We start from the raw sequence: 266,552 nt of genomic DNA, 5'->3' as shown, positions 1-266,552 counted from the left end.
ATTGTTGCGGCTACAACCAAGTTTGAACCACACCAATATGAACGCTCTAATAGAGGTCACATTGAGTGCGACTTGGCATGTGATTTGCATGACATGCGACTTGCAAATCGTATGCCAAGTTGCACCCTATTGTCTGCTATTAGAGCAGTCACATGGGTGCGTTTCCGACACTGATTTCTAAAGTAGTACATGTACTACTTTTGTGGTGATTTGCATAGATATCTGTGTCAGATGTCTTGCAAATCGCATGAAAATCAGCATCTTCACTGTAAGTCTCACGATTACTAACTCAGCTTTGATGTGACTGTGGTGTAAGGTCTTTTTATGTTTGATTTCCTGAGTTTTTTTACGATTTATAGGAACACCCGCATACTAGCAAAAGTGAATTGACATTTTCAGTATTGCATGTGAGATGTGGTCATGTGACTGCCTTAACTCATGCGATAATCTGGAATGAATTGTGCCCATAATGCTAATAATTGTTGCCAATGGGGTTCCCCTTCACATCCCTGTTCAATGCTCTGTTGTATGCCACACAGGTACACTTCACTGTATGTATTTTTATATTGATATTTTGATCTGCAGCCTGTTTTGTGGATAGATAACCCTACTAAGTGATTCTATTCCATAGAAGAACTTATTGTTCTTCCTAACTATACAGGTGTCACATACACAAGCATACACCCAGGGCCACTGTTAGATATCACGGGGCCCCATACAGCATACCTGACAGCACCCCACCACCAGAGAAAATATCCAAATTATATTTATGGTAAAAATACACTAAAAACATTATTAATGGACACAATCACAACCATATTCCTGTGAAATCTAAATTATAAAACTGTACTGAGTTCATAAATAAAGCTGTGTGTGTAATTGAGGTCTTGGGGCTCATTCACATGGGTGCTTTGGCCTGTAGAGTGGGAATCAGTGGTTTGTTTTTGTGGCTATCGCTGTTTGCAGGCAACCTATGTTACACTATGGAAATGCTGCAGGTCATAATTTGACAAGCATATGGGTGCAGGTGTACAGCTCTGAACACAGACAGTGAGCATTCAGGGCCACTTCTCCACGCCTTCACACCTGTCAGATTAAAACCTGTGTTTGTACAGCTGCTGTGTCCCCATAGTGGAACAGGTGGCTCCAGCCACATGAACAACCCACTCATTCATGCTGTACAGGCCAGAGGACCTGTGCAAATGTTGCACTTTTTACTTTTTTTCCCTCAACTCATTAATTTCAATGGGATGCCGAATGTGCGGGAACATGCAAAAATACTGCAGGCATTTTATTTTAAAAATGTGTTGCACCTAACCGCACAGTAGTGTGGTGCCATGCGTTTTGGTGGCTGTGAATGCGTCTGTGTTTACTAGACGTGTGGAGGTGCAATTAAGTTTGCATCATGGTACCTGCGCACATCTGCAGAGGGCATTGCATTTCTTTCCTGTTCTGGAAAAAAAATGTGCTTTTGCATGCGTTTCTGCACCACAAATGGTGTGAACAAGTCCTAAGGGCCAGTTCACACTATAGAAACACGGTCTAGACGTGTTCCAGATGCGTTTTTGCATGCACTTTTTTGATGCATGTTTAGCATGTTCCAGAGCATTTTGGATGCGTTTTCGACGTGTTCCAGTGCATTTTGGATGCGTTTCTGACATGTTCCAGTGCATTTTGGATGCATTTTTACATGTTCCAGTGCATTTTGGATGCATTTTTGACGTGTTCCAGTGCATTTTTTATGCATTCCAGTTAATTTTTTCCCCTCTCTCTTTCTTCAATTTAATTAGGGACATGTGTGTTGTAGTGCGTTCCAGGGCATTTTACCACGTTCCAATACAATTCTATGCATAAACAATGCAGCCTGTTCGACTTTTTTGGCAGCACCTGCAACGCACTGGAACTGCAAGCGCTGATGTGAACTATGACATTGACAACCATATAACCTTCTTTCTGTGCGTTTTGGATGCAAAAAAAGCAACTGAAACACATGTAGTGTGAACTGGCCCTAAAGGTTATTATAAGTAAGGGAATGAGACTGACCAGGAATTGTGAATTCAACTAGTGGCGAGATACAATCAGGAATCATATAATAATGCCAGATCTGAGCTGTAGGTGATAGGAAATAAGACACATTAACAAGATCAGTAAATAAATAGTTAAATAAAAAGAGTGGGGCGGGGATACATAGATTGGCAGATGGAACAGGTGATGACGGGGGGGGGTGGAAGAGGGGGTCAAGTTGTATAAGGAGAGAGGTTTAAGGGCTCATTCACACTTGACTTTATTTCTAACTCTTGCCAAACGGCACTATAGCGTTTGACAGGCATTTGGGAAGCATTTTTAACGCTCCTCAAATGCTCCCCAAACGCCCTATGCATGGTTTTGAGGTATGTGATAAGCATTTGCCAAGCGTTAAAACTGCACCACAAATGCCTGTAATGAAGTTAAATGATATTAACGCTCCAAAAACGCCTCGCAACCGCACCGCAAACGTCTGCCAGGCGTTTGAGGAGCGGCACTATAGACTTGAATGTGAGGCTTCAACTCCTCCTGACTCGATATGAGGCGCCAGTTTTGCCGCGACGCAACGCTAACGCTTCAGTGTGAACAGCACTGTGTGCTGCCATGTGAGAAATGTAAAAAACGCTTCCCAAATGCCTGTCTGATGCTTAATGACCTTAGAGAAGATAAACAAAGTTGTAATGAAATATAAACAGAAGGAAAATTGAAAGTTTCAAACTTGTCAGAAGAACAGGACACAGGTAAAATTCACTCCCTTTCCACTTAGTAGCCAAAATCTTAATTGATCAATATTTCTGGTACTGACAGAACTCTGGAAACTGATATCCATATTTTTGAAAGTCACAAATGTCAAGGAGCTTACAATCTAAGACCAGAAACTCAGACATATACTAGGCCCAAACAGGCAGACTGACCATTTGGAAACTCAGGCACTGCTCAAGGGCCTAGCATCAGTAGGGGGCCCCATGAGATGCCCCTGGTACCTTTTTCATAGGCTTTTTTGAGTTTGGGCAAGGACACAGGGGCCCCATGATCCCCTATTGCCCCTGGGGCCCCATAAGTTGTCAGTCCACCCCTGGGCCCAATTACCCTAACAGCATGTCTTTGGAGTGTTGGCAGAAACACATCCATGCAGAGAAAGCATGCAAATTGGGATGCAGGTGCACCCATGACTGGGATTAGAACCCATAACCCAAGTGCTGTAAATTCTGAATTCTAACCACTAAGCCACTGTAGGAGACAGAATTTGAGCTGAAATGTAGAATAGTTACATTGTTTAAAAACAATGATAAAGTGAGGGCTGGTAAAATTATATAGACTACTAAAATGGTATTACACAAGATAAATATAAATCTAGGTATAGATATGAAGGTAGCAGCTAGCACTCAAGGTATTGGCAACAGTCCCAGAATACCAATATGTTAAAGTAATAGTGCTGTGCTATAAATGCATGTTATCAATCATAAACACATGTAAAAAAAAAAGTGCAAATAAGTGGAATAATGATGTAAACTGGTAAATGGTGCTAAAAAAAGTTAATATAATCATTCCTGAATAATGGAATGTCCTTTGTGTGAGAGTACCAACTCAGAGAGTGCCTATGAATGGCACGTGTGGTTTATCCATGATGAACAGTAGTGCTTGAACTCGTGAAAGGTAATCCCCCCTGGGACGGGTGTACACTTACCAGAACAAAAGTATTAATGCGCATGGGTTATACACATCACACATTTGGGGGTGCAGCGATATGCTGGCAGCTATGGGTTAGTCATCCAGCTCCATTCATCCATCCATCAGGGTGGGTGCCAAAATGGTCCTGGGGAGGAATTAGCTCAGCCACAGGAGCCAGAAAGGTGCTTAATAGTGTATTACTTTATTATAATGGTCACAAGTAACAATTAAAAATATCCACGTGGAGTAATAAAAATAATAGCAAAGTGAGTTCCAAGATGGCCACCGCTCCTCAATTATGGCGGTGTGGCATCAGCAATAGGGCTCCACCGAATGCGTTTCGTGTACCAACATGTCCTCAGGGGCACACCAATAGGACGTGTTGGTACACGAAACGCATTGGGTGGAGCCCTATTGCTGAAGCCACTCCGCTGCCATTGAGGATTGGTGGCCATCTTGATACTCACTTTGCAATTATTTGAGATATATAAGTGTGAAAATGTTTGACATTTGAAAATAGAATGTATGACATTCATTAGGAAATGTATTTATTTATTACAGGTACTTATATAGTGCTGTCAATTTACGCAGTGCTTTCCATATATATTGTACATTCACATCAGTCCCTAACCCTCAAGGGACATACAATCTAAGGTCCCTAACTCACATTCATACATACACATACTAGGGTCAAATTAGACAGGAGCCAATTAACCTACCAGCATGTCTTTGGAGTGTGGAAGGAAACCGGAGTACCCGGAAGAAACCCACACAGGCACAGGGAGAACCAGCAAACTCCAGGCAGGTGGTGCTGTGGTTTGGATTTGAACCAACAATGCTAGTACTGCCAGGCGGAAGTGCTAACCATTTAGCTACTCTGGTGCCCATAGGAAATGCATTAGTTGTCTGATCATTTTTGGAGAAACAGAAACCAAAAAAAAAAAATTTTAATATAGGTGTGCTTTTTATTTTAAATTATAAGTAGTCTAATATGCAAACAGAAAATCGCCAACTGGACAAATCCCTCAGTTGTGCGCCACCTAGCGAACATATCCGGCATTGCATCTAGAAATGTGCCTGACATGATTCCGGATTTATTAACAGGAAAGAGTCTACAAAGTAGACTTTTTTCAATGAGTTTGCTAGACGCCTTTCTGCAGGCTGACAGGCCTTGATTGTTTGAATTGAGTCTGCCTGAATGTGCAGCGTCTGCTGGTAGACTCAATTCTTAATAAATCAGGGCCCTAATGTCTCACCAGCCCTCCAGTGTAACTATTCATACATGGATCAAGTTGTAGCTGCTTCCTTATCTACACTATGAAAAATGGCAGCTGTGACCTTGGAAATGACGTAGTTCATTGATTCACATGCGATTCAGTACAGTGTGATTAGAGTTCATTCATTTTGAATAGGCTAAAGCGGAGTTCCACCCAAAAGGTCATTTATATTATGTGATCTGGTGCAGGCATACACACTGCATTTGCGACCTGTGTTTGGGGTGTCTTTAATTTAACAAGGACACCCGCTGCAGATTGCAACTGCAGGGCGTTTTGAATGCATTGCGGGAAACATGCACAGATTTTAGTGTGAACCTAGCATTAACCGTTTGTCTACCATGGCATTTATAAATGTACCGTAGTAGACATGCAGTTAAACACAAGTATAGAGTCCAATTGCCACATATTTCAGCCTATCATAGATTTTGACAGGCTGCTGAAGGCTGCTGCACCTGTGACTTCCGGGCACCGGAAAACATGAGCACAGGGGCCAGTGGCGTATTTAGGTTTTGTGCTGCCCCAGGCAATACAAAAATCCCCCCCCCCACCCTTCCCCGCAGAGAGAGCCTGACATTGGCCAACAACCAGGGGAGGACTGACAACTCATGGGTCCTCCAGGCAATAGGGGATCATGGGGCCCCTGTGTCCTTGCCCACACTCAAAGCACACCCAAAAAAGCCTATAAAAAGGTACCAGGGGCATCTCATGGGGCCCCCTACTAGCCCTGGGCCCTCGGGCAGTGCTCGATTGCTCTAATGGTCAGTCCACCCCTGCCAACAACACAAATGTCCCCCCTCAAGAAAGGCTTCCACTACCACCCCCCCCCCCCCCGGCCCTAGAAAGAAACTCACCTTCACATGTGTGTTCCTTCTTCCAGGTGGCAGTGCTGCTTCCCTGAAAAATCCTGCCCTAGGCAAATGCCTTGTTTGCCTTGTGGTAAATACGCCCCTGACAGGTGCTAATCACCCAGTGTACATGAGGCCTTACAGATCACACTCAATCAGACACATACTGAATCAGCAAGACACTATAGAAACCAAGGGTGACTATAGTCAGGCAGATTGTTATATAAAAGGTGTCATTTTAAATTCAAATTACTGATAAAAAGTCTGTGTAATTGCTCTTTTACATGTATGGTGAAGTGTTGTGGTGCCCTCTAAAGAGCAATATGCATTCAGATCGCTTTTCAGAGGGCATTTGACAAGCAGTGAGGAAGCATTATATTGCCTCCTCACTGCCTGATTTAACCCTATAATGCTGCACTATCTCGCCTCAACCATGTGCATTGTACGCAGTTGCAGGCACTACCCCATTGAACTAAATGGGTGAGTGACACCTGTCAAACTCTGCACCCTGAGATAAATATGCTGCAATTTTGTCAGGTGTACAGTCCCGTCCGACTGTTATTTTACAGGTCAAGTGGGCAGCCAGAGTGGTGGTAAAACCGCTCATCTGAAAGAGACTTAAAAATAGCCCAATTTATTGAAAATGTTTGGAGTAGGATGGAAATTGTGTAATGACATCCCTGTGTTTGCAATAGTTATGCAACTTACTCTTTGCATGACTCAAATTGGCACAGGTAGTAAATGCCAAGATCAGCTGTCAACAGTCATATTATGAAATAAGAGACGGCCTGGACAGGGTTGGGTTTTAGTGGGTCATCCACTCAACAAAAGCATATCATCAACCTGTTTAGGATTTCTGCACACAGACTACATCTGACATGCTTCATCATCTGACAATTGCAGCCTGTTGAGAGATTCTGATTTTACTGCTAGAAACAGATTGCTGGTGGCCCTATAAGCTATGTCGGCTGGATGATATATATTTTTTCTAGCAGTGAATCCTTACTGCTACAACTCGGGACACCAGCAATGAACAGTGACGTTTAGATAATGATTTATTAGGTATAGTCATTGTATGTTCTTCTAAGCCATGAATATGAATGCAGAGTGATTGTAGCTGGCGAGGTTGTCGCTGACATGAAACGCTGTTCAAGTTTAATCACTGATTGGCCAAGTACTGTCACATAGGAGAGTCACATGCTTTTCCATATCAGGTATTTATCCTAATGTGCATACATACGCAGGGCTGTATTTACCATAATGAAGCTCATAGGCCAAGGAGCAAGAGAATAAAAGAAGAATATAAGACATATTAAAGCAGTAGTAAACTTCACTTTTGAACTTGTTTCTAGAGGCAAGCTAATAATAAGGTGAATATCTCCTAAACATGCGGTGTTTAGGAAATATTTACACAGGAAGCAGCCAGTGACATGACCGGCACATGCGCCCTGCAATCTGAGTATGCTATCAGTTTAGAGTGTTGTGTCATGGCCAGGAGCGGACTGACAACTCATAGGGCCCCTGGGCAATAGGAAATCATGGGGCCCCTGTGTCCTACCCCCAACCTCAAACCACACCCAAAAAAGCCTATGAAAGGTACCAGGGGCATCTCATGGGGCCCCTTACTGACCCCAGGCCCTCAGGCAGTGCCTGAGTGGCTAAATGGTCAGTCCGCCCCTGTTTAGGAGTGTGTCTATGGGAATGTTTGACCATTCTTCCAGAAGTGCATTTGTGAGGTCAGGCACTGATATTGGAGAAGGCCTGGCTCGTAGTCTCCATTCTAATTTATCTCAAAGGTGTTCTGTCGGGTTGAGGTCAGGACTCTGTGCAGGTCAGTCAAGTTCCTCCACCCCAAACTCTCTCATCCATGTCTTTATGGACCTTACTTTGTGCATTGGTACGCAGTCATGTTGGAACAGGAAGGGGCCATCCTCAAACTATTCCAACAAAGTTGGGAGCATAAAATTGTCAAAAATGTCTTGGTATGCTGACACCTTAAGAGTTCTCTTCACTGGAACTAAGGGGCCAAGCCAAACCCTGAAAAACAACCCCGCAACATAATCCCCCATCCACCAAACTTTACGCTGGGCACAATGCAGTCAGGCAAGTACTGTTCTCCTGGCAACTGCCAAACCCAGACACGTCCATCGGATTGCCAGACAGAGAAGTGTGAATCGTCACTCCAGAGAACATGTTTCCACTGCTCTAGAGTCCAGTGGCAGCGTGCCTAACACCACTGCATACAACGCTTTGCATTGCACTTGGTGATGTAAGGCTTGGATGCAGCAGCTCAGCCATGGAAACCCATTCCATGAAGCTCTCTATGCACTGTTGTGCTCATCTAAAGGCCACAAGAAGTTTGGATGTCTTTAGCTATTGACTCTGCAGACAGTTGGCAACTTCTGCGTGCTGTACGCTTCAGCATACGCTGACCCCGCTCTGTCATTTTATGTGGCCTACCACTTCGTGGCTGAGTTGCTGCTGTTCCAGTTGTTTCCACTTTGTTATAATACCATGAACAGTTGACCGTAGCAAGGTAATGTCACTAGTAGCAAGGTAATGTCACTGATGGACTTATTGCACAGGTGACAACCCATCACGGTACCACACTTGAACTCACTGAGCTCCTGAGAGTGACCCATTCTTTCACAAATGTTTGTAGAAGCAGTATGCATGCCTAGGTGCTTGATTTTATACAACTGTGGCCATGGAGGTGATTGAAACACCTGATTCCAATGATATTGTCCCAAAACGTTTGGCAATATAGTGTATGTGTGTATGACTTTTCTTGGAATACACGTGCAGATCTTTGTATAGCTTTTAAAGCACATTATAAAAGTGATAATTACAAAAGGGATAGGGAGAAACAGCTGACTCTTGTAAACAAAATATCATCAAAAGCATGAACGGAGCTGTCAGCAAAGGTGTGTCCTAATTGGAGCATAAACTAAGTGGTATCAGTGCACAGGCATCCTCAGAATCTTCATGGCAGGTGAATATAAGGTGTACAGACAAGAATCAAAACATCTCTGTAATCAGTATGTGGTAACAGCCACTACTTAACTAAAGTGTTGCATACTACGTCCATGACAGCTTACCTTCGTTATTAGGTTAGTGGCACTGCCCTGTGATAAACTGGATATGCCATGTGAGTTGGAGAATATCATCTGTTACAAGACACAGGTTGTGGACACGGTTTATTTAATCTGCAAGCTCTTACATATAAGCTGCTTTCACACTGCTCTGTTGCAAAAACACGGCAAAAACACATATTTTGTTCCTGATTTTTTGCTGCATTCTAGTGCGTTTTGCACCTGTGGAAAAAGGACGTTTGACTCCAAAATTGCAGCAAGTAGGACTTTTAAAAACGCAACTGACCCACAACTGACTGGTGTGAAGAGCTTCATAGGATTTAATGTCATGAATTTTTTTTCCACTTTTGGTAAGGCAAAAATGGAAGAAAAACGGATCAGTGTGAAAGCAGCCGTAGTGGGCTTTGATATCCATCCCCAACAGACAACAATACTTACCTTTCTCCACTCTGCCAACATATTCACTTTGTGACTTGTTTTGCACTCCCTGACCACTTTTTGAAAATCTTCACTGTAAAACTCCTCCCACATGTACATGTTGCGATCTCAATTCCACTTACACTTCAAAGCACCTCTGTCATTAAAATAATGAATAAAAACAAAAAGCTCTTTTAAAAGAACCACAGAGCATGGTGACACAGACATCCAACTTACCCAGAACTGTGTGAAATGTGGAAATCCTTTGGAACGCTTTGCTTACAACAGGAATGGCTGCAGGGACAAGTAATATAATGCCTGGCGATTTGGAATCACAGGCACAATCTTTGCGATTCTGCCTATGGTTCCAAAACATGTGGCAATTGCTGAAAAATGTGTGGCATGCATTCTACATGGAACCCCAAACACGATGCAAAGTTGCATGGCAAAACGCTCCTTTAAAAATCACGTGAAATTTGTCACCCAAAAAGGATCAGGAGCTTCTTTTGGGTGACAAACACACATAGGGCAACCCGTTGAAGTGAAAAGGCTGCCCTATGCGCGACATGAGGAATCGCTTGAAAACTGATAGCTAGGGTCTTAAGTAGACTCTGCCTGACCCAAGATGGCCACCAAAGTCAAATGGGGTGCCAGCATCCAATTGGATAGCTACCCCCTGTGACCCAGGAAACCATAAAGGAACTAGGCTCCTCTTGACTTCCTCTCCCTCTGCATTGCCACTGTAGTTGAGAAAATAGACTGCACATGCCTACAAATCCTCTAGCAGGTTAGTGCTCTCTTTAGTGATACTGTTGTTGGCAAGTTGTTCCCAGCAACAGGATTGCCACTATGACATGGCCCTTAAGTATTATCTGAGGCATGATTGCAACCTTGCAGAGCTCATTTAGTACACTTTTAGTACACAAGCAATTAAAGTATATGTCAGCTTCCCTTGTTACTGCAGAGAGTTTTGCCAACTCATCTCTTTAATAATTATAAACATATACTCTACAAATTATGTATCTAATTTGATTTAGTCAGTATCTTATCTAGATTTAATTGGGTACAGAATGTGTTTAATTAATGTGTCAGGAATTAAAGGATGAATTGGCAACTTGGCAACTCATCGCAGGTATCAGTACCACCATAGCCATGCCTCTTCCTGACATGCCATCAGTTGACATCCCCAGGACTAAAGTGGCAATAAACAATATTCTTACACATCCAACACTTAATGGCCGTTTATTCTATTTTTCATGAAAAGGTTTCTTACTCTGTTTTTCTGCCTCCTTACAATGTCCACTGTGAGCGCCCAAACCTCGACATTTCTCCATCACTTCTGTTTGTTTGGAATGAGCAAAGCACGTTAGTTGTAGTCATGCGCACTATTCTTTGCACACTACAAATCTCATAGTCAATAATCCATCTTGGGGCAAGCAAAAGAGGGTGGCTACAATCCTACATACAGTGAGACTGTAGAGAATGAACATAGCCACCCTTTAACAGGAATTCAGATCACAGCAGAAAATTAGAAAAAAATAAGGAATTTGGAGGAGGCTGAGAGCAATAGAGGGTACTTTTTAGTTTAGTTTTAGTTAAGTATACTTGAATAGAATTTTCCTTTAAACCAGAGTTTAGTGTCATTTTAACAAGGAGCAAACATTCCACATGAATATTTATGCTACCAAAATTAATGTGTGCTAGAAAATGCCCAAAGCATTGTTCCTGTTTCTTCTTGCTGGAAGCTGCCATTTTGCTGAAGCCCAGAGCCCCTGAGCAGCAGTAAATCTTTTGGCTGTCAGCAGACTGACCTCTACATTTTTGGCACAGTGACAAAAGATAGAGAGCAACTGAGCATGAGCAGAGCAGGGTGAGACAGTGTATTACTGAATTTTAAACAGTATAGGCACTTATTTTTAATGTTTTACATAGCTATACCTGCAAAAGCGGACAGCTGAAGTGAACTAGCAGAACTTTTTTGACTAAAGTTCCACTTTAAAAAATAAACTTTTTGAAGATGGAAAAGCGATGTCCCTTAGGCCCCGTTTACACTGGCACTGAAAGGAGAAGTTTGGGGCTAGTTTTTAACTCTCCTCAAAGTCCTAGTAAAGCAGTCTGCAATTAATACTCTGGACAGGACACAGTGCTGTTCACATTATCAAAACATGAAAAGTTTCACGTAGAGTTTGGTAGGAGTACTCAAACCAGGGGCGGACTGACAACTCATGGGGCCCCCGGGCAATAGAGGATCATGGGGCTCCTATGTCCTTGCCAAAACTCAAAAAAGCCTATGAAAAAGGTACCAGGGGCATCTCATGGGGCCCCCTACTGACCCCGGGCCCTCAGGCAGTGCCCGAGTTTCCAAATGGTCAGTCCGCCCCTGACTCAAACCCATGGTAATGCATCATAAACTCCCTCGCATGTGTTTGCAGAGAATTTGCAGGGAGTTAGGCCTTGTTCACAGCAGCCAAGAAAAAACCTAGGCATTTGGGGTGCGGTTTTAACTTTCATCAAACACGTGTCAAATGTGCATAGGGCATTTGGAGAACATTTTTAACTCGCCTTTAATACACGTTAAACACAATGCAAACTCAACTAAGAACTTGCATATTAACACCCCCACTCCCTGTCAAAGACTGGTACCTTTTGGGAGCAGTGAGGGAGCAGGTACCCGAATTTGACAGGTACCCGCTCCCACTTTCGGTGCGATCGCCTTAGGCGATCGGAAGCGGAAGTGTCCTCCTCCCTCTCTCCCCTTAGTCTTCTGGGACACGTGACAGGTCCCAAAAGACTATGGGACCATTCACAAAGCACAGCACTACTCACACATGCACAGTGGGTACCCGGCTGTGAAGCCACAAGCTGTCACAGCCGAGTGCCCACACTGAAGATGCCGGCGCTAGGGAGAGAAGACAGCCGGTGAAACCAGCAGTGGTGAGGACACCGCTGGACCGAGGAACAGGTAAGCATCTGTATTTTAAAAGTTTTTGTAGCTGTTGACTTTTTTTTTTTTTAATTCAACTGGAACTCCGCTTTAAATAATGCATTACTATTTAACCAAATCCATTAGATTTTAACTAACTAAAATATACTGGACATTTTAGTACAACTAAAGCTAAAACAATTCAAATGAGTAAAATATGACTAAAACTAAAATGGAATTTTAGTCAAAAGATTTAACACTGTCTGTCATGTGATCCTGCAGCTCTGGCTCCCCTTTATCAGTGAGCGGTGGCTGCAGAGGAGAGGAGGGAGCACTGACAACAGCTGGTTTATGGGAGCCTATGGGTGATGTCACCGCTCATGGAATTCTCAGCCATTGTTAGCGCTTCTTCTTCTTCCCTGCAGCTACACTCACTGACACAGGGGAGCCAGAGCTACAGGATTACATGACTGAACTAGAGTGGACTGAAAGAAGGCAAGTGCGTAGATCTTTTTTACAGACAGGAAAAGTTACAATAAGAGGGACGGGACATTATTAAGAATAGTTAGTGTTAGGAAGAAATTCCATTTTAAGAAGTGCATATTGCTGTCATAACAAGGGAAGTGATGTGGGTCAGTTTGTCAATATTTAATTGACATGATTACCTAAATGAGGAATAAGACAAGCAATTTCATTCTTAAATAAGTTGGTGCAAAGCTTGGTGGTTTGGTGACGTCCGTTATTTCATCCAGGTGATGGAAATTCCCACTTTTGAGTTGTTGTGATACAATAAAATATGTCTACTCATGGACATGAGATAATCACAGCCCCTGATCCACATACGGATATGAAATGACAGCTCCTGATCCACTACCCATGAATATGAGATAATGACAGCCCCTGATCCTTTACTCATAGACATGAGATGACAGCTCCTGCTCCTCTAACCATGGACATGAGATGGCAGTGCCCTGATCCACTAATGGACATGAAATGACAACCCCTGATCCACTATCAATGGCCATGACATGACAACCTCTGATCCACTACCCATGAACATGAGATGATGACAGCCCCTGCTCCTTTACCCATGGACATGCAATGACAGCCCCTACTCCTCTAACCATGGACATGAGATGACAGCCCCTGATCCTTTACCCATGAACATGAGATCATGACAGGCCTTGATCCTCTACCCATGGACATGAGATGATGACAGACCCTGATCCTCTACCCATTGACATGAGATGACAGCCCCTACTCCTCTAACCATGAACATGAGGTGACAGCCCCTGATCCTCTACCCAGGGACATGAAATAACAACCCCTGATCCACTACCCATGGACATGAGGTGACAGCCCCTGCTCCTCTAACCATGAACATGAGATGACAGCCCCTGATCCCCATTGACCCATTGACTTGAGATGGCAACCCCTGATCCTCTGCCCATGGACATGAGATGATAACCCCTCATCCACTACCCATGGGCATGAAATTACAGCCCCTGTTCCTGTACCCATGGACATGAGATGGAAGCCACTGATCAACTACACTACTCATGGACATTAGATGCCAGCCTGTGGGTGCCTACAGATTAAGGTGAATGAACAAAAGGGCAGGCTAGAGAACTCCTGATTAATACCATTCCCCTTATACAGTTGGTGCTGGCCTCCTCCTCTCCATTCACATAGACTTGTCAAAGCTAACAGAGGGCTCAGCAGTGCTCTTCAGACTTTGTACCAGAGGGGTGTCCTTACTGTGTATTCATGTCTGAACACTCTGTAAAGTCTGCAGCCAGGTTTGTAAATAATCTTTAGACTGCCTATAAACTGCACCATTAGAGTGCTTATAAACAGCTGGATAAAAATAAGCTTCCAATTCAGTTTTTGTAACTTTTGGGTTATTTCGCCCAGACGGTCGAGGATGTTAGTTATAGCAGGGAGTACTGTCTTGTGGGGGCACAAACTGCAATAAAATCCCACTGGAAGTTCTTACTTTATTGCCTCTATACAAGACTATTATGATTTCAACAAAGTTTTTTTTTTGCTTTTATCAGATACAACAAAATGTTTCCAATGATATACTGTTGCATGTATTACTATTTTTCAGTACAGAAGGTTGCGACATGAACCTCTGTATTGCAATGCCCCTGCAACAAATAGAACTGTATTGAAACATCGCTCAAGACATTACAAAAAGGTTATGTGAAAAAAACGAACCAGCGCAATGCGCCAAGTTCAACTCATCTGTTCTGTGTCTCCCTAGCACACACCAGCAGCCGTGTGTTCAGCATGGCGCACTGTTGTGAATGATCCCATAAGTAAATCATTTAGTTATCCCTTGGGCTGCCAATCAGGTCTTTGCATTCCTCCTGCAGACCTGAGCACACAGCAGGGTGACAACATTGCTGCTAATTGTAAGGCAGCGGTTTGGCGTTGCCACCCTTAAACAGGAAGTGCTGATACTAATAGGCTCTCCAGGTAAGAAACTTTGCAGCAGATAATTTAAAAAATATTTTGATTAAAAAGGTAACTAAAAGATACTAAAATTAAAAATTGGGATTATATACACAGGAAAGGTAAAAATTTAGTAACCAGAGTATTGTTTTTAACGTTCATAAATCTGGGAACTTTCTTTCCACAGAGCAGTGAATGGATTGCACAGGTTGTGTTGTTATGTACAAGATGTGACCAAGACGTATGTAAAGCTCAGCAAAGACAGATGACGCACTTGTTTGAGCAACCTTAGATTTCAAAAACAACCAAGTCTGAGAAATAGTGGGATTTCCACCAGCCTCTTCCTTCGTAAATATGTCTGTGGTCAGGACGCTGAACAAATCAGCTGTCACTTTTATAAGTTTAACTCCATAACATCTACAATGATGCCAGCATTTTTTTGTAAGTCTGATGAAACATCACTTCCCTTATTCAAGGGATTTCTATTCATTTATTATTTTTCTCAGTTTTATTGTAACATGATTCTCTTCCGTGCCATAAATAAAACAGAGTTCGTATTGCCATTCATGTTTATGAGTGGGAAGCGAGGTCATATTTCAGTTTCCATAGCAGCCAGTCTGGAAAATTTCAGCTTTCGTAGGGTACAGCAGTCGAGTTTATGGCTTAAAGTGAAACGGTGCTTTGCCTAGTTATACATTCCCCACTCTGAACGGGCAAACCCAATGATTTTCTATGGAGATCAAACTACAGATCAATTCTGTCTTTTACATTTGCCCTCTGCTGTATACTGTAAATAATAACTGCTTGTCAATGCAAGCAAATATAGTTGGATCGACTACTTTTTACAACAGTGGTCTTCAAACCTAAACAAAGGGCCAGTTTACTGTCTTTCAGACTTTAGAGGGGCTGTGGGAGTAAACAGTGTCTCAAGCTTGGTGGTCAGTGGGAGTAAGAATTATAGTGTCAGTAGAAGGAGGAATAGTGCCCCATCATCGGTGTCAGTGAGAGGAAAAATGCCCCATCATTAATATCACTGGGAAGAATAGTGCCCCATCTTTGGTGTTAGTGAGAAGAATGGTGTTCTATTGTTGGTATCAGTGGAAATAATACTGCCCCATCATTGTTAACAGTGGGAAGAATAATGCCCCATCTTTGGTTTTAGTGAGAGGAATGGTGTTCTGTTGTTGGTATCAGTGGAAAGAATACTGCCCCATCGTTGTTAACAGTGGGAAGAATAGTGCCCCATCTTTGGTGTTAGTGAGAAGAATGGTGTTCTATTGTTGGTATCACTGGAAAGAATACTGCCCCATCTTCGGTGTCAGTGAGAGGAATGGTGTTCTATTGTTGATATCAGTGGAAAGAATACTGCCCCATCGCTGGTAACAGTGGGAAGAATACTGCCCCATCGTTGTTAACAGTGGGAAGAATAATGCCCCATCTTTGGTTTTAGTGAGAGGAATGGTGTTCTGTTGTTGGTATCAGTGGAAATAATACTGCCCCATCGTTGTTAACAGTGGGGAGAATACTGCCCTACCTTTGGTGTTAATGGGAGGAATGGTTTTCCATTGTTTATATCAGTGGTAAGAATTATGCCCCATTGTTGGTGCCAGCAGAAAGAACAGGGCCCCATTGTTGGTGTCAGTGGAAGGAATAGTGCCACCTATTTAGTGTTAGTGGTAGGAATTATACTCAGTCTCAGTGAAAGGAATGATGCCTCATTGTTGGTGTCAATGGGAGGAATAATGCCCCAAGGATCAGATAATGGCAAGCAAAGAGCTGCATCTGACTTGCAGACCACAAATCAGAGACCACTGTTCTACGGTTAGGCTTTCATTGTCGTTGGCCCATGAGGACAGATCTCACCCCAAGAATGATGGCGGGGATTTATCTGCATGCCCTTTAAAGTGATACTAAACCCAGGACCCTGCATTCACCATATCTGGTCTCCCACAGTACACACAACATGTAAATGCAATTATTTTAATAAATATAAATTGCTAAATACCTTTTCTCATCAGCATTTAGAGCAGTCTTGTGACTTCAGCAGAGCACTGGTCAAAGCTTATAGGAGAAGTTTTCTTTCTATTCCAGGAGGATGTGAAATCCCTGACCCCCTGTCTGGACAGTGTTGATTGGTCCTGTGCTGATCACATGCAATACACACCACACTGAGCATGTGCATACAACTACAGATTCAGTCTGTATCAGGTGGTCATTTCACAAGAGGAGAAGGAAGAGAAGAAAGGATCAAACAGCTATTTTACACAATGTAGGGGATTAACCCCTAGGTTCCTTAGTGAGCATAACAAGCATGCTTTACAGCATATACCAGGGCTTGAAAAAGCCACTTGCCCGCTCGCCAAATGAGAGGAGAAATTCCTCTGTGGCGAGCGGTGAGTAGCGAGCACAGATGAAGCATGGAGCAACTGCACCTGCGCTCCAAGCCTCTTTGTGAATCTGAGTTCCGGTTTACAACTTCCGGTTTCCAGATTCTGCGGCACCACCGCTGAGGGGACAGGTGCAGGAGAAGTCCGCTCTCCTCCGCTGAGAGGAGACACCCTCACCACCGCCGCGGGGGACTCGGAGGGACTAGGAGTAAGTACTGTATACAACATGTCATATCACTATAATGGAGTACAGGGGAGCTGGGATATACATTACTGTGTACGTGTCATATCACTATAATGGAGTACAGGGGAGCTGGGATATACATTACTGTGTACGTGTCATATCACTATAATGGAGTACAGGGGAGCTGGGATATACATTACTGTGTACGTGTCATATCACTATAATGGAGTACAGGGGAGCTGGGATATACATTACTGTGTACGTGTCATATCACTATAATGGAGTACAGGGGAGGGGGGATATACATTACTGTGTACGTGTCATATCACTATAATGGAGTACAGGGGAGGGGGGATATACATTACTGTGTACGTGTCATATCACTATAATGGAGTACAGGGGAGGGGGGATATACATTACTGTGTACGTGTCATATCACTATAATGGAGTACAGGGGAGCTGGGATATACATTACTGTGTACGTGTCATATCACTATAATGGAGTACAGGGGAGCTGGGATATACATTACTGTGTACGTGTCATATCACTATAATGGAGTACAGGGGAGCTGGGATATACATTACTGTGTACGTGTCATATCACTATAATGGAGTACAGGGGAGCTGGGATATACATTACTGTGTACGTGTCATATCACTATAATGGAGTACAGGGGAGCTGGGATATACATTACTGTGTACGTGTCATATCACTATAATGGAGTACAGGGGAGCTGGGATATACATTACTGTGTACATGTCATATCACTATAATGGAGTACAGGGGAGCTGGGATATACATTACTGTGTACACGTCACATCACTATAATGGAGTACAGGGGAGCTGGGATATACATTACTGTGTACACGTCACATCACTATAATGGTGTACAGGGGAGCTGGGATATACATTACTGTGTACACGTCACATCACTATAATGGAGTACAGGGGAGCTGGGATATACATTACTGTGTACACGTCACATCACTATAATGGAGTACAGGGGAGCTGGGATATACATTACTGTGTACACGTCACATCACTATAATGGAGTACAGGGGAGCTGGGATATACATTACTGTGTACACGTCACATCACTATAATGGAGTACAGGGGAGCTGGGATATACATTACTGTGTACACGTCACATCACTATAATGGAGTACAGGGGAGCTGGGATATACATTACTGTGTACAGTTTTATATTTTGGACTCTTTATTCTATAGAAAAATGTAATTTCATAAGCTTTAAGGGGGCGAGGTTGGGGGCAGGGTTTGGGGCGGGCCAGGAGTAGGGTTTGGGGTGGGGCAGGGTGGGGTTGGGGGCAGACATGGGCAAGGTTGGGTGGGGCAACTGGTGGAGAGTAAGTTTTGTGACCGGCTAGTAGGTCTGGACTCGAAATTTTAACCCCTGGGATATGCAGACTGATTTTACTGTTGTGTGTTTAGCAACACTTTACCAGTGCCAGGATTATCTGCAATCCTTGTCAGAAGCTAAAAGAAGCACTTATGGGGTGCTTCAGATTCAGATTCTGATGTCCACTGAGTGTCGAATCATGATCAGAAGCGTTTCCAGCACCTTAACAAATCTCTGTATGCTGTAATGAGCCCATCTAACTGTGTGGGGTGCTTGGTATTACAGGATACAGCACAGAGACAGCCCAAGAATTGCAACTGTGATTAAGCACATTGCTGGCATTTTTTGAACTGTCTATGAACAGATGATGCTCAAAAGAGAATCATACACTTTAGTGGAAAAAAAAAAGATGACTTGTGAACTGATAATTTTTCCAATAGGAATTTTTTGAAATCTCTGAGTGGCCCAAGCAATGCCTTCCCATCCTCAATGAATGAAGCAAATGATGCAGTGAACCTCACATGGGCCATTTCAGGTCATGCGAATACAGGAGTGGGCATTCAAGGAAGACACCCCAAAAATTGGCATGGAGACAACTACCTTGTTATTGTACTTCTTTTTACCCCATACTCTTTCTCATATTTCCTTACCCATTACCATCTAGAGCCTTGTTAACATGAACAATTCAGTACTGACCTTGGAACAACAATAGCCATCTGAATGAATATACAGTAAATTGGATTGTGTGTTGGAGTTCTATTTTTAAAACAATTCACTGTGCATGTGTCTCAAGAATTTGCATAGCCATCACAAATAATTTGCCTTATATTTTTATTTCCTATGATCACCAGCTCCATCTAGTGACCATAATGCAGTATTTTAATGAAATACTTCAATCTGCAAAATACCACATTAGGGCCCCTAGATAGACCTGACGTTCATAAGAAATAAAACATAATAGGCAAATTATGGAGATTATTTGTGAGGGCAGTGCAAGTGCTTAAAACATTTGCACCCTTTGTTTTATATATATATATATATATATATATATATATATATATATATATATATATATATATATTACTATTGGTATATTGGAAATACTATGCAATTCAAACAAGAAAAGCAACAAATATGATCATTAAGAAACAATAATTTTGATAAGATGAAAAGCTTTTTTTTTATAAACTCTTTTTATCAGTTTTGAAAAGGCATACAACCATAAAACAATGCAGTGCAACAGCACTTAAAGACAAAAGCATACAAATCAAAACAAAAGCAAAGAAAAAAAACAGTGTGCTTCAATAGACCTAACAAACCATCCAATCAGAATGGTATCAAAACCTTTCCTAAATCTGAATTCCAGGATAAGCAAATTATATCTAAATACAAGAAGCATTCTTACTGGAGACTTTGCATGCTTTGTGTATTTTTCAATATCTATGTAGTAATCCAGCAGGAAACAACTGCTGTACTTTGTGGGAACATCCTTAAAGGATAAGTTCACCTTTGGAACATGTTCCACCCGTTTTTAGGGTGGAACATGTAACCTGTTCCCATAGCCACAGACACGCCCGCCGTCCCCCTCCCTCTAACAGATAGTATGGGGAGAAGTTTCCCCGTGCTATCTGGCAAATTTGAAAATAGCGTGGCTATGCACGGCCGCATCACTTATTCATAGTGTTCTGTGAATGAGTGCCTACAAGTCCCGACAGCCTTAGCTGCTGTCAGCTTGTAGTTTTCTATGAACTACCATGGCATTGTGGAGCACCGTAGTAGTTCATTGAAGTTTCCTGTCAGTATATCTGCTTGCTCCAGGGGTGGACTGACCATTTGGAAACTCGGGAACTGCCCGAGGGCCCAGGGTCAGTAGGGGGCCCCATGAGATGCCCCTGGTACCTTTTTCATAAGCTTTTTTGAGTTTGGGCAAGGACACGGGGCCCCATGATCCCCTATTGCCCGGGGGCCCCATGAGTTGTCAGTCCGCCCCTGGCTTGCTCATATATCCCATACAGCAAGCAGATATTCTGACAGGTCTGCAGGAGACCTGCATGGCATCAGCAATCTACTGATCACTGGTGCAATGCTTTCCAGGCTCCTTTGGACAAAAATAATAAATGCACATTTTTTTACCTGCAAAAAAATGTGCATTTACTATTTTTGTTCAAAAGGTGAACTTATCCTTTAATAAAGACCAGTCATCACTGCTTCCACTTTGTGGAAAGTGACTGGTCTTGTGTTCACACCCCTGTAGTTTTCTGCAGGCAGCCTGTAGTAGGAGGACTTGCTGTGTTCCCGCCACAGACAGCACTGGTATTTTTTTATATGTTTTACTATATAAAGAAAAAAGGTCAAATTTGAAAAAAAATGCGAGAGAGGGTGGACAACAATGACTCAACTGACAGCCAATAAAGTGGAACTAAACCTATAATTAAAAAAAATTGCAAGCAGGCAGCTGTTTATTGCAGTCTTCTGCGCATGTGTAGCTCAATGTGCATTCCTGACACACTACAGCTGTGCAGGAATTACAAACTCCCATGAGCATGTTCCTACTAAAATAAATAATTTATCTTTTTTAGAGATCCTTACATCAAGCCAAAAAAGAGGGACAATGGGGGAATAAAGAGGAACAGAGAGATTTGGTTACAAAATATTGACAGTCCCTCCAAATGTGGTTCAGTTGGGAGGTATGTATTTAGTTTGGGGAAAAGAAGGATTATGTTTGAAATTGCTGATGAAATGGACAAGGCGGGCACCACTATATGATGAATGCTTGAAAACTTCAAATTCGTACAGGGACAGGCAAATGTGCATTTAGCAGTGGTTCACACTAGCCCACAGGCTGTAAGCTGGTTGCAGGTACAGGAACTCACAACCACCCATTCCCAAATCATGCTGCTCTTGCAAGACGCGGCGTGGGGTTGGCATTCATTCTGAATGGCACCCCCACGCATCTTAGCCCGCAGCACGATCGTGGGTGCGGGAACCACAGGGAAATTGCATGGTCAAAAAGACCATGTGGTTTCCCTGTGGATGCATTTTGGAAAAGGTGCATACACCTTTTTTTGCGTAAAATGCGGTCACAACAGCCCATTCAAATGATTGGGCTGCCGTGCCCACGCAACCAAGGGCAGCACGACCCGCACTAGTGTGAACCTAGCCTTATTGACTATTGAAGAGAAGGGTAGTTTGAACTTACTGGGGCAAGACTTAGAAATCCTGATATTTTAAGTCACTAGGATGATCTGTTTAAAGCTAGAAAAAAGGAAGGTGCTAATGGACATAATATATTTTAAAATGTAGTATATGCACTATATGTTTATATATAAAATATAGATAATATATGTGCAAATATATGTTTTTGTCCAATGACGTTTGTGTTTTAAAAAGCAGTGTCACCTATAATGTGTCTTTTGCGAGCTGTATATCACCATCTATTGGCCTTCAGTAGTAATGCAGAATTTATATTTCCAACTCCAGGTTACCAAGAAATATCTTCTCAGGATCATCACCAGCTATTATATGAAATGTATAATCCATCTCTAGGACCATGGTTCATTTAGCAACCATATTTGGGGTGTATCATGAGACACAGTTTCAGTTGCCATTCCCCAGCCATGAAACCCCTTTTCCCAAACACACACACTTATCTGAATCGCAGGCTGCTTCTCCCTACAGCATCCTTTTTTTTTGCAGCTCAGCAGTGTGTGGTTGTGACTGCACAACAATGTCATCCATTCACAGGGATTTGTGAAAGGGAAGACTACAAGTCCCATCTGCTACCGTGGCAGAAGGACTCACAGATTGTGCCAACAGTGAGGTGACTTAAAATATTACTAAACCCAGGACCCTTTCACTCTATCTGGTCTCCCACAGTACAGTACACACAACATGGAAGTGCAGTTATTTTAGTAAATATAAACTGCTAAATACTTTTTATCATCAGCAGTTAGAGCAGTCTTGTGACTTCTATAAGTGTCCAGCCAAGCACTGGCTAAAGCTTGTAGGAGGAGTTTTCATTCTGCTCTAGGAGGATGCAGGACCCCTGACCTCTGTCTGGACAGCGCTGATTGGCCCTGTGTTGATCACATGCACTCTCCCAAGAAAAAAAAACCTCTCTAGCAATAAACACCAAACTGAGCATGAGTAGAGTGACTCCACACGATATGTCTTATCAGGAGATGAGAGGGGGACACTGGAAGAAGGGGAGGATCAGAGAAGTCAGGATCAAACAGCATTTTTACACAATGCAGAAGATTAACCTCTTAGGTTCCAGTGAGTATAACAAGCATGCTTTACTGCATATACAGACTGATTTTACTGTTGTGGGTTTAGTAACACTTTCGCAGTACTTTTAGTCTATTGGTTACTTTGTCCAGCCCCATAACAGAACCTCCATACACACCTGGGACAGTGTATAAACAATGCAGGAGTCTGAAAAGTGATATACACAGCTTCTGTCTGCTTTCTGTTCTCCTCTTGTCATTCCATTTCAAATTTCTCCATCCTCATCTTCCATTTTTAGGGTGCCTTTGTTCCCTTGCAGGGTAACCTGGAACCATTTTATGAGAGTACTCCTGCCTGGGTGTGGTGACTCTACACATACAGGGCTAAACTCACATAGGGCTCATCCACATGTGCTTTGGTTTCTGAAGAGTGATCCGCATTTGGATAGAAAGTATTTGACAGGCGGTGTTGAGGTGTTGTATCGATTCCTCACTGCCTGTTTTAACTCCGTGAAGTCTGCACTAGTGCACTGCAGCTGTTTGCAGTGCACACCATTGTGTGGTGCTTGCAGTGTGGCCCCTTCCACATGAATAGGCTGCATTCAGAAGGTGCAATTCCTGCCACAACTGCGAAGCTAAGCATCCCAGTTGCAGCATGCGTACACCCCTGGCTGCTGCTAAATGGGGTAGCGGTTGAGGGGTGATAAAAGTGTGGCTCAATTGCAGGGTTTTACCATCCTCCAATGATGAGCCCTTAAGCCAGGTTCACACTTGTGTTGCAAGTTTTGAGAGTACAGAACTCCTCCATCAGATCCTGCGCTTCTCCGTGCAGCCATGGACAGGGTCATCAAGGGCTCCGTGCTGGTCTGCACCTGCCCTTCACAGCTTAAGTCTTAAGTCATTACTAAAACCAGTAAAAATCGAATGCAGCAGCAATTATTTAATATGAGAAAGAGGAGATAGATTTATATAGGCTGTCAGGGCTCCGGGTATGACCAGAGGGGTGTGAACTGACACAGGGAAATGTAGGCTTCCGATATGGTATAAATAAGACAATTTATTAAGACTAACAATACAAACATAAACGCAGTGCACCAAACCCCAACCTAACACAAATACATACAACAAGGTGAAACAAACCCAAACCTAAACTGATACAGATACACAGGTACATACACATATAGAGCACAACGTAGTCAGGCAGGCCGGGCCGATAACTATCGGGCAGGTAGGTACAGGAGGAGCAGGCGGAGAGAATGGTCAGGGTCACAAGCCAGGGATCAAACAGGAGAAGTCAGCAGAGGTCAGGATCAGGCAGGGTTGGCAACAAGTCAGGCAGAAACAGGAACAGGAATGCAGGTTACAAGATACAGGGGCCCATGGAAAAACACACACCAAGGCCCTGACTGTGAGTCTGGCCATTCCTTAAATACAACCCCTGAAATCAGCTTCAGGTGTTTTGGCTGACTGCAGGGGTGAGTCTCTGATTGCTGAGAGCACCCGCTGGCCAGCCCTGGTACTGCAGCCCACAAGGCAGGTGAGTCCCACCACTATTGGCAAGTCCATTCCTGACATAGGCTTACAGATACAACTGGCCCTTTGAGGGCAACCATAATGCTGATGTGGCTCACAGCGAAATTGAGTTTGACACCCCTGGCCTACACCATGGGACAAAGAACAAATGTGAGGGGTAGATTTACTAAAGATGGCTCACCTGGAATCTTGTGCAGCTGTGCATAGTAGCCAATCAGCTTCTAACTTCAGCTTGTTCAATTAAACTTTGACAATAAAACCTGGAAGCTGATTGGTTGCTACGCAGATTTGCACTATATTTTGTACTCCCCAGGTTTAGTAAATAATCCCCTGTATGTGTTTCTTGCTTTATGTTTTTTTTTTTTGGTGAATTGACTTTAATGAGTTGTCATATTTTTGTGGTGTTTACTTCAAATTTGATATTTTACTTTAACCACTTGCCCTCCTGAGGATTTACCCCCCTTAATGACCAGGCCTCTTTTTGCTACTCGGCGCTGCACTAATTCAACTGATAATTGCACGGTCATGCAATGCTGTACAAAAACAAAATTTATGTCCTTTTTTTCACACAAATAGAGAAATATTTCATTTGGTGGTATTTGATCACCTGTGCGCTTTTTATTTTTCGCGCTCTAAACAAAATATAAAAAATATATAGTGAACTCAAAGTTAGTTATAAATTTAGGCCAAAAAGCATTCTGCTACATGTTTTTGGTAAAACAAAATCCCAAAAAGTGTATATTGATTGCTTTGTGTGAAAGTTATAGCGTCTACAAACTATGGTAAAGATATTGCAATTTAGCCATTTTTTTGCTATACAGCACTGCACTAGTTTAATTGCGTGGTCATGCAATACGGTACATAAACAAAATTTATGTCCTTTTTTCACACAAATAGAGCTTTATTTTGGTGGTATTTTATCACCTGTGTGCTTTTTATTTTTGGCGCTATAAACAAAAAAAGTTTTGAGAAAAAATTTTTTTTGAAAAAAACTATATTTTCTTATTTCTGTCATACAAAATATATATAAAAAAACTAAAATTTCATCATAAAGTTAGGCCAAAATGTATTCTGCTACATGTTTTTGGTTAAAAAAAATCCCAAAAAGTGTATATTAATTGCTTTGTGTGAAAATTATAGCGTCTACAAACTATGGTATAGATAATGGAATTTACACAGCTTTTCCTTTCTGACTGCTCATCATATTTCTTGAGGTGCTAAAATACCAGGAGAGTACAAACACAAATGACCCCTTTTCGGAAAGTAGACACCCTAAGCTATCTGCTGAGAGACATACTGGGGTTTATTTACTAAAGCTGGAGAGTCCAAAATCAGACTCCTTTCTGCATAGAAACCAATCAGCTTCTAACCTCAGCTTGTTCAATGAAGCTTTGGCAATGAAACCTGGAAGCTGATTGGTTTCTATGCAGAAGGGAGTCTGATTTTGGACTCTCCAGCTTTAGTAAATAAACCCCATTGAGTCCATGGAAGATTTATTTTTTTCCACAAGTTTCTGGAAAATGACAAAAACTTTTTTTTTTTTTTCCACACAGTTGTTATTTAAATTATATATTTCTCACACAAGTCATGGGTATATGTGGAATTACACCCCAAAATACATTCTGCTACTTCTACCGAGTATGGGGATACCACATGTGTGAGACTTTTTAGGAGCCTAGCCACATACAGGAGCCTGAAATCCAATGACCACTTTGAAAGTCTGAAGGTGCGTAGCTTCCTCATTTCACTTCCTCATTACCTATCACAGTTTTGGAGATCCTGAAATGCCAGGATAGCACCAACCCCCCCCCCAAATTACCCCTCTTTGGAAAGTAGACACCCCAAGGAATTTAAAAAGAGGCATGGTGAGTATTTTGCAGATCTCATTTTTTCTCACAAGGTTTTGAAATATAAAAAAAGAAAAGAAAAAAATATGTTTTTGTTTTTTTTTTTCAATTTTCAAAATCTTGTGGCAACAAATGAGATCTGCAAAATACTTACAATGCATCTGATCAAATTCCTTGGGGTGTCTACTTTCCAAAAAGTGGTCATTTGGGGGGGTTAGGTGCTATCCTGGCATTTTAGGGTCTCCGAAACTGTGATAGGTAGTCAGGAAGTGCAATAAGGAAATAAAGCCCTTTAAAAGCCTGATGGTGCTTATTGGATTTTGGGGTCCTGTACTTGGCTAGACTGCCAAAACGCCTCTCACATGTGGTACCCCCATACTCGGGAGAAGTGGCAGAATGTATTTTGGGGAGCAATTCCACATATACCCATGGCATGTGTGAGCAATAAATAATTTAAGTGACAATTTTGTGTAAAAGAAACAAAAAAAAATTTTGTTTGTCATTTTCCAAAAATTTGTGGTAAAAAAATAAATTCTTCTATTGATTCAACATGCCTCTCAGCAAATAGTTTGGGGTGTCTACTTTCCAAAAAGGGGTCGTTTTGGTGGGTGGGGGCATTTTATGCCCAGCATTAGACGTTTATGCCACACATCACTCACTCTTCTAACCACCTGAAGTCCAAGCCTTTTCTGACACTTTTTGTTCACATGACAAAAAATCTGTATTTTTTGCTAGGAAATTAATTTAAACCCCAAACATTATATATGTTTTTAAAGCAAACACCCTAGTGAATAACATACTGGGTGCTGCAATTTTTTATGTCACATAGTACTCGCACAGCGATTTTTCAAACGCAATTTTTTTTTTTTAATAAACTTTTTTTACTTTTAATGCACAAAAACACTAAATATTGGCCAATTATTTGGTAAAATATAAAAGATGATGGTATGCTGAGTAAATAGATACCAAACATGACATGCTTTAAAACTGCGCATGCCCCGTGCAATGGCGACAATCTGCATATGTTTTTAATATCCATAGGCAATGTTTTAAAAGCCTTTACAAGCTACCATTTTAGATTTACAGAGGAGGTCTAGTGTTAGAATTACTGCCCTTGATCTGACGTTCGTGGCGATACCGCACATGCATGGTGCAACCGCTGTTTCCATACTGGCACAGGGTCAATGCTTACGAATGCAGGTGTGTGCGTTCGCAGGGAGGTGAGGGTCCTTTTTTTTTTTAAGTTATTTTGATTTTTTTTATTATTTTTACACTGTCCCTTCATTTTTTTTTTTATCACTTTTAATGCTATCACAGGGAATGCAAATATCCCCTATAACTTCAATGGGCATTGTCATATATTCTTTTTTGAGAAATCTGGGTTCTATCAGACTCTAGATATCTCCTCTGCCCTTACATTATCTAATCAAACCAAGATCAGTGTGATCAGATGCTTTCCCAATTTACAAATGGCGCTGTTTATATCCTGCGAAACTGAAGTGCTGAAATTATTATTATTATTATACAGTATTTATAAAGCGCCAATAGTTCACTCAGCGCTGTACATTACAAAGGGGGACAGAACATGTGACAGAACAATACCAATACAATGCAAAACATGAGGGGATCGAGGACCCTGCTCTTTCGAGCTTACAATCTAGGAGAAATGCTTGTAGCTTCTGATTTCTTAGGCTTTAGAGATGATTGGCACCATTCTGGTCTCCAATCAGCTCTATGGTCAGCTAGCAGAAACACCGGCTGCATTCTCAGGTTGCCCCGTTGGCACAGAACTGCCCGAGAAGGCCGTGGAAGGCAGCGGGGGAGGGGGTCATCGTCTTCTGCTGCTTGTAAAAGCAATCCTGCAGCTAATTAGCCACTAAGATTGCTTTTACATGAAAGCCGATCGCCGGCTGAAAAAAACGATACCAAGATGATGCCTGCAGCTGTAGGCATCATCCTGGTATAACCATTCAAAGTCCAGTGATGTACCAGTACCTCGGTTTACGAATTTAATTCGTTCTGCAGGACATTTCATATAGCGAAAAATTTGTAAACCGAAACACTGTTTCCCATAGGAATGCATTGAAAACCAATTAGTACATTCAGAAGGTCAGAAGGTCAGAAAAACATGCTACAAAAATACCGCATGAGGTATTTTATTAACTCATGCAGTATTTTAGTAGTGACAACCATGTGTTAATATTGCAATGTAAAAAAATTTCTAATTGCAGGTAATTCACTCAGCTGTCAGGTGCCAGTTTTTAAATGTAATTACTGTTTTTTTTTTCCCCTTCACTATACAGTAGTTCAGAAATTCAGCAGTTACTTTCCCCCTCCAGCTGAGAGAGAAAGTTTCTTTTAGTTTATTTCCCCAAGTTAAAAGATACAATTTTTACTTTCAGTTTCTTAAAAGATACAATTTTTACTTTCAGTTTCTTAAAAGATACAATATTACTTTCAGTTTCTTAAATATACAATGTTCCTTTCAGTTTCTTAAATATACAATGTATCCTTTCAGTTTCTTAAAACATAAAAAGTATCCTTTAGCTCTGGGAAACTGACAGCTAATGTTGTGAGCTATACTGAAGAAAAAAAAAAGACGACAATTGCATTTAAAAATCAGAACTGACATACACTTAGTATTGTGAAAAAAATTAGTAAAAAATTTGTAAACCGAGGCATTATTTTCAATGGATTTTCATCCATAAACCGAAAATTACATTAACAGAGGCATTCGTAAACCGAGGTATTACCGTATATGCTATGTTCTTTTTTTTTTGTATGCAGCCTGTGGACTAAATGAAAAAAGAGAAGAAATCTCTGCCAGAAAAAGTGTGTGGTATGCCCACCATTGGAATATACCACCCTGCATCCACCCACTTCTAATGGTGGGCACACATTAGGTCACATTTTGCCACATGCGCAGTTCCAAGATTGTACAAATGTCTAAATAGTGGCACGCTTGAATAAAAATTGTCCACGTATAAGTGGTACCCCATATGCAGAAGAATGACACCAAGTCCCAAACTATCTTGCCACTGCTCCCCATGTAGTCTGGGCATCTGGGGGGCTCCATGTGACTATCTTTTCCCTCGTAAATCCAAACAATACTTGTGCTCGCCACCGCACCAGCTTGTACTACACTTATGGGACTCGCCACGCCGCCAAGTCATACTACAGTGCTGGTATTATTATTATTATTATACAGGATTTATATAGCGGCAACAGTTTGCTCAGCGCTTTACAATATAACGGGAGACAATACAGCAACAATACAGTTCAATACAAGAGGGTTAGGAGGGTCTGATCCTGGGAGCTTACAATCTAAGAGGTATGTGAAAGACCAGGATGTACTAAACCGCTGGTGTCGCCAGTTCACCAAAAGGTAGCGCAGCACTAGTACTGGCACTCTGCTGCATATGAGAGTCCTCAAAATTTACCGACAAGTGCTAACAGAGATCAGGCCTGATTCTGCCAACACTGTGATTTTGTGTGCAATGTAGCAAGTGACAGTGACCTACTGACACTGCACTTGCTGGGAAAGAAGGGGGGTTAAGCGTAGGGGTTAAACGCAGGTGCTGGCAGGTGCCGGGGCTGATCCCGCTAACGCTGCATTTTTGGGGATGCTATACTAATGTGAATGCTGGTATAGTGCTGATCTGATCATAGATCAATTGAGGTTTATTGTGTATGAGCGTGTTCCTGGCAATCAAGGGGTTAAATGTGATGACTGGTGTACTGACAGGTAATCTGACACCATCTGGGAGGGGCGTGAAAACCACGGGAGAGCCAATCACGTATATATATGTGATTTTGTGCACTTGTGCCGCCCTGTAGCAGTATTTCTGCTATAGGGCAGTCAGGAAGTGGTTACATAAGCGGTTTGTGTTACGGTGCTGCGTTACTTTAACTGACAATTGCGCGGTCATGCAATGCTGCACCAAAATGAAATTTACATGTTTTTCCCCCACAAATTGAGCTTTCTTTTGGTGGTATTTAATTGCCTGTGCCTTTTTTATTTTTCGCGCTATAAAAAAAAACAACAAAAAACATATTTTGGACTGCTATAAAACATGTCCAGTAAAAAAATTTTAAAAATCTAATTTGTCATAAATTTCAGCCAAAATGTATTCTGCGACATGTCTTTGCTAAATAAAATCCCAATAAGTGTAAATTAATTGGTTTACATGAAAGTTATAGCATTTACAAATGGCGGGATAGATACTGGATTTTTTATTTTTTTTTTATACTAATAATGGCGGTGATCAGCGACTTATGGCGGCGATCAGCGACTTATGGCGGGACTGCGGTGGGGGAACTGACTTGGGGTCTCTGACATCCCCAGTGATACCAATACAGTGATCAGTGCAAAAAGAACAAAACACTGACACTGTACTTATGGCACTGGGGAGGAAGGGGTTAACTTTTTTAGGCAATCAAAGGGTTAACTGTGTGAGGGGGGGTGTATACTTCACAGAAACACACTGATCCCGAGAGCTAAACTCCGCTTTCAGGAACAGTGTGTTGGGAACTGACAGGGAGCAGAGCTGCATTGAAAACAATGCAGCTGTGCTCTGTGTCACTGTTTGCCGGCAATCGCCAGGACCCAGCGGGTAATGAATGGCCGGGACCCAGTGATTGACACCCACTGCCGTGATCGGCGGTACAGGTAGGGCGGTCTCCCGCCCCCTACCTGTTTTGCAAAATGACATTTTAAAACGTGATTTTGTGCAGCGGTACCACCCTGTCGCCGTTTTAATATAGTGGCTGGTCGGCAACCAGTTAATAAATTGACACTTTTAAGCCTCATGCACACAGGATGCCTATCCTCCTGGCAGTCGTGTTTATGGCAGAAAAAACACTTGACGCTTGTAAACACGTGTAACACATTTAGGCATGTCAAGTGCTTGGGTGTTAGTTCATTTCGTTGACCAGAATAATATTGTATCCTGACCCGTCAAGTTTTTTCAAGTGTCCGCTGCTCTTGGAGTACTGAGGGAGGATCTAGGAATAAGCTGCCTGTCCATGACGGAGAGTACTGAGGGAGGATCTAGGAATAAGCTGCCTGTCCATGACGGAGAGTACTGAGGGAGGATCTAGGAATAAGCTGACTGTGCATGACGGAGAGTACTGAAGAAGGATCTAGGAATAAGCTGCCTGTCCATGATGGAGAGTACTGAGGGAGGATCTAAAAATAAGCTGCCTCTGTGTGGGGCTGGGGAGGAGCCCAGGGTTCGGGCCTGCCTCTGGGGTCAATTTACTAATGATTAAATTTAAATGTGAAATTTGTGTTCTTCCATCTAATGAGATAATAAGGCTTCATGCACACTGGGCATTTTTTCAGCTGCTCTTAGGGGCATCTGGTGTATTTTTTTTCTGCCTCTAAATGCCCCGGCCTCTACACTCCTCTAAACGCCTATGTGTGCATGGACACAAGGGCTAACATGCAGGGGCATTTAGAAGCAGAAAAAAAATACACCAGATGCCCCTAAGAGCAGCTGAAAAAATGCCCAGTGTGCATGAAGCCTTATTATCTCATTAGATGGAAGAACATAAATTTCACATTTAAATTTAATCATTAGTAAATTGACCCCAGAGGCAGGCCCGAACCCTGGGCTCCTCCCCAGCCCCACACAGAGGCAGCTTATTTTTAGATCCTCCCTCAGTACTCTCCATCATGGACAGGCAGCTTATTCCTAGATCCTCCCTCAGTACTCTCCGTCATGCACAGTCAGCTTATTCCTAGATCCTCCATCAGTACTCTTCGTCATGGACAGGCAGCTTATTCCTAGATCCTCCCTCAGTACTCTCGGTCATTCACAGGCAGCTTATTCCTGGACCCTCTCTCAGTACTCTCCGTCATGTACAGGAAGCTTATTCCTAGATCCTCCTTCAGTACTCTCCGTCATGCACAGCAGCCTATTCCTAGATCCTCCTTCAGTACTCTCCGTCGTGCACAGGCAGCTTATTCCTGGACCCTCCTTCAGTACTCTCCGTCGTGCACAGCAGCTTATTCCTAGATCCTCCTTCAGTACTCTCCATCATGCATAGGCAGCTTATTCCTAGATCTTCCCTCAGTACTCTCCGTCATGGACAGGCAGCTTATTCCTAGATCCTCCTTCAGTACTCTCCGTCATGGACAGGCAGCTTATTCCTAGATCCTCCCTCAGTACTCTCCGTCATGGACAGGCAGCTTATTCCTAGATCCTCCCTCAGTACACTCTGTCATTCACAGGCAGCTTATTCCTGGACGCTCTCTCAGTACTCTCCTTCATGTACAGGAAGCCTATTCCTAGATCCTCCTTCAGTACTCTCCGTCATGCATAGGCAGCTTATTCCTAGATCTTCCCTCAGTACTCTCCGTCATGGACAGGCAGCTTATTCCTAGATCCTCCCTCAGTACTCTCCGTCATGGACAGGCAGCTTATTCCTAGATCCTCCCTCAGTACACTCTGTCATTCACAGGCAGCTTATTCCTGGACCCTCTCTCAGTACTCTCCGTCATGTACAGGAAGCCTATTCCTAGATCCTCCTTCAGTACTCTCCGTCATGCACAGCAGCCTATTCCTAGATCCTCCTTCAGTACTCTCCGTCGTGCACAGCAGCTTATTCCTAGATCCTCCTTCAGTACTCTCTGTCGTGCACAGCAGCTTATTCCTAGATCCTCCTTCAGTACTCTCCATCATGCATAGGCAGCTTATTACTAGATCTTCCCTCAGTACTCTCCATCATGGACAGGCAGCTTATTCCTAGATCCTCCCTCAGTACTCTCCATCATGGACAGGCAGCTTATTCCTAGATCCTCTCTCAGTACTCTCCATCATGGACAGGCAGCTTATTCCTAGATCCTCCTTCAGTACTCTCCGTCGTGCACAGGCAGCTTATTCCTGGACCCTCCTTCAGTACTCTCCGTCATGCACAGCAGCTTATTCCTAGATCTTCCTTCAGTACTCTCCGTCATGCACAGGCAGGTTATTCCTAGATCCTCCCTCAGTACTCTCTGTCATGCACTTCAGCTTATTCCTAGATCCTCCTTCAGTACTCTTCATCATGCACAGCAGCTTATTCCTAGATCCTTCTTCAATACTCTCCGTCATACACAGCAGCTTATTCCTAGATCCTTCTTCAGTACTCTTCGTCATGCACTTCAGCTTATTCCTAGATCCTCCTTCAGTACTCTCTGTCATGCACAGCAGCTTATTCCTAGATCCTCCTTCAGTACTCTCCATCATGCACAGGCAGCTTATTCCTAGATCCTCCTCCAGTGCTTTTTGTCATGCGCAGTCAGCTTATTCCTGGCCCCTCCTTCAGTATTGTCCGTCATGCATAGTCAGTTTATTCCTAGATCCTCCTTCAGTACTCTTCGTCATGTGCAGGCAGTTTATTCCTAGATCCTCCTTCAGTACTCTCTGTCATGCGCAGGCAGTTTATTCCTAGATCCTCTTTCAGTAGTGTAGCACTACCCCATTAAGAGATCCTGAGTTTTGGCTCCCCCTAAAGCTCTGCACAGTCAGATAACACACATTTTCTTCCACACTTTGCATTCAGAGTCAGTAAACAGCTTGGTTTTGTGATTTTATTAAGGGGTTATTAACTTGGATAGCATTGAGGGGTGTATGGGATGCCCAAGAGAACTGTGAACTGTGAGGACAAACTCCTTAGCAATTATGTGCGAGTCTGTGGACAAAAAGAAAGAAAGTCTCTCCTTTGAAGAGCTCTCCAGCCCTTCTGATGTACCACCTCAAACCAGATGAATCCTCCTCCTCACCCAGCTGCCTGAGGGTATCCCTGGGCAAGGGGACCCAGAAACTGCCACTTGACAAAGCAACCCCAGATAAGAATTTGGGTTTGCCACCTGACTGCCCTCTCCCTTTCTCTGGCCCAGGGGGTGTAAGATTACTCACTCTGTCTCTCCTGTGAGCATGGTGGGTTGGTGGATGCCTTCAGACCTTACAATAAGATGGCTCCTTCCCTGCACCACAGGCTCTCCTCTCTCTGGGGATGATGAGGCAAAGAGATTCTACTTTCCATCACCTGCCTCCCAGGCTCTACATACCATCTTTCCCTCAATCTTCCACCCAATACTATCACCCCTTGCTGAACAGGCTCAATCATATTCAAGGGCTATTCTGGCCCCATGCCAAGCCTCCTGCTTGGGGATTGGCCAAGATCCCTTAAATATGCAGATCAGCCCCTCCTCACCCCCACCCACTGCCTTCTAGAAACTACTCAAGCTTCTAGAGCAGGGAGAGGTATCAAGGAACTCACCTGCAGAGCCCTGACCTAGAGTAAACTGGCTGACTTATCCCAGGCTGCTACTCAGCCTCTAGCTAAAACATAAAACTGTCTAGCTCCCCCTAGCTATACCTGAGGGGCGCTAGAGTTGCCTCCGTCATGCACAGGCAATTTATTCCTAGATCCTCCTTCAGAACTCTCCATCATGCACAGGCAGCAACCAATCTCTGGAGGAAGCGATGGGTAATACCCCACCCCTTCCCTTGCTCCTCCTCCAGAGATGGACTGGCAATGTGGGTAGTGAAATCAGCTGAAGTTCAATGCTGGTGTAAAGGGTAATGGGACATGTAGTCCCACTGCCAGCAATCATAGGGTGTTTAGTGATGCTTACAGTACATGCCCTCCCAACTGGAAGTTCGGAAAGGTTGCACTGCAGGATATGAACACAGTGGTTACTAAAGTAGAACAAATGTTTTGTATACATTCACCGAGCACTTTATTAGGTACACCGTGCTAGTATCGGGTGGGACCCCCTTTTGCCTTCATTCTTCATGGCATAGATTCAACAAGATGTTGGAAACATTCCTCAGAGATTTTGGTCCATATTGGCATGAGGTAATGCTGCCTTTCTATCATCTTGAACCAATCTGCCCATTCTCCTCTGACCTCTGACATCATCAAGGCATTTTTATCCACACAACTGCCGCTCACTGGGTATTTTCTATTTTTCGGACCATTCCCTGTAAACCCTAGAGATAGCTGTGCCTGAAAATTCCAGTAGATCAGCAGTTTTTTAAATACTCAGAGCAGCCCATATGGCACCAACAACCATGCCATGTTCAAAGTCACTTAAATCCCCTTTCTTCCCCATTCTGATGCTCGGTTTGAACTGCAGCAAGTCGTCTTCACCACGTATACATGCCTAAATGCATTGAGTTGCTCACATGTGATTGGCTGATTAGCAATTTGTGTTGCCAAGCAATTGAACAGGTGTACTTAATAAAGTGGCCAGTGAGTGTAGATGGATTAGACCCCTGGCAAGTGTTTATTGCCATCTGTGCCCCCATTAAAGTGTTTCACCCTCTCTATTTGTCCTGTTTACTGTTATCACTGAAAGTGAAAAAAAATTCCACATTTTGGATTGTTACCAGAACAGGAACAGGGGGGAATCTTCCATGGGCCCCTATAAGGCTGCTTTCACACTGATGCGCTGCAGTTTACCTGCACTGTGGGTGCAGCACAGTGCACCTGCGGTTTTCCTGTGGTTTAGCTGTGCTTTGCTATAGACTTCTATTATATCTTACAAGTGTGGTGCACTTTCTGAAAGCGCACTAAACTCACAAGATATAATAGAAGTCTGTGGCTCAGTGCAGCCAACCCACAGGAAAACGGCAGGTGCACTGCGCTGCACCCGCGGATCAGTGTGAAAGCAGCCTAATAGTTGTTAACCCTTTTAAAGGTGGTAATATGCCCATTGTACTCAGATGCGCTGGGATGGCGGGTTGGCAAGCCCAAATCGCAATCAACGGGTTGCCGAACCTGGGCATGCGCTTCCCTGGTTTGAGGTCATGGGCCACATCAGAAGGCTCCGCAGGACACAGGTTAAGCACCTATTCTAGCCAATAGAATAAATGTAAAGAAAAACAGGCAACTTTTTTATTTTCTCATGCAGTGGGACTGTGCCTTCATTGCATAGGTTAACTGCTCGTTTTTGTCTGAAGGATTGCAGAGCAGAGATATATACAGTTAGGTCCGTATATATTTGGGCATAGGCACATTTTTAGTATTTTTAAGGTATTTACCAAAACATATTCAAGCACTTATTTATATAACGTGTATGGGCTGAAAGTGCACACTCTCAGGTTTAATTTTGTTGAGAATCCTTTACTACCAATGACTGCCTGAAGTCTGGAACCCATGGTCATTAGCAAAGACTGGGTTTCCTTCTTTCTGATGCTTTGCCAGGCTCTAACTGCAGCTGTCTTCAGTTGTTCTTTGTTTGTGGGTCTTTCTGCCTTTAGTTTTGCCTTCACTAAGTGAAATGCATGCTTAATGTGGTTGAGATCAGGTCATTGACGTGGCCATTGCAAAATATTCCACTTCTTTTCCTTCAAATCTCCTGGGTTGCTTTTGTAGTGTGTTTTGGATCATTGTCCATCTGTACTGGGAAGCTCCATCTAATCAACTTTGCTGCATTTGAATCTGGGCTGACAGTACATCTCTAACACTGCAGATTTCATCCGGCTGCTTCTGTCTTCTGTCACATCATCAATAAACACCAATGACCCAGTGCCACTGGAAGCCATGCATGCCCATGCCATTACACTGCCTCCGCAATGTGATACAGATGACGTTGTGTGATTTGGATCATGAGCTGTTCCAAGCCTTCTCCACACTTTTTTCTTCCTGTCATTCTGGTACAGATTTAGAGTGTAAATTCATGTGCTTATGTGCAGTGGTGTATTTTGTTTTTGTGCTGCCCTAGGCATCACAAAAACTGGGCGCCCCCCCCCCCAAATAAAAAACAAAAAAAGAAGGGAGAGAGAGAGAAAAAAAGCAGCTGGCCACCCCGGGAGACACAGACAGAGATGTGTTCTTTCATCACTCATCTGTACCTGTCTGGAATGAAAGCAGCCAGCCATCCCCAGTGTCGCCCTTGTGAACAAGAGTCAGCTTCTACCCACAGCATCCAAAAGCCTGCAGTCTCTCTCGGATTTCATGGCAGGTCCTCACCTGGTCCCCATCTTCTATCACCTGCCACGTGAGTCCCTTCTTCCAAGGAGATGCCACTAAAGGCAAACGTCTTGTTAGGCTCATGGTAAACACGCCCCTAGTCTGTGTGCATGGTCACTCACACCAACGATGGGGCATAATTCCCGCCACTGACACCAACAATGGGGCGCTATTCCTTTCACTCACACCAACGATGGGGACATAATTCCTACCACTGACACCAAAAATGGGGTGCTATTCCTTTCACTCACACCGATGGGGCATAATTCCCACCACTGACACCAATGGGGCACTATTCCTTTCACTCACACCAACGATGCGGAATAATTCCTACCACTTACACCAACAATGTGGTGCTATTCTTTTCACTCACACCGACAATGGGGCACAATTTCTACCACTGACACCAGCAATGGCGAGCTATTCCTTTCACTCACACCGATGGGGCATAATTCCCACCACTGACACCAATGAGGCACTATTCCTTTCACTCACACCAATGATGGGGCATAATTCCTTCCACTGACAACTAAAATGGGATGCTATTCCTTTCACTCACACCAACTATTTCTCCCCCTAATGCCAAAGATTAGGCATTGTTTACTCCCACTGGGCATAATTAGGTCCCACTAAACCCTGAAGGACAGTAAACTGGCCCTTTCTTTAGAAATTTTGGAGACCCCTGTTCTAGCCAACAGAATGAGTTTATACTCCTATGCGTCTATTTTTATTTTATTATTTATTATAGTTGCTTATATAGTGCTGTTGATTTACGTAGCGCTTTACATATATATTGTACATTCACATCAGTCCCTAACCCTCAAGGGGTGTACAATCTAAGGTCCCTAACTCACATTCATACATACACATACTAGGGACAATCTAGAAAGGATCCAATTAACCTACCAGCATGTCTTTGGGGTGTGGGAGGAAACCGAAGTACCCGGAGGAAACCCACACAGGCACAGGGAGAACATGCAAACTCCAGGCAAGTGGTGCTGTGGTTGGGATTCAAACCAACAACCCTAGTACTGCCAGGCAGAAATGCTAACCATTTAGCCACTGTGCTGCCCCATCTATTATTATTATACAGGATTTATATAGCGCCAACAGTTTGCTCAGCCCTTTACAATATAACAGGAGACAATACAGCAACAATACAGTTCAATACAAGAGGGCTAGGAGGGTCCTGCTCCTTGGAGCTTACAATCTAGGAGGGAGGGGCTAGTGGTACAAAAGGTAGTAACTGTGGGGGATGGACTGGTTGGAAGAGTAGAAGATTCCATTATTAGCTGAGGGCAGGATAGGCTTCCCTGAGGAGATAGGTTTTCAGAGATGGCCTAAAAGTGAGCAGAGTAGGCGATAGTCTGATAAATTGGGGTAGAGAGTTCCAGAGGATGGGGGAAGCTCTGGAGAAGTCCTGGAGACGAGCATGGGAGGAGGAGACAAGGAAGATAGAGTAGGAGGTCTTGCGAGGAGCGGAGAGTACGGTTTGTGTGATATTCAGAGACAAGATCAAAGCGCAATACGCATGTATACGTGCCTAAAGTTGCTGCATTAGAGGCATTTTACGTCCATGTGGCTGAGCATTAAGGGCTCATGTACACTGCAGCTGATAAACTCACATTCAGGAGCGTTTCTGCATTTTTTTCAGCAGCCCCTGAACTCTCCCTAATGTTTTCCTATGTGTCCATGTACACTATGTTGTTTACAGGCAGTTGAGTTTACAGTTGTTTTTATTTTAACGCACCAAACTTGCGTTCAGGAGTAGATTTTATCAGCGTTTCAAACGCCAAGTGCTTGGAAAGGCAGGTAAACGCGTTTAGAAGCGTTTGAGTTTAGAAGCATTTTTTAACTGTTCCATATCCAGATGCTGTCCAGAGCCTTTTTTCATCATCAGAAATGCATGCAAAGCGTTTTCCATGTATTCAAATGGACCCGGTACGCCAGCGCAGTCAGTTCCAGGTTTTGCGTGAAGGAAAAAATGGTAGAACGTGCTGCATAATGCTCATGATGGGATCCATAGTGAACACAACCAGAAAAGACAGGTCATCTCAACACATACTGTTCTCTCTGCTTCTGCTCTCTCCATTTCTCTCAAAATGTTTGAAATAGTTAATTTTTTACTGTTTTTCAGTACATTCTGGGCATTTGGGAAGGTCTCCTGAGGTTATCTTTAAAAAACGCTTCTAAACGCAAACACTCATAAACGTGGTATGCAAACACGGCTAAACAGACTTTTTAAAGCTACGTTTCCAGCAGTTTCCATCGTTCAGAAGAGTTTTCCAAATGTTCCGTGTACATGGAGCCTAATGCCCCGTACACACGATAAGAAAATCATACGAAAAATTTAGCGGAACCACTGATTGAACAATTTTCCCTTCGTTGATGAGCAGGATGTTTAACCGATAACGATATTGTGAACGAAAAAATCCGGTTGAACAATTAAAAATTTTGTCATCTTGCATACAAATGACCGATTTTCTATGCGGTGGTATGACAGTTGTATGAAAAAAATCTATCACGCATGAGCGGAAACAGAAGATGACTCGAATGTTTATGTCCAAGGAATCTTCATAAACACGAACGAAAAATCCAAATGTTAACAGTAGATTGGCCTAATGAGATACTGAAACCAGAATTCTGCAGATTATATTTTATATATCACTATTTATGTATATAGATAATGTAATAAACTATATTATACTCATTGCTGGTAATTGTTGTGTATATCGATATTGGCCGGACAGGCGTGGCTACAAGGTCACACGCACAACGCATCACTTCCACTTGTACGGAAGACGTCAACAGTACGTTTTGCCCGACGAACTTTTTTTTAGATTGGTTAATGTGGGTCATGATTTTGACCAATGAACGAATGCCTCTCGGTCGTCGGATTACCTATCGGTTGATTTTCTAATCATGTATTTCCACCTTAAGGCTGAATTCACACCTGAGCTTAGCGGGAACTCATGTTCCCACCAGGGGCGGACTGACAACTCATGGGGCCCCCAGGCAATAGGGGATCATGGGGCCCCTGTGTCCTTGCCCACACCCAAAAAAGCCTATGAAAGGTAGCAAGGGCATCTCATGGGGCCCCCTACTGACTCCGGGCCCTCGAGCAGTGCCCAAGTTCCCAAATGGTCAGTCCACCCATGGTTCCCACTTGCCTGCTTTTGCGTTTTTTTTAAGTGTCTGCATGTCATACATGGGGCAGCCTCGTGTGACAAATGGCGCGAAGAATCTCCAGAACTTTTCTTGGAGTGGAGCATGGCGTGTTCTTTCACTGTGCGTTCCCCACATTCTCGCAGTGTGTTTTCTTGGGGCGCGGTTCTGAAGGCCCAGGTGTGCATGGAGCCTGAAGCTTGTATGAGGATTTGCTGACTGGATTTACATTTCACGACATCTGTGTGTACAGAGCTGCGTAGATGACGGCCCTTTATCAGAACCTGTCAGAAATAGAATATACTCGGGCTATGCTTTTACCGGAAGCTTCCGTTTAATAATGACGTGAAATGACACAAAACGTGAAGGTTGTGTGAGAATTCGGTGACTGGAACGACTTTTCAGCACGCTTGGAACCTTTGTACCGTCACCGTATTCTGCACGGAACACAACCCACCGAATATAGACAACGTTCCATTCCTTTGTTAAGTCTCGCGAGTCCTCCACCCGGCGGGAAGGCGGGGCTTTTCTATCCCTGCCCTGGCATCCTCTATGGTCTCCAGCTCCGCCCTCTGACGTCGCGCTGTCTGGCTTGCAGCCGTTAGGATTTGAACTATTTGAACGGTTCGGGCGGGAGAGGACGGAGCTCCAGTGACGGGGAGCCAGAACTAAAGAATAACAACACCGGGGACACGGCAACTCGGGGGACCGGGCTCGGGACAGGTGAGCGCCGGCCTCCATTAACCCCTGTACGGCTGGAGGGCAGAGTTAGGCACAGTATAGACGGCCGGTGACTTGCTTTAATCCTGGGAGAGCCCAGCATGGCGGCCTCTGTGTCATCACCTCTGTCCGGCCTGAGGGGAGGTCAGCTGACCTGCGATCCAGGGTCTGTGTCCCTCCGTCCCTGGAAGTGTCCCTCACACTGGGGGAGGGGAGGTCAGATTATACAGCATGGTGATCACATTCCTCTCATCTGTTTGTTTGTTATTATTTCCTAAATAAATCATGTGACCTGATAGGACGGCGATCTGTGATTGAACGAGTCCCTCGGGGGTATCATACAATCCTGTGTGAGTGGTCTCATTGTTATTATTCCTCCTATAGAGGATCTTTGTATTTCCCCATATAGTGTGGGGTAGGTTCACGCGGGGGCAGTATGGATGTAAATAGCATGCGTTTCCGCAGCCAAAATGCGTTGCTTTTTTGCAGACGGGGGGGGGAGCCATCAATTCTTAATGCCCCCCTCCCCACTCATCAGAATCTGCAGCACATTTTTGGGTGCATGAACCTGCTCAGTGCAAACGCCCCGTGTGGTTCCTGTGTGTCTGCGTATTAGAAAAGGTGCGGGATCTAAGGAAGCGGCTGCTGTGCAGGTGTCGCATGTATATGGAAGCGGCTGCTGTGCAGGTGTAGCATGTATATGGAAGCGGCTGCTGTGCAGGTGTAGCATGTATATGGAAGCGGCTGCTGTGCAGGTGTAGCATGTATATGGAAGCGGCTGCTGTGCAGGTGTAGCATGTATATAAACGCTGTGATGCAAGCCTAGCCTCACCTGCTTTCCTGGGTTATCATCGAAGTTTAGGCTCCTTTAGACTCGGCCGGGGGGGGGGGCTTAAAAACTTGAGGTTGAGCTTTGATTTTAACACCCCACAGCATTTCCCCCCCATCCCCAGCTTTAAGCCACAAAGACAGCAGACAGGAGTGTTCGCATGTCACAGTTGCAATGCTTTGCTCCGTACTTGCGGCAAAAAAGATTGCTTCTATCATGATCAGTGGGCAGTAGTGCAGCTGAACATGACCGTTTCAGGTGAATGGGGATGTGTATTGTATGCATTTGTGGTGGGCTGTTGTAGGATTTGCGGGGTTATAGCAGGTGGCTTGGAAGCGTCATATCACCAACTCTCTGTCTGTCAAGTGCCTCCTGAAAAATGATCTAAATGCCGATCACTTTTTAGAGGAGCAGCAGTTTGGTTGAATGTCTAACCTAAGCTGGGTACGCACTGATCAAAAATCATCTGGTTCAGCAGGGACCGCCTGAATTCCAATCCGTGTGTAGCCTTCCCAGTTTGACAGAAGTCGGTTGCTGGATCAGCGTCTGTCACAGTGCTGCTGGAAAACATTCTTCGATCAGCAGCTTATGGCCAATTGGCTGCAGAGCTGACGAGTGGAAGAGACCCTGCTGTCAGAATACAACAGATCTGTGGGGGGGGGGGAAGGGTTTTTCCTTCATCTACTTTGCTTGTGGGGTTGCAGAAATCTGTGTTTTATTCATCCCACTGGTTGAACATCAAAAACTAATGCATGTTCCTCATCTTTAGCCATACTCTTCCAGCTAGGTCCTGCTGTAGTCTGCTGCAGGATGCTGGGTCCTGCGTCATCATCGTCTTTACACATGTCATCTCATCTACATATGGCTGTCTCTTCTGGGGTCTTGCATTCAGCCTGCTGATGATGCATGGCAGCTGATGCTTGGTGTGTTCTTTATTGTCTGTAAGTCTTCTGTGTTTTTTTATCTGTGGTGTATTTCTTGAAAGTAGAGGGAAGGATAAGAGCTCTTATCCTGTTTGCGTCTTTAAATTGCCCTGAAGGCCCCAATTAACCCCCCAAAAAATAAAAAGATCTTTAACCACTTCCCGCCCGCCATATAGTAATATGATGGATGCAAGGTGGTTCTCTCGTTCATATGATGTCCTCCATTCTAACAGCGCATGCACGGCTCCCGGAGCGCGCAGCAATCAGCGGTGCGCTGTGTCCCTCAGACACAGCGGGTCACTGGTCCATAGAAAGTGCCGAAGACGTCGGCTTGGTCATGTGATCAGCTGTGTCCAATCACAGCTGATCACATGTAAACAGGGAAATGCCAGTTATCAGCATTTCTCTCCTCTCAAGCTGACAGCTTGTGAGGAGAGCCGGTAATCAGCGTTCCGCGGAGGGGACATGTACACTGATCATTAGGGCACTGATGATCAGTGTAGCCCCAGCAGTGCCACCTGTCAGTGTCCATCAGTGCCAGTGCCATATCAGTGCTATCTGAGCTGCCTTTCAGTGTCACCCATCAGTGCTGCCAGTCAGTGCTGCCTAAAAGTGCCATATATCAGTGCTGCCTTTCAGTGCCCATCAGTGATGCCTGTCAATGCCCATCAGTGCCACCTACTGTAGCAAACTTGCTCATCAGAGATGGACGCGGAGTTCCCCTTTTTTAATTAAAAGTATTCCTCAATCCTTTATTCCCTTCCCCCTCCCTTCCTGAGAGGCACAGTGACAGATGTGTGTGTTAAAAGTCACTGGCAGGCTGGAGCAGCAGGGGGCCTAGAACTACAAAGCCCCCCCCCCCCATGGATGCAGGAGCCTCTCTGTCCAGGCCCGTGTAAACTCGCACCTCCTAACCAAGATAAGGCAGCTGTTCCCCAGACCTGAAAGAAATTGTAACCTCATAACCCCTACCAGCTAGGTGACATAATTAGATGAACATTCCTCAAGTCAGTTGTCACCTATGTTTCATATCATGGATTATGAAGCTGTTGGTTTTAATTCAGAGTCCGTCCAACTTCCCTCCCTAAACAGAGATTGGCCAGTTACTCAGTGCCACCCCCCTTGCTGGGGGACTTTAAAAAACACAGGCTGTAGGCCTGAAGGTAAGCTAAACACATCTCCCAATTTTAACATCGTAACAGCAGGAGATCAAAGACCCTTCGCTCTGCAACTTGGATCTGCTTACCTTAAGGCTGAACATGGCAAGTAACTTAACCTTTTAACTTCTCCCTGTTATCTCTTTGCTATGCTGTGCTGTTTTATTTACATATATATATATATATATATCTATATATATATATCTTAGTTACATTTTTTTTGTAAATATTTTATTGCACCTGTTTGACTCTTTTAGCAATAAATCTTTCTTCCTGAAAGTGTTAGACTGTTTCTAAGCGCTTACTTGCAATTCACGAATTCCTGCCTTTGAAGAGACGCTACTGTTTGTTTTAATCTCTGTATAACGGGCCTGCGGACCGTGTTATACAGACCGTCATTTCAATCATTATAGGGTATTAATTGATCAGGAGAGTTTCCCCTTTCTCTCTACAACAAAAAGTGGTGGTGGCAGTGAAGGGTTAGTTGCGTAATTAACCCGACCCAGTAACAAGCACATTCAGGCTGCCGGTGCGTCGATTGCGGTCCATTAGCTGGACAATCGTTGTGCAGGGCGCAGCTGAGTGTGGCATTGTTACGCACGTCACATCGTGGTCTGGATCGGCCGGTCCTTCGGTCACGAGTTTGGTGAGAAGGTCTGGGGTCTGACGCCGCGATCGTGACGTATTGGTGGTCACGATCGTGAGATTGTCCCATGTTGGTGGCGGCGATCCTGACACCTACCAGTGCCACCTATCAGTGTCCATCACTGCAGCCTCATTAGCGCACATCAGTGAAGGAGAAAAATCACTTATTTACAAAATTTTATAACAAAAACTAAGAAAAGGTTTTTTTTTCAAAATTTTCAGTGGTTTTTGGTTTAAGAAAAAAAAAAACCAGCGGTGATTAAATACCACCAAAATAAAGCTCTATCTGTCACAAAAAAAATAACATTTTCATATGGGTACAGTGTTGCATGACCGCGCAATTGTCATTCAAAGTGCAACAGCGCTGAAAGCTGGAAATTGGCCTGGGCAGGAAGGGGGTATAAGTGCCCTGTAGGCTTGTGGTTAACCAGATCCCCATCCTCTGTGGATTGTTTCCATCCTGCGGTGGAAGTTCTTTTCTTGCTGCACTTGCACAGTAGAACCCCATGGACTGAGGGGTGTCCCTATAGATTTATATGTTGCAGCCAGGAGACAGCTTCCAGCATGGCATGTAAATAGTCCTCGGAGGTCACATCATGTCAGATCTTGGTAAGCATGTATCTGGGAAGGATGGAATTGGTTAGACCAGCTTAAAGTGGAACTATACCCACCTCCACTTCAATACGGCAGTGTCCTAGAGCTCCCTCACCAGCTGCTGACCTGTTCAGCCAGTTCTTCTTCTGGGTTACAGCCTTTGGCCGATTTGATGAGCCAAGATGTGGTTACTTCCACAAATGCATGGGTTTTCATTAATCTCGACAGATGCCAAAATTGTACACTGAGCTGCGTGTGCAGGGCTGCTAAAAGAACATTGAATGCAGAAGAGCTGTATTATATGCAGTAAATAAACCCTGCATTTTCAGGTTTTCTTTTTTCTTTCTTAAACTTCCACTTTTAAAAGGGGGAAAACATAAGAGCACTTTGTCTTTAAAGCACACTTGTGGTTTTTTATTTATTTTGTTTTTTATTTTTTTTCTTAGAAGAAAAAGGGAGTGAAGACCCGCTTTAGTTTGTTAGGCACAGATCTTTTCAGTCGTTTTGAGCCTAAGCAACAGTGTATTTTCTATGATGGGAGCATCATTGGTGTTGCAAGGTTCCCTGAGACAATATTGTACATGATGCTTGTTGTCCCCCCCAACTCTATAGTACAGATTGATGACATGCAATTGCCCAATAAATCTGGACCGACATTTTGATGATGGAAATTGTGGCAAGGTATGCCAGGATGTGTAGTGTCTTGGAACCTGCAGAACAACAAATTTGGTCTGTTCCAAACCTCTGCCCTCCTAAACATCATTTTGTGTCCCAAATTCACTGAAGGATGTAAGAGAATTATGTTAGAGCTGTTGGTGATGGATATATTTTGTTTCATGGCAGTTCTCGAGATTTCAGTACCTTTTTGGCCTCACCAATACTGTTTTGGATTGTAAGGTCTGCAGATTTATTTATTTATTTCAGGTACTTATATAGCGCCGTCAATTTGCGCACCGCTTTACATATATATATTACATTCACATCAGTCCCTAACCCTCAAGGGGTGTACAATCTAAGGTCCCTAACTCACATTCATACATACACATACTAGGGCCAATTTAGACAGGAGCCAATTCACCTTCCAGCATGTCTTTGGAGTGTGGGAGGAAACCGGAGTACCCAGAGGAAACCCACGCAGGCACATGGAGAACATGCAAACTCCAGGCAGGTGGTGCCGTGGCTGGGTTTCGAACCAACGACCCTAGTACTGCCAGGCGGAAGTGCTAACCATTTAGCCACTGTGCTGCCCCAACCTTTGTAGTCAAAGGTTTGTGAAACATAGGCTGTCCAAACTCCTAAGAACATTGCCTCATATTTTAATTCGTAAGATGTGGCTATATGAAAACTATGCTGTATACAATGTGAGGTTTGGCTTTTTTGTGAGGTTTTGGCACTTGCCTACAGGGCACTTGTACCCCCCTTCCTGTCCAGGCCAATCTTCAGCTTCCAGTGCTGTCGCACTTTGATAATTGCGCGGTCATGCAACACTGTACCCATATGACAATTTTATAATTTTGAGACAGAGCTTTCTTTTGGTGGTATTTAATTACCTCTGGGTTTTTTATTTTTTGCTGAACAAACCAAAAACAACTGAAAAAATGTTAGAAAAAAACAGTTTTTTTCTTAGTTTCTGTTATAAAATTTTGTAAATAAGTGATTTTTCTCCTTCATTGATGTGCGCTAATGAGGCTGTACTGATGGGCATTGATGGACATCACTGATGAGGAGGCACTGGTAGGCGGCACTGATAGGCATTGACAGGCATCACTGATGGACACTGAAAGGCAGCACTCATGTATGGCACTGGTAAGTGGCACTGATATGCGGCATCAATGGGCATTGACAGGTGGCACTGCTGGGGCTACACAGTTCATTAGGGCACACTGATCGTCAGTGCTCTGATGATCAGTGTACATGTCCCCTCTGAGGAATGCCGATTACCAGCTCTTCTCTCCTCACGAGCTGTCAGCGTGAAAGCTCATGAGGAGAGAAATGCCGGCATAACCAGCATTTCCTTATTTACATGCGATCAGCTGTGATTGGACACAGCTGATCACATGACAGAGCCGACGTCTTCGGCTCTTTCCGTTGATCGGTGATCCGCTGTGTCCCAGGGACATAGCGCACCAGCGATCTCTACGCGCCCCTAGGGGCGCACGCACACAGTCAGAATGGGAGGACCGCCTTGCACCCTTCATTTCCTTATATGGTGGGCGGGAGGCAGTTAAAGGTAAGTTGCGGGGGAGGGGCTCATTCATCTTTTTAGTAAGAGCCTGTAAAGCATTGCACCCGCAATCAGCGAATTGCGGGTGTAATGCAAGGCTCTTGCAGACTGTCGGTGTAGTGGTCTGCCGATACCCCATATGGTCACCCAGTTACTGAATGACAGGAAGAATCAAACTACTAGGGATCTCACCCTGGTAGTTCGGTGAGAACTACAAGCTGTCATTCGCAATGGCTGATGGTGGTTGTAGTTCTCGCGTTCACCGAACTTGTGAATGAAAGATGCAACCGGGTGGGTGTAGTCCTGCATGGCCGCATTTTTTAAAATGATGACAGCGGGGAGAAGATTAGGAGTGCAGGAGTCGACTATTTTTAGGGTTCCTTCACCCAACTTCGATGATTCAGAGTGGCTCACAGTACATTGTGTTCTTCATTGCCTCCGAAGCCTCCTGGGGTGCTTGATGTGAGTATTCCAAAAGGCTTCGGGCAACTAGGGATATCATTCTTGCCTAGGTGAAAACAGCCGAAGCATCAGCTGCGCTTCACAAAACGGGTAATAAAAACAAATATATAATTTGCAGTTTTATTAAAGGAGAAAATGATTTGGGCTGCTGAGCTCATGAACTTGCTAGCTGCCTGGTTCTTTGTCTCAGCGCTTTGACAATGACATGGAACAGAATAATACAAGTCAGAACAGTAGATCTCCATAATTATTCCAGGTAAGTATCTTAGTATTGAAGCTGATAGAGCATTGTGGCAGCCAGATGACTATAATTCTCAGCAGGAGACATCAGAAATTGCACCCTAAATATGTAGTCTACTTCTGGGTTTAAGTTCTGCAGAGTGGTGGGTCAACAGCTTGGGAACCTTGATGGCTGCTAAGGCGTACAAATAGTATGTGTAAAGACCTGAATGTCATCATGGCTGACTGGATGGAGTGAAGTCCTACATTCATCAGCAGGTAGTATTGCAAAGAAATCTACTGTAAGTGTCGAAAATGAGTGCTTCGTAATGCAATGAACCTGTGACCACACTAAAATATTTACATATTCCAAACAAGCACCAAGGCAAAGCTCACACAGGCATTTAATTTTACAGCATTCTTTAACGCACATTATCTCACCTATTGCTTAGCCTAATGCATATTTCAGACAGGTTGCATGGACATTTGGGTCATGTCAAGCTACGATCCTCATACATTCTGTTGTATTTTTCTGTTAAAATGGGAAATTATCACTTTTGGTGCTTTGCAACTGTGCCTTGTGTGATGCGAACGCCATTGGCGAGTTAGCAATGCGTTTAGAAAAAAACAATGTTAATGGAGGTGTTTGCAAAGTGCATTGTAGAGAGAAATAATTTTTGGAAGTTCACAACTCAGGCACTGAAACTCTGAATCTTCTCTTTTTTTTTTTTTCTTTTTTTTTTCCCTGAGACCAGATCCAGGCAGCCTTTTAATGTAAATGCACAGCAGGTGTTTCTAAGACCCCTTTCACACAAAGGGTCTGATCAGGTCCACCTGTTAGTTTATCAAGTGGACCTGACGGGATGGTACATTCACCCCTATGGACTGGCAAGTGTAAACTGACTTGTCTGTTTACACCTGCCTACCTCTGGGCCGCTAAACTGAAGGGATCCATCCTCCAAATTGAAAACGGAAGGGATTCATCCTCCTAATCAGGTCAGAGGGTAATCTGGTGTAAAAGGACAAAAAAAAAAAACCTAAACAGACTAAAAATATCTTCTATAAATGGCACAACAAATTCATGGGACCAGATAGTCACTAACTAAACAGGGGTCCAGGTTTCTCTTCAACAGCCAGGTGCGGCACCTAATGAGAAGCCATCTGGGAACACCAGGTATGCAGGGATGGCTTAGTGGAGCCCAATTTACTCCCAGCTACCCATATAGCAGAGTGGACTCTGTCCATGTCCACTTTGTTCCGATCAGCAGGGGCTTAAGTGGACAGACCCCTGCTGATCGATCTGCCCCATGTGAGAAGTGTCTAAGCTGAAATCCACTGAATTCGCTCTTGATCTTTGAGAATAAATAACTTCACAATAAAATCAGCTAGACAGTTCATAGATGGCTTATGTTAAAACTTGTACTACTTGGTAATATTCAGGGGTGTGGAAAGTTTTGAAAAAACTACTTGTCCAAGGACTAAATCGGTGTCTCAATCTACTTGTCCTGAGAATAAAAAAAAAAAAAAGTTTTAACCAAAACCGTATTTAAATCTGCTGTAAGTATTGTCTGGGGCTTTTAAAAACGGGCTTTATGGCGGTGTTTTAATATTTTTAACATTGCACTGTATAGCTCCTCCTCCAGCCCCGCCCCTAGGGACTAGCAGGGAGGGGAGAGACCTTGAAGTGTAATGAGCACCGATTGGGTGCTCGTCAGGAAAGGGGAGTGTCAGGCTTATCCTTTATCCCTTTGCTGCCAGAGCTGTTTTAGTGTTTTTTGCACACGTTTACAAAAATCATTTAAGGCCTTAAGATTGCACAAAACCCCCAGACATATATTTATTGAAAGCACCCTAGAGAATAAAATAGTGGTAGGTCCAATTGTTTTTATTTCACATATTACCACAAAGGACTAGGAAACGCAAATTTTCAGTAAAAAATACATTTATTTTTAGGGCACAAAAAGCAATACATTATCCAATTTGTTTGTAAAATATAAAAAATGAGGTTGCATAGAGTAAATAGATATCCAACATGTCTAACTTTAAATTTGTGTGCGCTCATTGAACGGACACAGACTTTAGTACCCTATATTTTCTACAGGTGATGCTTTTAAAGCCCCTTATAGGTCATCAGTTTAGTGTTACAGAGGAGGTCTGGTGCTAGAATTGTTGCTTTCATTCTGATGTGCGTGGCAAAATGTAACGTTTATCGCAATCGTCGCTTTCATGCATGGGTGCCCCAGCGTGTGCTTTTACATTTGTACATGCGTACATGTGTGGGGAGCCTTGAAAACATTTTTTGGGGGGGTTATATGCATGGGTGTAACTTACTTTTTTTTTTTTTTTAATTAAAAAAAAATATTTTTTACTACCTTTTTATCACATAGGGTACAAAAAGTCCTCTGTGATGGTTCTCGTTTTTGAAACATCCAAGGTCTAAAAGACCCTGCATGTCTCCCCTGTGCTCCATTGAATGTAATGCAGTTCACATCGCACTGCATTACATTCTTTCCTGGCCTCGCATCACTTCCGGGTCAGGACAAGAAGGGGTGGGGAGCGGATGTGTCCGCTCTCCTCCCTCCCCTATACCCGCTGGCAGTCACTGATTGATCCCGGGCCCGCAAGCGGTGCCTGGGATTTGTAGTGGGGGGGGGGGGGGTTGGAGGCTGGCACCATAATGGGCTGTGTGGAAGCAATCAGGCAGAAGCGCTGCTGCCTGAATGCTTCCACCTGACAAGGGGAGCCCTAAAGGTGAACTACCTGCCCGGCACCCAGAGCTACATGTCCTGGGCATCGGGCGATATGAATTGAACATCCCTGCATATTATGTAAATAGTTTACAATATATGTCCATGGTCTTGACTCGGGTACACTATAAAGGATACCTGAGTGCCAGTTCATATATATGTGGATTGGATGAGGTTTGAACCACATCCAACTCGCATGACATATGAAATAACATTGCTTCCTATGGTGACTGTATACATATGTCTGGTGCACTGGTAGTGCGGATTGAAAAAGAGTCCTGTCTGATTTCTGAGCTGTGCGGTTCGGTTCAGGTGCAGATTACAGGCAATTGACTGGGAACTGCATCTAAACCGTACATGTCGTCAGTTGTAAACAGGATAAAATCCTGACCTGAATCTGATCTAGACCTGACCCGCGGAACAACTTGTACTTTGTTAATTAGCTGTAAAAACAGCTTTAATTGGTATTACATATGTGTGAATCCACACTGAAGGCAATTTTCTTTCTAGTTTTGGATGAAGTGGAGGGATTAGAACACCTATTAGGTTTTTATTGCTCTGTGTCCTTGGTGTGCTGGCGAATATATGCATTCATCTCCCTAACAAGGATCTCCAAATGTAGTCCAAAAAGCTTTTATTGCAGAAAGATCACATCACAAAGGAAAGTGCAATGTTGTGGAGCCATGCAGGACCCCTTCGTCAGGCAGTATGCCACTGCTTCACTTTTATCACATGCCTGATGAAGGGGTCCTGCATGGCTCCAAAACACTTCACTTTCCTTTTTGTGACTTGTGATTTTTTTTTTTTTTTTTTTTCCCTGCAATAAAAGCATTTTGGACTACATTTGGGGATCCTTGGTGTTTTGGTGAGTATGCATTTATCTGTGATGTCTCCTGTATCCAGTTGGTAGTCGGTACAGCATCCGCTGTTGATGAGCCCTCTTTCCAGAAATGTGTGCGATGGGAATTTAGACAAGACTGTACTTTACAAACGGAGAAAGCAAATCTCCTTAGTAATGTTTATCATTGTCCCTGGAATAGTAATCGAGGGGAAATCTTCCAAAAGGGATACTAGATTTGCTGACAATCAGGAATTCCTACACTTTGAAAAGACTTCTAGTTTCCTGTTTTGGCTATGGGACAGGAAGTGATGGGAAATCCTCAATGCGACACAGAAAGGGGGGGGGGATACCTGACAAGGGTTATAACATCCCTTACTCCATCCAAAATGCCAGGTTTCTTAAAGATCTAAACTGAAATGTATTCTATTGCAGCTCATCAGTCCTTAGATGTGGTTGGCTGCTTGTTTTCTTTTTTCAGGTTATAAACTTTTTTCTATTAGTAAGAGAATTGAAGTCACAAGTGGCATTCTTTGTTCCAAGCGATCTGTGATGAACTAAAAATTCCCCTGCCCCATGTAAAGGAGTGGAGAAGATGTGTTTGTAAACCAAATCAGGAGAGCAGGGGGACAACATAATTCCTTTCATAAATACAATGGAGGAGTGAGCAGAGCATGCAGGTTTGAAATGTAAAATTGCTAAAAAAACAGTCTGGTCATGCAATATGTCAGGTCTTAAATCCATCATCTGCACAGCAAAGGCAGTAGGTTCCTTTTTTACTTACGTTTGAGTTTTTTGTTTAGTGTAACAAAGCATTTGCAGTGTACCATTAGTACAAAGCTCAAAAGTGCATTTCCAATGTCAAGTACCATTTAAAGGTATTTCCCAAAAGGAAAATAAATGCGTTTCAAAGAAGTGGAGGTACAGTGAATTTAAATAATGACATCATTCTTACAACATTGCTCTATTGTATGTGTAGGTTATCTCCAGTAAAATTTGTAGCATTGGACTGCCATCTTCTCAGTCACAGGACAAGGTGAGATGATCCAAGAGGGGGAGGGAAGGAGGAGAAAAGAGGATAACATAGGGGAGAGGAGGTGGTGGATATAAAATAATGTTGGGATTAGGTCCTTCCTTCGATGTCCATGTCGCTGCCTGGACAACACACTTCCTATTGGCTGTCTAGCAGTGGTATCTTCCTAGGCTCTGCTGTGGGGTGACATCATGAGCAGGTGACTGGTTGGGTAGCACACAGACTGCAGGTGTTGTGGGACTTGGACAAGGGAGTTAGTTGAGTAAAAAAAAAAAAAAAGTCAAAGCCGTGGTTGTCCACTTATGTGCTAAAGGGGTCCTCGAGCAGCCCCTGACTTCACAAAGGGGCCACACATAATGTTTAATATATGCAGTGCTTGAGAGGAATGACAAGCTGCAGAGGAAATAAGGGTCAGAGAGTGGACATGTTTGATTTTTTGCTGGGGATATGCTGCAGACCATATGAAACTTGGGAATGTGTTACATGAGGCTAATAGGAAAAAAGCTTTCTCTTACATTCATTGGTGGACACAGTGGCTTCTTCTTTAACCTTAATAAAGCAGAGTCTTATAGCCCCACCAACAGGAGTAGGACACTAGGCAGGTAATAGACTTGTCACCTCCTATGGGAAGTCCTCTCTTGGTATAAAACCCCCTCTCTGCTATAGGTCTCCAATCTTTTCTGCCTAGTGTTACAGGAGTATGGACGTGAAATTTTGCTGTGACTTGTGGTCTCACAACTTTTTTTTTTTTTTTTCTTTCTTCTCCTGCACTTGTGTATTCCTGCAGAGATCTTATATCAACAGTTGGGTTGGACAATCTAGATCCAATGGTCACCCCAGTGTGACCAGCGCGAGCAGACCGCCAGCTCCATGTTCGGTCAGTGCGACTATGGCCCACGCACCAGGGTGGCCAGCAAGTTAAACGCCTTGTGGGGACACATATGACCGGGTGTAGGCTTAGCCCGGGTACCTCATTCCTGGCTGGACCTTGGTAGTGCGGGCTCCCTCTCCTTCCCTGTGTGGTCCGATGCTGGAGGGGCCTTGTCCTGCTGTGGAGGGAAGGGGGTGTCCATTATGGTTTATAGGCCTGCTTGGATCGGGGTGCGCTTCATGTGGCTGGTGGCCATGTTATTGCAGACGTGGGCACCTTGGAAGCTCCTGGGGGTCTCTCTCCTCCCGTTGCCGGGTCGGCACTTTAGGCCGTTTGCTCCGGCCCAGACACTGATGGAATTGGCCAAGGCTTGACTCTACAACAAGGCTTGACATCTAGTCAGTTGCCCCAAGCATATGTGGAGCTGGCGGACCAGTTGGTCCAGGGCTTAAAGTACTATTGTGACGCAGCTCCTACTCTGGCAGACCTGTCCTTTCTGGGCGACTGTCTTTTTGGCGCTACCCTGGATGACATCAAGAACCTTACTGGGGGCAAGAGTACCTTCCTCCCTCAGGCCAAGAAGGGGAAGGAACCACGTCGGAAGTCAGTGCCAACGTTTGCGATACATAAATACATTTTTCGCTCCTCCGGCTCTGCAGCAAAGGGCTCCAGGCCCTTTAAGCCCCCCACAGGTGGCATGTACCGTCCCTGGCCCCAGAAGTCCTCCAAGCCCGCGGATAAGTGTCCCTCAGCATGAAGGTTTGCCCTCACTCGCTTCCAGGGTGTTGGAGCGTCTTCACAGGTTTCTGGGCCTCTGGACCTCCCTCATTCCTGGCAAGTGGGTTCACAAGATCATTCTATCAGGATACAAGATAGTTTCATTCCCTTCTGCTGGACAGATTTTTCCCTGTAATTTGCGGCTTTCACCAAGTCGTCCATAAGCCCTGTACGGTGCTGTGCAGGAACTGCTGCTCTATGGAGTGGTGGCCACAGCACCTGATTCGGAGCGGACATCAAGAATGATTACCTGCACACCCCCATTTGTGACGGGCATCTGTGCCTCCTTCATTTTGCCATCAGGGAATCACATTATCAATTTGGGGTGTTGCCCTTTGATCTGGCCTCCACACCTCAGGTGTTTACCAAGGTCCTAGCCCCGGTCCTGGCCTTATTGAGACAACTGGGGATCGCAGTGTTTTGCTCCTGAAAAATTTGCTTCTATGCGCGGGAACTCGCTCCTCGCTATTAGACTAGGTTCATACCTATGCAGGTTGCGCTTGAGCCGTTTTCTGCATTGAATTTTTTCATTTTTGCCTTGTTTTTGATACTTTTTGTTCTTGTTGCTAGGCAGATTTAAAATGCATAAAAACCGCACTACATGCTTTTCTGCAGCATTTCCATTGAAGTCTATAGAAATAAAAACGCAACTTATTGCGTTAAAGTCCCTGACCCTTTCCAGAAAACGCGGAGATGTGAACCTGTCCCATAGGAAATAATGTTAAATGGACTGCTGTGCGTTTCTGCAAAAACACTGTGGAAAACGCTTAGATGTGAACTTAGGGTTAGACCGTGTGGAGATCACCATGCGTTCCCTATGGGACTTCGGGTGGATTCTGAACCTTAGGAAATTGGTGTTGACTCGTTCCACGCGCCCGGAGTATATGGGGCTGATTCTCGATTCGGAGCAGGCCAAGGTATTCCGTCTGAGAAATTGTTGAAGCTCTGGTTGGCGGTTCGGCAACTCCAGGCTTTCAGGTGGTCCTCTCTGTGTCTGTGCATACGGGTGTTAGGCTTGATGGTGGCTTCAAAGCAGTTCCTTATGCCTATTATCATACAAATATACTACAGAGGGAAATTCTATCAAAATAGAACAGGGCTTCTCCCTCCTTGGACCTTCAGATTCACCTGGAACAGTCGACGAGGGCTTCCCTTTATTGTTGAAGTCCCTGGCTTTACGGAATGGAAAGACTTTCCTCCCCATCCGCTAGACTGTGGTCACAACAGATATCAGCCTGTTGGGCTGGAGAGGAGTCCTGGGAGCAGACTGCTCAGGGTTGATGGACTCCGGGGGAAGCTCTCGCTTACCCATCAATATCCTGGAGGTTCGAGCGATAAGGTTGTCTGACGCATTGGAAGGACCATCTGTTGGACCAGGATTCAGGACAATACCACTGCGGTGGCTTATGTCAATCATCAGGGGAGGGGGGGGGGGGGGACATGAGAAGTGCAGCAGCGGCTCTGGAGGCCTCACATTCTGCAATGGGCAGAGAGGTTCCGGCGTACATATTCCAGGCATCAAACTGGCAAGCGGATTATCTCAGCTGTCAAATGCTGGATCAGGGCGAGTGGTCCCTACATTCGGAGGAAGTGTTCCATCAGTTCTGCGTTCACTGAGGGACTCCGGACCTGGATCTTCTGGTTTCCCGCCTCAATCGAAGGTTCCGCAGTTCATTGCAAGATCGTTGGATCCCCTGGCGGAAGCACCAGATGCGCTGGTAGCGCCGTGGGATCAGCACACCCTCCTCTACGCCTTCCCACCCCTTCAACTGATTCACCTATTACGCAGGATAGAGGCCGAAGGGATCCCCAGTCATTCTCACTGCTCCGGACTGGCCTCATCGCCTGCCAACGGGTTGCGATTGGTGGCAGATACTCCCTGGAGGCTGCCTCTTCAGAAAGACCTTCTGTCTCAAGGGCCAGTCTTCCATCCTGCTTTACCATCACTGGCTTTGATGCCATGGCTATTGAGAGCCAGGTTCTGAAGGATGGGGTTGTCTGGATCGATGATTCCGACTGTGTAAGGCCCGTAAGTCTACTTCTTGGAAGATTTATCATTGCACCTGGAAAGACTATATTGGTTGGTGTGAAGCCTTGGGGTTCCAGCTACGTTCCTTCATTGTGGCTCGGGTGTTAGCCTTTCTCCAGCGGGGTGTTGATCAAAGGCTCGCGTTGAGTACAACCAAGGGTCAAGTCTCTGCTCTGGTTGTGTTTTTTTTTTTTTTTAGTGGCCCTTAGCTATGTATTTTGGTCCATACATTCAGGAGGTTCGTCACGTGGTTCCTCCTGTGCGCTCCTCTTTGCCACCGTGGGATTTGAATTTGGTGCTGTTGGCTCTTCAGAGGTCTCCATTTGAGGCCTTTTGGGAAATCCCCTTGCTTATGCTTTCGCAAAAGGTTCCCTTTCTTTTTGCTATCACGTTGCCTCGGAGGGTGTGGGAGTTGGCAGCTTTGTCCTGTAAGCGGACTTATATGGTTTTACACCAGCACAAGGTGGTGCTTTGGCCTTCCCCCTTCGTTTCTGCCAAAGGTGGTGTCGGATTTTCATTTGAATGAGGATATTGCTCTTCCCTCACTGTGTGCTCGACCAATGCACCCTAAAGAGGTGGCTCTGCATTCCCTGGATGTGGTCCACGCGATTCGCGTGTACTTGTCTGTAATTGCTGCCTTTCAGAGGTCAGACTCTCCTCATCCTCACAGATGGTCTGAAGAAGGGCCTGGCATTATCTTCTGCCACTATTTCTCGTTGGATTTGGCAGTCGATTGTTCAGGTGTATGCTGTTAAGGGGCAGGAGCTTCCCTTCCCAGTTATGGTGCACTCCACTAGAGAGGTTAGAACCTCTTGGGTGTTCTGACATCATATGTCTATTTCTCTGGTTTGGAACGTGGGAACCTGGTCATCTGTGCACACATTTACAAAGTTTTATAAAGTTGATGTGTTGGCATCCTCTGATGCTAGGTTTGGCCATTGCAGGTGGCTGTTAAGGGCTCCTGGGCCTCCCCTTTTGGGGTTGTTTGGGGTGTTGGCTTGTTGCCCTGGGGGTTCTTTCTTTTTATATTGTATGGTTGCCCTCCCCTCATTCTGGCACTGCTTGGGGACATCCCTGCTTCATTAAGGTTAAAGAAGCAGCCACCGTGTCTCAATTTTATTTTTTTTTTTGTACTTGCTGTAAAATCCCTTTTCTCTGCATTCATTGATGGTCACAGTACCCACCCCTCTAGGGAGATCTCTCCTTTGGTGCTGCTTGTGATGGGCTGGAGACCCATAGCAGAGAGGGGTTTTTATACCGAAAAAGGACTGCCCATAAGAGGTGCCAAGTCCCTTTTTTATGAAGGGGGGGGGGTGTCCTAGTCAGCTGAGCAGTCTACAGTGACACAGCACGCAGGATTCCACTATCCACCTCCATGGTGTGGCTGGGGGGAATTCAGTTCAATTTAAACTTGGATAAATAGTATGAAAAATGTATTAATTTTCCAGAGGTAACAATGACAGACTGAGACTAAAGGTGTATCACATAGCAAGGAAGGTCACAGATAAAATCAAATAGAATTACAATTCGTAATCTTATGACCGATACCAAGGAACATTTCTAAATTTAGACACATGTAATCAGGAAGTTAGAGGTATACAGTTTTCTCACTTCCTTGGTCTTTCGCACACAAGCAACTTGATAAATGTATATAGATAGGGTGTATTGAAATAAAAAAAATCTAAATTTATTTTTTTTTATTTTTTTTTAACCCTGTAGGTGTCACCATGAATGAGCCAGAAAGTCTTTCCAATCTTCTGCAAGTATGTGCCCGCAAAACAGAAGATTTTGTGCGGCATCTGGACTGCAAGCACATGGTATGGTTGATGGAGATAGAGGAAGCAGCCAGGAAGATGTTCAGCAAGTGAGTATAGTGGGACCAGCGCATCATCGGCTAACCTATCTCAAGCTGCAAATGTTTATTAAATTGTCATCTTGATTGGAATTCAAACATTGATGGAAATGTCCTGCAAAACTCACTTCTGTTTTGTACAGTTAACAGTTCTGTACACTTTCCAGATCTCAGTTCAATAAATATTTTTTTTTTTTTTTAATTCTAATATGCTGAGCAGGTTGTTGCTATCACTGGGTTTACTGTCTGCAATATATTTACAGCTGTCTACTTTGTCAACAGTGACTTTACTGCTGAGCCAGAATTGATGCCAAAGACACCGTCTCAAAAGAGACGCCGAAAGAAAAGAATCTCTATTGTGCCTGATGAAAATAGGGATCCGAGTGGGCGCAGGTAACTGCTGCAGCAGTAACGATACTATGGATCATTTATGCACTACGCTTCTTTTGTTTTATCTCTGCCTTATTGTGGTTCTTTTCTAACAGAACGTCTAAAGCACCAAAACAGCTGTACTTTACAATGATGGTGAACATTTTAGGTGACCAAACTAATCGTACTAACTCATATGCAGGGGCCTTGTGAAGATTCCACTTATATTTAACTTCAACTAGTTTTCTAAGGTCCTGGGAAGTGCCTGAATCACAAGCTCACGCTGTACCTACAGTCTGGTGCTGTTAAGCACTGTCTTGCCAGTTTGTATGTAAAAGGTCAATCAGGGTGCTTCTATTGGGACTTTGAACGACAGAGAGATTATATCTTAGGTGGAATGAGCTTATCGACTACTCCCAGAAGTCAAGAATTTATGTACAGTAGAATGTGGGCCTGGAATCAGAAAGTTGCCCAGGAGCAGAAAATAGTACATTATGAATTATAAGTTAGTGTGCAAAATGCATCAAGGTTGCTTTTGGTACCAGTATATGAATGCTAGATGCACATTTAAAGGATAAGTTACATTTTTGTTAACTGTTGCACCCATATTCAGGGTAACATGTTACAATTGTACAGGCCCCCATACTCCATAATACCTCATTGTAACAGCTAGCAGGGGATCTTCCCTCCCCCGCTAGCTATCACAATTTAAAAAAAAAACAAAAACATAGCCATTCAGGGTTCCTCCAGCCTGGCCGTGTCGTCAGTTTACAGTTTTCTGTGAATGGGAAGACTACAAGTTCCCACAGTCATTGTGGCTGTTGGCTTGTGGCTCTCAATGAACTACCAGAGCGCTGTAGTAGTTAATTGATTTTTCCTATCAATGTAAAACTGTCTGCTCATACAAGAAGACGATTACACTGCCATCTGCAAGAGTCGTGCATGGCTCCTTCATTCTGCTACAAAAAGGGGTGTGGTGCTGCGCTAACAAATCTAAATAAACTAAGAAGGGTGGGAAAAATGGATGACCCACAGGGACCGTACCACATGTGAACTGAAACTTGAATAGCAAAAATACCACAAGTGTACTAACATATGTGAAAATAACACAAATAAAACAAGTCCTCAACTGAAGACGTGCCATAATACTAAAAGTGAAAAATATATAAGAATAAAGTGGTAAAATATATATGTAAATAATAATCTGGTATAACAAATACAAAAAGAACCCAAAGGTGATATATACCAGTGCAGCTTTAAACGTGGATGACATAAATGTCAGGGAAGAATGTAATTAGATGATGAGTGAAACATAAACAGAAATAAATAATGGCATAAATGTGCCACAAACTGAGAATGAGCACAAATATCACAAGTGCAATACCATATGTGAAACCAACATAAATGGACACGTCATCAGCTCAAGACACATACCATATTGATAAAAGTGAACTGTACATGAAAACCAAGAAGACAATGTGAATGGATGGTAAAAAGATATGTGAAAACTGGAATATCAATAAAAGAAAAACACAAAAGTATATATACCAGTGTGGGACTAAACATGAATGACAGAAATGTCAAGAAAAAATAATAAATGAAAAGTGAATAAAAGATAAGCACACAAACGGCAAAATGTGAATAAACACAAAAGATGGTGCAATAGTCCACGATACACTAATACGTGTAAAGTCCAATACTTCCCAAATAAACTTTATGGGTGATAGTGAAAGTGATCAGCTTGACAAAAGATCCACCACCCGCTAAAATGCCTCCTCACCTCCACGCTGCGACCCCCTAGGCTCAAATTCACTTCCAAGGCACTCCATGTCAAACTGATGCACCCTACCGTCTCAGAGGAATGATTCCTTCACTTTCCGGAATATGTTCCTTGCTGGTCTTGGGCTCTTCATTGGTGACATCTCTCTGCTTGTACTCTTCAATCCAGGACTGTAAACCTGAAAATGTGAAACTGGCCCGGTTCCCACCATAATAATTCCTCACATCAAGATGGAGAACCCACTGTCCTATTCTAGAGCAGGCAGCTGCTACAATGGACTCTGGCAGACCTGTGCCCAGGATGACCACATGTGGTCATCCTGGGCACAGGTCTGTCAGGAGTCCATTGTGGTCATCCTGGGCACAGGTCTGCCAGAGTCCATTGTAGCAGCTGCCTGCTTTAGAATAGGACAGCTGGTTCTCCATCTTGATGTGAGGAATTATTATGGTGGGAACTGGGCCAGTTTCAGGTTTACAATCCTGGATTGATGAGTACAAGCAGAGGGATGCCACCAGTGAAGAGCCTGAGAGCAGCAAGCAACATATTCTGGAAAGTAAAGGAATCATTCCTCTGAACCGAAGAGACTGTACTATCCGAAATGTTGCAGTTTTTTCTCATATTCCAATGTTCCTTTTCTCCTCTTTTTGGTATAGTTTGAGTGGCTGTACGGTGCATTTTTTTCCTGTGGGGGGATACCACCACTGTTGCTGACAGTTCCGAGATTAGTACGTTAAGACCCCCATTGGATGCTGATCTGTTTGGCAGTGAGCGCCTTTGAAGTGCCTTGGCGCCTAGGGGTCGCAGCTTGGAGGTGAGGAGGCTTTTTAGCCGATGGTGGATCTCTTGGCAAGCTGATTATTTTCGCTATCACCCATCAAGTTTATTTGGGAAGTCAAGTATTGAACTTTACATGTATTAGTGTGTCGTGGACTATTACACCATCTTTTGTGTTCACATTTTGTGGCAACATTCATGCCAAATTATGACGTTTTGTGTTTTTGTACTTTTTTATTCACTATTCATTTATATTTTTTTTTGTTTACATTTTTGTCATCCATGTTTAGTCCCGCACTGGTATATATACTTTTGTGTTTTTACTTTTATTATTGGTATACCAGTTTTCTAATATCTTTTTACCATCCATTCACATTATCTCTTCTTGGTTTTCATGTACAGTTCACGTTTATCACTATGGTATGTGTCTTGAGTTGATGACGTGTCCATTTGTGTTTGTTTCACATATGGTATTGCACTTGTGATATTTGTGCTCATTCTCACATTGTGGCTCCATTATTTATGCCATGTATATTTCTGTTTGTTTCACTCATCTATTTACATTCTTCCCTGACATTTATGTCATCCAAGTTTTAAATTTGCACTAGTATATTGTATATTACCTTTTGGGTTCTTTTGGTATTTGTTATACCAGTTTATTTTTATTTACATATTTATTTTAACCACTTTATTCTTATATACTTTTCACTTTTAGTATTATGGCACGTCTTCAGTTGTCGACTTGTTTTATATGTATTTATTTTCACATATGTTTGTACACTTGTGGTATTTGCGCTGTTCAAGTTTCAGTTCACGTGTGGTACGGTCCTTGTGGGTCATACATTTTTCCCACCTTTCTTAGTTTTAGATTTGTTGGCGCAGCACCACACCCCTTTTTTGTTGCATCTTTACTATTTGGTTATATAGCTGGGTGCTTGCCGCTTTCTTCTACCATAGAGTTAGTGTAGTATTGTGGCAGTGCGAAAGGTTTTCCTTATTATATTTTTCTTCAATCTGCTAATTGCTAGTGCAATTCTTTCCAGGCTTCTGAAACAAAAAATAGCACATTTTTTTTTATTTTTTTTTAACCTGCAAAGTACATTTACTATTTTCTGTTAAAAGATGAACTTCTTCTCCTTTTAAACCTTCAGTTATGCAAGCATTGTCGACCTGTTCATGTGACATAGAGTAGTTGTAGCAAGAAGAGGCGAGGTCAAGGAGCCTCGGTATACTCTGCTTAGTGAAGGTGATGTGCAGTCTCCCTTGCAGCAGGTTTCATAGGTTTACAAGCTTGTGCAGCGATCAGGTGTCCTTATTTTGACACTAGATATGTCAGCACCTGCTTAGTGCTTTTTGTCAAGAAATTGCACATATGCTACAGCATTTTATTTTGGTTTTATATTTGTATCATTTGCACAGCCTAAGGCAATGATTGTTTTCCACAGGATATCCAGGAGACGAAGCAGTGCCAGCTGGAGCTCATCTGTGCGTAGGCTCTCCACCAAACATATTAACAAACCACTTAATGAATCCATTCAGGAGGATGCTGACCAGCCCAAGAGAATGACTCGGGCACGTAAACAAGCCAGCACAGCATGCATGCCAGTATCAGACAAACCACTGCAAGATCTTGCTAATATCCCCAGTGATCGCATCTTGCAGGTGAAGATCAGTGCTGAAGAACGCCGTAGTGCAGAACATCACTGCGAAGAGATTATTGCATTGGGCTCAGTAGAGAGAGAGAATCCAGAGACTGTTGTCCTGACCGTGCCAGAGACTGCTCCATCAGTGACCACCACACAACCCCTCGATCCTGTCACCCCTGAAAAAAATGGCCGCACAGCAGCTAAGTTAAAGATTGCAGACAGCTCCACACCTAAGGTTGCTGATACAGAAATGATAGATTTGACAAGTGAAACACCCCTGCGTGCTGAAGAAGCCGCTAAGATACTGGCATTAGAATTGTCAAGTCATAGCACAACACCTACAGGCTCGAAGTCAGACCGACGCTCAGTGCGTCGCAGTATTGTGGGTCGTAAGTCAATCAGCTGCCGTCCTTCCTTAGCTAACCAGTTCTCCCTAGCCAAGAAGCGTGAAAGCATGACTCGAGAAGCCGTTCGGCATTCTATTCGTCGCTCAATATCGAAAAAGAGAGCTACAGATAATTCTTCATCATCTAGCTACAAAAGTTGTAAGTACCCCTTTTTTTTTTTTTTTTTTTTTTTGTGAGGATAACCTTGCCCATCTTGAGGTTCTGAAGCCCCACTTATCTGGCCAACTACATGTTGTGTTTATGATTATAATCTACCCAAGACTGAGCAGCAGCTTGTCATTCTTTTTTTGGCTTTGTCAAAGAAAAGGAGTGATTGGAGCAAGAAGGTTTCTGAATCTTAGTTACCAAAAAGAAATGAATACACTTAGCAGAAATCAGCACAGGTTTTCTTTAATTTTTGCAAGCTTGTTGCTTGCTTTCTAAACCCGGTATAATTTTTGAAAAAGCTGTGGCTCAAAATCTGACTCTAAATTTTTGCTCCTATCCTACAACCACTGGACACATTTTAATTGAGTTGTAGGAGTGAGGTCTGATCCCATATCACTGTCGCTAGTCTTAATTGCTATATGAAGAGAGATGAAACACGACAAGGCACTGTGTTGTGTCCTAAGATTGCGAATACCTGGAGCAGGGTTTTTTGCTGTTTGGAGCACTACAAGCACCTTACTTAATCTTGGGACTGCTGGTGAAAATTAGACTACAGTTCTCAACTGGGTATAGTTTGCTATGTGACTTTTCCTTAGTGCTGCTTTTACATGTCGCAATTTTTTTTTTTCTGCAGACCAGAGCTCCATTGAAATGGTGGATGAAGAAGTCACTGTTCAAGTTAGGTGAGGAAAACAATTGTGAGATAGTTTGAATAGTCAACAGCTTTCTTAGCTGTGTAAAGCTGGCTATACATGGTTAGTTTTCTTTTTGTTCGGTCTGCGGGCTAAATGGGAAAAACTAACAGATTCCTCTACCCACACAAACAAGGTGCATATAGGAATTCCTCACTTCCCCCTCTGGCTCCCACTGTTGTCAGAATACATGGAGCAGTGGCTGCAGCTGATGATCGGGAAAATGTTTACAACTTGCCTGTTCATTGGCTGTCAATCAAGTGACCATCTTCTGCAAAGCGGGGACCTCCACACATGGATCAGGATTTGGCTGATCCCAGCTGAACCAGCCAGGTCTTGATCAGTGTGTGGTCAGTATAAAGGGTAAGTTCACCTTTGGGAACATATTACATGTTGCACCTGTTTTTAACGTGAACGTGTAACATGTTCCCATAGCTGCAGCCATAACCGCCACACCCCCTTCCCCCCCCCCTCTCTCTCACAGACAGTACAGGGAGACTTCTCCCCATACTAGCTGTCAAATTTGAAGGCCGTGTTCAGAGACTTCCATGAATTGATAAACTGCAAGTCCTGACAGCCTTGGCGACAACCACAGCACCGTGGTAGCTCCACAAATATTCTGACAGGTCTGCAGAAGACTTGCAATGCTTTCCAGGCTACTGTAGACAAAAATAATAAATGCACATTTTGTTTAATTTTTTTTTTTTTACCTCAAAAAAAATGTGCATTTATTATTTTTGTCTAAAAGGTGAACTTATCCTTTAAGTGTATTGCTTTGGTTTCTTCAGTGATTTGACACTGTCACAATGACAGTATCTGAGAAAATTAGTGACATTTGAAGGAGACTTATCACAGTAAAATAACTGTGGCAACAAATAAATCTTGGATCTCCTCTTGTTTCACAATTTCCCTCTTCTTGAGTGCAAATTCTTTACTAAAGGCATCTTTGCTTGCCTTAGATAAAAAAAAAAAAAAAAAAAAAAAAAAAAAGGAACCAAAAAAAAATGGTTCTGGTTTTGTTTGAAATCAACTGCTAGGTGCTAGATCAGCTACATTCTGCGGGATTAACAATATAGGTTTTTCGAATGACTGACTGGAAATTAAATGGGGACTGTGTATAATATAAAAATGTTAGTTTTTTTGTTTGTTTTTTTTTATACACACACACATCACATGCACTGGCTGAAGTTTTATGGTGGACAATTATCTAGCCAATCTCAAGATTATGCATGCCTTCATTATATGCTTGTCACCTGTTCTACTTGAATCTGCTGCTCCTCTGGGTGACTTCACTGCTCATATCACCAGGCAAAGGGATGTACTTGTAACTAGTTTTTTACATAATGGTTGTGTTTAAAGTTATACACGGAAATCATAAGTGGTGGAAGAATGGTACCAAATTTTTCAGATTTATATTTGTTTATTAAATCTGCTGTAGGGCTGAAGCTGCTGAAACTGCTGAACCTGTTGAGGTAAGAAATACATTTACTTTGTTAGTCACTTAACTAGGACTGATCGGATGTGCATGACATTTTTGTAATGATCTTATGTGGTGGCGCTTTTTTTTTTTTTAACTCTTTCTGTGCCATGCCCCTTTTATTAACTGGGTGCTGTTAATTCTCTAAACTATACTGCATGTGGAGAAGAGAATGGCTTGCAGATTGTGATTTAGGTGGTCCCAGAATGCCAAGTTATTGTCAACTATTGGTGTATACCAGGGGCGGACTGACAACTCATGGGGCCCCCCGGGCAATAGGGGATCATGGGGCCCCTGTGTCATTGCCCAAACTTAAAAAAGCCTATGATAAAGGTACCAGGGGCATCTCATGGGGCCCCCTACTGACCCTGGGCCCACGGGTAGTGCCCAAGTTTCCAAATGGTCAGTCCACCCCTGGTATATACATAATCGATGGCAAGACTTAAATGAAGTCTAAAGTAGAATATCTTTCTATTGCATTTCCCTAGAGAGATATATTTAAGAAATACTTTTTAAAAATGTATGTAAACTGTCTATAAGCTCACAAATGTTTATCTATTCTTTAGGCTCCATTGGCTGACAGTCCCAGGCGTTCTCTTCGGGTGCGCACTTGTAAAAAGATTCCTATTAGCAACCTACCAGACTCTGGTGAGCCACAGAGGATGACAACACAACAGTCATTGACATCAAATGGTGGTGGGATTACTAATTGAGTTTTTACAATTTTGACATTCTTGATAAGGTGGTCTCCATAGGAATTAGAATGAAAATAGCACAACTTTGAAACTATAAACAATTTAAGATGAATACTGGGCTACTGAAGACAGATGCTCGCAAACCGTAATGAGAGTAGAGAGAGACTGCCTGTGGTTTTGTAGCAGAGGGGCCCCGGACAAGGCAATGCTTGCCTAGGTGACAAGTTACCCAGACTAAAGGGAAGCAGATAGGTTCCCTTGTGCAGTGTATACTGTATCCAGTGCTTAGAGCAGTGTAGAATCTAAGTTACTGTGAACAGTTATTGGTGTGTAAATTGCCGTACTGTTCCTTAAGACAAAAACAATGAGAGGGAGGGGGAGATTTAAAACTAAGCTTTATCAGGAAGGCTAAGGTAATCCATGAAATTGTATAAAACTCCGTAAGTAAATGGTAGCATGAAAAAAAAAAATCATATTGTCTTCCGTAACATGACACATAGTACTGGTGTAGAGTCTGGATTACTGTGTACAGCAGGAGTGACCAACCTTTTGACTTTCCTGGGCCACATTGGAAGAAGAGGGTTTGTCTTGGGCCACACATAAGACACTTGACAATAAGCATAGCTGATGAGCTGGAAAATTCGGCCAGATCACAAGTTGACGACCACTGATATCGATGTACCTATCTGAGTAATAAAACTTTTTTTTTTTGGTGTGTAATATTTCATGTTAAAGTGATACTAAAACCAATCTGTATATGCAGTAAAGCATGCTTGTTATACTCGCTGTGTAACCTTAGGGGTTAATCCCCCACATTGTGTAAAAAGGCTGTTTGATCTTGTCTTCTCTGATCCTCCCTTTTTACTACTGTCCCCATTCCAACTGCTGATGGAACAGAGCCTTGGGGGCAGGCTGCACATGCTCAGTTTGGTGTATATTTGCTAAGTGTTTTGTTTTCTTTTTTTTTTCTTTTTGTTTCGTTTTTTTTTCTTCCCTTATCTTGGAAGAGTGCATTTGATCAGCACAGGGCTAATCAGTACTGTTCAGACAGAGGGTTAGGGGATCTGCAGCCTCCTAGGACAATCTGGAGAGTGTAGGAGGCGTTTTGAAGCTTTAGCCAGTGCTCTGCTGGACACTGATAGACTGCTATAATTGCTGATGAGTAAAGGTATTTTACAGTTTATATTTACTCCATTTCATTTCCATATTCTGTGTACTGTGGGAGACCAGATATAATGAATGAAGGGTCCTTGGTTTAGTAATACTTTAGGTAAAAGAGCAACGTAAAACTAGGGTGGTATTTGACACTGTTTTTGATAAATTAACGCATCAATATCTGGTTGGATGGATGTAGTAGTAATTCTCAATTAATTCTTAAGGTGCTCATCAGATATTTTGGTTCTAATTTTGCCCTTTTGTGTGCTTCATCCTTGAAAATAGTTGCTCACAAATATAGGTGCTGCCGAAAATGGGTGACATGAATAACCTCTGGTTCACATCTGTGCGAGTGGTGCCACTGCGGGACGCCCACAGATGCCTGCAGCCACACCACCCACACAGAGGAATGCGGGATCCGCTGGCGGGCCATCCGCACTGGAAATTGCAACCGTACTGGGAACCTCAGTTTTTATGAGGGGTGCGATTTCTAAAGTAGTGCAGGGACTTCTTCCCTGTATGTCCCGTGGCACGGGAGTCCATTCAAATGAATGGGCTCTTGTGACCGTGCAAATCACGGCCGCACATATGTGAACCAGGGGTAAGGCATGATTGTGAAGAGTAGGATCTTTTTCTTTGGGAAGATAAAACTTACAAAAGTTCAATAAAGAGACACTGTCAAAATAAACTTCTATACTGCTCTTATCGGCATTCTTTTATCATGGATTTGTGTATACCAAGCTAAGTGTGTTTGTAAATAAAATGTGTCAATGTTGTAGCACAGTTTTTTTTTTTTTTTGTTTTTTTTTTTCTTTCCCCTGTTTTATGGCTGTGTTAATATATGATGTTCCATCCTTTATTTTACAGAAACCTGTCGAGAGACAACTGATGATCAAACAATAAGGTGCTTGTCCTTTTGTATTATCTCTGCAAAAAAATCTCCCACTTGGTTTAAACCTGACATTTTCTAGGAATCCTTTCTCTGTTTTTACTGCAGTCAGATTAAAGTGGTTGTCTACCCTTACATATACCCATTGAAGTGACTGGCCTCATGTGATAGAGTAAACAAATCCTCCTACATAAGTTGCACCTGTTTATCTGCAGTATTCTCTTTTCTAAAGCTGTTCGAATTGCTGAATTTATACTGCTTGTCTGAGCATGCAGGGAGCTGAAGTTAGTCACAAGAACACAGCTGCACACAAGAACAGAGCTGAGGCTTTCAATCCCAGGCTTGTGTGATGGAGCTGACACCTTTTTGGTGTCAGGAAAATTGGTCAAAAGTGACTCCTGCTGATAGAGGAACAAGGCAGCAGACAGAATTGACACTCTGGGCCAGTTCACACTACATACATTTTCAGTGTGGTGTTTTTTTTTTTTTTGTTTTTTTTTTCTGTGCCCAAAACGCACAGAAAGTAGGTTATATGGTTGTCATCATTGTCAAAGTTCACATCAGTGATTGCATTTCCAGTGTGTTCCAGTTACAGAAAAAAAAAAGTGGAACTGGCTGAAATTTTCCTGCACAGAACTGTACTGGAACGTGATAAAATGCTTAAACGCACTGGAACGTACATGTCCCTATTTAAATTGAAGAAAAAGAGGGGGGAAAATGAATTAAAATGCATCAAAATCGCGTCAAAAACATTGATTCCGTAACTCATCTGGACTTTGTTTCTATGGTGTGAACCGGCCCTTAATGTTCTGGATTGAGACAAGTACACACTATATAGGGATATGCTTTGTTCATATTTATTGTCTGAGGTTTATAACCACTTTAAATCCTGCAGGTTTAACATATCCATATTCTAAACTGTGTTGGAAGCCACCTGATATCTGGACAGACCTTTTTATATTTAGTTTACTGTGAAAAAACACTTTAATTTTTAGCTCTAGACAGTTGTGTAATCTTAAGGTCTCTGACAGGAGGAAGAGTTATAAGCGAGCAGTAGATGAACTGTCTGATGATGACCTGCCAGATGATGAGCAAATACTCTCTCCTCCACGGAAGAAGAGTCTCTCTCCACCTTGTCCTCCCTCCAAGGTAAGTTCTTAATTGGTTGGGAACAGGTATATGCCCTTAACCTAGTCTTGTATATTAAAACAAACTTCCTCCTTAGGTTGTAAAGCCACTTCCTCCTCACATGAAAACGTTCCTGCATACGGTGCAGAAAAATCAACTGTTAATGATGACTCCAGGATCTATCAGCAAAACTCTAATGGTGAAATCTTTTATAAAGCGCAATACGCCTCTGAAAGCAGACCCCAAGGTATGTGTAAAACGTTTTTAAAAAAGCAGCATTACCCAAAATATTGAAAATAAGGTGCAAATAATGGCCACCAATAAACACACGATTTTACCAGTTTAGGATGCGTTTTTTTTTTTTTCATAGGTTGTGACTCTCAAAACGTAAAGTGTTTTTTGCTGCATTTCAGACCTGGTTCACACCAATGCAGCTTACATCTTGTCTGTTTTTGTAGTGCATTTTGCGTTTTTTTTTTTTTTAGTTTTTTTACTTACCAACTTGTTGGTGGGTAGATTAAAAAACGCAAAACACATCAAAACATGTATTTTCTGCAGAAGTCTGTTGAACCAATAACCCAACAGCAGGCCAAAAAAAGCATAGGTGTGAACATGTCCCATTGGAAACCATGTTAAATGGACTGTAGTGGGTTTCTGCAAAAAGCATTAAAACGCATAGGTGTGAACCAAGCCTCAATGGGAAGGTGTGTGTGCTTTTGTTTTTTTCCTGACCAAATATGCACCAACAATGCGGTAAGCAGGATTTTTCACACGGCAAGGGAAGCACAACAGACAGTGTGAACATATACCTTGAATTTAAAAGGATGCATTTTTCTTGAGCTTTTCTTGCATTTGTGTGTGTGTGTGTGTGTGTGTGGTGTTTTTTTTTTTTTTTTTTTTCTTGCACTTCAGAAACTGCTCAGTGTGAAAGCAGCCTATTGGCTGAAAAGCTGAGAGAGATATAGATAGATATACACACACTATATTGCTAAAAGTATTGGGACACCTCTCCAATTCATTGGATTCAGGCCTTCCAATCACCTCCATGGCCACAGCTGTAAAAAAAACTAGGCATGCGGACTGCTTCTACAAACTTTTGTTGAAAGAATGGGTTGCTCACAGGAGCTCAGTGAATTCTAGTGTGGTCCCGTGATAGGTTGCCACCTTTGCAATAACTCAGTCTGTGACATTTCCTTGCTACTAAATATTCCATGGTCAACTGTTAGTGGTATTATAACAAAGTGGAAGCAACTGGAAACACCAACTCGGCCATGAAGTGGTAGGCCACGGAAAATGACAGCAGGTTCAGTGCATGCTAAAGTGTACAGAAGTTACCAACTGTCTGCAGAGTCAATAGCTAAAGACCTCCAAACTTGGTGTGGCCTTCAGATTAACACAACAACAGTGTGGAGAGAGCTTCATAGAATGTGTTTCCATGGCCGAGCAGCTGCATCCAAGCCTTACATCACCAAGTACAATGCAAAGTGTTGGGTACAGTAGTGTAAAGCACGCCGCCACTGGACTCTGGTCACTCCAGAGAACACGTGTCCACTGCTCTAATCACACTTCTTTGTCTGGCAATCCATTGGACGTGTCTGGGTTTGGCAGTTGCCAGAACGGTATTTGCCTGACTGCATTGTGCCAAATGTAAATTATGGTGTTGGATTGTTTTTCAGGGGTTAGGCTTGGCCCTATAGTTCCAGTGAAGGGAACTCTTTTCATCAGCATACCAGGACATTTTGGACAATTTCATGCTTCCAACTCTGTGGGAAGAGTTTGGGGATGGCCCCTTCCTGTTCCAACATGGCTGAGCACCAGTGCACAAAGCAAGGTCCATAAAGCCATGGATAAGTGAGTTTGGGGTAGAGGAACTTGACTGACCTGCACAGAGTCCTGACCTCAACCCGATAGAACACCTTTGGGATGAATTCGAGCGGAGACTATGAGCCAGGCCTTCTCGCCTGACCTCACAAATGTGCTTCTGGAAGAATGGTTAAACCTTCCCATAGATACCCTCCTAAACCTTGTGGACAGCCTTCAATGAAGGATTTAAGCTGTTATAGCTGCAAAGGGTGGGCCAACTCAATATTGAACCCTGCAGTCTAAGACTGGGATGCCATTCAAGTTCACGTGCGTCTAAAGGCAGCTGACCCAATACTTTTTTTTTTTTTTTTTTTAACTGTCCACTTCAGTTTCTGTCCAGAATTATCATTGCACCACTAAAAGCAGTGGGTTTCAGAACTCCTTGTGGAGGTTAGGAAGGTGTTTGTACTTCACCTTTTTATCATATTTTAACACAGCAGAGTTGCTCTAAATTTTTTGCTCGCAAACTGTAGCACTTTAGTTTGCTGTTTCCGGTGCTAATTCATGCAGACTAACAATGTACTTCCTTCTTCTTCTTTTTTTCCCCCTCTCTCCTCTTTCAGACAGAAGTAAGTAACTTAGTTTTTTGTTGCAGTATCACTGGTGTTTCTTGGTTTTTGGATACTTTTAGGGCAAGCAGCGTTCTGGTTGGTTGGGTTTTTTCTTCACTTGGTGTGGCTAATTTTGTGCTCCATCTCAGCTAAAAATCAGATTGTCTCACTAGTAATTGAAGCTTGGTGTGATTTCTATATTTTCTTATGTTCTTCGCATAACCATTTTACAGGAAAAGGAGCGTCAGCGCTTAGAAACCTTGCGCAAAAAAGAGGAAGCTGAACTTCAGCGAAAGCAAAAAATCGAAGAGAGCAAGAAACGCAAGCAGGAGGAACTAAAACTGTGAGTTTATGATGTGGCGATTCCTTTTCGCTTTTAAGCTTTTAAAAGCCCTGCCTACCTGTTACCTTTTTATTACCCTGGAAAACCCTTCTCTTACTATTAAACTTCATGGCCTTGCTGGTCTGAAGTATTTTTGTTTGAGGAGAGGGTTTACCTTGGTTTCAGAGTCAAGGTAACAAAGCCTTTGGTACCAACAAAAAACCAGTATCAAAGGGATGAACAGAAGAAGATTTTTCTTTTTGTTCAGGTTGTTTAAAATGGCTGAAAGGGTAACTTTGAAGTGGTTAGATTTTGTTTTCTTTTTACATCGCAGGGTATTTCATATTAGTGACTACTTGGGTTGTGCCACCACCTTCAGGTGACTGAATGCCGGCCAAATAAAGACATGATTCCTTGCCCAGACTTAACCCCTCGCAGCTCAACTAACCCTCAATTTTTAGTTGGTGTTATAGCTTATAGATGTGCCTATGATGAGGTCTCTGGGGATTACCTTCACTTGGAGTTAGCCTGTGGACTATTGTGCACAGCCCTGCTGGGGAAGAGAGGCTTCATCCGAACAGTCACCTGAGGCCAAGAGCATCCGTTCAAGAGCATGTAATATTGCTGTTAGATGCTGGATTCTGCAGGCAGCCACCTCCAGGGTAACCCAGTATCTGGTGACTTTGCTAACAAGGTGCTGTTAAGGTCCAGAAAAGTGTTTCTTCGGAGGACATGGAGTCCCTGAACATCCTGTGGGGCAAGCTCACCATGAGGGATGAAGACTGGGCCTTTTTTTTTTTTTTTGGCCTATGGAGAATATCTCTATGTAGAAAATGTGGTAGTCCCCTAGTACTCCTTGTTTGGGCTTTTAGGGCTGGGAACTGTGAAGGACTGGAACAGCGTATGAATGTATTGGTGTTCAAAAGGGGCAGATCGGGTGCAGTGATGTCCTCTAGCACATCCTGCCATTTTCAGTCCCCTTTTGAAACACAGCTCCAGTGCTGCGCCTGCAATAATCGAGCACACCTACAGTATGAGGTAAATTACTTCAGCTTCTTTCTGATCCTCTGCAGCTTCTTACCTCACTTATTGTGCAAGATAAAGGTGGAGGGCATTTTGATGATTCTGTCCACACCTGCTTGTCCAAAAAGAATGTGGTATGCAGACATCGTAAATCTCTTGAGAAAACAAGCTATGGTCCCTTCCAGGTTTTCCCAGGTTAGCTTTTACAGGGTCTGATCTTCCATCCTGCTTCACAGTTGTTGGCTTTGATGGCTTGGCAGTTAAAGCCTAAGTCCTGAGGTATATGGCTGTTTCTGACTCTAATTCCTACTCTTCTCAGATCAACCTCCAGGAAGGTGTACTTCACCTTTTATCCTCGTGTGAGGCTCGAATTTTCATCACTGACAGCATGTCGTGGGATGCATTTTGGGATTTCTGCAGTCTAGTGTGGAGATGTCTCTGACTTTGAGTACCACCAAGGGGCCTTGATTGTTCTGGCCCAAAGACCTATTGGGGGGAGATATACTGAAACTGGAGCATGTAAAATCTGGTGCAGCTTTGCATAGAAACCAGTCAGCTTCCAGGTTTTATTGTCTAAGCTTAATTGAACAAGCTGAAGTTAGCAGTTGATTGGCTACCATGCGCAGCTGTACCAGTTTTGGTAAATCTCCCCCAATGGGACAGAACAGTCAAGGTTCCTGTATCTCATTCCTTGGTAAAAGCCTTTTGTGTAGGGTGTTGCATGGATTGTTCTACATATGTGGCCTGTCTCCATAGGACCCTAATTTTGGTGGTAGTTTCTTCATTCCATCCGAATCAGGATGTTGTGTTGCCATCTTTTTTTGTCCTAGCCCTCTTTTTGGATGTTCAAGCTGCTCAACTTTACCTGAGGTCTGGGTTACTGGTTTCTCCCTGAGGGTCCTCGCAAGGGTCGGGCTGCTTCTTGATACACTACAGTCAGCTTTTTTTTTTCTTTTTTTTTTTTTTTTTTCTCAGGCTCATGGTACCCTAGGGAAAGGTTCTTCTTTTTTTTTTTTTTTTTTTTTTTTTTTTTTTTTTAGTCTGGAAACAGGGATCCCTCCCTTCTCCTCTGTACCTCATTGTTTGCCTCAAAACTGTGGTTTAGCTGATCTAAAAGGTGTTATGTGCTGGACTGGAAGTTGAGGCAAGTCTGGAAGTGATCCTCTGGCACAGGGCTCCACATGGGTGCTTTTCCAGTCTAGTTCTGGGCTAGGCTGGACTACATTAACTGCCAAGCCTTGTCTCTTAAAACTTGCTTGGGTGAATAGGCATTGTAGCGAGACATGGGAATTTCCCTTCAGTACGCTCTTCAATGTCCGGTTGGGCAAAGCGTAAAGTATGCCTGCTCATAGTGGTATTTGTAAATTTACTCTGCTCTGCCATCTAGATACACAAAACAAATGTAAACCATCCCAAAATACTTATACATTGATCCTACACTACCAGTAAAGTGACTAAATTGCTCAAAGTCTATCATAAATCAGTGAGCTGCTGCTGCTGACACCTCGTGTTCCCACATCTCTAGTGAATGTAAATAAGTGTTGATGCTGTGCTGCTCAGAATATTTATCAGTTATTAAAATACACAACTTTATAGTGATTATAGTGCTAATGTGAAAACTATTATATCAAATAAAAAAACTTTGAAACATTAAACTCGGTGTGAAAGTCCTTTATAGTCCATCCATAGTGATATCAAAGCAATGTTCTTCAATATATTTAGTGACATTTCAAAATTTCAGCTGTGGAGCACCGAATTTCAGAAACTCAATGCTCTACAGTACTTTCATGAATATCATGCTCCACTTCAGTGACAATTATTCCCTCACCTTTTTTGGACCTATATATGAACATAGGTCTTCCACACATAATCTCTTTTCATGGGGAAAGAATATGGGTATGAGGTCACTTCCACAGCTATACAATTAGGATCCATCAGTTCAGCAGAGGTGAGATCAGGTGCTTGACTCGGCCATTGCAAAATATTCCACTTCTTTTCCTTCAAAAGCTCCTGGGTTGCTTTTGCAGTGTGTTTTGGATCATTGTCCATCTGTACTGTGTAGTGCCGTCCAATCAACTTTGCTGCATTTGGCTGAATCTGGGCTGACAGTATATCACTAAACACTGCAGAATTCATCCGGCTGCTTCTGTCTTCTGTCACATCATCAATAAACACCAATGACCCAGTGCCACTAGAAGCCATGCATGCCCATGCTATCACACTGCCTCCACCATGTTTTATAGATGACATTGTGTGCTTTTGGATCATGAGCTGTTGCAAGCCTACTCCACTTTTTTTTTTCTTCTTCTCGTGATTCTGGTACAGATTAATTTTAGTTTCATCCATCCAAAGAATTATTTTCCAGAACTGGTCTGGCTTTTACAGATGTGTTTTTTTTTTTTTTTGTCAAAGTCTAATCTGGCTTTTCTATTCTTCAGGCTTATGAATGGATTGCACCTTGTGGTGAACCCTCTATTTTACTCTCGTGAAGTCTTCTCTTGATTGTAGACTTTGACAATGATACACCCACCTCCTGGAGAGTGTCCTTCACTTGTCTGGATGTTGTGAATGGGTTGTTTTCTTTACCATAGAGAGGATCCTGCAATCAGTCACGACTGTTGTCTTCCATGGACGTCCATGCCTTTTTATCCTTTTTTCCTCAGAATGTACCAAACTGTTGATTTAGCCACTCCTAATGTTGCTGCTATCTCTCTGATGGATTTGTTTAGTTTTTGAATCCATACAATGGCCTATTTCACTTCCATGTACAGCTCCTTTGCATTTGGAATCTATTCTTGTGAACCTACATCATCCATTAAAATAGCACACTTAGAATCAACTCCATACCTTTTACCTGCTTAATTGTTGAAAAAAATAACGGAGTAGCCCACGCCTGGCCACGAAACAGCTTTTGATTCAATTGTCCAATTGCTTTTGGTCCCTTGAAAAAGGGGGGTGGTTACTCTTAAGAGCTGTCATTCCTAAACCCTTCCTCCAATATGGCTGTACATACCCTTAAAATGAAACCTGAGAGTGTGCACTTTCAGCCCATATCCATTATATAACTATAGCTTGAATATGTTTTGGTAAATACCTGAAACAAAATTTAAAATTGTGCCTCTGTCCAAATATATATGGATCTAACTGTAAAGATATATATTTGTGCATGTATAAAACGAGAAATCCCAAGTGCTAAATCCAAAATCACGTGTCCCGGAAGACTATGGAGAGGGAGGGGGGGGAGGACAATTTCCACCTCTGATCGCCTTAGGCGATCGCAGCAGAAGTGGGAGCAGGTACCTGACAAATTCGGGTACCCGCACCACCCTTCCCCCCCCCACTCCTCAAAGGTGCCAATCCTTAACAGCAAGCGGGGGACAAAGCCTTAAAGCAGAACTTTCCCTTTTGGGTGGAGCTCAGCTTTTATTCTGGAGTAATTCCATCTATATCAATAATAATGTGGTTATTCCCTTTTTGTGTGGGTGGGTGGGCTTTTCTCCTTCCCTTTTGTACCCTTCTGCCTTTGTTGGGATTCACACAACTAGAAGTAGTAGAAGATACTACTAGAGAAATTTCAGCTGGATTCAAATTTTAAAGCTTTGTAGCAATACAAAAAACAGAACAACCCAAAGCAAAATAAATGGTTTTCTGTAAATGTATTTGTTGCTGACTATCTCAACCTCTTGCTTTTTTTTTTTTTTTTTTTTTTTTTTTAGGAGAAGGGAAGAACGTTTGCGCAAGGTTTTGCAGGCACGTGAGAGAGTGGAACAATTAGAAGAGGAGAAAAAGAAGAAAATAGAACAGAAATTCGCACACATAGATGAGAAAAGTGAAAAAGTAATTTTTTTAAAATGTTTTTTTTATTTTATTTTTTTTTTTTATTGTGCGTGCATGCATGCCTTTTTGTAGCTATATATCAGGATCCAAAGCTTCATGAACATGCTGTTTTAATATGGATGTTGCTTTTTCAGGTTCGGGAAGACCGTATGGCTGAAGAAAAAGCCAAAAAGAAAATCACAGCAAAAAAACAGGAGGAAATAGAAAGCAGAAGGCGACAGGAAGAGGAAGCACGCAAACTTAAAGCAAAACAGCTGGTATGTGTGGACAACACTTTCATGTCAAGGCGTTTTCAAAGTCTAAAATATATATTTAAAAATATAACAAACATGGTAGACTTGCCTTCTCTGTGTTGTGGGTATTGCACACAGCGTCCCCAAATCTCCTCCTTTTCTGGGGTCCTCCACCAACCCTTCAGGTTCCTCCTCTTCTCTATGTACCACCAGGGGAATCCATAGGATATGATTTTACATAACTTTGTGTATTAACCACCTTCCGCCCGCCATATAGTACAATGACGGGCGCAAGGTGGTTCTCTCGTTCTGATAGGATGTCATATGACGTCCTTCCGTTCTCACCGCGCATGTGCGGCTCAGGGAGCAAGCGGCGATCGCCGGTGCGCTGTGTCCCTCGGACACAGCGGATCATGGAAAGAGCCGAAGATGTCGGCTCGGTCATGCGATCAGCTGTGTCCAATCACAGCTGATCACATGTAAACACGGAAATGCCAGTTATCGGCATTTCTCTCCTCTCGAGCTGTCACGCTGACAGCTCGAGAGGAGAGCCGGTAATCGGCTTTCCGTGGAGGGGACATGTGCACTGATCATCAGTGTGCCCTGATGATCAGTGTAGCCACAGCAGTGCCACCTTTCAGTGTCCATCAGTGCCAGCAGTCAGTGCTCATCAGTGCCAGTGCCACATATCAGTGCACATCAATGCCACATATCAGTGCCCATCTGAGCTGCCTTTCAATGTCACCTATCAATGACAGTGCTGCCTTTCAGTGCCCATCAGTGATGCCTGTCATTGCCCATCAGTGCAACCTATCAGTGCCCATCACTGCAGCCTCATTAGCGCACATTAGTGAAGGAGAAAAATCACTTATTTACAAAATTTTTATAACAAAAACTAAAAGTTTTTTTTTTTGTTTTGTTTTTATTTTAATCTTCATTGGTTTAAGAAAAAATAAAAATCCCAGAGGTGATTAAACACCACCAAAAGAAAGCTCTGTCTCAAAAAAATTATATCATATGGGTACAGTGTTGCATGACCGCGCAATTGTCATTCAAAGTGTGACAGCGCTGAAAGCTGGAATTTGGCCTGGGCAGGAAGGGGGTATAAGTGCCCTGTAGGCTAGTGGTTAACAGTTGGTTTGCATCACACAAGCACAGCTGGAGTGCCTGTATGCTTTGAAGTCCGCCTATCTGTTGCATTGATCTTCAGACCCAAAGTCAATCTGTTAACCATTTAAATGTTACCACTTGCACATTGAAGCCCACAATGCACAGGTATACAGTATGTGCATTGTATTGCAGTCCTTTTCAATCTGAATGGCACTCAATTTACATAAATGGTGAACACTCATTTTATCATGCTCGTCAAAATAGTTCATGGGTTGCCTTGACACACACAAGTCTGTGGTTAAATTGTCTTGCCAGGAGATTTACACAAAGTTAGGGGGGAAAACTGGAATACAGGCAGGAATAAAAAGCAGACCGGTGTTCTAGTGGGGTTTACTCCGATAAAAAGCTTTCTTTTTGTGTTGCTGCCCTTTTCTATCACTTTCCTGTTTGGCAAGGGTAACTATTTTTATTGGAGCCCTAGATGGCACACTACCTTAGGGCTGTACCATTATGTGTGCTGATTTATGGCATTTCCTAAAACAATGGCTGTGCGTTCTGATCAGTGTGTGCTGGTGGGGGCAGTTCCCCTGTCGCAACACAAAGGCACAGGAGGGGAGATCGCCACACCAACATTGCTTGTGTTAGTGCAGTGATCAGTCAGGTGTGTGGTGTTTTTTCAAGCTCGCTGGGTTGAACGGGAAAAAAAAAAATGTGTACCTAGCTTTACACGATTGGACATGCAAATACATGTTTGTATCTTTGAAAGTGTACAAGTTGAACATTCATATGTATAGGACTTACAACATTTATATCCAGTAAAATTTAATCTGTTTTGAGAGATGCAACTTGATAGTTTGTGGGGGATTTTTAATTGGGTACCAGATAGCTGTAACTTAACAGGGGTTCTGTTCCTTTTCCAAAGAGAGAAAATAGTTATGGCTGGATTGCTCTTTAAATGGTGCAGTTCAACTTCTATCCTTCAGAGGATTTTTCTCTTTACAAAAGAAGCTGCAAGCTTATACCTCTACTCTTGCCAATGTGTGTTCTGGCTCTGTAAAGTCTTCCACTGTAATTGGATGGGCCAGTATATAACATTGCTGTTATAATATAGGAGGATGAAGAGCGCCGGCACCAGGAGCTCCTCCAGAAGAAGCGGGAGGAGGAGGAGCAAGAAAGGCAAAGGAAGCTTGCAGATGCAAAGAAATTGGCTGAAATACGTCAAGCAGAGCAAGAACGTGAGAGGCAACGAGAACTGCAGGCTGCGGCTGAGAGAGAGCAAGAGCGTCTTCGAGCAGAACGGTGAGTACTGATCTCTCTAGAACCCATTAAATTATGTTGAAACCACTTCCCAGCCTTTTCATTATGGGAAAACATAAACATGCATTTTGATGCATCACCTGCACAATCCCCTTTGGGGGACACCCCGATCAAAGGTTACATATAGTCTTCCCTCTACAAAGGGAAATCATCGGGATTGTCCTTTCCATAGTAGCCCTGGCAACTAAATCGGGCCTAGACTCTGATTATTTAAAACTAACGTTACATTGTTCAGAATAATGTTGCCAAACACTTACAACAGGAATTCTGTAACCACTCCTTTGCCAATCCCACTTTTATGTTTTGTTGGTTCCAGTTATTTTGTGCTAAATCCCTGTTAAGAATTAGTGGAATTTTTTTTTCAAAACACAGCATCTTACAACAGTCATAAAGGACAATCTCAAACTTCCTGTACTTTTAGTCCTAGTATGATAACTTAAGAACACAAGAGCACTGTCCTGCTAATTGGTTAGCAAGTGATTTGATGAAGCAGAACACTTTTCACTAAAACCTGATTCTTAACCTCTTCCCGTCTGCCCATTGTACATACACGGCAGACGGGAAGCAGTGCCGATGCAGGCTGACGTTTCCTGTAAGTCAGCCCTCATTGATGGCTCGTACACGGCTCACAGAACGTGCAGCCCAGAGTGTCGCTCGGACACAGCGGATCATATTACTGCTGTGTTCAGGCAATCACGTGATGTTTTACCATGTGACTGATGTGACCAATCACAGCAGTTACATAATAAACATTGAAACTGAAAGTAAAGATCGCTTCTCTCTGCTCTGTGGGAGAGCGGAGAGAAGCAATCCTGCAGTGTGCGAGTGTACACCAGTCTGTCAGGCTGCTTGTACACTCACACATTGCAGTGCAAGCCACCCCAGTGTCTTTAACCACTTACCTACTTGGCACTTTTACACCCATCCTGCCCAGGCCAATTTTCAGGTTTCAGCGTTTTCACACTTTGGGTACAGTGTTGCATGATCGCTCAATTGTCAAACTAAATTTTTATCATTTTGTTCTCACAACTAGAGCTTTATTTTGGTAGTATTTAATCGCCACTGGGGTTTTTGTTTGCTAAATTAACAAAAAAGACCAAAAATTTTGAAAAAAAAAATGGTTTTCCTGTTATAAAAGTTTGCAAATAAATAATTGTTCATAAATTTAGGCCAAGATGTGTTCTGTTACTTTTTTTGGTGAAAATAACCCAAATCAGAATTTGTTTAGTCTGTAGGAAAGTTAGAGTTAAAAAAACTATGGGCCATATCTGAAAATTGATCAACCCTGAAGTAATTTCTTGAGGCCCAAAAATGTCAGAACAGTACAGATATCCCCCAAATGACCCCTTTTTGCAAAGTAGACAGTCCAACGTATTTCATAAGAGGCATGGAGATTTTTTTTTTTTGAAGCTGTAATTTGTCGTCCTTTTTCGGAAAATCAAGAAATTTAAAACATTTTCACTTTTTTTTATTTTTTTTTACATACTGTAACCAGTGCAGTACAGCGTCATCATGTAACTGGTGTGGCAGTGATCAGGGACACTTGACTGGTGACAATATGAAAAAAAATGATTTTGTTTTTTTAATTTTATTTTTTCCCTCATATTACACTATGACCAAAGTTGTATAATGTTACCATAGTAACATTGTACTACTTTGGGGAAGCAATTAGTATTTTATTTATTTATTTTTTTTACACAATTTGCTTATAGCAAAGAATTTCTTTGCTATAAGGAAGCATTTAACTGAATGAAATCGATTCATTCTTGTTTTTTTGTTGTGATTAGCTATGATTGGCCACAGCTAATCACATGACACAGATGGGCTGTGATTGGCCCAGCCTGTGCATGTGATCACTGTGACCATTCACAGCTAAACACATTTGTATACAATGGATGGCATGAAAGGAAGCTATCCATTGCTTACAACTGTCATGTGACTTGCTGTGATTGGTCACAGCCGGTCACATGGTACTGGCAACGGGGCTGGTACACAGATCTGTTGTCGGCCGTGTTCAAGGTACACAGCCAGTGACAGATCTTGCCACAGCGTGGCCCTGTGGGCACGCGCAAGGCCTGATCTGGGAAGGATGTCATATGACGCCCTCCTGGAGGGACGAGAGGCTCGCCCGGCCGTCATTTTACTATAGGCCGGGCGGGAGTAGTTAAACACTGCATTATTTATTATAAGTACTGTGGGGCAGAGTGCCCACCTGTCCTAGTACACACAAAACACCCCCATACACCATACCAATGTCCAGATCACCGCCATACCAGTGTCCTGATCACAGCCATACCCCAAACCAACACCCTGACCACTGCCATATGCCATACTAGCACCCTGATCACCTCCATACACCATACCAGCACCCTGATCACTGGTTTCAAATATATATCCCATGGATTGTAGACTCTATAGCTTTCACACAGACTAAATAATATAAACTGTTTTGGGTTATTTTTTTACCCTAGAAATGTAGCAGAATAAACTTTGGCGTAACTTTATGAAGAGAGATTAACTATTTGCTAAATTTTATTACCAAAACTAAGCAAAAAATTTGTTGTGGTTTTTGTTTTTTTTTCCAAAACTTTTTGGTATTTTTTCATTTATATATCAAAAAAAAAATTTGTATTGATTAGATACCACCAAAAGAAAGCTCTATCTCAAAAAAAGAATAAAAATGTCACATAGGTATAGTGTTTGTTGCATGACTAATTGTCACTCAGTGTGATATTGCTGAAAGCTGAAAATTGTCCTGGATTGGAAGGGGGTGAAAGTGTATGGACTTGAAGTGGTTAAAGTATGACAAATCAAAGTCTAAATCCTGCCATATACACAATTATATTTGGTACAAATTAAAATCCCAAAGCGTATGATGGCAGACCTTGGTGCCATGTGATTTAGATTTGGATTAATCCAAAACCTTTAGGCAAAATATCCTAAGCATACGTATGTAAAACTAGCTAATTGCTAACTGAAGTATCCTCTACAACATGAGACAAAACAACTTGCACCACTGAAGGGGACAATCTGTAAACAAATAAAATGTTCATTTTTCCAATACCTGCACAGAAACAGGTTGGTAAACTAAAGATACCTGCTTTACACCAAGAAGATCTCAATGCCACCTTTTTTTACCACCTTTCATTCTTGTCCATAGAGGAACAGAGGAAGTCGTTCACCTTTTTTGTGTTATTTCTGCTACAAGTGATTTGATGAAGCAGACCACTTTTCACTAAAACCTGATTCTTAAAATATGACAAATCAAGGGACACAGGAAGTCTTTTACCTTTTTTTATTTTAGATCTGCCACCTATAGGAACATTTGACACTGGTTTAAAAAAACAAAAACAAAACTGTAGACCAGCCCAGGATATCCCCTCCTACGACCAGCATGCTATAGTCATCGGAATCTCCACTTTTGCATGAGTCCTGGGTCTGATAGCTCCCTTCAAGCCAGTCGCATTTGCAAGTTTCACTCCATGCCCCAACAAAGCAGTATTCTGTCATTGTGGGACAAGTCAATCCTATCCTTGGACAGACTGGCTCATTTTGGCACTGAGGACCAGGGTGTCCCTGACCTGATTGCTCAGGAACCAGTCTTTGGATTGGGAAGTCCTTTCTTCCCATCCTTTGTAAGATCCACATGACCAAGGCCAGTCAGCAGGGAAGTTGGTTATTGGACAAATCGTCTTTTTTCCCAACATCCTGGAGTTTGGGGCAGTCTGGATCCCTCTACAGCATTAGTCCATCCTGAAGGAGGATCACCCAATTCAGAATGACAGGCAACACAATGGCAGTGGTATATACCAATCAGGGATGTGATTCACTGGTGTGCATCCATTTCTCAACCACTGCTTCTTTCGGAAAGACTGACTGACTTTGTGTCTTCCCAGGTGGTCCCTTTAAGGATGCACCAGCTTCTAATTCCACCATCTCTAGGTGGCTCAGACAGACTATTATCCAGGTTTATAGGCTATCACGCCCTGATGGTGCTTTAGCTTTTTGGCATTAGGCAACTGTTTCTCAAATATGGAAGACTGTCACCTTGTCATGTTCAAGTGTTGGCTAAGTTCTACTAGATGGATGTTGAGGCCTCATCTGATGCCCACTTTGGGAGGTGGCTGATGGGTACAAAAACTTTTTTTTCTCTTGAAAGAAGACATCATTTTCCACAAATTGTCTAACCCCACTAGTATTCTAGCATGTAAAGTGTAATATTAAACACTTTTTAAATACGCTTGTGCCTCAGTCCTGTATTACAAGTTCAAAGTAGAAGTAAAGGGAAAACTTAATTTTGGGAAGCGTAAGGGAGGGTATAACAGCTGTCAGATATAGAAAGATTTCCTTTCACTTTCTATCCCATAGTCAAAACAGGAAGTGAGAGGAAATATGTTGAAAATGAGGGGATCCCTGGTTGTCACCAGAACTAGTGTCTGCATTGGAAGATTTTTTTTCCCTATTCCTGCTCTGCGGACACCTCCAAAAGTTTGAATTTTCTTTTACTTTTCACTTTCAGCAATTATAAACAGACGAGGAATCTACCTAATGGGTGCAAACAGCTATAAAAAGTCTTGGCGGGTGTTTTAATCCCTCTTCACAGTATCCAAAGCTAAAGAGAGGTTTTTGCCTTTAAGGAGATTGACATCCTGCTGTGAAGGATAGACTATTATGCACTGTGAATCACAATGTGTTATGGTTTTCACGTTTTACATTTTTTTATTCTTGATTAAAAAAACAAACTTGATATTTCAGAGAACGGGAACGAATAGAGCGTGAAAAAGCACTTCAGCTGCAGAAAGAACTAGAAAGGGCGGCACAGCAGAAAGAGCAGCAGCGCAAAGAGGCTGAAGAACGCAAGAAGAGAGTGAGTTTATGTGTTACTGTCTAATCTACTCATCTGTTTCAGAATACTTCAGAGTAATGCATGTGTGGCATAGTTTGGTCAGATGTCTGTGCTATTACAGTGAGCTGCATTTGTGTGGCATTGTTGGTGAGAGGTTCGTAGCAATCCAGTGTGACTACTACTAGTGGATTGAACACTATGGAATTTTTTTTTTTTCTAATCCAGTAGTTGGCGTGCGTGACTTGCTACATATTAAAATGTGAGCTCCACTGATGTGAATAAGGAGAAGGAAAAAAAATTTTTTTTAAGAATATTTATCAACAGGATGTGCAATGCTAGAATTTATCAATGACATCAGTTAGTCATACTTGCATGTGAATGCATTAGATATCGAACATCTGCTATGTGTGCAATTTCAGGAGCAGCAGGAAAAGCTAGAACAGGAGAGGTTACGTAGAGAACTGGAGGCAAAGAGGCTCCAAGAACTAGAGGCTCAGAGGCTGCGTGAGGAGCAGGAGAGAATCGCTAAGGAGAAATCAGCTGCCAATGCTCCAGTGCTAAACGTCACTGTAGATATGCAGGTAAGGGTGTAGTTGAAACGGGCATGTTAACACGAAGCTCAAAAGGAAACCTATTTGTGTCTTACTGCCTATTTGCTACGACTGGGTAATGGTTCCCTTTGTTTCCAGAACTCTCCATCCTGTGAATCCTATGAGATGACTCCTAAAGGATACAAACCCCACCCACCCAAATTAAATCCAGATGATTATGGCATGGACTTAAACAGTGATGACTCCACAGATGATGAGAGCAAGCCTCGTAAGCCCATCCCAGCTTGGGCGTCTGGTGAGTGTCTATCAGCTTAGAGGTGTCTTCATGTAGCAGCAGCATCCTATATTCCCAATTGAGAATTACATAGCTACTATAATTAGACAAAACTCTGGGACTTCTAGAAGTGTTGACGTTTACCTGTCCCATCCTGCTTTATGCACGTTGCTATAGGCTAGTGGGGCAGTCTGTCGTGTGTGTTCATGTGCATGTATTTGTTCTCCTCTGAGAAAATGCTATATCAGATTGCTACTGTTGCTGATTAGCATGCTGTTTAAGCATGTGCATTTGGGTATATGATTTGTTTATAGGCAGGATCATCCCTTGATCCTCTTATCGGAGATTGCATGAACAAATGTCTAGACTTTTTATAGAAGTCGTACACGTAGGGCCCAAGTAATGCAATTTTCTGTAAACTAAGCCTTGTTGCACCTTTTTTATAAAATTATTTTAAGTGTTTGTTTATTCCCCTTCAGTATTAAGTAATTCCTATGAATTCTATCCACCTGTTGTTTTTTTCTCTGCAGGAAGTGAGCTTGCCCAGACAATGCAACAACAGTACTACCGCCCCATAGATGTCGACAAAATATTTGGCACAATTGACAGCCCAAAACTGGAGGACTTGTTTTATAAGAGAAAGCCCCGCTACTACAAGCGCACTAGTTCTGCTGTATGGCACTCGCCACCACTAAACAGTAACAGGCCACATCTTGCTGTGGGCTACAGCCTGAAGAAATTCTAAGCACTGACACTTTGCAGCCCACATCTCAGACTACTGCACACTGCTTCATACCTATCTCTTTTATCTGTAAAGTTTTTTTTTTTTTAACTGGTTATCTTATATATTTGTATGGTAGGGATGTCTCGTTATAAAAATAAAGATTCTTTAAAGATTTAGTTTATTTTCTGCATTGTATAACTGCAGGATGTTGGGAAATGTCCTCATGCATGTAAGGTAAGTTTATAGAAAAGATGGTGATATACTTTGAAAGGTATTGGCTGGCTTTGTCTCAGTGGAACTGTTAATAATACTTGGGTAGCTGTTACATTGGTGATTGTGTCCAAGCTTATGGCCATCTAAAAATCATTAGCTGGTCCAGTCCACTTAAGTGTGAGAAGCATGTGTAATTACATTTTCCAGCAGTTATTATTCTGTATGGTTTTTGTTATTTTTTTAAAACATAAATATATATGTATGTATGTTCTGGTCTGGTTAATTTATTCACAAATGGGTACTCACTGTATGAAATGATAGCAGTTTTCACTACAATAATGACATGGAAAGAATGCAGATCCTCTATTTTGCAACAATGTTTGTGAAGAATGTTATGAACTGGTCATATAGCAAGCATGAATACTGGGCCTGATATAGGTTTAACACCTTCCCGCCCGGCCTATAGCAGGTTGACAACCAACCGGGACGCTCCTCCTCCTGAGTGGACATCACGCGGCTGCAGCATGATCTGTCACCAGCTGTGTCCACAGAACACAGCCGATGACAGATCACTACAATGGCCTGCTGCCAGTGTCATGTGACTGCTGTGACAATTGTATACAATGGATGGCTTCCTTTCATGCCATCCATTGTATACAATTGTGTTAGCTGTGGTTGGTCACATGGTAGAGGCAGGGCCAATCACAGCCCATCTGTATCATGTGAGCTTTAGCCAATCGGCTAATCACAACAGACTGAATCAGTTTCATTCAGTAAAAATGGTTGCCAATATCAACAAAATACATTGGTATAAGCAATCATAATGTGTTTAAAAAAAAGAAAATCCTGATCGCTTTCCCAGAGTAGTACAATGTTACTATGGTAACATTGCTCTGGTCACAGTGCATTGAAAAAAAAAGTAATTTTAAAAGAGAAATTTTTTTTTTTTTACATACGGTCACCAGTCAGTGTCCCTGATCACTGCCGTACCACTGGACTGGTGACAATATGTAGAGGGGGGGGAAACAAAATCACAATTGTTTCTTTTTAAATTCTTCATTTTGTTACAAAAATTAAAATGTCAAAAAGCCTCACAATGCCTCTTACTAAAATAACTTGGACTAATTTCCAAAAATGGCTCGTTTGCAAAGGGAGGGTGGTATTTGTACTACCCTGGTGGTTTTGGGCCTCAAGAAATGAGATTGTTCATCAGTACATCAGGATTGATTGTCAGATCTCTGTATCTCTCCATCTCTAGCCTCTATAACTTTCCTACAGACTAAATAATATACACTAATTTGGGTTATTTTCACCAAAGAAATGTAGCAGGATACATTTTGACCTAAATTAATGAAAAAGGTTATTTGCAAAACTTTATAACTGAAATGAAGAAAAATGCATTTGTTTTTTGTTTTGTTTTTCCCTTTCATAAGCTTAAGCTTTCCTTAAAAGTTTAGCAAAAAATGAAAAAACTCAGTGGTGCAAGGGAGCTTTAGTTGCGTGGGAAAAAAAAAAGATGAAAATTTTTTTATAGGTACAGTGTTGCATGACCGTGCAATTCATTCAAAGTGCAAGACTGCTGAAACTGCATATTCGCCTGGGCAGGAAGAGGGTAAAAGTGCCTGGTATTCAAGTGGTTAAGACCAAATACTTCATGAAATGTAGTTCACTCTTGCCTTCTTCCTAAAACAAAATACAAATGTTATCAGGAAAGAACCAGAGCTTTTACGTAAAATTTTTTCAAGAGTTTTTTGCTTTATAGTTACATTTTGTTAAAGCATAATGACATACGAAGCAGGAGGTGTGGGAAGACTGACCCCTGAGCTGTACAGCCAGCAGGGATGAAGCCAAGAGGTCATGCAAAATCCAGGCCCTGGTGCTATGCCTGCACAGCAGCTGCAAAATCTATAAAACCATGAGACATATTTGGACTCCTTTTTATAAATGTTTCCACACAACCTTCACCTAGGCTTCACACTTTCACATATTTTACTATTGATGCAATTGGTTAAGTTGTTTAAATCTTGTATGGGGGGGGGGGGGGGAATAGACCTCATAGTTTTTAACGTGTACATGCACTATTTTTGGCTTGTAAATGCAAAGTGTTTACATTTAAGAAAACTGGCTCTGATTTAAATTCTTCAAGAGGGGGATGTTCAGAGATATTCCAGATGTCTGGGTCCAGAAACATTTCTCCGAGGGTACAGGCTGGAGTTTTGTGCTCCAATTGCACCATGCTTTATGATTTCCGGTCTACCTTCTCAAAAGTTGAAGGATCTGCATGCTGCTCTAAAGCATTTGCTCGCTTTGTGCTTCATTGTCTCTGTTCCCACAAGTGGGGTATCTACACCAAACTGTTTACAGTTCCAAAAATGAAGGGTGGAATTTACCGCCTTGGACCTGAAGTACATGAATTTATTCCTTGGGTTCAGAAGCTTTAGATGGAATCAGCCAAACCTGTCATTGCTTGGTGTTTTAGTGTTTGCATGAGAGTACTGGGACTAATGGGGACTGCATCCTCTGCATGGCCCAAAACTCTGGACCATCCAATGTGCCTGTCTCCTTGACTAAACTTGTATTTCCAGTGCAACATTTGCATGGGGAAGTAGTTTCCTCCACTAATTTGGGAGATTATCATAACGGATGCCTGTCTGTTGGGCTGGGGGCCAGGTCAGGGAACCTGGTCAAAGGAGGATCCCAAATAATAAACATTATGGAAGTCTGAGCCATTTGACTGTCTCTTCAACGTGACATCTCACCTATGGTGGGCTTCTGGCGTGGGTTCAGTAAAACCATGCCACAGCCATGGTCTAGGCCAGGGGTAGGCAACCTGCGGCTCTCCAGCTGTTGCAGGACTAAAAGTTCCATCATGCCTCTGCAAGTCATAGCTGTAACTCAGTTTTGTAATGTTGCAATGCCTCATGGGAAATGTAGTTCCACAATAGCTAGAGAGCTGCAGGTTGCCTACCCCTGGTCTAGGCCAACCAGCAAGGAGGCACCCGAAGTTGAGCAGCCAAGACAGAAGTGGATTTGATTTTGAGTTGGGCAAAATATCACAATCTGGCCCTGACTGTAGTGTACATTCCTGGCATAGCAAATTGGCAGGTTGACTTTCTTGGCTGTCTGGATCAAGGAGAGCGGTCCCATCATCTGGAGGTATTTTAGGATCTTTGCAGGTGGGGGACACTGGATGTTGACCTGTTATCATCCTGGTTTAAACCACAAACTGAACAGGTTTGCCACTAGGTCCAGGCATCCTCAGGTTTTCATAATATATGCTGTGGTGAATATGAGATCAATTTGCCAGAATAAATGCCTCCACTAAAGCTCCTTCCATGACTACTCCGCAGGATTGAATCGGAGGGCATTACAGGGATTACTGTAGGAAGGAACTGGCCCAGGAGAGCATTGTGCTTAGATTGTACCCTGGTGTCTGGTAGATTTCCCTTGGCCTCTTCCATATTGCTTAGATCTTCTGTGTCAAGGTCCAGTCTACCATCCTGCTTCTTGGTTGCTGGGCTGTTGATGCCAAAGTCCTGAGAGATGGGCTTGTTGGAATCTGTTACTCTATTGGATCTTCCTACTCTGCAGAATTGAATTAAGGCATTAGTGATTCTTGTGGGAAAAAACTTTCCCAGGAGAGCGTTGTGCTTAGATTGTACCCTGGTGTCTGGTAGATTTCCCTTGGCCTCTTCCATATTGCTTAGATCTTGTGTGTCAAGGCCCAGTCTACCATTCTGGTTCTCAGTTGCTGGGCCGTTGAGACCAAAGTTTTGAGAGACTGTGGCTTATTGGAATCTGCTACTCTGTTGGATCTTCCTATGGTGCTTTGAGACCATTTTAGGTAAAAAGGAGGTCCTTGGTTGCAAAACAACATTTTCTTTATGTAAGATGCCTACAGGACAATGCTGGTGTCTATAAGTCTAACTTACATGAAAGCGAACACCAAGAGATGTCTTGACTAGCTAAAATTGGAGTCAATACTAGATTTAAAGCTAACCTCTGAATAAAAAAAAAAACTGCCCTTGCTGTAGGCCCCTTTTTGTATTGCACGGCTTAAATTCTCCTTAAAGGCTAAGTTCACCTTTTAGACAAAAATAATAAATGCACATTTTGTTTTAGGTAAAAAAAAATGTGCATTTATTAATTTTGTCCAAAGGAGCCTGTAAAGCATTGCACCATCGATCAGTATATCGCTAATGCCATGCAGGTCTTCTGCAGACCTGTCAGAATATCTGCTTGACCGTACATCCTGTATGATAAGTAGCTATACTGATAGGTCTGCAGGAGATCTGCATGGCACTGCACTGTGGTTGTTCACTGAAAATTACAAGCCAACAGCTGCTGGGACTTGTAGGCACTCATTTATAGAACTCTTTGAATGAGTGGCGTGGGTAAAGCCCCTGTTGTTTTCAAATCTGACAGTACGGGGAGAAGTGTCCCCGTACTATGTCAGAGGCAGAGGGGGTGGCCGGTGAAGCTGCTGCTATGGGAACATGTAACGTGTTCCAAAGGTGAACTTATCCTTTAAGTCTAGGAGTAGATGAGTAAGGTTTAATACTTATCGAATGCCTTGCTCTGGCAGGCTTTGGTTCTCTCCTAGGCCTTGGGCTGTGGATGGGCCCTCCCCTTCCTTGTTGGTCCTCCATTGTAATTAAAAACATCAGCGAGTAATTGCCAGCTCAAGGTGTCTTAGAGAAGAGGCTATGGGAGACAGGTCACAGCATGGAGGGAGCCTGCCCGAATAAGGAATAAGCATTTAACCCTTGCGTGGGAGTATATTATGGAATATTAAATGACAAGTTCACCTTTGGAACATGCTCTGGCTCTTGCCTCTCCCCCTCATTCCCTTTCCCCGTAATAGCCGTGTTATTTGTTCACAGGGATCACTGAATGTCCCACTGCGGTAGATGGCTTGTAGTTCTCAATGGACTATGAGCAAGCTGAAAGCCTGTACAAAGGTACAAGTAGAAAGCTGGAGGGAGAGTGCAGAAGCCCAACATTGCACCTTTGATCCACTGATAGAGAATGCAATGCTTTGTAACCTCCTTTAGGATAAAATAAATGCACACATTTTTACAGGTTAAAAAAAAAGCATTTCTTTTTTTCCTAAAAAGGTGAACTTAGAGTCTATCCTCTCCTGAGCAGAGTTTAAAGGCTACTTCCAAAGCTGCTGCTTTAACACTCCTGTGCCCCTCTGATGATTGATGTAGGCCATGGCTGTGGCATGGTCTGACTGAATTATGACCACTGAGAAGGAGGGTCCAATGAACTAATTGCAAGTAAGTTGCTTGCAACTCCAAAACATTGATTGGAAACATCAATTCTTCCTGAGCCTAACAACCTGGAGCAAACAGTCCCAGAACTCTACCCCAACCCAGAAGACTGGTATCCATTGTAAAAGAAAAAAAAAATGCTCTACAACACCAGGGACAGAAGTCACCATGACAGAGACATCTTGGTTAGGTAATCATGTTATTTTGCTGGGGAAAAGATTGGATTTGTCCTATATCCTGAGAATCGTCAGGCGCAAGCCCCTTGCGTGGAATTGAGCAAATAGAACTGCTTCTAATGTGGACCCTACAAATCCCAGCACTTGCATACAGGAAAGACCAACATTGAGACTGAAGTTGCCAATCCTGAAGAGGTCCATGTATTGTGACAGAAGGAGAGATAACTTTCTGATGTTCAGGATATATCTGAAATCCTACAAGGTCTGCAATGTGATTGACACATTAGAGTTCAAGACAAGAGAGGTCTGCATGCACAGCAACAGATTGTCCAAGTATCCAATGACTAGAATACCGCTGAGGTAACAAAAAAAATACCCAGAACTTGTATAAGGACATTTGTGAACCATCTCGAAACTGAGGCAAGACAAATGGGAAGAGCCACAAACTGTTAGTGGTTGTCGCTCCCACAGCAAAGCAAAGAAATTGCTCATGACCTGGAAAGACTGGAATATATAAATATGCATCTCTTATGTCGATGGGTGCCAAGATGGCTGTTCTAAAGGGAGGTAGCAATTGATTGAAAAGATTCCATTTGAAACTTTTGAGGACATAAGATGCTGAGAGCTTTGAAGGCTAAGAGGGGACAAATGAGTCTTCTTAGTTTCAGGACTGTAAATCAATTGGAATAAAAACCTTGAATCCTTTTGGCTGGAGAAACAGCAACAATAACTCCCTGAGACAAGTAATTATTTGGCAGGGTGTTTCCAACCTTTGTAGATTCCTCAACAAGGAACCCTCCAAATCCAGAGAGCATATAGTATATTTAATAAACTGGGAAAACCTGCACTCGGCTGACTGGAGAGACTTTCCATATCTGAGCTGTATTTACCAGTAGCAGGTAATAGAAAAAATTCTTCTAATTCAGACAAGAATATTGCAGGAATGCAGGAGACCTCCACTCTCCTGAGGACACTAAGCAAAACTGAGCCGGTATAAGGCGGGAGAGCTTATAGCCTCTAGGGGACTGGCCTTCAGTTTTCTATGTGCCTAATGTCCATTTCTCTTATACAGTAGAAAGCAGTATAACTCTAGGTTGCTTACTGTCAAACTGTGTCCCACAATGGACAATAGAGAAAATGAACCACATCATCTCACCGCATTACCCACAAGGTTGGGTAGTTTTTTCTGTTATAAGCAAGTAACAATTCTCTGCTGTACCATCTACAATGAAGGAAATAAGTATTTGATCCTCTACTGATTTTGAATGTTTGCCTACTCACAAAGAAATGATCAGTCTAAAAATCGAATGGTAGGTGTATTATAACACTGAGACAGAATAGCAACAAAAAAATCAAAAGAAATGTATGTCTAACAAATTATGCACTGATTTGCATGTTTATGAGGGAAATAAGTATTTGATCCCCTTCACAAAACATGACTTAGTACTTGGTGGCAAATCTCTTGTTGGCAATCACAGACGTCAGATGTTTCCTGTAGTTGGCCACCAGGTTTGCACACATCTCGGGAGATTTTGGCCCACTCCTCTTGGCAGATCCTCTCCAATTCATTAAGGTTTGGTGGCTGACGTTTGGCAACTCGAACTTTCAGCTCCCTCCACGGATTTTCAATCGGATTAAGCTCTGGAGATTGGCTAGGCCACTCCAGGACCTTAATGTGCTTCTTCTTGAGCCACTCATTTGTTGCCTTGGCCGTGTGTTTTGGGTCATTGTCATGCTGGAACACCCATCTATGACCCATTTTCAATGCCCTGGCTGAGGGAAGAAGGTTCTCACCCAAGATTTGACTGTACATTGCCCCGTCTATCATCCCCTTGATGCGGTGCAGTTGTCCTGTCCCCTTAGCAGAAAAACACCCCCAAAGCAGAATGTCCTCCTCTGCATCATTCAGATGTTCACTGGCAAACTTCAGACGGGCCTGGACATGTGCTTTATTGAGCAGAGGGACCTTGCAGGCACTGCAGGATTTCAGTCCTTGTCGGTGTAGTGTGTTAGCAATAGTTTTCTTGGTGACTGTGGTCCCAGCTGCCTGGAGATCATTGACAAGATCCTCACGTGTAGTTCTGGGAGGATTCCTCATTGTTCTCATGATCATTGACACTCCACGAGGTGAGGTCTTGCATGGTGCACCAGAGCTAGGGAGACTAACAGTTGTTTTGTGTTTCTTCCATTTGCAAATGATTGCACCAACTGTTGTCACCTTCTCACCAAGCTTGTCCCTGACATCCTTGGGCAGCTCTTTGGTCTTTGCCATGGTAGAGAGTTTGGAATCTGATTGTTTGATTGCTCCTCTGGACAGGTGTCTTTTATACACGTAACAAAATGAGATTAGCAGCACTCCCTGTAAGAGACGGCTTCTAATCTCAGCTTGTTACCTGTATGAAAGACACCTGGTAGCCAGAAATCCTGCTGAATGTTAGGAGATCAAATACTTATTTCCCTCATGAACATGAAAATCAGTGCATAATTTGTTAGACATGCATTTCTTTTGAATTTTTTGTTGCTATTCTGTCTAAGTGTTACAATACACCAACCATTAGATTTTTAGACTGATCATTTCTTTGTGAGTGGGCAAACATTCAAAATCAGCAGGGGATCAAATACTTATTTCCTTCACTGTATGATGTAACAACAGAGCCCAACAGGGAGTTTGGAGTGGAGAAGGAAAGCAGTATAACAAGGGCTGCTATAGAGGGCACTATTAGACAATGCTCTCCTGTATGCAGTAGAGTAAAATACAACAAAGGTTCAGGTGTTGGAATGCTTTGGTTTTTATTTCAGTCTTTGAGTCTCACCTCCCAAACTTTGGCTTAAATATCAGTTATGTGTATTTCATTATTTACAGAGAAGCCACTGTGGAGTTGATTCTGTATTCCAAAACGAGTCCAGCCTTCACGATCTTTCCCATGGGGTGCTAGATCTATAAATCTGCAAAAAAGGGAAGTCAATTCATTGATGGTAACAGAAATATGAATATTTATAATGACCTATCTGAGAAGGTAAACAATGCAAATAGTGCTCCACTAGTCCTGACATTTCAATTTTCTGATACAGGTTGAAAATATAACTTGAGAAGGTTCTCATTTCTAAACATTGCAAAGTGCTGCCTGTTCCAAACTGGCAAGGTCTGGAATATTACAAAAAATGCAAAAGTTTTGAGGATCTTTCACACTTCCATCCAGGGGCTGGTGAAAAGAGCCCTGGCCACCCACCAGAGTTCTAATATTTCAGCCTAACAGGGCTAAACACCGGCCGGGACCATGATTAGATATGTGCAGAATTTAAAAAATGTTTCATTATTTTAATAATTTCATTTAGTTAAATTTACTTATTTTTGGAATTCGTTTTGTTTTCTTTATTCAAATTTTCAAAATTAGGTTGAATTGAATTCAATTCGACCGAATTATTAAAATTTGAATCGGAATTCAAATTTATTCTATTAAAATTTCAGAAGACAGTTATATTCTTTCTATTTTAATGCTATTCTATAGTTTTTTTCTATTCTATTTTATTTTCTATTCTGTTCTATTCAAATTTTGGAAGATGGTTATATTCTATTCTATTGTTATTTCTGGACAGGGTAGGTAACACAATATCCTTGGTAAGGCGAAGGATAGAGAACACGTTAGGCACAAAAGTCTTTAGCTTCAAAACAGCCATATCATTGTGTGAAATCAAATGGGGATCTTTAAAGGCCAATGTTAATATGCAGAGAATCTACTGTCTATTAAAGTCATAGCCACAAGAAAGACTATCTTATGGGATAATGACATGGAACTCATAGGGTCTTTCCTGTCCTACCTCAGGTCAGCACACAATGGGTTAACCCTCCATTGGTAATCTCTGGGATAACCTCCTATAGCTTTGACTAAAAGACCCTCCTCTGGCCTCCTGGTGTTCTTTTTTGGTCACTCCAAGTCACCTTCCAGAAGCATTTGGAGTCCCTTACAGATTTTGCTGAAGTTGAAGATCACCCCTCCCCCTCACCTTCCCCCCCAGATTCTTTGCCTCTCCTGGTTTGGAAGACCCAGAGTGTGGGTGGTAAATCCCCCTAAACCCTGAGTGCCCTGGTGCCAGGGATGTGGGCATTTTGTGCTTAAATAGCACTGTTTTTTGCTGACCGTTGGGGTGCTTCTTCTCTCTTTTTGGCCTGTGCTGCATTCCCTGTGGGTTTTCTTAAGCAGTGTGTCCCGCTGTGTAATCTCTGTTTTCTCCTTCTGATGGCTACCAGTGAGGCAATTGGGACTGGGAGCCACTTGTTTCCCCCACCTGTAGGCTACAGAGTAAACCTATTGCAGAGAGCCACCAGCCGACGTGGTCATGTTTTCTGCTCTCTGCATACTGTCTCCAAGTATGAGAATGCTTTGCCTGTCATGCATGTGGAACAGTCTGTATACTGACAGGGTTTGTTACTCTGATCTTCTTGTTTGCAGTGCTGCATGAGCCTGTTGGTCTATTTGCCTCAGTCCTGCTGCATTTCCTCACTGTTAGTCTTAAAGGGGACATGACCCTAAAATTAACACTTTCTTTACTTGATCTCTTTTTCTTATGGAGTGATTCTTCTCGCTTACAGATGAGTTCACTACAACGGTCAGAGGCATGAGGATCCCAAGAGAGGTATGAGGGGGCAGCGTGGAACAGCTGGAGGAAAAGCGTGTATTTACTCACAGTTGATTGTTCTTTGGCTGTTTTGCAAGAGACAAAGCCCAAAATGGAAGCGCTAAGCATAAGTCCTGCCAATGGTCTGTGTCACCACAGCGTGATGGATCCCATTCATCTGCACAGAGGCTCTCACATTTCTTCTTCAAATCCCCAGAGGCAGAATGCTCACGCATCTACCCCAGACCATCTGCTAACTCAACATCCAGCAGAGGGCTTGTGCAGGGCCTGCAAACTGTCAGCCTTTCCGGGGAAGCTGGTCTGTAAAGCTGCCACAAGGAAGTGGCAACAGACAAGGAGGAAGACACAAGGATGTTCAAGAGCTACATGTGAGGCAATAGAGGAGAGACTTCACAACATGTCAACTTCAACAAGACACTCTTCCAATAAGCTTGCACAACCCAGGACCTCTCGCACTTGACCCAAAGAGGATTCATCAGATGCATCTTCAGATCTAGAAGAGATCTAGCCTGTCCACTTTCACTTTGATCTTGTGGGTTCCTTCATTGAGGCCCTTAAGAAAGCTTTGGACTGGGCGCCAGAATCTCAGCCTCCGCAAACAATCCGCAGATTTTTCCCTACTCTAAAAAAAGAAGGACCCACTTTTCCATTTTTTCTGAAAATCAAAGAGCTCTTAAATGCTCTATCTCATGCTAACACCAGACGCAAGTTTATGGGAATCTCCACCAGGGGTGTCTATGGTGCTACAGTGATTTGCCCACCATGTCTCATTGCCCTTGGAGAATTCAGTTACTTTCAAGGATCCAGAACTTCGTCTGGTGAATGCGAATATAAAAAGAATCTATTGCTTGTCCAGGTCAGCCTTATGCTCAGCCATAGCTTTAACTGCCTTATCCAATGCATTTAAAACATGACTTTCTAACATTGAGACCGCCTTGAACTCGGACATGGACCCGGCGAGAATTGTGATGTCCTTGGAGGAGCTGAATCTGTCAGCAGATTTCCTAGTAGAAGCTTTAGTGGAGCAGTGAAGCTGGCAAGGGCAATGATCAAAATAGTCACAGCAAAAAGAGCCCTTTGGCTGCGTCATTGGTCAGTGGATGGGGCTTCCAAATGGGTCTTCTGCAATCGTCAATATAATGGAAAACTATAGTTTGCGTAAACTTTGGAAGATGCTATTAAATGAGTAACAGGTGCTAAAGTAGCTCTTCTTCCTCAGCCTGGCAGAAAGAAACAGAAGCCAAGCAGGTCCAATCAGTCGAGATACCGGCCAGAATGAGATGGACCCCAGTGGAGGGGGACTCGAGTTCTTTCCTCTGAGGCATCAAAACTAAGCCATCGCAAGCTGTGAAAACCAATGTCAAGTCCTTTAAAAGGTGCGCCCGTCCAGGCTCCTCTGGTTGGGACGAGACTAGCTTCCATTTGGAGAGTCTGGGCAGAGAACATTACAGATCACTGGGTTCATGATTAAGTAAAAATCAGCTATTCAACAGAATACATGCACAGACCTCCGGATTTCTTCCTTCCAACAGAAGAGTGGGGGAGGGGCTTCTAGTCCCCGATTTTCCTGATGTCCTCAGGGGCCTTGAAGTCTGTTTTAGATCTCAGGAGATTAAACAACTACATCGCCAACAGGAGATTCAAAATAGAGTTTCTCCAAACTATAATGAGGGTGGCACAAGAAGAGGATTGGCTGGTTTCAATGGATCTTTCAGATGTTTATCTGCATGTTTTCATAAACAAACAACATCTGAGTGATTTAAGATTTGCAATACAGGATCAACACTATCAGTTCACGTCTCTCCCCTTCAGTATCTGTACTGCCCCAAGAGTTTTCTCAAATATCATCCTCTCCATCATTTCTCTAATTAGTCCTTAAGGAATAAGAATTTTTCATTATTTAGACAATATCCTGATACTCAGGAGTTCTGTTCAGCAGCTCAAGAAGCATCAAAATCACATCCTTGAGACCCTGGCCAAATTTGTTGGGATGGTGAACCTACAAAAATCATCCTTCTCAGACAATGGAGTACCCCAGGTTGGTGTTGTGCACCTCTCAGGGACATGTCTTTCTCCCAAACAGGATGATTCAAGAATTGCTCCACTGTGTTCAGAGGGTCATGGGATCAGCTTCCCTCTCAGCAGAAGACTGCATGGTCTTGATCGGAATGTTTACTGCTGTGATATCGGTAGTCCCCTGGGCCAGGTGGTACATGAGGGCCTTTCAAGTGCCCATCTTAAGGCAATGGGACAAAGTATGCCAGAAGATGCACATTCCGGAAGGTGTTTGTCAAGACCTGAGGTGGTGGACTATGACAGAGAGCTTCTCCCATGGCCCATTGTCAGGGGAAGCATTTTCAGGCTGCTGGAGCCAGCTGGAATGCAGGCAGTCAAACTTTCTAGAAGTGAGAGAGGCCTTCCAGGTTTTTCAAGAGGATTTATAAGGAGCCCAGGTCAAGGTAAACAGAACAACAGTAGCCTACCTTGCCCGCCAGGGTGGAACAAGGAGTTTAACTCTCCTTCACTTATCAGCAGACATCTTTTCTTTGGTGAAACTTCATCTGCAAGATTTAATGGCAGCATATCTGCCAGGGAGCCAAAATCAATGAGCAGATCGGTTGAGCAAATGCTTTCCTAAATAGAGTGCATGGGCTCTTCAGCCAAAATGCCTCAAGGCAATCTTCAGGAGGTGGCGCAATCCTGCAATCGACTTGATGGTGATCCCCCCCAGAACACTCAACTTCCATTGTTTGTAACCAGCTACAGGGCTACAAGTGCACAGAGGCCATAGCACAGGACACCTTTGCAATTCCTTTGGACTTTCCATTGGTGTACATCTTTCCGCCATTTTCATTGCTTATGAAGATCCTGTTGAAAAAAGTCTATGCAGTCTTGGCGGCACTTCAGTGGCCGAGGAGGCCTTGGTTCCCCCATAATCCTGCAGATGCTGTTGGCTCCTCTAATCTTGTTCACAGTCAAGGGGGATGTTCTGATTCAGAACCAGTGACAAGATCACAATCCCACAAGACTACACCTAGCAGCATGGCTGCTGAATCATCACAGTTAAGGGCTAGAGGCCTCTCCTGCCAAGTAGTGTGGACCGTAATGAAGGCTAAGAAATTGTCCACCAGCCTCACGTACGAGCTCATTTGGAACAAATTTGTTGAGTTTGCTCAACACAATCACTTGTCTCCTGAAGCTCCAACTCTGCCTAATGTGTTGGATTTACTTCAGTCAGCCTTGGATGTGGGCTTGGTGTATAATTCTACTAGAGTACAATTCTCCTCCTTATTATTTCTGACAGGAAGGATATAGATGGACTGAAGACCCTGTGGTGAGACCTTTTCTGCAGACAGGAATTCGAATTCGGCCACCTAAAAAACACTTATACCGTCCTGGGATCTGGGCCTCATTCTCAAATCAAGAAAAAGAAAAAATCTCTCAGCACTCTCAGCTTAGTACATGAACAACAGTCAAATGAATATGAAAGTACTTATTCACAATTCCTATTGGTGGAATCTCTGGAGTTGATAATATAACGAAGTCCTGGCTCAGGATGGTGGGTACAAGTATTCAGCAGCCTTAATGAGGTTTATGTGGTATGAAGACCAGGGATGGATGGATGAATTCTCATTCTCAAATTACTCATGGAGGATCCATTTGTGCCATCAGACTCCCTATGGTTTCAGACCTCGAAGCTCATTTTTCTGATCAGCATCTCTGCCAGGTTGGTGGCCTTGTCCCGCAAAGAGCCTTATTGTGTGATCCTTCCACAGAGATCTATTATTCGTCCCTCGACTAGTCTTAGGTCAAAGGTTGCCTCTAGCTTCCATGAAAACTCGGAGGACATCCTTCCAAGTTTTACTCAGCTACCTTCGTCTTCTCAGGAAGAGGACTTCAGTGCCCTGGAGCTAGAGACTTTGTTGTCTATTTACCTGCAAAGGTCTGCTCCTGTGAGGAAAATGGATAACCTATTCATCCTCCCTTTCGGACCTAAAAGGGGTGAAGGAGTGATCGCTAGGATTATTTCCACCTGGGTATGGAAAGTTATCACTCTAGCGTACAAGCATCAAGGTCTGGCTGCTCCTGAAGTGGTGCAGACCAAGAGGGATGACCGCTTCCTGGCCAGCATATGCTAGAGTTCCACTGGAAAGCATTTGTAAAACAGCCAATTGGAGTTCTTGTACAACCTTCGCTCACCATTATAGCTTGGATGTTCAGGCATCATCCGCTAAATTCGGAATGTAGTCATCTTGTCAGCCTTACAAGGAAAATAAATCTTCTATACTATGCAGCATATTTTTTGAGTCAGTGTTCCTTTCTTTTTCCTGCCCTTTTCTTTTGGTAGTTAATTCCCATTGTTTGCTGACGTGATGTAGGCCAGGAATACGGAAAATTGTTATCGTATACTTACCGTAATTTTCCTTTCCTGGACTATCCTCGTGTCAACAAATTGATTCTTCTTTACTCTCTAGTGGCTTGTCACTATCTGGTTATGGAACACCTGGGGGCCCAGGGAGGGTCTTTTATTCTAAGCTATAGGTGGTGGTCCTGGAGATTACCTATGGAGGTTAACCCTTTGTGTGCTGACGTGAGGATAGTCCAGAAAAGGAAAATTACGGTAAGTATATGATAACCATTTTCCGTATTGTAACACCAACAATACTTGACTGAAATCCCACAGGTAGAGTAGGGACTGAACAGAGGGAGCAACCATTCAATCTCTTGTACGAATTGTGAATTATTCACATCCTTATGATTAAGCAACTACAGTGAACACATCAAGGATGGGCGATCCCTGAGCGGGAACATCTAGTATACTTTTATAACGAGGGGGGGTTGGTGCTGCGCTAATCAAAAATCTAAATCAATTTAAATAAACAAAGAAAGGTGGGTGTTTATTTAGATTTATGTAGATTTTTGATTAGAGCAGCACCAACCCCCCTCTCGTTGTATTTTCACTATTTGGTTGTATAGCTGGGTGCTAGTTGCTTTTCGAGACTGAGGGGTTTAGTTTAGCATTTTATTAGGTTTGTAGTGGCAGTGCAGAAGGTTTTTTCTTATTTTACACTGCATGCTGTTATGTTCTCTGTATGCTGCTACTGTATGTTGTCTATGGCCGCATTAGGCGTTTAGAGGGGCTGACGTTTCCAGTGTGATGTTGGTCTCCTAACATGACCACTAATGCTTTCTCTGCATGGAAATCTTTATATTCCAAAATCACCCTTATTGTGCTATACACTCTTTTTGTGCATAGCAAGCTTTATACAGTATAGTAATTGCTGTTGAATTCTGAAGATGGACTGTAAAGTACCTTTGGTTGTAGTTGGTCAGGTAATGTTGCGGAGGCTCCTTCTCAGGCTGCACATATTTCAGATTATTGTTACTGAATCCAGATGTTTCCTACAAAAGGGTACACATTTCCTCATTTAAGTATATAAAAAAAGCAATTCACTTATTATCAAAAAGAAAATGCCTGTATACAGACCTTCTTCCCAACATATAATCTTCCTAAAAGATCATCTTTCTGCTTCATGTTGTGGCCAGGTCTGGAGTCATCAAGAAGAGACTGCGATTTATATGTAAATATAGACAGCATAAAAAAATCTAATTATGCCCAGGAATTAAAGTAATTATGCAGACAATTCTACAGGAACTTATTCAGGTAATTTCTCTGTATTGAGCAATCAAATATATTCACAGATAAACACATTATGTAATTTTTGATACCATTCCCATCCCTGGAAATGTATGAACCAAGGTGTGCTGCAGTACCATTCACTTTGAATGGCAGAACACACTATTGCTGTACCAAGCAACATGCCTTGCATTGTGGTGCACTGTGTTAGAAAAAAGGCTTGGGTGCATACAGGAGCGATGCCAGCTCATTAAAAATGAACATGCTGCTTTATCACTTCAAGTCTGGACACTTTTACCCCCTTTCTGTCCAGGCCAATTTTCAGCTTTCAGTGCTGTCACACTTTGAATGACAATTGCGTGGTCATGCAACATTGTACCCATATTAATTTTTTAGCATTTTTTTTGAGACAGATAAAACTTTATTTTGGTGGTATTTATTCACCACTGGGATTTTTGTTTTTTTTGTTGCTATATAAATGAAAAAGTCCAAAAATGTTTGAAAAAAAGTGTTTTTCTCATAAAATCTTTCTTCATAAATCCTGGCCAAAATGTATTCAGTTATCTGTTTAGTAAAAAAAAATAACCCACATTAGTTTATAACAAAAATTATAATTTTTCAAAACATTTTTTTTACTTTTTTTTTTATATTATTATTTATGTGTTTTTTTTAACATACTGTCACCCTAGCAGTACAGTGTCACCATACTGACACTTTTTTTTTTTTTTTTACACTGATTGCTTTTACACCCATAAAGGCAGTAAAAGCAATCATTTCTCCTTCTCTCTGGCTGCATTCCTGCAGCCCAGGGGCGGACTGACCATTTGGAAACTCGGGCACTGCCCGAGGGCCCGGGGTCAGTAGGGGGCCCCATAAGATGCCCCTGGTACCTTTTTCATAGGTTTTTTTGAGTTTGGGGAAGGACACAGGGGTCCCATGATCCCCTATTGCCCGGGGGCCCCATGAGTTGTCAGTCCGCCCCTGTTGCAGCCATTGAGAAATATTGTGTGAGCTTTTTTTTTTTTTACACTGATTGCTTTTACACCCATAAAGGCTGTAAAAGCAATCATTTCTCCTTCTCTCTAGCTGCATTCTTGCAGCCATTGAGAACTACTGAGTGAGCTGTGATTGGTCACAGCTTGTCACATGGTACAAGGCTGTTGTGAATAGCCTTGTACCATGTGATCTCTGTGATCATTCACAGATTTCACACGTAGTAAGCAATAATGTCAGACGTGACATCTTGCGTACTACTCTTCATGTGATCACTGATTGGCCAATCACTGACCACATGATCGGGACCTCACACAGAGGTCCAGTACAGCGATCGACGTTCCAGAAAGCGGTGCCGCGCGCTCCCAGGGAGCGCGCACAGTCCAAAATGGCGGGCGCCGTTTATGAACGGCAACCCGCCCCTGCACTGCAACCGCCCGGCCGTTTATATACATGGGCCGGACAGAGAGTAGTTAATGCATGATAACGCATTGTGTTAGCACAACACATAGTTACATGGGCTTTTAGGGGGAGAGTTACTAAAACTGGAGCATTCAGAATCTGGTGCAGCTGTGTATGATAGCCAAAACAGCTTCTAACTTCAGCTTGTTCAGTTAGCCTTTGGCAATAAAACCTGGAAGCTGACTGGTTTCTGTGCAGAGTTGCACCAGATTTTTCACTGTCCAGTTTTAATAAATAACCCCCTTAGTGTCTTTATCCTGTAGTAATCGGCAAACTTTTCTAAAACCTTTCTGCTAATCATTACCTGTTCTGAATGATATAATGGTATGAAGAAAATATTGCTCACTATGGCCTTTTATAGAGATAATATCCTAATGTATTGTAGTTATGCCAGAGAATATGCAAATTAACAATTTGATATTTGAATACAACCTAATTTCATACTTTATTTCCTTTTGAGCCCTTTCACATGGGTGGTATCCATCCCGGCAGTGTTGCTAACTTACCAGAATGAAATTCACTGACACGACACCTACATTTTACAGGCACAGCCAAATTTTTACTAGCATTTATAAAAGGTAAAAAAAAGTACAGTTTTAAGTGCAAATTTCAGTATTTAGGTTACAAACAAGTGCAATGTGCATTTATCAATGTGATTTAATGTAGTTATTAACCATTAGCCGCCCGGCCTATAGCCGTTTGGCGGCGGCAAAAATGCTTCACCTTTCCGGGTGCACGCCATTTGGCGTGCTCCCGCACATGCGCAGTTCACGCGGTTGCAGAGCCACGCAGCTGCGCGATCTGTCACCGACCGTGTACCTCGGACACGGCCGATGACAGATCTGAGTACCGGCCCCCGTTGCCGGTACCATGTGACCTGCTGTGACCAATCACAGCAGGCCACATGACAGTTGTATACAATGGATGGCTTCATTCATGCCATCCATTGTATACTAGTGCCTAGCTGTGAATGGTCACAGCAGGTCACATGCACATGTCATGTGATTAGCTGTGGCCTAATCACAGCTAAGCACAAAAAAAAAAAAAAAAACCTTAATGAATCGATTTAATTCAAAGTGTGAGAGCGCTGAAACCTGAAAACTGGCCTGGGCAGGAAGGTGTAAAATTGCCCGGTATTGAAGTGGTTAAGGCAAAAAACATATTTCTTATTTTATTTACAATATAGTAAGTAAGTAGCTCAGGGAAAGCACTCAACAGGACAAGAATGGGCAGGCACACACAAATGAGATGGACTCTCACAGTGACACTGCCAGCAGTACAGATGATGATGATGACATCTCACTGACATAACGTGTCCGCTCCTGAGTCACAGTGACAGTCTCTCTCCATGCCAGGTGGTCCCTTCAGACCACTCCGGTCCAAACAGCACTGATAGTTCCACTCTCAACTTGTCTTGCTCCCATCCTGCATACCCGCATGAGGCTCTAGCTGCTCTGCTCCCTTGCACCATGACGTCACACTCAGGCCCGCCCTCCTACCAGTGCTGACCAAACACATTGAAGCAGGCAGCTCTGGACTGGAACTGTGCATGCAAAGTTCCAAGCTTCATGGTTATTTTTTTAACTGGTAACCATTTCCTGTCACTGGCACTTACTGACAGGAGAATAGTGCCCATTTTTTACTGGCTGCCAGTAAAAATACTAACGGTTGACAACACGGCAGGGGATTCATGAACAGATCCCCTGATAAATTGGAGTAGAAGAGAATAGATGTCACATTTTCCTCCAGCCTGAAACCAGAGCTTAAAAGCTAAGTTTGTGGCCCTTGTGCTGCTGTCTCCTAGTTTAGTAGAAATCTTCCTCCTCGGATCTCCTCCTACCCCCTCCACTGTAATCTTCCAGTGCAACAGGGTTATTAAAGCTGTGACAGGCACTTATCAAACATGCCCAACTATGCCAGCCCTTTCCACCTACCTCCTCCATACACAGAAGATAAGAAGCTATACTATCGCTTCTATGAATTATAAATGATCTATGAATGGAGGAGGCGGACCTTTCAATCATCTGCCTTTCCTCCATTCATAGACTGTTTGTTTTTCATTCATAGAAAATTATTACCAAACCAGGAGATAGGAGTACAAGGAGCACTTCATATTAGTAAGTCATGTCCTTTGTGCTAATTTTTGTTATTAAATTTAGGCTTTAAAGCATAAGTAAAATTAATTAAAAAAAAAAGACATATATGCTTTAAGTTTCCATTCTCAATTGTTTCATCATGTTCCTTTAAAATTCTGTGTCCATTCAGTCCTCATAAATACCTTACAATCGTCCGGCGATCCCCTTCTGCATCATTTTCCTTTATGCCTTTGTCTGCAATTCATTATTCTCTCAATATCTCTTTTTTGAGTCACACATTAACATACACTGAAAGCAGAGTGTTTAAGAGAGGACCAGTGGTGAGCTTGAGTGAAAGAGCACATCCAAAGCAACCCTTTAGACAAGCGTGTTCCTCTCTGCTGGCCACCAAATGGTGCAGAATTTAGCTGTGCTGAATAGTGGCTTGATTAATGTTTCTGAAGCATGTAATCAAGAAGAATGTAATCAAGCAACTAATGGGCAGACTGCATAGCTAAAGTGTACTCTATTCAGTGTCTAGCTTTCTGTCTGGAATATACATGTGTAAAGGATGCCGAGGAATGTGTTCTTTAACTTTTGCAATCAGCAGCAAGTTAATGCATCACTCCCCCTATTGGTTGTTTTGAAGAGCCAAACACAGCAGCTGCAGCTACAGGCATTAATGGAGGATATGCACACATTTTCACAAGAAACAATTATTTCAACAATACTAATGGAACATTACGTGACGGTAATTAATGCTCTTTATTAATACTTAATGTGATGAATGTGACTTTAGTACTCCTTTAAGGGACCCATGTTAAGTCCATGAGCAGGTAGATGTAAATGGATGTGTGTTCATTTACATCCTTTAACTGCAAACCACCACGTTTAAGTCCAAAACGTTTCTGTTTTTTTGTTCGGACGTTAGCTGGACCTGGAGATAAATGGATGTAGGTGGACGCACATCCGCTTACATTCGCCTCCCCATAGACTGACATTGAGATTCTGTTCAGATCTGCCTGAAAAACTAACAAGCAGCTGTGAAAGTAGGCATCTGTATACAGCATCTGTCCTACTAGAAAAATGACTAAACCCAAATTGTAGTCCACAGGATAAAAAAAATAATGTTTTGCTTCCAGTACACAGAAAAAGGCAAGGACACTGCAGAATCAAGTGGTATTTTCTATTCTTACTGAAAGCATTCTTTGCCTGAAAAATGAAGGATGGGCAAACTGTAAAATATTAATATTTGTTCTTGGATTTAGTTACCATAAAAAACTATCAATAAATGCTGTATTACATGCTGTTCATATTACCTTACTATGGGATTCATTTTTTGTATGCTGCAAAAAAAACCTGGTTGATCCTGCTGTTCTCGATCTCCCCATTCTGCCCATGTCCCCAATGCAGCTGGGGATTTTGTACAGCAGTGTTGGCAGCTCCTGCACATGCTCAGTTTTCAGTGAGTTTCTATGCTTAGCATTTCCTCTTTATCACATCTGAGGAGCCCATGTGACTATAGAATCACACATGTGGATGTATATACAGCAGTAAATGGCAGCCCACTCCTTCCCTTCTCCTCCACGACTACTAACCAGCTAAACACAATGGGGGGGGGGGGTTAGATATTACATCTTGAGTGATGGAGACTTCACCTCCATGTTATTCTAAGACACAGGCTGGAGGGGTGTGACACAGCCTGTGACTGGCAGAAATCTGCTCACACCATGTTCTTGCCAAAAAATAATATTGTATTCCAAATATATATTTGTATGACAATTTAAAAGTTTATTGATTTTACTTATTTGTTTTTAGTCCAATTCCAAAGGCTGTTTTTTTTTCTCTTGAACATGTAACCAGCAGGATAGTACTAGAAGCTCCTCTTGCCACTGATTCCCTGCAGGCAGGGTGGGAAAGAGCTGGGTCATGTGACAGCTGTATATCGATTAGGAAAAAGGTACTTATCTATTTTTTTATTAAAATAATTACAGTGCCATCATCCATATACAGAAAGAGACGGGACAATGTAAATTAAACAGTGTGTGTTCACTATAACTTTAAGTCAGAGTAATATAGGATTGTTTTTTCTTTTTGTGGCGCACAGGGACTGTTTACAGCTTATCTTAGGGGTGTACTTATAAAAAATGTGCATAGCAATTTTCTCAGTGAAAGTAAATGTACATTCAATCTGTGTAAATGGGGAAAACATGAATGTTATTAGGTTCATTCCTGTGCTGACTGAATGTTTTCCATTGATTTTAAATGGAAAATACTGCCTTTGGCCACTAGATAAAGTATTTTAGGAAGCTGCTATGATACTTAGTGCCATCAAGTGGGCAAATGCAGTATTTAGCATTTTAAATAATTGAAATACAGACCTCAAAATAACATTCTTTTTTGGTCCTATCTGCAGAGAACGAATATATGTGCATTGTTACTGGGCAAACTGCTCTGCAAGTTTTTTTTTTTCTAACAAATAAAGCCCTTACTGTATGTGGCAAAAGAAAACAGCTCTCTAGATGTCACACAGGAATAATCGCACAGCGTTTGTGGTGTCAGTCACTGAATTTGGTCTTCATTCTAGCCTGCAACATTTTTTCATGCAGCAGTTCTGCTTGCTAGCAAATCCAGTTGTCCGTGTGAAATTCATTAATTTTTATTTTGAACTGGAAGAAGCAGCAGGAATTTCCAGCTTTCTACCCTATTGTAGTAGAGAAGAAAAGAGTTCAGCTCCCTTGATTCAGCTGGAGCTTTTTCTTGTGTATTCTGCATAAGCCCTTATTGACATTAAGCTAGAATAGAGAGATGGGCAAAGACACAACACATTCGCTGCCGGTATTACACTGCACATTGGCTGCTCTCCAGCTGATGATAAAAGGGTGCAAATGTTAGTTATATTTAGTGATTTCTCATTTACAACTGCACGGTAGTATATGTTTTAAATATCTGATAAACCTGCTGATGACAACATTTGATCACGCTGGTAGTAAAGGTCATTGTGGGTATCATCTTAACCTCTTCCATACCGGGCACTTTTACCCCCTTCCTGCCCAGGCCAGTTTTCAGCGCTATCACACTTTGAATGACAATTGCGCGGTCATACAACACTGTACCCAAACTAAAATTTAATAAGTTTCTTCACACAACTAGAGCCTTCTGTTGGTGGTATTTAATCACCACTGGGGTTTTTATTTTTTGCTAAATTAACAAAAAAAGACCAAACATTAAAAAAAAACTCACATTTTTCTTTGTTTCTGTTATAAAAGTTTGCAAGTAAATAATTGTTCTTCATAAATTTAGGCCGAGATGTATTCTACTACATGTCTTTGGTGAAAATAACCCAAATTAGTATTTATTATTTAGTCTGTAGGAAAGTTATAGAGTTCAGAAACTATGGGATATATCTGAAAATTGATCAATCCTGAAGTACTGACGGCCAATCTAATTTCTTGAGGTCCAAGAATGTCAGAACAGTACAGATATCCCCCAAATGACCCCTTTTTGCAAAGTAGACAGTCCGATGTATTTCATAACAGGCATGGCGAGTTTTTTTGAAGTTGTAATTTTTTTGTCCTAATTTTTCAGAAATGAAGAAATAAAAAAAATGATTTTCACTTTTTTTTTTTACATACTGTCACCAGTGCAGTACAGTGTCATCATATAACTGGCATGGCGGTGATCAGGGACACTGACTGGTGACAGTACGAAAAAAAAAAATTGATAATTTTTTTTTTATTATTATTATTTTTTATTTTTTTATTAAATTTTTTTCTCTTTTTTTAAGATTTTTTTTTTCATATTTCACTATGACCAAAGTAGTATAATGTTTCCATAGTAACATTGTACTACTTTGGGGAAGTGATCTATATGTTTTTTTTACACAATTTGCTTATAGCAAAGAATTACTTTGCTATAAGCAAGCATTTACCTGAATGACATTGTTTCGTTCAGAATTTTTTTTTTTCTTAACTGTGATTTGGCCACAGCTAATCACATGACACAGCTGAGCTGTGATTGGCCCAGCTTGTGCATGTGATTGCTGTGACCATTCACAGCTAGCCACACTTGTATACAATGGATGGCATGATAGGAAGCCATCCATTGTATACAACTGTCATGTGACCTGCTGTGATTGGTCACAGCACGTCACATGGTACTGGCAACGGGGCCGGTACACAGATCTGTCATTGGCCGTGTCCGAGGTACATGGCCGGTGACAAATCGCGCTGCTGCGTGGCTCTGCTGGCATGCAAACTGCGCATGCCTGAAAGGACGCCATATGGCGTCCACCCAGAGGGACCAGGGTTTTTGCCGGCCGCCATTCAGCCATAGGCCGGGTGGGAACCAGTTAACCATTATCTTTTTTTATTTTAAATGACAAAGGATACAGAATGACATATACAGTTGTGACCAAAATTATTCAACCCCCAATGCTGTAAAGGGGTTTAGGGACTATAGTGTACATTTGGAATTGTATTCAGAATCAAATCCTACAAGGACGTTGTAACTACCCAAATGCAACTAAAATGACATCAATTGTTTATGTAATACAGTAGTAAATGGTTCTTATGTGGTTTCTTCATTGCCACAATTATTCAACCCCTTAAAGACTACCACTCTGAAGAACAGAGGTTCATACAGGTGCTTTCCATCAGGTATTGAAAACACCTGTGGATGTCACCGAGCAGCAATCAAGCATAATAAGCACCAATTAGGCAGCTTTAAAATGACTGTGATACTCAGCTCCTTCTAGACATTTACTGGTGTGGTTACAAACATGGTGAAGGCAAGAGAATGGTCCAGGAAGACAAGAGAAGAGGTGATTTCTCTTCACAGGAAGGGCAATGGCTATAAGAAGATTGCAAAGATGTTAAACATACCAAGAGACACCTTAGGAAGCATCATTCGCAAATTCAAGGCAAAGGGCACTGTTGAAACGCTACCTGGTCGTGGCAGAAAGAAGATGCTGACTTCGACTGCTGTGCGCTACCTGAAGCGTAGAGTGGAGAGAAGTCCCCGTGTGACTGCTGAGGAACTGAGAAAAGATTTGTCAGATGTGGGTACAGAAGTTTCAGCCCAGACAATAAGACGCACACTGCGTAATGAAGGCCTCCGTGCCAGAACTCCCAGGCGTACCCCCTTGCTGTCTCCAAAGAATAAGAAGAGTCGACTGCAGTATGCCAAAAGCCATGTGGACAAACCACAAAAGTTGTGGGATAGTGTTCTGTGGACTGATGAAACAAAATTAGAACTGTTTGGGCCCATGGATCAACGCTATGTTTGGAGGAGGAAGAACAAGGCCTATGATGAAAAGAACACCTTGCCTACTGTGAAGCATGGTGGAGGGTCAATCATGCTTTGGGGCTGTTTTGCTTCTGCAGGTACAGGGAAGCTTCAGCGTGTGCAAGGTACCATGAATTCTCTTCAGTACCAGGAGATATTGGATGGAAACGTGATGCAGTCCGTCACACACCTGAGGCTTGGGAGACGTTGGACCTTTCAACAGGACAATGATCCCAAGCATACCTCCAAGTCCACTAGAGCATGGTTGCAGAGGAAAGGCTGGAACATTTTGGAGTGGCCATCGCAGTCACCAGACTTAAATCCGATTGAGAACCTCTGGTGGGACTTAAAGAAAGCAGTTGCAGTGCGCAAGCCTAAGAATGTGACTGAACTGGAGGCCTTTGCCCATGAAGAATGGGCGAAGATACCCGTAGATCGCTGCAAGACACTTGTGTCAAGCTATGCTTCACGTTTAAAAGCTGTTATAACTGTAAAAGGATGCTGTACTAAGTACTAAGATTGAATGTCACTTGGGGGTTGAATAAAACTGATAATGCTGTGAGCACAGAAAAGACATTTGTGGTTATTTCATTATAACTGTTATGTTATATTTGTCTGACCTACAAGTGCCTCTTTAATGTAAATGTAAGCAAGATGACTGAATGATCAAAAGCAATGTCAAACTGGCCAAAACACTCAATTTCAGTGGGGGTTGAATAATTTTGGTCACAACTGTAAGTCATGAAAACAGCAGAAACGTAACTAAATCTTACACTGGTATGGAGTACTTGATCTGTTTCCCTGGTGAAGCCACTGTCTCTTTCAGAGTTCCTGGCTAATGCTGGAAGTGGCTCTCTTCCCTGCAAAACAATTGAAATTGAATGAAGCATCAGCATCACAACTTTACCATAAAATAATAGCATTATTATTGTACAAATGTATGAAATGGGCCCACAGTTAGAGGATGATTGAATGGCAGGGACTCTAGTGGCAAGATACTCCACCAATGTTCTAAGCTTCACTCTCCTTTCTGGTCACAATATAAATATAATGAACCCTATCCTCCTATATTTTACCCAATATAAAGCAATCCATTCATTACTCTAAGACCCCCCCATTGTCATAGATTCCACAGCTGGGTAAAGCTGGGAATTCAGAGGTGAAATCTCGTCACCAGAAGCTCCAAGAGGTACAAATGTGTGTAATTCAGCCAGAATTCAGCAGAACCCAATCCAGAGTTCCCCCAGCATGAACTTACAATCTAAAAGGGCTTTGCATACAATCAGGCATGGGCAGCACCACCAGAGGGGTTAAAGAGCAGATTGTAACAGCACAGTCAATTGTTCTACACAGCGGAAAAGGATCTATGCTGTCTAAAGACGTTTAGCCGTTCACTGTGACGTTGTCTTAACATTTGCTAGAGATATTTTGGCAAATACAATTTCCTTGCAAGAAGAGTTGCCTGTTCTGAATTTCTTATACAGTTTAACAAGTGTATTTCTATGGCTACATGTACACTGAAACTGCCGTAGATGTTAACTTTCTGGCAGCAGAAAAGCGCTAAACGCAGCAAAAACGCGTGTAAATGTGGTGCCGCGTTTACCACTTGGGCGTTTATTCATTTCATTGGCCAAAGCACTTTTCATTGAAATGCATAAATGCCCAAGCGCTAAACGTTGCTAATGTTTTGCTGCATTTGGTATCTTTTGGGCAAAATGTTCCTTCCCTCAACTTGATTCTTCTGTGTTAGTAGAGGGATGTTTAACTGCCCCTAAACTCTGCTGCTGCCAAACTCTGAGCATGGACACATAGGCTTTTATTGAGCTGAGTTCAGGGGTTTTAGCAAAAAAAAAACACCAAAAGCTCCTAAACTCCTGTTTAGGAGCAGCTGTGTACATGAGATCTAAGTGGGTTTACTCATGGTGTATTATAGCTACGTTTAACCCTTTAGGTTAGGCAGAAGTGTATTTGTGCAGAACAAGTGTAACCAAGTTAACCCTTGAGGTTAGGTACTACTTCAAAAGATTTTTTGACATGCTCTGCTATTAGCGCTTCCTAGGGAAGGGAGTTTCACATTTTACTGCTCTGACAGTAAAGTACCCATTCAGCCATCTTAGATTAACCACTTCCATACCGGGCACTTTTATCCCCTTCCTGCCCAGGCCATTTTTTAGGTTTCAGCGCTCTCACACTTTGAATGATAATTGCGCGGTCATACAACATTATACGCAAACTAAAATTTTATCATTTTCTTCACACAACTAGAGCTTTCTTTTGGTGGTATTTAATCACCGCTGGGGTTTTTATTTTTTGCTAAATTAACAAAAAAAGACCAAAAATTTTGAAAACAACACGTTTTTCTTTGATTCTGTTATAAAAGTTTGCAAATAAATAATTGTTCTTCATAAGTTTAGGCCAAGATGTATTCTACTACATTTCTTTGGTTAAAATAACCCAAATCAGTATTTATTATTTAGTCTGTTGGAAAGTTATAGAGTTCACAAACTATAGGATATATCTGAAAATTGATCAATCCTGAAGTACTGACGGCCAATCTAATTTCTTGAGGTCCAAGAATGTCAGAACAGGACAGATATCCCCCAAATGACCCCTTTTTGCAAAGTAAACAGTCCGATGTATTTCATAAGAGGCATGGCGAATTTTTTGAATTTGTAATTTTTTTGGAAAAAGAAGAAATTAAAAAAATGATTTTCACAAATTTTTTTTTTACATACTGTCACCAGTGCAGTACAGCGTCATCATATAACTGGCATGGCGGTGGTCAGGGACACTGACTGGTGAGAGTACAAAAAAAAAAATTATAATTTTTTTTCAATTTTATTTTTATTTTTTTATTATGTTTAATTCTTTATTAATTTTTTTCATATTGCACTATGACCAAAGTAGTATAATGTTACCATAGTAGCATTGTACTACTTTGGGGAAGTGATCAGTATTTTTTTTTTTTTTTCATATTGCACTATGACCAAAGTAGTATAATGTTACCATAGTAGCATTGTACTACTTTGGGGAAGTGATCAGTATTTTTTTTTTTCTTTTCATATTGCACTATGACCAAAGTAGTATAATGTTACCATAGTAGCATTGTACTACTTTGGGGAAGTGATCAGTATTTTTTTTTTTTTTTTTTACACAATTTGCTTATTGCAAAGAATTACTTTGCTATAAGCAAGCATTTACCTGAATGAAATCAATTCATTCAGGATTTTTTTTTTGTGATTAGCTGTGATTTGGCCAGGGCTAATCACATTAAACAGCTGGGCTGTGATTGGCCCAGCTTGTGCATCTGATCGCTGTGACCATTCAGAGCTAGACACACTTGTATACAATGGATGGCATGAAAGGAAGCCATCCATTGTATACAACTGTCATGTGACCTGCTGTGATTGGTCACAGCAGGTCACATGGTACTGGCAACAGGGAGGTACACATCTGTCATCAGCCGTGTCCAAGGTACATGACCGGTGACAGATTGCGCCGCATCGCGGCCCTGCGGGCATGCGCACTGCACGTTCCAGAGCGGATGCCATATGGCATCCACCCGGAGGGACGAGGTGTTCGCCCGGCCGCCATCTGGCTATAGGCCAGGCAACAACTGGTTAAAAAACCTTTCTAGTGCCCTCAAATTGTGGCTGTGTGTCCTCTTCAAGGACCTTATACCCCGAACACAGGATGAGGATATCGGACAAATGATTGTCTGTTGTTTTTTTTTTTTGCATGCTAGTCTCATATCAAAAATGAAGCGGTTACTAAAGTTAAGAAAATTCTCATACGACAAAATACATCAGAAGTGATGTAATATATTGTATTGTAATGTATTCTTTCGTTTCCAAGCATGCGCAGTCTTGGTCACTCGATTTTTTACCGACAAATACTGTACTGATTAAATGACAACCGTTCATTCGGGTATCATACGAGAAAAATGTTCATGCTTGTCCCTTTGGATATTTTCGCATGAACTGTTGTGATCAGCTGTTGAAAGCTGTGTATTAACAATCAGATTATCGGACAATCAGTATTTTTCATACGATTTTCTCATCCTGTGTACTAGGCTTTAGAGTAAACTATTTATTTACAGTTACTGCAGCTTTTCACATATCTGTACATTGTAATTATATTCCCTCTTCAGCACCTCTTCTCCACAGTGAATAACTGTAATCTATGTAATCAGTCCTCATAGCTGAGGTCCTGCATCCCCCTATTCATTTGTTGTCCTTTACTGAACTCTTTCTAATTAAACAACGTCTTTCCTGAGCATCAGTGACCAAAACAAAATATGCCTGGATTTCCACAAACGTGGGCATTTGCTTCACTTTTATTTTAAGTAAATGACCCCCAGATTACAAACACATGAATCAATAACACAGTTGTATACCTGCAATAAGGAGCTCGGCAGAAAATCAGTCTTCGTGATACTGAGCCCCATCAGTCGGTGATACCCCTTCTACAAAACAAAAAATGTGAATGTGACAGCACTAACTTAAACACAAAACCATAAAAAATATATTAGTAACTGGCACACAATAAAATTGCATATATGTCACCCCTGTGTGGAGGAAAAATGGTAATATGTTGGAGCATATGCACCCTGTAACCCCAACAACTGTATCATTTTTCTTTTTTCTATAGCTTTTTTTTTTTTATTGCATATTTAAACTTTCAGACCTGGCAGTTCCTTTTTCAGGGTAATGACACTGGTCCATTCACCCCTTTGCGCTGGCAATTCAGCTGCATTTTATTTGCAATTTTTAATGCACGGAATAATGTGTTATCAGTTACCAGTTTAAAACAGAAAGTAAATTGTAAATTGTAAAGGTCATATTTTCCAAATCATGCTGCAAAACAACCCAGTAATCTGAAAAACACATATCTGTAACATTAGGCCCATGTGCACGTGTTTTAGTGTGTTGCAACAGCATAGTGTGAATGAGCCCTCACCCTCTACCTTGCAATACAGCAATGGCATTGTGACCCTAATGTGCATGTTCCTGCTGTGCAGGCTCAGGCCTGTCTCAGCTCCCCATATCCCTCTTATGTGTAAATCACCCTGTGCCTGTTAGGGATACAGGGTGATCTGTCCTAATATTCGGGTGGGGTGTTGTTGTTTAATGTTATGTGGCTGCATCCCATTGTTCTATTGTCTGTCTGGCATGGGAGCAAACTATTATGGGATGTTTGTGTTTATGTGTATTAGCTTAGTGGGGGGGGGGTGTCTCCAGCAGCCCTCCCTCCTGATGGGACTGTCTGCTGGTGTGAAGTTTGAATACCTGTTTGTCTCTTGTTAGTAAATGTAGATTGCCCTGCCCTGTGTCATTATGCAGGGAGGGGGGGGTTGTCCCCTGAGTGTATATATCTTGTATCTGTGTTCAAATAAACTAGTCTACCTCCTGGTTTACTTCAAATCTGGTGTCGTCTAGGTCTTGTATGGTCGACTGTGGTGTCTGTTGTCGGTGTTCAGACGGGGAAGCGGTATTCTAACGGAAGTACTCAAGCGCAGTCTGGGTCGGTTCTGTTACTCTGGTGTCATGAGCCTGTACTGGGTGTGTTTCAGAATTAATTGCCTGCTATCACAGGAATGGGTTCCCATGTCACCAGACATTTATCAAAGGAGGAGCATTACAGTTAAGACTGACTAAAAAACTGAAGTACTGAGCAGGAACTCTTCTTTCTGTAAGCATCTCAAGGATTTCCATTTTAATAAGGGTTTTAATAAGGATATGCATTTGTTATTTTTTAATATCCAGGGTAGTATTTAGAATGCTTTCATCATCAAGTTTACCGGAACGCGGTGCTGTGAATGTGGATCATGGGTGATGGGTTCCATGGTTGACCCCTCTGTGAATCCTGAATTTTCCATTGCTCCAATTATAGCATTTTGAGATACGCCTAGAAATAACAGAAATATGGGGGATAATAGAATCATCATACAGTATTATATCTGGACAATTTTTACTTTTTGCTCTTGTTACTGAGAGGTCCTCTACTATTCAGAAATAAAACACTGAAAATCATCATATTTTCACATAAAAAGTCTCTTTATTGTATGTCATCGGAACTGACAAGTTATACATACAATGAAATGTTGAATGATATACTGTATATCTGAAGTAAATATATGTATACATTTAAGCCTCGTACACACAATCAGAAAAATACAGCATTCTAAGTGTTCTGCCAAACCATCAATCAAGCAGCCACAGCCAATCGGATCAGTGTATTCTAACAGCAGAGGAGTCCCACTTTCAAAATACAATGGCACAACAGGGATGATTCCTCCTTCTACCTCACGTGTGTGGATTGGGAGGCTGATTGAAAAAAACCCAAAGCATCAATGGTTAGCCTAAGTCCCGAAAGGATGTGCAAAGCTAGCTGGTGATTAATGCTGCCAGTATCCATATACAGTAGAAGTGAAAGGTCTGTTTGGATGGAAGAACCCCTACATTTCTTTTTTTCAGAAGGTACAAGGGACTCACCTGTCTGATGAGGTGATTGTACACTGAATTTAGTTTTGTATTCTGTGGACATAAAAGATGGACCCTATGGTAAATAGGAAAGTTCAGATTGTTAGAGGCAGAGAGAAGCTGAACACAATCATATTCTGTACAATACAGTCATTTAAACAACCTTTCAGTCCCATCCAGTTTTAGGCAACTAGAGGAAGCTTACTCCTGCCTTCAGTTTTTACTCTTCCATGTGCTGCCATTATGTAGATTTTCCCTCACTTCCTACGTGGTTAAAGAGCAACTGCAGCCACAACTCTTTTCAAGAGTTTTGGTCAGAACCTTTGTGTGGTTTTCATGGCTGTCCACATTGGAGAGACTTTTGCACACTCTCTGCACTAAGGATACAATAAGAAGTGAGGAGAAAAGTGACCTTTGACAGCTGTTACTGGAACACATGTCCCCATTGTAATATTTCCCATCGTTCTGTAAGATTTTATATGTATCCTCACTTTTTGAACAGAAAGTGAGGGTGAATTTCCACAATGTGGAAAAAGACAGCAAAATAACCTGACAGGGGTTGTAACCCTTCTCCACTTTACCCTAAAATATAAAAAGAATTTATCATTGGGTGTCTATTCTGCTGATCTGTGATGTTATGGAAATTTGTATGACCCCCCATCATACCTATAGATATGACAGTTTACAGTATATTGTATAAAATTAGTTAGGTTGCCCTGAGACCGCAGTATTAGATATATTAGTAAATTAATGATAGAGACAAATAAGGGTGGATGTCATTATAATATCACCATCTTATTTTCATAGTCCATAGATTTCCATTCAGTGCTAAGTTCATATTAACAGCCAGGTGGAGAAAAAACAGATGGTAATCTGCATTTTTACTGCCCCCGACCAACAATGTCTGAATTAATATGGCAGCTGGAGGGGTGAGTACACATTGCCACCGCCAAGACACTTTGCTTCATAGTGCGGCAAGTGTCTGTCAAACTCGCATATTGAAGTCAATGGGACTGTGCCACAACCACATGCTAAACACAGTTATGGTGGTACTTATCAGAAGGCTAATGTTGTCAATTACAATGACGGCATGCCAAATTATCAAAGATATTCTTATGCAGGTAACCAAACAAGGTAATCACAGGCTGAGCTCTTCCGGACAGTTCCCAAACTCATGTAGGGAATAAAATAAGTCTTTTTCTGTGGTTCAAATTGCCCTCTATGTCTGAGAGTTCCACAGTTCTGGATTCAATTTTCAAGGATTGGCACTGCATACCCACACCCAATTGGCACTGCCTATGACATTCAGGTTGCTAGGCAGCTGAAGATGCAAACTACTCAGGAAGTCTAGAAATGGTAAGGACCACTACACTGGGAATGTGTGCCTTACATGATCCAAGTTGTTATTGACCAGAAGCAGCATCCTTAGTTTTCAGACCCTTTCACACATATGTGCAGGAATTAAAGTACAGTGTTCTTTCATCTTAAAAACCCAGTACCTAAAAGAAAGACACTGGATGCATCAAGGGACCCTTAAGACTGCCTGGGCCGTGTTCACAATAATTTTGTCCTAGGGCCAGAGTTGCAGTGCTCAGGCTTGACTACAAACTCTATAGAGATAACGGGATAGTCCAACTTGGTATCAATAAAAACATAACAGAGATTCTAACCCATCTATATGTTATCCAAAATGTAGGATTTGGCTGGATATACTTTAAGCGTCAATCTAACATGTAGATTGCAATCTTTACAGATCCTAGGAGTTCCCTAAAAAAATTCCATCATAAAGGTAATTTTCAATCATTCTAATTATTTCAATCAGTAACACATTATTACTATTTAGCTCTTTACAAGATACAAAAATAACATAAAAATGTTCAGAGTTCATTGGGCTCCATTCACAAAGTGGTATCTATGCTTTAGGAAATGCGGTAAAATACCACTTAGCAGCGTTTTTAAAAAACAAAAATTTCAATTCACTAAAAAAAATGCTGCTAAAATACCACATGTGCTATTTTATGAAGTGATGCGTTATTTTAATAGTGACAACTTGCAGTAATTTAACACCATGGCGGCCGCGTCCCCCCTCTTTTCTGGCCTGCTGAGCTACATGCTTGGATAAGGATCCGGTATGGACTTTGGGGGGGACCCCCACACCATATTTTTTTCCATCAGCACACAATGGGTTAACCCCTCCCTTTGGATCCTCAGGACCATTTTTTCCAGCTTAATAAAAAAGAGGCTTTCTTCTCCCTTCCTGTTCTCTTTTTTTGGTCGCTCCAGGGCCACCTGAAGGTACACCCAACCAGCATTCCCCCCTACTGAACCTTTCCCCCCAAGTTCAGCCTCTCCTGGGGATGGAAAATCCAGAAACAATAGAGGTAAACCCTCTTAAAATGCTAGATACCCTGAGTGCCGGGGCTGCGGGTTTAATTGGTGCTTAAATGGCACTTTGAGACTGTGGTTTGCGTATGGGGCACAAGACTTACACTGTATCCTTCCTCCTCCAGGGGCTCACGTAGGACCCACACCAGCCACTTCTCCAGCTTCTGGCACCGACGCTGAGGTAAAGGAGGCCATAGTCAGGATTCTCAGCCTCCGTTAGATGGTGGAGAGATTTTTTTCCTAACCTCAAAAGACAAGGGGCCTCCTTCCCTTGTCTGAGGAGATTCAAAAGTTATTTGAGGATGAATGGGAAAAACCAGAGAGGAGAGTCAGAATCCAGAATCGGTTTGCAAAATTGTATCCATTTATGTCCAATTTGTGGGAGATAGTGCCAGGAGTAGACACGGCTCTAAAGCGCCTTGCAAGGCATGTGTCCTCAACCACCTTCAGAGATCCGATGGATAGGTGGGCAGATGCCGACCTTTAAAGGATATATTCGGTCACAGGAGCAGCCTGTTGGCCAGCCATAACCCTAACATTCATCTCAAGGGCCATAAAGGTCTGGGTCTCGAATGTGGAGACAGCATTAGATTCAGGGATTGAGGCAGCAAAGATCATTTCGGCTCTCGAAGAGCTCAACCTGACGGCAGCTTTCTTGGGCTTCCATAGATCTGGTGAAGCTGTTAGCAAGACTTATGGCACATTTGGTGACGAAAAGGGCTCTGTGGTTGCGGCATTGGACCACAGATGGAGCTTCAAAACATGCCTTGTGTAACATCCAATACAATGGCAAGATGTTGTTCAGGAAAAAACGTAAGGAAGCTATTAGGTGGGTCACAAGGGGCAAATCAGGCCGCTTAAAACAGACATCAAGGAAGAAACCGCAACCCTTTCAGGTCAGGGCAGTTTTGAATTCTGAAGAGCCCGAGAAGCCAGATCATACAGACCAAGCAGGGAATATGCTAGGCCACATGGAGAGAGACACAAAATTCCTTCCTGCGGTGTGTGAAATCCAGAGCAGGTCAGGCTGCAAAGAAGACCGAAAAATCTTTTTTGACCTCCAGGTGGGAGCCAGACTGGCGTCATTCTGGAGGATATGGACGGTAAGGACTGGGGACTGTTGGGTTCAGAAGACAGGCAAACACAGATACAGCTTAGCCTTCCAAGAAAAAACGTCAAATATGTTTGTCCAAACAGACTGGCCGCAGGACCAGAAGAAACAACAATTCTTACAAGAATACATGACAGAATTATTACAGCAGCAAGCCATCACACTGGTTTCTCCAGGACAACAGGGGAAAGGGGTGTATTCCCCTATATTTGTGATGCCCAAGGTCTCCGGGGAGCTCAGTCTAGTGTTAGACTTGAGATCCTTGAACCATTTCACTGACCCGAAAAGATTCAAGATGGAGTCAGTATACACAGTTATATCAATAGTTCAACTGGAAGATTGGCTGATTTCAATCGATTTGGCAGGTGCATATCTGCATGTCCTGATCATCAAGCATCATCAGCGATACCTCAGATTCACAGTGGGGGAAGAGCACTATCAGTTCAGATGTTTGCCGTTTGGAATCAACACGGCACCCGGGGTGTTTTCCAAGATCCTAATGGCAACCATAGCGTTTATTCCTATGCAAAAGATGCAGTAAATACCGCAAAACAGCATAGTTATTGACAATTACAGGACCATAAGCAATATTTAGGGAAAATGTGCCCTGAAACCTAAATACCGCATGCGATCTGCTTTAGTCAATGGAGTCCATTGTCACAAATGTAGAGGTGATTTGCCTATTTCTAGCAGTAATTATAGCATATTAATCTTGAATGACTTGGCTTAAATTGTACCACACAGAATCACATGTGAACCTAGGCTAAAACTCACATGTCGGAGGTTTTCAACCTCAGGGGATCCTTTTCCATGAGGCATAAGTAGCAGAGGTCGATGTTGTGGTGGGATACCAGCAAAAACTCTAGAACCATGGTCCTGTGTGTTAAAGTGCACAGACTTCACCTGTCAAAATCAAGAATAAACCTCATGAGATCATCCTGACAAAACAAATTAAAGAAAGTCTGCACTGAAATAATCTCTAGGCTAATACTGCTGACCTCTTTCTTGAAGCTGCTACTTGCTGGCTTTCTATGTCCCCGACCCAGAACAGAACAAATCATGATCTGCAGGCTTATCCAGGTCAGTGACCTGCAGAGCATCGAAGCCATTGGGACAGGCAACATGTATTTTCAGTAAGACAGGCCAGCAAAAGCAGACTAACCATTCCTTTATTACACATAGGTGATTTGTGAAGTGTAATTTTTCCTATGTAAACTTGTATCAAGTTAAAAAAATCAAAACCTTCAAAAGGCTCTAAGCACAGGTACTGTTAGATGGGAGAGCAGAAGAATTGCTTTACTGATTGTTTGAGGAATACATAACTGTATTAACTGGTGTGTTTATACACCGTGTTCCAAATTATTATGCAAATTATATTTTTCTCATTTACCTAAATAATTGATGTAAATAACAGTCAGCATAATTCTCATGTTATCAACTATTAAGAGTACAATTCAAATTTTATTGAACAAACCTCCTAATGATAACAGGATTTTTTTTAAACATAAAAAAACTTACAATGCACTGTTCCAAATTATTATGCACAGTAAGTTTCAAAACACTTTATAGGTTGTAAAGAACTGAAAATTGTCATTTGTTGTGTTTGCAGCATATTTACCGAAATCAAAAGCTATTTCAATCAAACTTTTAACAACATTTTAACTGTGGCCATCGGAAATATAAATTTTTCTGGCATCAGTAGGATTAAATAGTGACCCATATTTGGTATCCATGGGATGAATAGTGCCCCATTGTTGATGTCAGGAGTTATGCCCCATTGTTGGTGTCAATGGGCAGAACAGTATCTCCTATCAGTGGGATGAATAATGCCTCAAGAGCCGGATAAAGGCAAGCAAAGGGCCGCACCTGGCCTCAGTTTGGAGACCCTTGCTCTAGAAGAACCCTTGATTTAATTTCAAGGGATAAAATGCTCTTTACATTTGAGATCATGGAGAAGAATTTCCACTTTATAGTGATGGCCAGAATACCAGCCTTACAGATCACAAAAAAAATCATTGGTGTCTGCTGGCTCTGCCAAGTGGCATTGGCCCTAGAACTATGTAGGCACCATCAGATAAGAGGTTATTATTCACAGCTTAAGGATTCCCTAGCAACCTCCAGAGGGATACTCTGCAATTTCTCTATTAACGCTCTATGAAGTTAGAGGCTCTGAAGGAAACAAGTCCATGACCACCAGGATTGTAGCCTAAAGCCAAGCTCAAAATTCACCAAAACCTCCCAGAGAAAGTATGAAGATCAGGACTTCCAACTTTACTTCAACTTAATATTTGCAGCACCTATACTCTTCTCATGAAAGGTTTACTTTAAGGACTGCAATGCCAAGCTGCGGTTTCTAAAGCGAGCAAAATCCTCTCTTGTATTAAAAGAGGTATAGACTCCAGAGAGAGATATCATATTACCCCGGTACAAATCATTAGTAACACCTCATCTGGAATATGCAGTTCAGTTTTGGGCACCAATTCACAAAAAGAACATTGGGGAACTGGAGAAAGTACAGAGAAGGGCAACCAAACTGATATGAGGCATGGAGGAGCTCAGCTATGAGGAAAGATTAGAGGAACTGAATTTATTCTCTCTTGAGAAGGGGAGATTAAGGGCGGATATGATCTCCATGTATAAATATGGAGCATCACTGTGATTGTCATTGGTAGTCATTGCTACTAAAGTGATCTCCACTGTCCTCTAGGGTATGTGTTGAAAGCCTGCCCTACTGCATAGTAGCAACAGGTAGTCGTTCACTTGGCATGGGGGCCATTCACAGAATATTTTGCATTTTTTTTTGTGAATTCAAAGTGTTCACTGATTGGACAAAGTGGAGATCAAGTCATCCCCCCTTGCTTCACCATCTCATCAAATCACAGAATGCCTTGTACTAATTGGGAAAACTGTAGTGAACAACCCAGCAAGTGGTTAGGCAGCCACTCAACACTAGCAGCCATAACTACAGTGATTCTCCATTTCTACAGCACCATATGCTTAGTTAAGTTGGTTCAAGCTGGACCAAAGTAACTATGCAATAAAATCCATACATGGAGTTCAACTTTAAAGCCTAGCACACACAATCAGAAAATCGTATGAAAAATGCCACATTTTAAGTGATCATATGATAATCTGATCGTTAGTACACAGCTTTCGTCTGAAATTATTTGAAGGGATAAGCACGAAAATGTTTTCTTGTATAACACCAAATCGTACAATTTTCATTTAATTAGTACAGTTTTCATCCAAAAATACACTAAAAATACATTACATCACTTCCGAATTTTATTTCTGTAGTGCAAGAATCTTTGGAACTTTAGTAATCTCCTCACTTTCGACTAGTATGCAAAAATAATGGATGATCATTTGTACAATACAATGGTGTGTACGGGGCTTAAGTCTTCTTAGACATTAATCATAATCTGATGATAATCTACTGTCTATGGGCACTTTTACTTTGCATATTTCATTACATATAGCCAGTACTCACAGCTCTGGATTTGGGAATGGTGACTTCACTGCTCCTGATGAATCCGCTTTGTGGAGAAGATAGTGTGTGGGGCAGAGGCTCTGTTCCTGTCACATTTTGGTGAGGGACAAAATCTCTGTTGGTGATTGATGTATAATTGTTCCTTAGCATTAGCCTGAGCAAGAAATAAGAAGGAATGTTCAGCATGTTTAGCAAGGTGTTCATTTTGATTCAATAAAATGTATATAAAGTGGAATCCTATCCGTTTTGTAGTTTTAATTGTTGCTAGGCAAGGTTCAAGCTATTGTGGGGTCTTTACAGCTGTTTATGATTCTAGAAGGGAGCTAAAGGAGCTTAGATCCCATTCTTCTGAGGAGCAAGTAGCTACAACTTTCCATAGGGGTCCTTTGGATGTATGAGTACTGGAAAAAAATATATATTTTAATATTGTAGCTTTAACTTGCAAACTTGTTTGTCCTTTTGTGGTTAGATGCTTAGTGAGGAACAAAAGCTGTACGCTGGAGCAAGGTAACCAGATGCCAGAGGGATTTGTCCCCATGGTCTTCAGCTGTGAGGGAACAGACTGTACAGTGTTCATCTTTACCTTTGGGAGACAATTGTCGTCACAATGTTGTTGCTGATCAATTTTGGAGAATATCTCATGTCCCAATCCCTCTCCTGTTACAAGTTCTTCAATGAATAAAAAAAGACATCCCCTAGACTGTTTCAGGGTGAATGGTGGCCCCTACACTGTTTGGGAAAGAACTAATTAATATCAGCGGCTCCTGCGGGGGTAGCGGTACATAAATATTGCTTTAGCTGTCACAATGGCTGTCTCCAATCTGGTTAAACAACAGTTGAAAGCACAATATTGAAAGCTTACCCCATAGCTGGGTTATCTTTCCGGTCCAGGTTGGGTGAATAGTATACAACTGGTCGGAAGTTTGATTGGTACCCTGTGCTGCGGTGGGTAGGTATGCCAGAATGTTGCACACCACCTGGAACAAACTGTGGGCGGCCTGCATAAGACCAGATGGAGATTACTAAATGAGTCAAAGAACTGATAGATCAACATAAACAAGGAGACATTTTAGAACTGTGATCTAATTGCATTCCTTTAGTAACCAACATACAGTATATGAGTTACACAAGTTCTGTAACACAAGTAAATTCAGGTAAGGGTGGCCATAAACTGCTGATAAAAGCAATTAATATTCTTGATTTTAGTTTTACAAAAGGCAATTGGGCCATTTTTTAACTAATGGGGGTAATAAAGAGGTTTTAAGGCAGTACTAGGCACTCATTACATTCTATAGAGAAGAGTGAATTATCATAAGCGGCATGCATGCTTTGCTTTGCCAGGCCAAAGTTGTGGCAGGTGGTAGCACTGGAACAAGCCAATTGAGGATGAGCTGATATCTCCCCATCAGGCATTTTCAAGAAGAAATCTGCCAATGTATGCCCAGACTCTGGCTAAGTCCTATTAGCCACCTATATAAATGAGATACTTTAATTAGTGGGGAGTGACTTGGTAAACCCAATTACAGGACTTTGCACTTAAGAATGCTTTTTTGCAATGCTTTACTAAGTTCCAAGGCTTTTAATAGGTTTTCAATTTCCAATTTTAAAATGAGACCTGCACAGAATAATAATGGGTGTCAGTGTGTAACATAGACGTGTTAGTTTATGCAATATTGTACTCAAAGTCAGCACTTCAGCAGACTTCAAAAAAGCAACAGTCATTCTCAGCTTAGTCAAATGGGATTTGAAAATTACAGCCAAATGGCTAAAAGAAAGATCCTTATCCTTTTGTTGAGACTCTGTGAATTAAGTATGTAATCTGCACAAGGTGTGTACCTGCATATGCTGGAGGGGATTAAGCACTGATCTGCTCATATGATGAATGGGCAAATGAACTTCAGTGCTGGAGACCACTATTCTAAACCAGTTGTTAGTTGAACCCCAGGGGATACTTCCTACTAATTCAGGGGGTAATGCAGGCCATAGACGGGACGTTTATCGGCCATAATGTCGGCCGATAAATGAAAAATCAATCGTTGCTGCCACCAATGCTTACGAAAAACGGCTGTTTTTCGTAGATTTTCCAGCATGACCGATAAAAAGAAACGATAAGAACCGCGAAAATCAGCCGACGACATTGCCGCACTACCGGTGTGAATATCGGCCGATTTTTCGTTCGGACGAAAATTCGGCCGATAAACGACCCGTCTATGGCCTGCATTATTCTTCTAAAACATAACAGTTTGGAATTTTATTAAATAATAATTGTATCTGTAAGTAGTTTAAAAACACAGCAAATGTTTGGAGAACATACTGTATATACACACTTATGGAGTACGGGTAAAAAATGTACCAGTCTCAAAGGGTTCAAGTGGATTTTTGTTTAGCATCAGCTTTTATAAAGGGATGTGAATTTTCATAGTTTTGAGAAAAATGGCTGTAGGTCCTTAAAGTTCTATATTTTACTTTAAACTAAGTCACAGATTTGATGGACTATCTATCTATATGTGTCATTTAAATTGGTCACTTCAATGAGGTTTGCCTCTCTGTTGAGATCTCTTTACACATTCCTGTCACTGTAAAGATACCTGGTGTTGTTTTTATATAGTTCCTCCATATAGTTAAAGGATAAGTTCACCTTTGGAACATGTTACAAGTTCCGTTTGTTTTTAGGATGGATAATGTAACCTTTCCCAGCTCCTGCACCTTCTTTCCCTGATCAGCTGGCAGGCGATCTTCTCCCTATACCCACTGTAACAATTTAAAAAGAATGCGATCGTGTGGGTCTCACGGACACATCGTTCATTCACAGAGTTCTGTGAATGAATGAATTGAAACTACTGCTGACGACTTGTACTTGTCAATGAACTGAGAGGGCGCTGGTGAGTACTCTCGTAGTTCATTGAGTCTTCCTGCCATTCAGCAACTACCTGCTCATACAAGAGGTATGGGCAGACAGCTGACTGAGTTTCTGCAGGATCCTGAAAAAAGATGTGCATTTATTAATTTTTTTTTACAAAAGATGATCCTTTAAGAAATCTGGAATTCCATTCAAGTAGTAGGTCTGGACAAAAATGTAAAAGATATGGAATGTGAAATTAGTTGACTCAATGATGACAAAATCAAATGCTCTATTGAACAATTTCTATATGAACGTTTGAAGGAAATTCTACTGGTGTGTGGTCAGCTTCATTCTCTATATTTTCAGTTTTATATAATCTGCTGCTCTGTATCATCTGTTACATTTGATAAGAATGGTAGCTGAGCAACATGTCTGTGGTGTGTCACTTATTGAGGTGTAGTGTACCCAACAGTGCACCTGCAAAAGTCACATATTGCTAAACAAGCCAGTTGATACCCAGCTGAAAATCAGGCCCTCCCAAAATTAAATGTTTGAACATTGCTGTCTGGAGGACACAGGTTTCAGCTTGTTCCCCTTGTTCGGCAAGTTACATTGAAAATAGTCAAGTACCATGGATTCACCTACTATTGTTATGCAGACGATACACATGGTTATTTATCCTTAAAGAACTACATAGAGCAAGGGAAAGTTGTAACCCCTGTCAGATTTATTTTTAAATATTTGTGTCCCATTGCGGAGATTTCCCGTCACTTCCTGTGCCATAGCAAACCAGGAAGTGAGCGGAAATACCTGCAAATCAAAGGAATTCCTTGGGGATCCCTAGGTTACCAGAACTAGAGTCCCCATTGGAAGATTTCCCCTTTATTACTTTTCTGGGGACAACACAAAATTTTTTTTTTCTTTTTACTTTCACTTTCAATGATAATGGTAAACAGAACACATAGAGAGGGTGGGTCTCCTTAACGGGGGCACAAACAGCAATAAAAACTGGCTGGGGTTCTAATCCCTCTCCACTCTATCTAAAACTAAAAAAAAAGTTTTGCATTTAGTTATTCTTTAAAACCAGGCCTAAAATACCATCATTAAATAATTCCTGTCTAGAGGAAGACTAGTTGAGGAACTAGAGAAAAAGGACTGGTCAAATTATAGATTGATGAAGCAGTATTGATGGTGGGCATCCCATATATTTTTTTTTTGTAAATCACAATGTAACTTTATTGTACATTTCTAGAACAAGTGAATAAATGAACATTCCAGTGTTTAGAGACCACCATTTATCTGTGACACAGTGTAGTAGAATAGAGCAAAACATACAAGCAACGATTCAATTAAACTTTTTCAATACTACCAGAAGGGGAAGACAAGGTGGTAGCCCCAGCCCCATCCCATCCGTACACTGGACTGTCTAATAGGAAGAAGGAAACTCAGCAATATACTTAAGAGTAACTATAATAGTCTATGAAATAATAAATCAAGCGGGAAAAGGTGTGGGGTGGCCAGCCATGCCTCCCAAAGCTTATCAAAGTTTGCTGGTAATCCACGATGGTGATATGTTAATCAGTCATAGCTAAAAAATGACCCCCATGTTACGCCTCCAATCTGATTTCCAACATTGGAAAATGGCTTTATGAGCCTGAAACAGTGCCATAAAGATTGCCTCTATCAAATGCGTCTACTGCACAACACCATCTAGTATATGCATTGTTTTGGGCCAAGTTGTATGGCATTTTGAAAAACCAAGTTAAGTGTGTTTATCACTGATTCCCAATAACTGTGTAACGTTGGGCATCTCCATAGCACATGGATGAGATCCCCATGGTCTCTTTACCAGTTACTACAATTCGGGTCATGTCTCAGTCCCATAGAATGTAGTTTTACAGGAGTTTGGTGAACCCTTAAAAGGATATATAGTTGTGAAAGCTGATAGGATACATTTAAAGAACTAAGCTTAACAGGTTGTAGTGCAGATTCCCACTAATCCTCCTCAAACCTGCCTACATCCCTCTCTCACCATTGGGCATTCCATATCTAATTAAACATTTCCAAAAATGTTCCTTCCTCTGCTCCACATAGCTATGCTCTTTTGTGTCTATAAATGCAGAAATAGCAAAGAGCATAGTATAAAGTGATGTACCTAGAGTCAACAATTAGCAAATTTATAGGAGTTTCATAATTCCCATAAATTAAGGAAATATGAATTATGATTGATTTAGAGGGTAACTCTACATCACTAATCTGCATTCTTAGATAGGAAAAAGCCTTGAAAAACAAACTTCTTTACTCTTTATTTACTATGCCCTCCCAGTCGGTTACCCACACTTTGTTAACTCTCACCATATGAGCTGTTGTAGTTGGTACAATAGAAGTTCAGAGGGTCACAGCTTCCTCCAGAACTGCCCCGAATCCCTGGAGACACACTGCCAATTGGAAGACGCCCCATTGCAGTGGCAGACTTACATAAAAGTACTCTGATGGTTTATGAACACGGAATGCCTTTACAGAGTGTGTAACTTGAGTAACCCGGCTACAGTCACCATAGCAACACAAACAATGTCAGCCATGGCCTGTGCTGAGTTCTAATCACAAGAGGACAAAGTTTGCTTTCATTTTCCTGTCTCCACTGCAAACTGAATCTGTGCTTTCAACTCAACTGACACTCAAGCAATTAATTTGATCTTACAATTACATCTAAAAACTGGTGTGAATATGTCACATTCAAAGTGGTATCAAAAAATTTCGAGACCAGCTCTGTTTACAAGAAAGTACTTTATTTATCTACATTTACACACTATCACCATCAAAATAGTCCCCTCGTGCAGCAATACTGAGCTCCCAGCATTCCTGCCACTTCTGGAATGTGTCCTGGAAGTCTTCTTCTTGAAGCACGTCAAGCACCTTCTGCTATTCGTGCTGGATCTCCACAGTGACATCAAAACTTTGACCTCTGATTTGGATCTTCATCTTCTGGAAGAGGGCGAAGTCCACAGGAGCCAAATCTGGCGAGTAAGGTGGGTGCGGAAGTGAAAGTTTGAGGACAAACTTGGCAGCAACACAACACATGTTCAAATCACGTGAGGATTGCCTTGACTGTTCCGTATGACACACTGACAATGGCAACAATGTTGTGGATTGTTCTCTGACAATCATCATGCACAAGTTGCCGAATGGTTTCAACATTTTCAGGGGTTGAGCTCGTTGAAGGTCTTCCTGATCTCCCGTCGTCTTCCAGTGATGTTCTTCTGCTCTTGAAGAGTGCGTGCCACCCAATACACCTCGAACGACTCATTGCAGCATCACCATAAACTTGCTGAATCATGTCAAACGCCTCTGTGGAAGATTTACCCTAACTTGCTGTCCATGATGAAATAGCAGACGTGGTAAAGCACGTGTTCAGAATAGCACCAGTTGCACAGCTCCCGATGTACACAGGACGATGTATGTTTGCACACTGACTTATGAAAGACGGTGCTCCCTGTGACTGTGCATGGAGTCTTCTGCTGCCATCTGTTGTCGTGTTACAAAACATGGCTCAAAACTTTTTGATATCACCTTGTACTTGGCACTGGGTTTGCATATTATATATTTTCAAGACCTTGCTTTTGATAAGAGAACTAAAACAGTTCTTGCTGGGCACAATCCTCCACTATGATTACAGACTTTATAGGTTTTTCTAAAATATTAAAAGTGTAACTACACTGCATCTGAGCATCACAAACCAAAACCGCTATTTAATTTATTTTTAATATTCAAAGCAATCTCACCCATCTTTGTCTCCATGCTTTATTTTGCTGAGAAATCATAAAACCCCCTAGAACTTCTGTATGTGGCCATCTTGAGTAAGGGGAGATGATTCATGTAGCATTTACTTCCTGGAATTCAACAGCCCTTAACTCAGGCATGCAAGCAGAAGCTAAGAAAACCCCTCCTGATGACTTCTAGGATTTATGACATAATTTGCCTAGGCCTGGGAACCAGGAAGTAACTGAAGAAATGTAAAAAAAAGTTTAAAAGTAGAAAATATGATACACTTTCCTATCTATTTACTAATGCTAGCAGCATAAGGATTACAAATAATCAATGTTGACTGAGAGTGTGAAGTTCTGCTTTATTCTTACACTTACTCTTTGAAGTTAGTGATTGGATATGACATGCAGGGTTTTCTCATTGCATGCCTGTGGGGGCAATGGATGATGGGCACTGGAACACTAAACATTATTGCTTCAATGCCTCTCATTGGGGAGGATTCTTCTTTTATTACTGATACCAATGCCCGGTAGTATGGTCTTCTACTATTACCACTGAGATTTAATTATTCTCACTAACACCAATGCCTGGGAGGGTGGAGGATCATCTTTTATTACTCTCACTGACCGTTATCACAACGGCATTTTATACTGCCCCTGATATAGGGGCATTATTACTCCTAGACCATTGACATAGGAGCATTTATTACTCCTACTGACCGTTGACATAGGGGCATTATTACTCCTACTGACCGTTGACATAGGGGCATTCATTACTTCTACTGACCGTTGACATAGGGGCATCTATTACTTCTACTGACCGTTGACATAGGGGCATTCATTACTTCTACTGACCGTTGACATAGGGGCATTTATTACTCCTACTGACCGTTGACATAGGAGCATTTATTACTCCTACTGACCGTTGACATAGGGGCATTTATTACTCCTACTGACCGTTGACATAGGAGCATTTATTACTCCTACTGACCGTTGACATAGGAGCATTTATTACTCCTACTGACCGTTGACATAGGAGCATTTATTACTCCTACTGACCGTTGACATAGGAGCATCTATTACTCCTACTGACCGTTGACATAGGGGCATTTATTACTCCTACTGACCGTTGACATAGGGGCATCTATTACTTCTACTGACCGTTGACATAGGGGCATTTATTACTCCTACTGACCGTTGACATAGGAGCATTTATTACTCCTACTGACCGTTGACATAGGGGCATTTATTACTCCTACTGACCGTTGACATAGGGGCATTTATTACTCCTACTGACCGTTGACATAGGGGCATTTATTACTCCTACTGACCGTTGACATAGGAGCATTTATTACTCCTACTGACCGTTGACATAGGAGCATTTATTACTCCTACTGACCGTTGACATAGGGGCATTTATTACTCCTACTGACCGTTGACATAGGAGCATCTATTACTCCTACTGACCGTTGACATAGGGGCATCTATTACTCCTACTGACCGTTGACATAGGGGCATTTATTACTTCTACTGACCGTTGACATAGGGGCATCTATTACTCCTACTGACCATTGACATAGGGGCATTTATTATTCCTACTGACCACTGTTTTTAGGGCACTGCTTTACTTCTACCAACCACAATCGTAGGGGCATTTCTACACCTATCTACCTCTACCTTTTTTTATATATTTTCACTGTAGAGCAATTCATAACTTTTCTTAAGTTTTTTTTTACCTTTATGGACTGATTATACAAAACACTTTCTATAGTGCTGTATATTTAACAGACCAGAGAACAAATAAGAGAAGTGCATTGTTAAAGCTGATCTCCAGCTTTTAGTGATATTTAAGGTGGTAGTAACGTTTCCATTTTGATTTTTACCTACAGGTAAGCTTATAATAAAAAACCCCATTCATTATTTATCCCATGGTGCAGGAAGCCAATATTTTAGGAATGTACAAAATTATGAGAACTCTGCACTGGCCAGTAAGTTAAACGTATACAATGTATCAGTGTGGAAATGTTCTGTCCCGAGCTCAGGAATGTAAATAAATTGTAACATTTACACTAGAAGGAGATTGTTCTGTGAATGAAGGCACACAAAGCTGATTCACACATGTGCTGTGCAGATTGAGTGCTGGTTCACACGTGTTGTGTGGATTGAGTGCTGGTTCACACATGTGCTGTGCGGATTGAGTGCTGGTTCACACGTGTGCGGTGTGGATTGAGTGCTGGTTCACACGTGTGCTGCGCGGATTGAGTGCTGGTTCACACGTGTGCTGCGCGGATTGAGTGCTGGTTCACACATGTGCTGCGCGGATTGAGTGCTGGTTCACACGTGCTGCGCGGATTGAGTGCTGGTTCACACATGTGCTGCGTGGATTGAGTGCTGGTTCACACATGTGCTGCGCGGATTGAGTGCTGGTTCACGCATGTGCTGCGTGGATTGAGTGCTGGTTCACACATGTGCTGCGCGGATTGAGTGCTCGTTCACACATGTGCGGTGTGGATTGAGTGCTGGTTCACACATGTGCAGTGCAGATCGAGTGCTGGTTCATACATGTGCGGTGCGGATTGAGTGCTGATTCACACATGTGCGGTGCAGATTGAGTACTGGTACATACATGTGCGGTGCGGATTGAGTGCTGATTCACACATGTGTGGTGCAGAATGAGTGCTGATTCACACATGTGCGGTGCAGATTGAGTAATGATTCACACATGTGTGGTGCAGATTGAGTGCTGATTCACACATGTGCAGTGCAGAGTAATGAATCCAACATGTGCGGTGCGGATTGAGTGGTGGTTCACACATGTGCAGTGCGGATTGAGTGCTGCTTCACACATGTGCGGTGCGGATTGAGTGCTGGTTCACAAATGTGCGGTGCAGATTGAGTGCTGGTTCACACATGTGCGGTGCGGATTGAGTGCTGGTTCACACATGTGCGGTGCGGATTGAGTGCTGGTTCACACATGTGCGGTGCAGACTGAAGCTCAGGTTTCACAGCTAATTGATAAAGTAGGTGTTCACCAGTTCAGGACTGGATCAGCTCAGGATTTTTTCCTGTTCACATGTCAGGATTAGAAACAGTTCCTATAAAAGTCAATAGCCTGTAATCCACACCTGGACTGGACCGCACTGCTTAGAAATCATACAGGACCCTTTTACAAACCGCACTGAATCTGCATCTGCAGTGCACCAGACATACAGTATGTGAACAGGCACCATAGGAAGCAATGCGATTTCACATGTCATGCGGACTGAATGCGGTTCAAATCGCATCCAATCTGCATATATATGAACGGGCACTTAAGCTCAGGTTTCACAGCTAATTTATACAGTAGTTGTTCACAGGTTCATGTCAGGTTCACGACAGGACTAGCTCAGGATCTTATCTTGTTCACATATATGCAGCTTAGAAATGGTTCACATAGAAGTCAATAGCCTGTAATCCGCACCTGAACCTGAAGGCACTGCTCAGAAATCGGACACGACTCTTTTTAAAACCGCACTGATTCTGCACTACCAGTGCACCAGACATATGTGAACAGGCACCATAGGAAGGAATGTTGTTTCATGCGGTTCAAACCGTATCCAATCCGCATATATGTGAACGGACATTAAGGGCTCTTTCACATATAGTGGGGTCAGCTCTGATCAGCAGGGGATCTGTGCATCAGCCCTCTGAAGAGCAATCTGTGGTGGCACTGCCTGCTGAATGTAACAGTGGGGATCATTTTTCCTTTGTGGATGTGGCATGTTTCTACCCTTTACGGCTGCCTTTGTGTCTGGGGGGGCCTAAAAACGTGGCATAACCACCTGTTTTTACCTCACCACCCCCCACCTGCAAGGGTAAACTTATGTCTTACATAGCTAGGTTAATAAAGCAGATTTGAAAATATAACCTTTTAAGTTTTTTACTCCTCTGGTAGTTGTCCTGAAGGCCCTAATCTTCCTTTTACCTACTTTTAAACATGGGAAATACTGTATCTGGGTGCTGTGTGTCATACAAGGTATATCATCATCCCTTTTGATGAGTGAAAACTTGTTAACTGAATGAATTGTAGAACACAAATGTTGTATAAAAGCTGATATTCAAAACAGCAGCCTATAAAGTAGTGTCTCTCTTACAGGGTCGGACTGACCATTTGGAAACTCGGGCACTGCCCGAGGGCCCAGGGTCAGTAGGGGGCCCCATGAGATGCCCCTGGTACCTTTTTCATAGGCTTTTTTGAGTTTGGGCAAGGACACAGGGGCCCCATGATCCCCTATTGCCCAGGGGCCCCATGAGTTGTCAGTCCGCCCCTGATCTCTTATATCCTTCATATATCAAACCACTATTGCTAGATCTTAAATTGTGTCTTCTTTATATCTTTGCTGACTCAATAGTGCCCGACAAGGCAGTAGATTCTATACTTCAATTACTTTACATGGCACAGAAAGTGATTCCCCAAAAATGGATGTGTTCTAAGCACGTTAATATTGTTATTTCCCATGAAAAGCTCATATATCAGCATAGGAATTTACCTGAGAATGTGATAGATTATGGACACCTTGGCTGGCAGTACCTGGTCTGGCTCCATTTCTCCTGATCTCAGACAGGCTACTGTCCCTTTGACTACAGAGCACATATGTTAAGTCTTGGTATACTTTCTTGGAAAGGTCATGCTGCAATGAGACATATGAAACCGATCAGCATTCTGGTCTATTTGTGCAAGTTAAGTTGAGTCAGGTTACGGTTATTATATATCTATTGGTTCACCCTTATACAGTGTACCTTCTTTACTTGGAAAATATAAATGAATTGATGGCTGTAATTTTATGTTATTGAAGTGTTCTTCACCTTGCTAACGAGCCAAAGTCTGCTGATTACAGGTATCCATATGTTTATGGAAATTATTATTAATGACTGTTTGGATTACTTGAATTGTCAATATATAGTTGAATACCTTTCTTATTTTGTTGTGTGTAAAGTGCCGCTCATGAGGCTGTGTGTTTAAAACTAAAATTCAATTTAAAAATCTGATTTATAAAGTAGTGTAAAGAAAAAAAAACTATCATCCGTAGTTCTTGAAGATCAGTTTTTTTAATTTAAGGTCATGTATCTTTAATACAATAGTACATGTGCAATAATATTTTTTTGATAGTTCCACTTCATTTCAGAAATTAATCTGACAGTTCTGCAAAAGTCCTACACCACACTCTCCCTATAATCTCGTATACACATACTGTAGCTTAGTCCACACATGGCTATAACATTTTGTTGTAGAGCAACTGCAGCATATATGTATTTTCTGGAATTGTATTTAGGCCAGATTCTCAAGCTAGTCTGTAATTTTTAAAAATTGAAATCTGGATTTCTCTTGTGATAAAATTAGAAGCATATGTGTTATGTTAATTACCAGAGATCCTTAATGTTGGGTGTATAGTCCTGAACACAGGGAAATGTCCATTGTTTGAGCTTATAGTTAGGAGGAGAATATTCTTTGTCATGGAATAGAACTGAGCAGCTGCATTGAACACTCAGACTGTACACTGTAACTGCTGAAATGTCTGTCCATGCACCAGCAATATGAGCTTGTATCAGATGACAGTCCTTTATATGGATAGCCAGTTCAGTGAGCACTGATACAGAATCTAAGTCACTGGGACTCTTTGAAGAGATAATCCAGGTCTGGCTGCCTGAGACGTTGCTCCATTTCCCGATTCTTGGCATATTCTTGAAGCAGATCCATAATCTCATTGTTGAACTCCGCAGGGGGTTCCTGAGCTCCTGTAAAAGAAAAAAAAACGTACTAAGGCTACGTTCACACTAGCCTTGTGTGCAGGCGGCAGAGAGGCGTTTGGGAAGCGTTTTTACCGCTTCCCAAACGCCTCTGCCAATTCTGCACATTACAGCACATGGTGCTGTTCTAACGGGAGCGTTTGCGTCGCGTCGCGTTGCGTCGCGGCAAAACGGACGCCTCTGGACGAGTCAGGAGGCTTTGAAGCCTCCTATTCTCGTCTATGGTGCCGCTCCGCAAACGCCCGGCCGGCGTTTGCGGTGCGGTTGCGACGCGGTTGCGGGGCGTTTGCGGAGCGGTAACACCACTCAAACTGCATTATAGGCGTTTGTGGGGCGTTATTAACGCTCGGCAAACGCCTAGCAACGGCCGCTAAACCGCGCATGCGGCGTTTGCGGAGCGTTTGCCGAGCGTTAAAAAACGCTCCGCAAACGCCGGACCAACGCTTGCCAAACGCTATAGGGGCGTTTGGCAAGCGTTGGCAAAACAGCCTAGTGTGAACGAGCCCTTAGGGAGAAAAAAAAAGCAACTAAATTAAATCAAATGGCATATCCACAACTTTTTTTTTTTTTAATATACATGGGCCAATAAACTCATAAATGTGTGCATGTCTAAGCATTCAGCAAACACATTGACAGCAGCACCATTTTGTCACAAAAATTAGCAACTGGTAAGCAAGTTTTAAACAGGTCAACCAATTTTCCCTCTAATGCCTGGTACACACAATGAGAATATTGGATGAATGATCATCTGTTTTTTGCTTTCCAATGCTAGTCTCATATAGAAAGCAAAGAGATTATGAGTTACGAAAATTCTCGTAAAACAGAATACAACTTCCTGCAATGAAGTATTTCAATGTATTGTATTCTTTCGTTTCCGAACATACACAGTTTTGGTCACTCGATTTTTTACAGATGAATATTGTATCTTATGAGAAAAAATGTTGTACTGGTCCCTTTGGATAATTTTGCATGAATTGTCATGAAAAGCTCTCAAAAGCTGTGTACCAACAATCAGATTATCGGACGGTAATTCCGAAAAGTTTTTTTTAATTTTATTTTTATAATTGTGTGTACTAGGCTTAAGAGTGGTCATTTAAAATATGAAGATATTCAAAGATGCAGTTATGATTTAGCCCCCAGGAGTACCCCCATAGCAAAAGGGTTGCTATGGGGTAACTCAGAAGGGGGAGAGGAGCAAGGAGCGTTGGCAGGGAACCCCAGAAGAGGAGGATGAGGGCTGCTCTGTGCAAAACCATTACACATAGCAGGTACGTATGATATGTTTGTTATTTTAAATTACCGTTAGAATCACTTTAAAGTGGAATTAAAGATTTGAATTAAAAAAAAAAAAACAAGTCATACTTACCTGCTGTGGTTTTGTACAGAGCAGCCCCAATTTTCTTACTTTCATGTACCCCGCCGGCGCTCCAAGGGCAAGCCGCTTGCTATGGAAGCATTAGTGCATGCTCACTCTTGAGCCCAGCTCTATGCGTCCATAAGATACATAGACCGGCAGCTTGAACCTTCAACCCCCCCTTATTGTCTCATTGTCTGTGAGTGACAACAGTGAGAGCCAATGGCTCCCGCTGCTGTCTCAGACAATGAAGACAGGGAGTCTCTCGTGCACATCGCTGGATTGAGAGGGGAGCATTTTGGGGGGCTTTGGAGGGAGCAGCACAAAGAAGGTTTTTTACCTTTATGCAAAAAACCTTCTGCCTGTACAACCACTTGAATTGTAAGTATATTTGCACTTACATAAAACATACATAAATAGTGTTGCGCTAACTCATATAGACATAATAGTCTATAAACAGATTCAAACATGATAGTTCAATCAAAATATGAGATATAAATATATATATATATATATATATATATATATATAAAGTGCTTGAGTGGTGAAAATCAAATAAGGTGCTTGAATGGTAAAGAATCACTACGATGTGCTCAGGACAAATAAAGTCTATTTGAAAAACACGGTGCTCCACCTTAAATCAATGTTCCTCCACCTAAAAATATATATGGATGGCCACTTACCTCCTACTGTGGACCGATAAATTATTACAGGTCAACCAAGCTTGGTAATTTCAAAACGATGCTCTAGATGGCAGCAGAGAGATGATAACAGGCACCCCTTCAATGACAGTATAAAGGGGACTCTTCTCAGCTTAACTCCACATATAGAAAGAACAGAGGACATCTCCCATAGTGTAATATTGTTTTAATTCCACATAAAATAATTCCAGAGTGTCGCTCACATGATAGAAGCAGTAAAATAGCAATTTGCAATTCAAAACTCCCGCTCTGTAAAAAGCCGGCAATGACGTCACTAGCCTCCGACACGTTACGCCACCAACCATGTGGTTCGTCAGGGAAAAGCCCGCCCCAAGACGTTCACACCCTTATGTGCATCTAGATAACCATGACTACCATTCCTGCTCTGTTCCGTAGAGCCTGCAACATTGCTGGATGTCACCTTTCACATGGAACAAAAACGTTTTATCATAATTCACAAACAATCCTACCTACATTTATTATACAACAATATTATTATAAATTAAAAATTTTAAAAAGATCGAAAAAAAGTTAAAAAGATCCTATGATCCTGTACAGTCCCATCTTGTGGTCAAAAAGTATAACATCACCCAACTAAAAAATTTATTATAATTCATTATATTGCATACTTAACACTAATCATATTAATCAATATTGATAAATAATAAAATGATTAATATTAATATGATTAGTGTTAAGTATGCAATATAATGAATTATAATACATTTTTTAGTTGGGTGATGTTATACTTTTTGACCACAAGATGGGACTGTACAGGATCATAGGATTTTGTTAACTTTTTTTCGATCTTTTTAAAGTTTTTATTTTATAATAATATTGTTGTGTAATAAATTTAGGTAGAATTGTTTGTGAATTATGATAAAACGTTTTTGTTCCATGTGAAATGTGACATCCAGCGATGTTGCAGGCTCTACAGAACAGAGCAGGAACGGTAGTCATGGTTACCTAGATGCACATAAGGGTGTGAACATCAGGCAGGCTTTTCCCTGACTAAGCCACATGGTTGGTGGCGTAACGCGTGGGGACGGAGCCTAATGACATAATTGCTGGCTTTTTACAGAGCGGGACTTTTGACTTACAAATCACTATTTTACTGCTTCTATCATGCTGGAATTATTTTATGTGGAATTAAAACAATATTACACTATGGGAGATGTCCTGTGTTCTTTCAATATGTGGAGTTAAGCTGAGAAGAGTCCCCTTTATACTGTCATTGAAGGAGTGCCTGTCATCAGCTCTCTGCTGCCATCTAGAACATTGTTTTGTAATTACCAATCTTGGTTGACCTGTATTAAAGCGGAGCTCCACCCAAAAGGGGAAGATCCGCTTTAAGGACTTCTCCCCAGCTCCCCATTAAGGATTGGCACCTTTGCGGGGCGGGCAGTGGGTATCCAAATTTGACAGGTACCCGCTCCCACTTTCGGTCCAATCACCTAGGCGACCGGAAACGGAAGGTGTCCTCCCTCCCTGTAGTCTTTTGGGACAAGTGACAGGTTCCAGAAGATTACAGGACCATTCATGAAGCGCAGCGCTACTCGCGCATACGCAGTGGGTACCCGGGTGTGAAGCCGTAAGCAGTCACAGCCGGGTGCCCACACTGAAGATGCTGGCCTCCTGGAATACAGGACGGCCGGTGAAACGGGCTGCGGGGGACACACCATGGGACCGAGGGACAGGTAAGTGGCTGTTTTTAAAAGTCAGCAGCTACAGTTTTTGTAGCTGCTGAATTTTATTTTTTAACAGGGTGAGTGGAACTCCGTTTTAATTTATGGGTCCACAGTAGGAGGTGAGTGGCCATCCATATATATTTTTAGGAGGAGGAACATTGATTTAAGGTGGAGCACCGTGTTTTTCAAATAGACTTTATTTATCCAGTGCACATCGTAGTGATTCTTCACCATTCAAGCACCTTATTTGATTTTCACCATTCAAGCACTTTATATGTATATTTATATTTCATATTTTGATTGAACTGTCACGTTTGAATCTGTTTATGGACTTTTACGTCTATATGAGTTAGCGCAACACTATTTATGTATGTTTTATGTTTTAAGTGTGGGATCACTTTCTGAGTGTTACTACAGCGGCTCTATTTTATTAGCTTATTCCAGGGGTGGGCAAACTTTTTGACTTGAGGGCCGCAATGGGTTCATATATTGGACCCGAGGGCCGGACCAAGAGTAGATGAATGATGTGTATGTGTCATCCATAGTAAGTATAGTAATATTCCCCCATAGTAAGCATAGTAATTAATCCCCCATATAGTAATTCATCCCCCATAGTAATTCATCCCCCATATAGTAATTCATCCCCCATATAGTAATTCATCCCCCATAGTAATTCATCCCCCATATAGTAATTCATCCCCCATAGTAATTCATCCCCCATATAGTAATTCATCCCCCATATAGTAATTCATCCCCCCTATAGTAATTCATCCCCCATATAGTAATTCATCCCCCATAGTAATTCACCCCCCATATAGTAATTCATCCCCCATAGTAATTCATCCCCCATATAGTAATTCATCCCCCATAGTAATTCATCCCCCATATAGTAATTCATCCCCCATATAGTAATTCATCCCTCATATAGTAATTAATCCCCCATAGTAATTCATCCCCCATATAGTAATTCATCCCCCATAGTAATTCATCCCCCCTATAGTAATTCATCCCCCCATATAGTAATTCATCCCCCATAGTAATTCATCCCCCATATAGTAATTCATCCCCCATAGTAATTCATCCCCCCTATAGTAATTCATCCCCCATATAGTAATTCATCCCCCCTATAGTAATTCATCCCCCATATTAAGTCCCCAAGTCCCACATATAGTAATTCATCCCCCATATAGTAATTCATCCCCCATAGTAATTCATCCCCCATATAGTAATTCATCCCCCATATAGTAATTCATCCCCCCTATAGTAATTCATCCCCCATATAGTAATTCATCCCCCATAGTAATTCATCCCCCATATAGTAATTCATCCCCCATAGTAATTCATCCCCCATATAGTAATTCATCCCCCCTATAGTAATTCATCCCCCCTATAGTAATTCATCCCCCATATAGTAATTCATCCCCCATAGTAATTCATCCCCCATAGTGTAATTCATCCCCCATATAGTAATTCACCCCCCATATAGTAATTCATCCCCCATATAGTAATTCATCCCCCATATAGTAATTCATCCCCCATATAGTAATTCATCCCCCATAGTAATTCATCCCCCATATAGTAATTCATCCCCCCTATAGTAATTCATCCCCCATATTAAGTCCCCAAGTCCCCCCCAGTGTCAATTCACTTACCTTTGCTCCGCGTGTTCCTCTCGCCGTCTTCCCGCGCCGTTCTGGTGTAGCATGAAAATCTGTCTCCTATGAGGATCTGTCCCCCTCGACGTATCTGCGCATGTGCCAGTTTCAGGCATTAGCAGCCGATCGGCGATCTCCGGCACATGCGCAGATACGTCGAGGGGGACAGATCCTCATAGGAGACAGATTTTCATGCTACACCGGTCTTCAGGGCGGACTGTGAGAGGAGCCTAGCGGGAGCCTAGCTCCGCGGGCCGTTGCTGGCTTATTCACTAGTTTGATAGCGCACATTGTTTTTTTTATTTACTATATATTTGCACTTAACAGTTTTCTTTCAGTCTTCCTGCAAAGTCTCATAAACACCTATGAAACACCTAGGCCTGAAGTCCACCTAATGCAGCTTCCTGTGATGATATGACAACAAAGCTGCACCGCTCCTGAATTCAGAGAGTATTTGCCACCCTCTTGTAGGTTGTGCCTGCTTCTACTACAATCAATGAAGAAATATTTCAGGTGGTGTAGCTATCATTATTGGCACTGCTAATTCACAAGCCTATGCCTTATCAACCAGCCATATGGCTACACCTACTCCTGCCTACTCCTTCTGAATTGACAGCACTGCCCCTGTTGCCAAAACTCTCCCACTGTGAGCTGCAGTGTCTGGGAGGGGAAGTGTGTAAGACATAAATGAAGGAAGATTTGGCTTAATCAGGGAAGGTAAATAAAGTTTTATTTATTTATTTAATGAGGTTTGTACATCATATAGCACCTGGACTTGGTACTTGTTTGGATTGTCATGCAGGGGCCTTTAGTTTTACTTTAAGGGGTGACTATGTGAATGTATGTGAATTATATAAACACTATCAGTTTGGAAATCTTTCAACAAAATTTAAAAACACACACTGACCAAAATACATTATAGTTTCCCTCCAACCTCTTCAATGCTGGAGCTGTACCTGTGATCCAGTAGTATATATCCCAGTCATTGCTAGGCTTATTAATTATCCGATCATATTGTGACAGCTGCGTGTCTGTCATGGTGCCCAGATACTTTTTGGCAAAGAGACTGCGGAGACAAAAAAAATCCAAAAACGAATTAGCTATAATAATAGATTTTACTGAGAGAGAATTTTTTATTTTAGTAAAACAGATTCCAGAATCATACAGAACAAATGTGACTAATCAATAAGACAAAAATAAAAAGTAGAATAGGCAGTAACTCATAGCAACCGATCATGTTTAATTTGCTTTAGTAAAATGTCATCTGAAATTAGCATGTCAGCTTTACAGGACAGGTTTAGTATACGTATCGGGTTAACTCACTAATCAATCCATTAAAAAGAACACAAGTAACACAGTTTACGTATATGTACTTCAACTGCCTTTATAGCTGTTTGGAGTTCAATTCCAGTCAAATATGATAATTTTATGTTTAAAATGCACCTGTACCCAGAAGATGATTTCTAACATTCTTAAAGTGTTACTAAACCCTGGACCCTGCATTCACTATATCTGGTCTCCCACAGTACACACAACATGGAAATGCAATTATTTTAGTAAATATAAACTGCTAAATACCTTTTCTCATCAGCAGTTGGAGCAATCTTGTGACTGTGACCAGCAAAGCATTGGTTAAAGCTTGTAGGAGAGGTTTTCTTTCTGTTTTAGGAGGATGCAGGACCACTGACCTCTGTCTAAACCAGTGGTTCTCAACCTTCCTAATGCTGCGAAGCTTTAATACAGTTCCTCATGTTGTGGTGACCCCCAACCATAAAATTCTTTACATAGTAATTATATTTCATGAAGTGTTGTTTTACCTCCAATACTGCTGCCTTCAACACAGTAGCTGCTTTTAACAGAGTAGCTGCTTTCAACACAGCAGCTGCTTTCAACACAGTAGCTGCTCTTTACACATCGGAAATACAGTATGTGTTTTCTGATGGTCTTAGGGGACCCCTGTGAAAGTGTCGTTCGACCCCCAGGTTGAAAACCACTGGTCTAGACAGTGCCGATTGGCCCTGTGCTGATCAAATGCACTCTCCCAATTTAAAAAAAAAACCTCTCTAGCAATACACACCGAACTGAACGTGTGCTGAGAGTGACCTTTGTTCTATCAGGAGATATTTAGGGGACAATGGAAGAAGGGGAGGATCAGAGAAGACAGAATCAAACAGCCTTTTTACACAATGCGGAGGATTAACCTCTTGGGTTCCACAGTGAGTATCACAAGCATGCTTTACTGCATATACAGACTGATTTTGCTGTTGTGGGTTTAGTAACACTTTTTTTAACAGTAAAAGAGATTTAAAACGCCCTCACTGACTTCTCAAACTGCATGTACAGCGAAGTCATTCATCTTAAGACCTCTTGCACATGGGACTGTCCAGCTGTAGTGTGTTCCTCCCAGCGTTTTAGTGCACCCAGGAGGGACAATTGCAGCATCCAGTCCCACCGCAGGAAGCTTGTCAAAATCTAAAGTAGGCTGCCTGCAGTGGGGCTGGATGCTGCACCTGTCCCTCTTGGGCACACTTAAAGACCACAACAAAGACACTGAAGTCAGCTCACGGCACCTGCTGTGTGATTACAATGGAAGACGGGAAGAATGTCTTAGAAAATAAGAAGGAAGAAGCTGTAATTTCACTGCCTCTATTATGAACTCTGAAGATTAATTTCTCCACAACGCCCATAGCTACAAAGATGAATGAGGACATGTCTTAAAGTACTTTACCAGTTGTTCAGAATATGTAATAACTTTAAATTGGTACTAAAGTATTAACATTGTTTACCATGATGCACTCTCTGCATTAAGGTAAAAAAATGCCCCGCTACAATCCTACACCCCTCTATCCCTAAACACTTACCTGGCTCCATGTCACCAGTCAAGTGCTCTCTCCAGCCATAACATCACTCCGTTCACTTCCTACTTACACAGGAGTAACTTAGAGCATAGGTTCCTGCTGCCATCAAACTTCTGTGAGGAGGTAGCAGGGGTGTAGCAGCTTACTGCTGTTTTGTGTCTATGAAAACACGCAGTGCAGCTCAGGACCCAACAGAACTGTGCATGTGCAGATGCCTCCTTAGCACTCAGCTTGCTACAAAAGGCACTCAAAGGAGGGAGGAGCTGACAGCAGCAGCGGGACTGCCAGAAGAGGAGGAAAGCAATCTTGCTGTATAATATCATTGCACAGAGCAGATAAGTATATTTAATTTTACCTTTAGTATCACTAATATTCACAGTCGGGGAACAGGTTCACATAAAATGAAAGGGAGAATAGTTTACCTACTAAAGTGCTGGTATTTCTTGTGTAGACGGCTACCCTGCTGGATAGATCCCTAGGGGCCTATTCAAACCTGCTTATTTTCCTGCAAATTTGGCTGCTTGAAAATGCATTTTAAGTAAAAATGATTTTCTTTCTTATATGCATATATTTTACATATGCATACTGGAGTTTAATATGCTTTTCAAAGGAATGTTTTAGGGTCAACTTGCATATATGCATGTGCATTACCAACAAATGCGCATAAATGGAAATGGGCCCTGAGGTTATCAGTATATTCCTCTTCTAAAACGTCTAAACAATATCTAATGCCAAAACCTTTATTTCAGTCTTGAATAGATTGGTGAGGAATTTGTAACCCTGTCAGGTTTGTATTGCTCTCTGTTTCTATATTGGGGAGAGTGAGGAAGAAACCCAAAATTTTGAGTAGTCACCTGAAGAAGAAAAAAATGAAACATGGACACTTGTGCCAGGGGCAACTGCCTAAGAGGGAATTTTCCCCTAGATTGGAGAAAAATCCTCTCACTTCCTGTTGTCTCTACAGCGCTGGCAGTGAAGGGAAATCTCCCCAATGGAACACAGATGGAAAAATAAAAAATATATAGCTTAAGTTATACTTGAGACCATTCAGAATTATTTGACAGGGGCACTGTACCTGTAGTTGACCACCTTCTGACCTGCATTAAGCGGGTATTGAATTCTCTACACAAGGAATGGTAAACTTGCTTGATGCAAACTTAAGTCCAAAACATAAGCACTTAAAGCAGAACTCCGCCTAAAAGGGGAAGTTCCGTTTTAAGTCTTTGTCCCCCGCTCCCCATTAAGAATTGGCACCTTTGAGGAGCGGATATCCAAATTTGACAGGTACCCGCCTCCACTTCCGCTGCAATTGTCTAAAGCGATCAGAAGCGGAAGTTGTCCCCCCCCCCCCCCCTCCCTCCCCATAGTCTTCTGGGAAATGTGACAGGTCCCAGAAGACTATGGGGCCATTCACAAAGCGCAGGACTTCTCGCACAGGTGCTGTGGGCACCCGGCTGTGAAGCCGCAAGCTGTCACAGCCGAGTGCCCACACTGAAGATGCCGGCGCCAGGGAGAGAAGACGGCCGGTGAAACCAGCAGTGGTGAGAACACCGCTGGACCGAGGGACAGGTAAGGGTCTGTATTTTAAAAGTCAGCAGCTACAGTTTTTGTAGCTGCTGACTTTTATTTTTTTTTTCAGCTGGAATTCTGCTTTAAATTGAACTTATAGTGGAAAAAAAAGAATAGAAAAAAGACAGTAGGCCACCAGACCCTACTCTGTGTGCCTATTCTCCCCACATTTTGAAAATCGGGGTGTTTTGAGGTGCTCTAGAAGTAGTCAAGAAAAATACTGTAGAACAAACAAGTACTCCAGTATAATTGTGCCCACTATCTGCTAATTAGCTGAGTTTAGAATTTTGAATCCAGTACAGATTTACTTTAAAGCAAACCTGAAAGAAATTATTTAATGAACCTAGTAATGTATGCTCCAACTAAAGGTACTGCTATTACATTTAGCTGTATTCATGCAAAAATCCTTTTTGCCTGCATTGTGTAGTCTTCTGAAACTATCTGCAAGCTGCAACCATTGTCTTTAGTTTACATGCTAAAAATCTGTGACAAGTTTGCTTGATTTTGAGTTAGGCAAATGTGAATTATGAATAACATAACAAGCAGTATGTAAACTGTCTACTGAATACCTGAGCAGAATGCAGTTTTCCAGCATGCCTCTCTTCCGACTCTCATATAATAGTCTTGCTCTTTTAATCTCTGGCGTTTCTCCTGTGCGTTCCTTCCATGCGGGCAGAGGGACCTCTGAATCATGTCCTCCTGTGTCACTTGAGGTCAGCAACCTTGGAACTTGGCGTGTGATGAAGGCAGTTAGAAGAGAGCTCTAGAAAAACAGTATGGAGAATGTTTCTAAAAAGTTAAAATATATATCATAATTAACGTACATCTAAAAACTCCTATGTGACAGTCTACATGTGTCCGGATACACAAACTTCAAAAAGCCAAAAAAAATAAAAAATTCTGGCTGAGCCAAATCCTGTTTCATTTGTATCTCATGCGCTCCTTCTCTTAGACACTGCATCTCACAGTGCAGAACATAGTTACTTAGTTAGTCTGGTTGAAAAAACACAAGTCCATCTAATTCAACCATAGTTCAACTACAGTATGTAACTATCCAGGGAACACCAAAACCAATTGTATTCTTCCTTTTACTGCCTTACTTACACTGGAAACTGACAGCTAACATGTGATTGTCTTGTAAAGTGTGTCCAAAGCCAAAACTACTTTTTGTTAGCTTTGGATGGTGCATTCAAGCGATAGATCCCCTGTCAGTAACAATAATGGTGTGACCCTCCTGCGCTCCAAATGTGTGTTTAAACAAACTAAAATAGTAAATAAATGAACCCCAAACAGCTGCTAACATTAAATCATATACCAGTGATCAAGTGAATATAAACCATATAAATGCTGCGCTACATCCAAACTAATTAAAGTGAATGTGGAATTCAATAACTCAAAATTAAAATAATAACAATAATAATAAATAAAAAATGTGCTAGATGATTACAAAAATAATGACAAAACACAAACTTAAATCCATACGCATGTGCAAAAAAAAATGCACATACATATATTAAATCACACGTGCCCTGATGAAGTCACGTGATATTGTGACGTAACGCGTCGGCGTAGCGCGGTGACGTATTTCCGGCGTGGCGGCCATCTTGGTACACCTGTGGATTCAGCTGTACACCCAACAAACACAGATATATCCTCATTTGAGAGCATGAGGGTCTAATGTGGACTGGCTGCTACGTAAGTGTATTTCTACTAAATATCTGATGTTCCTATGGTATAATAAACCTACTACACTATGGGAGGATCCCTCTTTTTTGTTCTGAGAAATTGATATTTCACCTATACCTGGAGAAGAGCTGAGTGGGAATATTATATCCTGAGAAGTGGTTTTTGGAGTGCCTTGGTGCCTGGAGGATCTGTGAGAGGGATCCATTACTGCTCTTTGACCCGCAAGGGTCGAAGAGATGAGGTGAGAGGCTAATCCAGAAGGTGGTTGGATTCACAAGCTCTATCTACACTCAGATATCTGCACGATTTGTTTCACCTGTGGTCACTTTACAGTATTATTGGAAACACATTTTACAGTTTTTTTCACTCTAATATTCCACTATTGGACTTTTTTTCACTTTTAATATTCCATTATTGGACTTTGAGTTTGTGTTTATTATTTAGTTTTCATTCCACTTCACATTTTTGCACGTGTGATTTAATATATGTATGTGCATTTTTTTTTGCACATGCGTATGGATTTAAGTTTGTGTTTTGTCATTATTTTTGTAATCATCTAGCACATTTTTTATTTATTATTATTGTTATTATTTTAATTTTGAGTTATTGAATTCCACATTCACTTTAATTAGTTTGGATGTAGCGCAGCATTTATATGGTTTAGATCCCCTGTCAGGTTTCTGTTACTGTGGGGTAGATTTACTAAAACTGGAGAGTGCAAAATCTGGTGCAGCTGTACATTGTAGCCCTTGGCATCAGAGACACCGCTCTCTCTTGGTTCTCGTCCTATCTATCCCAACGCTCCTTCAGCGTTTCCTACAACGGCGCCACCTCCTCTTCCCTCCCCCTCTCTGTTGGGGTCCCCCAGGGCTCTGTCCTTGGACCCCTTCTCTTCTCCATCTACACCTCCTCCCTTGGCAAACTCATACACTCCCACGGCTTCAACTACCACCTCTATGCTGATGATACTCAAATCTACCTATCCACCCCTCACCTCACCCCCACATTCTCCGCCCGCATCACTCACCTCCTAAACGACATCTCTGACTGGATGTCGCTCCATTTCCTCAAACTCAACCTCTCCAAAACCGAGCTTCTCGTCTTTCCCCCTTCCCGTGCCCCCCCCCTCCATCCTTTCCATCACTACCAACAACACCACCATCAATCCCGCCCAGCAAGCCAAGGTCCTTGGCGTCATTCTGGACTCAAACCTTTCCTTCCAACCTCATGTCAAATCACTCACAAATACATGCAGGCTCCACCTTCGCAACATCGCCAAAATACGCTCCTTCCTTACCCCAGACACCACTAAACTACTCGTTCACTCCCTGATTATCTCACGCCTTGACTACTGCAACTCCCTCCTCATCGGCCTACCCCAGTGCAAACTCTCCCCGCTTCAGACCATCCTGAACTCAGCTGCCAGACTCATCCACCTCACCAGCCGCTCCACCTCTGCCACCCCCCTCTGCCTCTCCCTCCACTGGCTCCCCATTGCCCAACGCATTAAATTCAAACTGCTCACTCTGACCTATAAAGCCATTCACAACACTGCCCCTAACTACCTCACCGACCTGATTCCCAAGTACCACCCTACCCGTACCCTTCGCTCTTCACAGGACCTCCTTCTATCTTGCTCCCTGGTCTCCTCCTCCCACGCACGACTGCAAGACTTCTCCAGGTCCTCCCCCATCCTCTGGAACTCACTACCCCAATCCATCAGACTGTCACCTTCCCTACTCACCTTCAGGCGCTCCCTGAAAACCCACCTCTTCAGGGAAGCCTACCCCACCCTCACCTAACAGCCGCTGCCCTTCCCTCCTCCTACCACTCCATCCCCCACAGCCGTTTCCTCCTGTACCTCTACCCCCTCCCTCCTAGATTGTAAGCTCGAAAGAGTAGGGCCCTCTTACCCATTGTGTGCTGTTTGATGTTACTGTACTGTTTCATGTATTGTCCCCCCTCTATTGTACAGCGCTGAGCAAACCCTTTGGCGCTATATAAACTCGATAAATAAATAAATAAATAAATAGCCAATCAGCTTCTAACTTCAACTTGTTCAGTTAAGCTTTGACAATAAAACCTGGAAGCTGATTGGATTCTATGCAGAGCTGCACCAGATTTTGCACTCTCCAGTTTTAGTAAATAACCCATGTGTATGTACCTGCTGGGGAGATTTCCTCTCTCGATTTGTCCTAATGACCATTATCTGCTGGACAAAAAATGAGGGAAAATAAAAAAAAAAACCAACAGTTATCATCAGAACAGGAATACTTCAAAGGGGGACACCTGTTTCAGTGTCCAAAGTCAAGGATGGGCTTTATTCTTACTTTTCAGAGATTTTCTCTCATTTTTAAAGTGTATGCATAACCCAACCTTATTTATTTAGTTTTTATAGAGTAGAGGAGGGTAAAAAAACAGTCAGTTTTTTGTTGCCCATAGGCGTCTACTGAGGAAGATTTCCCTTTACTTCCTGTCTTGTAGTGAAAGGATAACCAATTTCTAATCTGAGGAAATCCCCTCTTAGACAAATCCAATATGTTAGATTTACCCTTACTTTTATTCTCAATGGCAAAGGTGATCAGGACAATCGGTTCACACCAATACGATGCACAGGAATCATTGCATTTTTTGCACTGCATCACACCCGCACTGTGTTCATGCGATCTGCTGCAGGTATCAATTAAAAGTTAATGACACCCCCAAAAGCAGGTTGCAAAGCGCAGTGCGTTTGCTTGAATCGGATCACATGGGTATAAACAACCATGCAATCTGATTCCAGTGCGGCAAAAAAAGGGGCCTGTTTTGTGTAGATGCGGTGTGATTTGCACAAGAATGCGGTGCGATTCCTGTGCGTATCACATGGGATGTGACTCATCGCATCAGTGTGAACCCAGTCTCAGGGACACAGACAGCAATAAAAACCTGACAGTATTCTAAGGTTGGCCATAGACGGTTTAATCTCGGCTGGTTCAGCAGCTGTGTTGGCAGGCTGAATGTACCAAGTTGCTCGAAGTTGATCCAGCCTGCCAGATTCACTAGCTATTATTGCTAGTGGCTGTCATAACCGCTAGCAATAATCACTGCCTTCTCCCAGTGGGGACAGCATAGCACATTCTAAACATTCCAGGGTATGTATATTTTTGATCAGGGCCATTTGGGTGATTTCTATTATCATTATGATTTAAAAAAGAGCCAAACAACTATGTGATAATAAATGGCTTCAAATGATCACTATCCTTAAAGGAGAATTCTGAGCAAAACTCTGACACAGCCCCACTGCATGGGTTAACTGTTTGTTTTGCTCTAGGGGAGAGGACAGTTGGGATATACTCACCTGACCCGCCAATTCTCCCTGCACAAGACCGATCCCTTTGGCTCCTGCCCCCCCACGGTCTTGTAAATGAACTGTTCCTGACATCAGCATGCTCAAAGCATGCTCCACAGACAGGAACAATCCACCGCTGGACCATGGGGAGCGCGGTTTTACTGAAGATTGGCGGGTCAGGTGAGTATAAGCTTTGTGCTCATCCCTACAAAAAACAAGCAGCTGATCCATGCAGTGAGGGCACAGCCACACTGCATGGTGAAAAAACATCTCTGACCAGAGTTCTGATTTAAATAAAATACTTCTTTTGGCATGATAAGTCAATATCAATGCCAAAATGTCATGATTTCTGCCAGGGTATGCAAACTAAGTATCTCTAGAAGACTTTTGATCACTGGTATATTACATGATGAGCATGGGTTTGTTTCTGGCAATTCAACGCGTTTCGAGGGTTGTTGTTTCTATGTCATCAGGAATTATGAAGGATGATATATTAGTTGGATTGAGCATCCACACCAAGCCTTGGAAGCCTCTAACTTACTGAAACTCCCCCAGGATGAAAGATCGTACTGGAGGTCACAAGATCGATGGGTCCAAAGCAAACAAGGAAACCAAAATGAATCAATCTTTTGGTGTTATTTGGTAACCATGTGTTGTATAGGGAAAAGTGTCCATGCAGGTCCAAACTATTTGCAATTCCACTGGCCTGGACAATTGTTAAACTGTATACTAAGCAGGGTGGATAAAAATCAATGATTTTTTTTTTTAAAATCTAAAAAAATCGGATTTTTTTTATTTAAATCAGATTTTTTTTAATAAAATGCTTTTTGAGGAAAATATATTACCATCCAAAGGTCATTCCATCATGAAAAATAGATTAGTTTTTTAATTATGTAGAATAAGGCTGTATATATTTAATTTTTTTGGTAAATAAATTCCATTAATCTATTCACAATGTCATGCTCTTCCAGAGGTTTTTGCAAGATTATTGGGCAGTTTCTCTGCCTACAAGATATTATCACAGATGCTTGGTTTACTTTTGCAGTTCTCAAAACTGAATTTGACTCAGCGGAGATCACATGCCTCTTCTTCACAGCAAAAATGTTATAACATGAACAGAGTTAAGAAAAAGACCTTAATCCTAACTTCTACAAACCTATGAATACAGAATCAACCCCTTCAGTGCTAAGTTTCAAGAAGTTCAGTGAATAGAATAGAAACTATATTTTTCTGATTGTTTGGAGTGGAATAGATCTGCACAAGAAGAAAGTGAAACTAAGTGTGAGGAGGAAGGGGCTGACAGTCTAAGTTTCTTAATATATATATATTCTGTTTAGCCAAATTAGTTAACAAACATGGATGTTTGTTTAAGCAAATAACATATGCTGGAATGTTATTGTTTCAGTTGAATAAATCTATTTAAATTGTTATTATTAAGGTAATGATTATTTTTCTCCTTCCTAAGTACACCTGAAAAGTTGTCCAAATATGAATGATTAACCTATTAAACTGGGGATAAAAAAACTAATATGAAAAGTTGTTATTCTAAAAATCTTCATCTACTTGCATATTAAAGTTATACCAGCAAGAATTAGTCTATGTAGAAAACTAGGATTTAAATCAAGCCTTACTGACTAGTGATTTAAATTGTGATATAAATCGTGATTTAAATCAGTTTGATTTAAATCAAATCCACCCTGATGCTAAGCTACAGATCTACGCTCTCTGTAGAGATGGAGATGTTGCAAGCACTTCTACTGTATAGCCCTTCAACTCTGGACAACAGAAATCCTGGTCTTATCCCACCAGTCCCTGTAGAGAAGGGTCAGAACATCTCACTCCTGTGTCACAGTGAATCCCACAAATGGAGCGTCACTCGTTATTATATTATACAGGATTTATATAGCGCCAACAGTTTGTGCAGTGCTTTACATTATGAAGTACTGTATTACTGACAATACAATTCAATGCAAGAAGGTTAGGAGGATCCTGCTCCTGAGGGAGGGGCAAGTGGTACAAAAAAGTAATAATTGTGTTGGGCGAGCTGAATGAAGAATTTAAATTTCAGTTGTTAGATGAAGGCAGGATAGGTTTCCTTAAAGAAAAACATTTTCAGGGATCGCTTAAAAGTAAACAGAGTAGGACATAGCATGACAGACTGTGGTAGAGAGTTCCAATGGATGAGAGGCTCTGGAAAAGTCCTGGAGGTGAGCATGGCATGAGGAGCTAGAGAGCAGGAGGTCTTAGGAGAAGCAGAGAGGACAGTTTGGGTGATATATTGATACAACATCAGTGATGTAGCTGGAGGCCGAGTTGTGGATGGCTTTGTATGTTGTTGTTGGTATTGTGAATTGTATTTGTTATGTAATCTGAAGCCAGGGGAGGGATTGGCAGGAAGGGGTAGTGGACACTGAATGGTTGGTAAGGCCGGGTTTTAAGTGCAACTCTGCTGCTCCCGATTAGGAATGAGTATAATGCTACTCTCTACCCAGGGAACTGATAAAGGGCTGTCTAGTTAAAGCCCGACTCTGGGAAATGTAAGAATGATCCATTTTAGTGGGACTAATACGGATAGTAGGTCTAGGACAGTGATCTCCAAACAGTGGCCTATGGGCCAGATGTAACCCTTTGCTTGCTTTTAATCGGCCCTTGAAGCACTGTTGCTCCCGCTGATACTGAGTCATTATTATTTACACTGACACCAGCAATGGAGTACTATTACTTCCACTGACACCAACAATGGGGCACTATTCCTTCTACTGACACCAACAACAGGCACTATTCTTCCCACCAATAATGGGACACCATTCCTCCCACTGACACCAATGATGGATCATTATTCTTTCCACTGACAACAATGATGAGTCACTATTTCTTCCACTGACACCAATGATGGGTCATTGTTCCTTCAACTGACACCAACAATGGGACACTATTCCTACCACTGACACCAACAATGGGACACTATTCCTTCCACTGACACCAACATTGGGTCATTATTCCTTCCACTGACACCAACAAAGGGGCACAATTCCTACCACTGACACCAATGATGGGTCATTATATCTTCCACTGACACCAGCGGTGGTTGATTATTCCTTCCACTAACATCAATAATGAGTCACTATTTCTTCCACTAACATAGATGAGGCACTATTATTTTCACTGCCACCAACAATGGGAAAACTATTCTTTCCACTGACGCCAACGATGGGACACTATTTCTTCCAATGACACCACTGATATGGCACTATTCCTTTCACTGACACTAATGATGAGTCACTATTTCTTCCACTGACACCAATGATGGATCATTGTTCCTTCCACTGACACCAATGATGGGTCATTGTTCCTTCCACTGACACCAATGATGGGACACTATTCCTACCACTGACACTAACAATGGGACACTATGCCTTCCACTGACACCAACAATGGGGCACTATTCTTACCACTGACACCAACGATGGGTCATTATATCTTCCACTGACACCAGCGATGGGTGATTTTTCCTTCCACTAACATCAATAATGAGTCACTATTTCTTCCACTGACATAGATGGGGCACTATTATTTTCACTGCCACCAACGATGGGGGGGAACTATTCCTTCCATTGTCACCAATGATGCAGCACTATTCCTTCCACTGACACCAACGATGGGGCACTATTCCTTCCAATGACGCCATTGATGAGGCACTATTCCTTCCACTCACACTAATGATAAGGCACTATTCCTTCCACTGACACCAACGATGAGGGCACTATTCCTTCCAATGACGCCATTGATGAGGCACTATTCCTTCCACTCACACTAATGATAAGGCACTATTCCTTCCACTGACACCAACGATGAGGCACTATTCCTTCCACTGACACCAACGATGGGTCATTATTCCTGCAACTAACATCAACAATGTTGACCGACCACCGAGCCTGAGATATTTTCTACTCCCACTGGATAGTCCGGCCCCCCTAGAGTTTGAAGGACAGTGAACTTTCCTTTTGTTTAGAAAGTTTTGAGACATCCGCTCTAGGGGACTTGGAAAATTATCTGATCCTCCACTCCGCTAGACCAGTCCCTCCAGTGTTACATAGTCTGGCTCATTGGCTCTTTCCGCTGATCAGTGATCTGCTGTGTCCCTGCACGCGTGGTTAGAGTGGGAGGACGTCATATGACGTCCTCCCAGAACGAGAGAACCACCGCCCGTCCGTCATTTCCTTACATGGCGGGCGGGAGGCGGTTAAAGAGTTCTTAAAAATGAGAAACAATGGCTTTGAGATGACAGAGCTCAATTCTGTAAGGACCCGTGGGTGTATGCCATCCGGTCCAGGTGCTTTATTCTGTCTAAATATTTTTGGATCATATCAATTGTGAGCCAATGTGGATCATCTGGAGCTGTGTCAATACCATGCCCATTGTGGACAAGAGCTCTTCTCCCCCTTCACCATTCCAGTGGTCTAAGGTCCTGACATCACCAAGACCAAAGCAGGGTCCATAGCTCTGCACTGGGCATGCTGTCATCGAGGAACAGTCCACTGCCGAAGCATAGGGGAGTGCCATTTGCCGAGGGAGGAGAGGATCAAGTAAATAAAAGTGGAAAAACTCTCCCCTAGGCACAGAGGGTAGTTACCCCTTACATTTCGGGTACAGCCTCACTACAAGGGATCATTATCCAATTTCCTGGATTTGGCCTTTAATTAGTCCTGTTTTCTAACATATGCATGCAAACCAATAAACAATGACTGTCTGTTGTGTGTCAGTCATACTTTACCTGCCTTGACATACATGTAATCTGTAATCCTGCTCGAGAGATTTCTCATGACTTTCTGTCCCTATGACCCCACCTTGTCACTAGGGTTGTCACCTCATCCCTTTAAAGCTGATCACATAATAATGACACAGCTTCTGGGGCTGATTTCATGCAGATAAGGCACTGAATATAATCAGCCCCAGAACCTGTGTCATTAATATGTGTTCAGCTTTAAAGGGATGAGGTGACAACCCTACTTGTCAGCAGAACAGGAAGTCAAGAGAAATCTCTCCCATAGGACACAGTCATCAGAGGTCACACAGATTATATCCATTCTAAACGTTCTGCTTTGCCAGCCATGAGCCCTCTGCAGATACAGCAATGGTAGAAGGTCAGAGGTCCCCCATACATGACCGCTCACCCGGGATCTGACCAGGGGCAGCATCTCGCGCGGCGCACGTCCTGACGTCACTTCCCATCTCCGCTCCCGTGACCGGAAGTTTGGGGGTACAGGCTGTAGCGGGGCGGAAGTTCCGGTTGGCGCGGGATCCTAGGAGCTGAGCTGCACTGGGGCACAGTGTACCAGGGGAACGTGTGCGAAGTCTCCGAGCTCGATCAGAGGAAGCCCAGGGGGCGGACTGAGCAGCCCGGACGGAGCATCCGGGGTCCCGGCATGGCGGACGGGGCGGACCTCATTGATATTTACGCTGAGGAGGAGTTCATCCAGGTGGGGGAGTGTGGGCTGCATCCTGCGGGGGGTGGGCCTGGGCCTATCCATACACACAGGGCGGATGGGGTGCTGTGTGCAGGAAATGTCCCTGATATAGGGATGTGGCCCAGTGTGACAGGGAGCCGTGCAGTGTACATAGGAATGTCCTCCGGGGTCACTGTCCTCTGCTGGGCTCCATACACATGGCATGCACCTGAGCACACCGGTCAATCTGAGTCCAGGATCTGTGTTTGTGGAGACGATGGGCATCAGGAAAAGCACCAAGAAGAGTTACCTTTTAGCAGCATTCATTTTAACTTCATTGTCTTTCCTTTAAAATCAATGGAAGTTCATGTTATTACATCAGGATGTGCGTCATGACGTATGTGTGCGCGTCATGACGTATGTGCGCACGTCATGACGTATGTGCACACATCACAAGCATGTCAGGCCTTACACCCAAGGCGATTACACGTGTGCCCCATACAGGCCTGTGATTTGCAGAGGGGTTGCATGCTTCCCTGTGCAGGCGGTCCCATTGTTGTCTATTGAGACACAGCCGCTGCCCCCAATACAACATTCGTACGGCTGCACGCTTCATAACGCACCCTGGGTGAATTTAGGGACACGCACCTGATCCCACACAGATGTCATATTGGGGGGGCAGTCACTGCGTGTCAATAGACACCAATGGCACTGCTTGCAACACCTGTGCATTCCCATGCCGGAAAAACAGCCCTGCACCAGGCATGCATGTGAACAAGGCCTCAATCTCCAGTGTTACATGAGCCCCTGCTGGAAAGTACAATGGCTGTGCTGACACACACATGGTGCAGGTATGGCCCATTGTCCCCAGTATTAGGAAGAAGATCTAGAACTATGATGTGCAGGAGGAAGTGGCCAAACAGGCTGCAGGAAACCCGCAGCACCGAGATGCAAAAAAGGGTGAAAGTACCAATATCAGTTCAGCATCGGGCCCAGGAGTGTTTGTCTATATCAGCACCTGGCCCTTCTGCAGTGATCAGCAATAGGCTTCTTTCCTGGGGCTCTTTGACAGGGGTAGACTCCAACAAGCGGATCCAGCTGCTCAGCAGGGGATTTGTCCACTGATCAGGTGGATGGCAGGTCTGTGCCTGCTCCCTTTGTGCAGAGCGGACATGGACAGAGCCTCCTGTTCTCTATGGTCGGTTGTAATCAGGCTGTCTGTTCATTTACATCTGAATGTCGTCTGCTAGACTGATGGGGAACTGATCCCTATCCGTCTGTTTTTAGTGGATCAGATGCAGGCCGGTGTAAACAGACACATGTCCGTTTACATTCACCTCCCGATTGACAACAATGGCTGGTTCGATTGGGTCCGCCTGAAAAATGGACAGGTGGACCTGATTGGTCCGCCTGTGTAAAAGGGCCCTATGTAGTTAAAGGATAAGTTCACTGATTGTTAAAATAGTAAATGCACATCTTTGTGCAAATAAAAAAAATGTGCATTTACAATTAGTTTTAGTGCTGATTCACACATGTTTCGGTGCGGATTGAAGCTCAGGATTCACAGCTAAGTGATAAAGTAGTTGTTCAGCGGGTCAGGTTTACATCAGGTTCAGGACAGGCTTAGATCAGATTCAGGTCAGGATTTTATCCTGGTCACAACTGATGACGTGCGGTTTAGAAGCTGTTCTCATAGAAGTCAATGGCCTGTAATCCTCACCTGAACCAGACTGCACAGTTTAGAAATTGAATATGACTCTTTTTCAGTCTGTGCTGAATTCTTGCTGCCAGTGCACCAGACATATATGAACAGGCACCATAGGAAGCAATGTTATTTTGCATGCCATGCGGATTGGATGCGTTTCAAACCGCATCCAATCCACATATATGTGAACCCGCACTTACTTTGGCGCCTGTAAAGCATTGCAGCAACAATCATCAGATTACAGGTGCAATGTCAGGACCCTGCAGACTCTCAGTAAGCTGCCTGTACCTCTTGTAGGGACAGGCAGTTACTGAATGGCAGGAAGAATCAATGAACTACGAGAGCGCTTGCCAGCACTCTCACAGTTCATTGAGAAGTACAACCCGTCAGCCGCAGTGGCCAAAGGTACTTGTAGTTCATTCATGTACAGAACTCTGAATGAATTAATGACATTGCTGTGTGGCCGGAGCCCCACATGATTGTTCTAAATTGTGATAGCGGGTGGGGAGAGAGGAACCTCTGCCTGCTGTCACAGGGAGGGTGCAGATGCTGGAACATGTAATGTGTTCCAAAGGTGAACTTATCCTTTAAAGTCAAAGCTTAATTTTACCAAAAACCTGCCTAAGGGATGTCTGTAGATAAAAACTTTGACCAGAATTGAATAATGCCCGAGCTATATGTGTAGGCCGTTTACATCCCTCATGAAGCCTGAGTGGAAAAACTCCCAGAATTTTGCTAAGAGAGGCCCAGCTATTACTGTTCCTCTCCACCATCACAAGAGTGAGCTTTCTCTGATCCAGACCCCCTCATGTGCTTTTTCTCCCCTGATTTAGTAGCTCTGAGCTCAGCATTTAGGAGCTCACTCCTGTGAAAGTGAGCAGTAACAGCCAGGTCTCTTAGCAGCATCCTGGAATTTTCCCAGTTTGGCTTCATGAAGTACATAAATATCCTACACCTATAGCAAGGGCATTATTCAACTGTAGTCAGAGCTGCACAGTTTGTTTTTATTCACAGGAATCCCTTATCTGCATAGGCAACGTTTGGGAAAGGTGAACTAACCCTCCAAAGGCTAACCATACAATCTAATCTCATTTAGATCTACCATCAACTATGTTGTGCAAGGACTTGTTTAATTGGATCCTATTTTATTGGATTGTTTAAGTTTGTCCTTTTATTACATAGTTTTTGTAAGTCTAAAAGGAGATTGCACAGATATATTATAGGGTATGGCCAGCTAAAGACTAAGGCTACGTTTACACTAGCGGCAAGCGGCAGACAGGCGTTTGGGAAGCGTTTTTACCGTTTCCCAAATGCCTGGGAAAATTCTGCACATTGCAGCACATGGTGCTGTTCAAACGGGAGCATTAGCGTTGCAACGGATGCCTCTGGTCAAGTCAGGAGGAGTTAAAGCCACCTATTCAAGTTTATGGTGCCGCTCTGCAATTGCCCGGCCGGCGTTTGCGTTGCATTTGCGTTAACGCCATTCAAACTTCATTATAGGCATTTGTGGGGCGTTTTTAACGCTTGGCAAACGCCTAAAAACTGCGCATGTGGCGTTTGCGGAGCGTTAAAAACGCTCCGCAAACGCCGGACCAACGCTTGTCAAACGCTATAGGTGCATTTGGCAAGAGTTGGAAAAACAGTCAAGTGTGAACGAGCCCTTAGTCCACCTTTTTGCAAAAAGATGATAAATGCATCCAACTTTGCAGAAAAATATGCATTTATTATTTTTTTTTTTTGCATGTGAGTTTGCAAAGCATTGCAGCTGCAATCAGTAGGTTCTGGGTGCAATGCTCTGACTCTGAAGGAAATAAAATCTGAAGCTGGAGGAAATCAAGATGGACTATGAATGTAGTGACATCACCACAATGTATTTCATTGATTACTGCGTCTGTCTGCCATGGTAGTTTATTAAATCTCTGCAAATGAACGACGCAGCTGTGCGGGTAGATTCACGCACAGCCATGGAGAATTTAAGGGCTTGGCTCTTGGTCCACTGTGTTACTTGTTAAATATGGATGTAACATGGTATACGAGGTGGAGTTAGCTTCTTAAAGCAGAACTCTTGGCATATATAAAAGACACAAATGAATGGAGTCCTGTATTCAGTACATCAAAATGTTTCCAATGCAAGCAGTATAAGTACCTGTATGTATTCTAGTATCAGCCTCTTGCAGTCACAGTACAACAGGGCAAGAGTGTGAGAAAAAGAAGCAGCACAATGAGTTCATGTGCTGACCAGAAGCATGCTGATAACTGAAAGGAGAAGCAGCTCAGTGGTAAGCTCATCTCTTTTCTATGTCCAGTCACAGGCTGTGGGTGTGTCCAGGACTACTTGGGCTCAGAGGAAGTGGTTTGCATGATACAGTTGTGCTAACAAGTTTGCATACCTTGGCAGAAATTGTGAAATTTTGGCATTGATGCCAAACACTGTCTTTTATTTAAGGATAGTGATCATATGAAGCCATTTATATCACATAGTTGTCTGGCTTCTTTTTAAATCATAATGAAAATAACCTAAATGGCCCTGATCAAAAGTTTACATACCGTGGAATGTTTATGTGCTACAGACACACACACAGGTTAAAATGGCAATTAAAGGTTAATTTCCCACATCTGTGGCTTTTTAAATTAGTGTCTGTGTATAAATAATCAATGGATTTGTTAGCTCTCATCTGGATGCTCAGAGCAGGCTGGAAACTGAGCCATGGGGAGCAGAAAAGAACCGTCAAAAGACCTGTGTAACGAGGTAATGGAACTTTACAAAGATGGAAAAGATATCCAAAGATTTGAATATGCCAGTCAGTACTTTTCAATCACTTGTTAAGAAGTGGAAAATTCAGGGATCTCTAGATACCAAGCCAAGGTCAGGTAGACCAAGAAAGATTGCAGCCACAACTGCCAGAAGGATTGTTTGTGATACAAAAAACAACCCACAGGTAACCTCAAGAGAAATACAGGCTGCTCTGGAAAAAGACAGTGTGGTTGTTTCAAGGAGCACAATACGATGATACTTGATCAAAAATGAGCTGCATGGTCAGGTTGCCAGAAAGAAGCTTTTACTGCGTCAATGCCACAAAAAAGCCTGGTTACTATATGCCCGACAAAACCTTAATACGCCTCGTAGCTTCTGACACACTGTAATCCGGAGTGATGAGACCAAAATAGAGCTTTATGGTCACAACTATAAGCACTATGGTTAGAGAGGGGTCAACAGCGACAAGAATACTATCTCTACTGTGAAGTATGGTGGTGGCTCACTGATGTTTTGAGGGTTTGCGAGCTCTAAAGGCATAAGGAATCTTGTGAAAATTAATGACAAAATGAATGCAGCATGTTATCAGAAAATACTGGCAGACAATTTGCATTCTTGTGCATGAAAGCTGCACATGAGTCTTTGCATGAACTGGAGGCATTTTACCAAGACAGATGGGCAGCTATATATACCACCTGCAAGAATTCGAGGTCTCGTAGACAACTGTTATAAAAGACTGCACACTGCGATTGATGCTAAAGGGGCAATAGACTGTATTAAGAACTAAGGGTATGCAGACTTTTGAACAGGGGGCATTTCATTTGTTGCCATGTTATGTTTTACGATTGTGCCATTCTGTTATGACCTACACTTGACAATGAATCCCATAAGAAATAGAAGAAATGTGTTTTTCCTGCTCACTCATGTTCTCTTTAAAAACAGTAGCAAATGGTACCAATTCTCCAAGGGTATGCAAACTTTTGAGCACAACTGTACCAACAATTGAGCTGAGGGCATCTAGTAGCAGAAACAAAGTGCTGCAGGGAAATTTCTGCATTGAAGGTGGTTATTGCAGTAGAAACTGGTTTTCTTATTTTATCTTTTGTCTTTTTTATCCTTTGGTTGTTGGCGTGAGTTTTGCTTTAGTGGCATGCTATCCATGACTGATAACACATAATGGTTCACCAGTAGAACACCCCATTTTGTTTTTCTACAAGCTTACTGCTTCCCCACCGCCCTATAGCACAAATACTGCTGCAGGGTTGTGTAAAATCAAGTGTGTGTGTGTGTATGTATATGTGTGTGTGTGTGTGTATATATATATATATATATATATATATATATATATATATATATATACACGTAATTTGGAATTTCCAGGTAGGGGGCACACCGCCATTGGTGGCTACAGCTGTTGATCACCGGGTCCTGGCTGGAGATTCCCCTCCGGCAATCGCCGAAGAACAGGGGAGAGAGGTCTCTATGTAAACAATACAGATCTTTCCCCTGTAAGCTCCAGCATGCTGCTTTGTTTTGCTCTGCATAGCAGAGCAATACAAAGCAACATGCTAACAAGGTAAAACACACACACCACAGTATAAAGTAACTAGCATATAGTAAAACGGCACACAGTTAACCCTTTGATCACCCCAGATGTTAACCCCTTCCTGCCCAGTGTCATTAGTACAGTGTCAGTGCTTTTTATTAGCATTGATCACTGTATGAGTGTCACTGGGGATGTCAGTGTCAGAATGCTCGCTGCAGCCCCACTATAAGTTGCTGTCCGCCTCATTTACTAGTATAAAAAAAATTCCAGTATATATACCGCCATTTGTAGAAGCTATAACTTTCACATAAACCAATTAATTTACATGTATTGGGTTTTTTTTTTTAAGCAAAGACGTAGCAGAATACATTGTGTCCTAAATTTAGGACAAAATTTGATTTTTTTAAATTTTTTTACTGAATATGTTTTATTTCAAAAAGTCAAAAATATATTTTTTTTCCCAAAATTTTTGGTCTTTTTTTGTTTATAGCGCAAAAAATAAAAAACAAAGAGGCGATCAAATACCACAGAAAGAAAGTTCTAAATTGTGGGGAATGAGAACATAAATTTCATTTCGGCGCAGCATTGCATGACAGCGCAATTTTCAGTTAAAGTAACGCACCGCTGTATTGCATAAAAATGGCCTGGTCAGGAAGGGGGGTAAATCCTCAGGAGGGCAAATGGTTAAATATATGTAACTACTGACAATGAACTTCTTATTTGCTCCATTTTGCTCTTGTAATTATAATGTTGGAAGTATTTTGTTATATCTGTTCAGTAAGTGCAAAAAATACCTGTTGATCCTGCCAGAAATCATGTGAGCTGATAACTTTCAATGCTGTCTGCCAGTAAACAAGGGGGGCTTATGGAGATGAACAGGGTAAGGGGATAAGGAGAGGTCTGTGGTCTTTGTGGTACATCGGAACTGAAGTAGGCAGGGCTGACACCATGTGCTTAGGGATTCAGAGCTGTGTTGTTACAGAGGAAGGTAGGAGTACACTGTTTCTGACACATCAACAGTTATTTTCCTGTGTTTGCAGCATGTTGAAAGAGATAAAACACAGGGACGTGTGTATGTTGTCTAGAGATGTAATGTTTTTGTTTTGTTTTTTGTCTTTTTTTTTTTTTTTTTTGTGCCTTGGGATTCATTTTAACAAAGTCCTTAGCAATCTCTTGGTAAGAATGAGCTTTATTATAGAGCTTTGCAGCACAAACTGAGACCACAATGTGGTTATAAAACAAAAACAACAGATAGTATGCAGATACCGTAGGTATACAGGTAACAATTTTATAAAAACACATAATGGAAAGGGAATGAGATTGTGGGAGAGATTTACTAAAACCTGTGCACACAGAATCTGGTGCAGCTGTGCATAGTAACCAATCCGTTTCCCAGTTTTATTGCGAAAACGTCACATTAGCTTGTGTCCAAAGTCGCACGATTTCCAGTGCGACTTTGGAGCTTCACTTTGATCTGACTTTACATTTTCTGGAATAAAATTGCATTAAAAGTCACACTAAAGTAGTGCAGGCTCCTTTTTTAAATTGTGACTTTAAATCTCATCAGTTTGAACAGAAGCCATTGGAAAGAATGGGCTGTGACTTGTAATGCGACGTTGATGTCCGTAGTCGCACAAGTGTGAATGGAGCCTTAATTGAACAGCCTGAAGTTACAAGCTGATCACTATTCACAGCTGCACCAGATTTTGTGTGTACCAATTTTTTGCAGATCTCACCTGTGTGTTTGTAAAACCGCTGCATATGTGCATTTGTAAAATATAAAGAACTACTTCAGTTTTTTTTTTTTTTAATTACTTTTTTAAAAAGAAAATTACTTTGGGAAAAAAAACCCAAACCTCCTTCCTGTTTTCTACAGCCATACCTTGCACCACACAGCCTTTGCAAAGAAAGCATCCTAGCCAGGTCATCTTCCTGCCATGGTAATATTTATTCATTCTTATGGGTGAGATGTATTCATGACCTCCAGCCTCCCAGAGAAGTATAGCTCACCTATAGGAGTGAATGGGTAAGTTGTGTGTGCATGCGTTTACAAAAAGAGCCAGTAAGTTTTCTTTGCAAAGGCTATGTAGCTGCAGGCCCGTACACATGAATATCGGACAAATAGTAGATTGTAAGCTCCAAGGAGCAGGGCCCTCGAACCCCTCGTGTTTCGCATTGTATTGTTATTGTACTGTCTCATGTATTGTCTCCCATTGTAATGTACAGCGCTGAGCGAACTGTTGGCGCTACATAAATACTGTATAATAATAATAGTACCACTTTCAGAGCAATTGTCCGATAATCTTCTCGTTGGTACACACCTTTCGAAAGACTATCACGACAGTTCATGCAAAATTATCCGAAGGGACGAGTACAAAAATTGTAGCATAACAGTGATTGATTTTTGTTTAATCAGTGCAGTATTTGTCCATAAAAATTCAGGTGGCCAAGACCAGACATGCTCAGAAACGAAAGAATACATTACAATACATCGCTTCCAAAGTTGTATTCTGTCATAAGAGAATTTTCGTAACTTTCGTAGCCTCTTTATTTTCAATATGAGACTAGAATGCAAAAAAAAAAAATGGACGATCATCATGTGTACTAGACTTAACATAGCCAGCCTAGCAGAAGTATAGAACATCAAAACCTATATGATAACCAGTCATCTAGCTTTTTCAGAAGGTGATCAGAAGTTACAGCCCATTTACAGTATATTCTTAACCTGCGTTTCCCTGCAGCTTATTGGGTTCAGTGAATGCCATGAGCAGAGGTCAGAGGGTTCTTTGCATGTGCAGTACACAGCATCTCAATAGAGCCGTTCAGCTGACTGTCTGCTAAAGCAACCTTGTAACAGTCCATTTCTTACCAAGCCCATTCCTGTAAATTGCCTGTGTTAACCATTTGCCGCCCGCCCTATGGCCGAATGGCGGCTGGCAAATGTCATCAGCGTTCCGGGGTGGACACCATATGGCGTCCTCCCGCACATGCGCAGATTGTGCTCCTGCAGAGCCGCGCAGCGGCGCGATCTGTCGCCGGCCATGCACCTCTGGCACGGCCGATGACAGATCTGAGTATCGGCCCCCGTTGCCGTAACCATGTAAACTGCTGTGACCAATCACTGCAGGTCACATGACAGTTGTATACAATGGATGGCTTCATTCATGCCATCCATTGTATACTAGTGTCTAGCTGTGAATGGTCACAGCTAAGCACAAAAAAAAAAAACCCTGAATGAATCGAAGTCATTCAGGTAAATGCTTGCTTATAGCAAAGTAATTCTTTGCTATAAGCAAATTGTGTAGAAAAAAAATACTGATCACTTCCCCAAAGTAGTACAATGTTACTATGGTTGAACTATTCAAATTCTTTTATTTCACGTTTTTTCTCATGGTTACTGTGAAATTGTGTGAATGCATCAATGCAGTGCATGTTATCTCAGCTTGCAGTGCTTGGTTTCATTGAATGAGTTTACAAAAAATGTAAATATTGCAGCATATACAGCCTCATGCTACATAACTAAGCTCCATTTCATGCTGAATAAACTAAGGTATTAATGTATCTTACATAGAAAACTATCTTTAGATATATTTTTACTCCAAAAGCATTTTGTTAAAATAAATTTGATAATATAAAAAATCTGATTTAAATAAAAAAAATATTTGATTTTTTTTTTTTTTTAATTGATTTTCATCCACTTTGATCCTAAACTCACAGAAAGTAGTTTATATGGTTGTCAGTGTCAATTCACATCAGTGCTTGCAGTTCTTTTGCATTTCGTTTACAGAAAAAAAAAGTAGAACATGCTGCATTTTTTCTGCACAGAACTGCACTGGAACACGGGAAAACGCATCAAGAACGCACAAAAACACGCATGATGAAACACATCCGGAACACATCTGGACTGTGTTACTATAGTGTGAACCGGCTCTAACTTCTCCATGGTCAGAAGGAGCCGTAACTCTTCTACCACCCCTGCCACTAAATAGAACCCATGAAGTGCACAAGGAAATCAACTCTTCTGACAGTGACAATGTGTTGAACTGTGGCTTCTGCAGTTGTTAATGTTTTATAAAGTTGAGAGACAATTACTGACTGACAACTGTATTATCTTTCCACAGGAAGCTGAGTTTGCTGCAGAGCAGGTTGACCTATATGACGATGTCTTGGCAGTGGCCTCTCTTGGGTCATCTCATCCAGATGGGAAGAGCAATGTTCCGGAGCCCACCTCCCCTATACAGGCTACCTCTGCCAAATCAAACAACAAGTCGCCCGCCATTTTGTACACCTACAACAATGTGCGCAAGAAGGCTTCTGTATATATTGGAAACTTTTCATGGGTGAGTGAGAGGTAATCTCTAAGCCTTTTAACTGGCAGCTTTGACAACTAGTTGTGTTTATAATAATACTGTATACTTCAGATGTATGCCACATGCTTGCAGTTGCTGATCTAGGGTGAGAATAAGTACAGAGATACTGTATAGCAGTAATAAAATACTGCACATAGAATATTATAAGGATACCAGAGGTTATGCAAGCACACTCTTGCAGAGATTTCCTTTGGTATAGGTAGTAGAATTCTGAGATGTCATGTGATATGAGCTTTTAAAGTGGCTATCAATGATCTTCTATTTGATTCCTTTTAGTCTACTTCATATACCATTGAAAGTATTTTATTTGCTCAATAAGTGCAAAAAATCAAATAATCTGCGCTGGGGAAAATACAAAGAATAAAGCTGCCATTGTGCAATTTGTGATACAAAATGTGTCAAAAAAAACAAAACATCAAAATAGCACTAAATTAATTTATAGTACTAGTAAATTACATAAATACGAAAAAATATAATGCATATATAATAAGGTGCAAAGTGCCTCAAATATATATATCCTTGAAAAAGTATTCATACCCCTTGAAATTTTACACATTTTGTCATGTTACAGCCAAAAACATAAATGTATTATATTGGGATTTTTTATGTGATAGACCAACACAAAGTGGCACATAATTGTGAAGTGGAAGGTAAACGATAAATGGTTTTCATCATTTGTGGCGTGCAATTGTATTCAGCCCCCTTTTACTCTGATACCCCTAACTGAAATCTAGTGGAACCAATTGCCTTCAGAAGTCACCTAATTAGTAAAGTGTCCACCTGTGTGTAATTTAATCTCAGTATAATTACAGCTGTTCTGTGAAGCCCTCAGAGGTTTAGAAAACATTAATGAACAAACAGCATAATGAAGGCCAAGGAACACAACAGACAGGTCAGGGATAAAGTTGTGGATATGTTTATAGCAGGGTTAGGTTATAAAAAAAATATCCCAAGCTTTGCACATCTCACAGAGCACTGTTCCATCCATCATCCGAAAATGGTAAGAGTATGGCACAACTGCAAACCTACCAAGACATGGCTGTCCACCTAAACTGACAGGCCAGGCAAGGAAAGCATTTATCAGAGAAGCAGCCAAGAGGCCCATGGTAACTCTGGAGGAGCTGCAGAGATCCACAGCTCAGGTGGGAGAATCTGTCAACAGGACAACTATTAGTCGTGCACTCCACAAATCTGGCCTTTATGGAAGAGTGACAAGATGAAAGCCATTGTTGAAAGAAATCCATAAGAAGTCCTGTTTGCAGTTTGCGAGAAGCCATGTGGAGGACACAGCAAACGTGGAAGAAGGTGCTCTGGTCAGATGAGACCAAAATTGGACTTTTTGGCCTAAAAGTAAAACGCTGTGTGTGGCGGAAAACTAATACTGCACTTCACCCTGAACATACCATCCCCACCATGAAACGTGGTGGCAGCATCATGTTGTGGGGATGCTTTTCTTTAGCAGGGACATGGAAGCTGGTCAGAGTTGAGAAGATGGATGGAGCCAAATACAGGGCAATCTTAGAAGAAAACCTGTTAGAGTCTGCAAAAGACATAAGAATGGGATGGAGGTTCACCTTCCAGCAGGACAACGACCCTAAACATACAGACAGAACTACAATGGAATGGTTTAGATCAAAGCATATTCATGTGTTAGAATGGCCTAGTCAAAGTCCAGACCTAAATCCAATTGAAAATCTGTGGCAAGACTTAAAAATTGCTGTTCGCGGACGCTCTCTATCCAATCTGACAGAGCTTGAGCTATTTTGCAAAGAAGAATGGGCAAAAATGTCCCTCTCTAGATGTGCAAAGCTGGTAGAGACATCCCCAAAAAGACTTGCAGCTGTAATTGCAGCGAAAGATGGTTCTACCAAGTAATGACTCCGGAGGGCTGAATACAAATGCACGCCACACTTTTCACATATTTATTTGTAAAACTATTTATAATTTTCCTTTCACTTCACAATTACGTGCCGCTTTGTGTTGGTCTATCACATAAAATCCCAATAGAGTTTTCTAAGTTAGATTATGGTGCTCTACTGTGACAGACATCTATCCCCTCTACTTTCAGTATACAGTAGTTTGGAGATGGATCATGGAGAGAGGGGCCTCTAAATGAAGATGCTCCATGCACTAGGCTTGTTTTTATGAGTTGGGAAAGTTTAATGTTGCTCTCAAAGTATTTAGGAACTATATGTAGAGTTTTAGGTAGGCCCTACCCCCAAATTAAAAGAATTGGAGGTAAAAACACAGTAAAGTCAAGTATTTTGAATTCTTATTTTTATCCATTTCTGTTCACGATTTTTTAATTAATTTGCAATGTGCTTTTGAACTTATTAAAAAAAAAGTCAACTAGTAAGTTCACACAGTCCCCTCCCTCTTTGCATGTCCTAGCTCTCTCTACTTTTGGAAGACTCTAATTATTCTGTGCCAGCCCAGGGCTTTTACTCCTCCCCTCACATTACTACCATTTAGCTGCCAAGGCAGTAGTAAAGAGGAATACTATTGAGTGTCAACCTTGAGTGGGCTGGGGTAGCTGGAATCACATCAAAAATGGTGGTGCCCAGTAGCAATCTTGGGGCCTTTTTGATGTCTACACCAATGTTTTTCCAACACTTATCCAGTCAAGGCACCCTTTTTACATTATGAATGATCTTGAGGCACCCCATTCTAAAATGTTAGAAACTAAATTATGCAACATCCACACATGTCAGACTCCCAACATTAACCACTTGGCGACTGCCTACCGCAGTTATACTGCCACCACCCCAGCTGAGCTGTCATTTTCTACAGCACATGCTAATTAACGGGTCCCTGCCAATCATTTATGGCCAGAACTGGGTGATCGGCTCAGCGAATGACAGAAAAGAGCCCTGTGTTGTAAAGAACACAGGGCTCTCTAAAGACAGCAGCGATGTGCCCTTTTTTATTTTTCTCCCTGCAAAGCAGGGAGTAAAAACTGACCCATTCTACAAAGAGTAAGCATTAGTAAGCACACATTTAACCCCTTGATTGCCCCTAGATGTTAAACCATTCCCAGCCAGTGTCATTATTAGTGATATTATTATTATACAGTATTTATATAGTGCCGGAAAGGTTTGCTCAGCGCTGTACATTATAGTGGGGGACAGAACATGAGACAATACAGTAACAAAACAGTACACGAGGGGTTCGAGGGCCCTGCTCTTTCGAGCTTACAATCTAGGAGGGAGGGGAAAGTGGTGCAGGAGGAAGTGGCTGTGGGGGATGGAGTGGTAGGTGGAGTGGAGGAGATCGGCTGTTAGGTGAGGGTGGGGTAGGCTTCCCTGAAGAAATGGGTTTTCAAGGTGCGCCTAAAGGTGAGGAGGGTAGGTGACAGTCTGATGGATTGGGGTAGGGAGTTCCAGAGGATGGGGGAAGTCCTGGAGAAGTCCTGCAGTCGGGCGTGGGAATTTATTTTAATTTTTTTACGTTTTTTTTTCTATTGGATATGTTTTCTAACAGTAAATAAAAAAAACATTTAGAAATTTGCAGTCTTTTATTAAACTCTCCAGTATCTTCCTAACTATAGAAGTTAAACTAACAGGTCTATAATTACTTGGTAAAGATTTTGATCCCTTTTAAAATATTGACACCACATTGGCCTTATGCCAATCCAGTGGTACTATGCCAGTCATTAACCACTTTCCTACAGGGCATTTTCACCCCCTTCCTGCCCAGGCCAATTTTCAGCTTTCAGTGCTATCACACTTTGAATGACAATTGCGCGGTCATGCAACACTGTACCCATATGAATTTTTTAGCATTTTTTTGAGACGATAAAGCTTTAATTTGGTGGTATTTATTCACCACTGGGATTTTTATTTTTTTGCTATATAAATGAAAAAGTCCAAAAATTTTGAAAAAAGTGTTTTTCTTATAAAATTTTGCAAATAAATAATATTTCCTCATAAATCTTGGCCAAAATGTATTCAGTTATCTTTTTAGTAAAAAAAAAAAAATAACCCAAATTAGTTTATAAGCACAAATTATAATTTTTTAAAAAACATTTTTAATTTTTAATTTTTTTTTTATTTTTACATACTGATGCCCTAGCAGTACAGTGTCACCATGGTGACACTGTACTACTTGTGGGAGGAGGTGATTTTTTTTTCTTCACACTGATTGCTTTTACACCCATAAAGGATGTAAAAGCAATCATTTCTCCTTCTCTCTGGCTGCATTCTTGCAGCCATTGAGAACTACTGTGTGAGCTGTGATTGGTCACAGCTTGTCACATGGTACAAGGCTGTTGTGAATAGCCTTGTACCATGTGACCTCTGTGATCATTCACAGATTTCACACGTAGTAAGCAATGATGTCAGAAGTGACATTTTGCTCACTACTCTGCATGTGATCACTGATTGGGCAATCTGTGATCACATGATTGGGACCTCGCACAGAGGTCCCGTCCGACGATCGGTGTTCCACTGTGTCCAGAGGACACAGAGGGCGCCGGATTGTGGTGCTGCGCACTCCCAGGGAGCGCGCACGGCTTGAAACTGCGGGTGCCATTTATGAACGGCAACCTGCCCCTGGACTGACACCGTCCTGCCGTTTATAAACAGCGGGCGGACGGGAAGTGGTTAAAGGTAAATGTACATAAGATCTTCAGAAAGATTTTTGATAAAATGAATGGTCTGGTGCCAGGGTCTCTTTAAACTAGTACTAGAAAGCGTAATTCTCTTTGCTTGCTTATTTCAGACACTTTGATCAAAATGTGTAAGAATGTGCCTCTTTACCTACCAACAGAATGTAATTCTCTTTGCTTGGGATCCCACATTCAATATGCAGTATACATTGTATTCAAAGTTATAGATTTACATCAGCTGACTTTCCCTCTCCATTGTAGAAGCAAAATATGTATTCTATATATCACAATGTCTGAAAGAACTTTCAAAGGAATGTAGCAAAGCAGGACAGTTCACCACTGGACAATCCAGGAGACTGGAATTCCTAAAAAGTCAACAGGTGCCCAGCCAAAGTACTCGCCAGTATAACAAAGATTTAGCAATGTAAATAAATGAGCACTCCAGCTCAAAAACCCATTAAAGCAAACCTTGCATTAAAGTGTTCAGTCTGGGGAAAAAAAAAAAAGTCAGCAGCTATGAATACTAAAGCTGCTGACTTTTAATAAAAGGACACCTGTCGTCATTTGTTCAGGGATCCAGCAGCGTCCTCGCCTAGGCCTCTTCTTCACTAGCCTTGGGTTTCCCGGTGACAGCATCTTAAATGTGGCAGCTGGCTATGCTGCTTTCAGTTTCACAGCCGACTGCACTTTGTGAATGATCCTGCGGTCTTCTGGGACCTGTGATGTGACCCAGAAGACTGCAGGGAGGGAGGAGAACTTCCACTCTGATTGCTTAGGCGATTTGAGCGGAAGTAGGAGCGGACACATGTCAAAACTAGGTACCCGTTTCCCCCAAAATGACTTGCTTAAAATGGGAGAGAATGGGGGGAGGACTTAATCCAGAACTTAGAATAAAAAAACCACTCTCCTAAAAAATTAAATACAATTCCCCACAGCACCACCAACACCTTCACCCCAAAAGATGTACAAAAAATCAATAAACAGAAAATGCTGTACAATAAACCCTCAAAAACTATGTGCAGTCCAAAACCTATAAGTCCAATCTTTCAATCAAATTCTTCTCGTGTTCAAAAATTCCTCCGATAATATACCTCAAAAAGAAAAAATATTCACATAGTGCATTATCCTTTTATATATATCCAAATAATAGTGACTTCACTCAAGTGAATACCCAATCACATTAATCAGTGAAAAAGTGAACAAAGTGAAAAAAACTGTGAAGCCAAAATAATGAAAAACCACGTGAATGTGAATCACTCTTCAGTGCTCTAATCCAACCAGCACTGTGACACTTCTAAATAAGGAATGCATACCCTTACCAATATTCAGAAAAAAAGAAGCTTTTTCATATATCTTTCCCAAAAGAAGGTGGGAGACAGTCCTCCTATTTGGTCTTTACCCCATATAGTCTGCCTTCATATTATCATCAAGATCCACCAGCCTTGAAACTCCATATATCCATTCCATATAAATATAAGTATACAGGAAACACAAATAGCATAATACTGCCAGAACCAATCTTAAAAATAACTTTAATTAAGGTGCTCACATTTTGACAGCATAAAACCGCTTTAAAAGGTATTTAAAAGTATTTTACTGCAATCCAGGAAGTGCCCAGGGGAAATCAGACGATCCTCCCTCATCCAAAATGGCCGCCGTCAACTTCCGGTTCTCGTGTGCACGTTGACGTCACTTCCCTTGACGCGTTTCGTCATCGACTTAATCATAAGGGATCCCTTAATATGAAGGCAGACTATATGGAGTAAAGACCAATAGGAGGACTGTCTCCCACCTTCCTTTGGGAAAGATATATGAAAAAGCTTCTTTTTTTCTGAATATTGGTAAGGGTATGCATTTCTTATTTAGAAGTGTCACAGTGCTGGTTGGATTAGAGCACTGAAGAGTGATTCACATTCACGTGGTTTTTCATTATTTTGGCTTCACAGTTTTTTTTCACTTTGTTCACTTTTTCACTGATTAATGTGATTGGGTATTCACTTGAGTGAAGTCACTATTATTTGGATATATATAAAAGGATAATGCACTATGTGAATATTTTTTCTTTTTGAGGTATATTATCGGAGGAATTTTTGAACACGAGAAGAATTTGATTTAAAGATTGGACTTATAGGTTTTGGGCTGCACATAGTTTTTGAGGGTTTATTGTACAGCATTTTCTGTTTATTGATTTTTAATCCAGAACTTCCCCTTTGGGTGAAGTTCTGCTGTAATGTACCCAGGTCCACTGCCCAGTCCCCTTCTCCCCTTCAAAAATCACTTACTGTTATTTAGGCTTAAAATGTACCTTTTAAAGGAAAAGAGTTCTTATATTTGCCTAGCCCCCATTTTCTGGCACCTAGGTGAGGACATCACAATTCTTTTGGCTATATTCAGGGAAAACCAAATAGCTGAAATCTCATGATGCTCCAGTGGATTGGAATGTCTTCTACTACACCAGTGGTTCTCAACGTTCCTAATGCCGTGACCCTTTAACACAGTTCTTTATGTTGTGGTGACCCCCAACCATAAAATTATTTACCCAGTAATTATAATTCATGAAGTGTCATTTTTACCTCCAATACTGCTTCTTTCAACATAGTAGCAGCTTTTAACAGAGTAGCTGCTTTCAACACAGCTGCTGCTTTCTACACAGTAGCTGCTCTTTACACATCAGAAATATGTGTTTTCTGATGGTCTTAGACGACCCCTGTGAAAAGGTCATTCGACCCCCAAAGGGGTCGCGACCCACAGGTTGAGAACCACTGTACTACACAGTCCCACAGAAGTTGGTTACACTGAAACTGCCTTTCTCCACTTCCATTCATTTTCTAGTTATAATTTAAATGTGGCTGCAGTGGAGAACCACAGACAGTTCTTACGTAAGAACCTTCAGTATGGAAGTCTTTTTCTATATTTAGGCTTTGCCTTTTAAACTGCTATTTCTGCTTTTAATCCATTCCTGTGTGTTTTGATTTATTAGTGGACAACAGATCAGCAGCTCATTGCTGCCATCCGGTCCCTTGGTATCCGTGATCCTATTGAAGTGAAATTTGCAGAGAACCGTGCAAATGGCCAGTCCAAAGGGTGAGAAACGAATATTGTTTAATAAACTATGTTTTGTAAAGGTTTAAAAAAGGGAGCATTTTGTAACATTCACAAATAAGTTTCTTTATGCTATATCTTTGTGGTGTCAATGGTCATTTAATTTATTTATTTAAACTCAAGCCCTCCTTTCTGATCATGTTTCAGTGTACACCCATGATTGGGGTGTAACTCAACACATCCTATAAACCCCACCCACTTATTGAATAGAATGTTTCTTCTCTCTCCTTATTTAAATTTTGTTGCGGCTGTGGGTGTCTGTGAATGAATATTCTACATGTCCCATCTACCACCATGCCAGACAGATCTCCATGGAGCACAAGTGCAGTAATGTCATCTTGAAGTCCATTGATACTTCCAATAGCCTCATAACCGAAAGTTCACATCTCCATATGGATTTACTGCTAGAAGAAAGTCTGCAGGAGCCTGAGCATCATATCTGCAATCCAGTGATGCAATTGCAATGCGGGCTCCAGTGTAAAAATGAATGCACATTTTATTTAACCTCTTCGCGCCAGCCGCACACAAATGTGCGGCCTCCCGGCGTCTGGGCCTAGATGCTGAGCGGCCTCACATTTGTGCAATTAGCAAAAAAACATATGTGCTGAGAGCGTGCACCCTGCGCTGTTAGCACACATGTCCGCTACTCACGGAAAAGGTCCCGGTCTGCTCTTTCGATTGGGACCTTTCCCGATCATGTGACTGCCGTGGCGACGCGTGACAGCGGTCACATGATCCCTAAACCCCGTCCCGGCTTCTGAAACTCTTAAAGGGCCGGGAGGCGCCGGCGGGAAGGGGTTAATCAGTGTGGATGGATTTATTTATTTTATGAAGATGGACTTAGCCATCAAATATAAGAAATCTGCCTGTAAGTAGCCAGCACTAGGTAAATTCTGTTTCCATTGCTTTTTTAAAGCGGTATTAAACCCAAATGTATACATTTATTATATTGCAGCTTACCAATGTGGTGGCTGCATTCATTTTCTTTTTTAGGCTTCCTTTCCTTTTTTTTCACCCAGTGATCCGGCCAGTAAATCTGTTTCTCAACAGAACAAATGGTCCTGTAGATGTAGCAGTTACAGGGTGTAAACCACTGTCAGTGGTGCTTACAGCCCTGGCCAAAAGTGTTGAGAATTACACAAGTATTTAACTGCAAGGAAACACATGCGGTCTTCATTGCTTTGAAGAAAAAGGGATTTAAAAGCAAGGATATTGCTGTTACTAAAATTGCACCTAAATCAACCATTTATTGGATCATCAAGAACTTTATGGAGAGAGCTTCAGTTATGAAGAAGGCTTCAGGGCGCCCAAGAAAGACCAGCGAGCACGACAGGGTGTGGAAATGTTTTAAAAAACTACTTGTCCACGAACTAAATCGGTGTCCCAATCTACTTTTCCTCATAACAATCTACTTGTCCAGATTAAAAAAAATTTTTTTTTAACTAAAACTGTATTTAAATCGGAGGTTTTATTAGGAAGGTCTGGGACTTTTAAAAACGAAAGGGGCTTTATGGCGACTTAACCGTTAAATATTTTTAACATTGCGCTGTTTATCTCCTCCTCCCATCCCTGCCTGTCTCCAGCACCGCACCCGGGGATTGGCAGGGAGGAGAGAAACCTTGCAGTGTAATGAGCACTGATTGGCTGCTCCTCAGGAAAGGGGAGTGTCCAGCTTATCCTTTATCCCTTTCGGTGCCAGAGCCATTTTTGCACACGTTTAAAAAATCATTTTAGGCCTGAAGATTACATAAAACCCCTAACATATATTTTCTGAAAGCAGAGAACCTAGAGAATAAAATAGCAGTAGTTCCAATTTTGTATGTTGCATGATATTACCGCAAAATAGATATCCAACTTAATCTAACCTTAAATTTGTGTGCGCTCGTGAAATGGCTACGAACTTTAGTACCCTATATTTTCTATAGGTTGACACTTTTAAAGCCCCTTATAGGTCATCAGTTTAGCGTTACGGAGGTCTGGTGCTAGAATTATTGCTCTCAATCTGGCATGAGCAGCGATATGTGGATCGTTTTCATGCGTAGGCGCCCCTGCGTGTGCTTTTACGTTTGTGTGTATATGTGGGGGTCTCAAATTTTTTTGGGGGGGGAGAGGGGTGGTATGTGCTTGTGTGTAACTTTAATTTTTTACAATTAAAAAGAAATATTTTTTTGGGTGACAGGTTATCTTTATTGAGGTGTTCGGAGTCTAAAAGACCCTGCATGTCTCCCCTGTGCTTCACTTAAAGTAATGTGGCGCACATTACTTTCTTTCCCCGCCTCCATGGCCGGGAATCTCTCAACGGGGACCCGGAAATGACATCATAACGTCACTTCTGGGTCAGGACAAGAAGGGGAGGGGAGCGGACGTGGCTGTGTGGAAGCAATTGGGCGGCAGCGGTGCCGCCTGAATGCATCCATCTGACAGATGAGCCGACTGCTTGCCTGGACTAAAGGTAGGAAAAAAAACCTACCTGCTCGATGCCTGGAACTACATGCCCCGGGCGTCAGGTGATAGGAATCGGACATCCATGCACCAGGACCGTCTCCTAAAGTTGATACAGCTGCAGGATTGGGGCACCACCAGTGCAGCGCTGGCTCAGGTGTGAGTGAATCTGCACACACAGGAAGGCGAAGACTTTTGGAGGATGGCCTAGTGTCAAGAAGGGCAGCAAAGAAGCCACTTCTCTCCAGGAAAAACATCAGGGACACGCTGATATTCTGCAAAAGATACAGGGATTGGACTGCTGAGGACTGGGGTAAAGTCATTGTCTCTGATGAATCCCCTTTTCCAATTGTTTGGGGAATCTGGAAAAAACTTGTCCGGAGAGGAAAAGGTGAGTGCTACCATCAGTCCTGTGTCATGCCAACAGTAAAACATCCTGAGACCATTCATAGGTTTGGTTCTCAGCCAAGGGAGTGGGCTCACTCACAGTTTTGCCTAAGAACGCAGCTACGAATAAAGAATGGTACAAAAACATCCTCCTAGAGCAACTTCTCCTAAGCATCCAAGAACAGTTTGGTGAGGAACAATGCCTTTCCCAGCATGATGGAGCACCTTGCAAAAGTGATAACTAAGTGGCTTGGGGAACAAAACATTGAAACTTTTGGTCCATGGCCAGGAAACTCCCCAGACCTTAATCCCATTGAGAACTTGTCAATCGTCGAGGCGGGTGAACAAAAAAAAACCCCACAAATTCTGACAGACTCCAAGCATTGATTATGCAAGGATGGGCTGCCATCAGTCAGGATATGGCCCAGAATTTGAATGACACCATGCCAGGGTGAATAGCAAAGGTCTTGAAAAAGAAGGGTCAACACTGTCTCTTTGCATAAATTTAATGTTATTGTCTATAAAAGCCTATGACACTTAAGAAATGCTTGTAATTATACTTCAGTATACCATAGTAATATCTGACAAAAGGAACACCTGAAGCAGCAGACTTGGTGAAAATTAATATTTGTGTCATTCTCAAAACTTTTATCCATGCCTGGGACAAATTTTTATTCATGTAAAACCTTTATCCTGAGTGGAGGCACCATAATACAGGAGGTGTGTTGCTAGCAAGTTCACAAGGTGAAAACTGTGGGAAGGAAGCCAGAAAAAGAAAAATGCATCTGCCACATCTACGGATTGGTAAGCTGCAAATGTAGTCCCTGCATGACAGGGTGGCTCCATGCTACAAAGAGCTAAGAGACACCCTAAAACAGGAAACCTGGGGCAATGGTCCTGGCAGGAGCCATATTGGAACACGTGTAAGGAATAAAAGATAAAGAAGCTGCATACTCAGTGGTTAAATCAGCTGCTGAAACTGCTTAAAGTCTGAGGGCCTAACATCATTTTAAAGTAGGGATCCTAGTGTATCCTTTCACATGGAATGGTGAACTGTGAATGAATTGGAATGTACAAGCTATGTCAAAGCAAAGAGAAACTGGCTGATGTTCATCTATGAGACCATATAGTAATCGGAAATAAGAGACCATTTGTTACTACATATTGGCCATTTAAGATGAAAAGGACATTCGAGGAGGCAATTATTTTAATCTCTTGGTGGCGGAGGACATGGTATATTTTCACAAAAGTAGGGACCATTGTTCTAAATGTATTCCCCTTTGAAGAAGAATTGAGTAAGCCATTATTTGCACACATTCCAGTTTTAGTTATTTCGAAGTGTGGTGGAACAGGTTTTAAGACTCACTCAAGGGTAGGTTTCAAGGCCTTTCTTTATACAGACAACCCTTTTCGAAGAAACAATTTTACTTTTCTCTGAGTATTTACATTCAGGGACCTATGTGACATTTTACATATGGTGTTCTTCTGTGAAGATGAAACACCTTTCCACAACTAGTCTTTTGACATGCAAGTATCATGCTTAGAAATAATCACAACACTGACCAGCTGTTCATGGACACTGGATATCCTTTCCATACTTTATATCCTTCCAGAGTGGAAAAATCTGCAGCATTGTTCACTGGTCTGTTAGATCATGCAGAACTTCAAGAAGTCTGCCAAATTCTTCAGTTTCTGTCCTCTGCCAGCAGCAGTGGAATTTAGGATTAGTACGTGTACAGTAAATAACATTGGTCAAATAGGGGAAGCAGAGGATGACATTTTAATATGGCCAGTCCATGTGAGATATCCGTCATCCATGAGTTTTCACCAGGCAGTTCAGCTTTGATTTGGAATGATATGTTTAGATGTAGCCCTAGGTCTTGTACACGAGCCTTAACTTATATAAGCAGTAGTTTTGACTGGAGCAGTATGCAGGGGAAAGTGTTGTGACCACTGGAAATTTGAACTGCCGCTTCTGTGTGAGAGCAGTGGTTCAACTTTAAAGGGTGTTGCTAGCAGAGGGTTTTTAAACCCCTTACTGCTGCACGTCCTTTCTAATAGACATAGAAAAGAGAGCATGTTTAATATGGTATTTACAGTGGGTATAGAAACTAATCACCCCCCCCCCCCCCCTTAAACTAATCACATTTTGTTGCTTTGCAGCCTGAAATTAAGACACACAGTTTTTGTTTTATCCAGCTGCATTTACTCAGTGCAGCTTATAACATCCAAGTGTAGGATATAACACCAACGTGGCAGAAATAAAATAAAAATTCAAAAACAGAATCCGTGAGAAAAAGGATCACCCCTCTCCTAAAAATTATTTGTAAGCTCAAGTCAGGTGTAACTAATCACCTTCTCAATGGCACACAAAGCCATTTGATGATCAGCTGTGGTCATTTTAAATTAACTCAGCATGAAAAGAGCTTTCCTGGAGCATTTCAGTCCCTGGTAGTGCAACTGAAAGCAGAGTTCCAGGCGTTTTCGTGTTTACTACAAGTCATCAGCTACAAAAACTGTGTGTATAACCTGCGCAGAGGACTAATCTATTAGACTGGCTGCTGCTAGCAAAATCACAAATGTGTACCGGTTAACAAATGTATGAGTGCAGACATAAAGTAGTTTTTGGGAGAGGCAGCACAGCAATTTTTAAGTAATAAATGAATGAACTCCCTACTACACAAAGAGTCGCCACAAATGTGCATGTGCTGTAATGCCCCGTGGGCTGGCAATTATATCCTTCCTCTCCAGTGACTAAATCCTAAATAAACCAATAAGCAAATCTAAGGTGCTTAAACGACAATAGTCCTAAAAATAGCACATATACAATGCCATAAACTGTGTACACAGTGAAATTGTATAAAAAAAAATATATGTGTGTGTCCAAATAATGTGCAAACATATAAAAGTTCCAAAACAATTGTAAGTTCCAAAGAAAAGCCAAAGAAACCCCCATTCGCATCCGGTGTGAATATTAAGTGATACAGTAATAAATCTTATCCATAGCAATTCTCTGTGCATAGTGCTCCAATTAGTGCTCCCCCTCACTCACCAGAGATAATTGACCACCTGGAATAGTAGGTCAAATATGAGATGTTGCAGCGCTCTCCTGCAGAAAAGTTGGCCGTTTGTGTGGTCTTGGCACCTCTATACGCTGATGACAGACTCCATAGTGGAAACACCTCTAGATCAATCGATTGCGACAAAACTCCTCCACCACCGTAAAAACATCAAAGGGAAACTTCCATAGCGTAACACAGTATTTATTAGGTAAAAAAATGTTTAAAATTACACTTACATAAAAACCATGTGCATGGCACTTTAAATCCCAGAAAAAAGCAATTCCTTCTCGGAGGACAAGTGTAGCGCTATCAAGCCCAACCCTACATGTCTCGTCGTAGGACCTCATCAGGAGCTGCTGACTTTTAATAAACACACACTTACCTGTCCCAGAGTCCAGCGATGTTCTTGCGTGCAGTCCCTTCTCTCCTCCATGGTGCTGGCATCTAAACTGTGGGAACCAGTCTGTGACAGCTTGTGGCTTCACAGCCTGGTGCCCACTGTGCATGTGCGAGTCGGGCCGCGCCTCCTAATTGGTCCAGCAGTCTCCTGGGACCTGTGAAAGTTCTCAGGAGACTGCAGGAGAGAGAAGGGGGGTGAACTTCTGGCCGTGATGAACTGAGCCGGAAGTGGGAGCGGGTACCTGTCAAAAACAGGTATCTGCCCCCCCCCCCCAAAAGGTGCCAAATATGGCAATGGAGGGGGAGGAGTCAAATAAGCGGAGCTTCCACTTTTAAGTGGAACTCCACTTGAAGCAAACATCAACTTTTAAAAATAAAAAATAAAAATGTTTTGACATGTTGGGGTTATATCAGTAAATACAGCTGGATAAAAAAAACAATGTCTGTCTTCATTTCAGGCTGCAAAGCAACAAAACGTGATTCTCATCTATACTCACTGTATAGCCTGACTGCATTATAGTACTACATTGGGAGGCTGTAATTGGCCTTTAAATTAACATTGTCAGATCATAAACAATCTCCAGTAAGCTTTTCCTGCAAAAAAAAAAAAAAAAAAGGTAAACGCTTACATCCCTCACTGCCTGCACTGTTGATCACTGCTCTGAAACTGTCAGGAGTGTCTATGCTCAGTGGGTCCTCCCGCTGACCCCTACATCACTACAGGACACCTTATTAATGTGTAGGCCAGCAAGGGAAAGTCCTTATCAATCCTGGAGACAAAGACGTTCAAGTTTTTTCTGCCTTCTAGGTGCCTAAATTGCTTTTGATTTGACATTGTTGCTTTACATATAAAGTCCAATCCAATGTGTTCCATCCCCCAGCTTGAACCTGTTTAACAATGCATGCACCATATCGGTGGCATCCCTCTAGAAGCTGGAAATCACTATAGTAGACACCTGTACACCAATGATCTCCATTAGCCTCTGGGTCCCCGTGCTTACTGACTGCCTTACTGCAAATACAGGAGGTCAGACGTGCAACACGGGCGCCATTCAGATACTGCTTTACATTTTTCTCAGGGAATGCAAAGTGTTCTCTGATTAGCCAAGGTGGAGAGGCAGGACAGTGCTGACTCTCAGAATACAATAGCCTGGAGCTGAGATTTTATCCATGATGGATTCTATGGATTTCTTTATATGTATTGCCAGCTTATGTCTCCTTTTGCCATTTTTGTGTTTAACAGATGATTTTTTTTTTTCTGAAAGCAACAAAAATCAGTGCTAATTAGCAAAGATTTCTTGCTGAAAGAAACTGTAATTAGGTGGAACTGGATTTATTTTTTTTATTTAAGATTTTAGCTTTGATATGGGGGTTAATTGAAGTGTTTTCATTTTTGTGTTTAGTTGTACTTTAAGGCAGTTGAACACATGGGGAGCAATGTTCCTTTATCCTCCATTCTCAAGCAGGAATGTATGAATAGCTTACCCATAGCCAAAGAGGAAAGCAAAGGGAAAGTCTTTCTCCTGCCTTTCCATCGGTCTGGAGGCCACACAGAATTTCTAATTTCTTAAGTCCATTTTGAGGTATGAAATGTGAACATGTACGTTTGTGAATGTTACCAAATGCTTTTCATGCAGAAAAAAGGAGATTTTCATTTTAATGTAAAAAGTGTCGATTCCGTCTTAAAGTTTCCTCCTCCTCCTTAGGTATGCAGAAGTGGTGGTTTCCTCAGAAACATCTGCAAACCAGATCTTGGAACAGTTGCCTCTCAAGAAGATAAATGGGGAGAAGCCTGATGTTCGACCAGCAAACCGCCAGAGCCTTTCCTTTTTTGAAGATTTGGCGCGAAAGAGTAAGATCATAGCGGAATGCTTGGCTTATGTTAAAACCACCTTTAAGCCTAGAAGAAAAAACTATCAAGTAGAAGTTAGTGTTAGTTTTGGACTGTTTGGAGATCTGCAGCCAGAATCTGTGGTTCATTTATACAGTAGTTATACATATACCCCAGGTTTAAGGGCTTGTTCACACCATACATGCATGGAAACTGACGAACAGATTTCACATGCAGAGACATCAGTTTTCATGCGTGCTTCAATGAGTTTTATACATGTTGCAGATGCCTGTGCAGAAAAAATCTGCATGTGATACTAGTGTTGTGGTGTGAACAGGGCACATAGAGAACAATTGATTTTGTTGTGCCCTTGCAGAATACTTCTAGAAAAACTGACATCTCTGCACCATGATGTGAACGAGCCCTACCTGACCATAAGACGCACTTAGATTTTAGAGGAGGAAAACAGGAAAAAAGACCAGAGACTGCGGACACAGCACAGGCGATGACCAGAGACTGCGGACACAGCACAGGCGATGACCAGAGACTGCGGACACAGCACAGGCGATGACCAGAGACTGCGGACACAGCACAGGCGATGACCAGAGACTGCGGACACAGCACAGGCGATGACCAGAGACTGCGGACACAGCACAGGCGATGACCAGAGACTGCGGACACAGCACAGGCGATGACCAGAGACTGCGGACACAGCACAGGCGATGACCAGAGACTGCGGACACAGCACAGGCGATGACCAGAGACTGCGGACACAGCACAGGCGATGACCAGAGACTGCGGACACAGCACAGGCGATGACCAGAGACTGTGGACACAGCACAGGGGATGACCAGAGACTGTGGACACAGCACAGGGGATGACCAGAGACTGTGGACACAGCACAGGGGATGACTAGAGACTGCGGACACAGCACAGGGGATGACTAGAGACTGCGGACACAGCACAGGCGATGACCAGAGACTGCGGACACAGCACAGGCGATGACCAGAGACTATGGGCCTTTGGGGAGCGGAGGGAGCAGGTAACCGAATTTGACAGGTACACGCTCCCACTTCCACGGAGTTGTCCTCCCCCCCCCCCCCCCCCCTCCCCGTAATCTGCTGGGACACGTGACAGGTCTCAGAAGATTATAGGGCCATTCACAAAGCGCACGCTTCTCTCGCATGCGCAGTGGGCACCTGGCTGTGAAGTTGCAAGCTGTCACAGCCGAGTGCCCATGCTGGTGCCGGGAAGAGAAGACTGAGGACACCGCTGGACCGAGGAACAGGTGGGATTGCTAGAGGTCTGCAGAGAAGAGACGAGCAGCCAGCCCGGTATTCTAACACGGGGAGAATACTGGGCTGGCTGTTCCATATTCGCTCCATAAGACGCACAGACCTTTTCCCCCATTCTTTGGGGGGGGAGTCCGTCTTATGGAGTGAAAAATATGGAAAATCTGGTAGGAATAGTGGGTATTTCTAATTTATTAATCTTGAATATTTGTTCTACTTAAACTAAGCGTGTGTAATTTATGTGGCATATAATTATGTGTCACATACTGTACACAGGGGACTAGGGGCATGTATATTGAGGGACTGCTTACTTTTTTTTTTTTTAGTGCTCACCAGTGGTATGACATTACAGTTTTCTTAATCTTGAATGTATTAAGGACTGACCCCAAACCCTGTGACTCATAGGATTGTTGATTTGCTGTCAATGAGTTTCAGTTGTGCAGGGAAGATACTACACCCCATTCGACATACACATGGCAATGCAATATTATGTGGGTTAGTGTTTTTAGTGCTTTTACTATTGCAATAAAGCATTTTTCATTTTGGTATGTTGCTTCCTTTTATAGGTTTTGGCAGAGTTATGTGTAGCTTGATTTGCAGCAGTGTAGTAGATCCACAGAGAAGGAAGTGAGTGTATTAAGATCTGTTCTTGAATTGTCACCTGAGGTTCATTTCAAGGTTTTCTTTTTCAGTTATATGTGATAAGTTTGAGCCGCACTTTTGCAACATAATGTCAAATTTCTGCTTCCTGTTTTTCTCCTTTCTTTTTCTACAGAAATTCCTCCCAGAGTTAGTTCAAAGGGATCTGTGGACTCAGCAGATTGTTCTTCAAACTTCAATGACTCTGCTGCTTCATCACCACACCCAGAGACTCCTAAAAACATAGTGCCGTACTTTGCACGGCCTCCTTTCATGGAAAGCCCTTCCCGCATCCCTGTCATGACTCTGCCGAGACCTCCTATATCTGTTCCACCTCCTCCTTCACCTTCAATGCCTCCTACATACCGTGCTCCTCCAATTCCTCCTCTGCACTATCCGCACCTCATGCCTCCTCCACCAAGGCTGCCACCTCTCTTAGGTATGCCTCCCCCAACTGGTGTGCCTCCTGCTCTTCATCTAAACCCTGCTTTCTTCCCACCTCCGAGTTCTGTGCTAGGACCCCCACCTGATCCCTTCAAGTTGATTCCTAACCCCTACGGACCAGGAAGGTGAGTGTCACCACATGGTATCATGATGTCTTTAATAAGAAATGTTTGTCAACTTAGCACTGTAGGTTGGAGGCCACTGTTGCTGATATCACCCTAAAAATGCCACATTTGAAAAGAAGGTGGTGGAGGATGGCTGTACGGGAAACTGAACAGATGTTCCCTGACTCCTAGACAAAAAAGTCATGTTAATTTTTAACTAATTGGGATTTTACTGATTTGAAAATTACAAGAAAACTTTGTCTATGTAAGATACAGAACGTTTAAAGCTGAATTCCAGGTATGTTTTTTTTTGCATAGAACATTGGTTCAGTTTGGCCAATCTGTGTATATTGCATACCTGGCCGATCTCTGTGGAGGAAGAGAGTCCCTGTAGCAGCCTCCGCTATACTAGAGGTGGTTGTTGGGGCATAGGCATGGCCATTACAGTGCCAAGCTACGACCTTTTGCTCCACACTGGTCTTCGATTGTAGACATGCCCATTGTGATGTAATCTTGCTCCAATCTGTAACAGCGTCAGTACCCTGTGAAAGGCTGTAGAGTTGCAAGCCAACAGATGCTGGGACCTAAGATACTGACCACTGCGTGCCACATTTCTGCAAACTACTACTTCTATGTTTAAGAAATGTTAGAGTTTTTGTTGCATGGTATATATTAGGGATGCACTGATACTATTTTTTTTTTTTTTTTAACACAGTATGAGTATCAATACTTTTTTTTTTTTTTTTTTTTTTTTTTAAGTACTCACCTATGCCAAAATACCAATACATATTGTCTACGGAGAGTAGATAGAGGGGTGGTTAGGGAGGTGTGCGGGGGGGGGTTAGGGAGTTGGGTGGGGTGAACCCCTAGCTAAAAATGAGAAATTAACCCATACAGTGTGGGATAGCCCCACTGCATGGGGGGGGGGGAGATAAGATAATCAATGAGCCAGGGTTGTCAGATGAGTATATGGAAGGATCAAAGTGCAGAGGATATGAAAGTTATCCCATAGATGTGTGCAAATGTACTGTCTGATGACGTGTGTGCAGTGCAGGCTATGTGTCATCTGATGAGCACCCCCCCCCCATCCAGTGTGCTGTTCACTTCTGGACACAGGAGACAGGAAGGGATCTCCATCCCTGATGGGTGTAGTAAATCGGTGGACAGTGATGTCCCAGCAGTACATCATATGGATTACCTGCTCATGGTCCTGGTAGCAGATCGTGCAGGTCAGAGAGCTGGGGGTATCGTCGCTGTCCACACACAGGCTCCGCCTCTGCCTACGCCTCCTTCCTCTGGTTCCTATTTTTTCCTATACCTGGCTCATCCTCCAGCCGGGTATGTGACAGCTTGGAGCCATGCGGAGTCACTGTGACAGCAAGTTATGTCTGGGGACTTTACCGGCCCTCCCCCCATCGTAGCACCCTGCCTCTGATGCCTTTTGCTGGCTCAGGCCCTGGCGAGAGGGAAAGGGGAAGCTGACAGCTGAAATATCATTGATTGTTAAACGTGACAGCCCCAGTCCTTAGAAACCCGTGAATGCCGGCATTGTTTCTTTTACATTTCAGCTGTCAGCAGGGAAATCCTGCTGAAAGAAATGAACTTTAGGGTATCGGTTTTTGGTATTGGTGCATTTGCGCGTGTACCAATACTCATGCAGGTGCATAGTATCAGCACTGATATCGGTATTGGTGCAACTCTAGTATATATACATTTTGCACCTTCGTTCTGCTTTAGGCCTTGAAGTGCATCCTGGAAGGATAACCTACTCATAGAATACATTTCTTTTTGTATCCAAAAATTGCAGTATTGCACCAGTCCATCCTTTTCCCTCCTGATAGTAAACTAGTGAGCCTTAAAAATACCTGCTGGTGATGCTGGAGCATTTTCCTTGCTGCTTTTACATACGGAATTACTCGTGTAAAAAAAATAGTACCCAACATGTTAATCAACATGATAGTACCCAACATGTATCACAACTTCTAATCACATTCAAACCTACTTTGGTGAGGGCTGCATATTAATGTATGTGAGAACATGATTGAATATAACAGAATGTAGTTAGTCCCATTTCTTTCACTGATGGAGGATTCTTTGTGGAGTGTACAGTTGCAAGAAAAAGTATGTGAACCCCTTGGGATTACGTGGAGTTTTGCATGAATTGGGCATAAAATGTGCTCTGAACGTCATCTAAGTCACAACAATAGAAGAACGCGGTCTGCTGAACATAATACTACACAAACATTAGATGTTGCCATGGTTTAATTGCACATAACATGTAAACATTCACAGTGCAGGGAGGAAAAAGTATGTGAACCTTTGGACTTAATAACTGGTTGACCCTCCTTTGGCAGCAATAACCTCAACCAAACGTTTCCTGTAGTTGCAGATCAGACCTGCACAATGATCTGGAGTACTTTTGGACCACTCCTCTTCACAAAACTGTTTCAGTGTAGCAATATTCTTGGGATGTCTGGTGTGAATCGCTCTCTTAAGGTCATGCCACAGCATTTCAATCTGGTTGAGGTCAGGACTCTGACTGGGCCACTCCAGAAGGCGTATTCTGCGCTGTTGCAGCCATTGTTTTGTTGAATTACTTGTATGCTTTGGGTCATTGTCCTGTTGCATCACCCGTCCTCTGCGGAGCTTCAGTTGGCGGACAGATGGTCATACGTTTTCCTGCAAAATGTCTTGATAAACTCTGGAATTCATTTTCCCATCAATGACAACAATCCGTCCAGGCCCTGAGGCAGCAAAGCAGCCCCAAACCATAATGCTCCCTCCGCCATGTTTTACAGTGGGGATGAGGTTTTGATGTTGGTGTGCTGTGCCTTTTTTCCTCCACACATAGTGTTGTGTGTTCTTCCCAAACAACTCAATCTTGGTTTCATCTGTCCACAGTATATTTTGCCAGTAGTGCTGTGAAACATCCAGGTGCTCTTTTGCAAACTTCAAGCGTGCTGCAATATTCTTTTTGGACAGCAATGGCTTCCTCCGTGGTGTCCTCCCATGTACTCCATTCTTGTTTAATGTTTTCCTTATTGTAGATGTGTCAACAAAAATGTTAGCATGTGCCAGAGATTTCTGTAGGTCTTTAGCTGACACTCTGGGATTCTTCTTTACCTCATGCAGCATTCTGCGCTGTGCTCTTGCAGTCATTTTTACAGGGCGACTTGCCTAGGGAGAGTAGCAACAGTGCTAAACTTTCTGTATTTGTAGACAGTCTGTCTTACCATGGACACATGAACATCAAGGCTTTTGGAGATACTTTTGTAACCCTTTCCAGCATCATGCAAGTCAACAATTCTTGATCGTAGGTCTTCTGAGAGCTCTTTTCTGCGAGGCATGGTTCACATCAGACAGTGCTTCTTGAAACCAGTAAACCCAAAACAGGTGTGTGTTTTTTAAGGGCAGGACAGCTGTCAGCAACACATCCAATATCATCACACTGATTGGAGTCAAGGTTGGCTCACTCCTGGCTCCAATTAGCTCTGGGAGAAGTCATTAAGCTAGGGCCGCACATACTTTTTCCTCCCTGCACTGTGAATGTTTCCATGTTATGTGCAATTAAATCATGGCAACATCTAATGTTTGTGTAGTATTATGTTCCGCAGACTGTGTTCTTCTATTGTTGTGATTTAGATGACGTTCAGAGCACATTTTATGCCCAATTCCACGTAATCCCAAGGGGTTCACATACTTTTTCTTACAACTGTATTTGGGCTTTTTGGGAAGTGCTTGAGGAAACTTAAATTAATAATTAGGTTTTGCATTGCAAAATAACATTTATACAGATTATACAATGACCTAGATTATAGTGTGTTGTCAGAATAACCAAAGCAGTTAGTCTTTCTTAATGTTTGAAATAAAACATAAAAAATGGTTCTGATCAACAGCTATGTTTTGTTTGTTTAGCTGTGTGCAATATCCTTACAATTTTTATATTGTGCTTTTACAGGGACATGAAACACCAGCAGCCCCCAGTCAGTGAGGCAGAGTTTGAGGAGTTAATGAACAGAAATAGGGCTATTTCGAGGAGTGCACTTTCCAATGCTGTGTGTACGGCATCATCGGGTATTAATCACTTCCCACTTTCTGCCTAATGTAGTAGTTTGCTTTACCACAAAATGTGGCTATTCTGTTTTCATTGGTGTGTTTTTTCCCATAGGGGATTATACAAGTGCCATGAAAACATTAGAAACAGCAATAGCTGTTATCAAGGAATCTCGTGTAGCCAATGATGATAGATGTCGTGTACTACTGACATCTCTCCGAGACTGTCTGCATGGGATACAAGACAAGGCCAACTCTTCCAGGTACTGAATATACTTTCCTAGGACAACCTATGTCTTTGTGACCAGAAGGCGCTAGATCAGCACGTTATTTTACCAGTTTATAAACTATGCATAATTTAAACTGTATGTTACTCCAAAAATCCATATCACATGTATCTGTCTGGTTATGTTGTTGAGGGTAAATTTAGCTTGTTCTTTACTGAGAGCCTTTTTTCCTCTTTAACCAGTTGCAGACCGCTGCATGTATACAATGAAGGAAATAAGTATTTGATCCCCTGCTGATTTTGAATGTTTACCCACTCACAAAGAAATGATCAGTCTAAAAATTGAATGGTAGGTGTGTTGTAACACTGAGAGACAGAATAGCAACAACAAATTCAAAAGAAATGCATGTCTAACAAATTATGCACCAATTTGCATGTTCCTGAGGGAAATAAGTATGTGATCCCCTTCACAAAACATGACTTAGTACTTGGTGGCAAATCCCTTGTTGGCAATCACAGAGGTCAGACATTTCCTGTAGTTGGCCACCAGGTTTAAACTCATCTCAGGAGGGATTCTGGCCACTCCTCTTGGCAGATCCTCTCCAAGTCATTAAGATTTGGTGGCTGACGTTTGGCAACTCGAACTTTCAGCTCCCTCCACAGATTTTCAATCGGATTAAGGTCTTGAGACTGTCTAAGACACTCCAGGACATTAATGTGCTTCTTCTCTAGTCACTCCTTTGTTGTCTTGGCCATTTGTTTTGGGTCATTGTCATGCTGGAACACCCATCCATGACCCATTTTCAATGCCCTGACTGAGGGAAGAAGGTTCTCACCCACGATTTGACGATACATTGCCCCATGCATCGTCCCTTTGATGCGGTGCAGTTGTCCTGTTTCCCTAGCAGAAAAACACCCCCAAAGCAGAATGTTTACACCACCATGTTTGACAGTTGGGATGGTGTTTTTGAGGTCATAAGCAGCATTCCTCCTCCTCCTCCAAACACGGCGAGTTGAGTTGATGCCAAAGAACTCGATTTTGGTCTCATCTGACCACAGCACTTTCCACCAGTTCCCCTCTTCATTATTCAGATGTTCAGTGGCAAACTTCAGATGGGCCTGGACATGTGCTTTCTTGAGCAGAGGGACCTTGAGGGCACTGCAGGATTTCAATCCTTGTCAGCGTAGTGTGTTAGCAATTGTTTTCTTGGTGACTGTGGTCCCAGCTGCCTGGAGATCATTGACAAGATCCTCACGTGTTGTTCTGGAATGATTCCTCACTGTTCTCATGATCATTGACACTCCACGAGGTGAGATCGTGCATGGTGCACCAGACCTAGGGAGTTTGTGTTTCTTCTATTTGCGAATGATTGCACCAACTGTTGTCACCTTCTCACCAAAGCTGCTTGGCGATCATTTTGTAGCCCAGTCCAGCCTTGTGTAGGTCTACAATCTTTTCCCTGACATCCTTGGACAGCTCTTTGGTCTTTGCCATGGTGGAGAGTTTGGAATCTGATTATTTGATTGCTCCTGTGGACAGGTGTCTTTTATACAGGTAACAAAATGAGATTAGCAGCACTCCCTTTAAGAGACTGCTTCTAATCTCAGCTTGTTACCTGTATGAAAGACACCTGGTAGCCAGAAATCCTGCTGAATGATGGGGGATCAAATACTTATTTCCCTCATGACCATGCAAATCATTTGTTAGACATGCATTTCTTTTGAATTTTTTGTTGCTATTCTGTCTCTGTGTTATAATACAGTTGTGTTCAAAATAGCAGGCAGACACCACTAACCTGATCAATCACTGTTTTTCGTAGAAATTATATGTCTACATGGCAAATAATTTACTAGCAGGTGTAGTAGAAATCGAACAGACCCAACAGTCATGACATGCATGCTGCTGATTCTGTGTCATTGAATCACTAATTGAAAGGGGCATGTTCAAAATAATAGCAGTGTGGAGTTCTATTAGTGAGGTCATTCATTCTTTGAAAAACAGGTGGCAATTATTGCCCTTATTTAAGGAAGGCAGCAAATGTTGTACATGCTGGTTACAGTGCATTTCTCTCTGAAAATGGGTCGTTCCAGACATTGTTCATAAGAACAGCGTACCTTGTTTACAAAGTTAATTGGAGAGGGGAAAACATATAAAGAAGTGCAGAAAATGATAGGCTGCTCAGTTAAAATGATCGCAAATGTTTTAAAATGGCAACCAAAACCTGAAAGACATGGAAGAAAGCGAAAAACTACCATTCAAATGGATAGAAGAATAGCCAAAATGGCAAGGACTCAGCCAACAATCAGCTCCAGGAAGATCAAAGAAGGTCTAAAGTTACCTGTGAGTACTGTTACAATTAGAAGACTCCTATGTGAAGCCAAGCTATCTGCAAGAAGCCCCCTCAAAGTCCCAATTTTGAAAAAAACACATGTGCTGAAGAGGTTACAATTTGCTAAAGAGCACATTGACTGGCCTAGAGAAATGGCGCAACATTTTGTAGACTGATGAAAGCAAGATTGTTCTTTTTGGTTCTAGTGGCCGAAGACAGTTTGTCAGACGACCCCCAAACACTGAATTCAAGCCACAGTACACTGTGAAGACAGTGAAGCATGGTTGCGCAAGCATCATGATATGGGGATGTTTCTCATACTACGGTGTTGGGCCTATTTATCGCATACCAGGGATCATGGATCAGTTTGAATACATCAGAATACTTGAAGAGGTCATGCTGCCTTATGCTGAAGAGGAAATGCCCTTGAAATGGGTGTTCCAACAAGACAACGACCCCAAACACACCAGTAAACGTGCAACATCTTGGATCCAGACCAACAAGATTGACGTTATGGAGTGGCCAGCCCAATCCCCAGATCTTAATCCAATAGAAAACTTGTGGGGTGACATCAAAAATGCAGTTTCTGAGGCAAAACCAAGAAATGGAGAAGAACTGTGGAATGTAGTCCAATCATCCTGGGCTGGAATACCTGTTCACAGGTGCCAGAAGTTGGTTGACTCCATGCAACACAGATGTACAGCAGTTCTCAGAAACAGTGCTTATACAACTAAATATTAAGTGATTCAAAGGAAAGCAAAATCTTCAAACATTTTTCAGCTTATATAGTGAATGTTTGAGTTTGTAAAGAAGAATACAAACACTGCTATTTTTTTTTTTTTGAACAGTCTAATATTCACTTTTCTTCAATTTTTTTTAGAGAAACAACACAAATTTGATATTTTTCTTCATGTTTTGATTTGGAATAGAATGTGTAGTGTTCCCAATGCATTTGTGTGTATGGAAATAAAAGCTATTAGAAGGATTTTGAGCTTTATTCACTTTTTTCAACACACAGCTATTATTTTGAACACAACTGTACACCTACCATTCGATTTTTAGACTGATCATTTCTTTGTGAGTGGACAAATATTCAAAATCAGCAGGGGATCAAATACTTATTTCCTTCACTGTATATACTGTGGCAAGTCGACTTTTCCGGGTGGGGGCATGCATTCATTGCCCTGGCTGTGCTGTCAGTCGCTCCAACACATGCAAATTACCTGGTCCCTGCCAATGATTTACTTCCTGGACCCGCTGATCTGTGGAGCGAATGACAGAAGAGAGCTATGTGTTAGCAAAAAAAAAAAAAAAAAACAACAAAGCACAGAGCTCTCTGCTGACAGCTCTGTGTAGCAGGGAGTGAAAAACGGCACATTGCTTAGTGAAAACATCACACAGTAAACACATTACACATTGTTAGGCTCACAGTTGGCCCTTGATTGTTAACCTTTTCCCAGTGTCATTAGTACAGTGTATATTATTATAACTGATCACTGTATTGGTGTCACTAGTGAGGTCAGTGTCAGTTTACCCGCCGCACTGTCGCAGTCACAATATAAGTCGCTGATCTACACCGTCACTAGTATTAAATAAAATTTCTAGTATATATCCCATAGTTTGTAGACACTGTAATTTCCATGCAATCCAATTAATATACGCTTGTTGGGATTTTTTTTTTTTTACTAAAGACATGTAGCAGAACATTTTTTACATTTTTGCCTACATTCATGAAGAAATTTAGGCCGAAGCTTAAGTGGTTAATATCTGCTGATCCTGCCAGTCCCCCCTCTTGAAGATAGAGGGTGCCATGTCTGCATCTCCTGTAGTCGGTTCGGTCGCCTTGCCATTTTTATTGCAGTGGTAGGTCTATGTCCCATTGCTGCAGGAAATTGCTCATCAGGGCACATCTATTATAGAAGCTGCTATTGCTGACTTGTTTCTGAGGTTACAAGTTGCAGACCTGTTATCTTTATCATTCCATTTCTAATTGGTGGGTCATTGTCCTTGAACGGGCACATGTATATGAGGTATCGGGACACTTGATAAATAAATGCTTTTTCAGAGCAGCGACTCCTTATGTAGGGATACAAATAAACAACAAACCTGATGCATGAATCTTCAAAAATAAGTCAGAAATGTTGGCTAACTTTATTCTGTTGTATAAGTCTACTACTAAATGTTATTGTAAAGGTTCCTTCCTGTTTTTTTTTTTTTTTAATAAGTTATCTTGGTAACTTATAATGGTTTTACACAGAGCTGCCCTGATTTCTGGGCCCTCCACTGGCGCTTCTGGCTCCTCCTACCTTCTATGTTCCCCCACAGCAGGCCTCTTGCTATAGGGGCACTTGTGTGGACTTGACCCCGAGCTGCACTGTGTGCATCTATTAACACATACAGTGTGTCTTGGCGCCGCCCCCTGCTTTCTCGTCACTGGATTTGATTGACAGCAGCAGGAGTCAGAGAAAGCATTAAAGATAAAAAAAAAAACTTTAGCCTTTACAACCAACTTTTAAAATTAAGCTGATCTCCACTGAAAGATGTTTCACCCCCACCACCACCACTGGGTCCCACTCTGCCATGTTCCTTTTTAACATCATCAGGAGGCTGCTCTGGCTATTCTGGGTTCTAGCGCAGCCGATGATGCCCCGCTAGGCCTCCCTTTCTCCATTAGTGAATGGAATGACTTTTGGGGCTCCCATTGCCTTCTGGGATATGAACATTACATTACCAGAGGAGGGGGGGTGGGGACAAAATAAAATGAAAACCGGTAAAAAAAAGAAAAAAAAAATGTGGGTGTGCTTGTTGCAGAGGAGCAAAGTTACACAAATGGGTGAAGATTTGATTTAAAGCTTATTAAGTAGTTACAGCAGCAGTTTTCTTTCTTTTTTGTTTGTTTTGGGATAAAGGTTTTACATAAGTGAATAAAAGCTGATCGTTGGGAGCACCCCTTATCAGTCGTAAATGGGTTCTTCTCAAACTTTAACTTCTATATTTGCTGGACAGCTTAGACTGTTAAAGTAAGTTGAAAAATAAGACATACTGACTGGATCAACAGGTGATAATAAAGATAATCGTAAGCTATAAAGGCATTTAATGCAGCCACCACATCTAACAATTGGTGAACTGCGATGTATTACATTTTTGTAATTGAAGTCCAGCTCTGGGCTCAAAAAAATGCCAGAAAGGTGGAAGACATCAGAAGAGGGAAAAAAAGATACAGTGAGGAACAGAAGTATTTGAACACCCTGCGATTTTGCAAGTTCTCCCACTTAGAAATCATGGAGGGGTCTGAAATTCACATTGTAGGTGTATTCCCACTCTGAGAGTGAATTAAAAAAAAAAAAATTCAGGAAATCACATTGTATGATTTTTAAAGAATTTATTTGTCTTGCACTGCTGAACATAAGTATTTGAACACCTGAGAAAATCAGTGTTAATATTTGGTACAGAAGCCTTTGTTTGCAATTACAGAGGTCAAACGTTTCCTGTAGTTCTTGACCAGGTTTGCACACACTGCAACAGGGATTTTGGCCCACTCCTCCACACAGATCTCCTCTAGATCTGTCAGGTTTCGGGGCTGTCGCTGAGCAACATGGAGTTTCAGCTCCCTCCAAAGATGTTCTATTGGATTTAGGTCTGGAGACTGGCTAGGCCACTCCAGAACCTTGATATGCTTCTTACGGAGCCACTCCTTGGTTATCCTGGCTGTGTGCTTCGGGTCGTTGTCATGTTGGAAGACCCAGCCATGACCCATCTTCAATGCTCTGACTGAGGGAAGGAGGTTGTTGCTCAAAATCTCACAATAAATGGCCCCATTCATCCTCTCCTTAATACAGTGCAGTCGTCCTGTCCCCTTTGTAGAAAAGCACCCCCAAAGCATGATGTTACCACCCCCATGCTTCACAGTAGGGATGGTGTTTTTGGGATGCAACTCATCCTTCTTTTTCCGCCAAACACAATGAGTGAAGTTTAGACCAAAAAGTTCTACTTTGGTCTCACCTGACCACGACTTTCTCCCATGCCTCCTCTGGATCATCCAGATGGTCATTGGCAAATTTCAGACAGGCCTGGACATGTGATGACTTGAGCAGGGGAACCTTCCGTGCAATGCATGATTTGACACCATGATGGCGTAGTGTTCTACTGACGGTGACCTTTGGAACTGTGGTCCCAGCTCTCTTCATGTCATTGCCCAGCTCCTCCCTTGTAGTTCTGGGCTGATTCCTCACCTTTCTTATCAGTGATACCCCACGAGGTGAGATCTTGCATGGAGCCCCAGTCCGAGGGAGACTGACAGTCGTCTTTTAGCCTCTTCCATTTTCTAACAATTGCTCCAATAGTTGATCTATTTTCACTAAGCTGCTTGGCAATTGCCCCATAGCCCTTTCCAGCCTTGTGGAGGTCCACAATTTTGTGTCTGGTGTCTCTTGACAGCTCTTTGGTCTTGCCCATGGTAGTAGTTGACGTCTGACTGCTTGTGGGGTGGACAGGTGTCTTTAAAGAGCTCAGACAGGTGCTACTAAGTTAGATTAATGAGTGGAGTAGAGGTGGACTTTTTAAAGGCACAGTAACAGGTCTTTGAGAGCCAGAATTCTTGCTGTTTCTTAGGTGTTCAAATACTTATGTTCAGCAGTGCAAGACAAATAAATTCTTTAAAAATCATACAATGTGATTTCCTGCATATACACAAATATACAAGCACGCTGAATTCCACAATATCTTAGACTAAGATTAATCAGTTACTAGACTAAAAAAAAAAAAGACATCCTCATTTTCCTCCACCTGTTGGAATGATTAACCATCTACTGTACACCAGTAATTCTAGGTGTTCTAAATCCCACTGTTTTAAGTTAGACTAGTTTTATGTTGACCAGTCTGAATTAACTCCTCTTATATGGCCTATAAAGAGGAAACCCCATATGCAAAAAGTTTTTTGCATCCTCTATTTAGGGGCACAGCAATTGAGTAACAGTTGAGTTATACTGCCACCTAAGGGAGGTTGGGACACTGGCAAACAGAAAAGTCGTAAGCCAGCCTCCGTACAACTGCATCCTCTGAATAGCATTTATTAGTTTTTTTGGTTGGGTGTCTTGCTTTTGTCTCTGCTGAAACAAAAGTCAAATTTTTTGCTAGCCGCCTTTGTTCTGTAGAATTCTTTACTCTGTGATTTCAGCCAAGATTCCCACACTGCTGTTTGAGCTGGTCTCTGCATAGCAGCTATCCAAATTGGCATTTCTGCAGGCTACCCTGGAATGTGGTCTTGGCATTGGAGTCTGCATTGTAGTGTTTTCCAGACCATTATGCACCGTGTTAGTTAGCCGCTGAGTGCTTTCCAGAGCCGTGTAAACCGCTTCTGCAATGACCTTGCCCCGAACACTCAGTAAGTTTGACTTTTTTGGTTGAAACATTAGAAGACATCTTCACATTGCACTGTTGGGCACCTTTCATATTTCCCACAATGGCCAGTTTCACCTAGGTAAATTACATCATCAGCTAGGCGGAGTGCTGTGCGCATGCTTTCCACCACCTTTCCCACCATTCTAGAGGGATCACCATTCTGCTACTACTCCTGAAACACCATTTGGATTTTCACTCACTGGTTTTGTTTCATTGGCCATCTATAGTGACTTGGTCATCTTCTGCATCAACTGCCCCTGAGGCCTATGTGGCACAACATGTTTTTCCAAAGGCACAACGGACAGTCCTGCTGCCATGGGTGACCTCAGCTCATACGTCACTAGAGGATATTGGGGCTTTCACCTGACATCCCCAAAAAGAACTGATGCCTATAATTCAGAACCCGGGACACCTGTTATAGGATTGTCATTGAAGTCTTCTGCAGCTCTATCTGGCAGGGTTATGCCTTCCCGCATGTCCACAGAGACCCTTACACCCACTTTAGATTTTCTCTTTGTGCTCATTTACTGGAGCAGTGGCCATAGAGGCTCTAAGTACACTCCAGCACCATCCTTGGCAGAGTTTCTCTGACCCTCCTGAGCCTGTAACTCCAGCCGGGCCTGTAGCCCCTGTTGGTTTTTCTGATGCCAAAATGAGGTTCAAACAGTCCCTTTTTTAAGAGTGGCTATTTTTGGTTCATCACAGTCTCCTGCAGTTGACTCGGATATACAGGGGGTTGTATCTAATCTAAGTGTGTATCACCTTGCATTTGGGGGATCTGTCTGTTTGTCTTTTTGAGCTCTTACAGCTATAAAAACCTTTTTACTTTACCCAATATTTGAGTAGGTGGAGTTCATGTGTGGTCTTGAAACGCCATCAAGGATCCTGAGAGAGTTGCAAAGCATTTCCTCTTTGTTAAGAATTTTGGTAGACAGGTGGTCCATGACTATGTTGGATGCACTAGTGATCCAACAAACGGGTCAATGGTATTCTCATATTTTGAGACCTTACTGACAGACAATTGTTCTCAGTTTAACCACTTCATGTGCAAAGCAGTTTTTTAATTTTTCACACACAACACTGGCCTTTACAGTAAAGTAAAAGTGGTCAGGCAGCTCTACAGCCTCCCTGACAACTTTTAATGAAAAGCCATTCACCAACGGGAAAAAAAACAGTACCAAACTTGTAGCTGTAGCCGTGAGCCTGTTTAAAGCATTTGATATACCAAATGAATATAAATGGCCTGTAAACAGCAAGTGGTTAAAAAAACTAGTTTGGCCATCTGCCCTGTGTTTGCAGTAACCCTGATTTGTCAAACTGTCAGAATGGATAGAACCCACCAGAGGTTCCTTCCATTGATGGGGAAGGCCCTCTTATTTCCTGAGCGACTGAAACAAATGTCTGAAGCCTTGTATTTTTGGTGTGATGGCCTGTTAAAAGCTTCAAAACTTGTGTCTAGCATGGGTAAAGAATGCAAATGAGCTGTCCAAGTTTGGTGGACCCTTCAATTAATGTTCTCTATTTGAACTTCTTTTGACACTGTCAATAGTAATACCATGAGTGGCCAGAGTGTGTGGAGGAGATCTGCAAAAGGGTTGGAGGAATCTCACTTACTTTTCTCATCTATCTCGGCAGTAAGTGTTGGCAGGTCTTCTGAGCTCTTGCTCAGAACGTAGTAATGTGCAAGTGGGAACTTGACCTTTGGAGTTGTATTCGTTTGGAAGTCCAGTCACCTTTTCAGTATACCAAAACCCAAATGATGTGAAAGAGATAATGCAGGGCCTCATAATCAAGTTATGTGCCCCAACAATATATGCTAAATCAACATTTAAAACACAATATGCAAAAACATATATTATATCATAAATAAACTGAATATAAACAATTTGGACAAAAAACTTTGTTCTGTAAATGTGCAAGTCCACAGTACAAAAATATCCACTTGTGCTGTTATCTTTCACCACAAAGAATATCTTCCACCATAGATTGAACGTCCTCCCCACCACTTGTGACGATGCACTCTCTGACTCCAAAGCTGCCAAAAGAGAACAGTGAAGTGCGTTTGTATCAATACAGCCCCTCACACATGGTCATCCAGCTCCACCATCACATTGAGGTTGCCCAGTAGCACCACCTCTCACCTTTGGGGACAGTCACATTCCCTCTGTCTGGTGCTGTATAGGAGAGAAGCTAGTGTAATATTTATTTAAAACAGTTTAGTCTACACATGCAATAGTTTAAATGTTTGCATCCAGAAGCCAAAAACAACAATTGTCAAGCATACATCACAGTGCACTTACAGAGGCAGCCACCAGTTCCGCAAAAACGAAAATGGTGGCGTGACATCAATGCGTAGCTTCGCCCCCACGTGTTTCGTGCAAATGCACATCTTCAGGGGGGCGCTAATGCTTAAAGTGACGCTAAACTCTGGTTACCATTAAAAATATTCTGTTCAGTAATGTATTCTTGATTTTTTTTTTTTTGTAAAGTACATTCTGTTGCTCTCCGCTTTCTCCAAATCTCCTAATTGTTTTGGGATTTTTTTTGTGCTGTGAGAGAGTTCATGTAGTTCATTGATTCATTCATTGAGTTCATTCTCCATGAACCCACTGTATGTAGGGATGTATCATCTTCTCTGGCTTGCTCCTAAGGTGGACTAAGAACTATGGGATTTGTAGTGTGTATAGAGCAGTGCACGTCTCCAATTAATGTGCAATGCGGATTCCAAACAAACAGAAGTGTTGGGCAAAAAAAGTAGCTCGGTAGGCAGAAAACACAATAATAAGCAATTTCATGAAAAATAGATTACAGGGCCATGATATAGTGGATGTGTATGGATTATTTTTTGAAAATAAGATTACGGTTTAGTGTTACTTTAGGCTGTGGCCAAAGAGGACATTCCACCTTTCTAGTGTTGGTAAATGTTGCACCTCAAGATGTGAGCTTGTCCGGTGCAAATGCTTACTAAGGAAATCTGCATCTTGTAGCCCCTTTTGGGGGCTAAAAGGGAATTGAAGGAGCGTTCTCCTGTTTTGGGCTCCCCTTCTATCGTTGATTCTCAGTTTCAGCCATCTCTTGGTATCTGGAAGCCTTTCAGACGGTCCTTATTGACCAATAAGTCCCTGCATGACCCAACAGTCTCCTAAGGAGAAAGGAGTGATTGTTTTCAGGGGTGCTTTCAGCCTTGGGACCTCTGCCTGGTTCCATATGGATAGAGGAGAGATTTTACGAGAGCTGCAAGTTTCCTGTTTGCCAGTGTCCTAGCCTCCAGTATTTTGGTACTATAATTTGACTGTCACTGAATTTACTGTATCCCTTAGCGGCCTTAGGAAAAAAAGAATAATTATACGGTAAGTACAAAAATCTTATTATTGTGCACTAAGATCAGAGAGTTCATATTTTGTCTTCTCTAAGCAGAAAGCGCCACCGCTCCAGAGACCGATCACCCAGTCGATCACGGGAAGGAAGCAGCCGACGCCACAGAGATCCACATGAAGACAGATCAGATGAATATTATCACGACCGTCATCGTGATAAGGACAGACACCGCTAGTAGAGGTGGGTTTTTTTCAAAATGTAGAGGCAGGCGGTGCATAGCAAAACAATGGAAATGTGCCTGATGCCATTTTGTTTGGTTAATTCCCAGAATGCCACAGAAGATCTTTTGAGTCATGAGAATAAAAGTACACCAGAACTGAAGCATTTATGTGTGTAGAGTATATAGTAATTTTCTTATACATCGTTCTGTATTGTTTAAAGAAACCTGTATGGAGAGAAATGTGGAGGACTCCATTGGCAAATGGCTTCAATACTTTGAATAAATTATCTGGAATAAGTCAACAATGCAAGCATCCATACTTTCTCATTACAGTTTCCCCCCTGTTATTAAACAGAGAGTATAATTTGTTTAGTGAACACATTTTAATATAACTGCAGAGTTTACTTTAATTTTTTTTTTGTTTTTTTCAATAAATCTTCACATTTTTCCAAGCTTGCCCATCTATGCTTTTCATTAATTATAATAAATAGAGAATCGTGCAGATTGGCCCTTAGGGCCAGATCACACTGGGAATCGCTCAGGAAAGTGCTGTATGTTCCTATGCTATTCATTGTGATTTCAGCCCATTAATTTTGGGAAGCAGAGTCTGTCTATGTAATGAGCAAATATGGCTGCTTCCATGTGTGTACTATATTTATAAAACTAACTAATATACATTGATAAAAATGTTTTTCATCAAGATGATTTTTTTTATCTGAAATTACTATACCTGTTTGTCTGAAATGTCTGTAGATTTATTTTAGTCAACTTTGGTGAAGTTGTCCTGTTTAAATGAATTGCATCTCTTCCACCCAGCACATGCCACCCAGTAAAATGTCTTCAGCCCCGATCCAGCATAGTTCATTTTGACCCAGCCAGGTGCTACACAGACAAACCACCAACTGGCTCCACTACTTTTTGAGCATAAACACTGCAGCCCTATTCATAGTTATGGGGAAGCCTTATACTGCCTGTGGAGGCTGCCTTGTGCATGACTATCTCATATGAATAAGGAGGCCCGACATATATGCCAAGGAGCCAGCTGGAATCTTTCTCTGCAAAAGCTGTGCAATGAGCAGGGCTGGATCGGAGCTGAAGGGTTGATGTTACCATGTAGGCTGCACTCAAGAGTGGATTAATGAAAAGAAAACTTCAGATAAAGTTGTTTTTTAAAGGTTAAGTTCACCTTCAGTAACCTTCTACATGTTACAGCTGTATCTACTGTGTATGTACCGTGTTACTATGCACCACAATAAACCCCACTCCCCACACTTGCTGTCACATTTTAAATTGCGGCTGTGCAGGGCTCCACCCATTTAGCCACATGGGTGCAGCCCACAGGAATCTGTGAATAAAGAAACTACAAGTTCTGTCTGCCCCCACAGCAGACGGCTTGTAGTTCTCAATGAACTGTGAGGGTGCTGATGAGTGCCCTCATTCATTGACACTTCCTCCATTTTCTGCCAGAAAGCCCATATGGACATACATGCAAGAAAAGCTGTAGGGGAGAGTGTGCAGGAGCCTGACATTGTGCCTATGTTCCATTGATCACAGGTGCAATGCTCTGCAGGCTTCTGAGAAAAAAAATATAATTGCACATTTTTTTTAACTTGCAAAAACGTGCCTGTATTTTTTTTTTTTTTTTTTTTTTTTTACGTGAACTTGGCATTTAAGGTTTATTGGAAGGCCTTAAAGGACAAGCTCAATTCAAACTTTGCAATTACAGATTATCTGCTGGTGAAACCTTGTTTTGATAGGCAGCCAGCCAGAAGGACTTCAGTTCTCCAAGCACTTTAACAACTTATTAGACATGTGCAAGATACTAGGAACTCTTCTACTCTGTTATATGGAGTGCTCCCAAGTAGAAATGTTTTTATTTTCACCCGGAAACCCATTTTAAATGACTAGGGGGTAGAAAATGTGAGAAAACTTTCAGTATTTCATGTGACAAAGTCTCTATTATCTAACCAGTGTTCTTTTTCACACAGGTCTTCAACATACTGCACAGATGCTTTTTTTTTCCCTTTTTTTTTTCAGTTTTAAATAAAGAGACTCACATTTTGTTGTTGTGACATAGAGGTGATGCCTGGCCCTCCAGCTACAACAGAGACCTCTGTTACTGCAGCCCCTAATGGATTTATTCCATTTCATGCAGGGACCAACCTCTCTCCTGTAAAGCACAGCTCTCTTCCTGTTCCCAACCAACAGTCTCGCCTAGACACCTTTGCGACACCCTGTACACAGCACCGGCCCATTCTGATGGATTCTTTTCTTTGCTAGTGTTGAATTTTCTCTTGTTTTCCCACCAGAAGTAGTGTCTGATCAATTGCAGTCTTCCCCGTGTTTTAGCTTTGCCTTGTTGCATTATTGGACACGTCAAGAGATTGTCTTTATTGAGTGCCGCTAACATCTGTACAGTGATGTACTTAACCTTCATGTCTGTCCTGTAAGTGCTCCGTATGCCTGGCCTTTTTTTGTGGGCTGGTCAGACTGTTGTGAAGCATGCAGGCAAGGATGCCTGTTGTGTTTATGGGTGGGGATGCTTAATGTGTTGAAGCAGAATTCATCTCCCTGTGTTAAACCATTCACCATCCCATGATATGAGTTATATGAAGGGGGACTGCATTTACCAGGTTTGCTATCAATTGCAGATAGGAGAGGTGGCTTCAGCAGTCGAATTAAAAGTATATAATTTTTCTTATATTTGAAAACATCCGAATTTTTAGTTGTGCATATTTTGAGGGGTGTAAATACAACTCACTGGACAGCATCTGCAGGGAATTCACCCTTCCCATTGACATTCGATTGCTCCTCCTAGAAACTGCGAATAAACTTGATAAAGGTGTCACTCTTTTACCCGAGTCTGTCTTTTCTTTTTTTTTTTCCAGTTTTGTAGATTGCTGTGTAAATGATTGACTAGTGTGCTGATGTGAATATGTCATGAAATGATAAACTCTTGTTGCTTGATTTAAAAAAAAAAAAAAAAAAAAAAACCCTTACTGTAAGTGTATCTAAAGCAAAAACATTTTTTGGATATGCTGGTGAGGCGTCGGCATTCCTGTCATGTTGTTGCTGTCTGGGCTCCCCTAAGGAGATTTGCTCTCTTAGGCCCCTTTCACATGGGGTGGCCTGCAATCCGCTTGCCCAGCAGGGGATCTTGTCTGCTGATCCCTGCTGAGCTGGCAATTGACAGGTCCATGTCCGCTTCGCTTATGCAGAGCAGACCTGGACACAGCTTTCCTCTATGGGTAGTGGGATGTAAACAGACCGCTTGTCCGTTTACACCTGATTGCCATTCGATCCGCTTGATGAAAGGGGAACCGTTCCCCATCCATCTGTTTTTGGCAGATCGGATTGGCATGTAGGAGGGCGTAAATGGACACATGTCCATTTACACCTGCCACCTCATAGAGGAGAATTGAGGTTTTAATCGGGTCTGCCTGAAAAATGGACAGGCGTTCCTGGTTGGAACGTTTGTGTGAAAGGGGCCTTTTTTGTCCTGGTAACCATTGTAATGGACTAATAATAAGGGAGAATCCACTATTTTGAGTTGTCACCAGAACTGAAAGAGGAAATCTTCCAAAATGCATGCTTGTTTCATTGACCACTTTGGAGAGAGAATCTTTCACTTCCTGTTGTGCCTACAGGTTATAGTGAAGGGATATCTCTCAAATAAGACACAGCTGGCAAAGAACAGGGGTTTTATCCAAAATGGGAAAAACTTTGATTCAAATATACTGTACTAGATATAAATGATTTTTAGTTTCCTAAGGCTCTGTGTATCATAAACAATTGCCATTTTTTTTAAATAAAATACTTTTCACCTTCCCATCCTTTGTTGCATTTCAGTATGTTGTTCTTCCGCAGCCTCTTTTTTAGCCACTTCCTGTCTACATGCACTTGTTTTATTGATGCCTGTTTTGCATTTCTTAGGACAGGTATCATGCAGGTGACAACAGTGGGCCATGCCTGTGTGATATATTTTGAAGTAGCCACTTGTAGAAGCCTGTCACATCAGAAGCCTGTGTGACACTGTGACAACACAGGAGCAAAATTGGGAGATAAGGGCAGGGAGTTTTTACCCTAAAAAAGGGAAGTGTTCAAACAAGGTCTGTCATGGTTAACAGGTGGTATTTTAGAGACTGTTCACACTTGAGCGTTTTTCAGCTCGAAGCTTAAAAATGCTCATCAGGTAAAATCCCATTATTTCCAAGGGCCCCTGTTAACATTTGAGCATTCTGTTGCCTGTAGCAAAATAGAAAATAATATAGATGGCGCCACGGAACAAATAACACAGTGTACAAATAGCTGCAAACCTAACCTATACAAATAGGGTGTGTAAATAATAAAAAAGAGGTTGCGCTAAACAAATAAACAATAAGTAAACAAATCAAAATAAAATACAATCAAAAAATATAGTGCAAAAAATATAATTCAATCAAAAATTAAATAAATCAATAAAATATAGTCCAACCAAAAAAGTCCAAAAATAAATAATGTATGATGAAATAAATATTCAACCAAATATCACCAAAAGTGCATCCACCACCGAGTAGATTGAATAAACTCACCAGAGCGTGATGCTGATCATGTTATAAATCAGCATATAACGCTTTCTGCTCTGGGAGCAATGATCCGTAACTTGAGGCAGCAACACTAGGAATTTGTTAACAGGTCTCCAGGGAGCAATACTCTGAATGTTGAAGTGGATCTAGATGGTACACTATCTCTGCATCCACCGAATCCTTAAGATGATCAGACATCCACTTAAAATACAAGGGAATAAAGACTCATGATGCAGTACTTCATCAAAATGTCAATTTAGTCAAACATATTGCACTTACAAGAAGCTGTGACTAAGCCGACACCAGCATAAGCAGCGTATTGAAAAACACAGACACGGAGCTCCGTGAGGACGTCGATGACGAAACGTGTAGGGTGTAGCCTTTGGATGTGACGTCAGGACGTTCTCTAGTTGTTGGTACAGCACATGCGCAGCCAGGTTGGGTCCGTGTCTGTGTTTTTCAATACGCAGCTTATGCTGGTGTCGGCTTAGACACAGCTTCTTGTAAGTGCAATATGTTGATTAAATTGACATTTTGATGAAGTACTGCACCATGAGTCTTTATTCCCTTGTATTTTGAGTGGAGGTCTGATCATCTTAAGGATTCGGTGGTTGAATGTTGAAGTGGATCTAGATGGTACACTATCTCTGCAGAGTATTGCTCCCTGGAGACCTGTTATCAAATTCCTAGTGTTGCTGCCTCAAGTTACGGATCATTGCTCCCAGAGCAGAAAGCGTTATATGCTGATTTATAACATGATCAGCATCACGCTCTGGTGAGTTTATTAAATCTATTCGGTGGTGGATGCACTTTTGGTGATATTTGGTTGAATATTTATTTCATCACGCATTATTTTTGGACTTTTTTGGTTGGACTATAATTTATTGATTTATTTAATTTTTGATTGAATTATATTTTTTGCACTATATTTTTGATTTGTTTATTTATTGTTTATTTATTTAGTGCAGCCTGTAGCAAAATGCCTGTTGCTCGAAAAAGTACTTGTGCTACTTTTCAGACAGATCTGAGCGTTATATCCCCATAGACTTGAATGAAAAACACCTGAACAGTGGGAATGAGCGTTTTTTTGGGGTTTTTAAGCATTTTTTTTTCAAGTGTTCTTTCAGGTGTTTTCAGCTCAAACAGCAGCTATTTCAATTTCTATTGGCCACAGCAAAAAACACCTACATGAAAAAATGCCTCTAATATTTGCAAATCTGCTCAAAAAAGTGCTCAGACGCCTGAAAAACGCTCAGATCCGTGTGAATGGAGCCTTAATAATAGTTTAAGTTTTAGAACTATTTGAATTGACCTTTTAAAAGGATTTTAATACGTTCAAAATTTATATTATATTTAAGACCCCATTAACACTTGATTGTTTTTCAGCTCGAAGCTCAACGCTCAACAAGTAAAATCTTATTATTTCCAATGGCCCCTGTTCACACTTGAATGTTCTGTTGCCTGTAGCAAAATGCTTGTCGCTCAAGAGAGTACTTGAGCTACTTTTCAGGTAGATCTGAGTATTTTGTCACCATAGACTTGAATAGAAAATGACCTTTTTTTTTTTTTTTTTTTCATTTTCGAGGGTTTTTCAGGCGTTTTCATCTCAAACAGCAGCTATTTCTGTTGGCCACAGCAAAAATGCCTAAACGTAAAAGGCCTATTATATTTGCAGATCTGTTAGGAAAAAAAAAAAGCTAAAAAACACTTGAAAAAACACCTGAAAAACATTCAGTGCAGTGTGAGTGGAGCCTCAGTGATTGGGTTTACATTTGCTTTAAATGGAAACCTATCATGAGTGGAACTGACCTTCTGAAAATAATATTGTCCTATCTACCATGGAAATCTCTGTCTTCAGTACTTTGAATAGATGACCTAAAAATGTATGCAGCAAATAAAGAGGGGAGCGCCTAATCTGCATTCTTATGGCAGAAAGTACTGAAGGTAGCAGATCAACATGACATCCAGACAATGTCTTTAGGAGGTAATCCACAGATTTCATTAATGACAGCTTACAGTTATTAGGACTGATGTACTAAAACTGGAAGAATGTTGTGTCAGCTAGTTTGGTGCTGTCAGGTTACAGGACAATGTTTGTGAGGTGGGATAGAAAGCTTTCTCAAGGAATGCTAGGAAGTCCAGAATTTCTTTTGATAACAGGCGTTATTTACATATTGATTCCTAGCAAACCCTAAAACAATAGGTTTATTTTAGAATAGTCAAACTGTTATTGAATGATACTACAGGAGCCAACAGTCTGTACAATGCTTTCATGTATTTCTTTTTGTCTCCTTATCCAGTGGTGTGCATCCAGAATTGCTTGTTCAACCTAAGGTGGTTATCGTATCTTAATTGTAGAGTATAGGACACAGGCCCTATATTCATAGATCACACATATAGAAGAAAAGTGCTACAAGCCTCATAACATATTCCAGGAGGAGAATAAATCTCACCGTGCCATTCCCACGGTCTTTGTCCGCTCAACTAGATCTGTCAATCCCGTAGGGTCAGTAAAAGGTGGGAATAAACTGGAGAAACTTTATTTTGAATGCAGAGTATAAAACATTCTAGGAGACGAGCAACACTAACGTGTTTAGACCTTACTCAGTTCACTATGAGTAAGGTCTTGTTTGACTGAAACGCGTTAGTGTTGCTTGCCTCCTGGAACGTTTTATACTCTGCATTCAAAATAAAGTTTCTACAGTTTTTTCCACCTTGTTGCTGACCCTAAGTGACTGATATACCTGTATTCATGGACCCTGGGTTAGGCTGGTACATAGTTCAGGTAATTGGACACTGGCAAGCTTTTGAGGACATGGCCCCTGGGTGTACCCCATAACTTCCCTCATTCCATCAGTTCTCTCTTTTGCTTGTGTGTTTTTTTTTTTTTTTTTTTTATTTTGCGCTAGTGTCCTAAAGTGACGGTTTTCTTCTCTCTTCCAGAGAAATCAGTGTTATTAAATCAAGACTGAAAAAAATCTCATTACATGCTATATAACAGTGTGCATACTCACAAAACCACTAAAGCATTTATTTTGTGTACAGTGAAATACCTGGTGTTGATCCTGCCTTCAGCTGTGCCTCCTATCTTCTCCCCATTGCAGGCTGAGATTTTGTAGCTAGCTGGTGTCCTCTACTGTGCATGTTTAGATTTCACTTCCCTTCTAAGCTTTTCATTACCTCCTTTTTCTTATCTGTGCAGCTCACAGGACTATAGAGTCACATGTGGGTGTATACACAGTGGTAAATGACACTCTTCTCCCTCCTCCATTGCTAAACACTATGGAGTCGGGATATAGTATGCTAATTGATTAAATTCACTAAGAAACTCTGCAAAAAAAAGCTTAGTTTTAATATAAATCAGTATTAAATATATCACATGTAATTGTTAATTAGCTGAAAACTAAAAAAAAAGAGCCTTGGATACAGATGCTATCTGAAAATGAAAGCTAGTGTCAGTCATCTTTGATTTTTCCTACACCATATTAATGCACAAAAAAAGAAAAATCCTCATTTGATGTTCAATAATGATTTATAGGGAGCTGTAAAACAGTTTTTAGAAATGTATAATTTAATTTGAATTGCTTATCTGAAGCGGATGTTTAGTCATGTGGCTGGCACAGCACCAATCACGCCTGTGCTGATAGACTCTTACAGTATAAGACGACCATTCCAAGGATCTTGCCTTGCAGATGCCAGAGAACAGGGAAAGATCATATGACCGCATAACAGTGCTGCAGGAATAAGGTACTTAGAGGAATAAAAAACAAACACAATACAGTGTCCTGATATATATGATTTATGTGAATTAATAATGGCAGTGAACACTTCTCTGTTTAGTATCACTTTAGTTTATTTTTCTCTTTGGGTTTTGTAATCAATTCTTCAGTCAACTCCTCACTCTCTCTAATAAAAAAAAAAAAAAAAAGTAAGCAGCAGTGCATCCGGATTGGTGTAGTTACAGTATAGCCTTGGATCCATAGCCCAAACCCATGCTTGTAATTTTGCTTTGGGCACTGGGTTGTGTGTGGGCGCTCACCTTGGCAATTTGTGCATTGTGCGCAGTTAGCCACAGGGTGCTATACAGGTCTGGGGCTGTGGTCCAATCCTATGGAATCCAGACCTTGAAGACCTCTCTAGGGGTTTGCCCACTGTGATGGGAAGAGCGTGCACCCAATATACAGTTAGGTCCATATATATTTGAACACAGGCACAATTTTAGATTTTTCAGGTATTTACCAAAACATATTCAAGCTATAGTTATACAATGGATATGGGCTGAAAGTGCACACTTGCAGGTTTATTTGAGGATATGTACATCCAAATTGGAGGAAGGGTTTAGGAATTGCAGCTCTTAAGAATAGAAATCCCCCCTTTTTCAAGGGACCAAAAGTAATTGGACAATTGAATCAAAAGCTGTTTCATGGCCAGGTGTGGGCTACTCCTTCGTTATTTCTTCATCAATTAAGCAGGTAAAAGGTCTGAAGCTGATTCTAAGTGTGGTATTTGCATTTGGAATGTATTGCTGTGAACCTACACCATGCGTTCAAAGGAGCTGTCCATGCCAGTGTGAGAGGCCATTGTAAGGCTTCAAAAATGAAACAAATCCATCAGAGAGATAGCAGCAACATTAGGAGTGGCCAAATCAATAGTTTGTTACATTCTGAGGAAAGAACGCTCTGGTGAGTTCAGCAACATAACAAGGCATGGACATCCACAACAGACAACAGTGGTGGATGATCGCAAGATCCTCTTTATGGTAAAGAAAAACCTGGTCACAACATCCAGACAAGTGAAGGACACTCTCCAGGAGGTGGGTGTATCATTGTCAAAGTCTACAAGCAAGAGAAAGACTTCACAAGAGAAAATACAGAGGGTTCACCACAAGGTGCAGACCATTTATAAGCCTGAAGAATAGAAAAGCCAGATTAGACTTTGCAAAAAAAAAAAAACATCTAAAAAAGTCAAACCAGTTCTGGAAAAGCATTCTTTGGACAGATGAAACTAAGATTAATCTGTACCAGAATGACGGGAAGAAAAATGTGGAGAAGGCTTGGAACAGCTCATAATCCAAAGCACACAACGTCATCTATAAAACATGGTGGAGGCAGTGTGATGGCATGGGCATGCATGGCTTCTAGTGGCTCTGGGTCATTGGTGTTTATTGATGATGTGACGGAAGCAGCCGGATGAATTCTGCAGTGTTTAGAGATATACTGTCAGCCCAGATTCAGCCAAATGCAGCAAAGTTGATTGGATGACGCATCCCAGTACAGATGGACAATGATCCAAAACACACTGCAAAGCAACCCAGAAGCTTTTGAAGGAAAATAAGTGGAATATTCTGCAATGGCCGAGTCAATCACCTCATCTGAACACAATTGAGCATGCATTTCACTTGCTAAAGGCACAAAGACCCACAAACGAGAGCCTGGCAAAGCATCAGAAAGGAGGAAACTCAGTCTTTGGTGATGTCCATGGGTTCCAGACTTCAGACAGTCATTGCCAGTAAAGGATTCTCAACAAAATATTAAAAATGAACATTTTATTTATGATTATATTCATTTGTCTAATTACAGTTAAGCCTCTGAAAATGGAGGGACTGTGCATAAAAATGGTTGCAGTTCCTAAAATTTGTACTTAAATTAAAGCTGAAAGTCTGCGCTTCATTCATTTGGATTGTTTCGTTTTAATTTATTCTGGTGGCATACAGAGCCAAAAGTATGAAAATTGTGCCCAAATATATATGGACCCAACTGGAGGAACCTGCAACTTGGACAGATAGGACAGGGTCACTCTGCATCTCTTATTATTGCTGTACCCCACGATCATGAAGCTGGGACTGTGTTTTAAATGTTCTCACTTGTACAGTGTACACTTTTCAAACTTGGTGCTAAAATTCAGCTACTCAGAGATTAGACTCAGGTGGATGACAGGTATTACATCACACAGTACTGCACTGCCACTTTTGCCTAAGGCCCTTTAAAGATAATTAGGTGATGCCTCCTGCTCTTTTGCCACGAGGACGTTTCATTACAGTCTGCAGCTGGGTTCCTGTGTTCTTCTTGGACACAATTACTCCATTTCTACAGCCTACTCCTTGAGTGCCTCACATGGGAGTATTCTCACCCATAGCCATGGTGGAAACCACACTAAAGAAAGCCATGGCAAAATATTCAGGCAAACGTTTGCTTTGCTGAAGACCCACATAACACTCAGTCTCATAGAGATGAGTCTTTCCTTGCTCTGGAGCAGGACTTGATTTTAACACTGGTCTCTGAATCTTATTCTAGCTCTATCTCAGGCATGCAGCTACCATCCTACCTAAGGCAGACATTTATGCAACTGCGTCAGAGTTCCTCAGACAACTAATGTCTTTAATACAGCCATCACTGTCCAGGGCTGAAAACAACACCAGGGTTCTTTCCCATTTCCACTTTCTCTACCTGACTTGGATCCTGATCTGCCCACCCTAGAAGATATAGGCAGATGAAAACAAAGAGGAGCTGTATGTGATGTTAAAGAGGACCACAGTAGATTTACCACCCCTCCCTTGCACTTGATGTTACGGCTTCATGCTTGGTTGCTAGTATCAATATGCTCACGACTAAGGATCTTCTAGCACTGGCACTGGCTGCTTTGATAGTCCTCTAGTCTCAATTCAGGATAATCTATCCCTATTTGCCTCAACTGCTCCACAAAATAGTGCAAGACTCTCATTGCACCATACTTCCCCAGAAGAACCTGGTACATACATAGACTACGTGAAGATGACTCTGAAAGGACAGGTTTCAGCTTTGTCCATTCTTTTCAAAAATCTCTGGTTTCTCTCTCCCTTGTCAAGGTGTATCTTGGATCAGGCTGCCCTCCTGGGAGCTTGTTTGTACGTCCAACAAAGATCATTGCTTGCAGACAATGGCTGCGAGTGCTGATCATTGTGTTCTGGAGGAAGAAGTCTCCCTTGTCAGAAAACAAAGGCACAGTGATCACCGCACCAACATTGCTTGTGTTAGTATGGCAATCTGTTAGTTTTTTTTTCGTTCAGCCTGCTGGGTTGAACAAAAAAAGAAATGAGTGTGTGTACCCAGCTTTACACAAATGCATATGCAAACACGTTTGCATCTTTGAATGTTCGCAAGTAGGGGACTTACTCTATTAGGCAAAAAATTGGAATCAAATAAGCAATATGTATCAGTGGATGACCATGTCACTTAAAGCAAAGTGTTCCAGACTGAAACTAAATTTAATTCCCTTAATGGGGGTCTTCCGGTATTCAGGATGAGATGTTGGATAAATGAAGCCACAAAGTTATGGTAATTGTCACAATAGCTAGGTGGACTAGTATCGTCCACTCCAAGAATAATGAAGGAGCATATTGCAGACAGACAGTACAAGCTAATTAGCTAGCAGCTTTACCTGTTATGCATAAAGCAGTTAGCAGCAGGGGCATATCTACCGTGAGGCAAACAAGACTTTTGCCTAGGGCGGCAATTTTTAGGGGGGGGGGGCGGCACTGCCCCCCAGAAGAAGGGACCGTTTGAGCAGCAGCGGACAGAGCCATGCAGGGCCGCCCTCAGAGGGGTACCACCGGTACTCTTGCAGTGGCCCAGACAGGAGGAGGATCGATGTGGGGCATAGGGGATGGCAGTTACAGAACGATGTTTGTGTATCTCTCCTTCCAGCAGCTGACGAGCCAGGACCAGGGGACAACTTGGAGCAGAGGGAAGAAAAGTGGCGGAGATGAAAGAGCCTGGAGGAGGTGAGCTGTGTTGTGTTCTGTGGGATCTCCCTCCTGTCATCCATCCAGCACATTATACACCGACAAAACGTATGGGACTGCACACAACTCCTCCCCTTCCTGCTGCCCAGAGATCAGCCTTTGGAGGAGGTGTGTATGGGAGGGGGGGGGATAGTAATCATACTGTGTGTGTGCAGTCCCCTACGATCTGAGAAGGAGAGGGGGGGAGAGGGAGGAGAGATAGAGGGAAGGGAGAGAGAAAGTGAATCATATATACATACACACACTTATTAACGCTCTCATTGGGGGGGGGGGGGGCGCAACATTTTTGTGTTGCCTAGGGCAGCACAAAATCTAAATACACTACAGGTTAGCAGGCATAAGTATTAAGTGGCTAATTAATATGTAGCAAGCGGGATGTGTTTCTGGACAGCGTGTGTCAAGATTATTCCAAACTGAGAATATATTCAATCCCTTAAATAAGGGTATTCCAGTATCCAAGAGGTAGTGCAAAAAAAATGCAATGAGTCGGCCTGGTCATAAAGTTGATTCTCCTAGGTTAGTAGCCAGGTGGGCTGGTATTTTACACTGCTATTGTCCAGCAAGCACATGGTTACATTAACAGTGTGTGGGGCATAGAGTGCTGTAATATGAGTATAGTGGCTTACAGTTCCTCTGAAGTGGTCGCTCCATAGATCTCCCAATCCTCCCTTTATCTTCAGCCCCATAGACTGGCTCAGCTGCAGTGCGAGTCCCTGCTTGTTAGCTGCACTCAAGGATGCAAGTCTGTCCGGATGGTAAGATGTAAAGGCATTACATCAACATGTTTCACCTACAAAAATGCACAGGCTTCGTCAGGGCAAAGCTTATGGTCTCCAAGGATAAGGGTCTCCCCTTTCCTGTCAGGGCTAACTCCACTAAATCTGAGTGCGCGTCTTAGACTCTCAAGCCTAGATTTGCAAAGCTGTCACTTGGATGTTGCAGTCTCACTTGATGCCAGCTTTCAACCTATTGTCCTTCATGCAGGTCTTTGAACGCAAGCTGTCCTCTCAGTTTTCTGTTGTTTTATTGGGCCTGTTAGTTTTTTGTTTACTGTGTTACTTACCCTTCGGTTGGACTACTTTTGGATGTGCTGAAGGTGAAAGACTTTGGGGTTGATTTACTAAAGGCAAATAGACTGTGCACTTTGCAACTGTAGTTGCTCTAGAGCTTAGTAAATGAGATGAAGCTTCTCTTTGCAAACAATATCCAATCACATGCAAGGAAAATTAAAAAAAAAAAAAACCTGCATTTTTGCTTGCCTGTGATTGGGTGATGGAAATCAGCAGAGCTTCTTAATTTACTAAGCTCTAGAGCACGGGAGTCAAACTGGCGGCCCTCCAGCTGTTGTTGAATTACAAGTCCCATGAGGCATTGCAAGATGAACCGTTACAAGCATGACTCCAAAAGGCACAGACGTCATGGGACTTGTAGTTTTGGAGGGCCGCCAGTTTGACACCCCTGCTCTAGAACAAACTGCTCTTGCAGAGTGCATAGTCTACTTGCCTTTAGTAAATCAACCCCTTTCTGTGTCCCTCAAAAGAGAAGAAAGAAAATAGGTTTTTTTATAGTTATTGTAAAATAATTTTTTGGGAGTCCATTGATGGACAAAGGTTCCACCCTTCTGTGTTTATGATCATGCAGTTGGTATGGATTTTCTACAAAATACTGGTAGTAGGACGACGTATCCTGGGCTGGCCTACAGTTTAGTTTTGTCTGTAGTGTCCAAGCCTCCTGTAAGCAGCAGTGTGAGGAATTTCTGTGTCCCACAACTGACACCAAGAAAAGGATTTTGTGGCAAGTACAACTATTATTTCAGCAAACATTTCAAAGGGTCCTGCTATATTTTGTAGGCCTCATGCAAACTGGGCATTTTTCCAGCTGCTCCTAGGGACATCTGGCTTTTTTTTCCTCTGCCTCTAAGCTCTCCTCCATGTTAGCCTATGTGTCTATGTACACAATCACTTTTAGAGGAATTTAGTGGCAGGAGAGTTTAGAAGAAGGAAAAACCCCCATTGACAGTACATCCAGGGGCAGCAGAGTTTAGGCAAAAAACTCTTGACACATCTAAACGTGTCTAAATGCATTTAGTGCTATCGCATTAATTCATGTCAATGGCCAGCATAAATTATTCTGGCCAGTTAAATGAATTAATCCCCAAACGCTTGACGCGGGTAAATGCATTACACACTTTTATAAGCGTCAAACATTTTTTTTTTTTACAAAAATGCTGCTGCCAGGCGGAAGACTTCTGGGAGATAAAACGTCCAGTGGGCATGAGGACTTAGATTTTCTAACTAGTGGCTGCATCAATCAAAGTATCTCTCCTTTGCCTCAGTGCAACTGAGATTGTAAATTACTCTGGAAATATTTTTCTTCTGCTTCCTCCCTCTTATCCAATCACAGATTATATAGCTTTGGAGAAGTAAGTGCCCTTTTTTCCTTTAGGTAATGGTGCAGCCCGCCACTTCTTGATTTCTCGCCAAGGTGAGGATGGTTTAGGGATAAGCCACCTGCTGCCACCTGGGATTTTCAGGTCACATATCCCAGAAGTCAGTGTTTTAGTGAGAGGAGAAGTATTGCACATGAAATCAGAGCGCTGCAAGGAGATCTTCGGCCTCAAGACAGCACTGGCCTCCACGAACTAGGATTTCATGTGCAATCACTCCTACCTCTTAAGCAAAGCGTGTATCTGAGAGGGTCCCTAATTCAGCAAATCCACATTCGGCTTGGGTTTGGTTTTTAAAGTCAGGTCCATGTTTGTTTCAGAGGTACGAGTATTGCACATGAAATCAGAGCGCTGTAAGGAGATCTTCGGCTGCCAGACAGCACTGGCCTCCAAGGACTAGGATTTTCTGGCAAGTGTGTATTTTTTTTGTTCTTCTACAGGGACAATTATTAGAGAAATGGAGTTTAGTTTTACCTAGGTAGAGTGAAGTTCCAGTTCACTAAAGTAAATGAACAGGCAGCATGTGGCGTTCCCCAATAGGAAACATTGCTTTAGAAATGCAATTTGGACTCTGAACAGCAGAGGGCAGCAGCGCACCTCCCGGTGTCCCTTAGAAACAGGTTTGTTGCCCAGTAATGACTCTGTCCACACAATACATGTGTCACCAACAGTAGCAATATGAAGGGTGCTAGCAAAAAGGTAAAAGTGCACAAAAGTGTGCAAGAAGCTCCTAAAGGCGCTGAAGAGAAAGAGACTGCCCCACAGGGTGAAGGTATGAAGAATTGTGGGGATTTATTGACTGCAGACTTTTATAAATCTAAGCTTTTCACAGGGGGTCATGTTAATGCGTGGGGTAAAAGTGTAACTCCTGACTGCAAATGTGACTTCTGAAAGATAAATATTAAAGTATTTCTAAATCCAAATTCTTTTTTAAATTTTTAAGTTAGGAATAAAGTGGACCTGGTAGTAAAGTGCACTGATGAGATCACATCCCCCCCCCCCCCCCCCCTTGTGAACATGGCTGCATAAGAACTCATTCAGATGCAGCTAATCTTGTCCGCATGTCGCAGCACTTTGGCTACATACAAACTGGATGATTAGCTGCGTCCAGAACCATCAGCCCTACACACAAAGGGGGTTTATTTCCTAAAACTGCATGGTGCAAAATCTGCTGCAGACCAATCAGCCTCCAGGTTTTATTGCCACAGCCTAATTGAACAAGCTGAAGTTAGAAGCTGATTGGCTCCCATGCACAGCTGCACCAGATTGTGAGTGCTCCAGCTTTAGTAAATCTCCTCCAAATTGTCAGCATCCAGGGCTGGCAGAAATCCTGTATGTATGTAACTGCTTGTATGAATAGAGGGTACAAATCTGGTCATGCTGCTGTTCACACATGTGTTCATGGTGGTTTCCCTGCTGGCGAGAATTGCAGATTGTTGCTGGTTAGGACTCATCTGAATAAGTCCTAATAATAGAGGAAATACATATGTTTTAGGGGAAAAAGAATAAATCCCCAGCCCTTGTCCTGCTGGGAGTGGCATCACTATCCTTTATTCGAGATTCCTGAGCTATGATGTGTACCCCAAAGGGCACTCCAGCCCAGCACATGAGCATCTTTTTGCAAGTTTTGGGATCCCCATTGTTCCCAGGATCTCGTCAGAAAAAGAATGATGTCATCCTTGCCTAAGCAGCATGCATGAAACACAAAGTTTAGGTCAGTAAATTATTTAGCATGTTTCCTTACAGGTACATATTTCTCATAACTATGCAAATATTTTTAGCGGGATAGAGACCCTGATCCCCCTGACCTTCACTATCAAAGTGTTACTAAACCCAGGACCCTGCATTCACTATATCTGATCTCCCACAGTACACAGAATATGGAAAATGTAATTATTTTAGTAAATATAAACTGCTAAATACCTTTTCTCATCAGCAGTTAGAGCAGTCTTGTGACTTCTATCAGTGTTCAGCAGAGCACCGGTTAAAGCTTGTAGGAGGAGTTTTCTTTCAGGTCTAGGAGAACGCAGAACCCCTGACCTCTGTCTGGACAGTGCTGATTGGCCCTGTGCTGATCACATGCACTCTCCCAAGAAAAAAAAAAACCGTCTCCAGCAATACGCACTAAACTGAGCATGCGCAGAAGGGCTACGGGTTTAGTCTGTCTTATCAGGAGATAAGAGGTGGACATTTGAACAAGAGGAGGAACAGAGAAGAAGGGATCAAATGGCCTTTTTACTCCATGCAAAGGATTAACCCCTTAGGTTCCACAGTGAGTATAACAAGCATTCTTTACTGCATATACAGACTGATTTTACTGTTGTGGGTTTAGTAACACTTTAACTTTAAGTGGCAGTAAAGGTAACCAAAAAAAAAGGGTCCATCCTGCAGGTTTAAGCCGTAATATGCTAGTATGCACTGCATACCACCACATTATGCCAAACGTATCTTTAGAACAGATCCCTCCAGCAGCGCACTGTCACCACTGACAGGGATTCCATCTTCACCTAGTCTTCGTCGGGGTTCGCGGGCTCCGGCTGTTTCATTAGCTGTGCTGCAATTGAGTCAGTCCCATGCATGCGCGTGGGAGCCCTGGGCACGGTACAGAGCTCTAAAGCAATGGCACAGGTATGCTGTTCCTTCAGGACGCATGTGACGGTGACGTCACCACCTGCTGCTCCCTGGAATATCTCCTGAATGGTACACATTTTGGAGATATGGGGCAGCACAGTGGCTAAATGGTTAGCACTTCCACCTGGCAGTACTAGGGTCGTTGGTTTGAATCCCAACCATGGCACCACCTGCCTGGAGTTTGCATGTTCTCCCTGTGCCTGCGTGGGTTTCCTCCAGGTACTCCGGTTTCGTCCCACACTCCAAAGACATGCTGGTAGGTTAATTGGCTCCTGTCTAAATTGTCCCTAATATGTGTATGTATTAATGTGAGTTAGGGACCTTAGATTGTACGCTCCTTGAGGGTTAGGGACTGATGTGAATGTACAATATATATCTAAAAGCGCTGCGTACATTGATGGCGCTATACAAGTACCTGAAATAAATAAAATACATTTTTCCTACAGATAAGCTTTATTATAAGCTCACCTGTAGGCAAGAGTTGCAAAGTACATTTAAACCGGCTATAGAGAGATTCAAATTTGTATGTTTGAATTTCGACCCATCTATGGGCAGGCTGGTTGTAATGAAGTCAATGAATAGTTTGATTTCACTACAACCATCCTGTGTTTTTTTTTATTTTCATAGAATCACTGTCGGCAGCTACAGCCACCAGCAGTAATCACTGTATTCTGACGGCGGGGAAGCCTAACGCTGCCAGGATATTATAGCACAGCAGGAGGGATTCCCCCATCAACACTAATGGGGGGTTTCAGGAAATTTTCTTTCCTTCAACCTGTAGTTGAAGGAAAGAAAATTACATAATCTATGGCCATAGCTCACATTTGAAATGCAGTCACAATCCTCCGTTCCATTGAAAACTATTTCTAGAGTGCGTAAGAATGATGTCACTATATGGAACTGTCATCTAAGTCTCTGTATCTTATTGTTCTCTGTATATTTTTATTTTAAGGTGATAAACAGCCAGTCAATGATGATCTTCCTGCAAAATCAGAAAACAAAGTGAGTTGTCAGTCACTGTCCATAACATGGGCCTTACACAGATAATGCGCATTGTAACAAGGACCCTCTTGTCTTCCAGGAGCATGTAATGGTGTTTGAAAGTCTTTGTGAACGAATGCTGTCAGCTATGTGCCTTTTACAGACCAGTGTATCAGAGGTGAGGAAAAAAGACATGGGTGGGGGGGTTACTTATTAACCTCCCTAGCGGTCTGATTATTGTAAGTATTTCTGTGCTCAAAGCGGTACATTTTTTGCATGGAAATATGTCGTTTTTTTATTGTAGGCCTGTAATTTTTAGGAATAACTCACTGAAATCTGTCGGAACAAGAGTCTAGTAAACATCCCGGGTATGATAGAATTTGAAACTTGAAATCATAAATTATAATAGAATAAATAATAATATAATAATAAATGTAATTCAATAATGTAATCAAACCAAAAACACTGAAATTTGAAATATAGCGCCAAGTTCGCACATCACTGAGCAAAGTCGCAGAATCGTTTTCAGTGTCTGATGACGAATTTCCCCACGAATCATTATCACTCAATTCTGCAAGTGGTTCTGATTTACTATCGCTGTTCTCTAGTTGGTCTAAAACCGCTTTTGACCTAAAGGGACGCTTTTTGGACACCATGGACATTTCTCAGTTTCAAGGCAGAAAGAACAGTCAAAATGCAGGCAGGGCACAGGACAAAGCACTCGGGACAAAATGTATGTGAAATGGTTTGATACAGTAATGTAATACTATCAGATTTTAGTGTATTGAGGGAATGTAAAATTTTTACATTTTTGAATTTCCCGCTGGTTCCATCCCCCATACGTCCCAACGCTCGCAGGGAACGGAACCCAGAAGACAGATGCTGGCATCGGCCGAAGGACATGGCCGGGGATGCTGCAGGGGGGACATCGCGGGAGCGAAGGACAAGGTAAGTGCAGGAGGGATCCCCGAGCAACGCTGCAGGGTAATCCCAAGTGTAGCTCAGGGTTACTGCTTCTGGTACTGAAAGTTAACCCCGAGCTACACTCGGGAACAGGAGTGGACTGACAACTCATGAGGCCCCAGAGCAATAGGGGATCATGGGGCCCCTGTGTCCTCGCCCACACTAAACTCACACCCAAAAAAGCCTATGAAAGGTACCAGGGGCATCTCATGGGGCCCCCTACTGACCCTGGGCTCTCAGGCAGTGCCCGAGCACCCGAATGGTCAGTCTGCCCCTGCTCGGGAATACCGCCAGGGGGGTTAAAAGTGAAGAGTGTAAAATCAGGTGTAGCTCTGCATAGAAACCAATCAGCTTCCAGCTTCAGCTACCATGCACAACGGCACCAGAGGACAAGAGGGCACTCTTTACTTCTGGAGGAAAAAAAAAGGAAATCTCCAAACACGGAAAGGTTTCTTCACAGTGAGAGCTGTGAAAATGTGGAATAGACTCCCTCAAGAGTTGGTTCTTGCCAGCTCAGTGGATTACTTAAAAAAAAAAAAAAAAAACAGGTCTGTATTCTTTCTTGGATACACAGAATATAACTGGATACTAACATTTATAGGTAAAGTTGATCCAGGGAATAACCGATTGCCTCTCAGGGGATCAGGAAGGAATTTTTTTTCCCTGCAGGAGCAAATTGAAACATGCTTTGCTGGGTTTTTGCCTACCTCTGCATCAACTGTGGGTATAGGATTATAACTTTTTTTTTTTAATTGTTGAACTGGATGGACTTTTGTCTTTTTTCAGCCAGACTAACTATGTAACCAGCTGCATTCAGCTAGGGCGGGTGTCGGCAACCCGCGGCTCCAGAGCCGCATGCGGCTCTTTTTCACCTTTGCTGCGGCTCCGGAGCACACTGCCCACCAGGTGACAGGCAATAGGGTTGCCGTAGCTCAGTGGTCGGCAAGCCGCGGCTCTTTTAACCTCCCTGGCGGTTTTCCCGAGTGTAGCTCGTGGTAGATTTTCTATACCACGAGCTACACTCAGGCTTACCATGCGGCGCTGCTCTGGGGGTCCCTGCAGCACTTACCTTGTCCTTTGTTCCCGCGATGTGTCCCCTGCAGCGTCCCCGGCCATCTCCTCCGGCCGATGCCGGCATCCGGCTTCTGTGTTCCGGTCCCCGTGACGTCGGGACGTACGGGCGCCGCCGGCGGCGGGAAATTTAAAAAATTTAAAAAATGTCTTTTTTTTTTTTTTTCAATAGTAAAACATTGCTGTTTCATCCCATTTCACATACATATTGTCCCTAGTGCTTTGTCCTGTGCCCTGCCTGCATTTTGTCTGTTCTTTCTGCCTGGAAACTTAGAAAAGTCCATGGCGTCCAAAAAGCGTCCCTTTAGGTCAAAAGCAGTTTTAACAGCGATAGTAAATCAGAACCACTTGCAGAATTGAGTGATAATGATTTGTGGGGAAATTTTCCTAAAAATTACAGCCTACAATAAAAAACTATTTCCATGCGAAAAAATGGTACCGCTTTCAGCACAAAAAATCGGAAGGAATCATACCGCTAGGGAGGTTAATGCAGCTCTTCTGTGTGCCGGGCGCTCGCTCCCCTCCCTCCTCTCGGGCGGCCGCCCCAAAAGTCAGGACTCTGCAGCTAGCCTAGCAATGGGCAAACTACGGCCCGGCGGACCTTATAATCCGGCCCGCGGAGCGTGGCAAACATTGGCTGTCAGGATGTAGGCGGGGCAGCGTGACGAACTCCTCTCCTCTCACAGTCCGCCCTGAAGACCAGAACTGCGCGGGAACACGGCGAGAGGAACGCGCGGAGTACAGGTAAGTGAATTGACACAATATGGGAATGAATTACTATAGGGGGGATGAATTACTATAGGGGGGATGACTTACTATAGGGGGGATGAATTACTATATGGGGGATGAATTACTATATGGGGGATGAATTACTATATGGGGGATGAATTACTATAGGGGGGATGAATTACTATGGGGGATGAATTACTATATGGGGGATGAATTACTATAGGGGGGATGAATTACTATAGGGGGGATGAATTACTATGGGGGATGAATTACTATATGGGGGATGTATTTTCAGTTTTAAAAATGTGGCTCTCAAAATAAATTTTAATCGTGGTTTTGGCGAGATTTGGCTCAGTTGAAAAAAAAGGTTGCCCACCACTGAGCTAGGGAAACCTAGCAAAGTTGTTTCAACACACTATCTTCTTCAGGGGTGGAACACTCTGGAATATACACAGTAGTTTACAATCTAGTTCATGGATTATTGACATTTCATGAGGTCAACAGATTACATATTTGACAATAAAACAAAAACGACACCATTATTGTGGCCCTGGTAGTGGGGAATTACATTCCCTCTGCATGATGAGACATCCTTCTTGAATGAACAACAACAAAATATGGCAATGTAAGTGTAGTTTTTCTTTTAATGTCAAATATGTAATCTGTCGACTTCATGAAAGGTCGACAATCCATAAACGAAATTGTAAACTACTGTCTATATTCCAGAGTGGTATCTCATCCCTGAAGAAAATAGTGTGGAAACCATTTCAATACGCATTGGATTTCCCAAGATGAATAAAAAAACAATCAAGAGAAAATGGTTGTGGGGTGAAAATCAGCTGTGGGGGATACCACTGGATTTGTACCCCATCATGTCATAATTCGTACTATGCGATATCCAAAATCCGGCGTTTGTGTTTGGAGCTTGCTTTGCGAATATACATGGAGATTATTTTTATACATTTGGTATATTTTTAAGTTTATAAAAAAATATTGATCATTTATTTCCAATACTCTGTAGTAGGTTGCCTTCAAAAGATGAGTACTTTTGTGCCTTGTTTGTTTGACTATAGAATTTTATTGCACATTTGAGAACATAAAATTCTTTTTCTTATCACCAGGTCCTAGATGTAAAAGATGAGTTAATTCTACACAATGTGCCAAGCTGTGTTCAAGCCCAGATGTCACTGTCCACATCGAGGCTATTTAGAAGGTACCTATGGCATCACAAAAATACATAGAAGTACATGCAGCTACTCTGAGGCCTGGGGTAGGAATATATAGTGATCCTTGTTGGTCAAAGGGCAAAAATGTATTATATTGCAACTTACTAGTATGGTAGTTGTCTGGGTTTTTATTTTTTCAGTCTTTTTTAACTTTTATTTTCACCTAGTGATTCTGTCAGTAACACGCTGCCTGTTCTAGGGCAACAGCACTCAATCACTGTACTGTATGTATGGTGGAGCAGTGTTGTCGCCCTAGGTCAGGGAGTGTATTAGGAGTACTGAACACAAGACCCTCCTGTCTTCTCCATAACATGGAGGGAGTTCTGTGTCAACAGGTATATATTTGCACTCAATGCACAAAACACTTTCATTTGTATACTTCAGTCGATCCTAAACTCAACGATTGACTCATCCACCTCACCAACCGCTCCACATCTGCCTCCCCCCTCTGCCAATCCCTTCATTGGCTCCCGATTGCCCAACGCATCAAGTTCAAACTGCTAACTCTGACCTACAAAGCCATTCACAATGCCACCCCAAACTACATATCCGACCTGATACCCAAATACTACCCTACCCGTGCCCTCCACTCCTCACAGGACCTCCTACTCTCTAGCTCCCTGGTCTCCTCCTCCCACGCCCGATTGCAGGACTTCTCTAGGACTTCCCCCATCCTCTGGAACTCCCTACTCCAATCCATCAGACTGTCACCTACCCTCCTCACCTTCAGGCGCACCCTGAAAACCCTCCTCTTCAGGGAAGCCTATCCCAACCTCACCTAACACCTGACCTTACCTAACAACTAACCTCCTCCACTCCATCCCCCACAGCCATTTCCTCCTGTACCACCTTCCCCTCCCTCCTAGATTGTAAGCTCGAAAGAGCAGGGCCCTCGAACCCCTCGTGTATTGTATTGTTACTGTCTTGTCTCATGTTCTGTCCCCCTTGCTACTGTACAGCGCTGAGCATACCCTTTGGCGCTATATAAATACTGTATAATAATAATATTTAGCAAACCAAAAAGGGTGCAAAAAAGAGATGTTCTTAGGTTTTGCATGCTTAAAACCATGTGAATAAAATATTTTATAGCATGGGTTCTAGTAGATTAATTTTTTTGTTTTCTTTTTTTTGTTTGTATATTTTACTTTTAACTGTGCCGTCTAACCCTTTTCCATGTTTTTTTTTTTTTTTTGTCTTCTGATCATCTTTTATAATGCTGGGGGAAATCTAAATATGGCTCAAGTAATTTTTAAGGGGGCTGTATGGAGCACAAATGTAGAAGCATTGCTTTGTAAAGGAGCTGCAGTAGCAGAGATCTCTATTAGCCTAATGTAAAGGTGGCCATAGATAACACATTGGCTGATCAAAAAAAGAAACACATAGATTCCTCCAGCCATATAATCAAGGTGGACAGAGGAATACTGGGACCAGGGGCGGACTGACCATTTGGAAACTCAGGCACTGCCCGAGGGCCCGGGGTCAGTAGGGGGCCCCATGAGATGCCCCTGGTACCTTTTTCATAGGCTTTTTTGAGTTTGGCAAGGATACAGGGGCCCCATGATCCCCTATTGCCCGGGGGCCCCATGAGTTGTCAGTCTGCCCCTGACTGGGACATTGTATTCTGACAGTAGGACTCCTCTGCTGTTAGAATACACTGATCAGCGGCTGCTGCCGATTGACCACAGTCTCTGATTGACAAAAATTTTCCAATATTCTTTTTTGATAGAAGTCAATCTAATGATCGAATTCTATTGAACAGAGATGGCCATACATGGATCAAAATTCAGCTGGCCTCTGCTATACTGGACAAATTCAATCCATCTATGGCCAGTTTTAGGTCAGTTTTTTTCATTCTCCTGAAATATGACCCTAGTCCAGTGTTTCCCAACCTTTATCCATTCAGGGAACCATTGAAAAGTAATTTTAGTCTTGGGTCACTCCAGTCTAAGACTTGCTTCACATTACTGCATGTTGGGGAATTTGTGCAAAATCATACACATTCCTGATACACAAACAAACGTGCTGCCCTTTAGCAGATACGCAGGGGTGACATTAATTCGTAATGGTACCCCCACACATTGATAAATGTGGGGGTTTTTTGGTGCTGAGCGATTTGAAAAAAAGGGGATTAAAACAGGCATTGAGACAGGAGACGACATAATGCCTTCCCACAGCCTGTCAAATGCCTCTGAAAAGCAATCCAAGCATAGATTGCTTTTCAGAGGAGCGGCAATCCTTGCAGCTATTATATATGACCCCTAAAAAGCAGTTCTGATTGTACAGGATTACATGTCAGGATTCAAATAGTGTACATACACATACATATAAACACACACGCACACATGCAAACACACATATAAACACATACATACATACATACATATGTATATATATATAAATACTGTACACACACATATATATATATATATATATATATATATATATATATATATATATATATATATACTGTACATACACATATATATACTGTACATACACACACACATATATATGCATAAATATACACAAATATAGACTTTAACCAGCTGCCGACCGCAGATAGCCGAATGACGGCTTCACTGCGGCCGGCCAGTTCTGGGTGGACGTCATATGACGTCCTCCTAGAATGCGCTCTCCTGCGCGCCCCAGGGGGCGCGCACCCGGCGATCTCCGTGATCGCTGTGTCCTACGGACACAGCTGATCACGTGATGTGGTAAAAGGCCAATCACAGCGGCCTTTTACCACGTGATCAGCGGTGTCCAATGACACGCTGATCAGAGGGAAATGCAAGTGCCGGTTCTCGGCTGCACTTTCCTCACGCTGTCAGATCGTGAGGAAAGTACTGCCGAGAACCGGCAGTTGTCAGAGCGGGGATCGGCACCGATCATCAGGGCACTGATGATCAGTGCCCTGATGATCGGTGCCCAGCAGTGCCACCCGCAAGTTCCGCCCAGCAGTGCGCCCACTAGCTCCGCCCACCCGTGCCCAGCAGTGCACCCACCTGTGCCCAGCAGTGCACCCACCTGTGCCAATCTGCAGTGCCACCTACCTGTGCCCAGCAGTGCCACCCACCTGTGCCCGCCCACCAGTGCCACCCACCTGTGCCCACCCACCAGTGCTGCCCACCAGTGCCACCCACCAGTGCAGCCCAGCAGTGCTGCCAGTCAGTGCCGCCAGTCAGTGCCCAGCAGTGATGCCAGTCAGTGCCATCTATCAGTGCCCATCATCAGTGTCACCTATCAGTGCCGCCTATCAGTGCTGCGTATTAGTGCCGCCTGTCCATGACCCCTAATTAGTGCTGTCTATCAGTGCCGCCTATCCATGCCACCTCATTAGTGCTGCCTATCAGTGCCCTTTAGTGCTGCCTATCAGTGCCCATCAGTGCCGCCTATCAGTGCCCATCAGTGCTGCCTCATCAACGCACATCAGTGAAGGAGAAAAAATACCTGTTTGAAAAATTTTATAAAAGAAACAAACTTTTTTTTTTTTCAAATTTTTTGCACTTTTTTTATTTATAGCGCAAAAAGTAAAGCGCCCAGTGGCGATTAAATACCACCAAAAGAAAGCTCTATTTGTGAGAAAAAAATGATCAAAATTTCATATGGGTACAATGTTGCATGACCGCGCAATTGTCAATCAAAGTGCGGCAGCGCTGAAAGCTGAAAATTGGCCTGGTAAGGAAGGGGGTATAAGTGCCTGGTAGGCAAGTGGTTAAAAAAAGTCCCTACTATACCTGCACTGGCACTGCCAGGTACTGCACTATAGGGGGAGCTGCAGAGCTCAGCATACACGCGGTGCTTTCACTCTTCCCTTCTGCTCCTGCTGTGCCGCTGTACGGTTAGGAGAGTTCATGGAGTGTGATCCACATGCCTTTCTCTACCAGGATGCCGCAGCACCCCTGACAACCTTAAGTGGCACCCCAGGGTGTCCAGCTCCCCGGTTGGGAATGGCTTTGCTAGTCTAACAGTTCCTATATCATGTTTGCAGTCTCTGACCATCTCTTGTAGCATGGCTGTAGTCTTTGGCCATCTCCTTCTGCCTGTTTGCAGTCTCTAACATGGTCTGTGCAGCCATTTGGTGATGTCAGGAGCTGGACTTGTGGCCCTCTACATCAAGTAAATAATTAAATTGACCATCTCTGATCTAAAGAAAGTCCGCTCCGAATAACAACTATTGCTTGTCACAATGTACCTTTCTCTAGAAAAAAAAAATCTCCCGTAATGCATACTACTTCTCACAAAATGAGTCTTATGGTATAATAATGTTCCATTATTTTCTTAAGCTTGACAGATCTGTACGTCCCCAGCACAGAACTTGTACGTCTGGTCCGTGTGTTTGGGCCTCAGTGGGAACAGAAACAAATGATCCTCAAGCAGCTACAAGAAGAACATGAAAGGTGTGAGGATTGGGGGCAACAGAGGTTTGGATAGTTTGAATGAGAAAAGTATCCACAGGCAGTATTACTTACGATCGTGTAGAATCCTAGTGGCTGCAGGGGTGGACTGACAACTCATGGGGCCCCTGGGCAATAGGGGATCATGGGGCCCCTGTGTCCTTGCCCAAACTCAAAAAAGCCTATGAAAAAGGTACCAGGGGCATCTCATGGGGCCCCCTACTGACCCCGGGCAGTGCCCGAGTTTCCAAATAGTCAGTCCGCCCCTGAATGGCTGTGACTATGTTTGCTCCAGTTCTGTATACGCAGGTTATCAGAGTGATATGAGATGAATGTGCTATTATGTATCTACTCTGTGTATTATTATACAAAAAAAGATTTTGGTAACACAAGTTGCACTGGCTGTGTGAAAAGCGTATTTTTTGACAACCCGTAACATCTCTGATGTCTGTAGTCAGATTAGTTTAGGTTGTTTTTGATTGGTTGTTATAGATTTTTCGCAATTTTCACATATGGGGGAATTGAAACCGGAGCAGCTCTGCATGCCAACCAAACACTTTCTATCTTCAGCTTCTTCAGTTTGAAAATGAAAGGTAGCAGCTCATTGGTTGCCATGCATGGATGCTCCAGATTATGTCTGCTTCAATGTTGATAAATTCCCCTCATAGTCTTTGTACTTTCATGAGACTGCATTATCTCCTGAAATGTTTGTACGTTTCTTATGTGTAAAAGGATACCTAGTAGTTTTTTGTAAGCATTCACTTCATCCCTTCCCTGAAGAAGCTCACATTATAGTGTCACAACCACTCTCTTATGCAAAATGTGTCAGTTAAGCTGGCCATACCTGGAGCTAATGTCGGTCATTTGATAAGGAACCAGACAAAATTTGAGCTGCGAATGAGCCTTTCGGCACTCTCCCACCCAACGTCCTTCAATCTGAAAGTCGAAGAAGCCAGACAGAAAAATTCAGCTGAACAGTGGCTGCATCCATTCATAGGAAGCCACTTTTCAGTATTCTGCTGGCTGTCAACAATAGCTGGCAGAGGATACTCCTGCTTCCACATTGCTTAGCATGGATGAGGGACCAATAGACTCCCCTCATTTGGCCAGCAGGACGGATCAGGGAATATTTTACAGACTTTAAAGAGGAAGATAATTCACATACTAAGTTTTGTGGGAGAAAACCCGCACAAGCAAAGGGAAACCGTTAACATTTTATGCAGATTGTCCATATTGGGATTTAAACCAATGACCTAGAGCATCAAGGTCCCCTGCCTTGAAAACCGGAGATCTTGGTATGACTGACCCAGTGCAGGTACTTACATGAATATTTTACTGTTTTATGCACTTTCAACAATTTCTACACTGATTTGCACATAGACCACAAGAGCTTACAATCTATAGTCAAACACCTTTTAGGGCCAGGATGGAAGAGTTTTGGTTTTGGTTGTGGAAGGAATTCCGAGGAAACCAACAAAAAGTTATGGGGACGATAGAACACTATGTAAACATACTGTATAGTCTTCTGTTGGAGTTGAATTCAGAACCTCAACCCTGCAAGGCCACATTGCTAAATATTACATAAACTTTATCATGTGGGACTGAAGATTAGAGAACCGGGGGGGGGGGGGGCTGAAAGAACATCTCTTTGTATTTTGCTTGGTAGCCAACCCACTTAACATTCTGACTTGAAGGATGATGAGGAGTAGCAGACTGGTCGTCATGCGCATCCCATATAGTATTTTAGACTCCTGAACATTGCCGTAGTATTAAAGAATTTTTTTTTCATTTAAATCAGATATAAAATAACAAAACTCACATGTATTTGATTTTTATTTTCAATCTCTCCTCAATGCTTGTTTTTTTCATTATCCTCTGGCTGTGACAACCAGATATGTGTATCTTGTGAGCTGCTTTGTGCACTATTTACTTTGTCTTAGTAAACAGCTGCCAGCTCTCTAAAGTTCGTACACACGATGAGAATATTGGGCCAATGATTTTCCTTCTTTTTTTTTTTTTGTGCATGCTAAACTTCATATCAAGAATTAGGGGCTTAAGCCCGTACACATGATGAGACTATTGGATGAATGATCGTCCATTTTTTTTTTTTTCTGCATACTAGCCTCCGTATCAAAAACAAAGAGGTTACTAAAGTTATGAGAATTCTTGTCTGACAGAATAAAAATTCAAAGTCATGTAACATATTGTATTGTATTTGTATTGTATTTTTGGATAAAAACTGTACTGGTTAAACAAATATCATAAGATCTGGCATCAAACAAGAAAACGTTTTGTGCTTGTCCCTTCGAATAATTTTGGACGAAAGCTGTGCACTGTACTAACAATCAGGTTATCCTACGAACGCTTCAAAAGCGTTATTTTTTGTACAATTTTCTGATCGTTATCGTTATGAGGCTTAACACTCTCCTAGCAAATGTGCTCAGATAATGATTGCAGTAACAGTGCAGCTCTATTCCCACTTGTATAATATAAATCAAATCTGCTTTCCTTCTAATGTTACAGTCCATATAATAAAGTCTTTATTCTGTGATCTGTGATTTTCTTCTTCTTGTATTTATTACCCAGTTAGATTGTGCTCTCACCTGATTATATTTACCTTATACTCATGTATGGTCAGTTCATGCCCTAAAACATGTATATCCTCCAATGGTCAACATGAATGGTGTATCGGCTCAGGTGTCCTGTGTACTTCCACCTCTTTTCCACGTTCTCAATACTCAGTGATACATGTGAAAAAAATAAAACAAAATAGTGCCTTATTCTTATAGAACTATACAGTAATATTTCAGATGAATACTACTCACATGCGTGAAAATATACTATGCATTTATTATGTACAACCAATGTACCACCTTCTCTTTAATATGTCAGCTTTATAGGTCAACTGGATGGAGCTGTTACATTAGAAGGAAAGTAGATTTGATTTATATTATACAAGTGGGAATCGCACGTTATTGCAATTGTCCTCTGGCCATGCTGCTTGATGCCGGTTGACTCTGAGCTGGCGGGATCTATGGAGTCCTGTATATACTATATTGCAAAAAGTATTGGGTCACTTGCCTTTACACGCACATGCTCAGGCACTGATGTCTGACAAGGAGGCCTGGTTGGCAGTGTCCGCTCTAATTCATCCCAAAGGTGTTCTATCGAGTTTAGGTCAGGACTCTGTGCAGGCCATTCAAGTTCCTCCACCCCAAACTCGCTCCTCCATGTCTTTATGGACCTTGCTTTGTGCACTGGTGTGCAGTCATGTTGGAACTGGAAGGGGCCATCCCCAAACTGTTCCCACAAAGTTGGGAGCGTGAAATTGTCCAAAATGTCTTGGTATGCTGACCCCTTAAGAGTTCCCTTCACTGGAACTAAGGGGCCAAGCCCAACCCTTTAAAAACAACCCCACACCATAATCCCCCCTCCACCAAACTTTACACTTGGCACAATGCAGACAGGTAAGTATCGTTCTCCTGGCAACCGCCAAACCCAGACACGTCCATTGGATTGCTAGATAGAGAAGCGTGATTCGCTACTCCAGAGAACACGTCTCCACTGCTCTAGAGTCCAGTGGTGGCGTGCTTTACGCCACTGCATCCGACACTTTGCATTGCACTTGGTGATGTAAGGCTTGGATGCAGCTGCTTGGCCATGGAAACCCGTTTCATGAAGCTCTCTATGCACTGTTGTTGTGCTAATCTGAAGGACACACCAAGTTTGGAGGTCTTTAGCTATTGACTCTGCAGACAGTTGGCAACTTCTGCGCATTGTGCGCTTCAGCATGTGCTGACCCCACTCTGTTATTTTGTTGTAAGTTGATCCAGGGAATATCCGATTGCTTCTCGGGAGATCAGGAAGGAATTTTTTTCCCTGGAAGAGCAAATTGGATCATGCTTTGCTGGGTTTTTTGCCTTCCTCTGGATCAACTGTGGCTATAGGATTATAACTTTTTTTTTTTATGGACTTTTGTCTTTTTTCAGCCAGGCTATGTAATTTTACATGGCTTACCGCTTCATGGCCGAGTTGCTGTTGTTCCCAGTTGCTTCCACTTTGTTATAATACCACTACCACTGCAATAACAGTTGACTGTGGAATATTTAGTAGCAAGGAGATTTCACTGATGGACTTATTGCACAGGTGGCAACCTATCACGGTACCACGCCTGAATTCACTGAGCTCCTGAGAGTGACCCATTCTTTCACAAATGTTTGTAGAAGTAGTCTGCATGCCTAGGTGGTTGATTTTATACACCTGTGGCCATGGAGGTGATTTTAACACCTGAATCCAATGATTTGAAGAAGTGTCCCAATACTTTTGACAATCCTTTACATGCGCGCTTCTGCTCTGTACCCTGAATCTATGTGCAGCCACTCAGAATGCCACACACACAGTCTGTGTGAGAGACCTACAGAGGAAAATCCACAAAAGCCTTTTCTCCCCCTCCACAGTGGAGTCGCTATAAAAAATCACCCAATGCATGCAAATTTTGTTCCTTTTATCTGATTTAAGAAAAAAATATTACTTTAATACCACTTTACGCCTTAAGCTACATTTTTATGTCTATTGTTGACAGGCACCAGAGGCTCCTCTCTTTGGCTCTTCAACGGATACAACATTTGGAAAGTCAGGTAAGTTGGAAAGATAAAGACATGCTTGTAGTTCTAATGACCTATGATTTAGAAATTACTGGTATATTATACAATATAATGCTTTGAGTGATCTTTGTATGCTGTCATTTGGGCCCCAGGAGTAAATCCTCTAAAAAGTAAAGTAAATGGAAAGCAGACATTTTACTATATTAGCCAGTGAGGGGTTCTACTTTCCTTTTCCAGCCTTCACTGAGAAAATAAGGAAAATCATATTTTTGTGTTAATAACTCTACTACTTTGATTGTAAGCTCGAAAGAGCAGGGCCCTCGAACCCCTCGTGTACTGTTTTGTTACTGTCTTGTCTCATGTTATGTCCCCCTTGCTACTGTACAGCGCTGAGCATACCCTTTGGCGCTATATAAATACTGTATAATAATAATAATACTTTAATTGTTACATTTTGTCTTTATAAATAAGCATATAGAAATTAGCGTGGAGCAGCATATACATTTTTTTTGGCATTCTTACGGTTGGAGGTGTTAAGTGTGAGAATGCCACATTCCCTGCAATAGATTAATTTTTCTTGAGTTTTATATATAGACTTTTAGGAGCAGCAGAATTCTATTTACAAGAGGGTGAGTATTCCGGGAAGTCTTATCTACAGATTGCTTTAACCTTGTTTGTAAGCAGGGGTGTATTTATCACAAGGCAAACAAGGCATCTGCCTAGGGCAGCATTTTTCAGGGGGGGCAGTACTGCCCCTCAGAAGAAGAGACGGAAGAAGGGACACACGCAGCATGGGAACTTGGTGGGTTCTAAGAGAGGTTGCGGGTTTCATGACAGTGTATGCACAGCCTGACTCTCATTCCCGGAGATGTCCGGAGCTGTGAAGGTGAGTGTCTTTCTCTCTTTCGCCATGGGGGCTGGTTGCTGGTGTATGGGGGGCAGTGGTAGAGGAAGGCTCTCTCGGGTGGGAGTCAAGGGTGTTGTTGGTCAATGTCAGGCTCTCTCTGCGGGGGGGGGGCGCCAATTTTTGTGTTGCCTAGGGCAGCACAAAACCTAAATACACCACTGGTTGTAAGGAAGTCTAAAAGCATGTTCAACAACTAAAGAAAATTCATGATGACTGCAAATAAAATGGAAAGGTTATAGTTTTTTAAATGGTAAATTATGTTGAATCGCAATGTTGGTATAGCAATGGTGGACATATTTTGGTTAGCATACTGTATTTCCAATATAGCAAAATGAGGTGCATTTATAAAACAAAAAAGCAAAGACACGTGAATAGGATTTCACAAAGCGAATTTTCTCTTCCAAAGCAAGTCAAATGTGCTCTTAATCAGAAATTCTTTGTTCCGTATTGATCGCTTGCATGTGGCAATGTGAGAGGCAGACTTCAGATATTCTGATTTGTCCACTTATTTTCTCCTCAGTTGCACAGAGACACTGAATCCCAACATTACAGGAACTGGGAGAAGCTGTTTGTCAGACTAATGGTGAGTATTTACCCCTTTTCTCCACCTTAGTGAGATAATGCTTTTAATTCATTTTCCTCCTTCGGTGTTAAGCTGGCCATACACTAGTAGAATTTCAGTCAAAAGTTTTTATTTTAAGAACATTTATTCAAATCAATGGGGTCATATCAACATTCATTTTTGACCATAGTGACAAGAAAATTCAAAGGAATAGAATAGAAAATGTATCTTGAACGAACTCATTTCTAACAGTGTATGTGGCTTTTGTTTAGGAAAGTCCATCCACTCCAAAATTGAAGGTTAAAAGCAAATACATTTTTGAAGTATTTTTGAATGATGTTCATCAAGTCAGTAAATGTAGTAAGAACTGTCATACGAATGTTCGCTTGAAAATCTTGTAGTGTATGGTCAGTTTTAGTCTCTATGGTGCCTCTATTTCATCCAAAGCTGAAGATTCAGGGGTCTTTTTATTGGTGGTTTCTCCTGCTTTTCTAATGGAATCCTTTCTTTTCAATCTAATATGAATTTTGGGTGAAAGTTAACAAATAGACCCCTAAGACCCCTTTCACATGAATGTTCTGATAGGGTCCACCCAGGGTTTTTTCTCAGAGAATAGCTTCAGGCCTACAATAAAAAAAACAACATATTTCCATTGAAAACAATGTACCACTTTGAGCACATAAATACTGACATAATCATACCACTACGGAGGTTAATAATGTTTGATTTTATTTATTAATAATTTTTTGTCTCCTAATCACTGTACTTGTCACTACTGTGTGATATATTTAATCCCACATTTAGGGATTCACGGATCTATTTTCACTACCTTTCACTATTTTTTGGCTAATTTATAGCCTTTGTGGTCACCATTATTATCAGTGTGATAATTGATCCCATATTTCAGGGATTCACCTTTTATGTTGATTATTATAGTTCATAATTTTTGGAGCCCCATTAGGACTTTTTCACTTATATTCTTGTTTATTTCTTTATCATTACATTATCAATTCACTATTTTTGTCTCACTATGGATCCCCTAATGGATCAGTTCACTTTATGATCTGTGAGTGATTGGTTTGTTGTATTCACTGAATTGCACTGGTGGCATACATTAGTCACTTATAAGTTTGGTACGAGCCATTTTGGATGATTCAAACTGTTTTTATGTGTATTCTATTCTATTTTACCCACTTATTGTCTATTGGTATGTTACATCATTTATTGGTTTATTGATCTGATTTTTTTGGGATAAGCCAGTGTGGGAGTAGTGTAGTATTGGGGTAGCGCTGCACCAATTCACTTTATATCAAAGGGTGGATGTGGCCAAATTGCCAAACAATGGGAGGGCCTTATAAAGGCATTGGTTAATACAATAAGTGCATTCTGCACAAGATTCAGACGTACACTATATAAAAAGTGCAGGGTATAGGAGTGCGCTATGTACAGGGTGTGGAACTCACAAGTGTGCTATGTACAGGGTGCAAGGCTCAGGAGTGTGCTATGTGCAGGGTTCAGGAGTGCGCTATGTACAGGGCACAAGGCTCAGGAGTGCACTACATACAGAGTGCAGGATTCAGGAGTGTGCTATGTAAAGAGTGCAGGGTTCAGGATTGTGCAATGTACAGGGAGCAATGCTCAAAAGTGTGCTATGTTCAGGATACAAGGCTCAGCAGTACAGGGTACATGGTTCAGGAGTGCCCTAATTTACAGGGCACAAGGCTCAAGAGTGCAGTATGTACAGGGTGGAAGGCTCAGAAGTGCTCTAGGTACAGGGTGCAGGGTTCAGGAGTGCACTATGTACAGTGTACAATGCTCAGGAGTGGACTACATACAGGGTGCAGGGCTCAAAAGTGTGCTATGTATAGGGTGCAGAGTTCAGAGTGTGCAATGTACAGGCTGCAAGGCTCAGGAATGTGCTATGTAGAGTGTGCAGTGTACAGGGTGCAAGGCTCAGGAGTGTGCTACAGTATGTATAGGGTGCAGAATTTGGAGTGTGCAGTGTACAGGGTGCAAGGCTCTGGAGTGTGCTATGTATAGGGTGCAGAATTCGGAGTGTGCAGTGTACAGGGTGCAAGGCTCAGGAGTGTGCTATGTATAGGGTGCAGAATTCGGAGTGTGCAGTGTACAGGGTGCAAGGCTCAGGAGTGTGCTATGTATAGGGTGCAAGGCTCAGGAGTGTGCTATGTATAGGGTGCAGAGTTCAGAGTGTGCAATGTACAGGGTGCAAGGCTCAGGAGTGTGCTATGTATAGGGTGCAAGGCTCAGGAGTGTGCTATGTATAGGGTGCAGAGTTCAGAGTGTGCAATGTACAGGGTGCAAGGCTCAGGAGTGTGCTATGTATAGAGTGCAGTATACAGGGTGCAAGGCTCAGGAATGTGCTAAAGCTGTCCTCACCCAAATCCTCTCTCCTCCACCTAGAGAGTATCATAGAGAGGAGAGAGGGGTTGTTACTGGAGGACAGCTACAACTCACAGTTGCTGAGCTTCTATAGGCGGCATACACGGGCTTTGGAGGAGCTGCTGCTGGGACACTAGAGCGGCTGGCACATCCTCCAGCCCCTCCATCCTCGGCTGTCATGGGAAAAGTGCAGTGCAGGGAGGGCTGTGTGCATATCACCAGGAGAAGTGCACACTGCCAGGAAAGGAGCCTGTCAACCTGTGGAAGAACAACTTGTCACCTGTGCACACAGAACATAGGCTTCTGTGTGAAAGTGACAGCAGTGAGCAGTGGGCAAGGGGCTAGCGCTGGAGGTGGCGCAACTCCAGACAGATCCCCTGCTGAGCAAGCAGATCACAGGCAGAGTCCGCCCCATGTGAAAACGTCTTAGTTATTGTCTTTTAGTTATACATATAAAAATAGAGGACAGCATAATGTATGTGATCAGTATGTGTGCCAATGATTTAAAAATAAACATATAAAAGTACAACGCAAAAAATGTAAACCAAATCTGTGCTCAAACAAATCAACTATCACATTTCATTGATCAGGATTAGGAAATTGTGCCTGGAAAGGAATCTTCTGTGCAATATCCACCCACAATACACTAATAGTGAGCAAATTAAGTCTCTTACCAGAATATATTGACACGCTTTCAACTGAGCGCTCAAACAGCGCTTTTTGGGATAAACTTCACAGACCACATCCTCATTAAAGGCTCAGCAGGACAACCTCCTTTTATAACCAGATGACACTCCCCATCACTTGGTTACTACGCTCATATAAAGCATAAACAGCCTCATGTTTCTTGATGACGCCACCTTATGATGAAATGCGTAGGTAGAATCTGTGTGACATCATCGCGCAATATACCGTGGCATATCTTCCAGGACTTGGATTTGGATTTTTTTGTGATATGCTTGCAAATCTTATTTATTGTAATGTAAATTAATATTTTAATTCAATAAATCCCTGTTTTTTATACTGCACCATGAGGCTGTTTATCTTTATGCCTTTTTTGAGTGGAGTACCAGTGAGCTGGGTGCTTCTGGACCGCTGGTGGGGAACGTCCTCTAGTTATAAGAGAAGGTTGCACTGCTGAGTCTGGATGGATGGTAAACTGTACAACTCAGTTGAATAACAAACTGAAATCTTTTAGGTGGAGGGAAGTAAAAAAAAAAAACTAAGATAATATGGTTGCATAAGTGTGCACACCCTTACACTAATACTTTGTTAAAGCAGCTTTTGATTTTATTACAGCACTCAGTCTTTTTGGGTATGAGTATATCTTGACTTGGCAATATTTGCCCACTCTTCCTTGCAAAAACACTCCAAATCTGTCAGATTGCAATGAAGTTCCTCTTCATGTTCAGCTTTCTAGCAGAAGCCTGAAGGTTTTGAGCCAATATTGACTGGTATTTGGAATGGTTCATAATTCCTCTACCTTGACTAAGGCCGCAGTTCCAGTTGAAGAAAAACAGCCCCAAAGCATGATGCTGCCACCACCAGGCTTCACTGTGGGTATGGTGTTCTTTTGATGATGTGCAGTGTTGTTTTTGCACCAAACATATCTTTTGGAATTATGGCCAAAAAGTTCAACCTTGGTTTCATCAGACTATAACACATTTTCCCACATGCTTTTGGGAGACTTCAGATGTGTTTTTGCTAAATTTAGCCGGGCTTGGATGGTTTTCTTTGTAAGAAAAGGCTTCCTTCTTGCCACTCTACCCCATAGCCCAGACATATGAAGAATACAGGAGATTGTTGTCACATGTACCACACAGCCAGTACTTGCCAGATATGCCTGCAGCTCCTTTAATGTTGCTCTAGTCCTCTTGGCAGCCTCCCAGACCAGTTTTCTTCTTGTCTTTTTGTCAGTTTTGGAGGGACATCCAGTTCTTGGTAATGTCACTGTTGTGCCATATTTTCTCCACTTGATGTTGAGTGTCTTCACTGTGTTCCATGGTATATCTAATGCCTTGGAAATTCTTTTGTACCCTTCTCCTGGCTGATACCTTTTAACAATGAGATCCCTCTGATGCTTTGGAAGCTCTCTGCAGACCATGGCTTTTGCTGTAGGATGCGACTAAGAAAATGTCAGGAAAGACCCACTAGCACAGCTGAACTTTATTTTAAGATAATCAGAGGCACCTTAAATAATGGCAGGTGTGTACTGACTCCTATTTAACATGATTTTCAATGTGATTGCTTAATTCTGAACACAGCAACATCCCCAGTTATATGAGGGTGTGCACACTAATGCAACCACATTATTTTAGTTTTTTATGTTTACTCCCTTCGCCCTAAAATATTTCAGCTTGTCAGTTTGTTTTTAAATTGAGTTGTATAGTTCATAGGTCACATTAAAGGTGGAAGCTATAGGTTTTCCTTTTTTTCTCATTGATTGAACTAGATGGACTTGTTTCTTTATTCAGCCTCAGTAACTATGTAACTATATAATTCTAAAATCGAACCAGTGGTCGACCAAAGAATTGCTGGGGTGTTAAAGGCAACCATGGCAATTGCTGGGGTTCAGCGGAAGATGGCCACCATATTTGCGTTCCTGTAATAGAGGTTGAATCAAACTACTTGAGATTTAAACATAATAACAATTGTTATGGTGAAAAAAATGAAGGGGTTAATGACATCGAGCATGACTAAGACAAATGCAGACCATACATGGGTTGAATTCTGAACAAATGTTCTTTAGAAAATGGAAAATTTCGTGCATTTTGTAATCCGATGGTGCCACCGTTGATTTCAAAATTCGACCAAGTCTTCAATTTCACCTCATGTTGTTACAGAAAAGAATTTTCGTGGCTGGGAATCTTCTTTTATTTCCAGGTCACAGCTCATGCTCTTTTCATTTTTGATTATATTTCTCACAAGATTCTCCCAGCATTGATTAGAAATTTTTAAAAAAATTCCACATGCCTGATCACTGAAATCTGATGGCCTCACGAAAATCAGCCAATAATGCGGCCAACTAATTGTGTGAAATTCAAAAGAAAATTTGTTCGGAATTCAACCCATGTATGGCCAGCATAAGATATTGAACCAGCAATTGTTGCAACTGTAATAATGAAGATCACAGGCAGTAATTGGCTGGGTGTTGTTAATTTACAAAATATGGTTAGTCTTTGGTTGACTGGAGTGTCCGTTACGCTGGTTCAAAGAGGAAAAGTTGCAGCAGCTGTTGGAGTGCAGCGTCAGAATGAATTGAGCGTGTGCTTGCATGGTTTCAGTGGAATGCAACATGGTAAATGACCTGGGATAGTAGCAGCCACTATAGTTGTCATCTACCAGAATCACTCCATCAGGATTGGTTGATAACCAGGTTCATCACAAAGTACAACTGACAACATTAGCTGGCCCTCATTGTGAGGATAGAGTAATAAATGCCCCTATTGTTATTTGTTATGATGCGAAGCGTGTATCTGAGAGGGTCCTTAATTCAGCAATCCACATTCGACTTGGGTTAGGTTTCTTAACCACTTCAAGTCCGGACACTTTTACCTCCTTCCTGTCCAGGCCAATTTTCAGCTTTCAGTGCTGTCACACTTTGAATGACAATTGCGCGGTCATGCAACACTGTACCCATATGAATTTTTTAGCATTTTTCTGATACAGATAAAAGTTTATTTTGGTGGTATTTATTCACCACTGGGATTTTCTTTTTTTTTTGCTATATAAATGAAAATGTTCAAAAATTTAGAAAAAAAGTGTTTTTCTTATAAAATTTTGCAGATAAATAATATTTCTTCATAAATCTTGGCCAAAATGTATTCAGTTATCTTTTTAGTAAAAAAAAATATCCCAAATTAGTTTATAACCAAAAATTATAATTTTTCCAAAACATTTTTTTACATTTTTATATCATTATTTGTGGTTTTTTTAACCACTTCCAGTCCGGACACTTTTACCCCCTTCCTGTCCAGGCCAATTTTCAGCTTTCAGTGCTATCACACTTTGAATGACAATTGCGCGGTCATGCAACACTGTACCCATATGAATTTTTTAGCATTTGTTTGAGACAGATAAAGCTTTATTTTGGTGGTATTTATTCACCACTGGGATTTTTATTTTTTTTGCTATGTAAATGAAAACGTCCAAAAATTTTGAAAAAAAGTGTTTTTCTTATAAAATTTAAAATCTTATAAAAGCAATAATTTCTCCTTCTCTCTGGCTGCATTTTTGCAGCCATTGAGAAATACTGTGAGAGCTGTGATTGGTCACAGCTTGTTACATGGTACAAGGCTGTTGTGAATAGCCCTGTACCATGTGACCTCTGTGATCATTCACACGTAGTAAGCAATGATGTCAGAAGTGATATCTTTCTTACTACTATTCATTTGATCATTGATTGGCCAATCAGTAATCACATGATCGGGACCTCACACAGAAGTCCCGTACAGCGATCAGTGTTCCACTGTGTTCTTCGGACACCCAGGGAGCGCGCACAGACTAAAATGGCGGGCGCAGTTTATGAACGGCAACCCGCTCCTGTCCGGCAATTTATATACATGGGCCGGACGGGAAGTGGTTAAAGTCAGGTCCATGTTTGTTTAAGAGGTAGGAGTAATTGCATTTAAATCTGTCTCTATAATGTCAGCGGTTAGGCGAGATGTCTTCAGATGGCGTGGATATTGTGGAGTGGGCTTAAGCCACTGCCATCTTGGTCTGTTGCATGCATATCCCACCTTCCCTATGAACCCCAGTAAATGGTCTTCCCTCATCCAACCCACAGGATCAGTGAAAACAAACTAGCTTACCTTTAATGTAGAAAAACTGTCAGTGCTGCTCTTCAGTGGAATACAAGAAGTTAACAAACAGGTTTTTTTTTTTACTTCTTCCTGGAGTTCATGTTTGACACCCCTTGTGTTTGGATCAGTCTTTAGCTTAGGAACATGAAGGCTTCATCTGACGATAGTAGTTTACTCGTGTTTTTATTTACTTTCACAGCGTATGGGACCAGATCTAGGTTCACCTGAAATACCACCATGTGACTTGGATATCAAAAGGTAACTCAGGCATTCAATCCAGTGGACACACACACACACGGACACACACGCACGCACGCACGCACGCACGCACGCACGCACGCACGCACACACACACACACACACACACACACACACACTCTTTAATAAAATATATTCTACTGTAAAAGACATCATGGTTTCACCCAGGGATGAAGGTTTCTGTGTTTATTATAACATTTAAAATATTATTCTTGTTTGCGTGTTATGAGAACACTAAATGGATAAGTTGTCAGTACAGGAAAGTTCACCAACTGCCACTTTTAGCTAATGTCACATTGTCTGTCACTGACTAATATCACCATATTTAATCTAACACAACAAACACTTTACTCCTGTGCTAGGAAAGGACTCAGTAGACCCAATAGGAATGTTCTGGAATATGCACTGCTTGCTGCCCTCAACAGACCGGGGTGGTCCGAATACACTGGATACAAATGGAGAAACAAAAAAAGGGTGCACCGACCTAGTGCATTATCGTTTAAAATAATTTATTAAAGAAACAAAAATAGCTTTCATACTCACAATGGACATAATAACACAGGCATGTCAGACTGAACAAGAAGTATGATCCAAACATCTGAGTCCATACGATGGAACCCTGGATGACCAACTGACTAATGCGGTTCGAGGACACAACCTCTTCCTCAGAGCCAACACTACAGGAGTCTGCACTTCTCTTTATAGAAGTTCATTTATATATATATATATATATATATATTTAATCTGTCATGATTGCATAGCTATAAAGTATAGAGTATATCTATCACACTAGGGGCTTATTCACACATGATCCCAATGCACCACAGTGCACACATTTGTGTTAGGCCCACTGCATTAGACAGTCTGTTCAAAGTAAATGGGCTGTAATGCACCTCAATGCATTAAAATTACAGCATGCTGCATTTTTTTTTTTATTGCAGCACAAGTGCATTCTGATAATACGTTGGTGTGCTATTAAAAAATAATGGTACCCCGGAGCACCATGTGCTGTTTTACCAAGCATTACTGCAAAGGACTGATTTGAACAAGCTCTAACTAGTGTGTGTGTATTTTTATTATAATAAAGTGCTATAAAACATAACAAATCCACAAAGTTGGATTTCCTTCCAATCTACTTCTGACTTTTTTTTACAATATGTATTTATTTTAACAGGTAATAAAGGGTAAGAAGAATACTATTATAGAATCTCTATGGTCACAACAGGTTCAACTGCAGAGCATCAATATTTGTTACAATGAATGCTAAAGACCCAAAATACAGTATAATAATGCCAATAGTTAATAAACTATATAGACCCCAGCTGGTGTTTCTTGTTTTATTTTTTTGTGTTCTTCATGTTTGTGTAACAAATATTGTTCCTGCATGGTGAGAATACATTGAATCCCTAAAATTGTCTTGAATTATTTAGTAAATTGGATCCTCAAAAAAAGAAAAATCTCTCCTAAAGCGTCATTACAGCTTCATTTTTTTTTTTTAAATTAAAATAACAAACAAGTTATACTTACCTGCTCTGTGCAATGGTTTTGCAGAGAGCAGCACCGATCCTCTTCTGAGGCCCCCTTCCAGCATTCCAAGCTCCTCCTCTTTGGCGAGTGCTTGCTTGGGAGTGAGCCCCCACAGGTGCCCCCCTGGAAAGTGGCTTTCCATGGGGTCACCCATGCGGGTTTGCTCCCAAGCCACCCTGTCTGCATTTATTGACACAGAGATGGTGGCTGGGCCCCGTCACAGTGAGGAGGGAGACAGCGGCAAGAGTCACTGCTCTCATGCACATTGCTGGATCGGATTGGGATCAGGTAAGAATAAGGGGGGGGGGGTTACTGCAGCACAGGTTTTTCTCCTTGATGCTGAGAATGCATGAGGCTGAAAATCCTTAAAGCTTTAGAACCACTTTAAATCTACAATGTATATAATATTTGGCATGATCTCCATGCCTGCCAAGTCTCACATATACTTATATCTAAAGGCAAAACGTTTGTTTTTGTTGTCTTTGCCTCTGTTAAGAAGATTCACCCTCTCTGCTTCTCCTGTTTTCTGTTCTCATTAAATGTGAAAATAAAAACAAATAAAAAAACAAAATTTATTTACAGTCCTTGTACAGTGTGAGAAGAAGCAGCAGCACAAAAAGCCAATCAGTTCATGTGCTGACAAGAAGCCTACTGATAGGAGGAAAAGGGAGATTGACAGAGATATGAGCTCATCATTGTGTTGCTTCTCCTTTCACCGTCAACTCACAAGCTGGGGTGGGTCCAAGAGGATCTGGGCTCAGAGGAAGTTGGTTGAATGGCCATCAGGCTGAGGACATTTGGCGGTGGAAAAAAATACTATGGGGAAAATGGTGAATATTGCTGCAAAAAAATGTTGGGTTTGTTATTTTTTTCTATGAACCCCCCTGGCGGTATTCCCGAGTGTAGCTCGGGGTTAACATTCAGTACCAGAAGCGGTGACCCCGAGCTACACTCAGGATTACACTCCAGCGTTGCTCTGGGATCCATCGAGCACTTACCTGGTCCTGCGTTCCCACGATGTCCCTCCTGCAGCATCCCCGGCAATGTCCTCCGGCCAATGCCGGCATCTGTCTTCCGGATTCCGTTTCCTGAGACGTCAGGACGTACGGGGGACGGAACCGGCGGGAAATTCAAAAATGTAAACATTTGACATTCACTCAATACACTAAAATCACATAGTAAAACATTACAGTATCAAACCATTTCACATACATTTTGTCCCGAGTGCTTTGTCCTGTGCCCTGCCTGCATTTTTCCTATTCTTTCTGCCTGGAAACTGAGAAACGTCCATGGCATCCAAAAAGCGTCCCTTTAGGTCAAAAGTGGTTTTAGACCAGCTAGAGAACAGCGATAGTAAATCAGAACCACTTGCAGAATTGAGTGATAATGATTCGTGGGGAAATTCGTCATCAGACACTGAAAACGATTTTGCTACTTTGCTCAGCGATGTGCGAACTTGGCGCTCTATTTCAAATTTCAGTGTTTTTGGTTTGATTACATTATTGAATTACATTTATTTTTATTATATTATTTTTTATGATTATTTATTATATTATAATTTATGATTTTGTGTTTCAAATGTTATCATACCCGGGATGTTTACTAGACTCTTGTTCAGACAGATTTCAGTGAGTTATTCCTAAGAATTACAGGCCTACAATAAAAAAAACATATTTCCATTGAAAACAATGTACCGCTTTGAGCACAGAAATACTGACCAAATCAGACCGCTAGGGAGGTTAATGGGCTATTTATTTTTTATATCGGTCTGTGCTGAAGGGGGACTGTCATTAAAATTAAAAATTTGAACAAAAAAAACCCTGCAAAAGAAGAGACTTCATAGTTGAATCGTTGAGTCTCTGCTCTGCTGAAGAGCAAAGCCGTCTGAATCTCTCATTAGCACACTTCCAGGAGTGTCAGAACCATGGGCCCCCCACTGTGTGCCATGATCAGGGGCGGACTGACCATTTGGAAACTTGGGCACTGCCCGGGGGCTCGGGGTCAGTAGGGGGCCCCATGAGATACCCCTGGTACCTTTTTCAAAGGCTTTTTTGAGTTTGGGCAAGGACACAGGGGCCCCATGATCTCCTATTGCCCGGGGCTCCATGAATTGTCAGTCCGCCCCTGGCCATGATCTACCTGCCAGCCCCAGTCACTGCTGTGCCTTGTGATCTATTTTCTTGTCTCTGACTATGATACATTGAGAAAGTTTCATTCACATGGAATATGCAGTGTAATTGAAGGATGCATGAGATCTCTTTTGAAGACAATCTTGTCTTAGTGAAGCAACAACTGTTCTTTAAAACAGAATTATTTTCCATGTGTGTTTGAAAAGATGCATTTTGCTTGATATTAATTACTAGGAAAATCCACATTTCTAAAAAAAAAAATTACAGTTTTATTTCTGTCAAATCTCACAATGGAATAATCAAACACACAACAACCCCCTCCCCAATAAAGAGAAAGGCTTCATTCAGTGACTACATCAAGCTAAAGTCTTTTCCAGTAGTGAGGAAACACTTAACACTGAATGGCGGCCTAGATGGAAGCACGTGGCTTCGGTGATTTGCACAGCAAACAGAGATGGGACATTCAGGAGTCCAGAAGAGTCATCCTGGTGTAGGTCTTGTAATACTCAGTAGGATGGTTCCCTATATAGAAAGGAAAAACAAAAATCTTATTTTATGTGGACAGAAAATTGGAAACACCAGTCAAAACTTTATATAGTTTATTCTTTTTAATTAACCACTTCCAGTCCGGACACTTTCACCCCTTCCTGTCCAGGCCAATTTTCAGCTTTCAGTGCTATCACACTTTGAATGACAGTTGTGCGGTCATGCAACACTGTACCCATATGAATTTTTTAGCATTTTTTTGAGACAGATAAAGCTTTATTTTGGTGGTATTTTTTCACCACTGGGATTTTTATTTTTTTTGCTATGTAAATGAAAAAGTCCAAAAATGTTGAAAAAAAGTGTTTTTCTTATAAAATTTTGCAAATAATATTTCATCATAAATCTTGGTCAAGATTTATTCAGCTAGCTTTTTAGTAAAAAAAAAAAAATAACCCAAATTAGTTTATAACCAAAAATTATATATTTTTTTTTACATTTTTAGATTATTTATGGTTTTTTTTTTTTACATACTGTCACCCTAGCAGTACGGTGTCACCATGGTGACACTGTACTACTTGTGGGGGGTGATGAAGATTTTTTTTTTTTTTACACTGATTGCTTTTACACCCATAAAGGCAGTAAACGCAATAATTTCTCCTTCTCTCTGGCTGCATTCTTGCAGCCATTGAGAACTACTGTGTGAGCTGTGATTGGTCACAGCTTGTCACATGGTACAGGGCTGTTGTGAATAGCCCTGTACCATGTGACCTCTGTGATCATTCACAGATTTCACACGTAGTAAGTAATGATGTCAAGAAGTGACATCTTGCTTACTACTCTGCATGTGATCACTGATTGGCCAATCAGTGATCACATGATCGGGACCTCACAGAGAGGTCCCGTCCGACAATCGGTGTTCCACTGTGTCTGGAGGACACAGCGGGCATTGGATTGTAGTGCTGAGTGCTCCCAGGGAGCGCGCACAAGCAGGGGGCGGGGAGGCCGTTTATAAACGACCACCCGACCCTGCAGTGCCACCATCCGGCCATTTATATACATGAGCTGGACGGGAGGTAGTTAAAGCTGAACTCCAGGCAGATATAAAAGCCAAAAGTCTTGTTTCCTTTTACATTGAAATAGTATGTTTTTAGCAGCTTTTCACAGATTGGTGAACCTCTGTCCATCTTAACTTTTGTGACACTCTTTATATCCAGTCATGAGAATGACCTGTTGCCAATTAACCTAATTAGCTGCAAAAGGTTACAGTAAAATTGGATAAATGGCTCTATGTTTTCTACTGTAAGTAGTCTCAAAACCACTAATTCTGGATACACAGCTAGCTGTATAATGCATGCCCAGCCCTTAAAAAATGAAATAAACCCCTTGCATTTTTGCTTGGACATGATGCTAAGTGATTCAATTTCATTATATCTGGACTGGTACCAGGGGCGGACTGACCATTTGGAAACTCAGGCACTGCCCGAGGGCCCGGGGTCAGTAGGGGGCCCCATGAGATGCCCCTGGTACCTTTTTCATAGGCTTTTTTGAGTTTGTGTTACCAAAATCTTTTTTGTATAATGGATACATAATATCACATTCATCTCATATCACTCTGATAACCTGCGTATACAGAACTGGAGCAAACATAGTCACAGCCATTCAGGGGAGGACTGACTATTTGGAAACTCGGGCACTGCCCGGGGTCAGTAGGGGGTCCCATGAGATGCCCCTGGTACCTTTTTCATAGGCTTTTTTGAGTTTGGGCAAGGACACAGGGGCCCCATAATCCCCTATTGCCCGGGGCCCCATGAGTTGTCAGTCCGCCCCTGACTGGTACAATATTGTACAATGATCGGTGCACCTGGAAATAGTTCACTTTTCTTTTGCCATAAGTTTTATTCATCAGTGTAATGTCCAGGGGCAGACTGACAACTCATGGGACCCCTGGGCAATAGGGGATCATGGGGGCCCTGTGTCCTTGCCCAAACTCAAAAAAGCCTATGAAAAAGGTAGCAGGAGCATCTCATGGGGCCCCCTACTTACCCTGGGCCCTTGAGCAGTGCCGGAGTTTCCAAATGGTCAGTCCGCCCCTGGTAATGTCATAAAACTGACATAAGAAAAAAAAAAAAAAACGAAGGAATTCAGTTCCTTTGAACAATGCTGACACATCCAAGTGAGATTGCATTATGTTACCTGCAGAATGTTATGAGTGCAGCACAACTTAGAATGGCTTCTAGAGCATAGAAGAGAAGAAGAATACAGCTCAGCACAGTCTCCAGGCGCAGCGCATAAGTCTGAAGAAACAGGAAATACAGTGCAAGCAATCCTGCTGGAATGGTTAGACCCACACTGACCACAAGGGGGAGCTTCCGCTCACACTGGTTCCCACGACATCCTGACAAACAAAATAATTAATAGAAATTAATGATCATCTGCTTTAACCGTTTCAATACCGTGCAATTTTACACCTTCCTGCCCAGGCCATTTTTCAGGTTTCAGCGCTCTCACACTTTGAATGACAATTGCGCGGTCATACAACATTGTACCCAAACTAAAATTTTATCATTTTCTTCACACAACTAGAGCTTTATTTTGGTGGTATTTAATCACCGCTGGGGTTTTTATTTTTTGCTAAATTAACAAAAAAAGACCAAAAATTTTGAAAAAAACCCACATTTTTCTTTGTTTCTGTTATAAAAGTTTACAAATAAATAATTGTTCTTCATAAATTTAGGCCAAGATGTATTCTGCTACATGTCTTTGGTGAAAATAACCCAAATTAGGATGTATTTTTTAGTTTTTAGGAAAGTTATAGAGTTCACAAACTATGGTATAGATCTGAAAATTGATCAGTCCTGAAGTACTGACAGCCAATCTAATTTCTTGAGGTCCAAGAATGTCAGAACAGTACAGATATCTCCCAAATGACCCCTTTTTGCAGAGTAGACAGTCCGACGTACTTCATAAGAGGCATGGCGAGTTTTTTGAAGTTGTATTTTTTTGTCATAATTTTTCAGAAAATGAAAAAATTAAAAAAATAATTTTCACTATTTTTTTTTTTACATACTGTCACCAGTGCAGTACAGCGTCATCATATAACTGGCATGGCAGTGAACAGGGACACTGACTGGTGACAGTATGAAAAAAAAAAATATATATATATATTTTTATTTTTTATTATATTTAATTTTTTATTAAATTTTTTTTATTTTTTTAAAGATTTTTTTTCATACTATGACCAAAGTAGTACAATGTTACCATAGTAACATTGTACTACTTTGGGGAAGTGATCAGTATTTTTTTTTTTTTTTACACAATTTGCTTATAGCAAAGAATTACTTTGCTATAAGCAAACATTTACCTGAATGAAATCGATTCATTCAGCATTTTTTTTTTTTTTTTTTTGTGCTTAGCTGTGATTTGGTCACAGCTAATCACATGACATGTGCATGTGATTAGCTGTGACCTTTCACAGCTAGGCACTAGTATACAATGGATGGCATCATGAATGAAGCCATCCACTGTATACAACTGTCATGTGAACTGCTGTGATTGGTCACAGCAGGTCACATGGTACCAGCAACGGGAGCCGGTACTCGGATCTGTCATCGGCCGTGTCCGAGGTGCACGGCCCGTGACAGATCGCACTGCTGCGCCGCTCTGCATTAGCGCAAACGGCGCATGTGCGGGAACACGCCAAATGGCGTGCACCCGGAGTGGAGAGACACCTCTGAAGCCGCCAAACGGCCATTGGCCGGGCGGCTAATGGTTAATATTTGAAAAAAAAAAAGGAAAAGAACACCATTTGAAGTGCCCCTGTCATGTATGCAGATTTCCTGCTAAAAGACAATTTTTTTTCTTTTTATTTTAAATAGTACATGCATATAGCATGGGAATTATATACTTCTATTTATTTCAGGTACTTATAGCGCCATCAATTTACGGAGCGCTTTACCTATATATTGTACATTCAGATCAGTCCCTAACCCTCAAGGGTCCCTAACCTACATTATTATTATTATACAGGATTTATATAGCACCAACAGTTTACACAGTGCTTTACATATATATTGTACATTCACATCAGTCCCTAACCCTCAAGGGGCATACAATCTAAGGTCCCTAACTCACATTCATACATTATTATTATATTATACAGGATTTATATAGTGCCAACAGTTTGCGCAGCGCTTTACAATATAAGGGAGACAATACAATTACAATACATTTCAGTACAGAAGGAATAAGAGGGCCTTGTTCGTGGAGCTTACAATCTAAAGGAAGGGGGAGGTGATATAAAAGGTGATAGCTGCGGGGGATGATCTGGTGGAGGTGATTCAAGTACAGCTCTTAGGTGGAGGTGGGGTAGGCTTCCCTGAAGAAGTGAGTTTTCAAAGATCGCCTAAAGGCAAACAGGGTGGGGGCTGACCGGACATGCTGTGGTAGGGAGTTCCAGAGGATGGGAGAGGCTCTGGAGAAGTCTTGGAGGTGAGCGTGGGAGGAGGTGATGAGGGAGCTAGAGAGGAGGATATCATGGGAGGAGCGGAGTGGGCAATTTGGGCAGTATCTGTGGATGAGGTTGGTGATGTAGCTAGGGGCAGTGTTGTGGATGGCTTTGTAAGCTGTGGTTAGTATTTTGAATTTTATACGTTGGGTTATTGGAAGCCAGTGGAGGGATTGGCAGAGAGGGGCAGCAGTCGCTGATCGGTTGGTAAGGTGTATGAGTCTAGCAGCAGCATTCATAATAGACTAAAGGGGGGATAGCCTGTGTAACGGTAGACCAGTGAGGAGGGAGGATGCATCTTATAAAACAAAAAAAAAGGTACGGCGCTACAAATACAAAACTACAACTAGACAAAAAATAAATAATAAATGAAAATTATAAAGTATAATGTCCAATGATGTGCAGAAAAAAAAAATAATTAAATAAGTCTCTCGTGACAAATAAAAGTTCAAATAATTAAAAAAAAAAAACACCTTGGGGATCCACCATCACCAGCACCTCAAAAAAATACTGCACATCATTGGACATTATAATTGTCATCTATTTATTTTTTGTCTAGTTGTAGTTTTGTATTTGTAGTGCCGTACCTTTTTTTGTTTTATAAGCTTTATGTATTGATACCTGCAATACTGTGCTGGCTGCTTCTTTCTTATATTTAATGACATTTAAACATATATGGCACGGAAGTGTCAAATTGTTATACATTCCCTGCAGGGATCTGCTGATATTTGAAATGAGCACATCTGTTTGTGGCTCCACCTGCCTAGTGGCATCGTAGTCTTTCTTTCACAGATCCCTGTGAATAAAAGACTACAAGTCTCATCTGCCATCGGGGCAGAGGGACTCATAGATCCTAAAAGGAACACCACACCTCTAGTCCATTGAATCTTCCCCCAGCCCCGTAATGGTAGAGCCGTAGCTCTGTATGGGGCTAGTGGAGGGGTCTACAGGAGCCTATGCATTGGACTCACCATCCACTGATCACAGCTGCAGTGCTCCCATTCCAGAAACATAATTATTATTATACAGGATTTATATAGCGCCAACAGTTTGCTCAGCACTTTACAATATAACGGGAGACAATACAGCAACAATACAGTTCAATACAAGAGGGTTAAGAGGGCCTGATCCTGGGAGCTTACAATCTAAGAGACAAATGCAGTTTCATTTCTCAATGTAGAGGCAAGTATTCTCTTATTCCAAAAGGTGGACAATATCTTTAGGATGATCATATTCACAAATATATTTCTAAAAAGGTCAAGACTATAGACTGACCTTGTACTCTCACTGTCCTCGGTGTAGGCTGCTCTTTGTGAAAGTACAATGAATTCATAATAATGGCCTACACAGCTCTGCAGGTACTAATGTCCTGGGGATGTTTCACAATGAGATCTTGTAGGACGCATCCAGGTCACAGTTTTCAGCCATGTAATTACACTTTAATGAATGCTCACATGTGAGAGAATTCATTATTTATACGTCTTTATTCTGCAGCTTCCCTGGTGACCTTTCATGTCCAACATCGAATGCACAGGAATCAACCAGGATACATTATAATATAAAATCCTACAAGCAGTGTTTAGCATTGTTTCCCACCAGGCCATAATATAGTAATGCAGTCTGGTGCAATGTACTAGTTCTAGTGTCCTGTATATACCAGATAATGGTGCAATGTACTAGTTCTAGTGTCCTGTATATACCAGATAATGGTGCAATGTACTAGTTCCGGTGTTCTGTATATTCCAGAAAATGGTGCAATGTACTAGTTCCGGTGTTCTGTATATTCCAGAAAATGGTGCAATGTACTAGTTCCGGTGTTCTGTATATTCCAGAAAATGGTGCAATGTACTAGTTCCGGTGTTCTGTATATTCCAGAAAATGGTGCAATGTACTAGTTCCGGTGTTCTGTATATTCCAGAAAATGGTGCAATGTACTAGTTCTAGTGTCCTGTATATTCCAGAAAATGGTGCAATGTACTAGTTCTAGTGTCCTGTATATACCAGAAAATGGTGCAATGTACTAGTTCTAGTGTCCTGTATATACCAGAAAATGGTGCAATGTACTAGTTCTAGTGTCCTGTATATACCAGAAAATGGTGCAATGTACTAGTTCTAGTGTCCTGTATATACCAGAAAATGGTGCAATGTACTAGTTTCGGTGTCCTGTATATTCCAGAAAATGGTGCAATGTACTAGTTCCAGTGTTCCAGAAAATAGCACAGATATTATTTGCTGTTGGATGGTATACTTTTGTACAAATCCCAATTGAAGGAAACCTTGTCATCAGATTAAAAAATTATCGTCAAATCGTAGAAAATTAAGTACTTTACATGCTTACTTGCAGTATTTAGAATTTTTGTAAATGGTTTTGTATTCACTTTCAATGTGCTTTTGAACTTGCTAGAAAATTTTACAACTCCAGTTGTCAAATTTGACAACTTCCCTAGCATAGCCCCCTCCCTACCTGCACATCATAGCCCTTTTCTTCTCCTAGGAGTTACTTTCCATGCTGGCCCAGCTCCTCTACACCTCCCTACATAGACTTATGTATACCTGCCAGGGAAGAAGAAAAGGGAATATCTGAGTGATGGCTCTGAGTCTGCTGACATCTCATGCAAGATGGTGGCTCTCAGCAGCAGTATTACGGCTTTTGGATGTCTACACATGAGAGGCTTTTAAAGGGAAATGACATCCATTAAATACACGAATGCACATATAATCTTATAGAATGAATGTTAGTAAAATTAATGGTCTGGAGACTGAGTCTCCGGTGTCAAATGGGAACTAAAAGGAAAAAGCCCTCTGACTGTATAAACCAAACATACGACTCCTCATTGCCTGCGGCCTTTCTGCAAACAACTGTTGGACCACCATCCTTTTGTTTGCATTGTTGGGTGAGTCTCAACTCTTACAAACTTCACCCCACAACTAAAAACATTGCTAAATAGAATAATAAAGAAAAAGAACGGATATGCACGTTTACTAAAGTAGAATTTCAGCCTAACAGTAACTATGCCTAAAAATGTTCCCTCCCCCCTCCTGCTATCTATCCTGCCTAATCTTTGAAAAAGATCTGGATACTTACCTATTTTTCCTCTGCTCTGGTCCAGACAAGTGATCCTCTGTGTAAGTGAGCAGCAGGTGCAGGGGAGAGGAGGGAGCACTGACAACAACTGGGCCATGGGAGCCTATGAGTGACATCACAGCTCCCAGAATTCCCAGCTGTTGTCAAGTGCTCCCTCCTCTCCCCTGCAGCTGTCATTCACTGACACAGGGGACCATGTGACTGGACCAGCCCACATGAAAGAAAAACATATTTGAAATATATTTTAAAAATATTCTTCCCAAATTTATTGAAATACTACAATTTTGGCCTATATATATAGGCCAAAATTGTAGTATTTCAACACACACACACGCACACACGCACACACACACACCTTTATATGTTAAAAAAAACTGAAAAATATCTATTTTTTTAAATATATATATTTTTAAATATATTCTCCTGATATTTTTTTAACATATAAGAAAGTCACTTTAACATATATGTTTACATATATTTGTAAATACACTCCAAAAAATGTAGGATTTGTATTTTTAAAGACATACAGTATATTTGAAATGTATTTTTAAAAATATTTTTCATATATTTTGTAATAAAAATGCATATCAACATGAGATAGATATATATATATATTTCTGTCAGCATTGTATAATTTGTAATAAAAATGCATTTCAGCATGATATATATATATATTTATTGAAATGTATTGAATATGGCCAAAAATGTAGCATTTCAAATACATGTCAATGTATTTGGGAAGAATATTTAAAAAATATATTTCAAATATATTTTCTTCCATATGGGAGAGCAGACTACTGTAAAGCTAGGTAAGTATACACTTTTTTTTATTTTTTTTTTTACGCAGGAAAAGTAGCAGTATTATGGTTGTAGCTGCAATCATCATCCTGGTATAACCACTTCCATCCAAGTATATATATATATAATCCTTTATTGCTATCACAAGGGTTGAAGGGGATTGCCACCTGGAAAACACACACATATACATAGAGTTTTATATATTTATATATATATATATATATATATATATATATATATATATATATATGTGTGTGTCTGTGTGTGTTTTTCAGGTGGCAATTCCCTTCAACCATTGTGATAGCAATAAAGTACATTAAATCCCCCCCCATGCTCACATGCAACATGTAAATGGTAATCGCACCACACATATGAGGTATTGCCATAAACATCAAAGCGAGAGCAATAATTCTCACAGCAGACCTCCTGTGTAACTCTGAACTGGTAACCTGTATAGGATTTTAAAGCATCACCTATGGAAAATTTAATGTACCATAGATTGTTCCCATTCCATGGGAGTGTGCAATTTTATTGAGTATAATATAATGAATTTTAATGAAAACACAAAAGTGTATTTTTTTCCATAAAACTTGTGTTTGAAAGCCAGCTGTGCAAATATTGCGTGACATAAAAAATTGCAACGCCCACCTTTTTTATTCTCTAGGGCTTCGGCTTTAAAAAATATATAATGTTTGGGGGGTTCTTAGCAATTCTAAAATTATAAGAGAAATGTCAGAACTGGCCCGGGGGGTCAACTGGTTAATCATAGTTAGAGTTAGGCTCAAATTCCACTTTAATTTACAGTAAATACAAAAACGTGATTTTTTTTAATCATAATGTATAACGAGTTTTAAAAAAATGAGCCTAAAGTGCAACAATGTAATGAACATTTAAGCCATGACAGCAATAACGGGAGCTCTGTTGGCTTTGAGGGTGATGTTTGCAGCTCCGTTTATAAACTGCACTGCAGAAAGAAGCAGCTACCACTTTGCCATTCATACAGGAACAGTAATAAAGTGTTTACACACTGCCAATGGTTCGGCTACTCACCAAGGAACAATCTCGTAACTTCAATTCCAAGATAGAGAAAAAGAATCACCACTTCCAGTATGAGGTTAGAGGTGGGGTACGGTAAAATGAGTCCTGGGGAAAAAAAACGTCAACTCCATCAACATGTAATGTATTTGATATCTGGTTGTAACCTCTGAATTACTTTACAGTCTGTTGTTTTGAATTTCAGTAAATGGCAAGAATAAAGATTAAAAACAACAAATCACATTTATGTATCAAAATATTAAAATGGAACTCCACTGACATTGCAGGCCAAATATACATTGCAAGGAGTTTGGACCCTTGCCTGCTTTTCATCTGTAGATACTGAGAGAGCACAGCCGTGCCCTATATGCAGGCGTCAAACTGGAAAATCTTTCCACCATAAAACAAAGTACACCCATTATGAGAGATACAGTGTATGAGGGACGCCACTGCTAGGCCCTTGAAAATGTTAGTAGCTACAAATAAAGCGATATTAAACCCAAAACCAGAATGTAATATATTGCAGCTTACTACTCATGAGATGTTGTGGCTACACTATACAGTTGCAAGAAAAAGTATGTGAACCCCTTGGGATTACGTGGAGTTTTGCATGAATTGGGCATAAAATGTGCTCTGAACGTCATCTAAGTCACAACAATAGAAGAACACAGTCTGCTGAACATAATACTACACAAACATTAGATGTTGCCAAGGTTTAATTGCACATAACATGTAAACATTCACAGTACAGGGAGGAAAAAGTATGTGAGGCCCTAGCTTAATGACTTCTCCCAGAGCTAATTGGAGCCAGGAGTGAGCCAACCTTGACTCCAATCAGTGTGATGATATTGGATGTGTTGCTGACAGCTGTCCTGCCCTTAAAAAACACACACCTGTTTTGGGTTTACTGGTTTCAAGAAGCACTGTCTGATGTGAACCATGCCTCGCAGAAAAGAGCTCTCAGAAGACCTACGATCAAGAATTGTTGACTTGCATGAAGCTGGAAAGGGTTACAAAAGTATCTCCAAAAGCCTTGATGTTCATGTGTCCACGGTAAGACGGACTGTCTACAAATGGAGAAAGTTTAGCACTGTTGCTACTCTCCCTAGGTGTGGTTGTCCTGTAAAACTGACTGCAAGAGCACAGCGCAGAATGCTGCATGAGGTAAAGAAGAATCCCAGAGTGTCAGCTAAAGACCTACAGAAATCTCTGGCACATGCTAACATTTTTGTTGACACATCTACAATAAGGAAAACATTAAACAAGAATGGAGTACATGGGAGGACACCACGGAGGAAGCCATTGCTGTCCAAAAAGAATATTGCAGCACGTTTGAAGTTTGCAAAAGAGCACCTGGATGTTCCACAGCACTACTGGCAAAATATACTGTGGACAGATGAAACCAAGATTGAGTTGTTTGGGAAGAACACACAACACTATGTGTGAAGAAAAAAAGGCACAGCACACCAACATCAAAACCTCATCCCCACTGTAAAACATGGTGGAGGGAGCATCATGGTTTGGGGCTGCTTTGCTGCCTCAGGGCCTGGATGGATTGTTGTCATTGATGGGAAAATGAATTCCAGAGTTTATCAAGACATTTTGCAAGAAAACGTACGACCATCTGTCCGCCAACTGAAACTCCGCAGAGGATGGGTGATGCGACAGGACAATGACCCAAAGCATACAAGTAATTCAACAAAACAATGGCCGCCTTCTGGAGTGGCCCAGTCAGAGTCCTGACCTCAACCCGATTGAAATGCTGTGGCATGACCTTAAGAGAGCGATTCACACCAGACATCCCAAAAATATTGCTACACTGAAACAGTTTTGTGAAGAGGAGTGGTCCAAAATGACTCCAGATCGTTGTGCAGGTCTGATCTGCAACTACAGGAAATGTTTGGTTGAGGTTATTGCTGCCAAAGGAGGGTCAACCAGTTATTAAGTCCAAAGATTCACATACTTTTTCCTCCCTGCACTGTGAATGTTTACATGTTATGTGCAATTAAACCATGGCAACATCTAATGTTTGTGTAGTATTATGTTCTGCAGACTGTGATCTTCTATTGTTGTGACTTAGATGACGTTCAGAGCACATTTTATGCCCAATTCATGCAAAACCCCACTTAACCCTAAGAGGTTCACATACTTTTTCTTCCAACTGTATTTATTTTTTCTCCTCTGTTTTCACCTAGTGATCTGGCCAGTAACACACCTCCTGTATTAGAGTGCCCCACTCTGGATGAAGGAGCACAGGGGGCACATTTGGGCAGCGGCACTGTCTATCTGGGAGAATGGGGCACCCCCCCCATTCTCCCAGACAGACAGTGTCGCTGCCCAAATGTGCCCCCTGTGCTCTGGGGAGTATTAGATGTACTAGCAGATTTAAATACACTACGAAACTGAATCTGAACTCCAGCTAACTTTTTTTAAGCAGTTATAGCAAACAGTTTTTAAGGTTTTACATAAATAAATAAAAGCTGATCATTGTAAACACCTCTGTGAGTGTTAAATGGTTTGTTTCATCCCTGTAACTGATACATTCTACTGGAGATCTTGTTCTGGTGATCCAGACAGTAAGTCTGTTCTTTTTTTCAAAAGAAGAAAACTGAAGAAAGAAAACCTAAAAAAGAAAACTAATGCAGACATCACATCCAAGACATGGTAAGCTGCAATATAATAACATTTTGCTTTTAGGTTTAATACTACTTAAAAAAAAGATTTCAACTCAAAAAGAGGAATCAGCATAAGGGACACTTCATACTGACTGTAAGTTGTGTCCCTTGTGTGGATTTGTGTGTTTTTAACTTTAGCTACACTTAGGTAGAAGAATGCTATAAATTACTGTCAAATGATTCTTTATACATGTTCCAGGTTAGTGACTCTGAAAGCACTGGAGCCAGTATGACAGCCAGGCAAATAATATCCTGGAAAGGTCAGCAATGGTAGTCTACATGACCGATTTCTGCATCCCCCACAGGAGATCTGTACTGGCAGAAACACCTACTGCTGACCTCTCCTGAAAATGCTAGGCTCACTGCTGCAATCTACGACCAACAAATATGCCAAAAAGCTGAAAACAGTTTAATTACCAGAAGTGTTCATTTCACGGCTGTCTAGTATTATGTGACAAAAGACCCTTCTCCATCCTATCCATCACTAAATGTAACTGGAGGTCCCCAGGAATGAGCAGTTTAAACCCATCTAATAGGTATATATCCCTTTAAAATGAATCCATGTGCTGGAAGATCATGTCCATAGAAGCTGTGGTCAACTTTCTTGATATGGGGGTCTTTAAAGTGTTACTAAACCCAGGACCCTGCATTCACTATATCTGGTCTCCCACAGTATACACAACATGGAAATGCAATTATTTTAGTAAATGTAAACTGTTAAATACATTTTCTCATCAGCAGCATATAGCAGTTTTATGACTTTTATCAATGTCCAGTGGAGCACTGGTTAAAGCTTGTAGGAGGAGTTTTCATTCTCCCCTGATTGTGCTATGAGGCTGCATAACCCCTGACCCTCTGTCTGGACAGTGCTGATTGACCCTGTGCTGATGACATGCACTCTCCCAAATTAAAAGAAAAAAAAACTCTCAAGCAATACACACCAAACTGAGCATGTACAGAGTGACTCCTCAGGCTCTGTACTATCAGCAGATGAGTTTGGACAGAAGAAGGGGATGATCAGAGAAGACAGGATCAAACAGCCTTTTGACACAATGCAGAGGATTAACCCCTTAGGTTCCACAGTGAGTATAACAAGCATGCTTTATTTATTCATTTATTACAGGTACTTATATAGCACCATCAATTTACGCAGTGCTTTTCATATATATTCTACATTCACATCAGTCCCTAACCCTCAAGGGGCGTACAATTTAAGTTCCCTAACTCCCATTCATACATACACATACTAGGGACAATTTAGACAGGAACCAATTAACCTACTAGCATGTCTTTGGAGTGTGGGAGGAAACTGGAGTACCTGGAGGAAACAAACACAGGCACAGGAAGAACATGCAAACTCCAGACAGGTGGTGTCGCGGTTGGGATTCAAACCAACGACCCTAGTACTGCAAGGCGGAAGTGCTAACCATTTAACCACTGTGCTGCCCTGCTTTACTGCATATACAGACTGATTTTACTGTTGTGGGTTTAGTAACATTTTAAGTGTGAACCCTTACAATGCCATAGGGACACATAATCTGTGAAATCCATAGAGTGTTGTAGATACTCATTCAAAAACTGTCTCACATTGTGGTGACAAATAGCACAATTTGTGACAAATTCATTTATATGTCAGTATGGTGTCCAACTACATCCACACATCCAGATAAGTGACACAAATGCCTTATTGAATCACCCCCATCAGAAAATGTAAGCTACAGAACTCGGATGGGGGACTCTGATGTAAGAGGGGGGACTCGGGTGGGGACTCCGATGTAAGAGGGGGGATTCGGGTGGGGACTCCGATGTAAGAGGGGGGACTCCAATGGGACTCCAATGTAAGAGGGGGGACGCCAATGTACGGGAGGCCTCTGATGGGGACTCCGCTGCAAAGAGGGACTCTGATTGGCTCATTTTTATTTGGAAATTATATGCTTTACTGAAGGTTTTTTTTCTGTTGTTCAAAAAAGTATCTCGGTGAAAACAAAAAAAAATCCAAGTAAAAACTTTTTATTCATTTCAGTTTGATTTGTCCATTTATAAAACTGATTACACAATAAAGCAAACATTATTTCGGCATAATTCAATAGGCACCACTGCAATAAAGGAAATGTGACGGCTACTTACCTTTATATATAAATATGAGGGCTTCAATCAAGAAGTAGGAGGCACAGTACCATCCATTGAGGAAGAAGAGGACTTCGAGAGGAGTGGAGGACAGCTAATCTTGTAAAGGAAATCTCATTACAATGGGGAGTGTATAAGATTGATCACATCAGCTGCTGCAGCTCCTACAATATACCAGATGCTGGAAATGTTACATTGTGTGTATTCCACCTACAATCCTGCATGGAAGCCATAGCCAGCCGGGTCTGATACTCAACACAAATATAGAAATCCTGTTCTGTAGATCTGTTCAAATATAGGATGCAGATATGATGTCATCCTATACGTTCTATAGACGATTAGTGGATCCTTCATCATGTGACAGCAGATCACTCGGAGTATGATTATCATTACAATGCATCTAAAGCGGGCCATACACTAGAGCGGGGGTCAGCAACCTGTACATCGCGAGCTACCAGTAGATTTTGGCCAAGTGACTGGTAGATCGCGGTCTGGGTTTGCTGACTGTTGGATTTTAGACACATATAATACTTCTTTTAGTGTCTTAAGGCAATTATGAATGAAAGAGCCGTTGAAGTAAAAAATAAAGTGTGATTTTATTCTATCACACAATGGCTTAAAATAACAATGTAAAGCGTATCATGAACAGTTCCATGTAGATAAAACTACTGTAGAAATATCAAGCAGAAGTTTAAAGAAAAGTCACCATTATTGTCATGGCTGTCTGACCATGTGCACCTTCCATGTTCTCCTTGTCCTTCTCGAGACTTTGGAAAGAAGACGGAAGTGACGATCTTGTCTTACAGCATGCACGTGTGTGTGCGCGTGCGTGCGTGCGCGCACTGTCCCTTATGGACCTTTTATGAAGCAAATAAGCGTCATAGCTTGAGATTCTTAATACCTTGTATGGAAGTCATTACTGCTTGGCAAAGCCATTTCATAGAAGGCAGGGGATGCTATATATATGGAGATTTGATGGACAGGTACATATGTTGATGATGTAACCTCAACTATCATATTTAAATTATAATATAACTTAAGAACGTATCTTTACAACATATCAATGTATAATCACTAATCTATATATGTATCAATATTATAAATTATACTAAATACACACAGATACTATTAAAAATACATTAAGTAGTAATATGTCTATAATGAGTCACTCCTAATACCTTTGATATTACTAGAGACTTCTAACCAGCTATGCCTTAATATAGTCTTCAGCTGGTTTAGCTGGTCTCAGCTTAACTAGCTCATATCTTTCGGTCTGAGCTATAACTTATATCTCAGCTTACTTTACTGAAGAATAAAATAATATTATTGGCTTAAGGCGTCCATTCAAACATATTAATAATAATTATGATTAATCATGAAAACCAAATATTTTGCAAGCTTGCATCAATATAAGTGCCGAATTATTAATTTGATTATTTAATTTCTTTCACTGACCCACCATCCCAAGTGCAGAGGGACTACTTGTAAAGCTGGAGCTGTAGTAGGGAGCAAGAGCCGCATAAGCCGATGCCTCCTCTGTACTGCCGGCTCCTGTCCCATGCTGAGTGATACCAACTGGGTTTTACCATCCCTCAACTGTATGTGTGAACAAGCCCAAAGTGTGCCGCTGCTGAATGCAACTAAAAGACTCATTCACAAGTGCAGCAAGCACTGCTGCTCCTCTGAAAAGCGATCCAAGTGTGTTTGAAAGGTGGTGAGGAGGCAATATGTTGCCTCCTCACCTCCTGAGTTAAACCCATGATTCCTGTGCAATGCACACGACTACGACATGGTAGTATGGCAATTAGAGGTTTAAATCAGAAGGAGGCAACACTGTGCAACACTATGCTTGGTGATCTCTGACTTCCCCCATGTTGTTCAGGTAGATCTCCACCTCTTTAAGGTTGCCTACCCCTGACCTAGAGGAATTCTGTTCAAAATGTTCATTTTAGGAACAGTCATTGAATTTTCTAACTGCTAGGGGGGCCAAATCGGTGTTCGATTTCAACCACAGTGATGATAAAATTTAAAGAAGCAGGATAGAAAACTTCTCAAACTAACAAATTTCTAACAGTGAAAGTGGTTTTCTTCAGTAAAGTGAAATCATTCCAGAATCGAATGTTAAAAAAACAAAATATTAGGGCCAGTTCACACCATGAGTCACGCAGGAACGTGCTGTGCGATTCACATGCAATCCAGATGCAGTGCGATTTCAGCCTATTCATTTCAATAGGCTGAAACTGCGATGGACTGCACCAAGAGTAGTACATACACTACTTCCAAAAACGCACAGCAACCAGATTGAAAGATAATACTGTGATCTGGGCCTTTCAAGTTTTACACTACCCTGCATTCACTATATCTGGTCTCCCACAGTACACAGAACATGGAAATGCAATTATTATAGTAAATATAAACTGCTAAATACCTTTTCTCATCAGCAGTATATAGCAGACTTGTGACTTCTATCAGTGTCCAGCTGAGCACTGGTTAGAGCTTGTAGGAGGAGTTTTCATTCTCTTCTGATTGTCCTATGAGACTGCATAGCCCCTTTGTCTGGACAGTGCTGATTGGCCCTGTGCTGATCACATGCTCTCACCCAAGAAAAAAAAAAAACCTCTAAAAACTCTAACAATACTGGATGGACTTTTGTCTTTTTTCAGCCAGACTAACTATGTAACACCAAACTGAGCCTGTGCAGCTTGCCCCCAAGGCTCTGTTCTATCAGCAGTTGGCTTGGGGACAGTAGAAGGGGAGGATCAGAGAAGTCAGGATCAAACCGCCTTTTGACACAATGTGGAGGATTAACCCCTTAGGTTTCATAGTGAGTATAACATTTTCCCAATGCTGCCTGATCCCGCTCCCTCCCTGTGACAGCAGTATGGGGAAAAGTTCCCTGTACAAGCTGTCACTTTTTGAATACAGCGCAACCATGTGGCCGCATCAGGGGAGGACTGACAACTCATGGGGCCCCCGGGCAATAGGGGATCATGGGGCCCCTGTGTGCTTGCCCAAACTCAAAAAAGCCTATGAAAAAGGTACCAGGAGCATCTCATGGGACCCCCTACTGACCCCGGGCAGTGCCCGAGTTTCCAAATGGTCAGTCTGCCCCTGGGCCACATCATTCTTCCTTAGAGTTTTGTGAATGAACTACAAGTCCCAACAGCCTTAGCAGCTGCTGGCTTGTAGTCCTCAAGGAACTACCATAGCACTGTGAGCACCATGGTAGTTCATTGAAGCTTCCTGTCAGTATATCTGTTTGCCCGTACATCCTGCAAGTAGATAAACTGACAGGTCTGCAGTGGATAATGAGCTGTCAGTGTCCCTGCAACAAGTCCAGGTGTCCAGGGATTTAAAATTCCTGCTCTTCGTTGTGCAGCGCTTCTGCGATGGATCAGAGAGATGATCTGTACTGATGCTAACCAATCAGAATCGCTCTGATCCATCCTGGAATCACTACACAGAGAAGAGGGAGAAGAGCGGGAATTTTAAATCCCTGGAAGCTGGACTAGTTACGTGGTTGCATCATCCCTGGGGGTAAGTACAGAGGGGACTGGAGGGGGGGGGTGTCTGGTGTTATTTCCCTTTTTTCTGTAAAGGTGAACTTTATAGGTATAGTTGATCCAGGGAATATTCGATTGCCTCTCAGGGAATCAGGAAGGAATTTTTTCCCCTAGAGGAGCAAATTGGATCATGATTTGCTGGGTTTTTTTCCTTCCTCTGGATCAACTGTGGGTATAGGATTATAACTTTTTTATTTTTTTTTTTATGGTTGAACTGGATGGACTTTTGCCTTTTTCAGCCAGACTAACTATGTAACCCTTTAGGCAGAAGCAGTGCCGGGGACAAGGTCACCCAGGGCAAAGATGTCAAACTGCACCCCCCACTTCTGGTTCATGATGTGCAAGCTTAGGGGATCCTCTGCCCGCCAGTTACTCGCTTGTCAAAATCACTGCCGCTGTCACTACTCCTGTCAGCCTTGTAACAGAGGGAAGGCGCCCCCATCCCTACAGTACACCATTGTGCCCAGGGCATCAGCCCCTTCTGCCCACCCCTTGTCCCAGCCCTGGGCAGAAACACTGACCATCAGATGCATTTTTTTTGCAGGATCCTGCGTAGTCATCAATAAATGAATGACAGCCACGTGTATGAGACATCGGCATATAATCAGACGTAATGCTGCGTCTGTGTACAGCCCCCCACAGACATGATTGGCTGTACGCGGTATCCAGCGGTAGTCATGTACACGTGTGTAGTATACAGGTGTACTCCCCCCACACAGACACTCTTCATGTTCCCTGTACCTGAGCACTTGTCCTTAGATCATTTCTGCTACAACATGTCCCCCTCTCTTCTATCATCACCTCTGTAATGTCATCTCCCTACACAGCGATCCACCGATCAGCACAGCCTGCTGGAACTTGTAGTTCCTCAGCCCCAACCTGTAGGATGCGGTGCCCCCCTCCATCACGGCAGCAGAAAGGATACAACCCCGCGTCTTCTCCCTGCAGAAAGGACACAGATCACACTGGTTACATGCTGGAGATCGCCGGCACACACCGACACACCGGCAGAAATATGTCCAGAAACATCGCTTTGTGGGAATTCTCACCTTTAGACGCCATCTTCTTGCTCTAAGGACGCGTATTCCGTCACTTCCTGGATACCGCTGACAGACTGTAGTGATGGGCGGGGTCAGTGTCAGGCAGCTGTACCTGAGTGTGCCCTGTGTGATCCATCATCTGGCTGGTTCTTGTAGTGCCCACACACGGATCAATCTGATTGTTAGCTCTGTGTCCGGGCAGACTCCGGCTGATGTGTCATATTGAGCCCAAACAATGACATTTAGAGGGCTGGTGAGCATTGCTTTCACCCTCCATCCATGCAGTTCTCTCCATAGATCCAGTCAAAGAAATGGGTGGAAACTCGGGTTAGGAGGTCCACTCAGACCTGCCTGGTGCATTGGTTTAAAGCACATTAGAACTGAAGGCATTTTCTTTCATTCCAGAGTAAGGAAGGTTTTTAACCCCTCAGGTTTTTTTTTTTGCCATCTGTGTCCCATTGGGGGGGATTTTCCTCCACTTCCTGTGCCATTGCCAAAACCGGAAGTAAAAGGAAATCCCTCCAAAGTGAGGCAATGGTAGTCATCAGAACTAGTGTCCACAGTGAAAGATTTCCCCTCTATTCCTGGTCTGGTGACAACCCCAAATTAGGGGGTTTTCTTTCACGTTTTCAGTGGTAATGGTCATCAGGACAAGTGAGGGTGAGAGGGCAAGTCTCCCCAATAGGAGACACAGACAGCAATAAAAACCTGACAGGGGTTCTAATCTCTCTCCACGCTATCCAAAGCTAAAAAAAAGTTTTGCCGTTATATTTAAAGCGGAGTTCCACTCACCTGTCAAAAAATAAGTCAGCACCTACAAAAACTGTAGCTGCTGACTTCAAAGAAAAACAGCCTCTCACCTGTCCGCTGTCCCGTGGTGTGTCCCCCGCAGCCCGTTTCACCGGCCGTCCTGTATTCCAGGAGGCCGCCATCTTCAGTGTGAGCACCCGGCTGTGATAGCTTGCGGCTTCACACCCGGGTACCCACTGCGCATGTGTGAGTAGTGCTGCGCTTCATTAATGGTCCTGTAGTCTTCTGGGACCTGTCACGTGTCCCAAAAGACTACAGGGAGGGAGGACACCTTCTGTTTCCGATCGGACCGGAAATAGGAGCGGGTTCCTGTCAAATTTGGGTACCTGCTTCCCCCCACCCCCCAAAGGTGCCAATCCTTAATGGGGAGCAGTCATTAAAGCAGAACTTCCCCTTTTGGGTGGAACTACGCTTTAATGACCTATATTTTGGCCCCTGAGGAAGTCACGTGACCATGACGACACGCGTCGGGCAGAGCCAGGTGCCATAAACCAGAAATGATGCGGGAGCCACAGCCCCCTTGTTTGCAATTGAATTGTAAGATTGGAGATTATTCTTTTATGTGAGTGCAACTTAGAATGTTTAATAAAATTGATGGTTTACAGTATTGCACCATGAGGAGATTCTTTTTCCAATGAGCTTTGGTTGCAGAGTGGATACCACGCATTTAAACGGCCACCTGAAAGTGAAGAGGCACTGGAGGTGACTGGGAGATGACCTATTCATAGAGGACCAATATTGGAGCCCCACCTGAAGTTGGGGAAAGACATTATTGGGCCTGGTTGCTTAGGCTGGCCATACACTATACAATTTTCTGTCCAATTTCCTTTAGATTTACCTTCAACTATGTAGTGCAACAGCCTGCCTAATTGGATACCATTGAAAGTGTTGTTAGGTTTGACCTCTTATTATATGGTTTTTGGTAAATCTAAACCAAAACTCTCAAGAAAATTGTATAATGTAGGGCAGCACAGTGGCTAAATGGTTAGCACTTCCGCCTGGCAGTACTAGCGTCGTTGGTTCAAATCCCAGCCACGGCACCTCCAGCCTGGAGTTTGCATGTTCTCCCTGTGCCTGTGTGGGTTTCCTCCGGGTACTCTGGTTTCCTCCCACACTCCAAAGACATGCTGGAAGGTTAATTGGATCCTGTCTAAATTGTCCCTAGTATGTGTATGTATGAATGTAAGTTAGGGACCTTAGATTGTATGCTCCTT

The 266,552-nt window shown here is 42.1% G+C and overlaps 7 protein-coding genes across 11 annotated transcripts; 3 read left to right on the top strand and 4 right to left on the bottom strand.

The window, feature by feature from the left end:
• The first annotated feature begins 40,951 nt into the window (after positions 1-40,951).
• Positions 40,952-86,584, top strand: INCENP (inner centromere protein). 2 transcript variants are annotated; one of them, XM_089655022.1, is made up of 18 exons: positions 40,952-41,098; positions 58,163-58,307; positions 58,578-58,688; positions 62,664-63,409; positions 64,053-64,101; positions 65,549-65,582; positions 66,154-66,235; positions 68,305-68,341; positions 69,358-69,475; positions 69,552-69,701; positions 72,102-72,211; positions 76,930-77,050; positions 77,185-77,307; positions 79,505-79,692; positions 84,466-84,577; positions 84,976-85,137; positions 85,246-85,402; positions 85,912-86,584. In XM_089655022.1, the coding sequence occupies exons 2-18, from the start codon at positions 58,171-58,173 to the stop codon at positions 86,124-86,126; spliced, it is 2,652 nt and encodes an 883-aa protein (XP_089511148.1). In that variant the 5' UTR covers positions 40,952-41,098; positions 58,163-58,170; the 3' UTR covers positions 86,127-86,584. The 2 variants fall into 2 exon arrangements, with proteins under 2 accessions (XP_089511148.1, XP_089511147.1); XM_089655021.1 differs by having other exon boundaries at positions 66,154-66,283.
• On the bottom strand, positions 60,510-60,752 carry LOC149444045 (rab proteins geranylgeranyltransferase component A 1-like; the record flags this gene model as incomplete). The annotated part of the gene is made up of 1 exon (XM_089655086.1): positions 60,510-60,752. A coding segment is annotated over one exon (243 nt), but the record flags the coding sequence as incomplete, so codon positions are not given.
• SAXO4 (stabilizer of axonemal microtubules 4) lies at positions 82,991-135,596 on the bottom strand. Of its 2 annotated transcripts, XM_089655023.1 has the most exons (12): positions 129,528-129,684; positions 125,193-125,328; positions 124,331-124,484; positions 121,615-121,743; positions 117,357-117,420; positions 116,663-116,769; positions 115,259-115,327; positions 111,636-111,722; positions 101,897-101,977; positions 101,723-101,811; positions 94,584-94,716; positions 82,991-88,001 (listed from the first exon to the last, which is right to left on the bottom strand). In XM_089655023.1, exons 1-11 carry the CDS (start codon positions 129,631-129,633, stop codon positions 94,599-94,601), a joined length of 1,140 nt encoding a protein of 379 aa, XP_089511149.1. In that variant the 5' UTR covers positions 129,634-129,684; the 3' UTR covers positions 82,991-88,001; positions 94,584-94,598. The 2 variants fall into 2 exon arrangements, with proteins under 2 accessions (XP_089511149.1, XP_089511150.1); XM_089655024.1 differs by lacking the exons at positions 125,193-125,328; positions 129,528-129,684 and adding an exon at positions 135,466-135,596.
• A 409-nt stretch (positions 135,597-136,005) lies between these two features.
• On the bottom strand, positions 136,006-156,896 carry SDHAF2 (succinate dehydrogenase complex assembly factor 2). 2 transcript variants are annotated; one of them, XM_089655019.1, is made up of 4 exons: positions 156,737-156,896; positions 147,118-147,311; positions 143,078-143,187; positions 136,006-136,711 (listed from the first exon to the last, which is right to left on the bottom strand). In XM_089655019.1, exons 1-4 carry the CDS (start codon positions 156,758-156,760, stop codon positions 136,581-136,583), a joined length of 459 nt encoding a protein of 152 aa, XP_089511145.1. In that variant the 5' UTR covers positions 156,761-156,896; the 3' UTR covers positions 136,006-136,580. The 2 variants fall into 2 exon arrangements, with proteins under 2 accessions (XP_089511145.1, XP_089511146.1); XM_089655020.1 differs by lacking the exon at positions 156,737-156,896 and adding an exon at positions 156,337-156,363.
• On the top strand, positions 156,818-204,096 carry CPSF7 (cleavage and polyadenylation specific factor 7). 2 transcript variants are annotated; one of them, XM_089655017.1, is made up of 9 exons: positions 156,818-157,042; positions 167,137-167,355; positions 174,972-175,075; positions 183,090-183,235; positions 185,282-185,714; positions 189,652-189,767; positions 189,862-190,009; positions 201,120-201,260; positions 203,229-204,096. In XM_089655017.1, the coding sequence occupies exons 1-8, from the start codon at positions 156,989-156,991 to the stop codon at positions 201,253-201,255; spliced, it is 1,356 nt and encodes a 451-aa protein (XP_089511143.1). In that variant the 5' UTR covers positions 156,818-156,988; the 3' UTR covers positions 201,256-201,260; positions 203,229-204,096. The 2 variants fall into 2 exon arrangements, with proteins under 2 accessions (XP_089511143.1, XP_089511144.1); XM_089655018.1 differs by lacking the exons at positions 189,652-189,767; positions 189,862-190,009.
• Positions 204,097-216,686: 12,590 nt separating this feature from the next.
• Positions 216,687-242,880, top strand: LOC149444040 (uncharacterized). The gene is made up of 9 exons (XM_089655015.1): positions 216,687-216,803; positions 219,615-219,664; positions 219,744-219,821; positions 223,528-223,619; positions 227,916-228,029; positions 232,609-232,663; positions 234,058-234,120; positions 241,501-241,559; positions 242,734-242,880. Exons 1-9 carry the CDS (start codon positions 216,710-216,712, stop codon positions 242,735-242,737), a joined length of 609 nt encoding a protein of 202 aa, XP_089511141.1. The 5' UTR covers positions 216,687-216,709; the 3' UTR covers positions 242,738-242,880.
• Positions 242,881-245,466: 2,586 nt separating this feature from the next.
• On the bottom strand, positions 245,467-264,665 carry TMEM216 (transmembrane protein 216). Its single transcript, XM_089655016.1, has 6 exons — positions 264,538-264,665; positions 264,414-264,430; positions 259,926-260,019; positions 255,139-255,231; positions 247,895-248,096; positions 245,467-245,737 (listed from the first exon to the last, which is right to left on the bottom strand). Exons 1-6 carry the CDS (start codon positions 264,548-264,550, stop codon positions 245,722-245,724), a joined length of 435 nt encoding a protein of 144 aa, XP_089511142.1. The 5' UTR covers positions 264,551-264,665; the 3' UTR covers positions 245,467-245,721.
• Positions 264,666-266,552: the final 1,887 nt, after the last annotated feature.

The sequence above is a fragment of the Staurois parvus genome, unplaced genomic scaffold, assembly GCF_062004578.1.
Source record: "Staurois parvus isolate SC_StPar_1 unplaced genomic scaffold, SC_StPar_1.0 ptg000818l, whole genome shotgun sequence".
NCBI lineage: Eukaryota > Metazoa > Chordata > Amphibia > Anura > Ranidae > Staurois > Staurois parvus.
This window is presented reverse-complemented; position numbering and strand designations above follow the sequence as displayed.

Coding starts and splice junctions, on each gene's coding strand:
- LOC149444040 (XM_089655015.1), top strand. CDS start 216,710: ATGAAGGGTGCTAGCAAAAAGGTAAAAGTGCACAAAAGTGTGCAAGAA. Junction 223,620..227,915: donor ACATCGAGGCTATTTAGAAG/GTACCTATGGCA, acceptor TATTTTCTTAAG/CTTGACAGATCTGTACGTCC. Junction 228,030..232,608: donor CTACAAGAAGAACATGAAAG/GTGTGAGGATTG, acceptor TATTGTTGACAG/GCACCAGAGGCTCCTCTCTT.
- TMEM216 (XM_089655016.1), bottom strand. Junction 255,232..259,925: donor CCTCATATTTATATATAAAG/GTAAGTAGCCGT, acceptor TTTTTTCCCCAG/GACTCATTTTACCGTACCCC. Junction 248,097..255,138: donor AGTTACGAGATTGTTCCTTG/GTGAGTAGCCGA, acceptor TTTGTTTGTCAG/GATGTCGTGGGAACCAGTGT.
- SDHAF2 (XM_089655019.1), bottom strand. CDS start 156,760: ATGCTGCCCCTGGTCAGATCCCGG. Junction 147,312..156,736: donor TGCCCCTGGTCAGATCCCGG/GTGAGCGGTCAT, acceptor CTGTTTTTCTAG/AGCTCTCTTCTAACTGCCTT. Junction 136,712..143,077: donor TATATACTACTGGATCACAG/GTACAGCTCCAG, acceptor TTTCTTTTACAG/GAGCTCAGGAACCCCCTGCG.
- CPSF7 (XM_089655017.1), top strand. CDS start 156,989: ATGGCGGACGGGGCGGACCTCATTGATATTTACGCTGAGGAGGAGTTC. Junction 157,043..167,136: donor CTGAGGAGGAGTTCATCCAG/GTGGGGGAGTGT, acceptor ATCTTTCCACAG/GAAGCTGAGTTTGCTGCAGA. Junction 190,010..201,119: donor GACAAGGCCAACTCTTCCAG/GTACTGAATATA, acceptor TTCTCTAAGCAG/AAAGCGCCACCGCTCCAGAG.
- SAXO4 (XM_089655023.1), bottom strand. CDS start 129,633: ATGGGGCGTCTTCCAATTGGCAGTGTGTCTCCAGGGATTCGGGGCAGT. Junction 121,744..124,330: donor CCATTCCCAAATCCAGAGCT/GTGAGTACTGGC, acceptor TGATTTTGACAG/GTGAAGTCTGTGCACTTTAA. Junction 117,421..121,614: donor AGGTTGAAAACCTCCGACAT/GTGAGTTTTAGC, acceptor TATTTACCATAG/GGTCCATCTTTTATGTCCAC.
- INCENP (XM_089655021.1), top strand. CDS start 58,171: ATGAATGAGCCAGAAAGTCTTTCCAATCTTCTGCAAGTATGTGCCCGC. Junction 77,308..79,504: donor AACTTAAAGCAAAACAGCTG/GTATGTGTGGAC, acceptor GTTATAATATAG/GAGGATGAAGAGCGCCGGCA. Junction 84,578..84,975: donor CTGAAGAACGCAAGAAGAGA/GTGAGTTTATGT, acceptor GTGCAATTTCAG/GAGCAGCAGGAAAAGCTAGA.